Raw genomic sequence first — 288,358 nt, 5'->3', positions numbered from 1 at the left:
CCATGAGGGACCTTGTCAAAGGCTTTACTGAAGTCTATATAGACAACATCTATGTGCGCGGACCAGCGGCCAGAGGTGCAGGGACCCGTATTGGCAGCAGGAGCTGTAGGGCGCATGCCAAGTCCCTGCTAGCCCCCTTAATACCGGAGAATCATTCCGGACTTTTTTTTTTAAAGTCTGGAGAAATTCTGGCCTGTTTTCCAACAGACCTGGGGACATAGCCCCATTTTCGGAGAATCCCGGCTGCTATTCCTCCAGTGGAACATGGCATGTTGTCAGTGGAAGTAGACGTGATCAAACCACAACAGCGGTGGGGATCGCCATGACATCGAAACCAGCATCCAGCTGAAAGGAAAGCCTTGGAAGAAAACACTGTAAGAGTGTCCCTTATACAGAGGCGCAGTCTTTTGTGATTTACATTCCTCCCTCTCATGTCTCTATCCAATGCACTTTGCTTAATCGAAAGGCTGAAAGCAATGGGCTCTCAGGCTACTGTCAGTACCAATACTATCTGATATTGTTGTTTTCTCAATGATAAATTGTTAATGCGGTACATTAAACATTTAGTACCAGTTTACATCCTATGCTGCTGCTCATACGCACAAAATAAAAATAACTTGTGTTTTCTTCTTGGAACTATTTTGCAGCTTGGAAATTCAATGTTCTTTTTTTTTTAAATAATTTTTATTGAATTTTTCAAAATACAAACATTTTAACCCCCCCTACATTCACATTTAAATTATAACAAAACAAAGTCAAACCCCCCTACTTAACAAGAAAAAGAAAAAAAGTCTCCCCCCCCCACCCGCGCGTCCCCCCCCCCCCCCCCCCCGCTGGCGAACCAACAGTCAGACCAACTTATCATTTCTAGCAGCGTCCTCGGGAAGGCCTTGCCCGTGCCACCACCGCTACCGTACTTCCTTTGTCTTTGTCCCCCCTCCCCCCCCCCCCCCTCCTCCCCCCTCCCTCCCGCCCTCCCCTCCCCTCCCGGGTTGCTGCTGTCACGGCCTCAGTCTCTATCTCTGATCCAAGAGGTCTAGGAAGGGTTGCCATCGCCTGGAAAACCCCTGCACCGACCCTCTCAGGGCGAATTTGATCCTTTCCAATTGGATGAAGTTTGCCATGTCGTTTAACCAGGTGTTAACACTCGGAGGCCTTTCGTCCCTCCACTGAATCAGGATCCTCCTCCGAGCCACCAAGGACGCAAAGGCTAATATTCCAGCCTCCCTCGCCTCCTGTACCCCCGGTTCCACCCCAACCCCGAAGATCGCAAGTCCCCATCCTGGCTTGACCCTGGACCCCACCACTCTCGACACCGTCCCTGCCACCCCCTTCCAGAACTCCTCCAGTGCCGGACATGCCCAAAACATATGTGCATGATTCGCAGGGCTTCCCGAACATCTAATACACCTGTCTTCACCCCCGAAAAAACCGACTCATCCTTGTCCCCGTCATGTGGGCTCTATGCAGTACCTTAAATTGAATGAGACTTAGTCTCGCACATGACGACGACGAGTTGACCCTCTCCAGGGCGTCTGCCCATGTCCCGTCCTCTATCTGTTCCCCCAGCTCTAACTCCCACTTATCTTTCAGCTCCTCTACTGGTACCTCCTCCACCTCCTGCATAATCTTATAGATGTCCGAGATCTTCCCCTCCCCGACCCAGACCCCTGATAGCACCCTATCACTCACCCCCCTGTCGGGGAGCGCGGGGAACCCCGCTACCTGTCGTCTGGCAAATGCCTTCACTTGGAGGTACCTGAACGTGTTCCCCGGGGGGAGCCCAAATTTCTCCTCCAGCTCTCCCAGGCTCGCAAACCTCCCCTCTATAAACAAGTCCCTCAGTTGTCTAATACCCACCCTCTGCCAGCTCTGGAATCCCCCTCCTGTGTTCCCCGGCGCAAATCTGTGGTTCCCTCTTAGTGGTGCCCCTATCAGACCTCCCACTTCCCCCCTGTGTCGCCTCCACTGCCCCCAGATCTTGAGGGTGGCCGCCACCACCGGGCTCGTGGTATACCTCGTGGGAGGGAGCGGCCATGGTGCCGTTACCAGTGCCCCTAAGCTTATGTTGCCGCAGGACGCCCTCTCCATGCGCTTCCAGGCTGCCCCCTCCCCTTCCATCATCCACTTTCGTACCATCGATGTATTTGCCGCCCAGTAATATCCTGAAAGGTTGGGTAACGCCAGCCCTCCACTATCCCTACTCCGCTCCAAAAAGACCCTTCTAACTCTCGGGGTGCCATGTGCCCACACATACCCCATGATACTACTCGTTACCTTCTTGAAAAAGGCCCTGGGGAGGAAGATGGGCAGACACTGGAACAAAAACAAGAACCTCGGGAGGACCGTCATTTTAACTGACTGCACCCTCCCTGCCAGTGACAGCGGCACCATGTCCCACCTCTTAAACTCCTCCTCCATCTGTTCCACCAGTCTGGAAAAGTTCAACTTGTGGAGGGTCCCCCAGTTCTTTGCCACCTGCACCCCCAAATACCTAAAACTTTTAACTGCTCTTTTGAAGGGGAGCCTCCCAATTCCCTCCCCTTGGTCTCCCGGGTGTATTACAAAGACCTCACTTTTCCCCAGATTTAATTTATATCCCGAAAAGTCCCCGAACTCCGCTAGTATCCCCATTACCTCCGGCATTCCCCCCTCCGGGTCTGCCACATACAACAACAAATCATCCGCATAGAGCGAGACCCGATGTTCCTCCCCTCCCCTTGTCAGTCCTCTCCACCCCCCTGAACCCCTCAGTGCCATCGCCAACGGCTCAATCGCTAATGCAAAGAGTAAGGGAGATAGGGGACATCCCTGCCTAGTACCCTCGATGGAGCCCAAAATATTCTGACCTCCTCCCGTTTGTTACCACACTTGCCGTCGGAGCTGAATAGAGCAGTTTTACCCACTTGATAAATCCCTCCCCAAACCCAAACCTTTCCAACGTCTCCCACAAGTATTCCCACTCCACCCTGTCAAATGCCTTCTCCGCGTCCAGCGCTACCACTATCTCCGCCTCCCCTTCCACTGCTGGCATCATAATCACATTTAACAATCTCCGGACATTTGTGTTAAGTTGGCGTCCCTTCACGAACCCCGTCTGGTCTTCATGGACTACCCCTGGCACACAGTCCTCTATCCTGGTTGCCAGGACCTTTGCTAACAGCTTGGCGTCAACATTCAGGAGGGAGATGGGCCTGTAGGACCCGCACTGGACCGGGTCCTTGTCCCGCTTCAAAATCAAGGAGATCAGGGCCTGCGACATTGTTGGGGGCAGTACCCCCCCCCTCGCGCGCCTCATTGAAGGCTCGCACCAGCACTGGACCCACCAAGTCCACAAATTTCCTGTAAAACTCCACCGGGAACCCATCCGGCCCCGGCGCCTTCCCCGCCTGCATCTGGCCTATCCCTTTAATTAGCTCCTGCAGCTCTATCGGCGCCCCCAACCCTTCCACCAGCTCCTCCTGTACCTTTGGGAACCCCAATTTGTTGAGAAAGTTCTTCATTCCCCCTCTCCTCTTCGGCGGTTCAGACCTATACAATTCCCTATAGAAGTCCCTAAAGACCCTATTCACCTCTTGCCCCTTCTGCACTACGTCCCCACCCCTCTCTCTCACTCCCCCAATCTCTCTGGCTGCATCTCGCTTACGAAGCTGGTGTGCCAGCATCCTGCTCGCCTTTTCCCCGTACTCATACGCCACACCCTGCGCCCTTCTCCACTGCATTTCCGCCTTCCTAGTGGTCAGTAGGTCGAACCTGGCCTGCAAGCTACGCCGCTCCCTTAATAGCCCCTCCTCTGGCGCCGCCGCATATTTCCTATCTACTTCTAGGAGCTCCCCCACCAGCCTCTCCCTTTCCTGCCTCTCCTTCCTCTCTCTGTGTGCCCTTATGGAGATCAGCTCTCCTCTAATCACTGCTTTCAAGGCCTCCCAGACCGTCCCCACCTGCACCTCACCTGTGTCATTCGTACCCAGATAGTTCTCAATGCCCGTTCTCACCCTTCTGCACACCTCTTCATCCGCCAACAGCCCTACATCCAGGCGCCACAACGGGCGTTGGTCCCGCGCCTCCCCCATGTCCACGTCCACCCAATGTGGTGCATGGTCCGATATCGCAATGGCCGAGTACTCCGTGTCCTGCACTCTCGGTATCAGCCCCCTGCTCAATACGAAAAAATCGATCCTAGAGTACACTCTGTGGACGTGGGAGAAAAAAGAATACTTTTCTAGGCCTACCAAATCTCCATGGGTCTACCCCTCCCATCTGCTCCATGAACCCCCTTAACACCTCTGCCGCTGCCGGCCTCCTATTCGTCCTGGAACTCGATCTATCCAGCCCAGGGTCTAACACCGTATTAAAGTCCCCTCCCATGATCAGGCCCCCTGCCTCCAGTCCCGGGATGAGGCCCAGCAGGCGCCTCATAAAACCCGCGTCGTCCCAGTTCGGGGCATACACATTTACCAGTACCACATTCTCTCCCTGCAGCCTACCCCTCACCATCACGTACCTGCCCTCCTTGTCTGCCACCACCTCTGCCGCCACAAACGACACCCTCTTTCCCACCAAAATCGCCACCCCCCCGGTTCTTGATATCCAAGCCTGAGTGGAACACCTGTCCCACCCACCCCCTTCTCAGGCGGACCTGATCTGCTACCCTCAAATGAGTCTCCTGCAGCATTGCTACATCAGCCTTCAGTCCCTTCAGGTGTGAGAAGACCCTTGATCTTTTGACCGGCCCATTCAGCCCCCTTACGTTCCACGTGATCAATCGGGTCGCAGAGCGACCCGTCCCTACTCCCTGTCGATTAGCCATGTCTTGTCCCTTGCTCGCCCCGGGTCATCCCTTCTTTTCTGACCCGCTTCCCATAGCGATGGCCCCCCCCCCCCACCCCCCCCGGCTCTCCCCTTCTCGTCCCTGGTCTTTCCAGCAGCAACCCGGTGTCCCCCCCCCAGCCCCTCCCCCCCCTTTCCCCCCCCCTAGGACCCCTCCTAGCCGCGATGTACCCCACATCGTACTCCCGAGAGTCAGCTGGTCTCCGCTGACCCGGCTGCTCCTGCCACCTTCCGACTCCTCCCGGTTCACCCCATCTGCGCCCGTGAAAGATCCCCTTAAAACCCCCGAGAAAGACCCGCATAATCAACCCGCCCCCCCCCCCCGTCCCGTCTCCCCAACTTAACGATATAAATACAAATACCCAATGGCAACTAAATACATAAATACTTAACTACATACTTAAATAACAAAATAATTAACTAACTATCAACTAACAGTGTGCCCACCCATCACCCTCCATCAAACAGTATAAATAACCGCAGATAACCATAACCCGAAAAGAAAAAAAGAACAAAAAACCCCCCCAAGCACCCAAAGAAAAAGGGTAAGAGGGGTAAATAACTAAGGGAAATTGGAAACGGGAAAAAACACCCCATAAGAAGCCAACGACCCACAATAGAGATTTCAACAGTACAAATATACAGAAACACCCAACAACTCGAAACCTTCAAAATATTCAGAAAAGTCAACCGTTCGAGAAAAAACACCCCAAACACTCCACGAAACTGTTACCCAGTTCCGACCTGGCCTGAAAAAGAAAAGGGCCACTTGCTCAACCAAGAGTCCCCCGGCGGCTACGACCGCCGGTGCTCCCAGGTTTTAGTTCGTGTCCAACTTTTCCTCTTGTACAAAGGTCCAGGCCTCCTCTGGGGACTCGAAATAATGATGTTGGTCCTTGTAGGTGACCCACAAGCGCGCCGGTTGCAGCATTCCAAATTTGATCTTTTTCGCGTGTAGCACCGCCTTTGTCCGGTTGTACCGGGCCCGCCGCTTTGCCACCTCCGCACTCCAGTCCTGGTACACCCTTACCGTCGAGTTCTGCCACTTGCTGCTTTTCTCCCTTTTAGCCCACCTCAGGACTTTCTCTCGATCACTTAGCCGCTGGAACCGCACCAGCACCGCCCTCGGGGGCTCGTTTGCCCTAGGCCTCCTGGCCATGACCCGGTATGCCTCTTCCAATTCCAGGGGCGCCGGACCGGCCCCTTCCCCCATCAGGGAGCTCAACATCTCCGCCACATATCCCGGGAGATCCGACCCCTCCAGGCCTTCTTCCAGGCCCAGGATCCTCAAATTTTTCCTCCTCATCCGAGTGTCCAGCTCCTCGAAGCGGCTCTGCCACTTCATGTGGAGTGCCTCGTGCACCTCCACCTTTGCCCCGATGACTGTGGCCTCCTCCTCCCTCGCGGTCATCTCCTGCTGCAGATCTTTAATCGACGCCTCTTGGATCGCCTGGGCTCCCACCAACCTGGTGGCCGTCGCGTTCATGGACTCTAAGAGTTCCACTTTCATCTCCGTGAAAAAACAGAGGAGAACGGCCTGCTGCTCCTCCGCCCATTTCTTCCACTCCTCCGATACACCGCCGGCCGCCATTTTGATTTTCTTCCCCTGCTTTTTTTGGGGAGCTGTTGCCGTTTTTCTTGCCGCTCCACTCCGGGTACCGACCATAAAATCGGTCTAGTTCTCCTCAGGGGACCTTCCCCCACCGGGATTCGTTTTTTCAGCGCCGTTGGGGCCCTCCAATTGGCCCAAAAACACCTTTGTTGCAGGAGCTTCCAAATGTGCGGCTTAGCTAGTCATAGCCGCAACCGGAAGTCGAAATTCAATGTTCTTACATCTCTGGTGTTCCTGTTTGTCTTCCATCCTTTCTGGAAACGTAATTAATTGTGTTCTTCAAGACAATTTCTTACTTACCTATGTGCTCTCGAGGATGTTTACACTAGAGGTCTGTATAACGGGTAAGGCAGATGAACTTAGAGCTTGGATTAGTACTTGGAACTATGATGTTGTTGCCATTACAGAGACCTGGTTGAGGGAAGGACAGGATTGGCAGCTAAACGTTCCAGAATTTAGATGTTTCAGGCGGGATAGAGAGGAATGTAAAAGGGGTGGCGGAGTTGCGCTACTGGTTAGGGAGAATATCACAGCTGTACTGCGGGAGGATGCCTCAGAGGGCAGCGAGGCTATATGGGTAGAGATTAGGGCCGGGATTATCCCCTACCCGGTGTGGCGGGGTTCCTGGCGTAGCGGAGTGGCACCAACCACTCCGGCGTCGGGCCTCCCCAAAGGTGCGGAATTCTCCGCACCTTTAGGGGCTAGGCCCGCGCCGCAGTGGTTGGCGCCATGTCGACTGCCGCCAAAACCGGCACCAATGGCCTTTGACGCCTGCCGTCTGGCGTCGGGGCTGGCCGAAAGGCCTTCGCCGGTTCGCGCATGCACCGGTGCATCAGCGGGGTCTCTTCCGCCTCCGCCATGGTGGAGGCTGTGGCGGCGGCGGAAGAAAAAGAGTGCCCCCACGGCACTGGCCCGCCTGCCGATTGGTGGGCTCCGTGGGAGCACCCCCCGGGGTCCGATCGCCCCGCGCCCCCCCCCCCCAGGGCCCCGGGGCCCGCTCCCGCCGCCAGCTCCCGCCGGCACCAGAGGTACTCCAGTTCCCGCCGGCGGGAGAGGCCTGTCAGCGGCAGGTCTTCGGCCCATCATGGACTGGAGAATCACCGCGGGGGGCACGCCGATCAGCAGGGCGTGATTCCCGCTCGCGCCGATTCCCGGGTGGCGGAGAATGCCGGCCACGGCGGGGGCGGGATTTACGCCGGCCCCGGGCGATTCCCCGACTCTGCGGGGGGTCGGAGAATTCCGCCCCAGGAATAAGAAGGGTGCAGTCACAATGTTGGGGTTTACTACAGGCCACCCAACAGCCAGCGGGAGATAGAGGAGCAGTTAGGTAGACCGATTTTGGAAAGGAGTAAAAGCAACAGGGTTGTTGTGATGGGAGACTTTAACTTCCGCAATATTGACTGGGACTCACTTAGTGCTTGGGGCTTGGACGGGGTAGAGCTTGTAAGGAGCATCCAGGAGGGCTTCTTAAAACAATATGTAGATAGTCCAACTAGGGAACAGCCTATTGGAGAATGAGCCTGGCCAGGTGATAGAAGTTTCACTAGGGGAGCATTTCGGGAACAGTGACCACAATTCAGTAAGTTTTAAAGTGCTGGTGGACAAGGATAAGAGTGGGCCTAGGGTGAATGTGCTAAATTGGGGGAAGGCTAATTATAACAATATTATGAAAATGTAAATCGCTTATTGTTACAAGTAGGCTTCAAATGAAGTTACTGTGAAAAGCCCCTAGTCGCCACATTCCGGCGCCTATTAGGCAGGATCTGAAGAACTTAGATTGAGAGCCGATGTTTGAGGGTAAATCAACATCTGACATGTGGGAGGCTTTCAAATGTCAGTTGAAAGGAATTCAGGACCAGCATGTTCCTGTGCGGAAGAAGGATAAATACAGCAATTCTAATGAACCTTGGATAATGAGAGATATTGTAGCCTCTACAAAAAGAAAAAGGATGTATTTGTCAGGGCTAGAAGGCTGGGAACAGACAAAGCCCGTGTGGAATATAAGTAAAGTAGGAAGGAATTTAAGCAAGGAGTCAGGAGGACTAAAAGGGATCACGAAAAGTCATTGGGAAATAGGGTTAAGGAAAATCCCAAGGCTTTTTACATGTACATAAAAAGCAAGAGGGTAGCCAGGGAAAGGATTGGCCCACTGAAGGACAGGCGAGGGAATCTATGTGTGGAGCCAGAGTAAATGGGTGAGGTACTAAATAAATACTTTGCATCAGCATTCATCAAAAAGAAGGAATTAGTGGATGTTGAGTCTGGAGAAGGGTGTGTAGATAGCCTGGGTCACATTGAGATCCAAAAAGAAGAGGTGCTGGGCGTCTTGAAAAATATTAAGGTAGGTAAGTCCCCGGGGTCTGATGGGATCCACCCCAGAATACTGAAAGAGGCTAGAGAGGAAATTGCTGAGGCCTTGACAGAAATCGTTGGATCCTCACTGTCTTCAGGTGATGTCCCAGAGGACTGGAGAATAGCCAATGTTGTTCCTTTGTTTAAGAAGGGTAGCAAGGATAATCTAGGGAACTCCAGGCCGATGAGCCTTACGTCAGTGGTAGGGAAATTACTGGAGATAATTCTTCGAGACGGATCTACTCCCATTTGGAAGCAAATGGACGTATTAGCGAGAGGCAGCATGGTTTTGTGAAGGGGAGGTTGTGTCTCAGTAACTTGATAGAGTATTTTGAGGTGGTCACAAAGGTGATTGATGTAGATGGGCAGTGCCCAACCCCCCCCCCCCCACCCCCCCCCCGAGTCAGATTCCCCCACTTCCCCCACCAGGACGGTCACCGCAGCCACGATGCCAAGCTCCCAGCAGGTGAAACCATACGGGAACCACACCGATGGAACTCTGTAGGAACACGGCCTATCGACCACGGAGAATTGCCGCGGGGGCCTCTTTTAACAGCCCTCGACCAGCGCCGCGTCTACCGCGCGCGCACAGCTGGCAGCGATTCTCCGGTCACCAGAGAATCACGTTCCCGGGGTCGGACCCGATCGTGATTGCGGCGCGGGGGCTCAGAGAATCCCGGCCCGGGTACCAGAAATTCACATTCACATTGCCCCCGAAGAGGTGGATAAAGATTTGAGGCCCAATTAACGACCATCCCAGAATTTGTTTTGCAGTTTAGGATGCGGCGTACCCCAGGGTCTGGCTGAATATTCTGTGCCTCTTTGCTACTGTAAGGGTCAGAGTACACTGGAACAACCACAGTTTGTTGGGGGAAGCCTGCTCCTTCTCCTTGCAGATGTAGATTGACAGATGTATAGTTCCTTAAGACATAGGAGCAGAATCGAGTCTGCTCCGCCATTCAATCATGGCTGATATTTTTCTCATCCCTATTCTCCTGCCTTCTCCCCATAACCCTGATCCCCTTATTAATCAAGAACCTATCTACTTCTGCCTTGAAGACACTCAGTGATTTGGCCTCCACAACCTTCTGTGGCAAAGAGTTCCACAGATTCACCATCCTCTGGCTGAAGAAATTCCTCCTCATCTCTGTTTTAAAGGATCGTCCCTTTAGTCCGAGATGGTGTCCTCAGGTTCTAGTTTTTCCGACAAGTAGAACCATCCTCTCCACGTCCACTCTATCCAGGCCTCGCAGTATCCTGTAAGTTTCAAAAAGATCCTCCCTCACCCTTCTGAATTCTAACGAGCACAGACCCAGAGTCCTCAACCTTTCCTCATATGACAAGCTCCTCATTCCAGGGATCATTCTTGTGAAGCTCCTCTGGATCCTTTCCAAGGCCGGCACCTCCAACAGTTTTCTCTTTGCAATTCCAGTTTCCAGCATTTGCAGGTTTTCTTCGATGTCATTGTCTGTGCACTCCTGATCGGCAGCCTTAGCTCAGTGATTGGTTAACAGAAACCGATTTGTCTCCACTAGTCACACAGTTTAAAACTTTCAAAGATCAGACGGCAAGCATTAATTATCTCAATTGCCAATTGTCTCGAATGTGCCATCAGCTCCACCACCCCAGAAGATGACAGAACTACTAGGTCCATATGTTAGAATTTTATATTCAATAGAAATTGAATTTAGTATGAGGTCAGTGTGATAATATTCATCACTGTAACTGTAACCTGAATGGTACAGTAGCACAGTGGTTAGCACTGTTGCTTCACAGCTCAAGGCTCCCAGGTTTGATTCCCGGCTTGGGTCACTGTCTGTGTGGAGTCTGCGCGTTCTCCCTGTGACTGTGTGGGTTTCCTCCGGGTGCTCCGGTTTCTTCCCACTAGTCGTGCAAGACATGCTGTCAGGTCATTTGGACATTCTGAATTTTCCCTCTGTGTACCCAAACAGGCGTCGGAATGTGGTGACTAGGGGCTTTTCACAGTAACGCCATTGCAGTGTTAATGTATGCCTACTTGTGACAATAAAGATTATTATTATTACTATTATTATGTAACAACATCAGAGTGTTTGGAAACATATCATTCTGAAATATGGTATCATCTGACACATGACATGCTATTTGGCATCTGCTGACCAGTATTCAGTCAACTGGGCGGTTTGATGGCTCAGTAGTTAGCACTGCTGCCTCACAGTGCCAGGAACCTGGGTTCAATTCCAGCTTTGGGTGACTGTGTGGAGTTTGCACATTCCCTCCGTGTCTGCGTGGGTTTCCTCCAGGTGCTCCGGTTTCCTCCCAGTCTAAAGATGTGCAGGTTAGTTGGATAGGCCATGCTAAATTTTCCCGTTAGCGTCCAAAGGTTAGGCAGGGTTACGGGAATAGGAAAGGGGAGTGGAACTCGGCAGGGTGCTCTTTCAGAAGTCGGTACAGACTCAATGGGCTGAATGGTCTTCCTCTGCACTGTAGGCATTCTATTCTATTAGGCTGCTTGAAGGTACAACCAATGTACCGGATTATTCGGTAAAGAATATTACTGTGCACAGTAATACACAGCACTTACACATTTTTTATTTTGACAGCGCAACCAAAAAATATAAAAGCAGTGGGAAGATCAGTCTGTTCTATTTATACATGCAATGCATCAATTCGAATAAGCAGCGATCCCCATTCTGCCAACACCTCCAACACACCAAAGTTTAATACCTGGATTGAAAGGAAGGTAGATAAATAGGCAGGTAAACTGAAAAAGAAACGTATCTCACTGGAACCGATGTCCTCGGGGTGGGGGGGGGGGGGGGGGGGGGGGGTGTTTGCTAGAGCTGTTGGGGAGGGTTTAAACTAATGTGGCAGGAGGATGGGAACCAATGCAGGAAGTCGGAAGGTAGTAAAACAGGGACAGAAACTAAAGACAGTAAGGGGGAAAGTGTAAGGCAGAGAAGACACAGTCAAAAATCAAAAAGGGCGACAGTACAAGGTACAGTGACTGAGGGGAGCTCAGTGAATAGGCCCAGTAATACTAAAAGGAATAAAACGGAATGTGAAAACATAAATTGTAAGTGACGAGGCAGGTTGTTACAAGAAGATATGGGTTCAACAACAAGGAAAATTAGAAGAAAAGTTAAGAGGAAATATAACTTAGGAAAGATTACTGATCGAGGTGTTAGATTCAAAACAGAGGTATAAAAGCGAACATAAGTGTACTTTACCTGAATGCTCGTAGTATTCGGAATAAGGTAAATGAGTTAATGATGCAAATCATCGTGAATGACTATGATTTAGTGGCCATTACTGAAACATGGTTAAAGGATGGTCACGACTGAGAGTTAAATATCCGAGGGTATCAAACTATTTGTAAGGACAGAGTGGATGGGAAGGGAGGTGGTGCAGCTCTGTTATTCAAGGATGACATCCGGGCAATAGTAAGGGATGACATCGGTGCTATGGAGGATGAGGTTGAATCCATTTGGGTGGAAATCAGGAATAGTAAGGCAAAAAAGTCACTGATAGTAGTCTATAGGCCACCAAATAGTAACATTATGATGGGGCAGGCAATAAACAAAGAAATAACTGATGCATGTAGAAATGGTACAGCAGTTATTATGGGGGATTTTAATCTACATGTCGATTGGTTTAACCACGTCGGTTAAGGCAGCCTTCAAGTGGAGTTTATAGAATGTATCCGCGATAGTTTCCGAGAATAGTATGTAATGTAACCTACGAGGGAACAAACGGTCCTAGATCTGGTCCTGTGGAATGAGATAGGATTGATTAATAATCTCATAGTTAGGGAAGGAGCGATCACAATATGGTGGAATTTAAAATACAGATGGAGGGTGAGAAGGTAAAATAAAACACTAGTGTTTTATGCTCACACAAAGGAGATTACAATGGGATGAGAGAAAAACTAGGTAGACTGGGAGCAACGACTTTATGGTGAAATAGTTGAGGAATAGTGGAGAACCTTCCAAGCGATTTTTCACAGTGCTCAGCAAAGGTTTATACCAACAAAAAGGAAGGACGGTAGAAGGAGGGAAAATCGACCGTGGATATCTAAGGAAATAAGGGAGAGTATCAAATTGAAGGAAAAAGCATACAAAGTGGCAAAGATAAGTGGGAGACTAGAGGACTGGGAAATCTTTAGGGGGCAACAGAAAGCTACTAAAAAAACTATAAAGAAGAGTAAGATAGATTATGAGAGTAAACTTGCTCAGAATATAAAAAGTTAGTAAAAGTTTCTACAAATATATAAAACAAAAAAGAGTGGCTAAGGTAAATATTGGTCCTTTAGAGGATGAGAAGGGAGTTTTAATTATGGGAGATGAGGAAATGGCTGAGGAACTGAACAAGTTTTTTTGGGTCGGTCTTCACAGTGGAAGACACAAATAGCATGCCAGTGACTGATGAAAATGAGGCTATGACAGGTGAGGACCTTGAGATGCTTGTTATCACGAAGGAGGTAGTGATGGGCAAGCTAATGGGGCTAAAGGTAGACAAGTCTCCTGACCCTGATGGAATGCATCCCAGAGTGCTGAAAGAGATGGTTAGGGAAATTGCAAATGCACTAGTAATAATTTACCAAAATTCACTAGACTCTGGGGTGGTCCCGGTGGATTCAAAATTAGCAAACGTGACACCACTGTTTAAAAAAGGAGGCAGGCAGAAAGCAGGTAATTATAGGCCAGTGAGCTTAACTTCGGTAGTAAAGAAAATGCTAGAATCTATCATCAAGGAAGAAATAGCGAGTCTTCTGGATGGAAATTGTCCCATTGGGCAGACTCAGCATGGGTTCATAACGGGCAGGTCATGTCTAACTAATTTAGTGGAATTTTTTGAGGACATTACCAGTGTGATAGATAACGGGGAGCTAATGGATGTGGTATATCTGGATTTCCAGAAAGCCTTTGACAAGGTGCCACACAAAAGGTTGCTGCATAAGATAAAGTTGCATGGCATTAAGGGTAAAGTAGTAGCATGGATAGAGGATTGGTTAATTAATAGAAAGCAAAGAGTGGGGATTAATGGGTGTTTCTCTGGTTGGCAATCAGTAGCTAGTGGTGTCCCTCAGGGATAAGTGTTGGGCCCATAATTGTTCACAATTTACATAGATGATTTGGAGTTGGGGACCAAGGACAATGTGCCCAAGTTTGCAGATGACACTAAGGTGAGTGGTAAAGCAAAAAGTGCAGAGGATACTGGAAGTCTGCAGAGGGATTTGGATAGGTTAAGTGAATGGGCTAGGGTCTGGCAGATGGAATACAATGTTGACAAATGTGAGGTTATCCATTTTGGTAGGAATAACAGCAAAAGGGATTATTATTTAAATGGCAAAATATTAAAACATGCTGATGTGCAGAGAGACCTGGGTGTGCTAGTCCATGAGTCACAAAAAGTTGGTTTACAGGTGCAACAGGTGATTAAGAAGGCAAATGGTATGCACCTAGGGAGGGGCCTAGCTGGGGGGGAGGGGGTAATGGGGGGGGAGTGGGGGGGGGGGGGGTACCGGGTTGCTGCTGGAAGGGCCGAAGGGGAACAGATGGTGAGGGGGGGTCATGATGGGGATCTGCCACCGTGGGGAATGAGCCGTGTGGGTTTTGCGGGCACCTGGTGGGCCGAGGGAGAGCTATGGTTGACCGGCGCAGAGGGAGGGGGAATAGCCCCCCGATTCGGCTGGTCACATGGAATGTAAGGGGGCTGAATGGACCGGTGAAGCGGGCCCGGGTGATGGCGCATTTGAAGGGGCTAGGGGCGGATGTGGCTATGCTCCAGGAAACACACCTTTGGGTGGCGGATCAGATTAGGCTGGGAAGAGGGTGGGTTGGACAAGTGTTCCATTCGGGGTTAGATGCGAGGAACCGGGGGGGTGGTGATTTTGGTGGGAAAGAGCTTGTCGTTTGTGGCGTCGAGTATGGTGGCGGATAGCTGTGGGAAATACGTAATGGTGAGCGGTAGACCTCAAGGGAGCGGGTGGTACTGGTCAATGTGTACGCCTCTAATTGGGATGATGCAGGCTTCATGCGGCGCATGTTGAGCCGGATTCCAGACCTGAAGACGGGGGGCTTGATATTGGGAGGAGATTTTAATACAGTGCTGGACCCGGCCCTGGATCGTTCGAGGCCCAGGACTGGTAAGAGGCCGGCGGCGGCCACAGTGTTGAGGGAGTTCATGGACCAAATGGAAGGGGTGGACCCTTGGAGGTTTCTGAGGCCGGGAGGTAGGTTTTTCTCCCACGTCCACTAGGCTTACTCCTGGATCGACTTTTTTGTCCTCACCAGGGCGCTGATCCCGAGAGTGGTAGGGGCGGAGTACTCGGCGATAGCCATATCGGACCACGCTCCGCATTGGGTGGACCTGGAGCTGGGGGAGGGGAAGATCAACGCCCGCTGTGGAGGTTAGACGTGGGGCTCCTTTCGGAGGAGGAAGTATGTGAGCGAGTCCATAGGTGCGTAGAGGGGTACTTGGAAGCTAATGACAATGGGGAGGTGCAGGTGGGGGTGGTCTAGGAGGCGTTGAAGGTGGTGGTCAGAGGGGAGCTGATTTCTATTAGGGCAGGGAGAGGGAGGAGAAAAATGAGAGGGAGAGGTTGGTGGAAGAAATGGTAAGGGTCGACAGGAGGTACGCGGAGGTCCCGGAAGAGGGGCTTTTGAGGAAGCGTCGTAGACTCCAAGCGGAGATCAACATATTGACCACCCGGAAGGCGGAGGCGCAGTGGAGGAGGGCGGAGGGGGCGGTGTATGTGTACGGGGAGAAGGCAAGTCGGATGCTGGCCCACCAGCTCCGGATGCGGGAGGCGGCGAGAGAGATAGGAGGAGTTAGAGATGTAGGAGGGAACCTGGTGCGGAGTGCAAGGGGCATTAACGGGGTGTTGAGGTCCTTTTGTGAGATGCTGTACCGGTCGGTGGCCCCTAGGGAGGAGGGTGAGATGGACCGCTTCTTGGACAAGCTGGAGTTCCCGAGAGTAGGGGAGGAGAGGGTGGAGGGTCTGGGGGCCCCCATCGAGTTGGAGGAGCTGAGCGGGGCGTTGGGGAGTATGCAGTCAGGGAAGGCACCGGGGCCTGACGGGTTCCCGGTGGAATTTTACAAGAAGTTCTCAGACCTGCTCGGCCTGCTGCTAGTGCGGACCCTGAATGAGGCAAGGGAGGAGGGGGCTTTGCCCCCAACGATGTACAGAGCATTAATTTCTTTGATCTTGAAGCGGGATAAGGACCCCCTCCAGTGTGGATCTTACAGGCCGATCTCGCTCCTCAATGTGGACGCGAAGCTGCTGGCCAACATACTGGCCAGGAGGGTGGAGGATGTGGTCCCGCAGGTCATTCACGAGGACCAAACGGGTTTTGTGAAGGGGAGGCAGCTGAATGTCAATGTGCGGCGGCTTCTTAACGTCATAATGATGTCGGCGGTGGACGGGGAGGCGGAAATAGTGGCATTGATGGATGCGGAGAAAGCTTTTGACAGAGTGGAGTGGAGCTACCTGTGGGAGGTGTTGAGGAGATTTGGGTTTGGTGAGGGAATCATTAGGTGGGTGAGGCTGTTGTATAGTGCTCCGGTGGCGAGCATGGTGACAAATGGGAGGAGGGCGGAGGACTTTCGGCTGTCCCGGGGGACGAGGCAGGGGTGCCCCTTGTCTCCCCTTGCTCTTCGAGTTGGCGATTGAAACCCTGGCCATGGCACTGAGGGAATCGAGGAACTGGAGGGGGATCGTGAGGGGGGGGGGGGGGGGGGGGGTAGCGGCTGTCGCTGTACGCGGACGATTTACTGCTGTACATTGCGGATCCGGCGGGGGGGGGATGCCAGAGTCGATGAGGATACTGGGGGAGTTCGGAGACTTCTCTGGCTATAAGCTCAATGTGGGGAAGAGTGAGCTGTTTGTGGTGCATATGGGGGACCAGGAGAAAGAGATAGGGGAGCTCCCGCTGAAAAGGGCAGAGAGGAGCTTCAGGTACCTGGGAGTCCAGATAGCCAGGAGCTGGGGGGCCCTGCATAGGTTAAACTTCACGAGGCTGGTGGAGCAGATGGAGGAGGAGTTCAAGAGGTGGCATGTGTTGCCACTTTCCCTGGCGGGCAGGGTCCAGTCGGTTAAGATGACGGTGCTCCTGAGGTTTTTGTTTCTCTTCCAGTGTTTACCCATTATGATTCCGAAGGCTTTCTTTAGGAGGGTTAACAGTAGCATTACGGGGTTCGTGTGGGCGCAGAAGACCACGAGGGTGAGGAGGGTATTCTTGGAGCGAGGCAGAGAGGTGGGTGGACTGGCGCTGCCCAACCTGTGTGGGTATTACTGGGCTGCGAAGATGGCAATGATTCGTAGGTGGGTGTTGGAGGGGGAGGGAGCCGCATGGAAGAGGATGGAGGCGGCGTCCTGTATGGGCACGAGTTTAGAGGCGCTGGTGACGGCCCCGCTGCCTCTACCCCCGGCAAGGGACTCTTCGAGTCCAGTAGTTGTAGCTACCCTCAAAATCTGGGGGCAGTGGAGGAGGCATAGGGGGGAGGTGAAGGCCTCGGTTTGGTCCCCGATACGGGGAAACCACCGGTTTGTACCAGAGACGATACTTGGAGGGTTTTTGAGTTGGCACAGGGCAGGTATCAGCCGGATGGGGGACTTCTTCCTAGACGAGAAGTTTGCGACCTTAGAGGGATTGGGAGGGAAGTGGGGTCTACCCCCAGGGAATTCTTTTAGGTACATGCTGATTAGGGCGTTTGTTAGGCGGCAGGTAGCGGAGTTTCGTTATTGCCGCCAAAGGGGGTTCAGGACAGGGTGCTCTCGGGGACGTGGGTCGGCGAGGGTAGGATCTCTGCAATTTATCAGGTGATGCAGAGGGGAGGTGGCCTCGGTGGAGGAGCTGAAAGTGAAGTGGGAGGAGGAGTTGGGGGAGGAGATGGAAGAGGGGACATGGGCAGATGCCCTGAGGAGGGTGAATTCCTCTTCTTCTTGCGCACAGCTTAGTCTAATTCAGCTAAAGGTGTTGCATAGGACGCATATGACTGGGACTAGGCTGAGCCGGTTCTTTGGGGGTGAGGACAGGTATGGCAGGTGTTCGGGGAGAAGAGCGAATCACACCCACATGTTCTGGGCGTGTCTGGCGTTGGAGGGTTTCTGGAAGGGGGTGGCGGGGACCTTGTCCAGGGTGGTTGGTTCCAGGGTGGAACGGGGCTGGGGGCTCGCTATTTTTGGGGTAGCATCGGAGCCGGGAGTACAGGAGGCGAGAGAGGCCGGTATTCTGGCCTTTGCATCCCTAGTAGCCCGGCGAAGGATTATTTTGCAGTGGAGGGACGCGAAGCCCCCGAGCCCAGAACCCTGGGTCAGCGACATGGCTGGGTTCATTAAACTGGAGAGGGTCAGATTTGTCCTGAGGGGGTCGGTGCAGGGGTTCTTCCGGCGGTGGCAACCTTTTCTAGATTTCCTGGCGGAGCATTAGAGGGTGGTCAACTTCAGCAGCAACCGGGGGGGGGAGAGAACTGGACGGGGGGGGGGGGGTCGGGGGGGGGGGGGGGGTTCGGTATGGGGGTTTGTTCTTATGGTTCTATGTTTATTACTCTTTCTTGTTGTTAATTTATTGTCTTGTATTGGGGGGAAGGGGTTTTGTTTTTCTCTTTTTATTGTTGGGATAACATTTGTTGTTGGAAAATTTGAATAAAAATTTTTTTTTTAAAGGCAAATGGAATTTTGTCCTTCATTGCTAGAGGCCACACCTGGAGTATTGTGTTCAGTTTTGGTCTCCTTACCTGAGAAAGGAAGTACTGGCACTGGAAGTGTGCAGAGGAGATTCACGAGGTTAATCCCAGAGCTGAAGCTGGATTATGAGGAGAGGTTGAGTAGACTGGGACTGTACTCGTTGGACTTTAGAAGGATGAGGGGGGAGCTTATAGAAACATATAAAATTATGAAGGGAATAGATAGGATAGATGCGGGCAGGTTGTTTCCACTGGTGGGTGAAAGCAGAACTGGGGGGCATAGCCTCAAAATAAGGGGAAGTAGATTTAGGACTGAGTTTAGGAGGAACTTTTTCACCCAAAGGGCTGTGAATCTATGGAATTCCTTGCCTTGTGAAGCTGTTGAGGCTCCTTCATTAAATGTTTTTAAGATAAAGATAGATAGTTTTTTGAAGAGTAAAGGGATTAAGGGTTGTGGTGTTCAGGCCGGAAAGTGGAGCTGAGTCCACAAAAGATCAGCCATGATCTCATTGAATGGCGGAGCAGGCTCGAGGGGCCAGATGGCCGACTCCTGCTCCTAATTCTTATGTTCTCACTTATTTCTGGTCAGTAGAGGCCACTTGTTCGAATGTCCATTGTTTAAATGGACGGTTGCCCCCTTCCTCATGTTCTCCCTCTTCAAATATCCATCTAGCTGGATGAAAAAGGGATCAGGTCCTTTGTCCCCAACCAGCCCACAACCCCCTCCAACCATTCCCCACCGTCACTCCCACAAATCTGACACTTTATAACAAAGGTTTAGTATGGGACTGTAAGTTCACAAACAGAGGTTAGGATTTTAGTCATCATCAAGTTTATTGAATGTATGAAGACTTTCAATGAGCACAGGTCTGGCAAGGCTGTACTCCATTCTCATTGCATCCTGGGCATCGTATGGCTCGGAATGACTCCTTGAATCGGTTGGCAAACATTGAGAGTTTGCTTCCATGGCACAAACAGCAGGGGACACATCCTGCCCCATCGCACTGTAGGCATGCGGGCTCCGATTCACCTACCTGAAATAGAGTTAAACCAGGAATCAGACTGACAGGAATTTATTACACGTGGATATCTGTTTATAATGTGTTCACGTTTTCCATTTCTTCTTTTTTTACGTCTCTCCATGCCATTGCCTTGTACCATGGGCTGGCCAGAAGGTGATAAAAATGTTGCTCAAAAACGAGCTACACAGAGTTACTCTAGAATATCCTTAAAATGCGTTTCCTTCCTATCGTTGCTCCTTCCATGTGGAGAAGCATTTGTTCTTTAGCCGCTGCGTATCCATATGGGGGTTTCATTCCCTGAAAACATGATTCCCTCAACTTGACAGACGCGATGAAAGGTCATTGACCTGAAACTGTTCTCTCTCAACAGGCACTGCCTGCTTTGCTGAGCATTTCCAACACTTTCTGTTTTAATATTATCATAAGGCAGAGAGCACCGTGAATCTGGGAGCCCCAGCAAGGTTTCTCTATCTCACCTACCACAACATCAGTGGAAGAACAATGGAGACCATGGAGAAAACAACTTGAGAAAAGGAACCTTCTGTTCGAATCATAGAATTTGCAGAAGGAGGCCATTTGGCCCATCAAGTCTGCACCGGCCCTTGGAACGAGCACCCTACTTAAGGGCAGCACGGTAGCATAGTGGTTATCACAATTACTTCACTGCTCCAGGGTCCCAGGTTCGATTCCCGGCTTGGGTCACTGTCTGTGCAGAGTCTGTACGTTCTCCCCATGTGTCCGTGGGTTTCGTCCCACAGTCCAAAGATGTGCAGGTTCGGTGGATTGACCATGCTAAATTGCCTTTAGTGTCCAAAATTGTCCTTAGTGTTGGGTGGGTTTACTGGGTTATGGGGATAGGGTGGAGGTGTGGGCTTGGGTAGAGTGCTCTTTCAAAGAGCTGGTGCAGACTCGATGGGTCGAATGGCCTTCTTCTGCACTGTAAATTCTATGATTCTATGATTAAGCCCATTTCTCCACTCTATCCACATAACCCCACCTAACATTCTGTTTTGGGACACTAAGGGCAATTTAGCGTGGCCAATCCACATAACTGGCACATCTTTGGACTGTGGTTGAAACCAGAGCACCCGGTGGAAACCCACGCAGACACGGGGAGAACATTTAGACTCTTCGCAGACAGTGACCCAAGCCGGGACTCTCTGTTCCCGACAGCAGGGCTTCCTCGATTCCTGGCTTGGGTCATTGTCTGTGCAGAGTCTGCACGTTCTCCCCATGTGTGCGTGGGTTTCCTCCCACAGTCCAAAGATGTGCAGGTTAGGTGGATTGGTCAAGTTAAATTTCCCCTTAGTGTCCAAACATGTGAAAGTTAGGTGGGGTTAAGGATTTCTGGCAGCTTGGGGCAGATTCAATGGGAAACTTCATTAACAAGCGGTGGAATAGAGAATTCCGCCAGCAGCGAACGGCATGCTGTCGGGAAACACACAGCTGGGGTCCCGGAGAATCCATCCCATAATAACACCACCAGCTGACATCATGATTTGTCCAGTTTTAGTGTTATAACTCACTGCCATCGTTCTAAAAGATGTTATCCAATTATACCACTTTCATCTTCTGTTCATCTTCTCTGAAGTACATTGGAAGAAGAATTCTGTGGAATTTGAAGTACTGGTTAAAATTAGATCACTAACAACTGATCCTTAAAGGTTGGAGTTATGTGTGTTTTTCCATGTTATAATGAAATGAAATGAAAATCGCTTATTGTCACGAGTAGACTTCAATGAAGTTATTGTGAAAAGCCCCTAGTTGCCACATTCTGGCGCAAGTCCGGGGAGGCTGGTATGGGAATCGAACCATGCTGCTGGCCTGCTTGGTCTGCTTTAAAAGTCAGCGATTTAGCTGAGTGAGCTAAACCAGCCAAGGGCATTAGAGCCAAAATGTCCAATGAAGATTGACCACGATGACGCCTGGCTTGGGAAGCTGCAGTTGTAAAGACAGGCCTGTGATACTGGGACTAGGGGCAGCACAGTAGCACAGTGGTTAGTACAGTTGTGTCACAGTTCCAGGGTCCCAGGTTCGATTCCCGGCTTAAGTCAATGTCTGTTCGGAGTCTGCACGTTCTCTCCACGTCTGCGTGGTTTCCTCCGGGTGCTCCAGTTTCCTCCCGCAGTCCAAAGATGTGCAGCTTAGGTGGATTGGTTATGTTAAATTTCCCCTTAGTGTCCAAACATGTGAAAGTTAGGTGGGGTTAAGGATTTACGGCATAGGGCAGAGGAGTGGGCCGATGTCGGGTGCTCTTTCACAGACAATGCAGACACAATGGGCTGAATGGACTCCTTCTGCACTGTTGGAATTCTATGGATCTCGGGTTAAAAAGACAAAAAGGGCAAAGAAATATTTGAGCCAATGTTGCACTTTGTAAGTTCCAAGAAAGGATTTTACAGCAATCAATGACCGTGAGTTTAAAATCCTATTCAATATCATGACAAAAATTGATTTGTCTCTTAGGTATGAAACTTTCTTGTGGATAATGTTGTGGTTGAAACAGAGAATTGAGAGGATTGCTTTGAGGATTCAAACAAGTTGACAGTTGACAAGGAATAAAAAGCTAAAAATCATACAGTGATCAATTTTTTATGAGAAGTTGGTATTCAACTCAAGTAGAATCTTAATTTGGGCAGGTCATTTAATTACTTACTTCAGACGGAGGGATCAAATCCATACCAATTAAATTATCACCAAATGCAGTTTCAAGTTACAAGACCTGTTATTCTAATACCCACAGTGGAGGAGCATGTGAAGAATCAATTAGTCCCTGTGAGTAAATATTTTGAACAAGTAGTGAGTGTTTTAAATATGTATAATAGAGGAATATAAAACTAACATCAAAGTTGATACGATCCAAAGATCTTTAAGCCTTTGAACACAGAAATCTTTCAAAGGGGTTGATTGTATTTTGATCATTAACTGTGAGCAATTTAAATTCAGAGCTTTTTTCCTAATTTAAATAATTAAAAATGTATAAAGTACCTCAGCTGTCCCCAATTGCTTGTCACTGTTTTCTTCAGCCTCTCCCATGCGATCTAGGTTTGCCGTATTTTCAGACATCAACTGGGTTTGGAGAAGCTTACTTAAGATCTGTTTCTGAGTCAGTGGTGCCTTTATGATCCTTAGATTGCTGGTGTAGATGATAATTTTCCCGAAATTAAGTACCGTTGATGGCTAGGAATACAGAGATGCACTGCGTGATTCATACAGATATTACACCAGCACTGACAATATTTAATAAATGTAAGATTGCTGAACATCAATAATACTCAAGTTCTGTACGACCAAATGACTGAATGCAAGAGTGTAAATTAAATTCTCATTTGTGACACTTTCAACTGGAAAGCACTGTATATTGATAAAGGTACATGAGTAATAGTTACGCATCAACTAGATAGCTGAAACCAATTTGACTGAACCATGCTGAAAAATTATGCACGCGCATACAAATGTTACTAATACAAATGAAAACTTATAATTACTGTGTGGTGTTTAATGCTTGGTGCATTGGTTTCAAATTCCTTTCCCCACTTCGTAATGGAGAAGTGAATCCTTTCAAAACCAATACTGTAATTTATAGCCTCTCTCTAAATAACAGCGAGAACTTGAGATAAATATGCAAAAGCATTCATATAAGATTGTTCACTGCAATTTTCAAACTAAGCTCAGAACTTTTTACATAACTATTTATATCAGGCGATATGACTTCAGTCAACAGCAACAGCTTTTATTTCCTCAGCACTCATTGCATACAAAAAGACTTTTCAGAATATTTTACAGGGCAATGAAACTCAAATGGACACTGATTGTTCATAGGTTCATGTACAGACACCATTAAAATATCATGGACAAGTACACGCGGGCAGCACAATAGCATAGTGGTTAGCACTGTGGCTTCACAGCGCCAAGGTCCCAGGTTCGATTCCCAGCTTGGGTCACTGTCTGTGCAAAGTCTGCACGTTCTCCCCGTGTCTGCTTGGTTTCCTCCGGGTGCTCCGGTTTTCTACCACAGGCCAAAGGCATGCAGGCTAGGTGGATTGGCCATCATAAAATTGCCCCTTAGTGTCCAAAAAGGTTAGGATGTGTCATTGGGTTAGGGGTTAGGGGATAGGGTGGAAGTGAGGGCTTAAGTAGGTAGGTGCAGACTCAATGGGCCAAATGGCCTCCTTCTGCACTGTATGTTCAATGGAATGCTGTCCTGTATATCTAGAGAACTCAAACACTTGACTTATTCGTTCATGAGAGGTTAGATCAGCGTTTATTGTCCATCCCTAATTGCCCTTGTTCAGAGGGCATTTAAGAGTCAACCACATTGCTGTGGGTCTGAAGTCACATGTAGGCCAGACCAGGTAAGGACAGTAGATTTCCTTCCCTAAAGGACATGAGTAAACCAGATGCAAGGGGATAAAACTCTTGCTTGAGCTTGAGATAAAGCGATGGTTAGGCCACAGCTGAAATACTGCCTGCTGCTCTGAGCATCACACCTCAGGTCGGATATATTGCTCCTGGATTGAATCAGTTTCAATTTACTGGAATGATACCTAGACTTCAAGCGTAAAATTACAAGATGAGAATACACAAATTAGGGCTGTATTCTGTGGATCTTAAATGATTAAAGGTGATTGAATTGAAGTTTGCAAGATATTCTGTGGGATTGATTGGGTAGATAGTGATAAAGTATCACTGCGCAGTAAAATAGGGAACATAACCTAATATTTACAAAGGATGGGATTCTCCGTCCAGCGAAGGCGGAATCGCAAAACGCGACTGGGCGGAGAATCGCACGTGAGTTGAAAATCGTGGCTGCGCCGGGCACCCGACGGGATGCCATGCTCCAGTGCCTCGACAGCAGTGTCAATGCATTCTACTCCGCACGTAGAGTAAACGGCATTGGCATATCATTAACGAGCCCGATCCGGTATTCTCCGGGGCTTCCGTGATGCTCCGCCTCCGTCAGAAGGAATTACCGACAGTGAGTTATACCTGTGGTTTTAGAAATTGGGAAAACAGAGAGAGGTAGGACATGTTCTCAGAGGTGCGACCGTGGGCAGCAGGTCCTGCTGCTGGCACTTCCAGCTGGGAGAGGAGCATCCAGGAGAAGGGCCGTGGTGCCGGGTTGACCCCAAGCACCAGGGTGGTGTTCCGGCACGGGTCGCCATTGCAGCGGCTTTCAAGGCAGCCATTTTGCTGCTCACCCCTCTGGCTGCCCACCATGGCCCGCTTATGTGCAGAGTGACACCAGCCGCATGGACGGACCCACCCCACCCCCCACACCAGCCCTTCGCTCCACTCCACCAACACCCCCCTCCACCCCCCCCCCCCCCTCGCACCCAACACCTCGCTCCAACTCATCTCCACCTCACAAACACTCACCCCCTACCCACAATCGGACACCACCCACCAGCAGGGCATCACATGACACACCCAAGGGCAACACTTATGGTAGCCCCTACAGAATGGCGCTGGACGGGGGCTGCAGAGCAAACCGTTGGCACGGGTAGTGCCAGCCACCAGCACCCCTGCTGGCAGGGATCGGTGCTCAGGCCAGGATCCAGCATGGTGCCGGGCACCGATGGGACCAGGGTTGAGGTGCAAAGGGCAGAATGCCAGGGGGAAGGGCAGGTGATGGGGATGGGAGAGGAGGGACATGCAGGAGCAGGGACTGCAATGCAGTCCAGGTCACCGTGTAGCCTATTGTACCTTGGTTGGGCATAGGGATACGCACCAAGCTAACATGTCTGCCTTTTACTCCCTGCAGACAATGGATTTCAGAATTCAACCAGGAATGGTGGCCTTCAGCCTACCGGCTGCGGGCCTGGGGGATGCAATGAGGCTGTACGAGCAGGACCAGTGGGCAGGGGGTTGGGATTGGGGGGGGGGGGGGACACTGGAAGGGCCTGCCTTGTTGCCGCTACTGTCTCGGAGTTGTGGCTGGGATTGGGCGACTTCAGAATGGCCCGCCAAATCCCCAGGGCATCCTGCACGGTTGGATCATGGGTTGCGGTGGTGTGGGGGTGGGGGGTGGAGTGGGGGGTAATGGGTTGTGTGGGGGTAGGGGGTGGTGTAGGGATAGTGGAGTGGTGTGGAGGTAGGATGTGGTTTGGAGGCAGGGGATGGTGTGGGGTAGTGGGGTGGTGTGGGGTAGTGGGGCAGGGTGGGGAGAGTGGGGTGGTGTGGGGTAGGATGTGGTGTGAGGGTAGGGTGTGGTGTGGAGGGATGGGATTGTGTGGGGTAGTGGGGTGGGGTGGTATGGGGATGGTGGGGTGGTGAGGGGTAGTGGGGACGGTGGGATGGTGTGGGGTTGGTGGGGATGGTGGGGTGGTGAGGGGCAGTGGGGTGGTGAGGGGCAGTGGGGTGGTGTGAAGGTAGGGTGTGGTGTGGGGCAGGGCGTGGTGTGGGGGTGGTGTGGGGGTAGGGGGTGGTGTGGGGGTAGGGGGTGGTGTGGGGATGGTGGGGTGGCGTGGAGATGGTGAGGTGGTGATGGTGGGTTGGGGGTGTGCGGGTGGTGTTGGGCTCACGGCGCTCACGACCTCTGCCCCCTATGGTGTATGGCGGCGGAAGGCAGCTGCCTTCCCACCCAGGGAAGTTGGGTAGCCCGTCTCTCCTCCACGGTGTCCAATAGGATCGCCAGTTTTGCATCCGCGAACCGGGGTGCCACTCTTCGTCCTGCCATCATGTTGGTTGGGATGATTGTGTGTGGGCTGTGGAGTGCTGATGTGCAGCTGCAGCTCGTCAGCCTCTCGGGTGGCAATCCCGGCTCTGGTGAATCAGACACCGTTTGTCATTGGAATCACTCGAGTTCCACGTGACGCCGGTACTAGCCCATTAACGGATCATGAATTGCTTCGGGACAGGCACCTCTTTAATGGTCATGGAAGTCCACTGAATCAGTCCCGGTGTCAACACTTAGGCCGGGATTGTGTGTGAGCCAATGCTGTAATCGGGAAAGGTGATTGGGCGGAGAATCGGTTCCAACACCAAAATCGTGGCAGGTGCCGATTTGTCACCATATTGCAATGCTCCAACACCTCGACAGTGACATCAATGCATTCTGGAACGCATGTACAGTAGGCACCGATTGCATATCATTAACGGCCCGGCCCGGTAGTCTCCGGGGCCTCTGCAATTCTCTGCCTCTGTTCAACATCGCCACAGTTTGCAGACAGTTGGCCAAGGAGCTTCTGCCAGAACCGGGGGTAGTAATGTGGGGTGGCCAGGAGGTGGGCTGTGGGGTCAGGCTGGACGGGCATGGAACACCATTGCTGCAGCTGGCAAAGCATCCATACAGCTCTGCACACTGTTAACAGCCCACTTTGGACTTGGTGCCACGGGTTGTTTAGGTGTCCACCCAGGGGGGAGCCCTCTCGCCCCAGTCGACCATCAGCTATATGGGTGCACTCCAGCACAAACAGTGCCATCTTTTTAGCTGGGATGGTGTGTGGGGGTTTGTAATGTGTATGTGCAACTGCAGCTTGTCAGCCTCCCGAGTGTCAATCACAGACCTGGCGAATCCCGCACCATTTTTCTTTGGAATCGATTATATTCCACGCGGCACCGGTGCCAGTCTCTTAATGGTAGCAGAATCGGGCCAGGTGTGGTGCCAATTTTTCTGTAGGGAAATTCCACAAATTCTGCATTGGCATCAACACTTGGGGCGGGATTCTCCGTTCCCCGACAGCGATTTTGTAATCGGCAATCGGGCGGAGAATCCCTTTCGATGCCGAAATCAGGGGTGCTGCCTGTTTGACACAGGTTTTGGATGCTCCGCCGCTTTCGAAATGGCATCATCATGTCGCGCACTGTATGCCGAGGACACGCCCTCCCTCAATGTTCCGCCCCCGATGGGCCAAGTCCCCAACCGTGCGGTTGACGTGTGGCCTGAGCGGTCAGGAACCCGGTGTGTGGCTGCGGACTGTGTCCAGCGCTGTCACAGTCGGACGGGAGCTGTGCTGCTGGCCAGTGGGGACTTCCGCAAGGGCTGGGGGGACTTGTTGGGGGTGGCCAGGGGGGATGGCCAGGTGGGCACCATCTGGCATGCTGGGTCCGCACAAGGCTGGCGCCATGATTTACGGTGCAACCGCTGCAGGTCATCGGCGTGTGCATGCGTGGCTATGGACCCGAACATTCTCTGCCCATTTATATCGTGGGAGCCGGGAGTTTTACGCCACGCGGCTGCTAGCCCCTCACCAGTCGCACGATCGGTGAGGGGGCGCCGCCAATTTTATTTCACGTAAAACGCCACAGATCCTCCGCTCTTAGGCTCAAATTCGGAGAATCCCGCCCCAGTCTCAAAAACAGAGAAACCCGCCCATTGTCTTTGCGGAATGCAGTTAAGAAACCTTCAACATCCTAAAGTTGGTAGAAGTGCTGGGTCAACCTTAAATTTTAAAGTTGAGATTGAGAACATTTTGTTAACTAAAGATACGAGTGCAGCACGTTGGCGCAGTGATTAGCACTGCCGCCTTACGGTGCCGAGGACCCGGGTTCGATCTCGGCCCCAGTTCATTGTCCGTGTGGAGTTTGCACATTCTCCCTGTGTTTGCATGAGTTTTGCTCCCACAGCCCAAAGATGTGGAGGATAATTGGAAAAAATGCATTGGGTACTCTAAATTTATTTTTAAAAAACTAAAGGTATGATGGATATGGGACGCTGGTTTAGCACACTGGGCTAAATCGCTGGCTTTTAAAGCAGACCAAGGCAGGCCAGCAGCACGGTTCAATTCCCGTACCAGCCTCCCTGAACAGGTGCCAGAATGTGGCGACTAGGGGCTTTTCACAGTAACTTCATTGAAGCCTACTTGTGACAATAAGCGATTTTCATTTCAGTTTTCATTTCAAAGGAGTTTTATGGAGTTAGGTTACCCGCATTGGACGATGGAAGAGCTTGGAGCGCTAAATGCTCTCTTCCAGTTCCTATGTTTACCTCTTCCGATAACTGGCACAAAAGGACAGCCACAGATGGCAAAACAAAAGGAGCATAGAATAAGATGCTTCAGGCCCTGTGCATGTCTTGAAACAAAGAGACCAACATTGCCCACGTACAGGTCGCCAGCTTATTAGACTGAAAAAAACCAAAGATATTAAATGTAGCTGTATGGGGACCCTTAACACAAGCAAGTGGGTAGCTGTGTATGCCACAAAGCAAAAACCTACAGGATGGTGAACTGTTAATCTGAAACAAGAAAAGTGCTCATTGAGGGAAGTTTAGAAGGGTACATGAAGAGACTCTGTGATAATGGTCCATGGAGGGGTGAATAACATAGGAAATAATGATAAATGGCTCAAAAGAAAAGGTGACTACAGATATTTATCCAGAAGTCTTAAAAGAGACAAAAGGGGAGATTGGTGTGGCACTAGCGGTCAGAAAGAGGGACTGCTACCTCACGGTGCCAAGGTCCCAGGTTCAATTCCGGCTCTGGGTCACTATCCATGTGGAGTTTGCACATTCTCCCCGTGTCTGTATGGGTTTCACCCCCACAACCCAAAGATGTGCAGGGTAGGTGGATTGGCCACGCTAAATTGCCCCTTAATTGGGAAAAATGAATCGGGTACTTTAAATTTATTTTAATAAAGAGGGAATTGATGATAACTGGGGATGTCCTAATGGAGTAGAAACCAGCTGACAGGAAGACAACAGGCCCATTAGTTAAAATGGAATTAATTACTAAGAGTAAATTAGAGAATTAACTGGATGGTAATCTAATGGACAATGGCCACCATAGATTCAGAAAGAAAAGTCCCTGCCGAAACAAACTCCTTGGGCGGGATTATCTGTCCCACCCTGTTTTCCAGCACGACGCACCCTCGCCGGCAGCGGGATTCTCGTTTCCGCCGCTGGCCAATGGAGTTTCCCCTTGTGGCCATCCCAATACCGTCGGGAAACCCTCAGGCGTGGGTGCTCTGCAGGCAAAGTGGAAGATTCCGCCGACATAGAATCCCGCACCTTAACTTGTTTGTGGAAAGCCTGTGGTAATGCACAATTAGACTTCTGAAAAGTGCATTATCCCCAGCAACCGACAGACAGCAATACGATTCCTGGCCTCTTAGTTTTAAAACACTGTTTGAAATGCAGCACCAAAATCCAATTCAGAAACTGATGGAGTCTATAGTGTAATGAATAACTTACCTTGGAATGGCTTGCTGTTAGGTTGCCGAATAAGTTCTGCCCGCCTGTCATGTTATACCTGTCTCCATCTCTGAACACATTTATTCTTTGTGCTAATAAGCGTGTTGAAGGAGAGTAAGATGATGCTTTAGCTCGGCCGATTTCACACCCTTCATCCCTCAATTGTGTTTTCAGTGACCCACGTGGACCCTCATCCTCAGGTTCCTCTGATTCCGATCCATCCTCGTAAACCTGCTTCAGAACACGACCGCTGTAAGAGGAGGAGATCCGGAATCTCACTTTCCTGGGCTTGGCTTCAAGCTTCTTACTTATTTTACTACGGAATTCCTCCATTCACAACCTTGGCTAATTGACTGCAGCAATACCTGAAGAATCCCCCCCGCAAAAAAAACTAAAAGGCTTTAATCTGCCTGCGATTAGAGAACTAATACACGTAGAGTTCTGTCACTAAGCCTCCTCTGCTCTCTCGCTTCTTTGCAATGTATAATTCAGTGATGAGATCATTTTCATGAGGCTGATACCAACTAATTAAACAATTACATGAGTGTGTAAGGTTCTACAATACTGCAGGGCAATTTATCTTAGGCAGCAATTAAAATAAGTCTTTGTTGGAGTTGTACTGTTACATTCATTTTGTTAATTATATATCTGAACAATAGTCCTTTGCTGAAGCACATTAACTATGTGCGCTTGCTGCATCAGCACCATTATTCTTACATAGATTTGAGTTTTGTATGACTCCACTAGCCTTTGTTCACTATTAAAATTTAAAGCTTAAACTGGAGTAAAAAGATTTGTCTTCTACTTCGATAACTCTACCGTTTTCTTTTCTAAATCAGCGTACTGTTTAATTATTTTCACTCCCCCTCCCCAGTGAACATCCAGCTTCATGGATGCCATTATTGTCACTCATCAGCTCATCAGCTGGGCAGAGAAATACAGGTTAGCGTGAGTCTAAATCTCACTTTCCATGTTTCTCTTAATTGAGCAGACAGCCAATTATGTGGCCGTACAAAGGTAAACTATCTGCCCTCGATTCCTCGGCCTTTCAGCAGCCTTTGACATGGTTGATCATTCCATCAACCTCCAAACCATTTCCTTCATCATCCAGCTGGCTGAGACTGCTCTCACCTGGGGCAGAATGCCGCTCTTCCCTGGTGGCAGGATAGCAGGTGGGCAAGGGCATAAAATCGGGTGTGGGCTCATATCCCGGTGTCTACCCACCCACCCACCTCCAATTCCACCATAATCTATGCATGCTCCAAACAAGTCTCTGCTTACATTCCATCCAACATACCAACCCTCCCACCCACATCTGGCTCCATTGAATCTCCATTGAGGGCTTGATGCATTCCAAGCAGAGACCATTACCCCTGGTGGCACTGCTGGGACCAGAGAGCTATGGGACATTTGATTGGCCAGCAGTTCTTGGTGGTGAGACGCCCTCCCCAGAAGCCTCCCATTGAACCAATAAACTCCCCTCTGAACATTAAATAGCTGTGGAGCAACCCACAGGAGCAGGGGCAGGATCACTACACAACTTTTGCCACAGGGAACGGGGACATGGGTGAAACATAAAATCCATCCTTTGTGTGATGGTTGTCCCTTTTTGTGACATCTTCAGTCGTTGACTGCAGGTTCTCACCCTAACTAATAAACAGCGCCATTTTGTATGCTCTGCATTCCTTGTGTGCCTTTTTCAGCATCTTCCGTGGCCAGCGTTATCTCAATTGCTCGTTTAAAATTTATGTCGAGCACTGCAAACAATCTGTGTTAAATAGCACCATTGTTTACACCACAGACTAAACTGTCCCATAGCATGTTATTTAGGGTCGCTTCAAAATCATTATACTCTTATAATTGCTTCAGCTCAACAATGTAAGTCATGATCAATTTGCCTGGGGTACTCACCCTTGAATTTAATTTGAACCTCTGGAATATGGCTGATGGTTGAGGTTGTAATTGAACCGTCACTAATTCCATGAGCTCACTAAATGATTTGGAGTCAGGAGTGCTTGGGATTGTAAGGCTGAGGTTATAGGCGTGACTTCCTCAAATACTTCGAAGAATTGCTTTGTATTTCGCCTCCTCCCCTATTTTGGTTGCTTGGAAATAATAATTGAGGCACTTGATGTATTGTGTCCAGTATCCATGGTGGAGTCAAATGGTACTATTCACCCACAGAGTGGAATTCTGGTGAGTTTCTATTTTCCTTTTTCTGTCAGACCAGGGGCAGTGTCAAGGAAATGTATCCTCATCGCCAGATTTAATGATTCACCTTCAGAGATTTCATTAGCAAACAAAAAGAGATTAATTTACTGATCATTAAGAGCAGCAGCATGTTTTCAGCTAGTTCTGGAATACCTCTGCATCATATGCAGAATATCATTTGCAAAGGTTTCTCTTCCTGCTCTTACATTTTTCTCTCAAATGTATCCCAAGGGTCTAGAGGGCAGATTTAGCTCAGTGGGCTATTAGGTGGCTTGTAATGCAGAACAAGGACAGCAGCGTGGGTTCAATTCCTGTACCTGTTGAGAATTCTGAATTCTCTCTCTGTGTACCTGAACAGGCGCCAGAATGTGGCGACTAGGGACTTTTCACAGTAGCGTCATTGCAGTGTTAATGTAAGCCTCCTTGTGATAATAAAAAGATTATCATTATTATTATCCTTGGCCCTTCCTGTTTCTCATCTGCAGGCTGACTCAGGGTAGCATTTTCCAAAGACACAGCATTAATTTTCACACCTATTCTTTTTTAAAATAAATTTAGAGCACCCAATTCATTTTTTCCAATTAAAGGGCAATTTAGCAGGGCCAATCCACCTACTCTGCACATCTTTGGGTTGTGGGGGCGAAACCCACGCAGTCACGGGGAGAATGTGCAAACTCCACATGGATAGTGACCCAGAGCCGGGATCGAACCTGGGACCTCGGTGCCATAAGGCTGCAGGGCTATCCCACTGCGCCACCATGCTGCCCTATTTTCACACCTATTCTGATGACACCCAGCACCATCTCACCATTAATTCTCTCACTCCTCGACTGCTGCTAAGTTTTCAGACCGCTTACCCGACATCCAGTACAGATGAGCAAAAACATTCTCCAATTACACACAAGGAAGGCTGAAGCCGTTGTCTTTGCCCCTGCTCTAGACTCTATTCCCTCACTGTAGACTCCAGGCCCCGCCCTGATAATTGAGACTAAACCAGACTGAAATTCTGCCTCAGCTCACTTGCTACCAAAGTCTCATTCATGCATTTTGTTATCTCTAGACCTGCTTATAGGGTATCAGTTGGCTCAGTTGACTAGTTAGTTAATGTGTTGTTGTAGAATTTTACAAATAACATGGGGTCAATTCCTGTGGTAACTGAGTTAGTCCCTGGGCCACATCTCTCTATGTTGCCCAAGAGAGACATCAAGGTATAAACTATGATGACATCCCCTGAAACAACAAAGACACCACATGAAAAGAGAAAAGCTTGGTCATTCTGACGCACTCCTGACTGGCCTCCCATATTCTACGCTTTGCAAACTTGAGGTAATCTCCACCGTACCTCTATCATCCCTGCGTTAGCTGTCCTACATTGGATCCTGATTAAGCAACACCTCAAATTCCCATCCTTTTCAAATCTTTCCATTGCCTGCTCCCAACCCTGCCCCTCCCCAACCCAATGTCTTTAATCTGCTCCAGTCCCAGATCTATGAAATGTCTACGTGTATTTGTAGCTTCTGGAGCATCCCTGAATTTAATCACTGTACCATTGGTGGTTGTGCTTTGAGCCTCAGTTTGGCAGATGGTGGAATTAAAATCTGAAATTAAGAGTCTAATAATGACCATTGTCATTGTCAATCATTGTCGACTGTTGTAAAAACCTAACCGGTTCACTAATTTCCTTTAATTTGCCATCCTTACCTGGTCTGGCCTACGTGTGACTCCAGATCCTCACTAATGATTTTTAATGGGCAGTAAATGCTGGCCCAACCTGTGATGCCCACATCCCATGAATGAATGAAAAAAAAAGCAGGACATTAATGTTGCATGCCTTCAAATGCTGATTGAGCAGCTAGCGAGTGAAATGGAATCTGTTGCTAAGTAATTGGACTGGATGGCCTCAGTCTTGCCAGGAAGCTGAAGCTAATCGCCCAGACAGTCAGGCAATATGTATTTAGAATTTAGAACAGTACAGCACAGAACAGGCCCTTCAGCCCTCGATGTTGTGCCGAGCAATGATCACCCTACTTAAACCCACATACCCGTAACCCAACAATCCCCCCATTAACCTTACACTACGGGCAATTTAGCATGGCCAATCCACCTAACCCGCACATCTTTGGACTATGGGAGGAAACCGGAGCACCCGGAGGAAACCCACGCACACACGGGGAGGACGTGCAGACTCCACACAGACAGTGACCCAGCCGGGAATCGAACCTGGGACCCTGGAGCTGTGAAGCATTGATGCTAACCACCATGCTACCGTGATTGAATTCCTCTTTCTCACTCCTTGAGGTTGGCTACAATTTTTTGACAATTGTGATTTGTTCATTTCAGCAGGTACTTTGCCGATATGTAAAGCTCTTTGAAGAAATAAGCTTCCGGTGTCTTGAATTTAATAACACGTAAGGAGTTAGTTTTATTGTTCAAAACTCACTCGGATAAAGATTTATTCAAATGTTAAAACAGCATCCCCTCTGAGGTCCCAGGTTCGATCCCGGCTCTGGGTCACTGGCCATGTGGAGTTTGCACATTCTCCCCTTGTCTGTGTGGGTCTCACCCCCCACAACCCAAAGATGTGCAGGCGAGGTGGATCGGCCACGCTAAATTGCCCCTTAATTGGAAAAGAGAAATTGGGTACTTTAAATTTATATTAAAAAATACAGCATCCCACATCCGCAACTTACACATAAATATACTTGCCGCAAAACAGAGGAGGAGATGGAATTAATCAGAGCTAAAGTCCGTAAGGAAGAAAAAAATATATGTTCTGATGTTTCTTTGAGCGGTCTTGAAGTTCCAGGTGTAGCGACCGATGTAAAAGTTCTTTTTGTTTCTGGAGACAGTCTCTCTTAAACTGTAATCCAACTTTTTCCAAAGTGGGCATTATGGTGCTTGAAGGTCCTTTCAATTAAAATTCTCAATCTCTGTGATATATTCTAAAATGTAAGAGATAGGGCCCCAAACTTAGAAATAGCCGGGTGATAGATGATGTTACTGGTCCATTCTGCAGACTCCTCCTCTGATTTTTGCAGCTTGTGTTTCCTTTTCCGACAGTCGGCAGTAAAGATGGCTGCTGTCAGGTTATTGGTTTTCAAGCTGCACTATCATTGTCCCCTCTGGCAGTCAGGTTTTCTCTGACCTGTGGTTAGAAACTCGATAGATCAATAGTGCTCTTCAGCAGGTCAGACAATTTATTCCTTGTCTCCTGTGGATGTGATAGCCAAAGATGATAGAATATTCATGTTGTATAAGTGTTGGGTTCCCAAGCACTGACAATAAGGAGCAGCTACTGTGCCCCTGCTCCAGAGGAGAACTCCCCACGCTCCTGACACGTGGCCCTTTCTGTAGCCCCGTCATCACGTGAACACTCGGTCTACATCTTCCATGTTTAAGTTGGGACAACCGGTGATGTTGAGATGTACTAATGTGCATGAACAAAGACTGTGCACAAACCACTTTATAACATACAGATTGAACAGGCTATCAATGCGTAACTGTTTACATATGATGAAATACAAATTAAGCTGATGCAGCTGCGCATAGCCCATCACATCCCCTTTCCCCCTGCCTTTCGTTGTGTAAAGGTGAGATTTGATGGCCAGTTGCAGACGAGGTGGTAACATAGTCCTGGAACCTTGTGTTCGGTTTGGTCAGACGCCCTGAGTTTGTGATTACCCCGCCCGGTTGGTTGTGTTGTAGTTGTTCTCAGGTTGGGCCATTCTATCAGTATACTCAGTGGGTGCAGGACCTGCTGTGTAGGCCTCTAGAGGAGTCTGCATGTCCACTGGTTTAGGGAGCTGGTGTTGTAGACTGGATGACTGGAGTGCTGTGATATCTAATGGTGCTGGTTCAGATACCTGTCGGAGGTGACGGTGGTCGTGTACATAGTGGGCACCACCTGAGGCCATCATGTAACTTTTTGATTGCAGGGCATGGCTGTGTACTACCGTGAACTTGTCATGACCAGGTGCAGACTGAATCTTGACCATTTGACCAGGAGTTAAAGGGCCGAATCTATGGGCATTTCAATTATAGTGCGTTTTGTTTCTAAATCGGTGTACATGAGGTGATCATTCACATTGGCTTCAAGTTTGGGCTGCAGCAGAGGCTGAGGAATTGTGATCCTGGTGCACCTGGAAAAGAGTCATTGTACAAGCACTGTCATGGCAGATTTCACAGGTTGAGGAGTGCAGTAAAGTAACATGTGCAATCCCATGCACATTTCTCTATAAGATGCTTGGTTGAGAGAACTGCCCGTTCCACCAGACCCTTTGACTGTGGGTGTAGAGGGCTGCTTGTGATATGCTCAAAGTCCCATGTGGGGAGAAGTTTCAAAATTCCGTGCTGACGAATTGGTGAGCATTCCCTGCTATGAGTCTTTGAGGGATCCCATGTGTGACAAAGTCTCTCTTGAGCTTAATGATGATTGCATCACTCACCATGTTTGGCAGGTGGTCAAGTTCAAACCACCTGGAATAGAATCAGCCAAGACTAAATGTTGTTTACCATTCCATTCAAAGGTGTTAGTTGCTGTGAATGACCATGGGAATCTGGGACCTCATGCAAGTACAGTGATTCTTGTGATTGATGGATTTGAGCGCATTCCATGGTGCACATTTGGAAACATCTCTCTCCATGTCAGCGAACATGGAGTGCCAGTGCAGTGAATCATTGGCTCTGCATCTGGTTGCTTCCAACCTGGGGTGTCTTTGGTGACGTTGTTGGGTGTAGTACATCTGAAGAGAAGTTGGGATGATAAATCGCTGGCCACGCAGAACCAGTCCATCCTGTGCAGTTAATTCAGCTCTGATGGTGAAGAATGTGCAGAGCTCATGGGGAAACTTCCTTGAGGACTCTGGCCAGCTCCTCTTGATGTCTTTTGTATGTGATGTCCACCTGTAAGGCATCTTTGAGTTCCTGGATTCTCGATTGTCATGAGGTCTGTGTCTTCCTCATGATCTTCCTGGTCTGCAGTGGGTAAGAAAGCTCTGGAGAGGGCTTCAACCAAATACAGCTCCTTACGATGTGTGTGGATGATGCTGAGATGATGGCATTGCAGGTTTAGCATTGCAGCCACACAGACGCTGTGTGGAGAGGCTTTTTTAGATCGTTTGAGTGGCTGATGAAAATTTGCAGAATGACCATATATGAAGTCATTAAATTCCTGACAGATGAAGATTATAGCAAGAAGTTCCTTTTCAATCTGAGCATAACGGGTCTCAGTGTCAGTGAAGATCCTTGAAGATAAGGCTATGGGTCCTGGATGCAGGCTGCACCAAGCCGTGCTGGGAGCTGTCTGATGATATAAGTGCAGGTGCTCGAGCATCAAAGTAGTGTAGCACCGATGGGGCTGAAAGTGCCTACTTGAGTCTATTGAAGACCGTTGTATGGTGTTCTTGCCAGCACGATTCGAGATCCTGGTGCAGAAGTGACCTCACTGTAACACGGAATAAACATAGAAAGTTAATTTGTCATACCACGAGACTGCAGTAGCGTATACTTTCTCACAGGAATGGCTATCTGTCATATAACCATTGTCTTGTCTGGATCTGGCTTTACACCATCAGCTGTGAGTACATGACCCACCTAAGGAAGCTGGTTGACCCTGAAGGGTTAATCTTCAGCTTTGTGGTCCTGATTTTGTCAAAGATGGGCATCGTGGTATTGCACAGTATGACCCCAAACCAGGACGTCACCAACAATGATCTTGCAGGATTGGCCTGTGGATAGCTGATTCATGCACCGCTGGAAGACGTATGGAAGACCATAGGATCCCATAGAAAATTACATCTGATTACCAGAGACATGGGAGTGATAAATTTTGAAGATTCTTCATCTAAAGAGATCTGCCAAAACCAGCGTTTGACATTCAGGATGCAGAAAACCTTAGCATTTGGCATGTCTGCTATCACCTGTTCCAACTGTCTTCTGAGGGTGATGAGGTCAAAGCAGAGCCTTGTTCAAGTGAACTGACCATGCCATCTCTCTTTACCGCGGTCAACATTTCGGAAACCCATTCTGTGGTCTTGTCTAGAGGAGCTATGACACATAGGGGTGACTTTGCACTCAGTGGGAGTCTGGTACATATAGCCCCTGGGGAGAGGGCAACATACCCACTGCCCCCTGGCACTGCCCCAGCACAGGTTGGCAGGTTGATGCTGATGGTGGTGGAGTGTGAGAGCCCCGATGCTGATGGGGGGGGGGGGGAGTGTGGGAGCCCCGATGCTGATGGGGGGGGGGGAGTGTGAGACCCCCGATGCTGATGGGGGTGGAGTGTGAGACCCCCGATGCTGAGGGGGGGGGGGGGGTGTGAGAGCCCCGATGCTGATGGGGGGGGGGGGGGAGTGTGAGAGCCCCGATGCTGATGGGGGGGGGGGGTGGTGGAGTGTGAGACCCCCGATGCTGATGGGGGGGGAGTGTGAGAGCCCCGATGCTGATGGGGGGGGGGGGGGGGGTGGTGGAGTGTGAGACCCCCGATGCTGATGGGGGGGGGAGTGTGAGAGCCCCGATGCTGATGGGGTTGGAGTGTGAGAGCCCCGATGCTGATGGGGGTGGTGAGAGCCCCGATGGTGATGGGGGGGGGGGAGTGTGGGAGCCCCGATGCTGATGGGGGGGGGGGGAGTGTGAGACCCCCGATGCTGATGGGGGTGGAGTGTGAGACCCCCGATGCTGATGGGGGGGGGAGTGTGAGAGCCCCGATGCTGATGGGGGGGGGGGGAGTGTGAGAGCCCCGATGCTGATGGGGGGGGGAGTGTGAGAGCCCCTGGGGGGGGAGTGTGGGAGCCCCGATGCTGATGGGGGGGGGGGGGGGAGTGTGAGAGCCCCGATGCTGATGGGGTTGGAGTGTGAGAGCCCCGATGCTGATGGGGGTGGTGGGGGAGTGTGAGAGCCCCGATGCTGATGGGGGGGGGGGGGGGGGAGTGTGAGAGCCCCGATGCTGATGGGGGTGGTGAGAGCCCCGATGGTGATGGGGGGGGGGAGTGTGGGAGCCCCGATGCTGATGGGGGGGGGGGGGAGTGTGAGACCCCCGATGCTGATGGGGGTGGAGTGTGAGACCCCCGATGCTGATGGGGGGGGGGGAGTGTGAGAGCCCCGATGCTGATGGGGGGGGGGGGGGGGGGGAGTGTGAGAGCCCCGATGCTGATGGGGGGGGGGGGGAGTGTGAGAGCCCCGATGCTGATGGGGGTGGTGAGAGCCCCGATGGTGATGGGGGGGGGAGTGTGGGAGCCCCGATGCTGATGTGGGGGGGGGGGGGGGGGAGCGTGAGACCCCCGATGCTGATGGGGGTGGAGTGTGAGAGCCCCGATGCTGATGGGGGGGGGGGAGTGTGAGAGCCCCGATGCTGATGGGGGGGGGGGAGTGTGAGAGCCCCGATGCTGATGGGGGGGGGAGTGTGAGAGCCCCTGGGGGGGGAGTGTGGGAGCCCCGATGCTGATGGGGGGGGGGGGGAGTGTGGGAGCCCCGATGCTGATGGGGGGGGGGGGGGGGGGGGAGTGTGAGAGCCCCGATGCTGATGGGGTTGGAGTGTGAGAGCCCCGATGCTGATGGGGGGGGGGGGGGTGTGGGAGCCCCGATGCTGATGGGGGTGGTGGGGGAGTGTGAGACCCCCGATGCTGATGGGGGGGGGGGGGGGAGTGTGAGAGCCCCGATGCTGATGGGGGTGGGGGGGGGGAGTGTGAGAGCACCGATGCTGATGGGGGGGGGGGGGGGGAGTGTGAGAGCCCCGATGCTGATGGGGGTGGGGGGGGGGGGGAGTGTGAGAGCCCCGATGCTGATGGGGGCGGGGGGGGGGGGGGGTGTGGGAGCCCCGATGCTGATGGGGGGGGTGGGGGGAGTGTGAGAGCCCCGATGCTGATGGGGGTGGAGTGTGAGAGCCCCGATGCTGATGGGGGGGGGGGGGGGGGTGTGAGAGCCCCGATGCTGATGGGGGTGGGGGAGGGGGTGGAGTGTGAGAGCCCCGATGCTGATGGGGGGGGGGGGGGGGGGTGGTGTGGGAGCCCCGATGCTGATGGGGGGGAGTGTGAGACCCCCGATGCTGATGGGGGTGCGGGGGGGGAGTGTGACAGCCCCGATGCTGATGGGGTGGGGGAGGGGGTGGAGTGTGGGAGCCCCGATGCTGATGGGGGGGGGGGGAAGTGTGAGATCCCCGATGCTGATGGGGGGGGGGGGGGTGTGAGACCCCCGATGCTGATGGGGGGGGGGGGGGTGTGAGACCCCCGATGCTGATGGGGGGGGGAGTGTGAGAGCCCTGATGCTGATGGGGGGGGGGGGGGGAGTGTGAGAGCCCCGATGCTGATGGGGGGGGGGGGGGAGGGTGGGAGCCCCGATGCTGATGGGGGGGGGGGGAGTGTGAGACCCCCGATGCTGATGGGGGTGGGGGAGGGGGTGGAGTGTGGGAGCCCCGATGCTGATGGGGGGGGGGGGGAGTGTGAGATCCCCGATGCTGATGGGGGGGGGGGGTGTGAGACCCCCAATGCTGATGGGTGATGGGGGGGGGGGGGTGTGAGACCCCCGATGCTGATGGGGGGGGGGGTGTGAGAGCCCCGATGCTGATGGGGGGGGGGGGGGGGTGTGTGAGAGCCCCGATGCTGATGGGGGGGGGGAGTGTGAGAGCCCCGATGCAGATGGGGGGGGGGGTGTGAGACCCCCGATCCTGATGGGGGGGGGGGGGAGTGTGGGAGCCCCGATGCTGATGGGGGTGGGGGAGTGTGGGAGCCCCAATCCTGATGGTGGTGGGAGGTGGAGTGTGAGAGCCCCGATGCTGATGGGGGTGGGGGGGGGGGGGGGGGGGGAGTGTGAGAGCCCCAATCCTGATGGTGGAGTGTGAGACCCCCGATGGTGATGGGGGGGGGGGGGGGGGGGGAGTGTGAGAGCCCCAATCCTGATGGTGGAGTGTGAGACCCCCGATGGTGATGGGGGGGGGGGGGGGGAGTGTGAGACCCCCCGATGCTGATGGGGGTGGAGTGTGAGACCCCCAATGCTGATGGGGGTGGGGGGGAGTGTGAGACCCCCGATGCTGATGGGGGTGGAGTGTGGGAGCCCCGATGCTGATGGGGGGGGGGGGGGGGTGAGACCCCCGATGCTGATGGGGGGGAGTGTTGGAGCCCCAATGCTGATGGGGGGGGTGGAGTGTTGGAGCCCCGATGCTGATGGGGGGGGAGTGTGGGAGCCCCAATGCTGATGGGGGGGGGGGGTGGGAGCCCCGATGCTGATGGGGGTGGAGTGTTGGAGCCCCGATGCTGATGGGGGGGGGGAGTGTGGGAGCCCCAATGCTGATGGGGGGGGGGGGGGGTGTGGGAGCCCCGATGCTGATGGGGGGGGGGGGGTGTGGGAGCCCCGATGGTGATGGGGGGGGAGTGTGGGAGCCCCAATGCTGATGGGGGGGGGGGGGGGAGCCCCGATGCTGATGGGGGTGCGGGGGGGGGGGGGGGGGAGTGTGACAGCCCCGATGCTGATGGGGGTGGGGGAGGGAGTGGAGTGTGGGAGCACCGACGCTGATGGGGGAGTGTGAGACCCCCGATGCTGATGGGGGTGGAGTGTGAGACCCCCGATGCTGATGGGGGTGGAGTGTGAGACCCCCGATGCTGATGGGGGGGGGGGGAGTGTGGGAGCCCCGATGCTGATGGGAGTGGGGGGGGGGGGGGGAGTGTGAGAGCCCCGATGCTGATTGGGGGGGGGGGAGTGTGGGAGCCCCGATGCTGATGGGGGTGGGGGGGAGTGTGAGACCCCCCGATGCTGATGGGGGTGGGGGAGTGTGGGAGCCCCGATGCTGATGGGGGAGGAGTGTGAGACCCCCGATGCTGATGGGGGTGGGGGAGTGTGGGAGCCCCGATGCTGATGGGGGGGGGGGGGGAGTGTGAGAGCCCCGATGCTGATGGGGGAGGAGTGTGAGACCCCCGATGCTGATGGGGGTGGGGGAGTGTGGGAGCCCCGATGCTGATGGGGGAGGAGTGTGAGACCCCCGATGCTGATGGGGGTGGGGGAGTGTGGGAGCCCCGATGCTGATGGGGGAGGAGTGTGAGACCCCCGATGCTGATGGGGGTGGTGGGGGAGTGTGAGAGCCCCGATGCTGATGGGGGTGGGGGAGTGTGGGAGCCCCGATGCTGATGGGGGAGGAGTGTGAGACCCCCGATGCTGATGGGGGTGGTGGGGGAGTGTGAGAGCCCCGATGCTGATGGGGGTGGTGGGGGAGTGTGAGAGCCCCGATGCTGATGGAGGGGGGGAGTGTGAGAGCCCCGATGCTGATGGGGGGGGGGGAGTGAGTGAGAATGTTTAGCCTCATGAAACTGCACAGGAATGTGAGAGAAATGTGTTTCTAACCAATCCCCAGAAAGTGTTCTAATTTTAACTGCAACTGAGTCTGGCACAATCAGAGGAATTTAATTTTGGTCCAGGTTTTGACAGATATGACTACCATTTGTATGGAGCCAAAAGTCTCCTCCTTCCTGTCCCTCGGCCCCAGATTCGTTGTTGTTAACAACAGCAGGATTTCTATATCTTATTCATATCAGGTTGTGGTACTTCCCACCTCTAAAGTGAGACCTCTACCACGTACCCACCAACCCCAGAGCTCATGTTCCAGTTGCTGTCTTTTCTCGTGAGTTTGTTTCTGGTCAATGTTTAGCAAGTAGACAGCTGTCCACACACACCTGCCCCATTCGCTGTCAGCACGGTCCTTTTTATAGTAAGTTTTGGCATTGCACCGGCTGGTCTGCCTCGTCCCTTGGAGCTGCCATATAATTGGGCAATGTTTCCACATTGACAACGACAGGATTACTGATTTGCTGCAGAGGAACTCTTCAGAAGTAAATCGCGCGCGGGTTTGTGCATAAAGCTTTTATATTCATGAAGGAAAAGGCATCACAGATGATTCCAGCAGAGGGAACCCTTCGACCACCTCAGAACAAATCATTTCACACTGTAGCAGTGATATTATTAGTGGTCCTGGCTGGGCGTGGTGGCAGATGAATAATGATGGAAAAGCTATCCTGTGTTACAAATATCGTTGCCTCTCCTGCTGTCAGACCTGATGTTTGACTCTTTCAGGCTTATGTTGAGTGGGGCAGTCTGCAGAGCGTCTCCAGAAGGAGTGAAGTGGTTAATATTTGTCTTGTAATTCGATCAGTGGTGCAGTTTCTATTCTGGATCTGGGTGGCGTGATCTCACGATTGGATGTCTAATTGAACTGGGGATGTTTGGCAAGAAGACCCCCCTCTCCCCCCACACACGATTATCAAGAGGAGGGAACATCTTTCCTCATATATTAATTCGTTTGAACATTAATGTCATCTCCTGAACCGCACTGACAAGGAAATTGCACATTTGAAACGCTGCTGTTCTGTGCTAACTGGAAAAAGAAACCGAGGTGCAAATGCAGTTGAAGGAATCAGCGTTGCACTGATTTGTGAAGCTTGTGCACAGGTGTCTGGGTACTTTCCGCAGCTCGTAGTTGGCCCTGAATTTGGAGCAAGGATCTGTTAACGCGACTCCACTCCACCATATCCTTCGGAATGAAGAAAGATCTCCCATTACTTCTTTCAGCCTCCCCGTCTTCCATCTACTTCAAGTGACAGGTCGGTACAGATTCAAAATGTCTCAGAGTTGACACTTCAGGCTCCTGTCTGTGCTGCATAACCCAACGTGCAGCAGCCAGGGTTGCATCTATAATGCGGAAATTCTGAAATAATTGGTTGAATGAATCGATCGAAAGCAAATAAGTAACAAGTGGAGTGCTGCTGCATTTTGCACACAAGACAGGCTGGAAATTGCATTACTGTTTCTCCCGATGTGCATCTTTAATGAAGAATGGGGGAAACATTGGGAAATTGACAAGAACGAGAATTTGCTATTTCTTTATTTCATGCTGTACAAATGGAGAATAATATCTATTTCCACCTTGGTAGGGTGGTGTGATAATATACTCAATCATTCTTATCTTAACCAGGCTGTTAACATAATGAAGTGGAAACCCGATTTCCCATATGTGGGGGGGAGGAAAATTTAAACATGCCTAAAGATGCTGCCTTTGTGCAGGTTCATGGCATCTGGATCGAGGTTGTTGTTTTCAGCTGATAAAACACACAGAACATTCTCAATAACATAATTACATTGACAAAGTTAGCTAAATAATAATGATGAAATGTTGCTCTGTCAAGTATTTTCTTTCAGTTTTTGTGGTAAAGTGTTTAGCACTCAGTAATGGAAGAGATGCTGAGGCTGGGACAGTGAGCATTTTGTTTTCACTTTCTTTGCACATCAAGGGCCCCAAAGGTTAGATGCAGCCATTTAAACCAGAGCCTGCATGCTTAAGACAACTTCACTTGCATGGTCAGGTTATATAGGCTGCATGCTCTAAATGCCGTAGCTGTCTGTAAGGATGTGAGCACCAATCTCTAACAAACCACATATACACAGAACTGAACATCACCACGCCATGTGTCATTTACGAGCAGTGTTGTTTCCCGTTTCAAAGGGAATTGAAGTTCAGTTGGTCCGAGTTGGTATAGATCACCATGGCAAGAATGCTGTATCATCAGGGCCATCCCAAGGCAGAATAAGCTGCTATATTAACTCAAATGGGTTAAAGTATAATGTCAAGAAACGCAATGAGTTTTGGGAAACTATGCTCCCCTTTTGTGTTCGCTTAGATTTGATAGAACCTTAATCGATTATAATTTATGCAGACACCATCACCCTCTGGGTAAAAAGGTCTTCCCTCAAATCTCCCCTAAATCTCCTGCCCCTGACCTTGAACTTGTGTCCCTCTCGTAACTGACCCTTCAACTAAGCGGAACAGCTGCTTCCTATCCGCCCTGTCCATGTCCCTCGTAATCTTGTACACGTCGATCAGGTCTCCCCTCAGTCTTCCCTGCTCCAGGGAAAATAACCCAAGCCTACCCAACCCTCTCTTAAATGTTCCAACCCGGGCAACATCCTAGTGAATCACCTCTGCAGCCCTCCAGTGCAATCGCATCCTTCCTATAATGTGGTGACCAGAATTGCACACAGTATTCCAGCTGTGGCCTCACCAAAGTTCTATACAGCTCCAACATGACCTCCCTGCTTTTGTAATCTATGCCTCGATTGATAAAGGCAAGTGTCCCATGTGCCTTTTTCACCACCCTATTTAGCTGCCTTTCTGCCTTCAGAGATCTATGGACAAACATACCAAGGTCCCTTTGTTCCTCGGAACTTCCCAGTGTCAGGCCATTCATTGAATACTTCCTCGTAGAATTACTCCTTCCAAAGTGCATCGCCTCACAATTTTCAGGGTAAAATTCCATCAGCTACTTTTCTGCCCATTTGACCATCCCGTCTATATCTTCCTGTAACCCAAAACAGTTAATCTCAATGTTAACCACCCGGCCAATCTTTGTGTCATCCTCAAACTTACTGACCCAACCCCCCACATAGTCATTAATGTCATTTATATAAATGACAAACAATAGGGGACCCAGCACAGCAAAGCCTTTGACAAGGTCCCACATGGGTACACCACTGGACACTGGCTTCAAGACACTAATGCAGCTGTCTGTCATCACCCTCTGTCTCCTACAGCTAAGCCAATTATGAATTATCAAGTTACCCTGTATCCCATGTGCATTTGCCTTCTTTATAAGTCTCCCATGTGTGACCTTGTCAAAGGCTTTGCTGAAAATCCATGTAAACTACATCAACTGCACTACCCTCATCTTCACATCTATTCACATTCTCAAAAAATTCAATCAAATTTATTAGGCATGACCTCCTTCTGACAAAGCCATGCTGGCTATTCCTGATCAAATCTTTGCCTCTCCAAGATGGATTCTCGCCTTCAAAATTTTCTCCAATAATTTCCCTCCCACTGACATAAGACTCGCTGGTCTGTAATTCCTTGGCTTATCTCTACAACCTTTCTGAAATAGTGGGACCACATTAGCTGTTCTCCAGTCCTCTGGCACCTCCCCAATGGCCAGAGAGGAATTAGAAATTTGGGTCAGAGACCAGGAAATCTCCTCCCTCACCTCCCACAGCATCCTGGGACACAATTCATCCAGACCTGGAGATTTGTCCACTTTTAAGTCTGCCAACACCTCCAATACCTTGTCAATCCCTATGACAATTTGTTCAATAACCTCACAGTCTCTCTCCCTGAGTTCCATGTCGACATCCTCATTCTCCTGGATGAAGACAGATGTGAAGTATTTGTTAACACCCTACCAATGTCCTCTGGCTCCACCCATAGATTTCACCCTTGGCCCCTGATGGGCCCTACTCTTTCCCTGGTTATCCTCTTCCCATTGATATTCTCATAAAATATCTTGGGATTTTCCCTACTTTTAACAGACAGAGCTTTCTCTGGCTCCCTTTGTTCTCCTGATTTCTTTCCAAAGTTCCATCCCACACTTTCTATATTCCATTAATGCTTCCATTGATTTACTCCCCTTGTACTTGCTAAAAGTCGCTCTTTTCCTTTTCATCGCATCCTTAATGTCTCTAGTCATCCATGATTCTCTGGGCGTGTTACTCCTTCCTAACACTAAGATGAGTGGTAAAGCGAAAAGTGCAGAGGATACTGGAAGTCTGCAGAGGGATTTGGATAGGTTAAGTGAATTGGCTCGGGTCTGGCAGATGGAATACAATGTTGACAAATGTGAGGTTATCCATTTTGGTAGGAATAACAGCAAACGGGATTATTATTTAAACAATAAAATATTAAAGCATGCCGCTGTTCAGAGAGACTTGGGTGTGCTAGTGCATGAGTCACAGAAGGTTGGTTTATAAGTGCAACAGGTGATTAAGAAGGCAAATGGAATTTTGTCCTTCATTGCTAGAGGGATGGAGTTTAAGACTAGGGAGGTTATGTTGCAATTGTATAAGGTGTTAGTGCGGCCACACCTGGAGTATTGTGTTCAGTTTTGGTCTCCTTACTTGAGAAAGGACGTACTGGCGCTGGAGGGTGTGCAGAGGAGATTCACTAGGTTAATCCCAGAGTTGAAGGGATTGGATTATGAGGAGAGGTTGAGTAGACTGGGACTGTACTCGTTGGAATTTAGAAGGATGAGGGGGGATCTTATAGAAACATTTAAAATTATGAAGGGAATAGATAGGATAGATGCGGGAAGGTTGTTTCCACTGGCGGGTGACAGCAGAACTAGGGGACATAGCCTCAAAATAAGGGGAAGTAGATTTAGGACTGAGTTTAGGAGGAACTTCTTCACCCAAAGGGTTGTGAATCTATGGAATTCCTTGCCCAGTGAAGCAGTTGAGGCTCCTTCATTACATGTTTTTAAGGTAAAGATAGATAGTTTTTTGAAGAATAAAGGGATTAAGGGTTATGGTGTTCGGGCCGGAAAGTGGAGCTGAGTCCACAAAAGATCAGCCATGATCTCATTGAATGGCGGAGCAGGCTTGAGGGGCCAGATGGCCTACTCCTGCTCCTAGTTCTTATGTTCTTATGTTCCTTTAACCTAGAGGGAACATGTTGGGCCTGTACCCTCCCCATTTCCTTTTTGAACACCGCCCACTGCTCTTCTGTAGATTTCTCCACAAGTAACTCTTTCCAGCCTATCTTGGCCAGATCCTGCCTTATTTTGTTACAATCAGATCCAAAACCTTTCTTGCAAACTATCTGTTTCTTTATCCATAAAAAAACTTAATTTGTACCATGTTGTGATTGCTATCACCAAAATGCTCCCCCACCAACACATCAATCGCCTGTGTGGCTTCATTCCTGAGAATTAGGTCCAGCACTGCACAGTCTCCTGTTGGACACTCTGCATTTTGAACTAAAGAGTTCTCCTGTATACATTTTAAGAACTCCACTGCATCTGAAGTCTTACCCAATTAATGTTGGGAAAGTTGAAACATCTAATATAATTACCCTATTATTATTTTTACACACCTCTGCGAATTGCACACATATTTGTTTCTCAATTTACTGTTGACTATCTGGGGGTCTATAGTAAACACCTAGCAATGTGGCTGTCCCTTTTTTAAATCCTAAACTCTACCCACAAAGCTTCATTTGATGCCCCCTCCGATATATCATCTCTCCTTGCTGCAGTAACTGACTCCTCAACTAATAATGCAATGTTTCCTCCTCTTGTACCCCCTCCTCTGTCTCGTCTGAAGATTCTGTATCCCAGGATGTTGATCTGCCAATCCTGCACCTCCCTCAACCACGTCTCTGTGATGGCTACTATATCACAATTCCACATGTCAATCCTCGCCCTTAACTCATCCGCTTTACCTGTAATATTCTTGGCATTAAAGTAGAGGCCATACAGCCTTGTCTTACGCCCTTGAAACTTACTACCGATGTATTCCCTCTGACTTGGTTGCTTTTCTGTGTTATGCTGTGTCCCGATTCTGCTAAAAGTCTGCATTCCCTCTCCTTGCCGAATTACTTTAACTCCTCCCAACAGCACTAGCAAACCTGGCAGCAAGAATGTTAGTCCCTCTCTGGTTCTGATGAAGACCATCCCGCTTATAGAGGTCCCAACTTCCCCAGAAACTGTCCCAGTGGCCAAGGAATCTAAACTCCTCCCTCCTTCAGCAACCCTTAAGCCACAAATTCATCACATTCATCTGTGCTATTCTCCTATTTCTGTACTCACTAGCACGTGGCACTGGGATTAATCCAGAGATTACAACTCGAGAGGTTGTGCTTTTTAGTTTGCGGCCTAACTCCTTGAATTCTTTGATGCAAGATCTCATCCCCTTTTCTACTTATGTCATTGCTACCAACATGTACCATGATCTCTGCCATATCACCCTCCCCCTTCAAGATGCCCTGCAGCTGTTTAGTGACATTTCAGACTCTGGCACCAAGGAGGCAAGACACCATCCCGGAGCCACGGTGAGGGCCACAGTAACATCTATTTGTTCCCTGACTATAGATTTTTTAAAAATCATCCATCCACGGGACATGGGCGTCGCAGGCTGTGCCTATTGCTCTTCCTCTCTTTCCCCCTCCTGTGGAAACAGGCTGCTTGTGGTGCCAGAAGCTTGGCTTTGTCCGCACTCCCCGGAGGAACCATCCTTATCAGCCTCCGAAACGCAATACCAATTTGCGAGTGGGATCCCAGGGGACTCCTGAACTACTTTTGTGTTTCTCTTGGACTGCCTGGTGGCCACCCATTCCCTTCCTTCCTCAAATCTCTTGAGTTAGGGCGTGATCAACTCTCTAAACATGCTATCCACAATGCTCCCAAATGCACGGATTCTCCACAGTGTCTCCACCCACCATTCTAGCTCTGAAACCCTAGTTTCCAAGAGCTGCAGCTCGACACGCTTCCTGCACACATGCTGGTCCCAGGTACTGGAAATGTTCCCAGATTCCCACATGGAGCAAGAGGAACAAACCACAGCTTTGAACTCTCCTGCTCCGAATAAACCCTTTAAATTTAAAACTAAGGCTATTATATTTAAAAAAATAAATCAACCAAGTCCCTACCCTTGCTAAAACAATGACTTAAATTCACTCTAGTTTGAAAGATACTCACCAGGACTTACTCACCAGTCAGCTGCACTCTAGGTAAACTCACTAATCCCGTCACACACTTTGAGGAAAGGTAGGAAATGAAAGGAGCACCTCGCTCCCTCCTCACCGAACTCCTTCAGTCACAAAACCCCAACTTTAGCACTCTAATGCAGCCCAAAGACAGTACTGTAAGATTGCCCATTTTTACACTGTCTGACTCTAGCCACTAAAAACTAGTTTAGGTCAGTTATGTAATTAACAGGTTTCAGCTGCAAGCAAGCCTGCATGAACCCTGCTTTAAAGCTGGTCCAAAACGCACCTCCTTCCAACCCAAACAGCAACTTTTAGGTTAATTCAGAAATAAAAGAAAGACTGGATTTCAGGTAGAAATTAACCCTTAAATTCCCTCAGTCACAAAACTCCCACTTTAGCACTCTAATGCAGCAAGAAGTCAGCACTCCAGTGCAAACTTTGGCCTTGGGAGTTTCTCTTCACCGAGGCCGCACTTCGTGTCATTTCCTGCTGGTGAGTCCGGCAGGAAAGACTCCTCGCAGATCAGGGCACCATTTTTTCTGGCTGCCCTGATCTTTCCCCCTTCCGCCCCCCCCCCCCCTTTCAACTGCCAACACCCCCCTTCCCCCCAACATTGGGCAGGCCCCCAGGAACAACCCCTCATGTTCACTCCACTGGGTAAGGCCCCTCATGGACCCGATCCCCAGAAGTGCCAACCTGACACCCTGGCAGCTCCACACTGGCAGTGCCACTGCCAGCCTGGCAGTGCCACCAGGTCAACCTGGCAGTGTCAGTGTGGCAGTGCCAAGATGCACAGGTGGCACTGCCAGGGTGCTAGGATGGCAGTGCTACGGTGCCCAGGTTCCAGAGCGTACTATCCTGCCCTGACCCCAAACACCCACGGTTGCCTGGGAGACCATCCCCACGTTTCATTGTGACTGGGCCACATTTGTGAAAACCGTTATTAAATGGCATCCTGGCATGGTCTCCTAGGCTCAGACATTAGGTCCCTGCGCCAGGAGAATTCCACAATGCCTCATTTAAACATCCTGATCTGGATCACGCCTGTTACGTTTCGCAAGGCATTTCAACCATCGCAAATCTAGAGAGAGAGAGAGAGAGAAAGACACAGAGAGAGAGAGAGAGCCCTCTCGCGAGATTCAGCAACCTTTTCTCAAAGCCAGGTCGGGCACGACAAGGCCATTAAATCGTGTCCTCAGACTGCACCTGAAGGTCTAAACGTTCTCCGAGCCATGATTACATACACATGGGCCACCAGTAAAGCTTACAAAGCTCACACCTTTTTCTCCAAACGAAGGTCAGAATAAGCTATCTGTAAAATTTTCCACTTCCGTCATGAGATTTGCTCAATGTCTCTCCAAATGTGATTGCTCATTTAGTTGCAATGAGTATTGGATTTAGGGCGGTTTTGTGCATTGGATTCATCCCACTTGAGGCTGATTTGCAAATGCTCAAAACATATTTAATGTAAGACTCTCACATCTATCACTCAGAGAGCAGAGGAGTTTTCCATTTGTCAATTTGGTCTGCATTTAAATCCAGGCCACAAAGGCACCGAGGCAATCTTCGAAATTTTGAGCTGCCCAATCCTCTTTATAACCAATGACAACAAAAATGATTTATCTTTTCGATGGAAATCCTCACAAGATACCAAGCATTAGAATGTACTACAGCTGTCAGAATTGTACTATCATTAGATAAGAGGAATGATTATTGTAATCTATTCAAGAGATTAAGATTGATTATAAGTGGAAGAGTGGACGTTTGCGAGTGAGCTACATGCAGCAACCTGAACCAAGGGAGTTCATTAGAAATTGTAAGTACAATTTTCCCCCACTGGCCCAATAACCAAAGGCTGTCATCAATATAGAAACGAGTCACATAAACCACAAGGTCAATTTTTCAATTCTCAGCTTAGATTGCATTAGGAACGCCGCTGATGTTCAGTGTGAGGACCCGCCCGAATCCCAGAAGGGAAACTTGGAACACTGGTTCTCAACTACTTATCTTTGCAATTTGGAAAAAAGATGTGCAAAAAGAGATGCAACCCGGAGAGGTCCTGTTGTAAATTATTCAAATAACAAAACTTTTGTTAAACTTTGAAACACATGGGTAGCACGGTTGCCTCACGGCACCGAGGGCCCAGGTTTTATCCCGGCTCTTGGTCACTGTCTGTGTGGAGTTTGCATGTTCTCCGTGTGTTTGCGTGGGTTTTACCCCCACAATCCAAAAGATGTGCAGGGTAGGTGGATTGGTCATGCTAAATTGCCCCTTAATTGGAAAAAATGAATTGGATACTCTAAAAAAAAAATTTTTAAACTTTGAAACACAAAAGAAAGGCATCAGTAAAGAACAATGTTTACAATTAACTACAATAATTGTTACCCAGGCAGTATAATTAAATTACCCTCAATCCAAATCTATCTACTTTCCTAAACTCTGAGAATACGCTATTCCCAAAACAACATCCCATAGGCTTTAACACTGAGCCAAATCCTACAAATAATTACCACAGAAGACCTGGGCCTGGATTCTCCTCTACCCGGTGGGGCGGGGGGTCCCGGCGTACCAGAGTGGCGAGAACCACTCCGGCGTCGGGCCTCCCCAAAGGTGCGGAATTCTCCGCACCTTTAGGGGCTAGGCCCGCGCCGGAGTGGCTCCCGCTCCTCCGACCGGCGCAAATGGCCTTTGGCGCCCCTGCCGACCGGCGCCACGGCTGGCCGAAAGGCCTTCGCCGGCGTGAGTCCGCGCATGCGCCGGAGCATCAGCGGCCGCTGACGTCACCCCGGCGCATGCACGGTATGGGGGTCTCTTCCGCCTCCGCCATGGTGGAGGCCCTGGCAGCGGTGGAAGAAAAAGAGTGCCCCCATGGCACAGGCCTGCCTGCCGATAGGTGGGCCCCGATCGCGGGCCAGGCCACCGTGGGGGCACCCCCCGGGGTCAGATCGCCCCGCGCCCCCCCCCCCCCCCCCCCCCCCCAGGACCCCGGGCCTGCTCCCGCCGCCTGCTCCCGCCGGCACCAGAGGTGGTTTAAACCATGTTGGCAGGAGAGGCCTGACAGTGGCGGGACTTCAGCCCATCGCGGGCCGGAGAATCGCCGCGGGGGGCCCGCCGACCGGCACGGCGTGATTCCCGCCCCCACCGATTCCCGGGTGGCGGAGAATTCCGGCCACTGCGGGGGCGGGATTTACGCCGGCCCCGGGCGATTCTCCGACCCTGCGGGGAGTCGGAGAATTCCGCCCCTGGAACTTTCTTTTGGGAACCTTTTGTTCTAGTTTAGAGTAGAACCTATGGGATCTGGCACAGACAGACGTCTGCTGCTTTCATTTCTGCACAACAGCTTAATTCTGTGAATGAGCTCTGCTTTGTAACTGGGCATGGCTGTAACCGAGGTCCCTAGGCTGCTATTTTCCACTTTGCTTAACAAAGTATCTGTTTCACCCTGCTACACAGCTAATCTGCATCACATAAGTCCTTGGTGCAGCTAAACCCCTAGCAGTTTCCATTTGAGCTATTTCTTTACTTTTCATTTCATTCCAACTTCCTAACAATTGTTAGTTGATGTCACCTGAAGCATCACTGGAGGCACCTAGCCTTAGCACCGTTGCATATTTGAAGACAAATACCTAGCCAGAATTCCCATTCTGGTTTATATCCAATGAATCCTAATTGAAAATGGAATTGCTTTTTGGGTTGAGTGGCAGATGGTCCCTTACACACGTGCAACTGAATGGAAGATTTTCCATGATTCATTTATTAATCAAAACATCATTTGACCTCCTGAGTCTGCTTTGCCATTCAATGAGATTATGGCTGGCCTGATTGTCGGCTTAACTCCACTTTCCTGTCTGCCCCTGTAGCCTTTGACTCCATTGACAAATCAACAATCTCAGTCTTGAATATGTTCAATGAGCCAGCCTTCTGGGGAAGAGTAGGGTGGCATGGTAGCACAGTGGTTAGCACTGTTGTTTCAGAGTGCCAAAGTCTCTGGTCCGATTCCCAGCTTGGGTCACTGTCTGTGTGGAGTCTACACGTTCTCCCCGGGTCTGCATGGGTTTCCTCCGTGTGCTCCGGTTTCCTCCCACAAGTCCCGAAAGATGTGCTGTTAGATAATTTGGACATTCTGAATTCTCCCTGTGTACCCGGAGTGTGGCAACTAGGGGCTTTTCACAGTAACTTCATTGCCGTGTTAATGTAAGCCTACTTGTGACAATAAAGACTATTATTATTCCAAAGGTTAAAAACCTGTTGTGAGAACAGATTCTAGATTCCCACTTGTGGGGAAGCATCCACATGGATCATTTGCATCCACCCTGACAAGCCCCCCTCAGAATCGTGTTTCAATAAGATCAGCATTCATTCTTTTAAACTTCAGTGAGTGTATACTCAATCAGCTCTACCTTTCCTCTTAAGACAACCCCTTCATCCCAAGAATCAACCTTTCCGGAGCCACTCCCAATGAAAGTATATCCATCCTCATGTAAGGAGACAAAAGACATTTGCTGTACTCTAGGTTTGGCCTCTCCAATGCTCTGCACATTTGCAGCAAGGCTTCCCTACTTTTGTACTCCAGCCCTATTGCAGTAGAGGCCAACCTTCCAATTGCCTACTTAATTCTTTGCTGTACCTGCATACTGACGTTTTGTGATTCATGTACGAGGACATCCAGATTCCACTGTACCACAGTATTCTGCACACCTTCTGCACACTCCATCTAAATGGTACTCTGCAGTTATATTCTTCCTGCTACATTGTACAATCTCACATTTTCCCACCTTTAACTCCATGGGCTAAACAGCTGACTTGGAATGCAGAACAAGGCCAACAGCGTGGGTTCAATTCCCGTACCGGCCTCCCTGAACAGGCGCCGGAATGTGGTGACTAGGGGCTTTTCACAGTAACTTCATTGAAGCCGACTTGTGACTATAAGCAATTATTATTATTATCATCATTTGCCAAAGTTCTGCACACTCACTTAACCTATCCTTATCACTTTGCAGATTAATTTTATGTCCTCAGAACTTGCCTTCTCATCTTGAAAAATGAAATGAAATGAAAATCGTTTATTGTCACAAGTAGGCTTCAAATGAAGTTACTGTGAAAAGTCCCTAGTCACCACATTTCAATGCCTGTTCGGGGAGGCTGGTACGGGAATTGAACCCGCGCTGCTGGCCTGCCTTGGTCTGCTTTAAATGCCAGCTACTTAGCCCTGTGCTAAACCAGCCTCTAACATCATCGACATAAACACTGGCATAAAGCTTTGGATTGAATGGGCTGTTGTTGTGCTTTAAGTTTTATGGCATGTTGTATCTCGTGATGGGGCAATGGGTTCATTGAGAAAATGTATGTCATTCAAACAGTAAGTCTTGACTAATTATTAACCTGTTCAAGCTTCTGTGCAGCGTTACTTGTAGCTCTTTGTGCACATATGGTAGCATGGTGGTTATGTTTCTGGACTAATAATCTAGCAGTCAGGGCTACAGATCTGGATAAATGAGTTCCAGCCTCACCACAGTATCTGGGGAATTTGAGTCCAGTTAATTAAGCAAATGCGAAGTGTGAAAAGAAAAAGTCTCAATCAGTAATGATGATCATTGAATTACTACATTGTTGCTGAAAAATAGACATCCTGTGGAAGTTTTCACCTTGCACTCATCAGGACAGACACAAGAAGGCTAAATCTCAAAGGGAACAATAATTAATACTGCATGACATGCTGATCGGCTGTCAAGTGGACTGTGATGCTGATTGGTTGGCAAATGGACCTGGTTGATACGTAGGCTAACCTATGTGTACTAGAAGCTACATATATTGACCACGGGAACCTGTCCTTTGAAAACAAAAATAACACAAGCACACATTGAGCCTTTTTCAATTAAATAAAAGCTTCAGGGTGAGCCATTCCCTGGTTCATTCCTCATGGCAATCAGAGTCGATTTGCCTGGTTTGAATTTAAATAAATGTTTGGCAGATATTTGTTCTTTGATGTATTCTCCAATCTGCCTCTACCAATCAAAGTCCAATTGGGAAACATTTTTTTCTTGCGTATAATTTATTGTTCCCTTTGAGATTTGGTAAGCTTGTGAATCTAGATGAGTGCAAGATGAAAAACTTTGACAGTATGTCTATTTTTTCAGCAATACTCAAGTTCTGTACTACCAGGCAACTATAAGGTAAAAGCCTTCCTGGTTCTTCAGTACACTTTAGGGAAGGGAATCGACTGTCCTTTTCCAGTCACATCAGCATGTGAGTCCAGAGCCATATAAATATGGTTGACCTTCAGCTGCACTCTGAAATGACCTAGCAAGTCGTTAAAGAAGGGTGCTGACCACCACCTTCTCAACGACCATTAGGGAAAAGCAACGCATCTTGTGAACAAACGTAGGCTAAGGCATAGAAAAGAATTATGAGCTTCATAAACTGTAAATGCTAAATGTATGATAATTGAGTGTTTAAACTGATTGATTGCAAATGATCAATGTCAATTCTGATTTAATGAGTGAGACATTCTGTGAACCTGTGCCCTGTTTGATTTTCAGAGTGATCGTCTTTTGATGAAATGGCATGGTGGCAGTAGAATGGATGATCTGGCCTTGCTGGACCTGCTGGAATGCCCTGTGTGCTTTGAAAGGCTAGATGCCACTGCCAAGGTGTTGCCATGCCAGCACACGTTTTGTAAACCCTGTCTCCAGAGGATATTCAATGCCAGGAAGGAGCTCCGATGTCCAGAATGCAGGACTCCGGTGGCATGTAGCATTGAAGAGTTGCCAGTCAACCTGCTGCTGGTCCGCCTCCTGGATGGCATCAAGTATGGGCAAAGCAATGGCAGGCTCATTCCTGCCCGAATGCCGCAGGCGCCGACATGTCAGGACCATGGGCAAAGAGGCACAGACACTTTGCAAGCTAGTCTGCTGAACACAAACAGGAGCCCTGTAGAGAAGGTAATAATTGAGCCATTTTTATCCTTACCATACAGAAAATAGTTTGTTGTACATTTGTTTTCAGGGAAGGCCATCAGTGACACGGCTGCATTTATTGTCCATTCTTGCCTATGAGGAGAATCTGATGATGGAGTGTGTTTTTGGGTGATTAAATTTGCAACCATGTGGCTTGCCAAGTCAATAATCTTTGGAATTTCCTCAGGAGCTCTCCTGATCATTTGCCATTATTCTGGTGGAATATCAGGAGCAAACAGGGATAAACTGTCAATAGAATGTCTGATAACCTCCCTTTGAAGTTCGGTTGGCTGATTGGAGAATTTACAGAGGCCCGCCGTCGCTCCTCGGGGCGGTGTTAGAGAATGTTCTGACAAAATTTCCCTAATTATTTGCGGATGGAGCTCAGAGGTGGGAGGTGGGGAGGAAGATAGTTGACGAAGGGGTGATTTAACGGCCTCGTCGCGCCCGATTCGGTGAGGCCGTTAAATCGCATGCCAGGCCACTTGTGAGAATTGCGACGCTCGGAACGCCTCGTGAGATCTAACAAAATCTGGTGGAACGTCGCAATCTGGATCTTGCCCTCGTTGGGTGAGATCCTGATGAACATATTTACATGAACCAAGCTCAGGGTTTTAGCACTGGTGTGCACAAACGTGGACCAGGCTTAATGGCAGCTGGGAGGGTCTCCCAGGCCTTCAGAGGCCCCCGGGTGGTTGGGCAAGGTGGTAACCGAGCACTTCTGCTGGCGCCCGGGCACCATGGCACTGCCACTTGGGCACACTGGCAGTGCTATCCCGGGACATAGAGTGCACAGGTGTAATTTCTAGGCTGGCAGGAGCATTGCCAGGGTGCCAGGCTAAGGTGCCCAGATTGACCGGGGGTGTCCTGTCCTGAAGAGGTGGGATGAGGGGAGGTTCGATAACCCCCCAAGAGGTAAGAGAGAGCACTGGAGGCTCTGGAGGCCGCGGTGGGGACTCCAAAGTGATCAAAAGTTTGGGACGGCATTTAAAAATAGCACCCCGATCTCTTCCTGCACTGATGGGCTCAGCTCGTTGGTTCAGGAAGTGAGATTAATGCGGCTTTGGTGGGGTGATCCTCACCGAGGCTAAAGGAAGGCAAAGTGCCTTTAGATAACACTAGATGACCCCATTTAGCCTTCTTAACTCCTCCCTTAAGTTCTTTCCTAGTTGCTTTATATTCGTCAAGGGCTTTCCCTTCCCTAATCGCCCGCCGGAGAATCCTGCTCGGCTAACGATCAGCTGCAGACTGGCGAACTGACCTCTCGGAATTTCTCCACCTGGAGAAGATCAAATTCGCCATCTGAAGGTCGGAGGAAGGATTCCTTACTGCATGGGGGCAATTTGACAGCCTGTTCCAAAACCTGTTCGAGACCAGCAACAGCCAGTAGAAAGGGATACGGGAAGGATTAAAAAGGGAAAAGAAAGAAGGACAAGGAGGAACTTCGGGGGTGCACAAACCAGGAGTGGGCGGGGGGTGGGGGGGAGGAGGCAGAGAGCCTGAGAGGGACAAAGTGAGACAACACTAGAGGAGGGGGCTGGAGGGGGGCAACCCAAACCCTATCCAGTAAAAGAACGGCAACGGAGGGCGGAAAGAAAAGGGGAGGAACAAGGAGAAAGGGGAGCACCCCCCCTCCCCCCCCCCCCCAGATTGATCAGGGAGGACACCACGGGGGTGAGGGAGGAAGAGTCAATCTCTGAATCCAGAGGTTTAGGACTAGTGGAAGCCTTGTAGCCCTTCTATTTCTCACTCACACTACTGTCAGAAGAATGGTAGACTTTTGCATTGCAGGAAAACTTTGGAGGCTGTCCTATCACTTGGGTATCTTCCTCAATGTCTGTCCACTGTACTCTAGGGACAAGTGGTCTAGGGATGTGGAGGCGACTCCTACTGTTTCTCGTGATGCTACGCCCTGGGGTGCCAGTCTGGTAGCACCGAGGTTGGTCGTCATCCTTGCTGTTGATGCTCTCTCTCTTTCTCTCTCGACGTCTTTAATTCAGACCTTTTGTAGTTGCAGCAAGTGCCTGGTGCAGTGCCTTTTGTTGTGGGAAGAAGTCTGCTTCTGCTTGTAGGACTGCTCTCTTTCTTGGCTCTCCGGCTAATCTTTGATGACCAACCTTGGTCTTAGTTTTTTCAGTAGGATTGGAAGTTGTGTGCTGGGTTTCCTGCTCACCAGGAGTTCGGATGGGGCCAAGCTGCATTGTAATGGGGCAAATCTTCATGTGAGCAGTGGTATGGGAAAGTTCTCATTCTTTTTGAGGAGGGATTCGCACTCTTCTTTTGACCCCCACCATTTTGAGTGTGAATATCTCAGGGAGTTGGTCGGCTGGAGGAAACCAGGTGTGGTGGCGAAGTGCGCAAAGTACTCGTGAAGATTTTGGGCCGGTGACAGACATGATCTCAAGCAGGATGCCATGGCTCATAAACATCTCTTTCAGTGCCTTAATTACTGCCTCTGTGATAGTCGTATATGGTTGTTTCACCTCAACCCATCTGGAAAAGTAATCCACCACTATAAGGAACGACTTGCTGTTGAAGACAAATAGTTGATATCCAGTCTCTGCGATGGCCTGTTCGGTAACTGTTTGGGGATGAGGGACTTTATTTGCCCATACAAATGCAGCATATAAACGTGACAGTTTGCCACGATGTCCTGAAAACAAAGAGTTTGTTTCAAGGCAAAAAGTTTTTCTGCGCTTGCCTGTTTGACAGGCTCCCATTCCAATGGTGTTTGCGCACAGCCTTTAAGAATCCTGCTTGGACTGACTAGCAGCAGCATTCTCCGTTTCAGCGCCTAGGGTCACGAAAGTATAAAATCCTGGCCTTTGCTGATTTGAAAGTTAATTCTACAGCAAGGACTCTCTAAAGTTAATTCATTCCATTTTCTCTTCTGAGGGAGCTCTGACACCACCTGCTCAAGTGCTGACTTGGAAAACTAGTTTTTCTGAAGGAGTTTTAACATCAATTTCTGACTGCTAAATTTTTAAAAGTTTCTCAGGAAATTAAATGTTTCAGCTTGGTCCTGTGAGGTCTGCTGACTCTCCATTCAGAGAATTAATGCTGGTCTTCCAAGAGATTCCTATAGTCTTCTGCTGCAGTGAAGAATTTTGCATTTCTGCATTCAGCTTCCAAGCCTTTCTTTGGAGTTTTCCATGCCATGGCAACTTTCCTTGACACGCCTGCTTCTCAAGCTTCTGTTCAGGTCAGAATGCTCCTTCAAATTTTTCTTTAGTCTTGCAGGATTTTAGTTTCTCTCTGCGTTTTTTTTTTGAGGTTTTGGTATTTTCAATTCGCTGCCACTATGTTGTAGGGCATTGGATCCTGTTTGTAAGGTCTTAATGAAATAAAAGAAGATTAACTGTCTACTCATTAACTACAAAAATTATGTACGTACATATAATAAAAGATTCAGGCTAGGAGCTGTCTCTTAGCTCGCTTGCACACACAGCTCTGTCTAACACTAGACTGGCCCCTAGGTACACATGTGTTTACTTACATCACTGTGTGGGGGTTACTACGCTAACTCTCTCCCTTACACTACAAGATGAATGCAAAATGTGTTATCATCCTAAACGTGAAACTCTGGGTACTTTAACTCCTGGGTTTCCGCTGGTTAGCTGCCGGGCTGAAATGGACAAAAGGCAGAAACTGGTTGAGAAATGGAAACAAATGTTTGGATCAGAGATGGAGAGCGGGTTTGGGGAGAGTCTCAAGAGTGAAAAAGGGGACTCCTGGGCTTGTGCCGTTTTCATCGTACTCCTAGCTGCTTCTCAGGCTTCTTTGTTCAATAATCCCCTGACAGGATTGGCTCAGATTAATAATTAAATTAAATTAATAATTAAATGAATAGAGTTCCTGCACAACTCCGGCAGGCTTCTCACCCCTGAACTGCAGTGAGCAGTCAGAATGCCGGCCAGCGCAATTCCAGTGGGATCTAGGCCGAAAGCTGTATTTTAAAATGTGCCCAGTGCCTACCCATACACCTGGGCGGATTAGACTCTCAGTCCAATCTGTGCTGACTGATACAAAAGGGTCACTTGAAAGCTGTTGTTATTTTGCAATCACCTATATGCATTCAAATCATTTTGACCTCCAGTTGATTGAAGTGTTCAAGTATTACCTCTGTTATTTGTTCATTATGTTGCCAAGGAAACCTATGCGAGACCATGTGGCTTGTGCAGTAGACTGTTCAAGTACGAACAGTATCCACTTGGGTCTTCCCAGTCTAACTTATTAAGGCTGCATCAAAGCAGCCCCTTTACAATATATGATCAAATGAAGTTCACATCATTGCTGGAGCGAGCCAACAAAGCACGCACCTTCCCAAATAAATGTGCACTGAGAAACTGAGTGCAACCGGGTTTGCAGATGCCGTCTGAATACGTTTACTATCAGTGTTTAAGCTACTCGGCAACAAGAAGAATTGGACTGGAAGATCTAGCATGAGGGCAGTGGGATATCACTGCGTGTTGGAATCACTTTATGTCTGTACATATGTGTGGGCAATGTTAGCACATGAGGTACTGCAGGAGGTGGCGTTTACAACGGGGCAAAAGGGAAAACCAATTTATTGCTATTGAGACAACAGCAAGAGGTTATTTGTAAAAACAATGAAACCTTTCCACTCACTGCTGTAATTACTGGAGTGTGTCAGTCCTAATTGAAGGCTGTAAGCAGAATCTTAAGTAAAAATCCAGCAGTCAGCCCCACTCTTGCTGTGTCATTGCCCTCAAGGCTGTGCCAGCTGTCATTTGTGCTTGTCATTCCTGCTTCTCTTGCCAACTGGCACCAGTGTGCCAGCTAGCCTCACTGTGCCAACTACTCTCATTTGGCAGCAGTACACATTGTGGTAGCTATCTCTTCTGGTCCAACCAGTACCAGGTGTCTTTGCATTACCCACGATCTTCACAGCATCAACTCAATGAATTGTATGAAATATCCATATGCATTAATCACCCTCACTGTGCTAATTAATCATACAGATTACTCTCACAGCAATAATTACCTCAGCGTGCCAGTTATTTTCACCGAGTTACCATGTTCTTAATAGGTGTTCACTTGGCTGGGAACAGTCCCTCTTCTTTCAGAAGGCACCTGGTTCAAGCTGCAATTCTTAAATACTTGGGCAGAATTTCCACCCTGCCATTGGCCGGCGGTGGGATCTTCCAGCCCCGCTGCTGTCAACGGATTTTCCCGCTGTTTGCACCCTCGGCCAGCAGGGAATCCCCGTCAGCGGCAATGACCTGAAAATTGCAGCCATAATCTAGGTGAGCTTTTCTGCACGAGACTCAGACAGTACAAATGAAATGGCGTCTTACAGATGAGAAGTTAATCCAAGGTTATGTCAGTCTAATCTAGTGGTGTGTAATGTCACAGAAAATCAGCCAGTCGACAGGCTAAAAACCTGATACGGTTTATTAACAGGCGTAGAATCATGGTGCATTATCACCCTGTGCCTGGTCAGGGTGATAACGATGGCGCCTAAAGATGGTGCTTTCTGCTCATCTGAGTGATTAGTGTACGCTGCCTGGCACTGAACACTCTGCTTGTCTGGCTGCATGCTGAGCAAGAGGTCCAGGAACAGCCTGGCCAACATATTTCTTAAAGGCAGCCTGCCTTTATGAGTAGCAGCAGGTACATAGGAATTAGGAGAAGAATAGGCAATTCAGCCCTTTGGGCCTACTCCGCCATTCAATCTGATCATGGCTGATTGCTTCCTGGTCTCAAATCCACCTCCCTCCCTGTTTCCCAAATCACTTTAAACTGTTTTCTACCAGAAAAAATCTACTCCTTCTTGAAATCATTTAATGATTCAGATTCCACCGCACTATGGGGCAACGAGTTCCACAAATTCGCCACCCTCTGCGAGAAGTAGTTCCTCCTCATCTCTATATGTCTACCGCCTCTCAACCTATATTTGTGACTTCTTGTTCTAGATTGCCCTACAAAGAGGAACATTTGGGGAAGGATTCTCCATTCCGCCACACCAGTTTCTGATCTTGCTAATCGGCCAATGGGGTTTCCCATTGTGGGCAGCCCCAGGCCATCGGGAAATCGGCGGGCGTGGGTGCGCTGCGGGAAAAACGGAGAATCCCGACAGAAGCGAATCCAGCCCTTGGTCTATGTTTATCAATCCCTTTTAGTATTTTATACATCTCAATCAGATCCCCTCTCATCCTTCTAAACTGCAGCGTGTAAATATGCCAAACTGGTTTATCTCTTCTCCGGGCCGAATGGGCCAACCGGCCATCAACAAAAAGCCAAGTCCCGCCGGGGTCGTTCTAACATCCTCTGAGCCGGCAGGACCTCTCGGCATTGATGGGTCCGGGTGCGGCCTGTGGGGGGGGGGGGGGGGGAGGAGCGTCCGGCCTCAAGGGGGGGTCCTCCGTAGTGGCCTGGCCCGCAATCGGGGCCCACCGATCGGCAGGCCGGCCACTCTGCCCCCCGGCCTCCTTTCCTCCATGCTGGTTCCTGCAGCCCTGCGCCATTTGGCGTCGGGGCCGCCGCAGGGAAGAAGCCACTGCGCATGCACTAGTTGGCACCGGCCCAACTATGCATGCGCTAGTTGGCGCCGGCTCAACTGCGGAGGCGCGGACCCCGCGGCGCCAGGTTCAGGCTGGGATCGGCAGCTGGGGCGGCGGAGACAACTCCAGCGGCATCCTAGCCCCATGTGGGCCACAGAATGGGGTCGCGGAATGGGCTCCGACGCTGGAGTAAAACACTCCCTTTTTACTCCGCCGTTGGCACTTAGCCGCCCGTTGGGGGAATCCCGCCCCTGAATTTTCCCTCTTTGTACCTGAACAGGCGTCAGAATGTGGTGACTAGGGGCTTTTCACAGTAACTTCATTGCAGTGTTAATGTAAGCCTACTTGTGACAATAAAGATGATGCAGATGTTGTCTCACCAACACCCTATACAATTGCAACAGCACTTCTATACACCAGTCCTTTTGCAATAACACTAACATTCCATTTGCCTTTTTAATTGCATGCTGTACCTGCATACCGACCCTCTGCGATTCATGAATAAAGACATCCAGATCCCTCTGCCTAGAAGCATTTTAAACTGTTTCCAAGAGTGTCTCAGAGAAGGGCCATGGCGACCATCACAAGACCACTGACAGCACTGATCCTGCTCTGGTCTGTTCATGATGGAACTAGCACAGTTCAGGAACCACCTGTGTGGTGAATCGCAGCTGCCTCAGGGCACCTGGCTGAAGTGGAGACAAGAATATCTGTGAGACCCCTCCTCCTCAGTCTGTGAATAGCTTCTCCCCACTGCCGACCCCTTTCCACCTCCCCATCATGCTGAAGCCTAAGAGGATCTGCAACCGATCCCCCATGAGTGACCACAGGCTTTCCGCTCTGTTACGTCACCCTGGGCTAGTTCGCGGTCAATTCTAGCCCCACTTGATCTGGAGTTCCAACACAGTTGAATTTAACTTTTAATTTTAAAATAATTTCTGAAGTCTTTGGCTGCCCAATAACTACAGTCACAAAGTTTGTAAACTTAAACACAATTAATTTTTATTATTAATAGTAATAGACAACTGGTTAACTACCATCTAATTATTATTACCTGTTTTTCTGGCGACCATAAATATTTCTGAGAGTAACAAGATAGGATGTCAATTCTTATATTTACAAAAGGAAGTAAAACATCAGATAGAAAACAGTCAGAGAATCGTTGAATGGAACAGCTCATTGAGACTTCAAAGAGCAATCCAGTTAGTTTCACTCGCTCTATCTTTCCACTATCACATCGGGTCATGCATTCCAAATCGGAACTGCTCTTTGTTAAGTGATGGGCAGTGAAAAGCGCAAAACACAGTCAGTCGTATGATTTAAATGATCCGCAAATCTGTCCAATGTGAGAGTTAAAAGGACATAATCTGTCAGCTGCAATATTCATCAATCGATGTGGAATATCAGTGCGTGGCAATTCACACAGCGATTCTGCAATATCAGTGTGTCTCAGCTCCTGGACTTTATCACAAAACTGATTTGAGTTGATCTACCTGCTCCTGTGAAAGCAGACTGTTGCATGCAGTAAAGTATGGAATATCTTCTTTTAAAGCTGACAATTATATCACACTATCAGATTGTTGATTGGTTTCACCTTTCACTCACAGTGCACTTATTGGTCGTGCATGCTCTTCTGTAAAGAACAGCTTGCATTATTAATGTTTGTTGTCGACCTCACTCCATTGTACATTAGAGAATCAGCGGTTTTGAAGGGCTCAGGATGAATATTGTTAGTTTTATTCCATCATTTTCACTGCTTCCTGTCATTAAAGTCATCCCTGAATTTGTCAATGGACTTGTTTGTAATGGAATTCATTGTTGTCTCATGGCGACGAGAAACCGGGTTTGATACCTGCCCCGGGTCACTGTCCGTGTGGAGTTTTCTCATTTTACCTGTGTCTGCGTGGGTCTCACGCCCACAAGCCAAAAATATGTGCAGGGTAGGTAATTGGCCATGCTAAATTGCCCATTGCCCCTTAATTGGAAAAAAATTATTGGGTACTCTGAACTTATTAAAAAAATAAAGAAAATAGTAGGACTCGTGAATCTGTCGTACCTCCTGAATAAAAGAAAGAGAACACAAACAATGTGATCTAGTGGCACTATTAGCCATGGACGTCAATCCCATAATGGCCGCTAAATCCCGCATGCACGTAGGTGACCGTAACCATTGGGGATTGATGGACATTGTCCCCTGGCACTCTGGCAGTGCCCCTGACATCCTGACAATGCCCGCTGGCAGTGCCCTCTGGGAGTAATACCAGAGGAAAATGCTGAGGCACTGGCAGTGGGCAATGACAAGGGGGTTACTCTCTTCCATTGAGGGTGGTTCCTCTTCTGCATGTGGAAGAGGGTTTCCCCTTCTCCATAGGGGAAGCCTGTAGGTGGGAGGATTCCCCTTCTGCTATGGGAGTATTTCCTTTATCAGCCAGAGGTGTCCCAGTGTCCTTGTGGGGGATCCCAATGCCCATTGTGCAGGGGGGCCTTAAATCTATCTTTGAGATCAAGGGGGCCTGAATTCGGATTCCCAGCGTGGCAGTTGTGTTAAGATCCCGCCCCTCCAGCTGGCTGTGTAATCCTCGAGCGTAGTTAGAAATTACACAGAGTGCCATTAAATCAAGCAAGAGAAGGCAGTTGTGAAGCTGGTGAGTTTCACACAGCTTTCTTCATCTGAACCAATCCTCCACGTTATTTTGGGAAGATTGCACTGAAGACGTTTATTTTGAGCCACAAGCTGTTTGAGGGTAGATCATAGGGATCCATCTACTAATTCTTCTTCCCATTGTGATACTAGTGAACAACCTACAGATGTGCCATCTCACCATCTTACACCCATTCAGGACACCTTGTCATGAGGTTATGGCTCTCTTTTAAAACAATATTACTCTTAAACTTTCAACTGACTGGAAACTTGCAGATTGAACTGAGACAGAGAAAACTGCTTTAATAAATCCACCTTCAGAAGTGTGAAGAGAGAGGTGGTTCCGATAATCTAGACACCCATCAAAACTCATAACTGTCTAAGGATGAAGCATTAAAAATGCAACAATCTGGATGTTGAAACAATGGCTGCCACAGGCAGACACATCCAAAACCTCGAGGAAATACACAATGGGTGAAGTATTTCAGGGATGCCACTTGGGAGAGATTGTAAGTGACACAGGTGATGTTAAGTAGATCTTCAGCAGAGGAAACACGCTGAAGGTTGCTTTCTCTCCCTCTCTCTTTTTTGGAATAAAAGTGTTGCCCATTTCAAGGAGCCAACTTTACTTGAAAGTTACCTTTAAACCGAGATCTCATAATAATTGCAATACCTTCTTCATCTGACCTCATCCAAAAAAACCAGCAAATCCAAGTTAGGCACAATGTTTAAAATCTATGCCTCAAGAGCAATCAAAGAACTCTGAACAGTATAACATTTTGTCTGTATGTGGGTGTGTGTGTATGAGGGACGAATGTTTGACATTGCATTTTTATTGTTTTTCTTGGGATTAGTGACAAATAAGTTTGCTCCTTCATCAATTCAAGAAATTAAAGTTTGATTGACTCCATATTGCTCCTAGCTTAAATAAGTGAAAACATTTTGATTTGGAAAGGGCATTTGCTCTGTTATGGGCCAGGGTTTAGAGAACCCGAAAGTGTATCATGGATTTCACTTGACCCACAACTTTTACTAGATTGTAGTATGGGGAGCAGATGGCCCACTCTCCAGGTGTGGTACAGCAGGAATCGAAAAGTATTTTTTAAAGCAAAACAATGTTTATTCTATGAACTCAAGTTAACCTTTTTAAAAGATACAGTGAACATGTTCGCAACCATCAATTCAAATACAACCCCCAACAAATACAACACTAAGTAATCCTTATTTTCCTTTTAACATCCTTTAAAATCTTTTTAAAAACATTTTAACAGAAGCACATCAGGTTAAAATTCACTACTGGGAACAGTTATCACTCTGAATTCACCAAATTATCAAGATATAGTCGTTTCATGGCAGAGAGAACAACATTACACCTTCTGTGGCTGACTGCAGCTCCAACACTGAAACAAAACCAAAAAATCACAGACACACCCAAGCTTTTCTCAAAGTGAAACTAAAAAGCAGAGCCAGAGCTCAGCTCCACCCTCACTCTGACATCACTGCAGTAACATGAGCAGACAAACATTTCTTAAAGTGACATTCTCGTGATAGCTCATGAAACAAAAAATAACCCTTTGTTGTGACCAGCTGAGAAATGAAATGAAAATCACTTATTGTCACAAGCAGGCTTCAAATGAAGTTACTGTGAAAAGCCCCTAGTCACCTCATTCCGGCACCTGTTCAGGGAGGCTGGTACAGGAATTGAACCCACGTTGCTGGCCTTGGTCTGCTTTACAAGCCAGCTATTTAGCCCACTGTGCTAAATCAGCAGGTTGAATAAAAGGGAGCCAGTTCACCGCTTCTCACCTGGTCATAACATTTTCCAGTACAGTAGTTGTATTGGTGTTGTTTACATTAAATCAGGTCATTTTCATACTTGTTTTAAAGAAGCTACTTTCTCAGTATTTTGGGTAAGAAGTGGATTCCTTGTCCAGTATTTACTGCAGAAACATAGAAACAGGGTTGAACGTTCAGCCCAGTAAGCTGAGTGCGCTGGAGGTTTCCTCTACAGAGTATTTAAGCATGGCATTCCTATTGCAATCTGTACAGTAGGAAGCCTATGTTAAAGTTGTAAGGGACTGCCTATACAATATTTATAGTAATGGGCTTTTTATCAATAGTTCTAGTGGCACCTTGTTTACATTATTTACAGCAAAGGGGCTCTTGTTCAGGTAGTAATCAGCTTCCTTTTTCAGTATTTGCAATTAAACCCCCTTTTCCGATACTTATAGAAAATAGACTTTTTTTAACAGTATCTCCTTTTGATATTTTGAATTTGCAGTATGACCAATCAAAGGGGAGAGATTACCAGACTAACGGCATTTTGTGTTGCAAACTCACAGCGTGGAGGCTTTTGTGCAAATGCCTTTGATATTTTGGCAGCACAGGCACGCGATACTATCAGATCTCAAGTCTGTACACATTATGGGCCACTAAGGCATTCTTGTACTTTCAGGGTAGGTTTGTTTAGGACCCACTCTGTGGCATTTAATGAACTCCTTTCGCTACTTAATTGCTGGTTCTGTCAGGGATTATATAAACAGGTGTTAAAATCACAGGCCAACAAATCATTGTTGATAAATTTCCTTCCTACATTATTGTCACTTGGATGGCAGTCAATGCAGCAACTGCACACATATTGAGCTCACCACAGAGATAATAAACAGCCTGTGCAATGTTAACAGGCAGATTGTAAAACACTTTTGTGCTAATCCTGTTTCTGTGACATCAGGTTTGAGGTATCAGTTTTATCTGTCTTCTCAACATTCTGAATGTGAGTACGTAACATTACTGCGCAATTGTTAATGTGGCAAATTACAGAATTTCATATACAGCAATGCGGACTGTCATTCAGCAACAATATGGAGGCACACGAGCATTATCACACATGTCACAGAGTCAAAGTGTCATTTATGTCACAGAAGGAGACCATTCAGCCCATTGAGACCATGTCAGCTATTGCATCATGGTGTATCGCCTGTGTGACACTCGTGCGGAATGCGGTGCGTGCAACAACTGTGGGCAATATTACATGTGTGTGCAGAATAGCAGGTGTGTGCCAGAAATATGGAATGTTCATGTAGACTGTGTGTGTGTTTTGGCCAATGGATGTGAGTGAAACCCAAAGAGAAAAAGATAGCATCCATGCCAATGATTCACAACATCAAAAGTTGTGATCTCAGGTGAGAAACAGATAAGCAGAAAGAGACGAGAAAGACAGAGACACTCACATCGACATTAAAACAAAAACAGAAAAACGGTAACAGGGGACTTGCAAAATCATGGTGTAGCTATCAAAGTCAAGTCACCAGGGCTGACAACACTCTTGACCACTGCTACTCAAAAATCAAGGGTGCCTACCGTTCCTTCCCCCAACCGCATTTTGGGAAATCAGACCATACAACTGTGCTCCTTCTCCCGGCTTACAAGCAGAAACTCAAGCGGGAGAATCCAGCTAAGAAGGGGCAGCAGGGTAGCATGGTGGTTAGCATAAATGCTTCACAGCTCCAGGGTCCCAGGTTCGATTCCCGGCTGGGTCACTGTCTGTGTGGAGTCTGCACGTCCTCCCCCTGTGTGCGTGGGTTTCCTCCGGGTGCTCCGGTTTCCTCCCACAGTCCAAAGATGTGCGGGTTAGGTGGATTGGCCATGCTAAATTGCCCGTAGTGTCCTAATAAATGTAAGGTTAAGGGGGGGGGGGGGGGGGTTGGGTTACGGGTATAGGGTGGATATGTGGGTTTGAGTAGGGTGATCATGGCTCGGCACAACATTGAGGGCCGAAGGGCCTGTTCTGTGCTGTACTGTTCTATGTTCTATGTAAAGATTGTGCAGTGCTGGTCCGAGGAGACAGAAGCGCTCTTACGTGACTGCTTAGAGACAGTGGACTGGTCCATATTTAAGAACTCAGCGACTAACTTAGATGAGTATGCCACCACCGTCACAGACTTCATCAGCAAATGTGTGGACGACTGCGTGCCAAAGAAAGCAGTATGTACATTCCCCAACTGGAAACCATGGCTCAACCGCGAGATTGACTCGCTACTGAAGGACAGATCTGAGGCGTTCAAGGCAGACAACCCTGTCCTATACAAGAAATCCAGGTACGACCTCCGCAAAGCCATCCAAGATGCCAAGAGAGAATATCAAACTAAGCTATGAAATGAAAATCGCTTATTGTCATGAGTAGGCTTCAATGAAGTTACTGTGAAAAGCCCCTAGTCGCCACTTTACGGCACCTGTCCGGGGAGGCTGGTACGGGAATCGAACCGTGCTGCTGGCCTGCTTGGTCTGCTTTAAAAGCCAGTGATTTAGCCCAGTGAGCTAAACCGGCCTCTAGAGTCACAGTCAGACACTCTGCGGTTGTGGCAAGGACTAAACAACATAATGGGCTACAAAGCGAAGCCGAGCAGTATATCTGGCAGCAGCGCACCCCTCCCCGATGAACATAATGCATTCTATGCTTGGTTCGAGCAGGTAACCAACAATCCGCTGTCGAGTGCCCCAGCAGCCCATAATTCACCCATACCCACCATCACAGTTTCCGAAGTCAGATCGGCCTTACTGAAAGTGAACCCACGCAAGGCGCTGGGCCCAGACAGGATCCGTGGTCGTGCACTCAGAGCCTGCGCAGACCAGCTGGCAGAGGTATTCACAGACATCTTTAACCTGTCCCTACTCCACTCCGAGGTCCCCATCTGCTTCAAGAAGACCACCATCATACCGGTACCAAAGAAGAACCAGGCAACGTGCCTCAATGACTACCGCCCGGTGGCCCTGACGTCAGTTGTAATGAAGTGCTTCGAGAGGCTGATCATGAAGCGCATCACCTCCATACTCCCGGAATGCCTTGACCCACTTCAGTTCGCATACCGTCGCAACCGGTCCACATCAGGCGCCATTTCCCTGGCCCTACACTCATCCCTAGAGCATCTCGAAAACAAGGACTCCTACATCAGACTCCTAATTATTGACTACAGCTCCGCCTTCAACACCATAATCCCAGCCAAGCTCATATCAAAGCTCCAAAACCTAGGACTTGGCTCTCCACTCTGCAACTGGATCCTCGATTTTCTGACCAACAGACCACAATCAGTAAGAATGAACACCAACACCTCCTCCACAATAGTCCTCAATACCGGTGCCCCGCAAGGCTGCGTACTTAGCCCCCTACTCTACGTCCTGTACACACACGACTGCGTGGCAAAACTTGGTTCCAACTCCATCTACCAGTTTGCTGACGATACAACCATAGTGGGCCGGATCTTGAATAACGACGAGTCAGAATACAGGAGGGAGATAGAGAACCTGGTGGAGTGGTGTAACAACAACAATCCCTCCCTCAATGCCAGCAAAACTAAAGAGCTGGTCATTGACTTCAGGAAGCAAAGTACTGTACACACCCCTGTCAGCATCAACGGGGCCTAGGTGGAGATGGTTAGCAGTTTCAAATTCCTAGGCGTGCACATCACCAAAAATCTGTCCTGGTCCACTCACATCGACAGTATCACTAAGAAAGCACAACAGAGCCTATACCACCTCAGGAAACTAAGGAAATTCGGCATGTCCACATTAACCCTTACCAACTTTTACAGATACACCATAGAAAGCATCCTATCTGGCTGCATCACAGCTGGTATGGCAACAGCTCAGCCCAGGACCGCAAGGAACTTCAGAGAGTCGTGAACACAGCCCAGTCCATCACACGAACCTGCCTCCCATCCATGGACTCCATCTACACCTCCCGCTGCCTGGGGAAAGCGGGCAGCATAATCAAGGATCCCTCCCACACACTTTTCCAACTCCTGAGATACAGAAGTCTGAGAACACGCATGAACAGACTCAAAAACATTTTCTTCCCCACTGTCACCAGACTCCTAAATGACCCTCTTATTGACTGACCTCATTAACACTACACCCTGTATGCTTCATCCGATGCCAATGCTTATGTCGTTACATTGTATATCTTGTGTTGCCCCATTATGTATTTTCTTTTATTTTCTTGAATTATGTTTAATTCCCTTTTCTTCCCATGTACTGAATGATCTGTTGAGCTGCTTGCAGAAAAATACTTTTCACTGTACCTCAGTACACGTGACAATAAACAAATCCAATCCAAGATGGTTTTATGATTAGAAACTGGATTAATCGAATAGATGTGGTAATGAGTGATATTGAAGTGATGTATCACTGACATCATGAGTAGACTCGAGAGAGAGAGAGAGAGAGAGAGAGAGGATAGCACACACTGCACCAGGAGACACATTTCCACTCTGTAACCTGTTTATAAATTGTGTTAATAAACTAGTTTAACGCAAGTACCAGAGTAAGACTACAGTAACCAAGAACCATGCCTAAAGTCCACAGAAATTATGCTTGGCAAATGTATTCAAATTTGTTTAAGACTATAACTATCGGGGTAAATAACGTGGAAACCTGAACTGATAAAATGAAAAATTTCCCAGTTTGTCTTATATTCAGAGGGAATCAAAGCTGGATCGCTCAAGCTCAAAGAATTGCTCCCGCTGCGGCATTTCCAAGTCTCTTCCCACCTCTATGACTCAAATGGGTTGTGTGGATCTTTGGCATTTCCTCCTGCCAGTCACAAGGAGCTTTTCCTACTTCTTTCATGTCCACCGTGCTTACTCACGCATCGACTATTTCTTTGGACAGAGCTCTTCTCCCCACAGTTAAGACTGCCGGGCATTTTGCCAGAGTTATATCAGACCACGCGCCCCACTCCCTTGACCTGGCTCTTGCGTTCAAAGCTAATGGTTGGCCTCCATGGAGGTTGGACACAATCCTAATATCTGACAGGATTTTTATAAATCTATATCCACCAGTATTGATATTCTTAATAAAACAAACAAATCTGATTCCACCACCCCATCAGTATTATGGGATGCCCTCAAGTCTGTTCTCCGGGAAAACGTAATTTCTTACAAAGCATATATTATCAAACAAAGAAAATTTAAACAACAAGAATTGGTGGTTTCAATTTTAGAAATGGACTCTCAATATTCCATTACCCCTACTCCTGAGTTATGTGCAGACAGGCTAAAGGCCCAGATTTAATTTGACTTTCCACAAATGAAGCTGGGCACATGTTACAACGCTCAAGGGGGACATTTTATGAATATGGGGAGGAGCTGGCCACCTACGAGCCCACCAGCTCAGGTGCCAGTCTGCTTCTCAGTTTATCTCCCAGATCTATGGCTCCTCCCATAATTTACTACTGACCCCTCTGGTAGACTTGCAGCGCTGGGATAGTTTCCCTCTTTCCCGAGCTGGCAGAATTACATCCATAAAAATGAACATCTGCCTAGATTATTGTTTCTTTTCCAATGTATCCCTATTTTTCTACCAAAATCATTTTTTTGTTATGGCTAACAAGCTGATATCAAAATTTATCCATGCAAGCAGAACTCCGCGAGTCCGTAGAACGATACTCCAAAGAGGGAGACAGGTTGGTGGGCCAGCTATTCCGCACCTGCTCTATTACGATTGGGTGGCCAATATTCGAAAGATTTTAACATGATCCATGATAACATGATAACTGGTGTCTTATGGGAGCGCACTCCTCACTTCCTGCCGTAATCTGTGACCTGCTACCCTTATCCCGCTCTAAATACACGTCAAAACCTATTGTGACTTTTACTTTAAAAATATGGAAACTATTTTGTCAGTATTTTAATCTTTCCACTCCTTCGCCATTGGGTCCTATTTGTAATAAAAGCTCATCCTTGCCATTCATGCTTGACTTGGCATTTGCCTTGTGGAGGAAGAAGGGACTCAAACGTTTCACTGGCCTGTTTGTGGATGGGAACTTTGGCAGCTTTAGCGAGTTTGCAGCCAAATTTAATTTACCTGAATCTAGTCTTAACCGCTATTGTCAAGCCAGTGGTTTTGTTCATTTGCATTGTCCATCCTTTCCTCAACTACCTCCAAGTACATTGTCGGAAGGGATTTGTCATTGCCTCAAACCAGCAGTGGTTCTAATTCAAGGTTGTACAACCTCATGATGTCCTGTGGTCGCTTCCCTCGCCAAAAGGTAAGAAATGATTGGGAAGCGGAGTTTGGGCTCGACCTTACAGATGACTGGCGGGAGGAAGCCCTTTTTAGGGTCAACTCCACATTCTCCTGTGCACGGCTAGGCTTAATTCAGTTTAAGGTTCTGCACAGAATTCATTTTACCAAGGCCAGAATTAGTAAGTAACAAATGCGACCGGTGCTCACTCCCCTCTGCAGGCCATACCCGTATGTTCTGGTCATGCCCGAAGCTGGTCGGATTTTGGTTATCCTTCTTTGACACTCTTTCCAAAGTTCTAGAAATTGACCTACAGCCTTGTCCTTTGATAGCCATATTTGGAGTCTCATCTTCGCTGGCCTGCTTCACTAGATTCAGGCAGAGGTCATTCATTTGCCTCAGTAACAGCCAGCAGGTGGATTTTATTAACCTGGAAGTCCCCCAAGCCACCCAATGCTTCATCTTGGTTGGAAGACTGATTTATTTTCTATGTTTGGAGAAGCTTATGTATGCCATAAGAAGATCCACTGAGAAGCAGTCATCTGCTAATGCTCGCATTTTAAGCATTGTCTTGCATCTTTGACTTTGTCTATATATATGTTTCTGGAACATACCTCTTCATTCACCTGAGGAAGGAGCAGTGCTCCGAAAGCTAGTGTTTGAAAGCTAGTGTCCAACGCTGGCATCTCCACATCAAGATCCACTGAGAAATTTCTTTGTAGATGGCAACCATTTGTCGCTTTCTTTGAAGAGTTAATTACTGTCGACTGGTAATTTTACTATTTTGTTTGTGAAGTTTTTGTTTGCCTGTTTATTGGGGGTGGGGGGGAGTTGCATTATGGTACTGTACTGTGCTTTCTTTACGTGCTCCTTTCCTCTTTTAGAAATAAATAGAAATGATATACAAAAAAATGAAATAGGAGCAGTTAGGCCATGGAGAGATGTTCAATCAAGGTATTCAAAAGGGAACTGGATTTCTACCTGAAAAGAAATAACGTGCAAGGTTAAGGGGACAGGGCAAGGGAGTGGGATTAGGTAGAATGCTCATTCAGCAAACCGAAGCAGATTCAATGGGCCGAATGCACTGTAAATATTATGTGTCTCTGTGATAAGGCCCCTCAAGTTTTCTCTTTCATTGAATAAGATCACAGCTGAACTTCTGCATTGATACCACATTCCTTCTCTAACCCTCAATTATTTTACTGCAGAATGCATTTTAGTGTTGGTAGTATTCAACAACTGAGTATTCACAACCCTCTGAGTGAAGAAAGATCTCCTCCCCACAGACCTAAATGGCTGATCGTTTATCCTGAAACTTTGATCCCTCATCTCAGTCTCTCCAACCAGAATAAACAGCATCTCAGGGTCTACCCTGTCAAACCCTTCAAGAAGTGTATATCGTTTAATTACACCACCTCGAATTCTTCTAAACTCCGGAAATAATGGGCCCATTCTTAAATCCTACACAATCTCTCCTCATAGGTCAGCCTTCTCATCCTCGAAGTCAAGCAAATGAACCTCTCTTGCACCCCTACTGAGGCAAGTGTGATTCCTTAGGCGAAAAGGCCAAATATGTCCATAGTACTACACGAGTCAACTCGGCCCAATATGATTGCAGCACACTCTTGTATTCCACCCCTGAACCATGGTCTTCTTTCGTCTGGAAATTCCTATATTTCTATGTTACAAGCCATGGGACAGGTATCTTTAGATTCATTAGGTCAGGGAAGATGCACAGATGTGGAATGATCTTGGAAGAAGGGTAAGAAATAAGAAAATGATTTATAAAGAAATTAAGCACAAGTACATTTTATAAAAGGATAGCGGGCAGTGTCTGGCTGGAGATGAGTTTCTCAAAACTGTCAACATTGCGAAGTTCCAGAATGGGCTATTACTGGAAGCTACACTGTTCAAAATTAGTGACATAGCCTCATTCAGCTCATATAGACTGCAGACAATTAACAAAGCGACAGAGTATGACTGCACAATAAAATGTAGCAAGCAGCTATACAGTTAACCCGTGTAACCTTTCACATTACTAGCAATCTGAGAACTTGTTTGGACATTAAGTGGCTTCGTGACTGCAGGGATAAAGATTTCATTGTCAACAGCATTCGCAGCACAGAATTCAATTAGTCTATCTTGTGGTTATGAGAACAGTACCTGCCTTTCTTTGCAGAAAAGAAAGACACTGTTTAATGAATGATGGTTGCAAATAATGCAGTGAATAATCCAAAACCTACAGCCTTCCTACAAAACTTAGAATAGATAAGTTCAAAATTGATTTCTACGGCAAACACTACTCGGGGTCTCACAATCTGAATCTGCGTTAATCAAAATATTATTCAACTAATTGAAATTTGAATCGTAGAATGAAACAGCACAAAAAGAGGCCAGTCTTCCCATTGTTCTGTCAGAGTAAAAGCACTCACCTAATTATTTTAATGTTTTGTCTTATTTTGTACATGGGTAATAATAGGACAGTTGTTGGGCGGGATTATTCGGCCTCCCGGCTGCGTGTTTACCGGTGGCGTGTCGTTCGCTGGCAATGGGATTCTCTGTTCCCATCGCTGCCAATGGGAATTCCCATTGAAGCCACTCCCCATCGCCGGGAAACCCATCGCCGGGGATGCACTGCCGGCGAGACCAGAGAATCCTGCCGCCAGTGATCTCCGGCTAATGTTACTTCAGTCCCACATCACCATGGCTGACTCTGAACCGATCCTCTGAAGTGACCATGTAAACCACTCAGATGTATCAAAAAGCTGCACCACCATCCTTTCAGAGCATCTAGCTATGGGAGCAGACGCTTGCCTTCCCAGTGATGTCCACAACCTGAGAATCAATTTACAAACGTCGATTGAATGATTTACATAGTCAATATTTGACAGTTAGCTCTGTCTTGAACACAGTCAGCTCTGTTACATCCACAGTCAGCGGCTTAATAGTCAGCACTGTTAAAGACATAATCAGCATCAAGGTCGTAGGTCCTATCTTAAATTCACAGTCAATATTCCAACGGTCAATTATGATGCTTAGTCTTGATTTGTACACAGTTACGGTGTTTCCATGTTACATCCGATACCAGGACCGTCGGCTATTTTATTTGCACAGTGAGCATCAAGCCATTCAGTCCTGTTATGTATGCATTCAGTATTAAGAAAGATTTTATATAGAGTCAGTATGGGACAATCAGATCTATTACAAAACACAGGCATAGTGATGACAGTCAGTCCTATTAAGTACATTTAATATGGAGCAGTCAGATTTGTTTATCCACATTAAATATTGGAGTGATGAACCTTGCTATCAGAATACAGGGACAGTAGCATAATGTTTATTGAATTTGTAATCTAAAGGTCTGAATTAATATCCTAGAGGCACAAGTTTAAATCGCACCTTGACAGTTTTTCAAATTGAATGCGCTTCATTGAATAAATTTAAAATAAAAAGATGGTACCAGGAATGGTAAGCACACAGCTGAAGATTGTCATAGAAATAACTAAAGTTCTTCGGCAGCAAATCTATCTTTGCCCTGTCTGGACCGGACCCAGAACAGAGTGCCTCTTAATTGCCGCTCAAATAACTGAGAGAAAACCATTCAGTTGTGTCAAACCACTACAAGAAATGCAACAAGAATAAAATCAAGAAGGACCACATGACTTGGGTCCAGAAATTGGGTCCGGCCCAGTCAGAAGTCCTTCTCAGTAAAATCTGGGAGCTTGTGCCAAAATTAGGAGAGTGCTTCACTAACTAGTTAAGCCTATCTCAAAGATTCATTTCTATCAGTCAATGTTCCAGAACCTTCCGTCAGAGGTGGCAGTTGAGTGGGATATATTTGGGAGAGAGTGGCCCCTTTGATTCCACAACATTGACTACAGATTTCATGGAACCATGGAAGCGCTTAATCATTACCACATATCATCCTCCCTCTGTAGATGAGGGAGTTATTACTCACTGTTACGAGGGAGTTATTACTCACTGTTACTCCTCCATGTTAAGATCCAAAAAGAAAACATAGATTGTATCAGGTGCATAGGACGTACTCTGAAATGAAAAATCGCTTATTGTCACGAGTAGGCTTCAATGAAGTTACTGTGAAAAGCCCCTAGTCGCCACATTCCGGCGTCTGTCCGGGGAGGCTGGGTGGGGGCTTCAATAGCCACCATCAAGGCTGCTTTGGTAAACTACTACAGGCCGAGTCCTGAATAACTGGACTAACCAAACTGGTGGTAAGACTGGTGAAGAGGGTAAAAGCAGTTTAAATTTGTCCTCACTAATCCATCTGTCAGAGATGTGCCTGCCCATGACAGTATTGTTAGGAATGACCGCCACACAATCCTTTTGGAGACGAGTGGACACTTCCCCTTGTTGGTCATTCTAGAACGAAAGAACGAAAGGCCATAGTTTCAGACTAAGTGGTGGCAGATTTAAAACAGACAAGAGCAGGAATTACTTCACTTAAAGGGCTGTGAATCTGTAGAATTCTCTACCCCAGAGTTCAATGGATGTCGGGACAATAAACAAATTTAAGGAGGAGATAGATAGATTTTTAATTAGTACAAGGATGAAGGGTTATGGGGAGCAGTATCTTAACTCTTGTGCAAATGAATGGATTCTGAACGAGTTAAAATCTCACCCAATGTCTGAACCCCATTTTTACTTCAGTACAATCAGCGTTAATTGTTTTTGACAGCAGCTTCTTCCACAATGCTACATTAAGCCAAGCATATCTTCTGATCTCCAGTGCTCATCAATTATACGAGCTCGAATCCGAACAGCACTGTGTGAAATAGTGCTGTTGTTATGATTGGACTGTTAGCACACCTGCCGCACTCCATAGGAAGTCTTTAAAGTTTAATGTTTTCATGGTAACTCATTGTCTGATGAAAGAGCTGCTATCAGCAGAGGCCTAGCAGGTGTTGCTGGAATAACTTGCATCGTCTGCTGGCTTTGAAAATGTCATTTCAAAATATTTTCAAAGAATCATCACAGGATCTGGAACAGGTATTGTTTGACCACATAAAGAGAAGCATGCAAAATACCTCAGAGATTAAAAATTGTTGACAAGGCTTCTGACAACCTTAGCATGTTTGGCCTTTTAAAGAAACATCAAAACATGTGCACTGTTCACAATGACAAATGTCTATATGGTTGAGATGTATCTATGGACAGTATCGCTAACTAATTGCCTGTGGCATTGTTGGCAGTAATCTGTGTCCCGATAGGGGTGTGTTTTCTCCCAAAAGATTTCTAAGTTAATTTGTGACGGGTTTTTCAGGGAGTTTCCCACCGGCTCTACCGGCGAGTTCCTCACCGCTTTTCAATAACACTTAGTCACTTTTTTGGGACCTGGGGAGTTTCTCACCGGTTTGGCGCACAGTATTTATTAGCACTGGGGAGCTAAACTCAGAGATCGGGCCGCCATTTTGAAAGGGTGCCCTGATCTCTAAGTGAGCTTATGGAACACCCACATCTCCTACCCCACACACATGGTCACTACCCCACACCACCCAAGTGAGGACACCCCATAAAGGGATCCCTGGGGGTCCCCCCTCCTCAGGTACCCAAAGCCCCTAAGAGCACCACCTTTCTTCTACCACCCACCAATTACCAAGCCAACCTCCCAGCGGCCCCTACTTACCTGCCCTGCGCTCACCCTTCAAACCTCCCTCCACCCTCATTTCATGGGCATGGCCCCCTGAGCATTGGTAGTGCCACCCTAACACTCAGGCACCCTTGCACTGCCACCCTGGCACCCAGGCAGTGCTCCTGCTGGCTTGACAGTGATATCTGGCCACCTTGGCTGTACCAGGATGGCAGTGCCAAGGTGCCAGCTGGGCAGTGCCAAGTTGCCCACGTTCCAGTGGAAGGACCAGGGAGCCACCCTTCACTTGCCTGACCACCCTGAGGTCTCTAATGGCCCAGGAGAACCTCCGGGTGATGTTCTGCCTCAGCCATGTTTGTGTGGACCAGCACTGATCGGCGCCCGGCTACAGCCTCAAGAATCGAAGAGGCCGGTGGATCCTGTGCAGGTAGGTTGTAAGTAAATTTACGACCTACTTCCATGAACATCATTTATTCCCACCTATTTAGGGTGGGGTTCTGACTCCGACGTCCCACGGGACTTTGGAGAATCCCGGGAGGTGGGGAAACTGTCGGGAGGCTCGCTGGAGAGCTTTCCCCGCATTCTCCGACCGTGTCTTTAGCAGGGGTAGGGCAGCAATGGGGGTGGGAACAGAAATGACCTATGACCTATACGAATAAGCAGAGACAAAAATAATCAATTATCTGAGGGAACACGGGCTATTTTACTGTTTGGAATAAGGACCTTACTGAACTTACTGAATGGTATTTCACATGCTGCAACATTATCTGAAAACACTGCATCAATTTCCACACAGGAACATACGAATTAGGAGCAGGAGCAAGCCATTCAGCCCCTTGAGTCTATTCCTCCATTCAATAAGATCATGGCTGATCTGATTATGGCCTTAACTCCACATTCCTGTTTACTCCCAATATCCTTTGACTCTCCTTTTCAGTCAATATTGTAACTACATCTGCCTTAAAAATATTCAGTGACATTACCTCTACTATTCCCTGGGGAAGAGTGTCAAAGAATCCATGGAATCTTTACAATGCAAGGTGATAAAATGGTTAGCACTGCTGCCTCACGGCATTGAGGACCCAGAGTCAATCCCGGCCCCGGTTCACTGTCCTTGTGCAGTTTGCACATTCGCCCACTTGCCTGCATGGGTCTTACCCCCACAACCCAAAAAGATGTGCCGGTGAATTGGTCACGCTGAATAACAGGGGAAAAAAAGAATCGGGTGCTCTAAATTTATATCAAAGAAAAGAATCCTTACAGTGCAGAAGTTGTCCATTTGGCCCATCGCCTCTACACTGACCCCCCAACAGAGCCCACTTCCCTGCCATGTTTCCATAACCCCGCACATTGATCATGGCCAATACATCTAATTCCCACATCTTTGGACTGTGGGAGGAAGCCTGAACACCTATAGGAAACCCATGCAGGTATGGGGAGGTCTAAACTCCACACAGACAACCACACAAGGCCAGAATCGAACTCAGATCCCTGGCGCTCTGAGGCAGCAGTGCTAATCATCTAAAGAGTAATGGGGAATCTGTGTGGTGGGGCGGGGTCTGAATGTGGAGCTGTCTGTGGAGGGCATTCCTTTCGGCAGGGGGTCCCTGGGGGGTTCCTCCTAGCACAGGGGTCCCTCGGGGGGGGGGGGGGGGGGGGGGGGGGGGGGTCTCATTATTAGAAGGGTCCCTATGGTGGGGTTCCCTTATTACAGAGGTTCCTGGGGGGTCCCTCTATTATAGGAGTCTGTATGAGGGAAGCATGGGGGTGGCATCTGTTATAGGAGGCATGGGCAGGCAGTGCACTGTTGCCAGCGGGAGGAGCGAGGGGGGAGGTTCTGGCTCTTGTGTGGGCTCTAATTGTCTCCACCAGCGTGGCCCTGGTGTGTGTGGACCTCGCATTGGTTAAGGGGTGAAACCGTTGCCCTCTTGGCCATGGAATCATAGAGTTTACAGTGCAGATGAGGCCATTCACCCCCTTCGAGTCTGCACCGGCTCTTGGAAAGAGCACCCTACTTAACCCCACATCTCCACCCGATCCCCGTAACCTTGCAACCCCATATAACCTAAGGGCAATTTAGCATGACCAATCCACCTAACCTGCACATCTTTGGACTGTGGGAGGAAATCCGAGCACCCGGAGGAAACCCACGCACACAAGGGGAGAGCATGCAGACTCCATACAGACAGTGACCCAAGTGGGAATCGAACCTGGGATCCTGATGCTGTGAAGCCACAGCGCTAACCACAATGCTACCGTGCTGTCCATGGTCCACCATGTGGTCCACCACATTCGGTTCACGATTGCTGAGACCACAAGTAATTCTCGGCCGCTGGGATCGGAGAATCACGGGATACAAATTGGACATTAAGATCCATTTGCATTTACTTATATCCCCTGCCGGCACACACTGTGGACCTCATTCACGCCACCAGTGTGGGGATGGAGCATGCGTTCGGACTGGTGCCCAGCACCAATCCCGATTTTTCCGGTCGCCTGATTCTCTATTCCATCGGGAAATACATTCCGGGCGTCCCAGGATGGGGAATCCCACCCAATATCTTGCCTTTAACCAGCAATGCAACTCCATTGCCTTTTCCTTTATGTCTGTCCTTCCTAAATTCAGAATATTCTTGAATTTTCAGTTCCCATCCCTGGGACAGGATTTATTCACATTTGGAAGCAAATGGACTTGTTTGTGATAGGCAACATGATTTTGTGCGAGGAAGGTCATGTCTTACCAACTTGATGGAGGTTTTTGAGGAGGTGACAAAATTAATTGATGATGGAAAGGCTGTGGATGTCGTCGACATGGACTTTAGTAAGGCATTTGACAAAGTCCCTCATGGCAGACTGGTACAAATGCATGGGATTCGGGGTGAGCTAGTTAGATGGATAAAGAACTGGCTTGGCAACAGAAGACAGAGAGTAGCTATGGAAGGGAGATTTTTTCAGAATGAAGATCTGCAACTGGTGATGTTTCACAGGGATCAGTGCTGGGACCATTGTTGTTTTAATATATATAGGGACCCGGGTTCGATTCCCGGCTTGGGCCACTGTCTGTGCAGAGACTGCACGTTCTCCTCGTGTCTCCGTGAGGTTCCTCCGGGTGCTTCAGTTTCCTCCATAAGTCCCGAAAGACTTGCTGTTAGGTCATTTGGACATTCTGAATTCTCCCACCGTGTACCCGAACAGGCGCTGGAGTGTGGGAACGAGGGGATTTTCACAGTAACTTCATTGCAGTGTTATTGTAAGCCTACCTGTGACAATAATAAAGATTATTATTATTATTAATATAAATGATCTGGAGCAAAATGTAGACGTTCTGGTTTGCAAGTTTGCAGATGACAGTAAGACAGGTGGAGTTGCAGATAGTAAAGGGGACTGTCAAAGAATACAGCAGAATACAGATCGATTGGAGAGTTGGGCAGAGAAATTGCAGGTGGAGTTCAATCCGGACAAATGCAACGTGGTGCATTCTGGAAGATTAAATTCAGGTGTGAATTACACAGTAAATGGCAGAACCCTGAGGAGCATTAACATACAGAGGGATCTGGGTGTTCAGGTCCATAGTTCCATGAAAGTGGCAATGAAGGTGGTCAAGAAGGCAAACGGCATGCTTGCCTTCATTGGATGGGGCATTGAGTACAAGAGTTGGCAGGTCATTTACAGTTGTATAAAACTTTAGTTAGGCCACATTTGGAATGTTGTGTGCAGTTCTGGCTGCCACACTACCAGAAGGACGTGGACCTTTGGAAAGAGTACAATGAAGGTTTACCAGGATGTTGCCTGGTCTTGAGTGTGTTAGCTATGAGGAGTGGTTGAGTAAACTCGGATTATTTCATTGGAAAGACGGAGGCTGAGGGGAGACCTGATTGAGGTCTACAAAATCATGAGAGGTACAGAGAGGGTGAATAGTCAGAACTTCTCCCCAGAGTGGAATCCTCAATACAAGTGGGCATGGGTTCAAGCTGAAAGGGGGAAGGTTTAGGGGAGATGTGCGGGGAAGGTTTTTCACGCAGAGGGAGGTTGGTGCCTGGAACACAGTACCAGTGGAGGTGGTGGAGACAGGCACGATAGCAACATTTAAGATGTATCTTGATAGACACATGAATGGATGGGGAATACAGATTTGTGGAGGGAGGAAGGGGTACAGATCGTTTGGGCAATAGATAGTAGGGCTAAATAAGGAATCTGGATTGGCACAGGCTTGGTGGGCCGAAGGGCCTGTTCATGTGCTGTAATGTTTTTTGTTCTTTGTAATCCTATAGCCATGTCACCTTAATCCCAAATATATCACACCTGTTTGGATCTATTTGCGCAATTAATTCATCAACGTCATTGCGAATGCTCCGCGCATTAAGCTCAAGGTGACAAAGGCTTGCTTTTTTATCATTCCGTGTTCCATTCCCATTATTTTTACCAGTGGCTGCGGACGGCACAGTGTGTAGTGGTTAGCACTGTTGCCTCATGGCGCTGAGAACCCGGGTTCGATCTCGGTCCCATGTCACTGTCCGTGTGGAGTTTGCACATTCTTCCCATGTCTGCGTGGGTTTCACCCCCACAACCCAACGATGTGCAGGGTAGGTGGATCGGCCACCCTAAAGTGTCCCATAATTGGAAAAAAATGAATTGGGTACTCAAATTTTCTCTTCAAAATCATTTCACTGTGGCCCTGTTTAATCCTGACCCTTGATGTGTCAGCCTATGACTTTTCTTATTCCTATTTCTGTCTTTTGTTCTTTGGTCCTTGATTCCCCCTCCTCTGACTCCTTACATAGGTTCCCATCCCTCTGCCATTTTAGTTTAAACCCTTCCTAAACTCTCTTGCAAATAGTCCCCCGAGGACATCAGTTCCGGTTTGCCCGTTGCAACCTGTCCAGCTTGAACTGGACCCAATGTCCCAGGAATCTGAAACCCTCCCTCTCACAGTCACTTATACATCTGATTTAACCTTCTGCTCTGACCAGCAGGTGGCACTGGTAGTAATCCAAAGACCACCTTTGCGGTCCTACTTTTTAGCTTACTTCCTAATTCCCCATATTCTACTTTTAGGACCTCATCTTTTTTTAATCTATGTTGTTTGTACCAACATGTACCATGACCACTGGCTTTTCACCTTCCCCCTCCAGAATGCCCTGTAGCTGCTGAAACATCCTTGATCCTAGCACCAGGGAAGCAACACATCATCCTGGGGTCTCGTTTACTGCCGCAGCAACGCCTGTCTATTCCCCTTACCTTTGAATCCCCTATAACTGTTGCATTCCCTCACATTTTCCTCCTCTCTCATGCAGCAGAATCAGCCACGGTGCAACAAATTTGGCTGTGGCTGCTTTCCTCTGAGAGGCCACTCCCTCCGACAGTATCCAAAGTGGTATATCTGTTTTGCAGGGCTACAGCAGATTCCTGCAATGCCTATCTAGTCCTCCTGCTCTATCATGGGTCACCCATTCATTTCCTGCCAGTGGAGTCTTAACCTGCACCTCTCGATACGTTCTATCCACAACCTTCTCCACCTCGTGGATGCTCCACGGTATCCCCAGCTGCCACTTCAGCTCTGGAATCTGGGCTTCTCGGATCTACAGCGGGAGACACTTGCTGCACAGATGTTGGCCCCGGGGCACTGGAAATGTCTCTGGCTTCCCACATAGGGCAGGCAAAGCACACCACTGCTGTGAGCTCTTCTGCCATTACTTAACATTTTATACGAAACCCTTTGGAAAATATTTAAAATCAAATAATATCAGTAACCAAGGCTTTTGTGACCTGGCCTAATAGCTCCTCACATGGCTGGATTTCTCCGGCCTTTTGCTGGCGACAGGATTCACTGGTCCCGCCTGCAGCGCACCCCCCCCCCCCCCCCCCCCCCCACCGCCCGCACGTTTCCCGGCAGCGTGTGATGGCTTCATTTAGAATTCCCGTTGACAGCGGTGGGAGCAGAAAATCCCGGCAACAGAAAATCCCGGCCTCCCACTGCCGAGAAACACGCGGCTGGGAGGCCGGAGAATCTCAATGACTCAGTGTCAAATCTTGCTTTATGATACTCCTGTGGAGCGCCATGGAAACTTTGTTTTATTATGTTAAAGGCATCATATAAATAAAGTAGTTATTGTTGACACTTTCGAAGGGAGGGAACTGAATAAGATTTAAGCAATGTTTCTCAGAGTAGTTGCAATGGGGAACAGTGCCCTCCAGGATTCTGTTTGAAAACTGCTTTTGTTCATTGGCCACAATCTGATCCAGATATGGTAGAGTAGCAACAGTGCACTAAGAGGGGCCCCATTTTCAATAGCAGCGTGCTGATTAGGGCAGTGATTTTGGTTTGAAGCCAGGCTGTGTGATGAAAGATTAATTTGGCTCTCAGTGTTGTGAGTTTGAGTGCTGACGTTTTTCGGTATTGTGAGAGGTTCAGTAAAGTGTGTAACATTTACTCCGTCTGTCTGCAAACTTTGCCATTCCCAAATGGTCAATAATTAGCCAAACATTAGGCTGTAAAATAGATTTTTTTTTCTTATGCTGTTATCCGTCAAGGTAATGAGCGCTGAAGCAATTGTGACTGGTGATTGTCAGAGAGGCAGAGACAGCTGACCCCGAGAGTGCATGCCATGACAGCTGGAGGAACGTATGTCACAGTGACTAGTCTGAACATGCGTTGCATCAGAACTATGCACAGGCTTAATTTTCATAACATGACCTGATCTTCAATCGTATTGCCTTCAGCTTACCCACTAACAACTCTTCGGTGTATGTGCAAAGTAACTCCGATGCGCAGGAATGCTTCTGTTTCACATGTGTGACACAGAACAGCATCTGGGTGCAGACATATTTATCTCACTGACATTGTGGTTAGCTTTTTTTGTCCAGGGCCTTTGATCACACATTGGGCTGAATTATCCCGGGTGAGTTGCAAATCCAAATGTCAGCATTAATTCCGGGTCGAGAGTCTGGAAGTAACTTGTGATGGCACATTAACACAGCCTTCCTGGGGGGAAGCCTATTAAGAAGTCACTTCTGGTGCTCTGTCCAATTAGTGACGGCAGCGCGGAAATCCATTCAGGTTCACGAGTAGCGGCAGCCTTTACAGTATGGGTGTTCCTGAAGGGCAACCATCAGAAGTGTCAGGTGCTAAGCAGCTGCCATTGCAGCAAGAGCTCTATGAGCAGCAGCTAATGCAGCGATGACAATGGAACGCTTTCTGCTCGCGGAGACCTGGGCACTGTGATTTAATGCTGGCAAGCTAATAAAAGGACTCGCATGGTCTGTGACTCAGGTCACCCATCATGGAGTTGCCTTTTGTTAATTTGCAGGCTTTTCACACACAGTTGTAGGGCGGGGTGGGGGGGGGGGCAAATGCACCATTGGAAAAATAGCAATCCACTTCAACTGTCGGATTATTTGCTCCGTAAGCATCGCCATTGGCTACGAGCCAGGTGGGTAGCCATCGTTGCTGTGGTCACACCTTCAGGAAAAGTGCACTAAGTTGGAGGCGTGGTTCAGAGAGCGCCAACTGTGGTGAATGTATTATGCCAATAATCCACCATTGTATTTGTATCTGTGCCCTTGTGGGCTTCTCCTATGGGTCATTGTATAGCATTATCCATAGGGGAACATGTTGGGGCATGTATGGGCTCCGTCCATGGCTCCCCCCCTTGAAGGGAGGTATAAAGAGCAGTCGACCTGTAGGTGGTTCTCAGTATTGGATTAGTTGCAGGCAGGAACTGTTCTAAGTTGATTAAAGCCACGGTTTACTTCTACTCTTATCTCGAGTGAATTGATGGTAGCATCACCAACACCAGTCAAAGACATTTTCCTCACCTCCCCCCCCCCACCGCTTCCAAATACGTGGCTGGGAACTTCAGCTCATTATCTTTTTTTTCTGACTTCAGCATCAATTTCTTACCTTTGAGCAGTTAATGCAGCAAAAGTATTGAGCAGACATTGCAAACTGAACCTGTAGGGGAGTGGGAGTCTAAAACCCTTGACTGGAACTTGTGTTTATTCAGCAGGAACAGCGATACATACTGTGCTCTTGTATATTTTGTACCAATAAAAGCCATTTGTGGAAACATTGAGTGTAGTTCCTCTGTGTTCAGCAGCATCTGGGTGACTTACTGTACAACTGTAGAGAGCTTCTGTATATTCAAGTGAGTTAATGGATACTTTAATTAATTGAGGTTGCTGTTCAGGATATTCATTACAGAATTGTTACGGGCTTATTTGGCAGAGGAGGTTACTCTGTGCAGTTCTCTATATAACAATATTCTTGTTTAGCAAGAGTTAGTTATGGTCTAATTTTACACATTGTCTGGCACTGTAGGGTTCCTGCGCTATATGTTCCTGTTTAATCATCGGAACAAGACTTACATGTTGTTTGGTTGTAAAAACTGTGCTGACAGGCAGTTAAAATTGCCCAGGAGACTCATCGCTTCCTGTTCTCTTCTCATGTCTTCCATTTTAACCTGCTCTAGTGGGAAGGCAGGAAGGACACCTACTGCCAGGGTCCTTTAAATATGCAGAGTTCCAGCAGATGCATGGGAACACCACCACCTGCAAGCTCCCCTCCAAACCACTCACCATCCTGACTTGGAACTATATCACAGTTCCTTCTTCAGTGTCGCTGGGTCAAAATCCTGGAACTCTCTCTGGAGCAGCAAGGCGTACCTACACCACAAACACTGCACTGGTTCAAGAAGGCAGCTCACCATCTGCTCCTCAAGGGCAATAAGAGACAGGCAATAAATGCTGATATTGTTAGCAATTCCCACATTTCATGAACAATGAAAGAAAAATAAGATTGGCTTTGATGATATAGAACATAGAACAGTACAGCACAGAACAGGCCCTCCGGCCCTCGATGTTGTGCCGAGCAATGATCACCCTACTCAAACCCACGTATCCACCCTATACCCGTAACCCAACAACCCCCCCACCTTAACCTTACTTTTTTTTAGGACACTACGGGCAATTTAGCATGGCCAATCCACCTAACCCGCACATCTTTGGACTGTGGGAGGAAACCGGAGCACCCGGAGGAAACCCACGCACACACGGGGAGGACATGCAGACTCCGCACAGACAGTGACCCAGCCGGGAACCGAACCTGGGACCCTGGAGCTGTGAAGCATTTATGCTAACCACCATGCTACCGTGCTGCCCAAGGTGTTAGGTCAGCCCCGTACTGGAAAGAAGCGGGGAGTGACCCTGAAAATCCTTGGGGGGGGGGGGGGGGGGGTACTGAAATGCATCGTGGGGGAGGGGTGTGGTCGTCACCACTGATGTATATATTGTATATAGAGGATGTCGGTGTAGTTGTTTTGTGGTAAGGCCCTGTACATATAATTGGGCTTGATTGCCTTTTAAGCAGTGGCCTGAGTCAGGATGTCACTGTGACATGTGGGCAGGCAGAGCTCACATTGACAGGTGAATGCATGTTTGATCACATAAAGATGTAATAGTCTGAAGTAAAGTTGGACACAAACAACCATTTGGACAAAATGGCACCAGCTTTGAGAAGTTTTCTTTACTCAAGATTACAGTCAAACTTATTTACATATTACAGAAAGTAAAATCTGCAATGAACCAACACTACTCGATAGAAAAAAAAACAGAGTCCCGTTTTGGGTGGTTTAGCGGGATTGTTCCTGGTGCTTGTAATCATATGGGGGGTTGTGCCAAAGTTGGGAGAGCTGTCAAAGACTATTCAAGCAACAGACGAACATAGTCATACTCACAGAATCATACATTACAGACAATGTCCCAGAAACATTCCTGGTGAGGTGGCGGCACAATGGTATAGAGTTGAGCGGGAGTTGCCTCTGGACCCAATGAGGTCTCATGGCTTCAGGTTAAACAGGGGCAAGGAAATATCCCTGCAGGTTACCACGTACCATCCACGATCAGCTGATGAATCGGTACACCTCCATGTTGAACACCACTTGGAGGGACCATGGAGGGTGGCCAGGGCACTGAATATACTCTGGGTGAGGAACTTCAGTGTCCATCACCAAGAGTGTCTCTGTAGTATCACCACAGACTGAGCTGACTGGATCTTAAAGGACATAGCTGCCCAACTGGGACTGCAGCAGGTGGTGAGGGAACAAACAAGAGGGAAGAAAATACTAGACCTCATCCTCACCAACCTGCCTGCTGCAGATGCATCTGTCCACAGCACAGTCCTTGTGGAGACAAAGATCTGTCTTCACATTGATGATACCTTCCATCATGTTGTTTGGCACTACCACCGTGCTAAATGGGATAGACTTCGAACAGGTCTTGCAACTCAAGACTGGGCATCCATGAGGCGCTGTCAGATGTCAGTTATCAGCCAATATGATTCACTTCACATGATATCAAGAAACAGCTGAAAGCACTGGATTCTCCAAAGGCTATGGACCCTGACAATATTCCGGCAATAATGCTGAAGACTTGTGCTCCAGAACTTGTCACACCCCTAGCCAAGCTGTTCCAATACAGTTACAAAACTGGCATCTACCCTAAAATTGCCCAGGTGTGTCCTGTACACAAGAAACTGGACAAATTCAATCCAGCCAATTACCGGCCAATCAGTCTACCCTCCATCATCAGCAAAGTAACAGAAGAATCATCAACAGTCTATCAATTGGCACTTATTCAGCAATAATCTTCTCATGGGTACTCAGTTTAGAATCCGCCAGAATCATTCAGCACCTGACTTCAGTACAGCCTTGGTTCAATCACTGGATTCCAGAGGTGATGTGAAAGTGACTCCCCTTGACATCAAGGCAGCATTTTACCGAGTATGGTGTAGGAGCGGGCTTTTCCTCAAGCAACTCCTGGTGTAGGAGTGGGCTTTTCTCCTGTGATCAAATCAGTACAAAGAACAGCAGACCCATCAACAATCTGAAGATGGTTTCATTTTCTACAAGCTTACATTCATGTACATGGAAATAAAATCTGCCAAGCTGCCAAGATCCTTCTACAGAACAAAGACACAAACTCAGCACATATACAACTTTCAAAAATCAATAGCCCTTCCCAGTTGGACGTGATCCAATCCCTGAAGCTGCTATGTTTAAACTTATCCAATAGAATCGCAAGCAATGTTTAAACGTCACCCAATAGAATTGCAAGCAATGTTTAAACTTCAACCAACAGAATCGCAAGCAACCCATGATTAATCCTCACTCTGGCAGCTGTGTACAATCCCAGCAGCCTGTGCTGATCGTTTGTGAGAAGCAGAACAACAGAACCAGCACCCTCGATTGTTTCACAAAGACAGGGGGCGGGATTCTCCCGTACCCGGCGGGGCGGGGGGTCCCGGCGGGACGGAATGGCGTGAACCATTCCGGCGTCGGCCTGCCCCAGTGGTTTGCGCTCCGCCGGCCGCCGTGGAAGGCCATTGGTGCCGCGCCAGCCGGGGCCAAAGGGATTCCGCTGGTCGGCGCGGGTCCATGCATGTGCGGGAGCATCAGCGACTGCTGGCGTTATCCCCACGCATGCACAGGGGAGGGGTCACCTTCACGCTGGCCATCGTGGATGACCACATGGCCGGCACGTAAGAAAAGAGTGCCCCCATGGCACAGACCCGCCCGCGGATCGGTGGGCCCTGATCGTGGGCCAGGCCACCGTGGGGGCACCCCCCGGGGCAAGATCGCCTCGCGCCCCCCAGGACCCCGAAGCCCGCCCGCGCTACCAGTTCCCGCCGGTAAGGGACCTAGTCTAATTTACTCCGGCGGGACCTGCATAGAACGGGCGGGACTTCGGCCTATCGCGGGTCAAAAAGTCGCCGCGGGGGCCACTGCGAGCAGCCGCAGACCGGCACGGCGCGATTCCTGCCCCCGCCAAATCTCCGATGCCAGAGAATTCGCCGGCCGGCGGGGGCGGGATTCATGCCGCCCCTCGGTGATTCTCCGACCCGGCAGGGGAAGTCAGAGAATCCCGTCCACGATGTCAGAAGTAATGTCCTTTTGGTCAAGTTAACTATCCTAAATCCCATTTGATTACTTATTACTGCTATGTCCTAAAAATACATGTTTAATGGTTAATAATGATTACTCAGTACTCTTCCTATAATTCATCTCAATCCTTAATAAAGTAACTTCTGTAAAACTACTCTAGTGGCATGCTAACTGTTCAGTTTTAAGAGGTATCATTGCTGAACCCCCGCTTCATACGGCATCAAGGAGCCCTAGCAAAACTGGAGTCAGTGGGAATCAGAAGGGAAACTCTATGCTGGTTGGAGTTCTGTCTGTCACAAACGAAGATCATTGTGGTGGTTGGAGTTCAATCATCTCAGCTTCAGGACATCACTGCAGGAGCCTCTCAGGGTAGTGTCTTAGGCCCAACCATGTTCAGTTGCTTCATCAATGATCTCCCATCCATCATAAGGTCAGAAGTGGGGATGTTCACAGATTACTTTCCTCCATTCCTAGACTTTTGTAATGACGGGCGTGGTCTAACAAACAAAACTAGGATCCATTCTAGCTGGGATTAGCTTTGTAGTGCCGAAAACGACCCCGCTATCTAACAGCACTCTGTTGCTTTTGTGGGCGCCGGTGAGGAAGGCTCCCCCCCCCCCCCCCCCCCCCCCCCCCCCCCGAAGCTGCACTTAGCGTCATTTCCTGCACTGAGGAGCTCCGGCGAGCAGAGCCCCTCAGTGCAGGAAGTGATAGGGACGCCATTTTGAATGGCCCCCTGAACTCTCAACCCCCCCCCAACGTGACCCCTGGACTCTTCCAACACCCCACATCACCTATAAGGGGTCCTCAGGGCCCGCTATACCCTACTTCACATGGGCAGGGCACCCAGGGCCTGAACCCTGGCACAGGAAAAATGTCAGCCTGGCACACTGGCAATGCCAGCATTACACCCTGGCGGTGCCAATTCCAATCTGGCAGTGCCATCTTGGCACCTTGGTAGTATAAGTCTGGCAGCCAGGTGGCACTATCAGGGTGCCAAGCCGATAGATGCCGGGTGGCCTTTTGATCCGGCATCAGCACGGCTAATGTGGGGTCTCAAAATCACTGAACTGCGGGGAATCTAGATCATCTTGTGAGATCTGTTTAGATCTCGCGAGGCGCAATGGCAGTCAGGAATCCCGGGGGAGGCTTCCCCCAGAATCTAGCGGCCACGTCCCGCTGTGATTCCACTAAATCATGCCCGAAATGTACCTTTGAATATTCAGGTCCCAATCACCTATAGCCTCTCAGGTCACAAATTTTTAATTCGACTTGAGCTGACAATTTATCCTTTTTTTGTATGCTCTGCCCCTTCTTGCCACCCTCTGACTTCCATTACCTTTATTGTCATCTTGCTCTCTTGCCTTGTCCTTTCCCTTTAATTTACCATATCCCTCCTTCCCCAGGTGATCCCCCACCCCCACTATTTAGTTTGAAGCCCTCAATGCCGGCTTAGTTATATAACTCAACAAAACACTGGCCCCAGCTTGGTTTCGATGACGAACATTCCAACGGTACATCTCTCACTTTTCCCAGTTCCAGTGTCAGTGCCTCATGAACAAAATCCCAGTTCTTCCACACCAAAGTTTGAGCCAGACATCTCATTCCCTCATCTTCTTTACCCGAAGCCAATTTGCTCATGGCTAAGGTAATATTCCAGATATTGTTGGCTTTGAGGTTCACGGGTATCACGGTAGCATGGTGGTTAGCATAAATGCTTCACAGCTCCAGGGTCCCAGGTTCGATTCCCGGCTGGGTCACTGTCTGTGTGGAGTCTGCACGTCCTCCCCGTGTGTGCGTGGGTTTCCTCCTGGTGCTCCGGTTTCCTCCCACAGTCCAAAGATGTGCGGGTTAGGTGGATTGGCCATGCTAAATTGCCCGTAGTGTCCTAAAAAGTAAGGTTAATGGGGGGGTTGTTGGGTTACGGGTATAGGGTGGATACGTGGGTTTGAGTAGGGTGATCATTGCTCGGCACAACATTGAGGGCCGAAGGGCCTGTTCTGTGCTGTACTGTTCTATGTTCTGCCTTTTAATTCAGTGCCTACCTGTTTATACTCTCTATGCAGAACCTCTTTCCTAGTCCTATTCATGTCATTGGTACCTACATAGACCATGACAACTAGATCCTCCCCTCCCACTGCTGTTCCTCTCCAGCCCGATCAGATGTCCCGAACTCCAGCACGAGGTAGCCAACACTGCCTGCTGGTCTCTCGCTCTCATGTACAGTGAATTATATCTATCCCCCTAAAAACAATGCTGTCTTCTTCTACCACTGCGTTCCTATTTACTATTTACTATCTCGATCCCCATAACTGCCTCACTCTCCCGCCCCTGTCCATGGGCCAAATTAGAAGACCCTGGCCGAAGGGCGTGACTGGCTTCTGGAAAAAAGTGTCCGAGTAACATCCCCCCTCCATCATTTATCTCAGTGTCCATACCACAATCTCCAGCTCATTGACTCTGAGCTGAAACTTCTCGAGCCGCAGGCATTTGCTGCATTTGTGGTTGTTGTGAATCACACTGACTTCCATCTGAGCCAATTACTACAGCTGCAACATGTCAACTGCCCAGCAACCTTTATTGTGCTTTAATTAACTATTATTTAATTAATTTCTCATGTTTTAATTAGTTCCTTCCGTCTTGCTAGTAGTTAACTTCTTATTATTTCAATTGATGTTCCATTTACCTCAATTGAAATTACCAAGTTTAAAGAAGTGGGAAATACTGACCAGTCAATCACCTAGCAGCTTTTCTGGGATGGTACACCTCAATTTTAATTCTGAATGTAGGTTCTGAAGCCAGAAACGTGAGACAGCTTTTTATGTCCCTTCTCTGCTCTGAAGGCTCGCTTTCCGCTCTTGTAAATTTTGTTATAATTTCATATATTTTGTTAAAAATGTATCACTTGGGGTGAAATCATCTACAGCTCCTTTTGGTTAGAAATATTACAAGATTTGTTCCCACGTTGTGAATTTTATATTTACTGACTCATTTTATTTCACTATAGATTTATTTCAGATTTATTTCATTCTATTATTTTAGTCATTTTTCAACGACAATTCCCACACCTAGTGGTGCACTAAGGCAGGATTTTGTCCATTTCCATGGCAAGTTTCCCGGCTTCCCGGCTGGGTCACTGTCTGTGCGGAGTCTGCACGTCCTCCCCGTGTGTGCGTGGGTTTCCTCCGGGTGCTCCGGTTTCCTCCCACAGTCCAAAAAGATGTGCGGGTTAGGTGGATTGGCCATGCTAAATTGCCCTTAGTGTCCTAAAAAGTAAGGTTAAGGGGGGGGTTGTTGGGTTACGGGTATAGGGTGGATACGTGGGTTTGAGTAGGGTGATCATTGCTCGGCACAACATCGAGGGCCGAAGGGCCTGTTCTGTGCTGTACTGTTCTATGTTCTATGTTCTAAGTTATTACTGGAACAGGTCACTGGACTGTTGCCAGGGGCTTATAGCTTGAGGGGAGCCACTCCATATCAAGTGCGGCTGACCAGGAGTCTCTCCCCGCCATTGGCACGTTTGGAAGGATTTGCAGGTTGACATACTCAACTGTTTTGACTGCATTCCTTGGCCAGCAAGTCCTTGGGTGGGAATCAGAGATGGAGCTTCTTGCCCAGAGCTAGGGATGCTACCCATTGTGCCACAAGAGCACACATTTTAGTCAATACACCTGTTTAATTTGCATTGTAGATCTGTAAAGTAGATCTATAATACACATTTCACAATACTTACAAGCACTTGCAGTCAGGGTCATGCTTAGTCACACAGTTTAATGCCATGAAGTGAGGAGCATTTTGTGATGAAGCTGAGCCTACCTGTGGCCAGAGAGATTAAGGGCTTGGGGATAAAGACTGTGTTTACCAGTAATGCAATGTTGCTTTTGGCATTGGCAACGCTGAAATCCCATTCACTGAAATTGTTGATTATTGCAGGTGCCATGTGCGAGAGCATTGTACACTTATGGAGGCCAGAAGCCAGGAGACCTGAGCTTTAAAAAGGGTGATGACATCATTCTCCGTCGCCAAGTGGATGAGAATTGGTATTATGGGGAAATCAATGGAGTTTGTGGAATTTTCCCTCTCAATTTTGTTCAGGTTATCCATCATTTACCTCAACCCCCACCCCTCTGCAAAGCTCTTTATGACTTCAATCTGAAAGAGAAAGACAAGGAAGCCAACAAGGATCTCCTGCCCTTCCTCAAGGTAAGAAGTGGGAAGATTAATCCTGCATATGTTTGAGAGGTTGCATGATTATGGGAACAGCTTAAAGCTCAACAACATCCATGAACTGAAATGCCAATGGGAACTTTATAATAAGGCATGGGCATTTTAAATGGCTTTAAAGGGTCAGGCCTCGTACAATTGCTTCAATTGGAAGAACATTTGATCTTTGGCAAATATCACAAAACAGATGGTAGTGAAGCAACAACAGATAATACACCCTGTCCAATTTTAATTCCCATTGACTCTGCTACTCTTCATCCTATTAAATAATTTCAGAAGAATGGTTTAATTACGAGACTGTGAAAATAATGTTATTTCCGGACCAAGGTTTCAAGTCTATGATCTTGCATGTCCCATGTACTCTCAGTCGAAGTAAATACAATATGTATTTTGGGATTCAGCTCTCACAGGGCATGTTGTTTCACACTGTACCATTATATCCGTGCATTCAGTATTGGATGAATGAAGTATCAAATACATTTGAACTCCAGGGCAAGGACCTACTGCATGATGCACCCTCACCAGGAGTGCCTTGAAGTCACTGTTCAACTTTTAAGGCTGTGGCAAATTTAAAATAGTTTCAAACTTGCCTTTCAGAACGATATTCTAAAAATGATCCGGAGAGTGGATGAAAACTGGGCAGAGGGCAAATTAAGAGATAAAGTCGGAATATTCCCCATTTCATTTGTTGAGGTAGGTATTCTACTGGAATTCTACTGATCATTGGTTACTGTTGTTTTTCCTTTCTTTAAGGTCAGTGATCATGGTCAGGAATGCATATTTCTTTTTAAAAGTGGACCCACCTTGGGGTTTATAAAGACAAATAGATGAACAATGGCATCAATCATATTGACGTCTGCTATCAGATTACATGTGAATGAAAGTGTCGCAATGAAAATAATCATACTCATAGTTCATTTAGTTTCCAAAAGAAAATGTATACTTTTCAATTTACAATATACAATTAGTGCAATCCCTTATTCTAGAATGATCTAAACATAGTGGTCACCTCAGGAAAAAATGAAGGACACCATTTAACTTTTAGCTGTCCAGAGCAAAGCAGCTGGAGGGAAAAGACTGTTTGGAATGTGCTCAGCTTATTGTTTTTCATACTTATCCATCATTTAGATTTACAAAAGAAATTAATCTAGAATTGGGTGTGAAACAGTCATCTATTTCTCAATTTGTTTGTCTCCTGTACCTTTCGAAGCTGTGATCAGTTCTGCACACTCCACAGCTTTTAGCCAATGATTTCCAGCTGCAGCGTGAAGTGCTATTGATACATGCACATTTCATGGTCAAAGGGAAATTATTCAAATTTCAGTATTTTGTATTTTACAGAGCAACCCATTTTCCACGTTCACCATTTGCTCGACTGCCCCAGTGGGGAAAAATTGCCTTGCTGAGTTTCCTCTAGCTCCTTCAGTGTCAGGTTACACAAAACAGTCCATCTTTAGCAATGAGTTGTGATTGGAATTAATCGCACTCCAGTAAGAAACTGCTTTGGATTTATAGTGGGGAAACTCACAGGAGCGGCAAGACAATATGCAACAAAGGGGAGTGACATTCCTTCATGCATCAGCCAGACAGCTAGAAATATTTGCTGAATACTTTTATTTAATGAACATTTTATTGAGGTATTTTTTGGTATTATAACAGCAACAAAATAAACAATGTACATGAAACTATAAACATAGTGCAAAAGCTGTCTTCCTCCCTTACAGGTCCCACCTTTATTAACCTCCTACTCTAAGCTACACTAACCCCCCCTTCTGCTGACGATTAATTTCCCGCAAAGAAGTCGACGAACAGTTGCCACCTCCGGGCGAACCCTAACAGTGACCCTCTTAAGGCGAACTTGATTTTCTCCAAACAGAGAAAGCTAGCCATGTCCGATAGCCAGGTCTCTGACTTTGGGGACTTTGAGTCCCTCCAAGCTAATAGTATCCGTCTCCGGGCTACCAGGGAAGCAAAGGCCAGAACGTCTGCCTCTTTCCCCTCCTGGATTCCTGGGTCTTCCGACACCCCGAAAACCGTCACCTCTGAACTCGGTGCCACCCTTGTTTTTAACACTGTGGACATGACATCTGCAAACCCCTGCCAAAATCCCCTAAGCTTCGGACAAGCTCAGAACATGTGGACATGGTTCACTGGTCCTCCCGCACATTTTGCACACCTGTCTTGTACCCCAAAGAATCTGCTCATCCGGGCCACTGTCATGTGGGCCCGGTGAACAACCTTAAATTGTATCAGGCTGAGCCTGGCACATGTTGCGGACGCATTGACTATACTCAATGCGTCTGCCCATAGACCATCCTCTATCTCTCCTCCCAGCTCCTCCTCCCACTTGCGCTTCAGCTCCTCGGTCTGCGCCTCCTCTGACCCCATAAGTTCCTTGTAAATGTCCGAGACACTCCCTATTTGCTGAATACTTGATGTGCACATCAACATCCTGTCTCCTTCACTGATACAGAAGTATCAGCAAATTTTAAAATAGTAATAGCAGAAAGAAAGGTAATGTATTTGCACGTAATTTGTTCGGTAATCTTCATCGTAAGGCAGCAACAATCAAAAGCTAGATGTCACGCTGAAGCGAGTGGGGGGGTGGGAGGAGGAGTGGCAAAAAGAGTCACCCCAAAATTCTTGTGAAGACTCTGTGAGTCTGCTTCGTTTCATTGACAAAAGTTCGGGAGAAAGTGACCTTTCTGCCAGAATTTGACAAAATCCAAAAAGCAAGAAGGTGAAAATATGCTTCATATTAGAATTTTAAAAAATGTATTCATAAAAATATTTCCCTCGTGATGCTTTGATTTCATTGATTGCACTGTAAATATGCAAGTGAAACATTCACTCAGCTCTTTTTCTGTCCCTTGTAGATGAACTCAACAGCAAAGCAATTATTAGCAACAAAAAGGCCAGATGTGAAAGATGGTAAATGTCAATGCAGTTCTGCAGCAACCAATGCGAATACAGTCACCAAAGGCACAGAGGCAGGGAGGGCAGGTGCTAAAGAGACCCGTTGTCACACAAGCGCTATGAACATGCTCAACAGAATCTCCCACCCGTCTCCAGCCCACCAGCCATTACAGATCAGTTCGCCAGTGCTGATTAGCTCAAGTAATCCAGCAGTCGTAGCCCAGATTGCAGAGAGAAGGTGTCCATCCAGCCCCACCAGCAAGGTATCGCTTCTTTTTTATCTCAAGGTTCTTGGTGCCTTTATCAAGATGGCCTCTGTGCTGAGATCCCATGTCCATTGAAAGCAAGGCTGAGTCTACTTAAACTATCTTAGGGCATTTGTTACAGTTTGGAGATCACCTTCATTTTATTTCAGCTCATTAGGAGAGCATCATCTCGCGTTTTAAATTTGCAAAAACAGTATCACTATTTGGAAGCGAATGTAATTTAAACCTGGTGAGTTTTATTATTGGTTTATTATTCAGAGAGATAGACCAGGAGTTATCCTGTGCTGTACGGTTATCAGTGTATGCATAATGACCCAACAAACAATTAATTGTTGACATAATGTAGTACATCTTACCTTCAGATAATTCATACTGCAGTTTTTAACAGGAAGCACAAAACAAGTCATGGAATTTTGTATCCCCCATTGGCGTTGGTCAGTCACCTGTCCCGGTATCATGACTGGGGGCCAAAGTTTTGTGGAAGAGGCTGAAAGGTCGAGTCGGGGAACTTCTGGATACGGCAGACCTGACTCATTTAAAAAGGTCCCGCGCCCACTGTATTGTCTTGTTGAGGATGCAGGGTGGGATGGAGTTGAGGCCACTACCTCCAGAGGCAGAAATAGAGGTGGGTGGGTGGTGAAGCCAGAAGGCTGGAATACCTGCTCTGTTTACTGGGACATCAGCTCAGTTTTAATAATGAATGTCAGGTCTTTAAACCCTCACCCCTCAATCCACACCCACCCCACATATCCCCTCCATGCCCCCTCATTTCCACGTGCCCCTTCTTACCTTCTTACTCCTGATGGCCCTTCCATGCCTCTCATCCTCTATAACCACTCATCCAGTATTCACTACGGACAGATATCATGAGCTATTTCTTTGAAATGGACATGAAAATGATTTACACTGAAGCACACTTGCTGCTGAAAGGAACTCATTCATAAAGCCGATTTAAAAAAATGTAAATTCCCTCAAGTGGTCAATCTGTTGTAAAAGCAAGTTGATATCTATTTGACTAACCACATCATGGACAGAACATACTTTAATAACCTCTTAAACTGTCAATCAAAATATGAGCACAGTTCCTGGCGGAGCGAAGTGGTTTTGGAGCTTTGCTGTAAGAAATATAAATAAAGTCACTGTAGTCCCAGGTGACCATAGGCTGCAATCCCCTTTGAAGGGGGAGAGCTGACTGATGGTGATTTTACTTGAGGGTCAGGCGAGGGGCAAGGTTGAGAAGGTGGGCCTTCATGAATAACTACAGCCGGAATAGGAATTGAATCCATGATTTTGCCCTCACTCCGCATCACGAACCAGCTGCCCAGCTAACTGAGCTAAACTGGCCCCCAGTAATAACAATGTAATAACAATGTGAACATTGAAGTCCATTAGAAGTGACAAACCAGATGATCTCTTTTTTCCTAAGATACACTAGATGGTCTGTCAATCAAAGCAGTCCGGAAGCAAGTGGGGGCTTTTTACGTCAGTGAAAGATGCTGAAAATGTATTTTATTGTTAAATGAAAAGGGATTGTAAATCATTTCAGTTCATTACATTAGAGATCCCAAGTAGTATTTTCTTCAGTTTTGAATGCATTAGAGTGTTCTTTGCAACAGGAAATGCATTTCCATGCTGACACAGTGCTCATCAACTTACCTTTGTAGGACAAAGCTCAATAATCAATTGCTGCACTAAAAACATTCAGACTTACCATGAATATGTCTAATTATTGAAAATAAAAGAACAAATGTTTTTGTCGATGGAAGAATTCCAGGTGTAGATAACTTTTTCTCCTTGCTTCCCAATTTGAGACAAGGGATCCCCCATGGGACACAACTTCTCTGAGGTGTTGGGAGCCACATCTCCTACCAAATGGCCCTGACTCCTTGAAAATAATTTCGGGGGGTGGGTGGGGGGGCTTCAAAGCTTCAAAGGCCACCTTCAAAGCCTAATCCTGCAACTCCGATTGTTGTTCAAGACCAGTATGAGGACCATGGACTCCTTCAACATTATCACAGGAGAACAGCAAGGCTGCATACTCTCCCCATTCCTTTTCATCTTTGTTACTGATTTCATCATGAGAAAGGCGATGGTGGATGCAGGCGTTCGCATCCATGGCAACAACACCGGTTGACAGATCTGGATTTCGTAGATGTCACTGCTTTGCACTACAAGACATGACCACCAGCATTGACATTAGCGGCGCCAAGATTGATCTACGCTGCGAGAAGACAAGGCAGTAACAGCTGGATGGCAGCAAGGTCCTCCCATCACCATCAGGCCACAAAATATTGAGGATGTTGAACACTTGCCCTACCTAGGAAGCATCATCACCAGGGAGGGCAATATAGAGATTGATGTCTGTGCAAGAACTAGCAATGCAACATTGATCTTCCAGATCCTCAACACCATCAGTACGGTCAGGAACCTGCAACTCCACATGTCCATACTAGTACCAACTACAATCTAAGCCAGGGAGACTTGGAAGGGAAGACCCGTTGGCCATTTTTCACCAGCATTGCATATGTAAGACCCTGTACATCACATGGAGAGACAGCATAACCATTAAAGAGGTATAACAGGGGGCTGTTCAGAGGAGACTGTGAGGAATTGTAATGGAGAGACGACTGAGGCTGGAAGGACATCTATTTTGCCTCTCAGTGGCAGTAGACTGGACACCATGAGATGAAAGAAAAAGATGGGGCTGGCCAAAAAAAACCTGGTGAAGTGCATTTAAGGAGGACCTTCACGAGTTGGACATTCTGGGACATCTGAGCTGGAGTGAAAGAGATTGCGATGGACAGGGCCAGTGGCAGATTCTTGCTGACCATTATCCCTGGACCACTCAAGTCTCCTCCATCTATTATCGTCTGCATCTACCACCATAACTCTTTATTCCTTTTTCCCTCAATTACCTATCTAACATCCCCTTAAATGCCTCTACATTATTTTCTTCAACCTCACTTTTGTATTGCGTTTCACTTTCTTACAATGTTTTTTGATGGAGAAATTTCACTTGAATTCTCTGTTGAAATCATTGGTACCTACTGATGCCCTGCGGCAATACCCAAAAAGGTAGATTCGAGAAACTTCCTATAAAGTCATCAACCTAATTTTACACCGACTCAAGGGACATCCCTCGATAAAGTCTGTTAGCACCCTCAACTGAACTGTAACTGTTTGAGAGTGACAATTGTATCAACATCACCACAGCAATTCTTAAACTGCAATTCATTACAAAAGCTGAGGAGATTTATTAAGCATAATGTTATTAGCAGAAACAGGAATATTCACAGTCTTTCTACAATAAAGGTTTTGAATACAGCGCACGTTAGGCACATACAGATAGGTTAACACCTGTTTGAGGCCCCCCGCTACAGGATTGATTTGTCCTGAGGCAGCTGGAACGAGCACCAGCTGCACAGAAGAAAACCACACCCACAAAGTCCTTAAGGGACCACAGCCAGCAATGGAAGTATTTAAAATATGCATGTCTGAATGTAGGGCTTGGAGGATCAGCAATACTGTTTCACTCAACCTGATATTGACTACTGTCCACTACTGCAATGGTCAATATAACTGATTGCCACCACTTCCCTGCCAACCATTCCCCGAATTACCATCACTTCCTTCCCATTAATGCCACTCCCTTCGAGCATCCCTCATTGCCACTCCCGGATCACCCCCCCCCCCCCCCCCCCCCCAACTCCCCACGGCCACCAATCGTCACTCCTCCATAATTCATTGCTTGACAACACTCCCGTGCTCCCCACTTCCCGATTACTCTCTCCCTTCCAGGTTGCCCCTTTCCTCACTTGCCTGAGGGCCACCAGGAATGACCCAACCTTCAATCGTGCTTCCTCTCCAAGCTGCCCATAGCTGTCAGCAATGTGGATCAAGATCCAATATCAAGGGCAACTCAGGCCTCACCATTTAGGCTCAAACTTTGAAGCTAAAGTCTTTTCAGCTGCAAAGGTGATTGAAAATCTCAAACAAATGCTTTCTGTTTTAAGACCTTTGTAGCAATTTTACAGTTTGAAGGCGGCGTTGTTTCATTGTTTTCTTTGTTCTTTGGTAGAGGGGTCAATTACTAGGGGGCATAGGTTTAAGGTGCGAGGTTTAGAGGAGATTTACGAGGCATGTTTTTTTACTCAGAGGGTAGTGGGTGCCTGGAACTCGCTGCCGGAGGAGGTGGTGGAAGCAGGGACGATAGTGACATTTAAGGGGCATCTTGACAAATACATGAATAGGATGGGAATAAAGGGATACGGACCCAGGAAGTGTAGAAGATTTTACTTTAGACGGGCAGCATGGTCGGCACAGGCTTGGAGGGCCGAAGGGCCTGTTCCTGTGCTGTACGTTTCTTTGTTCTTTGTTCTTTATTGCTGACGTCATCAAGTTCTTATTGCATTTTGGGTTTTTAATTGGGCTCTGGATGCCTTTGAGATTGTACAGTAAGAAGTCTTACAACACCAGGTTAAAGTCCAACAGGTTTGTTTCAAATCACTAGCTTTCGGAGCACTGCTCCTTCCTCAGGTGAATGAAGAGGTAGGTTCCAGAAACATATGTATAGACAAAGTCAAAGATGCAAGACGATACTTTGAATGCGAGCGTTTGCAGGTAATTAAGTCTTTACAGATCCAGAGAGATGGGTAACTCCACTGTTTATTAAGCAGAAAGCCATAGTGCTGGCATCTTCCCAATCATGTTATGGCAGCCCAAGTTTCTGAACATGGTGGTGGAGGGGCCACTTGCAGCCACTTTTGGGCCATTCTTTGCCGATTGCCATGCTTGGGGGTGGCGGCATGCAGAGTGAGTAGATTGTGCCTAACACTGATGTGGCACCCAATCTGCCATTTCGTACCTCGCAGGTTCTGCTAACACCCGATCTTAAATGCTCACAACTGAATTCCAAGGATCCTTCAATAATTGTGCTATTTAAAAGGATCACACAGAATTGTTATGGCACAGGAGGAGGCCATTTGACTCACTATTTGTTTGCACCATCTCTCCAAATGAGCATCATGGATCAGTGCCATTCCCCTATCTTTTCTCAGTACTTTTTCACATTGTTTCTATTCAAGTAATCATCTCATGTCCTCTTGAATGCCTCAATTGAACCTGCCTCCTCCACAATTCCAGGGAGCATACTCCAGACTCAAACCACATGTGTGAAAAAGTTTTTTCTCACCTCACATTTGCTTCTTTTGCAAATCACCTTAAATCTGTCCCCTCTTATTCTTGATCCGTTTATGAACAGGAACAGTTCCGTCCAGCTCCCTTATGCTTTTGAGATTCTCTATCAAATTTCCTCTCAACCCTCTTCTCTCCAATCTAAACTCATAACTGAACATTCTTCTCCCTGGAACCATTCTGGTAAACTTCATCTGCACTCTCTCCAATGCGTTCACATCCTTCTGCTCTTCAGATCTCTGCCTTGTTTTCTTGGCCATCACTCCATGGCCTCTCTTCCAGAAAAGCTGAGAAAGATGTTCCCTCTCTAATCTGAACCAACTGCTTCTCACAGAGCGGTGAGAGCTACCTTCCCTCTCACTACTTGAATCCAACTGCTATCAAATTAGCTAAACTAAAACTGAAAGGCTTCTCTACCTTACAAGGTTGCTAAGCAACCACTGTTGGTTTATTTATTCTTCACACCATAGCCCTCTTTAAGCAGAATAAAATTACAGTTGGAATTGAAGCCAACCCCCACACATGCAAACGCCACTGTCCAGCATGAATCTAACTATAGATTTTACTCTTCCAGGCACAGAAACATTAAATTAAACCCATTTAAACTATACTTTATTTCTAATGTTGATCAATACAAATATAAATCCCTTAAAACTACCTTTATTTTCCGAACAGTGTGCAACCATGCACCAAACATCACGTTGGCGAATGCCCAATGTCCCAGCAGCAGGCACAATGCCTTATCCTAGGCCCATCAATTGTACAGGCCCCGTGTCGTATTCAAACCACCACAACAACCAGAGAGTGACTGTTTCGCAACAAGGGCCATCCATCTTACTCAAGACTTTCTTCTGCCATTTGTCCACACGCGGGCAGTGCTCACGCAATGGGAGTGATGCCGAAATCAGGATTGTTGTGAAGTAAAGCATCAATGTTCTAAAAGAACAGTTCATCACCTCGTAATCACACATCACAATCTCCTTTCTGGCAAGCCGACCATATCAATGTTTTGGCCCATTTCCTTATTTTCAACGGAATGTAGGTGATAGACCAGTAAGATCTAAAAAGGTGTAGATAGCAGATTCTTCAACTTCATGTATAAACATGTTTGACAAAATTCTAAATCATTGAGATGTTTTAGCTGTGATTTGTAGCAGGCATCACTCATCATTGAGACTGTGTTACTGTTAAAGGATTAAACTGAATGGACAGCATCTGATTCCCCCCCCCCCCCCCCCCCCCCCCCCCCCCCACCCCTGCATCTGAATTGTTTTGAAGGAAAAACGTGCTCCATTAGCTATTTGAAATCTTTATACCTGAACAATATCAAAGACATGTTCTTACTAATAAAGGGACCTGTATTCACATAATGTCTTTTCATGTCTGTCAAAAACATCTCAAAACACTTCACACAATGAGAAATTTTGAAGTGCAGTGACTTGTTGTTTGGCAAACAGAGAAAAACACTTTGTGCACAGCAAGTTTGCACAGGCAGCGTTGAGGTGAACGATCATTAAATCTTTATTTGATAGTTTGGTACTGGGAGAACCTTTGGCCCAGAGACAAGGAAAACTTGCAGCTCTTCTTCAACTAATGCCATGGAATCTTCACCCTAGCCTGAGCAGAATCTATTTTTACAGTTCGGCCAAAGGCAGTGCAGCATTCCTTCAGTAATATGTTGGCGAGTCAACTTAAATTATGTGTTCATGTTGGGAGGCGAATGCTGCTCTCTCTGGTAGCGAGCTTAGAGGCAGGATGGGAATTTAATTAGGTGACATATCTGGAACCCACCATCTTCCAACTCTTCCAGAATTAAGTTGTAGAAGGGAACGATTAACCTTCCAGCCCTGCCCTCAATTGAGGCCCTTAAGTAGCCATTTAAGGGACTCCTCCCGCCTCCGTTGGCTTGTCGCTGTCCAACTTTTGCGACAGCTACAACCATGCAGCCCATCTATTAACTCAGTGCCTGATTGACATTGGAAACGGTAAGTCTACTGAGAGCCACCCCTGCCCAACTCCCTGCACCCCTCTCCCCGTGACCCCCAACCCATGAATGTCTCTCCCCCCCCCCCCCCCCCCCCCCTCAAGCATTACTTACCTCTGACACAGGTCGCTCTGTGATCCAGGGACTACAGAGTCTGCTCTTCCAGCAGCAGCCATGGCCTCTCCAGTGGTGCTGCTGAGCACAAGAACCGCAACGGCAAACGCGATAGCGAGACGTCTGCGCCGGGGGCCTTGCTTCTAGGGGGCCCCACCACTGCCTTGCGGTTTGGTGGGCCTCCCCAGAAAGAGGCAGCATTGTTCCTTCACTGGCTCTCCAACCAGTAGGCGAGACTCCTGCAGTCACATCAACAAGTTTCCAACCCTGGAGTGGGATCCTTAGCCATCCCCCGCATAAGAAATAGTGCCACGTTAAGCTGATACTTTATTCCATTTATGAATTATACAGCTGACAGCCATGTTATTAGGTTTGATGATGACCATCACTATGCTCTAGGTCACTCCATGTAGCTGGTTTACACGGCAGAATGTACCTGCAACAACTACCACTATTTGTACTTATATGAAGCACCTTTCACATAAAGATAAATGTCTCAAGGTGCTTCACAAATGGAGCTTGGTAAAGGATGTGAACAAGGAACCAGGAAGGGAGATATTATGCGGGCTGACTGAATATTTGATTGAAAAGATGCTTCAAAGATGCAGGGAGAGGAGGTGAGTCAGTGAAGTTTAAGGAGAGTTATTCCAATTCAATCTGATTGATTTTTTTTCCCGAGTGCAGGGTATTACCCCAGGGCTGGTTCACTGCTTTTCTTGGTTCATGTTAATGTCCTTGACTTCGGTGTGCAGGGTACAATACCAAAATGTAATGTTGACACAAAGCTCTGAAGTATTGTGAACTGTGGGGAGGACAGTGATAAACCCAAGAGGATGCAGGCGGGCTGGTGAAATGGCCTCTGGTAGATGACATTTAATGCAGAGAACTGTGAAGTGATTCGTCTCAGTGGAAAGAACAAGGAGCGACAATATAAAGTAAAAGGTCAATTCTGAAGGGGGTGCATCAGCAGAAGGTGCTGGGGGTTATGTGCGCAAATTGTTGAAGGTTTCAGGGAAGATTGACAAAGCATGTGGGATCCTGGGCTTTATAAATGGGGGCATAAAGGTGGATGGCACAGTGGCGCAGTGTTTAGCACGGCTGCCTCACAGCACTGAGGACCCAGTTTTGATCCCGGCCCTGGGTCACTGTCTGTGTGGAGTTTGCACATTCTACCCGTGTCTGCGTGGGTTTCACCCACACAACCCAACGATGTGCAGGGTAGTTGGATTGGCCGCGCTAATATGTCCCTGAATTGGAAAAAAATTTGGGTACTCTAAATTTAAAAAATATAAATGAATAAATAAACAGGGACATAAAGTACAAAAGCCAGGAAGTTATAGCAAACTTTCAGTTTCAGAAGACCATAAGAAGTAGGAGCAGAGGTAGACCATTCGGCCCATCATGTCCACCCCACCACTCAATGTAATCATGAAATCTGAAATAATAATCCTTAACTCCACTTTCCCGCCTTATCCCCATAACCCTTTCTTCCCTTACTGATTAAAAATCTGTCCATCTCAACCTTGAACGTACCTAATGACCCAGCCTCTAGAGCCCTCTGCAGTAAAGAATTCCACATATTCACTACCCTCTGAGAGAAGAATTTCCTACTCATTTCTGTCATAAATGGGTGACCCCTTACTCTGAGATTGTGCCCTCTGATCCTCGACTCTCTCACAAGGGGAAAGAAACAACCTCTCAGTATCTACCATGTCAATTTAGGAAGGATGTGAAGGCTTAGAGAGGGTGCAAAAAAAAGACACAGAGAGCACCATGAACGGTTTTGGTCACCTGACATAAGGGACGGACTTGCGTTCGAAGCCGTTCAGAGAAGGCTAATTCCCGGGATGAGGGGTTTGACTGATGAGAAAATGTTACCCAGGTTAGGCTTCTGCCCATTTCAGTTGAGGGGACTATTTAAGATTCTGAGAGGGATTGACAGGCAGATGCTGAGAGGATGTTTCCCTTCCTGGGGGAATCCAGAACTAGACAGAGTTTCAAAATAAAGGGCCTCCAATTTAAGACCGAGATGGGGAGAAATTTCTTCTCTTAAAGGGTTGTTAACCTTCAGAATTCTTGTCCACAGCAAGCAGTGGAGGCTGGGTCATTGAATATATTCAAGGTAGATTTAAGAAGTCAATGACTAGCAGGGGCAGGCAGGAAAATGGGCTTAAGGCCACAAATCAGATTAGCCATGATCGTAATAAATGGGAGAGCAAGCTTGTGGGGCTGAATGGCCTATGCATACTCCCAGTTCTGATGTTTTGATGTGCTTGTGATTCCTGAGAATGGTTTCCAAGGATGAGGGGCTGAGGTAGATGGATAGATTGGAGAAGCTGCGACTGTTTTCCCTGTAGAGAAGAAAAACTTGAGGCGATTTGATAGAGGTGTTCAGAATCATGAGAGGTCTGGCCTGAGTGGGCAGGGACTAAAGTGTTCCCATTAACAGAGGGGTCAAGAACTAGAGGACCCTGGTTTCAGATGCTTGGCAAATGTAACAATGTTGACTTGAGGAAAAATCTTTTTTACACAGTGAGTCATTAGGATCTGGAATGTTCTGCCTGAGCGTGTGTTGGAGAAAAGACTTGCAGTGCTGCGCGAAACAGTTAAGGGAGTGGGACTAGGTGAATTGCTCTAGCAGAGAGCTGGCACAGACAGAGTGGACCAAATTACCTCCTTCTGTGTTGTGAACACTCTCCAATTCTATGATTTAAGCATGGCTTAGTAAACATCACAATAGTAGCTGATGCTAGGTTTTTCTTTCAATTTTCTTTTGCACAGACGCAGCATGCTCCTTCTGAAGTTGGTCCAGGTACTATCGATACCAATTCACAGGCTCACGCTGAAATTCTACACTCAAAGCCACAAGTACCCGTGTAAGTACCAGCAATATAGTTGTGCGTCACAACTCTCAGTCATGTCAAGGATGCTGAATTTCTGATATGTCCATTGCAGTAATAGCAGAAACATAACCACACTCATTGGGCCTGTAAAATCCACAAGACTTGAATTAACAGTAAACGTAACAGCTTCACTACCGACTTTGCTATTGATGCACTATCAATTACGACGAGACGAGAGTAGAATGTAATCGAGGCTTTATTAAACAGAGATGTGTGGCCTTCTACATTAGCTGGCGAAATGGCTGCTGTTCGGAGAGCAAACACATTTATACTCCGCCTACTGGGCGGAGCCAGCAGGCAGGGATCTACCCCCGTACCTGTAGTATAGGGGCCTTACCTTAATACCAATATATACAATATAATACAACAGTGGTGACTACCATAGCTATACCTTCTAACTTTAGATGTTCTTTCATCTCCTGCTTCACCCCCAAGAACTTATAGCACTGGAAACCCTAGGCTGGCCAAGTTTGCACATAAAGCTTGGAGCAAGAGAAACGTCCATACCGCATAGAAGGTCTGAAGTGTTGCATGGAGGCAGGACTGCATTCGTCACTAGGTTTCCCACACCTCTCAGCGTTATTTTTTCCCAGAAACCTGGACATTGACAATAAGCCAGTGGACCATTTTATAAGTTGAAATGCCACCCAGATGAGGAGTGAAAATCAGGGTCATGACCTGGATGACTCAAGACCTGGGGCGGAATTCTCCGACCCCCCGGGAGGTTGGAGAATCGCCCGGGGCCGGCGTCAATCCCACTCCCGCCATGTCCCGAATTCTCCGCACCCCCGAGATTCGGTGGAAGTCCCGCCGCTGACAGGCCTTTCCCGTCGGCGTGGTTTAAACCACCTCTGGTACCGGCGGGATTGGCGGCGCGGGCGGGCTCCAGGGTCCTGGGGGGGGGTGGCGTGGAGCGATCTGACCCCAGGAGGTGCCCCCACGGTGGCCTGGCCCTTGATCGGGGCCCACCAATCGGCGGGCGGGCCTGCGCCATGGGGGCACTTTTTTTCTTCCGCCCCGCCATGGCCTTCACCATGGCTGGGGTGGAAGAGACACCCACTCCCCTGCGCATGCGCCAGTATGACGTCAGCGGCGGACTTCCGCCGGCCGACGAAGGCCTTTCAGACCCGGCTGGCGGGGCGCCAAAGGCCGTTCGCGCCGGCCGGCGGAACAGGAACCACTCCGGTGTGGGCCTAGCCCCTAAAGGTGTGGAGAATTCCGCACGTTTGGGGAGGCCCGCACCGGAGTGGTTCACGACACTCCATCCCGCCGGGAACCCCTGCCCCGCCGGGTTGGGGAGAATCATGCCCCTGATTTCAGATTGGGGGCTGATCAGTCAGAGTGATCACTGTTTTGGTGTTTGCCCATCAATGGGAACCCCAAGAGGTCATCCAGTAACCCATCTTCCTCTACTTCCACATCAACAATGGGGACCTGAGATGTTTCTCTACTTGTGCAGCCACCTGCAGATATCCCTGCCCTGACCATCGCAACAGGGCCAGGAGCAAGTCAGTAGAAATGTCAAATTCTCACTCAGGAGGAGCAGTGGTGTGGAGGGTGTATACCTTCTTGTCTGTTCCAGTCATCAAATGAAAGCACAGTCCAGGAGAGAAAGTGGGCATTCAGCCCATCATGTCCGCACATCTCTTTTGCAAAGCCTTGTTACTCCCCCGCTCTTTCCCGTGAAACTGCAGTTTTTCCTCTTTCAAGTGTTTCCAATTCCCTGTGAAAGACTACCATTAAATCTGTATTCACCACCCTTTCAGCTAGTGCATTCCTAACCCCAACCACTCATTGCGTTAAGAAGCTTTTCGTCATGTCGCCTCTGATTCTTTTACCAATCACCTCAAATGTGTGCCGATTCCAAGAGAACTGTCTAATTGTCACTCACTGCTGATCTCCTGCATGGAATGTTAATTTATTCTCATCTCCAATCAGAAGAGCAGAGGAGCTGGAAGCACGGACGGGGGAAATGTTTCGCATTTATGGGATGTCTCCAGATGGGTGGATCAGAGGGATGTCTATGCAAATAAGCAAAGTTGAGAGCGTCACCAGCGGTCACACTGAGCCTGGTAGGAGGTAATTAATAAATCTTCTGACCAATTGCATCCATCAAACGATGTACATGCAGCCTGAAAGCTATTGCGCTGGACTTGTTCCAGATTAAATACTGTGCATGAGTCGCTGGGGAAAAAATTCAGTACATTGAAAAAACTGGCCGCACACAGCAAGAAAATTTACAGGGAACATTGCTGTTGTCTATGGGATTTGGATTTGGATTTCAGTTTATTGCCATGTGTTCCGAGGTACAGTGAAAAGTGTTGTTCTGTGTACGGTCCAGACGTATCGTTCCATACATGAAAAACACAGGAGGTACGATAGGGGCTTTTCACAGTCACTTCATTGCAGTGTTAATGTAAGTCTATTTGTGACAATAAAGATTATTATCATTATTATGTAAATATACAAACATAGACATCAGGTGAAGCATATGGAGTGTAGAGAAGATGTGTGGAGAGATCAGTCCAGTCCATAAGAGAGTCATTTAGAAGTCTGGTAACAGCGGGGAAGAAGCTGTTTTTGAACCTGTTCGTGCATGTTCTCAGACTTTTGTATCTCCTGCTCGATTGAAGAGGTTGGAAGAGAGAATAACCTGGGTGGCCACTTTCCCAAGGCAGCGGGAAGTATAGACAGAGTCAATGGATGGGAGATGGATTTGCATGATGGACAGGGCTAGGCGGTGTTCACAACTCTTTGTAGTTTCTTACGATCTTGGACCGAGCAGTTGCCATACCAAGCTGTGATGCAGTCAGACAGGATGATTTCTATGGTGCACCTGTAAAAATTGCCAGTGTCAATGAGAATCTCTTCTAAATGTGAACAGTGGGTGCTTGTGATAAGACCATTTTTAATATTTACTTTCTGTCACAATGTTGAGGCGTAAGATAAACCCTGAACCAGTGGCCAGGACAAATATATTTATATTTTTTAAATGGAGATTGCTCTTTTTATGGTACCCAACTGTTTCAAATGGAAGCATTGGCAACACCAAAACAATTGTGCTTTTCTGAAGTTTGTACATCTATTATTATTCAAAAATAATTAGACCTTATCCATTAGCTGAGAAAGGTCCAAGTAACTCAATATAGTAATCCAGGAGGCACGAAGATAAAGGTTAAACCAAATTTATTTTAGCCGCAACCCGGACATACAACACTTGTGTCCCAGCCCGGGATTCATATGAACTCCTGGTCTGGGCAGTATTTAAAAGACTCGATAATGATTCCCAGCTGGAAGGGCCTCAGCCCGTTACCATGGGAGCTCGTATCAACAAGCCCCACAGGGAGATCAGTGAGTGATCCCTCATGATCCTCGTGAGGACTATTACACATAGCAATTGATGTTCTGCAATTTAATTTCCTCATCCCATTCTTCCCAATCTGGAAAAACACTGAAAGAGAATTGGGCAATGAACTTTGATGAAATTTTGTTCCACCAACTTTATGTCGGACTACAATGTCTTACTCTATACAGGCAGAATCATGTCATGTGGTATTTACGGGTGTAATATTTAGGAAGTGCGGGATGGTGAACCAAAATGCCAAAGAAACCAGCAAAGCCATTGATACAGTGACCCTGCCAAATTGAACCAATTATCACTTTTTGGATCTGTTTCCAGCCTAGTAACTAGCCAAATTGACACTTGCCCACAGCTGGAGGGAAAGCCAGTAGGAGGAGGCCACAGCTGGGGTATCATTAAGGTGGTCCCCTGCAATTGGGAGATGGGACAAGGTCAGCACTGATAGGACAGAGAGAGTGAAAGGAGCTGCGTTCAGCATACAGGAGATTCAAGCTTCCTTGAGAAACTGGTGGCTCATGATTCTGCTCTTCCTGGCCCACTGAAGTTGCTGGGAAATGAGCTTAGCTTGTAGAACCCATACTTCCCATCTCCTTATCGGATTTCCAACCTTTTGGAAACATGCACAGATGCAGTGGATTTTCAATCAGGCTCCCAATTGCACTGTGGAAACCTAATTAAAATATGTAAATTAAGTAGCCCACTTCTCTGTGGTATTCACCACCATAAAATAGGGATTGTACATATATATATGTGGCACATTAAGGACATGTTCCTCATAATTAATCCCAACCCTTTTCCACAGAATGTGATGGTTTAATTTGTCATGTGAAAGTACCTTTAAGAGATGGGTATTTATCAAATAGCTGTAGTGGATGTACCTTTATGAAATGGGTGTTTATCAAATAGCTGCAGTGGTGACCGAGTGTGGGTGGAGCTGGGCTGTCTGTCTGTTTTACTTCCACTTTGAGCTAGCAGCTACAGGGTGTGTTTAGTTTCGTTTTGCAGATTGGGAGCTGCATCCAGCAAAACCAGGTGTAATTCTGATTTAATTCTGCACGAAAGGAATGTCTTCAAATCACTTGCTCATTTAAAAGTGCTAACTGCTCTTATTAGAGAATTTAAATCTGATCTCTGTGTTAAAGAGGGTATTTGTCTTATGGATGTTGCAAGGAAAAGTTAAGGGTTACTTATAGAGTACTGTATTTTTTGGGAGGTAGTAGTTGAGTTGATAGTTGCTAAGATGTTTACTGTGTGTTTATAAAAATGTTAACTGGATTTCATAGAATAAACATTGTGTTTGTTTAAAAATACTCTTAGATCTCTGTTGCATCACACCTGTAAAGTGGGCCCTTGTGCTCCCCAAAACCAAAATCTATTTAAAGTTGTGGGTCAGGTGAACTCCATGATACACTTTGGGGTTCTCTAAATCCTGGCCCATAAAAATTATTGAGGCCAATGGGTTTTCAATGCGATTGACTGGACAGTATTATTGTGTTGCAGGAATGCTTGTGGAGTCACAGAGCGGCGAGGTTCTGGTGGTATTTCAGCATCGCCAAATACTCAAGAAAGAGGAACCACAAGTGAGGCCAATTTGAACTTGCCGACAAGCCCTAGTGGTAGACGTGTTGCTGTGACAGCACCTCCGGTTCCTTCAGGGGGTACAATATCAAGACACATCTCTGGGACCAGTTACAGGGGTGAGCTTATTGGTGTACAGCATAATAATAGTCAATAACTCAAGGGATCAAACAGTACAGCTCAACTCTGCACCTCCTCTAATTGAAATTTGATCTAGGCTGCAGTCTACCCAGATAATAGCCAGACAGTTCCTGTAGATTCCATATTTTTCTCCCATGCTTTCTTCATTATTTTCCCCTTTGCAGCAATAAAAGAAAAGGGAAATAAGAGAACCCCCCCCCCCCCTTTTATGGTCTGTTATTTTAATAAGAGGGCAGCATGGTAGCATAGTGGTTAGCACAATTGCTTCACAGCTCCGGGGTCCCAGGTTCGATTCCCGGCTTGGGTCACTGTCTGTGCGGAGTCTGCATGTTCTCCCCATGTGTGCGTGGGTTTCCTCCAGGTGCCCCGGTTTCCTCCCACAGTCCATAGATGTGCAGGTCAGGTGGATTGGCCATGCAAAATTGCCCTGAGTGTCCAAAATTGCCCTTAGTGTGGGTGGGGTTACTGGGTTATGGGGATAGGGTGGAGGTGTGTGCTTGGGTAGGGTGCTCTTTCCAAGAGCCGGTGCAGACTCGATGGGCTGAATGGCCTCTTTCTGCACTGTAAATTACTTGATTCTGTGATTCTATGAAAACACAGCAGGGTAAAATTATGTAAACAGTGAAATTGTTGAGATGGTTTTGTTAAGTGCAGACTTTGAAATGGGCCCCATGCAATGAAAACTGCTATCTTGGAGTTCACTTCCTCAGGTGAATGAATCTTCCATTCACCTGAGGAAGGAGCAGTGGTCCGAAAGCTAGTGTTTGAAACAAACCTGTTGGACTTTAACCTGGTGTTGTAAGACTTCTTACTGTGCTCACCCCAGTCCAACGCCGGCATCTCCACATCTAGAGAATATAGGCCCAGTCTCCTCAAAACTCTCTCCACGGGATAGTCCTGCCATCACAGCAATCAGTCTGATGATCTTTCGCTACACTCACTCTGTGGCAAGTATATCCTTCCTTAGGTAAGAGGAACAAATCTGTACACAATACTCCAGGTGTGGCCTGACCAAAGTTCTATACAATTGAAGCAAAACATCTTTACTCTTCTACTCAAATCCACTTGAGATAAAGGCCAACATATTTGCTTTCCGAATTGCTTGCTGCGCCTGCCTATTAACCTTCAGTGACTTATGAACTAGGACACCCAGGTCCCTCTGGACATCAGCACTTCCTAATCTCTCACCATTTAAAAAATACTCTGCACCTCCACTCTTCCTACCAAAGTGGATAATCTTACACTTATATTATTCCCAATTATATTCCATCTGCCATATTCTTGCCCACGTAAGCCTGCCAAATCCCCTTGAAGCCTTTGTGTATCAGTTCCACAACTCACATTCACACCTTATTTAGTGTCATCCACAGTCTTGGAAATATTACATTTTGTGTCCACGTTCAAATGATTGATATGGATTGTGAGCAGCTGATGCCCAAGTACTGATCCTTGCAGTACTGCACAAGGCACAATCTGCCAACCTGTGAATACTCCGTGTATTCCCATTATTTTTTCAGTCTGTTAACCATTCCTCAATCCATTCCAGTATATTATCCCCAATCCCACGTGCTTTGATTTTGTTTACTAACCTCCTGTGTGGAACTCATCAAAAACCTTCTGAAAATTTAAATGCACCACATCCACTGGTTCCCCCTTATCTGTTCTGCTTGTAACAACCTCAAAACAAATTCCTGCAGGTTTTCCTTTCCCTTTCATAAATCCATGTTGGCTCTGCCCAATCAGATCATTATTATCATTAGATTCTAGCATTTCCCCAATGACTGATGCCATGCTAACAGGTCAGTAGTTCTGCATTTTCTTTCTCCTTCCCTTTAATAGCAGCGTTCAGGGCTCTGCGGTGCTGGGCCTGGATGGTTCAGTCTTCAGACCACTGCCTGAATGGTTCAGTCTTCAAGCCACTGCCTGGATGGTTAAGTCTTCAGGCCACCACAGTACTGTGCCTGGATGAGCTGGAGAGTCCTCCAAGGCAGGCCCACCTTCCCAGTGCGGACAGAAGTCATGTCTGCTGCCAATCATTGAATCCCAACAGGGCAGGAGCAGGCCATCCAGCTCATCGAGTCTGCACATATCCTCCAAAAGAGCACCCTACTCAGGTCAGTTTCCCTGCCCTATCCCTGTAACTCCACCTAACCTACACATCTTTGGAAACTAAGGGACAATTTATCATGGCGAATCCACCTAACTGCACACCTTGGGACGGTGGGAGGAAATCGGAGCACCAGGAGGAAACCCACGCAGACACGGGGAGAAAGTGCAACCTTCCCACAGTCACCCAAGGCCAGAATTGAACCCTGTGAGGCAGCAGTGCTGACCACTGTGCCACCGTGCCGCTAATTTGAGCATCAAAAGGCAGCGGGCCTATTGGAGTCAGTGGGGATGCCTTCCCACACCATCTGAAAGATTCAGGCTGATGTTTCTTGCGAGTTTACATTCCTATTCTATTCTCCTTTTCTTTGTCAGTGCCGTGGCTCTCCTTTGCTGAATTCCAGAATGCTCCCAATCCTCAGACTTACTCATTTTTGTTTGGCACAATAACTCATTCTGGAGCCATTAATGAAACACCCATTAATCCTAGCAAATACATATCCCTCTACCAACATCACAAAGACAGTCTACCTGGTCATTATCATGTTGCTATTTGTGCGACGTGACTTTGCAAATTGGCTGCCACATTTCCTACATTACAACAATTTCTTCACTTCAAACGTACTTCATGGGGCCGAGAACCCTGATTCGATCCCGGCCCTGGATTACCGTCCACGTGCACATTCCACCGTGTCTGCGTGGGTCTCACCCCCACAACCCAAAGATGTGCATTGTAGTGGATGGGCCACGCAAAATTGCCCTTTAATTGGGAAAAAAAATGAATTGGGTACTTTAAATTTATTTTTAAAAAGTACTTAATTGGATAAGTTACTTTGAGGCACCCTTAGCTGATAAAATGTGTCACTGGTATAAATGTAAGTCTTTATTTTTTACCCGAGGTACTCTCTCTGGCTCTTTCTCCCAGGTGATCAGTTTCTGTACATTGCTCCCTGTATTAGTATGTAATGCTTTGATTGCTGAATTTTGAAATCTACCCATTAGCTTTGAAAACTTGTACTATGCTTGTCCTAGTTCTATACCCTGCCAATTTTGTACAGCTTGTTATACTGCTTTGACACGTTAACTGGGCATTGTAAATAACAAGTCTACTATGATATTTAAATTATTGGCAAAGCAACAATTCATCCAAATTTGACATGGAGGGTAGTCTGTGCAGAAAATCTAGACTGGAATTTCAGTCCGGAGTTGAGGAGTGTGTCACTGTCAGAGATGTCAGCCGTTACGTTAAACCATGGCCCTATCTGCCCTCTGCTGAAAGTTAAATACACCGGGGCACTATTTAAAAGACGTTTTTCTTGGTGTGCTGGTCAGTGTTGAGCCAACAAACAACCAGAACTACTAAAACAGATTATCTGGTCATAATTATGCTTTATGGGATCCTGTTCTGCACACATATTTACTACATTATGTCAGTGATACTTCTTAATAATAATATTCTTAAGTTCTTAAGACGTGAGACAGTTCTTAAGACTTGTTTCATTGGCTACAAAACACTTTGGCATGTCCTGGTTTTGTGAAAGGCACCATATAAATGTAATCTTTCTTCCTTTCTCTATGTTTGTTGCAGACAGATGAGATCCCATCCTATGTTATAATATATTAATTTGTTTAACAGTTTCAACAGGTGGTACTAATTAGTTTCTGAATGACCCTAATATCACTCAATTGACACGGTTAAATATCAGTTCATTGATATTTAAATCATGTGGTAATGTTCATGTTCATTTGTGTAATCTCTGGCAAAGAGTTCATATTATTCAGAAAGGTTCATCCCAGCAGGTAAGTGCCTTTCAAGCACTGCTTATGGGCCAAGAAGATCATGGCTTTCCCATTGTGGCCACCCCACACTGTCAGGAAAGCCGCGGGCGTGGGTGCACTGCCGGCGGAGCAGAGGATCCTGCCGATGGGGGATTCCTTTCTTCCCCCAGCAATTCACAGTCCACCAGAAGCCGTGATCTGTTCAACTCCTTCCGCAATCTCTAATGTAAAAGACAACATAAGTGACAAAAACTTTTAGATATGTTTCAATCAGCTTTTCGCTCTACTCCTTGCCACTCTGACAGTCTCCGTCTGATTACTACATATATTCCACTTTATGTGGAACTCCCAACAGTTTTGGAGCCCCTGGGCGCGATCTAATGAAAAAAAACAAGAGTTTGTTCTGGGCAGGATTAGCGGGGTCATTCCCAACGATTACAGCACCGGAAATGACCCCACTAATGACGACACTCTGTTTTTTTGTCCCAGGCTTTAGCGGGAAATGCCTCACCGAAACATTGAGGATCTCCGCTCGCCAGTGCAGGAAGAGATCAGGACGCCATTTAAAAAGTGCGTCCCGATCTCTCAAACTCCTGTTGTGACCCCTGGTTCCCTGCATCCCACTTCATATGCACAGGGCATGCCTGCATCCGATCCCCAGACTGGCAAAAATGATTCATCTCAATGATCCTTCCCAAAATCCAATGGCTGTTGTAGGATAATAGGGTGATTAGGCCATTCCTAACATCTTGACCTAATCTCCTTTACATCCCCCCCCCCCCCCCCCCCCCCCCCCACTAGAGCCATCGCTCTCCTCCCTCCTCTGCAAGTTGACGGTGACTGATGATGGGCATGGGTCCCATCCTATTTCCCTCGGCCTGCCTGTTACTGCCGCTTCTGGGATCATCTCGTTGAACATATGCCTGTCGTACTGACGATTATGCCGTGAAGAAATGGGAGAGGTGGACTCTTTCTCAAAAGTAGCCACATTTGTTGGCTCCAAATTATTTTATTGTCGCCCATTGTCACCCCTTCTGGTGCTGCACAGTTACCCCCATTACAGATGGTTCTCAAACTCCACTTGAGAATCTCAGCACATCGACCACGATAGAGGTTCAGTACAGTACTGGGAGTTGGATAAGACTAAGACCTGTTCTGATTTCTCAGGTGTATGCCATTGTTTGAATGAGAGCACAGAGTTCTCTTGGAGTCCTAGACAATATTTATTCTTGAACCAATATCACCTAAAAATTTGCTATCTAGTCATTTATCTCATTGTTGCTTGTGAGAGTAGCTATGTGCAAATTGATTGCCATGTTGCCCTAAATTACAGTAGTCATTAAACTTCAATACGGTGTTACATAAATGTAATTTATTTCTTGCTATCTATTTAAGGTTTAAGTAGGGTGCTCTTTCCAAGGACCAATGCAGACTCGATGAGCCGAATGGCCTCCTTCTGCACTGTAAATTCTATGGTTCTATTCTCTCTGTTGCACATATACTTGCTTGGAATATTATAATTTACTTTCTGCAGTGATTTAGGCAGAAAATTTACAGCTTACTCAATCACTGTTTCTTTGCTCTTTTAGTAAATATCCATCGACCAATACTTGCAGTTCCTCCAGTACAGATTCAGAGCACAAGTAGCAGGTATGTTCCAACAGTTGTCATTCAAGCCCAGCCTTTTGCATCTCATCAGATTTTGCACCCAGTCACTGTGCACACCGTCCATTCCAACGGAGTCATTGGGGCAAACAGATCCAACCAGCCCAACAGGCCCGCTGCCAACACTGCCCCTACAATGCCCCACAGCAGTAAAACATCAGCAACGCAAGACCAAGAAGCTTCCAGTTGTACAACCTTGGGCCAGGGACGTGTGCCAATGTCGAACTTCACACCACCGAATTGCAAAGGCGATGACAGAAGCAGTCAGCACAAGGTGGGTTTCATTCGTCTTGTCAAAATATGGATGTGTGAACTTGATTCCATCTGACTCCGCCGTGTTTCTGGCAGTCCTTGGGGAGGGAGAAGATATACAGACAAAAGTGTAAACTTAAAATGGTCATGTTTTTGAAGAGAGTGTAAAAGGGTCTCGCTCACGTTTTGAAAGATGTGATGAAATGGATGTGAGAGGGGTTGTAGGAGAAGTGGAATGGATGTCAGCTTGGGTTTGTCAGGTCCAAATGGAATGAGAGGGAAAGGAGAATGGAGATTTAAGTTTGAATTGGCCATGTTTTCAGTTAAAGGGAAAGGAGGTTGTGAGGTTACACACGCCATGGCTCCAAAAGGGGAAGAGGGAATGTATGACTACCTTAGACAGCACCTTCCAAACCCACGACCACCACCATCTAGAAGGTCAAGAGCAGCAGATACCTGGGAACCCCATCACCTGGAGGTTCCCCTCCAAGTCACTCACCAACCTGATTTGGAAATATATTGCCGTTCCTTCACTGTCGCTAGGGCAACATCCTGGAACTCCCTCCTTAACAGCACAGTGACTGCAGCAGTTCAAGAAGGCAACTCACCACCACGTTCTGAAGGGCAAATAGGGATGGACAATAAATGCTGGCCTAACCAGCGACGCCCACATCCCACAAATTAATTTAAACATTTTTTTTTCCAACTGTTGATATCTCCAAGGGCAGGGAGAATGGGAAACAAAGGACAGCCGAAGAAGAAATGTACATGGGAGAAGATGCAAACATGGTTTAAGCATGTCAGAAAAATACTGTGAAAATTCCGCAATGCTTTGTTTGTGATTCTCTCTGGTTCTTTCTCTCTATTTACTTCCTTCTGCAGCAGACATTACTTGCTCGTTGAGAAATTGGACAGGCATCTCACACCATTGTCTCTTCTGAAGCCGGTCTTAGAACATAGAGTGCAGAAGGAGGCCATTCGGCCCATTGAGTCTGCACTGACCCACTTAAGCCCTTACTTCCACCCTATGCCCCAAACCCCAATAACTCCTCCTAACATTTTTTGGACACTAAGGATAATTTTAGCAGGGCCAATCCACCTAACCTGCACGTCTTTGGTCTGTGGGAGGAAACTGGAGCACCCGGAGGAAACCCAAGCAGAAACGGGGAGAACGTGCAGACTCCGCACAGACAGTGACCCAGCAGGGAATTGAACCTGGGACCCTGGCGCTGTGAAGCCACAGTGCTAACTACCATGCTACCGCGCTGCCCATGCAGTCTTGATCCAATTGTTATAATTTGTACAATGAGCTTACTTGATTTCTTCAAGAATTTAAGTATCTGTCAAAAAATTAGCGGGGTTCCCGTACCAGCCTCCCCGGACAGGCGCCGGAATGTGGCAACTAGGGGCTTTTCACAGTAACTTCATTGAAGCCTACTCGTGACAATAAGCGATTTTCATTTTTTCATTATGGAGTAAAAACGCAAAATATTAATCAGAAAGTGTTTGACAAATTTGATATGTGCAATGTGTGTTAGCCTTGTTGGCTCAGAAGGAGGTCATCATAACAAGGATGATTCACGTCTGTTCTAACATCGCTTCCACTGTGACAATCTTTGAACAGTAAGAAGTCTTACAACACCAGGTTAAAGTCCAACAGGTTTGTTTCAAACACGAGCTTTCGGAGCACGGCTCCTTCTTCACCTGAAGAAGGAGCCGTGCTCCGAAAGCTCGTGTTTGAAACAAACCTGTTGGACTTTAACCTGGTGTTGTAAGACTTCTTACTGTGCTCACCCCAGTCCAACGCCGGCATCTCCACATCATGACAATCTTTGAAAGCTAACGAGAATGAGGCCATTTCACGATAAAGCTATATTATTGTTTCTTTTTCAGGCTCAGACCAGCCTTGCAGCTTTTCCACTCCAGTGTGCTGCATCGTCCGCAAGGCCTAAATTCCAGCTCACCTCAATGTGCAGCCCAACTACAATCTTAGTAAAACAGGCCGCCGCACAACCACTTTCACAGGAAACCAGAGGTCCCCTTGTCCCTGTCATCTCCCACAATAGAGCTGGTTCATGTCCAATAGGCAGTGAAGAGGAAGTTCAGACAACGCACAGAAAGACAGGCTCCTGGGATTCTTGTTATCGCTGCAGCCCGCCATCTCCACTGCACAGCTCTGCTGCTGAAGAGTGTCCGAAGACGTCACAAAACCGTTCAATGTGCTTCAATAGGTAACAACACTTCTGAGAAAGGCTATTATTTTTTTTTAATGGTGTAACATGAATGATTTTCCTCACACCCAAGTGTAGTTGAAGCCATTGTGTGGCGCCGTGATCGTATAGTGGTTAGTACACTGCGTTGTAGTCGTAGCAACCTCGGATTGGACCCGAGTCACGGCAAGACTTATTTTACGGTGGCACTGTAGCACAGTGGTTAGCACTGTTGCTTCACTGCGCCAGGGTCGGAGGTTCGATTCCCACTTGGGTCACTGTCTGTGCGGAGTCTGCATGTTCTCCTCGTATCAGGAGTGATATGCTATCAATTGCACATAAAGACTCAAATCGGTACAAGAGAGGTTTTATTACTATGAGATATTTATCCTCCGACTGCAGCTGGTAGAATGGCAGCTCAGGAGAACTCATGAATATTTATACTGCTCCCTGTGGGCGGAGCTAGCCGGCAGGGGCTACCGACAAACCTGTAATACAGGTACTGCTGTACATCCCCTAATACAGGCACACATATATTTACACAGTGATGGATTACCACATTCACCCCCTGTTAAAAATGAGTCCGGCGGGGGTGACGTGGAACTATATACATGATCCGTGAATTATTTACAGAGGGGAGGGGAAAAATTTAATTGTCCATCTTGCAACCCGGTGCCCACCAGAGGTTGAGTCTGACCGGTGGTCTGACGGTTCGTTGAGAAGCAGTGGTGGCGACGTCTGCACAAGCGGTGTCGGTGTCGACGGCATCGGTGCTGGCGGTGTTGGTGCTGGCCAGTGGCTGGACGACTCCGGGAGCGTGCCGAAATCTTCCATGTCCTCTAGTGTGGGCAGGGGAACGAGAGATGGACCTGGTGGGGCTGATGCTGGGAGCGCCAGGGGAGGGGAGGGTGGAGCGTGGGTGGGGAAGTGTGTGGGAGTGGGATCGGCACCCGAGGGAGCCAGATCCCTGAGCGAGACTGTCCTGGCGGCCGTCGGGGAACTCCACATAGGCATACTGGGGGTTTGCGTGGAGCAGGCGTACCCTGTCCCCCAGAGGGTCCGCCTTGTGGAGTCTGACATGCCTACGCAGTAGGACCGGCCCTGGAGCTGCGAGCCAAGTCGGGAGCGACACCCCGGATGTAGACTTCCTAGAGAAGGTAAAAACACGTTCATGGGGTGTGTTGTTAGCAGCGGTGCACAGCAGTGACCAAATGGAGTGACGTGCATCCGGAAGGACCTGCTGCCAGCGATCGGCTGGGAGGTTCCTGGACCGTAGGGCCAGCTGGACGGCCCTCCAAACGGTCCCGTTCTCCCTCCCTACCTGCCCGTTTCCCCGGGGGTTGTAGCTGGTCGTCCTGCTGGAGGCGATATCCCTGCTGAGCAGGAACTGACGCAGCTCATCGCTCATGAATGAGGATCCCCTGTCGCTGTGGATGTAGTCGGGGAAACCGAACAGAGCGAACATGGAATTGAGGGCCTTGATGACGGTGGCAGACGTCATATCCGGGCATGGGATAGCGAAGGGGAACCTAGAGAATTCATCGACCACACTAAGGATATAGGTGTTGCGGTTGGTGGAGGGGAGGGGCCCTTTGAAATCCACGCTGAGGCTTTCAAAGGGGTGGGACGTTTTCACCAGGCACGTGCGGTCTGGCCGGTAGAAGTGCGCCTGCACTCCGCACAGACCTGGCAGTCTCTGGTTACTGTCCGTACTTCCTCGACGGAGTAGGGCAGATTGTGGGCTTTGACTAGGTGGTACAACTGAGTGACCCCCGGATGGCAAAGGCTATCGTGCAGGGCACAGAGCTGGTTCACTTGTGCGCTGGCACATGTACCTCGAGAGAGGGCGTCTGGGGGATCGTTGAGTTTGCCGGGGCGATACAAGATCTCGTAATTATAGGTGGAGAGCTCGATTCTCCACCGCAAGATTTTATCGTTCTTGATCTTGCCCCGCTGCGTGTTGTTAAACATGAAGGCTACCGACCGTTGGTCAGTGAGGAGAGTGAACGTCCTGCCGTCCAGGTAATGCCTCCAGTGCCGCACCGTCTCAACGATTGCCTGGGCCTCCTTTTCAACAGACGAATGTCGAATTTCGGAGGCATGGAAGGTGGGGGAAAAGAATGCCACGGGTCTGCCTGCCTGGTTTAGAGTGGCTGCAAGGGCGACATCTGAAACGTCGCTCTCTACTTGGAAGGGCAGTGTCTCGTCTATTGCATGCATCCCGGCCTTGGCTATGTCTGAGCTAATACGGGCGAAGGCCTATTGTGCCTCGGCCGTGAGGGGAAATTGCGTGGATTGGATCAGTGGGCGGGCCTTGTCCGCGTATTGTGGGACCCACTGGGCGTAATAAGAAAAGAATCCCAGGCATCGTTTGAGAGCCATGGGACAGTGGGGGAGGGGGAGCTCCATGAGGGGGCGCATGCGGTCGGGATCGAGCCCCAGGAGTCCGTTTTGGACTACGTAGCCGAGGATGGTTAAGCGGTCTGTGCTGAATACGTAAGTGAGGTTGAGGAGAGATGCGGTGTGGAGAAATTTAGCAAGGTTGGCATCATGGTCCTGCTGGTCGTGGCCGCAGATGGTGACATTGTCTAAGTACGGAAACGTGGCCCGCAGTCCGTACCGGTCAACCATTCGGTCCATTTCTCATTGAAATACTGAGACCCCGTTAGTGACGCCGAAGGGAACCCTAAGAAATTGATAGAGTCGACTGTCCACCTCGAAGGCAGCGTAGGGACGGTCCGATTTACGGATGTGGAGCTGGTGTAGGCGGATTTCAGGTCAATCGTTGAGAAGACCAGTACTGTGCAATCTGATTGACCATATCAGATATGCAAAGGAGGGGGTACACGTCGAGCTGCGTGTACCGATTGATGGTCTGGCTGTAGTCCATGACCATCCTGTGTTTCTCCCCAGTTTTAACCACCACCACTTGGGTTCTCCAGGGGCTGTTGCTGGCCTCGATAATACCCTACCAAAGCAGCCGCTGGACTTCGGACCTAATGAAGGTCTTGTCCTGGGTGCTGTACCGTCTGCTCCTGGTGGCGACGGGCTTGCAATCACAGTTAGATTGGCAAAGAGGGAGGAAGGGTCAACCTTGAGGGTCGTGAGGCCGCAAACGGTGAGGGGGGGGGGGGGTAGGGGTCCGCTGAATTTGAGGGTGAGGCTCTGGAGGTTACATTGGAAATCCAGGCCCAGTAAGAGTGTCGCACAGAGGTTGGGGAGAACGTACAGGCGGAAACCGCTGAATTCAACGCCTTGTACAGTGAGGTTGACCAAATAGAAACCCCGGATCGGGACAGAGTGGGATCCGGAGGCCAGGGAGATCCGCTGGTTGGCGGGATGGACCGCCAGGGAGCAGCGCCTCACCGTGTCCGGATGGATGAAGCTATCGAAGCTATCGGTGCTCCCGGAGTCAAGTAGGCAGTAGGTCGCGTGGCCGTTGATGAGCACCGTCGTTGAAGCGGTAGCCAGGTTGTGAGGACAGGATTGGTCGAGCGTCATGGAGGCGAGTAGCGGGCGATCGTCCGAGGTGTCCGACGAGAAGCGGCAGCGACCCGGGTCCCGTGGCCCAGTCCGGAGGGGAGGACAAAATGGCGGCCGCGGCGTCCGAAGTACCTGTGGGGAAGAAGATGGCGGCGCCCATGCAGCACACGTTGCGGGGGCAGGGCAAGGTGGAGGCGACCATGGAGCGCACGTTGTGGGGGCGGGGCAAGATGGCGGCGCCTACTGCCCGTACGTGGACCTGGGGGGAGAAGATGGCGGCGCCCACGGGTCGTACGTGGACCTGGGGGGAGAAGATGGCGGCGCCCACTGGTCACACGTGGCCCAGGGAGCAGAAGAAGGCAGCGCCCATTGCGCGATTGGCTGATGAAAGGGGGAGAGGTCGGGCACGATAGCGGCAATTGCGCGGGCCTGACACACTGCTGCAAAGTGGCCTTTCTTGCCACAGGATTTACAGGTCGCGGCGCGGGCCGGGCAGCGCTGGCAGGGGTGCTTCTGCTGGCCGCAGAAGTAGCAGCGGGGACCCCCAGAGTGCGCGGTGTGGCGAGCAGCGTAGGCATATTGCGCGGAAGCGGCCCCAGGTGGGGGGGATCGGTTGCGGGGTCCACAAGGGGTAGGATGGGTGGGCCGTGAGGCGGGCGGGGTAGGACTGCACGTTACGGGTGGCGACCATCATGGAGAGCGCTAAAGTCTTTGTCGCCGCTAGATCGAGCACGGCCCCTTCCAGCAGTCGTTGCCGGATGGGGTCCGATGCAATCCCCATTACAAATGCATCCCGCATGAGGAGATTGGAATGTTCCGTGGCCATGACGGACTGGTACTCGCAGTCCCGTATTAGAGGGATAAGGGCTCGCCAGATGTCCTCAATCGACTCACCCGGCAGTTGGACACGAGTGGCGAGGACATGCCTCACAAACAGAGTGTTCGTCAACTGGACGTAATTTTCTTTGAGAAGTTGCATGGCGCGTGCATAGTTCGGTGCATCCTGTATCAGCGGGAACAGGCTGGAGCTCAACCTTGAGTAGAGGAGTTGAATTTTCTGAGCCTCCGACGGTGCGGGGTCTGCTGAGGTGATGTAGGCCTCGAAGCAAGCCAGCCAGTGATTAAAGTCTTTTCTGGCTTTTGCCGATTGTGGATCCAGCTGCAAGCGATTGGGTTTTATTCTGATGATGCGGAAAATCTCACGGTAATAAATTGATACGCTATCAATTGCACATAAAGACTCGAATCGGAACAAGAGAGGCTTTATTACCGTAAGATGTTTATCCTCCGACTGCAGCTGGTAGAATGGCAGCTCAGGAGAACTCATGAATATTTATACTGCTCCCTGTGGGCGGAGCTAGCCAGCAGGGGCTACCGGCAAACTTGTAATACAGGTACTGCTGTACATCCCCTAATACAGGCACACATATATTTAAACAGTGGTGGAGTATGCGCAGTGGCCTCCTTCAGCACGCCGGCCCCAACGCAACATGGCGCAGTAGTACAGGGGCCAGTGCGTAGGAACAAAGGCTGGGAGACAGAGAGGCCGGCCCGCCGATCGGTGGCCCCGATCGCGGGCTAGGCCGCATCGGAGGCCCACCCCACGGCATCGGAGTCCCCCCTCCATCCCACAGACCACCACCCGACCCTTGCACGCAGAGTTCCCGCCGGCTGGGAGCAGGTGTGGACGGCGCCGGCGGGACTCAGCATTTTAACTGCGGCCGCTCGGCCATCCCGGGCCGAGAATCGGCGGACCGGCCACGTAGAGCGGCCCGCGACCGACGTCGTGCCAAACACGCCGGCGCCAATGGCACCGATTCGCCGCTGTGCTGATGTTGGGGCGGCATCGGGGTGGTGTGGCCTGGTCGCGGGGATTCTCTCTGCCCTGGTCCGGACAGAGAATCCCGCCCAGGGAATTCTCTCACCAAATAATGCTGTGGCATAATTGGAACTTTCACTACTGAGGTAGATAGATGGTTTTGTTACATCCTCGTCCAGGGACCATACCCTAAGAAGCTATTGGGACCACGAGTTTACACTGGATTAGCCCATGATTATGCTTGGTAAAGTACTGCAATTGTTCACCGTTGCCTTCTGCAGTATTCCTGACCAGGAAACTTTTCCACGCTTGCGATCAGGCATATTGGAAGGACTTGCAGACTGATGGCCAACCTGTTCAGCCACATTATAAACACCCCTTTCATGGCCGTTAAGCCCCAGAGTGGGACTGGAACCCAGAAGTAGGGATACCACCATTGCAGCACAGGACCTTTTTTTATTAGGGAAGGGTGTTGAAAGAAATGGAACCAAATTAAGAAAATGGAGTTGAACTTCAGATCCATCTAATCTAATTTAATAGTGGGGCAGGCTTGAGTGGCTGAATGTCGGTACAGGCAGGAAATTGGTGTTGAGGTAAAAGGTCAGCCATGATCTTACTGATTGATGGAGTAGGCTCAAGGATCTGTAAGGCCTACTCCTCCTCCTGGTTTTTCTGCTCGTGATGGCTGAATGATTAACTCTTCTTCCTCGGTTCCTTCCTGTGTTCCTATAAAGAGTTCATAAGTGACTGAAAAAAGCTGCACCTGACCTCAAGGTCACGAGTTGTGTCCTTTCACAGCATATATTTTTTTTTTTTTTTTTTAATAAACAATTTTATTGAGGTAGTTTTTGGCTTTATAAACAGTTACAGACATCATCAGAAAGGAAGCAAAAAAGGCAAAAATGTGCAAACATCCACGTACTTTCAATACTTCCATCATACCGTATTGCACAAGCCCGCTCCCCTCCCACCCGTACTACCCGCCATATTTTCCCTCCTACTCTACTCTACCCCCCCCCCCCCCCCCCTCCCCCCACCCCCCTGCTGACGCTCACTCTCCCGCAAAGAAGTCAATAAATGGTTGCCACCTCCGGGTGAACCCCTGCACAGATCCCCTCAAGGCGAACTTAATTTTTTCCATCCCCAGGAAACTTGACATGTCCGCAAGCCACCACTCAGTCTTCGGGGGCTTTGAGTCCCTCCACGCCAATAATATTCGTCGCCGGGCTATCAGGGAAGCAAAGGCCAGCACATCGGCCGCTTTCTCCCCCTGGACGCCCGGGTCTTCCGAAACCCCAAAAATTGCCACCCCTGGACTCATCACCACCCTTGTTTTTAGCACCTGGGCCATGACCCCCGCAAATCCCTCCCAGTACCCCCTCAGCTCAGGGCATGCCCAAAACATGTGCACATGGTTCGCTGGTCCTCCCGCGCACCTAGCGCATTTGTCCTCTATCCCGAAAAATTTGCTCATCCGAGCCACCGTCATATGGGCCCGGTGAACGACCTTAAATTGGATCAGCCCGAGCCTTGCACATGTCGCGGTCGAGTTTACCCTACTCAGGGCCTCTGCCCACAGCCCATCCTCCATTTCCCCGCCTAGCTCCTCCTCCCATTTAAGTTTCAGTTCCTCTGTCTGGGACCCTTCCTCCCTCATGAGCACCTTATAAATACCTGAGACTCTACCCTCCCCTTCGTCCCTCCCAGAGACTATTCTGTCTAGGATCCCCATTGGCGGGAGGCGCGGGAAAGATGGGACCTGTCTACGAACAAAGTCCCGCAGCTGTAGGTATCTAAAATCATTTCCCCCTACCAACCCAAATTTCTCCTCCAAGCTCCTCAAACTCGCGAAGCTCCCTTCCAGGAACATATCACCCACCCTTCCCGCCCCTGCTCGCCGCCATACTCGGAACCCCCCATCCATACTGCCGGGGGCAAACCGATGGTTGTCGCAGATTGGCGCCCAGACAGACGCCCCCATCTCCCCCACATGCCTCCTCCACTGGCCCCATATCCGCAGGGTCGCCACCACTACCGGGCTGGTGGTGTACTTGGCCGGCGGCAGCGGTAGAGGAGCCGTGACCAGGGCTTCCAAACTGGAGCCCCTGCACGAAGCCGCCTCCACTCGCTCCCAAATAGACCCCGTACCCACCATCCACTTCCTTATCATAGCGATGTTGGCTGCCCAGTAATAATTGACCAGACTCGGCAACGCCAGCCCTCCCTCGCTGCGGTTCCTCTCCAACATCGCCTTCTTCACCCGCGGAGACTTTCCCGCCCAGACAAAGCTCATGATCAGCCCGTTAACTCTTTTGAAGAAGGACTGTGGGATAAAGATCGGGAGGCACTGAAAAATAAACAAAAATCGAGGGAGGATTGTCATCTTTACAGTCTGCACCCTCCCTGCCAGCGACAGCGGGAGTGCATCCCATCTCCGAAACTCTCCCTTCATTTGCTCCACCACCCTGGCCAAATTTAACTTGTGCAGCCTGCCCCAGTCTCGCGCCACCTGGATTCCCAAATACCGGAAATTTTCCTCAACTAACCTAAACGGTAGCCCTCTCAATCTGTTCTCCTGGCCCCTTGCCTGTACCACAAACATTTCACTCTTGACCGTATTTAATTTGTATCCTGAGAACTGGCCGAACTCCCTCAGCATTCCCAGTATAGTTCCCATCCCGGCCACTGGGTCCGACACGTACAGGAGCAGGTCGTCTGCATAAAGAGAAACCCTATGTTCAACCCCGCCCCTCACCATCCCCTTCCAACCCTCTGCGGCTCTCAGCGCAATCGCCAGCGGCTCTATGGCCAGCGCAAACAGCAGCGGGGAGAGCGGGCAGCCCTGCCTGGTCCCTCGGTACAACCTAAAGTACTCCGACACTTCTCTGTTGGTCCTGACGCTGGCCCTCGGGGCCTGATATAATAATTTGATCCAATCCACCAATCCCTCCCCGAACCCAAACCGTCCGAGCACCTCCCATAGATATTCCCACTCCACCCGGTCAAAGGCCTTCTCGGCGTCCATAGCCACCACTACCTCCACCTCTCTACCCGCCGGGGGCATCATTATCACATTGAGCAATCTCCTCAGATTGGCCGCCAGCTGCCTACCTTTCACGAACCCCGTTTGATCCTCCCCAATCACCTCCGGTACACAGTCCTCCATTCTACCCGCCAGTACCTTTGCCAGGAGCTTGGCATCTACATTAATCAGGGAGATTGGCCTGTAGGACCCGCACACCTCCGGGTCTTTACCCCGCTTTAATATCAGAGATATGGTGGCTTGTGACATCGTCGGCGGCAGGGTCCCTCTGTCCCTTGCCTCATTGAAGACCCTCGCCAAGACCGGGCCCACCAGCTCAGAGAACTTCCTATAAAACTCTACTGGGTATCCATCCGGCCCCGGGGACTTCCCCAACTGCATGGCCTTTAGGCCCCCCAATACCTCCTCTACTCTAATCGGGGCCCCCAGCTCTTCCACTCGCCCCCCCCCCAACTGTTGGGAATGTTAACCCATCCAGAAACCTTTTCATCCCCTCCGGTTCTTCTGGCGGCTCCGAAGTATACAGCTTACGATAGAAGTCCCGGAATACCCTATTCAATTCTGCCGGATCCTCCACTTTGTGCCCCCCCTCGTCCCTCACTCTACCTATTTCCCTGGCCGCCTCCCTCCTCCTAAGTTGCTGCGCTAACAGTCTGCTAGCCTTTTCCCCATACTCGTACACCACTCCCCTCGCCTTCCTAAGCTGTTCCACGGCCCTGCTCGTGGATAGTGCCCCCAGTTCCGCCTGTAGCCTCTGCCTTTCCCTGAGTAAAACCTCCCCCGGGGACTCCGCGTGCTCTTCATCTATCCGGCCCATTTCCCTGACCAATCTATCCATCTCTGCCCGGTCTGCCTTGGCTCTATGGGCCCCAATTGAAATCAGCTCCCCCCGCACTACTGCCTTTAGCGCCTCCCACACGGTCGCCGCTGAGACCTCCCCAGTGTCATTCACCTGCAGGTAATTTTTTATACATTTCCGAAGCCTCTCGCAGATCCCCTCCTCCGACAGCAGTCCCACATCTAGCCTCCATTGCGGGCGTTGATACCTCGCTCCCCCGAACTGCAGGTCCACCCAATGCGGGGCATGGTCTGAAATGGTAATTGCTGAGTATTCCGTGTTTTTTACCTCCCCCTACAGTCCCTGCTTAGCACAAAGAAATCTATCCTGGAATATACTTTGTGGACGTGCGAGTAGAACGAGTAGCCCCTTCCTGTTGGCTGTCCCTCCCTCCAGGGGTCCACTGCCCCCATTTGCTCCATAAACCCTTTCAGCTCCCTTGCCATTGCTGAGAGCCTACCCGTTCTGGGACACGACCGATCCAAAGTCGGGTCAAGGACCATGTTAAAGTCCCCTCCCATTATTAGCCTGCGAGAATCCAAGTCCGGGATCTTCCCCAGCACTCTTTTAATGAAGTCCACGTCATCCCAGTTCGGGGCATATATATTCACCAGCACCACTCTTCTCCCCTCCAGCCTGCCCCGTACCATCAGGTATCTGCCCCCCCTGTCTGCGGATATGCCCTCTGCCTCAAATTGCACACGCTTGTTGATCATGATTGCCACCCCTCTGGACTTCGAGTCCAAGTCCGAGTGGAAGACCTGGCTAATCCAGCCCTTCCTTAGCCTGGTCTGGTCTGACACTTTCAGATGTGTCTCCTGCAACATAATTACGTCCGCCCTCAGGGCCCGCAAGTGCGCGAACACCCGCGCCCTCTTAACCGGCCCATTCAGTCCCTTGACGTTCCAGGTGATCAGCCTGGTCGGGGGGCACATCCCACCCCCCCCACCCCGCCGGTCAGCCATAGCCTTTCTCGGGCCGGCCCCTGACCCGTGCGTCGCGCCCTTCCTGGCCCGCCCTATAGCTGCCTCCACCCTCGACCTCCTTTCCAGTGCCTATTTCAAGTCCCTCTCCCGTCAGCAGAACAACCCCCCCCTCCCCTAACCCCATCCCCCGATACCCCCACCCCTGCCATCTACTGGCTATAGCTTTCCCCCCCATCTGACTTCCTTGACTAGCCAATCTGCTAGCCCGGTGACTCAACACTCCGGCGCCTTCCTGTCCCATTCCCCTTGTTTCCCCGCCCTCCTCCCCACCCACTGGGGCAAGCCGGCTCCAGTGTCTTCCGCGAGCTGCACAAAAAGCCCAAACAGGGAAAAAAAAAAAGGGAAAAAACATAGAAAAAAGAGAAAAAGCACATAAATGTCCATGAACAAAGGAAAGAGTCTCAAATGTTCCGTTTGGCCCCATTGGCCCAGCAAACCGTTGAGCAGCAGTCCAGGCACATTCGGCGTTCCTCCCCACAGAAATCCTCGGGCCCTAACTCGTGTCCTTAGGGCCTCCTTTCGGGACCATCCCCAGGTCCCTCACAAAATCCATCGCTTCTTCGGGCTCGGAAAAGTAGTGGTGTTGACCCTGGTGCGTGACCCATAGCCGAGCTGGGAACAGCAGACCAAACTTCACGTGCTTCTTGAACAGCACCTCCTTGACATTCTTAAAGGCTGCTCGCCGCCGAGCCACCTCCTGGCTTAGGTCCTGATAGATGCGGAGCACACTGTTATTCCACGTGCTGCTCCTGGCGCTCTTTGCCCACTGCAGCACCCGCTCCTTGTCCACGAACCTGTGGAACCTAATCACCATCGGGCGGGGGGGTCCGCCCAGCCGCCCCTGCCTTGCCTGCACCCTGTGTGCCCCCTCCAGCTCCAGCGGTCGCGGAAAGGCTTCAGCCCCCATCAGCTGCTTCAGCAGGTCTGCTACAAACGCTGCAGCATCAGCTCCCTCCGCCCCCTCCGGGAGGCCGACCATCCTCAGATTGTTCCTGCGGACTCTATTCTCCAGCTCCTCTACTCTGTCCAGCAGTCTTCTCTGCCGCTCTTTCAGGCCGTCCACTTCTAGCGCTGCAACCGTTTGCGCATCCGCCTGCTCCTCCACCGCTTCTCCCAGCTCCTTAACTTTAACATCCTGGGCGTCCATCCTCTGGTTCAGCTGATCCACCGCTTTCTGGATTGGGTCCAAGCTGTCCCGCTTCAGCGCTTCAAAACTGGACTTCATTACCTGGAGCATGTTATCCAGCGCCAGCTGGATTGCTGAGTCCGGGTTCCGTGTGTCCGCCATCTTAGGTCCCAGGTAATTTTCTTCCGGTCCTTGTCTCTGTCCCTTTTTCTCCTTCTTCTTCTGCTTTCTGGAATCCCGCTGTTCCATATGCCGCAGCCCGCTCCTCAGCGCCTCCGCTGCCGCTTTCCTTCGCCCAGCTCCTTCAATTTGACCTCTTGGGCATCTGAAGTGGGTCCAAGCTGTCCCTCCTCAGCAACTCCAAACTTTTTCTTTTTCCCTTTGTCCTGGAGGAAGGAAGGTCCGTGGGTCCGCCATCTTAACCTGCAGGTCAGCTTCCTCCTTCTCTCTCTCTCTCCTTCTTCCTCACCTGCTGGCCTCCACACTTACATCCTCTGCAGCCCGCTCTCCTCCTCTGTTCCAGGCAGCCTTTCTGCCGCCTCCGTAGTCCCGCTATCGCGGGGAAACAGCTGTTCCAGCCGGCCGGAGTGAGAGCCCACCGAATGTGCGGCTCACTCGGACATCGCCGCCACCGGAAGTCTCACAGCATATATTTTATCAGGCCGTGTGCATCCTCCTGATGTCTTATCATCCGCATTGTTTACTCAATTAGTCATTATCACATTGTTGCTTGTGATAGGCTGGGCGCAAAAATGGCTGACATGTGACTACAGTGACAAATGACATCATTGGCTGTAGCACACTTTGAGACATCCTGAGATCATGAAAACTGCAATATAAATCCAAGTTATTTCTTTTTATCTGTAAGAACATACGAGCAGAAAAAACAGAAGGAGGAGTAGGCCTTACAGATCCTTGAGCCTACTCCATCAATCAGTAAGATCATGGCTGACCTTTAACACTACTTTCCTGCCTGTACCCCACATCTCTTAATGGCCATAGTGCTCAACCATGCATATGTTTATTGACTGAGCATCTGCAGTCCTCTGAGGTGGAAAATTCAAAAGATTTACATCACTTTGATTGAAGGAATTTCTCCTCAACTCTGACATGAATGGACGATCCCAAATCCTGAGATTATGATCCCAAATTCTAGACCCTCCAACCAGGAAAAACTGCCTCTCGGTATTTACACTGCCAAGCTCTCAGTTTTTCAATGAGATCACAACGTCTAAACGCCAGAGAATAAAAGCCCAGTCTACTTCATTTCTCCTCATAGGGCCCCCCTCTTATGCCTTGAAGCAACTTTCCCTTCTCCTCCTCAAAATCTTTTCTTGGGTAAGGAGATCAAAACGTTACACTAAAACTGATTATGATTGCTTCAAGGCTTGCTTACTTTTATAATCAAAACCCCTTGAAAAGAAGAGTAGTATATAATTTGCCTTCCCAATTGCTTGCATTATATATTTAATTTAAAAAAAAATACTTTCATGAATGTGATCGTTGCCCATCCGTAATTCCTCTTCTGTGATTCATGTATCATACTGAAGACCAACATTTCCTTGTCTTTTGTCTTTAAAAAAATATTCTGCTTTCTTACTCTTCTCACCAAAGTGGTGAATTTACCTTTCCCAACATAACGTTTCATCTCTCACATTCTTTTCCATTCACTTTAGCGGTCTCTTTTCGTCCTTCTCACACCATACTTTTCCACCTAGCTTTGTGTGGTCTGAAAGCTTGGGTATATTGCACTCGGTACCCTCATTTAAGTCATTGATATAGATTATAAATAGCTGAGGCTCAAGCACTGGTCTGGTGTTTATTTAGCTTTCTAAACATGCCTCCATTGAAATAACTGCACACTATTTATTCTGCTGTTCCTTACAACTAAACACAAACCGTTCATAGGAAGGAAAGCGAGGAATCCAAAAGGAAAAGTATTTGGCTCAAACTGCTGGTAAAACAGACATTCACTTCGACACTCATTGTCAATTCTTAACGGACAGACTCAGGCACAAGCTTCCTCATTGAGAATGGAAGGGCTTCTTTTTGTCGACTGAGAGATCGGTTCAGGGAAGAAGACTGAGGGGCGACTTAACTGAATCATTTAAAATTGTGAAAGATGTTGATAGAGTGGATACAGGGAGAATGTTCCTTCTTGTGGGGAAGAGCATGATTAGAGACCAACAATATAAGGTAGTCAACCAAGAAACCCAATGAGGAATTAAGAAGAAACTTCTTCACCCAAAGAGTGGTAAGAATATGGAACTCACTACCACGGAGAGTGGTTGAAGTGATTTGATGGATACAGTTAATGGGAGGCCAAGCAAGCAGATGAGGAAGAAAGGGAGAAGAGAGGAAAGGTGAGAAGAGGCTTGGGTGGAGCATAAACATTGGCATGTACTATGGTGCCAAACAGCTTGATTCTGTGTTGTGTATGCTATGTGGTATATATATTTTTTCTGTTGCCTTCTCATTACCCAAGAGATAATAAGAACGCTTCTTGTTCCCACAGATGCAGAGCAGTACTGTCTTACCCAGCACAAGGAGAAGCGGAGCTTGGTCTGGAACAAGGTGACATTGTACTGGTGCACAGGAAACGTCAGGATGGCTGGTTCCAAGGGACGCACACAGAGAGTGGGAAGACAGGCCTCTTTCCAGGAAGCTTTGTCGAAAGTTTACAGTGAGGCTAAAATCTGAAATCAGATTGAAGTTGAAAGGTGACAATATCGTCCCAATCAGACAATTTTGCCCTATGACACTGTGTATGAGACAATAGTCAATGTGTAATAAATAATGTTGTCAGTACGAACTTTCTCCCATACAGCACATAAGAACGGACAATGATCTGAAGCATGTCTATTTTTAAGGGCAGCTTTGGAGAGAAGCAACATGAACTATTCTCCAACTATGCATGTGACATAAATCGTAGCAAAAGTACCAGGAAACTCATCCCACCAACATAGACCGCAGCGCCCTTTCAATCACAACATACCAACTCTCTTGTTCATGTACCAGCAGCACAGCTGTGTTGAGCTAAATATATCAAAGAGCACATTTTAATTCAGTCAGATGGTCAATCTGTATATAGCAGGTCAAAACCAGACAGAAGAATAATCCTCTTTATAAAGGTTGACTTTGGAAGGCATTCATAAAATGTGAGACAGCTAAAAGCATGTTATAACGATGTTTGCAGATAAACTAAGCCTCTAGCGTTGTGTTGGTTTGTTACCAGAAAGGGTGTGTTATTGCAGTGTTTACAGGGTGGAATGGAGTCTGTTACAGTGTTTAGATGTGGTCTATTACAGTTTAATTTTACAATGTTTAATTTTAAGCATTTTTCAGTTGCACTTATGTTGGTGTTGTTCTGTCAAAGAAAGTAAAAATCACACTAAAACATTACTCATTTAATTGAACTGACTGTTTCAATCCAAATGCATATGAATTAGCAGCAGATAATACTCCCATGGGATTATTTTCTCTATTTGCTTCAACAGAGCTCGGAAACATAATTAAAGGTCATTAAAGTGAAATCAGAATTGGATTTTAGGCATATTGAATGCTAAAATAAATGCTAATTTTGGATTTTATTAACCAGATCGGTTAGCAGGGAACAATTACACAATTAGGCTGAAAAACAGAAATTATAATTATATTTAATTTTAGTTTGGTTGATAGCGGGCTGGATTCTCTGATTTGAAGACTAAGTGCTGACGCTGGTGTGGGAACAGTGGTGTTTTATGCCAGAAGAAATGTTGCAAAAGCTGCACCGATCCTCTGTCTGGTGGAGGGCTAGCAGCTGTGCAACGTAAAGCCCCCGTCTTTACCTGTGGATACGGCTGGAGAATTGCCGGGTCCATGACTGCGCATGCGCACACCGCGCCGTCCAACAAGGCGCCGGATGTGTGCGGACCCAGCCTGCCACATACTGTCCCCCAGTAACCCCCCTCGCCACTCCCAACGAGTGCCCCCAGCCCAAGCCAAAGCCAGCCCTGCCCGCAGAACGGCTCCCCCTCAGACTGTGGCGGTGCTGGACGCAGTCCGCAGCCACCACGCCAGGTTCACAAAAAAGAGGATAAGTGTTCCACGGCGTCGGGAACTCAGCCCATCGGGGGCGGAGCATTGGGGGAGGGCCTCAGGTGATGTCCTGAGGGCAGCCCGATGGCATGCGGCGTACTCTTCGAGTATGCCATTTTTTAGGGGATGGAGCATCACAAAAGCAGCGCCGTCCCCGATTTCGACGCAAATGGGGATTCTCCGGCTGATCGTCGAACGAGATTTCGGCGTTGGCGACCAGAGAATCCTGCCCAACATGTCTGGGATTTGTCGTTATTCTCCTCTGGCCCCTTTTACAGCATCTCATTCCCTGCTGAAAGTGATTGTATAATGGTTTAACATTTTAATGGTCGTCAAATGACACAAAGTTGTGTCGTCCAGTGTATTTTGCAACATTCAGGACGTGCTGAATGTCAGGGATACCTGAATGATCCTGGGAGCCAGTCTACTATGGGGGTGAGCGGAGGATACTTAACTCTTTAAAACTTGTAGTATTGATCACTGAATGAACAAGTGCATGGGCAGCAATTTTGAAATTTGAATATAAAGATTTTTAACAGTAACAACTAAACTGGCAGACAAGCTGCACTGGTACAAACCTTTGAGGCATGCAATTCACATTCTCTACCTTCTCTCCTCCCTCTTTCAGACAGACACCAGGGAATCTGCCAAAATTATTTAAATTACCATGAGGATAAAAGAAGTCATCAGACTTTGTAGAGTACAGACAACTGTAGCATTTATTGTCCATCCCTAGTCCTGGTAATGGTGGTGCTCCACAGGGGTGTTAGGTCGGGAATTCCTCGATATTGGACCAGTGATGATGAAGGAACAGCAATATATGTTCAAGTCAGAATAGTGTGGCTTGAAGGTGATGGTGTTCTCTCAACAGTGAAGGCTGCATGGGAGCAAGATGCTTTTAGCCGAACCTTGGCGAGAACAGGGGTGGCACGGTGGTTAGTGCTACTGCCTCACAGTGCCAGACCCGGGTTCAATTCCAATCTTGGGCAACTGTGTGGAGTTTGCACGTTCTCCTCATGTCCGCGTGGGTTTCCTTTGGGTGCTCCGGTTTCCCCCCACAGTCCAAAGATGTGCAGGTTAGGTGGATTGGCCATGCTAAATTTCCCCTTAGAAGATCAGGGATGTACGGGTTAGGTGGGGTTATGGGGATAGGGCAGGGGAGTGGGCCCAAGTAGAGTGCTCTTTCAGAGGGGTGGTGCAGACCCAATGGACCGAATGGCCTCCTTCTACACTTTCGGAATTCTATACTTCTGTGAGTTGGTGCCCTTGTTGCTGTAGATCGTATATATTGTAGCCAGAATGAGAGGGGTGGACATTGCATCCAGTGACTTGGACAGCAATTAAGGGAGCCGTTCAGTCTGATTGGCATGGGAGCATCTGGAATGGTGTCAAGGCTGAACCATCCAGCTGAATGTTGGGGTTATGAACGTATAAAAATGTCAGACAGGAAGCGACAGCAGGTCCGTTTAGCCTGCCCCATACAGTCGTGATATATTTTCTGTATCATATTATAAACACTCCTTCGTCTGTTGGTTTCAGCTCCTTAGATGGCAGAGATGGTTTAGGTGGAGCTGAGCCATGTGGTACAGAGAACCATCTTCCCTATTCTTCTGACTAGAGTTTTGAAACACAAGGATATACCAAGCAAGCCTCAAGTGTGATTTGATATTACAAGGAGGTTTTGTGCATTAGAAAACCAGGCAAAGCTGTTCATGTCTCCAAGAATAACTTTCAGGGAGTAGTTGTGTGGTGGCTCGAGATACACTGGAGACTTCCAGTAGATAACAAAAGGGTTTATTAGTGAAAGTCAAAGGCAGTTAAGCAACAGGCACAGAACACCATACAAACAATACAACAGGTCTTTACACTTCCCGGGGCTCTGCTACCAGGGCCCAACGCAGACTCCAGCCAATAGGAAGTCTACGAAGTTTAAAGCCAGAATGATCTCCTGGGCTGCAGGTGGTGGCGGAATGCTCTTAGGCAGGGGCAGGAATGATCTCCTGGGGTACAGGTGGTGGTGGAATTCTCTTGGGTAGGGGCAGGTGGCTTAATGTATCTCCATCAGTGAATTGCGTCCCAGAGTGGTGATAGAATGCATTGTTGTAAGCCACCAACAGCAGGGCCCAACGCTGCACCCTCAGCAACGCTATGGCAGAATGGGTTTATCATCCACTAAGAGGCCCAGTAATGGCTTGTGATCAGTCACTGTGGAGAACCGTCTACCGTACACATTCTGGTGGAATTTCTTCATGCTGAATATAACCGCTAGGCCCTCCTTCTCAATTTATGCATCGTTTTGTTCTGCTTCTAAGGCAAAGACAATAGAGCACTCCAAACTATTCATCATTTTGTGGGATAAAACTGTCCCTATACCATAAGGGGGCACATCATATGTCAGCATGATTGGCTTTCCTCAGTCCAAGAAGTTTGAAGACTGCAATGTTTGCTTCATGACTTGGAAGTCTTCCTCTTGAGGTGCCTTCCATTGCCACCACTGATTCTTTCTTATTAGCTGGTGTAATGGTGCCAAAGTTGTGGCTAAATTCAAAATGAACCTTCTATAATAATTGACCATACCGAGGAAGGACTTAAGCTCACTGACATTTTTGGGTGCAGGGACACTTAATATGGCCTTGACCTATTCTTCCAGAGTGTGCAACCTTGTTGCATTGATGCAAAAACCTAAGTCGTCACTTCTAAGGCATGAAAAGTATATTTTTCGTGATTCAGGCAAACCCCTACATCGCGCAACCTCTTCAATACGTCTCTAGGCTGGTCATGTGTTCTTCTGGTGTACTGCCAGTGACTAGCACGTCATCAAGGTAAACCATCACCTTGGGAATTCCCTGGAGTAGATTCTCCATTGTGTGCTGAAGGATGGCGCAGGCGGAAGCAATGCCAAACAGCAGTCTGGTATACTGGAAGAGGCCTTTGTGGATATTGATTGTAGCAAACATCTGAGACTCCTCATCCAACTCTAGTTGCAGGTCGGCATGACTGAGGGCCCATTTTGAATAGGTGAGGCCCCCGGCCATCTTGGTGTAGAGGTCATCAATTCGGGGAATCGGATACCGATTGACCTGGGAAGACTGATAGTTGGTCAGTTTATAGTCCCTGCAAATCCTTATCGACTGGTCAGGTTTAAGGACAGAGACCATCTGTGCAACCCACTCTGAAAACTCAACTGGCTTAATTATACCTGGCTCTCCCAATCTCTTTAGCTCTGCTTCATCTTTCTGATGTAATGTGTATGGCACTGGTCTGGTTCTGAAGAGCTTGGACATCGAATCTGGATTGACATATATCTTGACTTTTACACCTCTAATCTGCCCAGTTCCTTGTGAAAGACATTTACATACCTCCTGATGACATCTTGGAGGACACTGCTGGATATTTTGAAGATTTCCAGTCAGTTGAGCCGAACCTCCTGTAACCAGTCCCTGGGTCTATGTCCTTACATGACAACCAAAGGCAGATTGGCCTCCTTTCCTCTGTAGGCCACTGAGATATTGGCTGCTATGAGGATCTTCACAATTTCCCCTGGTATGTTGAAAGTTTGGCTGTAGTACTCTTCAAACTTAAAGACTGCATTCCTCCACGAAGGTATTGGAAGGTTGGCTCACGCACGAAGGTTACCGAAGCCCCGGTGCCAACTTATATTTTAAGGGGTTTACCATTCATCCTTAAGACAATTTCAATTGGAGCTGTCTTATTCAATTAAACTCATTAAACCGATACATTGCATGCTCTTCATCAGGGCTCTTCTCCACTATGTTCAGCCGTGCTATGGACTGCTGCTGTTGTTATTTTTCTTGCAATGGCGCGCTTTGCCTCACATGCCAACTTGCTTGGCTGTGTCCCCTTCAGTTGCATCAGAAGCACACGAGCTCCCAAGGTCTCCTGAGGATGGTTCCCCCACACAACGGTTGACGCCTCAACTCCATCCTGCTCTTTGGATTCCAGTCCAGTCTGGCCTTGAGGACTATGTCTGGTTCTGCATTGTACCTGTTGATCCCACTGCAGCCATACCACCACATTCTTGGTTAGCCACACTTGGGAGTTGAGCGGCACCTTTTTGTGGCGCATTCCATTGCCTGAGCTTTCTCGATACTTTTTCCAATGTAATCGTGGTCTCCACCAGATGTTTCTTCTGGATATTAAGGTTATGGATGCCACAAGCTACTCGATCGCACAGCAAGTCACTAAGCACGCGGTCCTGAACTCACAGTGCTCAGCGAACTGGCGAAACCTGGCTCTGAAGGCTGAGGCAGCCACTTTACGGCCCCTCACTGCAGAGATAAACGCATAACATTGGAGGATAATCAAAGGCCTCGGGTCTAAATGTTCTTGAAGTAATTTAATGATCTTTGGGTCAGGTACCTTGGGGATGTGAGGTTCCTAATCAAATTACACATTTGTGGCCCACAAACTGTCAGAAGTATCATCTTCTGTTTTTCAACACCTGTGATCTCGCTCACAGTGATTTCTGGAGCTTCCCTACTTTCTCAACAGTTCCTTCCTTCCCCCCCCTCAATTTGCAACGACTGTCGGCTGTCATTGTAAACTTTTACCTCGTCATCATTGTGATGGCTCGAGACATATACTGGAGGTTTCCAGTAGCTTACAATGGGTTTATTGATAAAAGGCAAAGGCAGTTAAGTAACAGACACCGAACACTATACAACAGGCCTTTACACTTCAGCTTCCTGGTCCGCTCTGCCTGGGGCCCTGGTCCCAAGGCACCAAGCAAACCCCGATTGGCCAGGGCCACGCACTCCCACATGATTGGCCACAAGCCAGTTATGTTGTCAGTGGAGCTTGTCCCCTTAAACGGGCCGCGCTACCACAAGGGGAGGTGGTGGCACAGTGGTATTTCACTGGATCAGTAAACCAGAGACCGAGAGAAATGTTCTGGGGACCCAGGTTGAAATTCCGCCACTGCGGATGGTGAAATTTGAATTCAATAAAAATCTGGAATTAAAAAGTCTAATGATGACCATGAAACCGTGGTCGGTTGTCGCATAAACCCATCTGGTTCACTAATGTCCTTTAGGGACAGAAATCCTTACCAGGACTGGCCAACATGACTCCAGATTGAAAGTTGACTTTTAACTACCCCCTCGAAGGCAATTAGGAATGGGCAATAAATGCCCATTTATTGGGCATTCAGAACTCCAGTGACCCGGGTTCGATTCCCGGCTTGGGTGACTGTCTGTGTGGAGTCCGCACATTCTCCCCGTGTCTGTGTGGGTTTCCTCGGGGTGCTCCGGTTTCTTCCCACAGTCCAAAGATGTGTAGGTTAGGTGGATTGGCTATGCTGGATTTCCCTTAGTGTCCAAAACTAGGTTAGGTTGGGTTATAGGGATAGGGTGGAGGTGTGGGCTTGGGTAGGGTGCTCTTTTCAAGGACCATGGCAGCCTCGATGGACCGAATGGCCTCCTTCTGCACTGTAAATTTTATGATATCTATGAAATGCTGGCCCAGCCTGCGATGTCCATGTCCCATTAATGACGATCTGGTTATAAGTGGGGTTGATGTTGTGAAGATGGGTAAAGTTAAAGATATGTGAATGTCCTATGGATCATGCTGCTTCCTGTATTGCTAGGATCATGATAAAGAGGATTTGGTCAAGGATGAAATCGGAGGTAAGGATTTTTTGCTTTACTTGTGTTGGTGGAAGAAGGAAAGTTACTTTAGGAGATTAAAAGGGTTGGGTACAGCTGGAATGGATTGAACATAGCGAGGGTGATTGAAACTTTTATCACCGGCTTTACAAACGTTTATATAATGGAAAAGATGGGTGTATTGTAAGGCTTGTTTATCTACTGTCGATAAAAGTAAAGATTGTTGCCAGTGTGTGGGAGGAACAGGTTTGATTAAATGGACCTCCCCCAGCATTACAGAATTGTATTGTGAGTATTTGAGACCTAGGTTAAGAAAGTGTCACAAGGAGCGGGCAATGTATTAATTGGTAGATTATGTTTTCCCATCTGACTATGTTGTCTGTTAATATATGTAAAATGGTGCATTCTGATCACGGCTTTGCCAGTAATTGAAGGCTGGGACTTTTCAAGTGGATGAATAACTACTGTTTTTATTTAACAACTCAACTTAGTCACTCAAAGAAAGCGGTTGTTTTGTTCCTGTACATCCTGACCAAGGGGCTTCCAAGACAACAACCTAATGATGATCTTTATTTTCTCCATGAAATAAATACACTGTGCTCGAACAAAAGGAACTTTGTAACAATTTAAAGTCGAGTTTGGGTCCGCATAACGAAGTGAGCTGTATGTAGAATATAAAAACTGGACTGTTTGACAGAGAAACCATGAGGAATGTATACAAAAAGTGTGCACAAAACAAAAATGAATGCTTCAGAAACAGTCAATAATCACTTGTCCCATTGTTGAATTTTCTGAAGCTGGGAGGCCTGAAATGGCCACCAGTATGGAGACCTGAAGCCTGCCCAAAATTAGACCTCGAGACTTGGTGATATTATTTGGATGCTTGTCACATCATCACAGACGGCTTGCCCATTTTAATAGAACCCTGAAGGCAAATTCTGAGAGCATTCTGGAGGCAGAGTAGTGTTCCTGGCTCCACGGCATTGATTTTTGAATTAGTTTTGTTTAAGAAAAGCAGCCACTGAAGTACTCCGAGAGAAGCAGTCCCAGCACCTGTTCCACGCATCATTGTCCAATTTTCACAAAGGGGGCCCAAATAAGAATTAGACCTCTCATTTTCATATGTAAAGGGCCCAATGATGTTTTTGGTGGCCTACTGAAAAATGGCCCCACCCAATATTCATCTCCAGTACTGGCCCACATTCTGACCATTTTACCCGAGAGATAGAGATATGTAGGAATTTCTGCTCAGAGGTCGCAAGCCTTTTTAATTCTCTCCCCCAGTGAGCAGTGGGGGATGGGTCATTGAATATATATAAGGTTGAGTTAGACAGATTTTTGATCTACAAGGGAGTCAAGGGTAAAGGCAGGAGGTTGGGGGGGGGAGGGGGGGGGGGGGAGGTTGGCGGCAGGAAAGTGAAGTTAAGGCCATAGTCAGGTCAGCCACCGTCTTACTGAATGGTAGCCATGATGTGAAGATGCTGCCGTTGGACTGGGGTGAGCACAGTGAGAAGTCTTACAGCACCAAGTTAAAGTTCAACAGGTTTGTTTTGAATCACTAGCTTTCGAAGCACTGCTCCTTCCTCAGGTGTTACTCAGGCTCCTTCCTTCACCTGAGGAAGGAGCTGTGCTCCGAAAGCTAGTGATTCGAAACAAACCTGTTGGACTTTAACCTGGTGTTGTAAGACTTCTTACTATCTTACTGAATGGCAGAGAGGCGTGATGGGCCGAATGGCCTACTCCTGCTCCTATTTCTTACAATCCTATCATCTTATGATCTTAAACAGGAACTTACAGGCCCAATATCTATCCCAGAGTATACAGTATAAGTTGAAGACTGATTAAAAAGCCTTTATTTATGTCGTCAGTTGTCCCTTCTCAAACCCGAGATTGCTGAAGCCAATTATAACGCTGATCCAACTGAAACCAGGCATAAACTTGGCACCAAAACCTTAGATTTTGGGTCAGTAGTGTCGTGGTGTCAAATTATTTTGGCATGATCGAGGCCACGTTCGTAGATTTGTTCGGCAAAAATTACTTTTGACTGTGACTTAGAAAATTTGACTAGAAACTGAAAATAAGTAATGAATCATATGCACCAAGTACATTTCTTTTTATGATAGCTTTCAGTCCCAGCTGTGAATATACATTTAATTGAAAAATTGAAGAAAACATCAATGTTCGTTGTGTCAATGATCAGATCGGGGTGCATCGAATACTTGAAGAAAGCACTTGATATTCAAGAGAAAGATCTGAAAGCCTAATCTAACAACATATAACCTGGATCAGGTGCTACGACACACACCGTAAAATTGATCCACGCTACTATCGTTACAAGTACAAACTTGCCTCCTGTTTGAGTGAAATTCCACTGTGATAATGCAAAAAGCTCAAACTCCTACTAAGAAACTTATGTTCTATGTGTCCCAGAGTTTGTAATAAAGGGGTTCAACTAATACGGTGACTGATAAAGTGACTGTGGCTAAGTTGCAGTGCTTGTATTAGTCACTCATCGTTTACCTTTAATTTTGTTTTTTAAATAAAATTTTCACAAAATTCCAGTTCTCCAATATTATTGCCACACAAGCAGATACTGTTACCAGGCTACAACTGGGGCTGAACAGTCAGTTCAACACAACCATTGTTAATAGCATTTAATCTCCAAAAGATTGCTGAAGACACGGCAAGCCAATCACACTGCAACCTCTCCAGTCTGGAAATCTATTGCTCAGAAACACACAATTATCTGGAGAACTTTTCAGCAGACACATGGACTTGCACATCTCAACTGCTCGGGCGTTGCAACAAATCAAGAAGGCATGGGTTCAGTAAAGATAATTGGTACAGATTAGACGTCCAAATTCCGTACCCATGGGGCTAAGACCATGCCAGATTTTGGATTCAACCGGATTTTGGACCTCAAACCTGTACAGTGCCTGAAACTGATACAGACCCTTAAACGAAAACAGACCCTGACCATAACACAGACCATAAATATAACAAAAGAACAAAGAACAAAGAAAAGTACAGCACAGGAACAGGCCCTTCGGCCCTCCAAGCCCGTGCCGACCATGCTGCCCATCTAAACTAAAATCTTCTACACTTCCTGGGTCCGTATCCCTCTAGTCCCATCCTATTCATGTATTTGTCAAGATGCCCCTTAAATGTCACTATTGTCCCTGCTTCCACCGCCTTCTCCGGCAGCGAGTTCAAGGCACCCACTACCCTCTGTGTAAAAAACTTGTCTCGTACATCTCCTCTAAACTTTGCCCCTCGCACCTTAAACCTATGCCCCCTAGTAATTGACCCCTCTACCCTGGGGAAAAGCCTCTGACTATCCACTCTGTCTATGCCCCTCATAATTTTGTAGACCTCCATCAGATCGCCCCTCAACCTCCGTCGTTCTAGTGAGAACAAACCAAGTTTATTCAACCGCTCCTCATAGCTAATGCCCTCCATACCAGGCAACATCCTGGTAAATCTCTTCTGCATCCTCTCCAAAGCCTCCACATCCTTCTGGTAGTATAGCGACCAGAATTGAACACTATACTCCAAGTGTGGCCTAACTAAGGTTCTATACAGCTGCAACATGACTTGCCAATTCTTATACTCAATGCCCCGGCCAATGAAGGCAAACATGCCGCATGCCTTCTTGACTACCTTCTCCACCCGTATTGCCCCTTTCAGTGACCTGTGGACCTGTACACCTAGATCTCTCTGACTTTCAATACTCCTGAGGGTTCTACCATTCACTGTATATTCCCTACCTGCATCAGATCTTCCAAAATGCCTTACCTCACATTTGTCCGGATTAAACTCCATCTGCGATCTCTCCACCCAAGTCTCCAAACGATCTAAATCCTACTGTGTCCTCTGACAGTTCTCATCGCTATCCGCAATTCCACCTACCTTTGTGTCATCTGCAAACTTACTAATCAGACCAGTTACATTTTCCTCCAAATCATCTATATATACTGCGAACGCAAAGATCCCAGCACTGATCCCTGAGGAACACAGACCTTGAAACTAAATTAGACCCTGAATATAACTCAGACCCCAAAACTAAACTAGACCCTGAATATAACACAGACCCTGAAACTAAAACAGACCCTGAATATAACTCAGACCCAAACCATAACACAGACCCTGAATATAACTCAGACCCCAAAACTAAACTAGACCCTGAATATAACTCAGACCCTGAAACTAAACCAGAACCTAAAGCTAACACAGAGCCTGAAATTAGACCAGTGCGCGCCCTTTGAGAAAATGTCCGGTTTCAGACAGATAGACTTGGGTGTGTATTTAGATAAGAAAACAATTATTATTACTGCCGCATAATGTTTTACTATCATTTTATGTTTTAGGGTAAATATTTATATTGACGGCCATTTCCAGTTCACACATTTGTGGTTAGGCATTCTAACATCATTGTACGATCCAGAATCCAGATGACTTGGTTCTGAGCATTCCGGATAGAAGAGGTTCCAATGTATAAGCTTTGCCTGAGCGATCTGCTAATGAGTTAGAAATTCAATGGGGTGAGATGCAAGATTAAAATAACAATGAAGTGTTAAGTCTACTGAGTTTCAGAGGCGAGTATCCTGTTTGCCTGATGCAATAATAGCACACGTGTAGCCAGTAATTTGTGGATATGAATTCCACACCAGTGGACTTAAGTTCATTACCTAAGGTGAACACTGAGGGAATCCACGGAATCTCGACAGTGCAGAAGGAGGCCATTCGGCCTAGCGAGTCTGCACTGACCCTCCGCAAGAGCACTTTACCTAAGCCCACTACCACGCAGTATCCCTGTAACCCCATAACCCCACCAAACCTGCTGCATCAAAGCAAGTTAGTCAGTGGTTGTCATTGAACATTTCATTGCGTTATTGGAGGTAGAGTAGCAAGATCCCCTCATCTGATAAAATATAAATGAGTTGGCACAAGTCTTATTGCTGTTGGAGGATCAGAATGATTGGTGCATTTATTTGCAGAACAGTTGGACAGTCCAAAAGTGGTGCTTTGTGCAAAGTACTCGGAGGCTTTTCCAGTCAGGTGGTAAAGTGCAAGAATTCCTTTCTTTCCCACTGAGGTAAAGTGCAAGAATTCCTTTCTTTCACGCTGAGGTAAAGTGCAAGAATTCCTTTTTTCCCTCTGATCTGAACCACGTTGAGCAAGGGAGGTGCCATTTAACACATTGTCCTGTGCAATAGATGGAAAACCCAGAGAGCATACCTTGGTGATCTCTGGTGTCCTCAAAATCATTACACGGGGCACTAAGTCACCTCTCAGAACCCACCCTCTTGGCTGCAGTCACTTGATGAAGCAGATGACAAAGAGATCAAAATATAAAGGGGAGGGGGCAGAGAAATCACCCAAATGCCCCTGTAAAAATTTACACAGCTGGCGTGGCGCCATTAAACAGCAATCAGTCAAAAAAAATAATGGGGCAGCAAAACATGTTATGTGTTCCCAATCTAATTTGCATTATTGTGAATGCGTTAGCACAGCACATCAATCTCACTGTACTTGTGGTGTCACGGCGTGTTATACGTGATTTTTCCCATGCTATAGACATTTGTTATGTAACAGTGCAGTGTTTAAAATGTAAGACAATTTTTACATGTTGCTTGCTTCACTTTGAGTGTAGAAGCAGGTAAGGGGGCAAGTGCACAATGAAAACATTGCACAGTAATGAACCTGTGAAGACTGTGACTGTTGTACAAGAATGTGGTATTTTCCAGTAATACATGTTGTGTTTTTTTTTGTATTGTGTTAATAAAATCCAGGGTGAAGGAGACATTAATAAAACAGGGTTGAATTGTATACAATAAAACAAACATTTTGAAAGCTGTCTAGAGCAAATGGAAGAGTTCAGTATCAAAGACTTCTTATATCACAGATAGCAGTTCCAGACCAGTACAAACGGAGAATCCTAGAGGGAGAATGACAGAGGCAAATCCAATTTATGCTATCAGTTGCTTATGTTACTCTTAAAGACAGGAGTTCTCTGCATGTATAGAGATCAACTCAATACAAATTTTTGGGATAGCTAACAAGCCGATGTCCTGGATTCTCCACAATCCATCGCCGGTAGCGGCGTTCCCAATGCGGTGGGGAATTGGACAGCCAGGGTAAAAACAGTGAGCGGGATTCTCCGTTGGCTGACGTCGAAATCACGAAACGCGATTGGGCGGAGAATGGTTTCCGACACTAAAATCACGGTGGGCGCCCCCAAATCGCAATTCTCCGTTACCTCAATGGCGTCAATGCAGTCTGGAATGCACGTGCAGCTTGCATATCATTAGTGAGCCTGACCCAGTATTCTTCGGGGCCTCCGCGACGCTCTGCTTCCGATGGGCCGAGTTGTCCAAGACGCGGTTCACTTGTGCTTTTAAAAATCGTGAAATCGGCATCGTGGCTTCTGAGGGAGAGAGGGGGGTATGGAAAGTGTCCAACATCGCCCTAGTTTTCTGATAGTTGTGCCGCTGGCCGGGCGGGAGGGGGGGGGGGGTTTCTAGGGCAGGGGACTGTAGAGGGGGGGTGGCCAGGAGGTGGGCTGTGGGGTCGGGGTAGACGGACACGGAACTATCGCCGCAGCCAGAAAGGCAGCTATGCAGCTGCACACACTGCTGACTGCCCACTGTAAACATAGGGCCAAGGGCCATATAGGTGTCCCCCCAAGCCACCCCCCCGGGTTCTCTCTGACTGTTGCAACCCATCAGCTGTATAGCCGCGCTCCAGCACAGCCAGTGCCATCTTGTTGGCTGGGATGAGTGTGTGTGGGGATTGTAATGTGTACACGTGGATGCAGCTTGCCAGCCTCTCAAGCATCAATCATAGACCCGGCGAACCCCGCACGGTTTCTCATTGGAATAGATTATGTATCTTGTGGGGCCGGTGCCAGCCCCCCCACAGTTGCTGAATCAATCTTTGCTGGGGGGGGGGAAATCCTGACAGGGGACTCATTTATAAGGGGTCTGTGGGGGTCCCCCTATTTAGGTGGGCTCTGGGGGTTTCCCCTATTGAGGGGTCTTGGGGGGCAGGTGGACCAGGTCACCTCTGTACTTGGGGGAAGGTGGGGGGGGGCGTGTCGCGTCTTTTCGTCCGACGTCACTTCGTCCAACGACACTTCGTCCACGTCTTTTGGTCCAACGTCTTTTTGTCCGCCCGTCTTTTGGTCCAACGTCACTTCGTCCAATTATCCAATTACAAATTAACTCCGTATAAAACCATTTAATTGATAAAATGCACGTACAATACAGCAAGTGAATTTAATTGCTAAAATGCAAGTAATTGATAAAATGCAAGTAAAATGCAAGTTGAAAAATGCAGTTAAAAAGTTAAAAAATCTAAAAATGCAGTTATAAAATCTAAAAGTTTACTAATTACTTAAAATTCCCGAAATTACTTAAAATTGATGTAAATTGTAAATTCCCGAAATTCCCTAAAAGTTAGATTTCCAGAACTGTACCCGAGAGAGAATAATGGGGAGAGGACAAGATGATTTGATATTCTACAATTCCGACAGACACAGATATAAGTGGGAGTCTAATTGGATTTAGACAATGAGTGCAGTTCTGAAAGAAGCAGGTTTAAACTCGATTTTCGTCGAGTGATTAAAACCTCTGGTTGACAGTGGGTTCTGACATTACAGGTCTGAAATGATCAAATATTCCATCAGATACAATGGCTCTCATCACGCTGGAGCATACATGGGTGAATATCCTGCAGCTTATCTTAATAATGTCTGGAGATCAAGCAGCACAAATGCAGAACTCAACTTCAAGAGGCGAAAAAGGTGGAGAGGATCCTTGAGCAGTAACATTGAAAAACTAAATTAAACTATTTGTAATTGGATAATTGGACGAAGTGACGTTGGACCAAAAGACGGGCGGACAAAAAGACGTTGGACCAAAAGACGTGGACGAAGTGTCGTTGGACGAAATGACGTTGGACAAAAAGACATAGCACCGGGGGGGGGGGGCAGGGAATTCGGGGGCTGGAGCTGATTTGCGATGCAGTGGGGGGTAGCCAGCCATGGGACCTCGCTATCGGGCCACCATGTCAAAATGGCAGCCTGATAGCAGTATTGCCTCAGGAATCCCTTGTAATCCTCACCATGCATAATTCACCTCCGGGTGGGAGAACGATGGGCTGGATTCTCCAATTTGAAGACTAAGTTCTGAGGTCAGCTTGGGAACAGTACCGTTTTATGCCAAAAAAAAAAATGGTAGAAAAGGCGCTCCAATCGTCCGTCTGGTGGGGGGCTAGCAGCCATGCAGCGCTAAGCCCCCGACTTTACCTGCGGATACTGCCGGAGAATTGCCGGGTCCATAGCCGCGCATGCGCACGGCGGTGGCCTGCAGCGGCAGTGCCGTGCAACATGGTGCCGGCCGCGCACTGACCCGGCCTGCCACATACTGTCCCCCGTAACCTGCTCGTCACCCCGGCCTACTCCCCACCAAACCTCCCCTGCCCGCGGAACGGCTCCCTCCCGACTGTGGTAGCACTGGGCTCAGTCCGCAGCCACCACACCAGGTTCACAAACAAAAAAGGATAAGTGTTCCACGCCGTTGGGAACTCGGCCCATCGAGGGTGGAGCATCGGGGGAGGTCCATACGGTGTGCAGCATACTCCCAGAGTTCTCCGTTTTTGAGGGGGCAATTTCGGTGCAAACGGGGATTCACCGGCCGATCGCCGAACGCGGCTTCGGCGACTGGAGAATCCTGCCCATAATCTCCCAAATGGAGAATCCCGGCCAATGTTAGGAAACAGAATTGGATGGATTCACCAATTCTGCGGCTATATCCGCCGGATCCGAATGGTCTTATGACCAAAAAGCCGGCGCAAAACCCGCACTGATGTTGGTGTGTGGCTAGCAGCCGCACCACGTATTTACGTGTCGGCTTTACGTGTCGATACGGACGCAGAGTGGCCGGGTCCGTGGCCACGCATGCGCATGGCACCGGCCATGTTATACTAGCCCCAGCCGAAGCCTCCCCTGCCAGCTCCCCCCCTCCTGCCCGACTGTGACGGCGCTGGACACAGTCCACAGCCGCTACGCCAGGTTTACGAAATGTGAGAGGACACCTGTCCCACGCCGTCGGGAAATCGGCCCATCGGGGGCAGAGCATCGGGTCAGGGCCTCAGGTGACGTTCTGAGGTCTTCCCGACAGCGTGTGGGGTACTCTTCGGGTACGCCGTTGTTGAGAGGGCGAAGCATCAGGAAAATGGCGCCGCTCCCGATTTTGGCATAAAAGTGGATTCTCCGGCCAATCAGCGAACGCAATTTCGGCATCGGCGATCGGAGAATCCTGTCCTTGATGTTTGATGTACTCAGCAAGTCTGCAAACATCTAGGAAGGGTTCATCTTTCAGGTCGATAACAATGGCCAGGATTCTGTTGGGAGGCTGTTTGTTCCCATGTGGGCCAAAATAGTGTGCGAATCATATTTCCGTTGGGGGCTCTATTTGCTAAGTGAGTCAGGCCAGCAGTCTGCTGGTGCGAATTGAGAACAATTCCCGGCCCAGCTGCCATTGTAACTGCTGGGACAGTGTTAGCGGCAAAGAGCCCGACAGCTGGAGCTCTTTTTAAACGTTCCACTTACCACACACTGCTCACTGCAATCATGGAAATGGCTCAGAGAAGACCTGCCCCCTGAGTTCAGGAGCCCAAGGTGGACCCACAGCTCCATGTCAGTGACGAGAGGAGGGACACCGCCCTTCCCCAGGGTAACCGCAGACTCAAGCCCACCCTTCTGAACAGAGTCGGGAGGTGGTGGCAGAGACAGTCAGTGCTACCAGCCTCACCAGGAGGTGATCCAGAGGGGTGGATAGGCTCTCAGATGAACAGAGACTGTCTGAACATTCACAGGACACAGGCAGCACTCAGCAGTGTGAGCAGCCAGGAGCCTGTGAGTAGCACAAAATGGGTGTGTTTAAAACACGTACTGCAGCAATGGGCGTCTGAGAAATGCCTCTCCGATCCCGAGGGGGACAGCTGAGTCCACAGACGTGGCACCATGTCTTTCCTGGCTACTGCCCCCGGCCCAGGCAGCCCCCAGCAAGCCCGACAATTGGTAAAGTTTTGTCAGAGTTGCCATGGCCTCCCATTCCCCCTCAGCAGCCTTGGCACCCAGGCCCCGCCTGTAAATACTGGCACTAATTTGCACCCGCGAGACCTCCACCTGAGAGGGGCGGAGAATCTCAAGGGGGGGATGGAGCAAGAAGTGTCCAAGCTACAAACGGCATTAAAATCCAGGTAAATGACGGCTTTGCATGGACAGGGGCGCAAACCTCGATAACACCGCCAACAATGGACTGGAACGATGGAATCGGCACTCGGTGCAAAACGGACTTTTCCATTTTGTGTGATTCTCCACCCGATTGTAATTCTCGCTTCCGCCGTCACGATGCGGAGAATCCAGCCCAAATTGTAAGACAATTTTTTTAAAATTAATTCATGGGATGTGTGCGCCGCTGGCTAGGCCTGCATTTATCAAAATCACTACAGTGCAGAAGGAGACAATTTAGCCCATCAAGTCTGCACCAACCCTCTGAAAGGGCGCCATACCTTGGCGCAGGCCTACACCCTATCCCCGTAAGCCAGTAACCCCATCTATCCTTTTTTGGACAGTAAGGGACAATTTTTTAGCATGGCCATTCCATTTACCTGCACGTCTGTGGACTGTGGGAGGAAACCAGAGCACCCGGAGGAAACCCACGCAGACATGGGGAAAAAGTACAAACTCCAGCCTCCCTGAACAGGCGCCGGAATGTGGCGACCAGGGGCATTTCACAGTAACTTCATTTGATGCCTACTCGTGACAATAAGCGATTTTCATTTCATTTCATTTCATTTCAGTCACCCAATGCTAGAATTGAACGCGGGTCCATGGCGCTGTGAGGGAGCAGTGCTAACTGCTGTGCTAACGTGCTGCCCTGGCTGAAAAGCTCACGTTTCTCTAGCCTTTCCTCGTCATTCAGATCCCTTCCACTGGAAATCAGTGCTTTTCCAATTACAATATATGTGGTTGAGGAAGCAACAAAAACATATAGTTTTGTAAAAACTGCTTTGGTCACAATTATCTCACATTTTAATTTTAGCTCAACAGTAGACAGACCCTGATTAAATGTAGACAGTGACCAGCTAACCCAACCTTTTTCTGCACCATTTAACAGACATTGCAAGCTCCCTGTCTATGGTATTCAGTAGCTTCCCACTGCCAATCCTCTCAGCATTGTAATCACCTGCTGTTTAAAGCACAGTCACCATGGTGATGAGATACTATGAAAGTGGATGGGGAGAGGGGGGGGGGGGGAGATGAAGTGAGAACAGCCTCACATATAAATTTTTTGAAAAGCACAAATGCAGTGGACTGAGTCTGCACGCCGGAGATCTGTAAACGAGGACCTTCATGTTTCAAAATTATGTGCATTCCAGACGATGTTCGATTTGCATTTCAAAGATGCAGTGCTCCCAGATGTTCAGATAGTGGCACTGCGGAGAATAGTGATTCGAAGTAGCTCAACAGCACTCCCTGCTGTCAGTATTTATTACTGCAGCACCTGTCCAATGCCTGTGTCCTCTACATGAAATTCATCTGCAAATAAGCAGGGCTGAAAAAGTCCCGAATACCATATTTTCCCATATGTTGTATAGGTTCCACTCCTCAATGCAATAAAATCCATAATCAGTGACATACCATTTTCATAGAATCCCTACAGTGGAGGCCATTCGGCCCATCAAGTCTGCACTAGTCCTCTACCTAAGCCCAATCCCCCACTCATATCCCCGTGACCCCACCTGGCTTTTTGGGCAATATTATATGCATGGCCAATCCACCTAACCTGCACATCTTTGGACTGTGGGAGGAAACCGGAGCACCCGGAGGAAACCCATGCAGACACGGGGAGAAAGTGCAAACTCTAAACAGACAGTCACCCGAGGCTGGAATCGAACCCGAGTCCCTGGCGCGGTAAGGCAGCAGTGCTAACCACTGTGCCGCGCCACCCATTTTATTAAATATATCAAATAGCATGAAACAATCACTGCACCACAAAAGTAACTTATTGTATGAAAGCACTACTACAGTGATAAGGCAATTTACAAATGGCTGCTTTTCCCCAATGAAGCTGAGCTATATCAATGTATATTTTTAAGAGCAGGTGGGCACACGAGTAGGCTACTTCTGCTCCTTGAGCACGTTCCATCATTCAGTGACATTATTGCTAATCCACGACCTAACTCCACATACCTGACCATTGCCCCATAACCTTTAATGCCTTTAACAAAAATTTACCAACTTCAACATAAAGAAGTGATTTCGCATCAATTGTCAATTGTGGGAGAGTTCCAAACTTAGAATCATGGAATCCCTACAGTACAGAAAGAGACCATTCGGCCCATCAAGTCTGCACCATCCCTTTGAAAGACCACCCTACCTAGGCCCCATATCCTCACCCTAAGGGGCAATTTGGCATGTCCAATCCACCTAACCTGCACATCTTTTGTCTGCGGGAGGAAACCAGAGCACCCGGAGGAAACCCACACGGACACTGGGAGAGAGTGCAGACTCCACACAGTCACTCAAGGTGGGAATCGAACCGGGTGCCTGGCGCTGTGAGACAGCAGTGTTAACCATTGCACCACCCCGAATTGTACGACTTCCTGCAAATGCTAGTGTTTAACTTCACTCCTATCTGGCTCTGATTTTTAGATTATGTCCCCATCTTAGACTCCTCAACTAGTAGAAATAAATTTCATCCTCCCAATCTGTCCCCTTTAACACCTTGATGAAGACTATGATCAAACCCCCATTAAAGTTCAGGTATTATTTTGGAATATTGTTTTTTTTTTTAAAAATGGCATTTGTAGTTTTCATCCCATCCCAATTTGTAATCTAAAATATCCAAATATATCTCAATAAAAATCTTTACCTGTACATACATCCAGTCTGCATGACTTGACCTTTCCCTATTCTATATCCCAACATCGACATTTATAAGGGGGATTGTCAATGAAAACTGTTGTGTATTGTGGAGAACTGACACTAGGAAGCATGGGAGGATCAAACATTAACAGAGCTTTACTTACAAGGTGTGTTCACTTCAGGCTGCTCCTTCACTCTGGCAGTCTCCCGCACTAGCAACCTGTGATGTCACTTCTGGTGACGACATGCAAATATTAATATGGTGCTTACTGCAGCTATGCAGACTCAATAGGAACACCTAACATTTCATCCCCCTTTAAATCAAATGTCCCCAACAATTTCAAACAAGTGTAACATGAACAATAATCAAATAATAGTCAATAAGTCAGATGGTTTGTAGGTCGCCGCTCTTAGAACGGTTGACGGCGAACCTCTGGCGACTGCTCCTTTGCACTTGCTGGAACCCCTGGCATTTTCATCTTTGTACTAATGTCATCAGTGGTTGTTCAAACTGGTGCTGTGGTAACAAGAGGTTCACTCTGTTCTTGGTATTAAGGTGAGGTGTTGACTTCCTCTGGAGTTTGTCGGTGTCAGGGTTGAAGGAAGATTCACGTCAGGACTTGCTGCAGTTGAATCAGAATTTTCAGGAGGTTCCATTTCCAGTGGACCGCTTCTCCCTGCCAACAGCTGATCCGCATGCCTCCTCAGGATGATTTTTGGAGAATCCAGCCCAAATGTTTTGTTTTACTTCCCCGTCGTTCTACCTGTCATTGTTTCATTTTCAGAGGTTTCAACAAGTCGAATATCAAACGTAGTTTCTTTCATCATTAATCATGCAGGAGGGATTTTAGTCATTGAATGATCAGTATCCCTATACATAGGTGGGAATGAATTAAGGTGTTTGATCAGTGAACCTTGTTCCCTGGTTGCTCTCAATGTGTTTCACGGTTTGAATGAAACATTCTGCTCGTCCATTTGTAGCAGGATGGCCTATGTTGAAAACCATTCGCTTTAAAGAAACTTTCAAATTCTTGAGACAAATATAGAAGTCCGTTATCACTTACCAATTGGTCAGGAAATCCAAAGCTACCAAAGACTTCTCCTAGTCTCTCAATTATCTTTTCGGATGAAGTTGACTTCATTATGGTGACTTCTGGCCACTTTGAATGAACAAAAACCGTTAGTAAGAAAATATGTCCTTCAAAAGTTTCCTTTGAAGTCGATATGCATCCATTGCCAAGACTTTTCTGGCCATTTCCAAAGATGCAACGATGCTAACCGTGGCAGGAGGTTTTGTACCTTCACACATGAAGAACATGTTCCAGATTTCTCTTCAATCTCCACATCCAATCCAGGCCACCAGACATAACTGCTATTTCTTTTATGCGCACAATTCTGCAATGGCCCTCGTGCAATTTGTTTAACACTCATCCTCTCAATGGTGGCAGAATGATTGCTCTTAGCCCCCAAAGAACACATCCTGACTGTACAGACAGCTCCAAACCTTTAGTGGAGTGCGGTTTCAAATCAGGTTTTAGTTCGGAGGTCTTACTTCATAGTACCATATCCATTAATTGGAGTGTATCGGATCGCTCCACGTGTACGCTCTACCTGTTCAAAGTGGAAGATACTTCCGCTCGAATAGTTTGACGAACAGCTTGTTGACTAACTGCTTGGTAGTGATAATTGTGAAAGTCCATCTGCATTACAAAGGGGACTTGATTGTCAGTACTTTTTTTAAAAGAGTATCCAATAATGTTTTTCTCCCAATTAAAGGGCAATATAACATGGCCAATCCACCTACACTGCACATCTTTGGGTTGTGGGGGTGAGACCCACGGAGACACGGGGAGAATGTGCAAACTCCACACGAACAGTGACTCAGAGACGTGATCGAACCTGCATCCTCAGCATCGTGAGGCAGCAGTGCTAACCACTGCACCACCGTGCTGCCCACATTTGATTTGTTTGGTATAACTATATCCAAACAAAAGCAATGCCCATTTCTGCACTCTACTTGCTGCAAATGACAGAATTCCTGTGTGTGGTCTTAAAACTGTCATTAATGGACGATGGTCTGTCAACAGTGTGAACCTTCTTCCGTAAAGCAATTGGCAGAATCTCTTTACTCCAAAGGTAATCCCAAAGGTTTCCCTTTCGGGCAGTGTGTAGTTACTTTCAGCTTTTCTCAATGTTTGAGGCACAAAGGCCTTTTTTCAACCGATACTATGTTGTGGGATCGCACCGCTCCAACACCATAAGGAGATGCGTTACATGGCAACTGTTGGAGTGGGGTAAGATTTAAATGCGCAAGGACTTCAAATTTGAACAATGCTTCTTAGGCTTGCTTAAGTGCATTACGACATTGATCAGACCAATTCCACTTCTTGTTTTGGCATAAGAGGTCATGCATTATTTTTAAAATAGCTGCCAAATTTGGAACACATCTTCAATAGTAGTTCAACAATCCTAGGAAGGATCGCAACCAGTTTACGTTCTGAGGTGCAGGCGCCTCTGTGATAGCCTTGGATCTTCAAGGGAGATTTGTGAAGGCCCGTGGCATCGATCAGATGTCCCAAATACTCAATGGAAGACGGGAAGAACTCACACTTGTCCTCGCAGACTCCCAGTCCTGTCTTCTAATCTTTGAAGAGTCATCAGGTTGACTTCAGCCCAGTTCAGTCAAATCTTTTCTAACCATGTTCGATGCATTAATGCTGGATAATTTCCCTTTACTATACATAAAAACAAATCTGCTGTTTGCCTGTTAAGTTGCACAGCTATGTCAATGCAGCCTTTCAATGGAACCACTGCATGCATTCAACCTAATTCTTGAAGGTTTCAATGACGTGCATCTGAGCTTTTCCATATCAAGTCTCTGGCACTAGCGAGACTGCTGTTTCAGTCTGGAATTCCTAATGGCTGTCCATCCAGCAGTGAAGTAACCCAGTATCTATTTGGAGCACCACCAATGGTTAGTACATTCAGTGACAATTTGTCTTCAGACTGCAAGTAGTCTTGTTTCACTCGTCCATCTTACATAGCATGAACACTTATTTTATTTCTTTTACATGCTGTTTTGGTTTGCTCTTGCTTATTAATTTTGCACGTAAGCTTGCTTTTTCTTCAGGCAGGCACTCCCAAGACATTTTTTCCACGGCCTCTGCATTTTAAGCCCTTATAGCAGCATTCCAAGCTGAATGGCCTGGCTTTGCACATCGGTGACACATACGGGTTTGATTCTGCCGACATTTTATGTATCCGAGTATGCAAACTCAGTTGCTGAGCTTCCTTTGCAGCCAGCTCCATCGTAACACCAATTTCCATGACCTTGAGTAAGGTTACTCTTAATTAGCAAACGTTTCGGTCTTGCCTCACTTCGCAGGCCAATCTGTCCCAAATTGTATCATTCAGCATACCATCAAACTCAGAGTCTGTCAGGCTTTTTAATTCAGCCACTTACTGCGCAATTAATTCTTACCGCCCCCTCCCCCACCCATTTCAGGGTGCCTTTTGTGGAATCTGAAGCACTCGGCAATCACTAAAGGCTTCAGTGAATAGCGTGCTCGCAGGATCTCTACAATTTGTTCATGTTTTGGCGCCTGGCTTCTCTGGTTAAACTTCTGAGATTTAACGTATTTCAACCTCCTGCCCCCCTCCATCACACTCAGGAATGTGGGAACCCAAACATCTTCTGCAATTTTGTTCGCCTATGCAAAAGCCAAAATGCTCAGTATATGAGCCCCACTGCTCCAAATTTTCATCAAAGCGTGCCACAGCACCGAACACTCCCACCATTTTTCTTGCTGATGTTGGTTCCCCGTATGCACTTTGCAATGTGTTTCCGCAGCTATCTTGCTTTTCCCGTTAAAGCAAGGCAACAACCCGAGCTTCAGCCTCTTTTTCAAACACCCCAGCTCTTTAATTGCTCTGTAGAGGATTATTACTCACATCCATTATGTCTGGAGCACATGCAAGAGCCTTTCTTCTAAGTCCTCTCTCCCAATTTTTGTTAATTATGCCCCCCCCCCCGCCCCCGAACTAAACTTGGATTATATGAGCTATGTTTACACTGAACTCAATTTTTCTGCATCAGTACTGTTCAGTCCACGAAAGAGATCGATTTGCATTTATATAATGCCGTTCACAACCTTAGATACTAATGCATTCAAAAGGTGATTAAGTACATTTTGAAGCAAAGTCACTGTTGCAATATAGAACAAGTATTGGTAAATTTGCATGTAGAAAGCTCCCAGAAACATGACAAAAGATCATTTGTTTTATGGTGCTGCTTTCAATATCATACACAAACAGCAATGGAGAATTCATTCTGGTATAAATTATAGGGTCTAAAAGCTTAACAATGCCATACTTAATCCACATACAACAACCAATTTCAGTGCCTTTACGACAAACTTTTCCATCGATTTCAAATCATCTGAAACTCTGTTGCTCACGTCTGAACTTGCATCAAGTCCAATATCCTATTGGCCCTGTTCTCGTTGATTTACGTTGGTTCCCAGTCAAGCAACACTGTAGATTTTTAAATTCTTACCTCATTTTCAAATGCTTCCATGATCTCTCCCTCCTTATCTCTAGTCTCCTCCAGCCCCCAAAACATATAAATTAACTGTGCTCCTCTACATTCTGTTCTTATTTTGAATGCTCCGTCTTTAATGGATGCGCCTTTGGTTGCCCAGGCCACAAAACCTGTCTCATCTCTCTTCTCTGCAATTCACTTTCATCCTTTTAAGATGCTCTTTAAAACCTACCACTTTAACCAGCTTTTGATGATCATCACACCTAATACTTCCTCGTGTGGCTCAGTGTCATGCCTTTTCCTATAATGCTCCTGTGATGCATTTAACATTAAAAGTGCTAGATTATTATAAGTTGCTGCTAAAGGCAGTTTCTTAAGTGGCAGGAAAAGGTTGATTTCTGCTGCCATTACTGATAGTTCCGAGAGATGCACACATGCAGTTTTTTGAACCTGTTCTTTCCCCCACTTATCGACTCAAGTTGTGACCATCAGCTTCCAGATAGAATACTTTGCTGGTGAACCACAGAAAAGAAAAGTCAGTAAAACATTGTTGCAGTCATCTATTTCACTTTATTCCAGCATTTTCATTCATCTACAAATTAAAATATATAATGTTTGTAATGAAATATGAAGGTGACATCAAAAGGATCAACATAAGTACAGAAATATTTACGTCGACAACTGAGGTGAAAACAAAGGGTTTATTCTGTTGTGCATCAATGCACCAGGTAGATCAATGTATCACCCACATCAAGTTTCAAGCCATTGTCAGTCAGGTGGACCTTTTTTGAAGTCAAGTCTAGGTGAAATGATGCCTTCTCAGAAATGGCCACTTTATCCACTGATTCCTTCCCAAGGACTGGAACCCGTCGTGGACCCAGTACAGGGTCTTCATACCTCATGAGCTTCACTTGTGTAAGATCTTCAAACAAAGATAAATGTATCACTGTACATCTAAAATTTCACATTTTATTGAACAAACTTGGAACATGAACCTACTTTGTATAGATTTAGAAGCAACATTCAAGCTGCCCTCGTTTTTCTGGTTTTCAAATATCTCCAACACATGCTTGAGAAATGTTAGTTTATTCAACTGAATAACAAATTAATACTGATTAGTACTTAGTTAGTAAATAATAATAAAAACACACAGGGAGCAATGAATTGCACTAAAACTATTTTGTGTAATAAGAACATAAGAACTAGGAGCAGGAGTAGACAATTCAGCCCCTCGAGTCTGCTCCGCCATTACTTTCCTGCTCTCCATAATCCTTTAACCCATTACTAATTAAAAATCTGTTGATCTCCTCCTTAAATTTACTCAAAGTTTCAGCATCCACAGCACGTCCGCCGTGTCCGATCTATTTAATACATTTCTGCTCAAGTCCCTTCTCCCTCCACCCAGAATAATGAGAGTTCATTTTATCCTTAGCACCACATTAGCAGCTTCCATGTTAAATGGATCACCCCCAGCCAATTTTGTCACCTCCGACATAATGAAATCACCAAGCACTTGCAGTCTCCTTTCAGTAGTTCAAAGGACCCATTCCTTCTGTGACATTCTGGCTCACTCTTCAGGCATCCAACACCCCCACCCTTTCCTGCAGCATGAACTGGGTGACCACATTGCGGAACACTTTTGTTCAGTCCACAAGCACGAGTCAGAGTTTCCTGGTGCTTGTGATTTGAAGTCTCTACCTTGCTGTCCATGGTCTGCTAGTGTTCCAATGAAGCTCAACCTAAGCTCGGGGAATGACATCTCATCATTGGACTTGACACTCTACAGCCTTTGTTTCCACAGTTCTGATGAATGGTCATCAACCAGAAATATTAAAATAAAAGTAGAATATTGCCGATGCTGGAAATCTGATATAAAAATAGAAAAACCCAAAATCTGGCCGCAGCTGTGGAGAGAGAAACAGAGTCAATGTTCTGAGTCCAATGTAACTCTTCTTTGGAACTGGAGAGAGGCAGAAATGTGATGGGTTTAATGTTGTTGGAAAAGGAGGAGGTGGAGCAAAATAGAAAATCTAGGATAGGTTGGGGGGGGGGGGGGGGGCAGGAGAGATTACATAACAAAGATGTCATGGAACACAAGACAAAGGGATTGGTAATGATAGTATAAAGACAAACGGGTAAACGGTAATAGCAGAAACAGGTCAGCGCTGTCTGAAAGCAAAAACATGATAACAGGATACAGGCTGGCAAATTCTGGGGGTGGAGGGGGGGAAGGAGAGGAGGAGGAGAAAATCAAAATGAAAGACAGACTTTATGATCTGAAGTTGCTGAAGTTGTTGAATCCAGAAGGATGTGAGGTACCTAATTGGAAGGTGAACTGCTGTTTCTCCAGTTTGCGTTGAGCTTCACTGGAATCTTGTAGCAGGCTGGGGATAGAAGTGTGAGCACAAGAGCAAGATGGTGAATTGAAATAGCAAGCAACAGGAATCTTGCAGACTGGGTATAGGTGTTCCGCAAAGCTGTCACCTAGTCTGCGTTTGGTCTCGCCAATGTAGAGGAAATCACACTGGACAGCGAATACAGCACACCAAATTGAAAGAAATCCAAAGATGTGCAGGTTAGGTGGATTGGCAATGCTAAATTGACCCTTGGTGTCCAAAAGGTTAGGTGGAGTTACTGGTTTATAGGGTGGGGACAGGGGCATAGAAAGAGTGTTCTTTCAGAGGGTTGGTACAGATTTGGTGGGCCAAATGGCCTCCTTCTGCACTGTAGGTATTCCAAGTGCAAACAAATTGCTGCTTCACCTGGAAGGAGTGTTTGGGGCCTTGGACCGAGATGTTGATCCGAGGTAAAAGGGCAGGTACTAAACCATCTCTGACTGCAGGCTTTGGGAAGAGATTGAGGTATTGGGGGTGATAGAGATGTGGGCCAGGATGTCACGGAAGGGAAGATGCATTTGGTGGTGCTGTCATGCTGTGATTGGCAGAAATGGCAGAGGATGATCCTTTGAACAGATAGGCTATTGATGGAAAATGAGGACAGGGAAAATCATGGTTCTGGAGGGAGCGGAAACGGTGAGGTAAGAAGGGTGGGAAATGGGTTGCGAGTACTGTCAGCTGCAGTGGAGCGGACTCCTCGGCTGAGGAAAAAGGAATAAATGTTGGAAGCACTATTGTAGAAAGTAGCATCATTGGAACAGATGCAATGGAGACGGAGAAACTGGGAGAATAGAATGGAGTCCATACAGGAGGTCGGATGTGAGGGAGTGTAATTGAGGTAGCTGTGGAAGTCGATAGACTTGTAACAAATATTGGTAGACAGTCTATTACTGGAAATGCGGTCAGAGAAATCAAGGCGAGCATGAAAAAGAATTGTGGAAGGAGGCCTGGAACAAGGAATGTGCCACATACATACAAAGACAGGCATAATTAGGAGCAATGCAGATGCCCACAATCACCTCTTTTATTTCGAGGAAGTGAGACAAGTTGAATGAGAATATGTTCAAAAAGAGAACGTGTACAGCCAGGTGGAGGAGGGCAATTGAAGATGAAATTGATTGGACCTCTGATCATTGGAGATGTGGAGAGACCTTAGACCATACTATTGGGATGTGTAGAGGAACTGGACCACCAAAACGTGAAAAATAGGTAGTTACGGAGGGGAAACTGGGAATTGCTGAAATGAAGTAAGGTGCAAGAAGAATCACAAATGTAGGTGGGAAGAGACTGGACAAAGGGAGAGAAAAGAGACAAGGTAGGGAGAAGCAAGTGCAGTGGGGTGGGAACAGGTTAAAATGATGGGTCTACAACGGAATACTGTTTTTGGGTTTTGGCAAGTCGGTAGAAGCTGGATGTGCGGGGTTCGGGGACTCTGAGGTTGAAGGCTGTGAAGGGAAAATCTCCAGAGGAAATTAGGCCAGTGACGGTCCTGGAAACAATGACTTGATGTTCAGTGGTGGGATCATAGTCTAGATTAGGTAGGAGGAAGTGTCTGAGAGTTGGGGTTCAGTGTCTGCGAGGTAGAGGTTGGTACGCCAGACAACAACAGCACCACCCTTGCCAGCAGGTCAATAAAAAATCAGGGTTGGATGTGAGAGAACAGAGAGCAGCAAGTTCAGAGGGAGGCAGGTTAGAATGAGTGAAAGGAGCAGAGAATTTGCAATGGCCAATGTCATACCCCGAGTTTTCACTGAAAACAAATCAAAGGTAGGTCGGAGGTCAGAGGGTGGGGTCCAGGTAGAGGGAGAACACTGGGAGATTTTAAAAGTGTCTGTTGAAGCATTAACATTAACCTAAAACATTAACTCTGTTTATCTCCACAGCTGTCTCCTGACCTGCTGAGTATTTCTAGCATTTTATTTCAGATTTCCACCACCTGCAGTATTTTGATTTTGTATATGCCAAAGGATGTAGCATGTTCAATCCATCATCTCCCTACACCCAATGAGCAAGGGAAAAAAGGTTAATTAATGATTTGGTTGAGAAATGACATCATGATTAAACTCAGTCATACCTTTAATACCACGGTCAATCTTCATGAGTCTTCGAATTACAGTGTCCTTTTTATCACCCTGTCTGATGTCGATCCTTGTAGAGAAATGTCCATTTGCTGGCTGGGGGTTCACCAAGAACAGGGGCACACTGGGCTGTGGACAAGAACAAGAATTGGATTCCAAAAACAAAGCTGTACACGTCCAAATCCATTTGTAGGGTCTCTCCAAGAAGAATCACCAGAAACCCAAATGCAATAGCAGTGGACAGAAGACACTGAGGCTTCATTGGTCTGCCAATCCACTGTATCAAATGGCTGCATAACAATTTCATGGCCAACTCACTTCCTTTTTCAGGGATTTCTTTTTTAAATTTAGAGTACGCAATTCATTTTTTCCAATTAAGGGGCAATTTAGCGTGGCCAATTCGCCTATCCTGTACATCTTTGGATTATGGGGGCGAAACCCACGCAGACACGGGGAGGATGTGCAAACTCCACACAGACAGTGAACCTGGAACCTCGGCGCCGTGAGGCAGCAGTGCTAACCACTGTGTCGCCCCTCCTTTTTCAGGGATGTCTCATTCTCAAATCATAGCAAAGGGTGCCAAGAACACGCAATTCTCCCAAAGTAAAGTTAAATCTGAGAGTTCATTTAAAGAATACAGTAACTTACCTTCCTATATTGTCAACTAAAAAAATGTATTGCAGGGAGATGGAGGGGGGTCGGGGGAAGGGTCTTGTGTTTTGAAATGGAGATTCCGGAGAGGAGAATTTAGCTTGCATCTATCAAGCTAGTTTGGAAAACTTTCAAAGGACAGTGAAAAGACTACAATATTGAGCATGAGAAACGGTTGCACAGGATCATATTTAACCTCAGCTCTTGGTATCGCTAATAATAATCTTTATTCGTGCCACAAATAGGCTTACATTAACACTGCAATGAAGTTTCTGTGAAAATGCCCAGTCGCCACACTCCAGCGCCTGTTCGGGTACACAGAAGGAGAATTCAGAATGTCCAATTCAACTAACAAGCACATCTTTCAGGACTTGTGGGAGGAAGCCGGAATACCTGGAGGAAACCCATGCAGACACGGGGAGAACGTGCAGACTCCTGTCCCGGACGCCACCCCTAGATTTGTTACGATTCGGCTAGGAGAGAGTTACTTTTTTTTTTAAACGGTAGACAAAATTTGAAATCCCATTTACTTACAAAGAGAATAAAGCCACAAGATTCCATGTTTTTAAATAAACAGAAGAACTTTTGTGATACAAGAATCAACAAAGCAAACAGTCAATACTATCTAATTTATACTCTACTTCTCATTAATTCTGCATGTTAAACATGAATTAACAGGCAAACTGTGGTCAAACACAACACAAACAACTCATTCATCAAGACAGATCCCACAAATCTTCTCAATAACCCACCCAGGCATCAGTGATCATTGTGAGTCACAAAGATCCTTCAAATTCGGTCTGCCTCAAGAGGGGTCTCAGCTTCTCACTTTCAGAAACCTACCCACTGATTTCCCTTTGACAGCATCTTCACCCTTAGTGAAGGCCTTCTTCTTCGGCATACGGTGACTTGTTAAGAATAGGAACATAGGGATTAGGAGCAGAGGTAGGCAATTCAGCCCTTTGAGCCTGCTCCGTTATTCAGTCATATCATGGCTGATCTCTTCCTGGTATCAAATCCACCACCCCAACTGTTGCCCCTATCCCTTTAACCTGTTTTTATCAGAAATATATCTAAGTCCTTCTTGAAACCCAAAATAGAATAATAATCTTTATTACCGTGACATGTAGCTTACATTAACACTGCAATGAAGTTACTGTGAAAATCCCCTCGTCGCCACACTCCGGCGTCTGTTCAGGTACACAGAGAGATAATTCAGAATATCCAATTCACCTAACAGCACGTCTTTCGGGACTTGTGGGAGGAAACCAGAACAGCCGGAAGAAACCCACGCAGACTCAGTACAGACAATAACCCAAGCGGGAATCGGACCTGGGACCCTGCCGCTGTGAAGCAACAGTGCTGACCACTGTGCTAATCTATCTCCTTCTTGAAACCACTTTCTTGCAACAGGACTCCAACTGCTCACCTCCCAGCTGTTAAATCTCTTCTCTCAAGACTGTGTCTTATTGGGATGACCAGGCTGTACCTCAGCATCTAATAACCTGCATGTTTCTAGCTACCTAGCTGTACTGAGCAGAAAAACACTTCAGCTTCTCTGAGTCAACACTGCACCCCAGCTGCACTGGGAAACCACTGCCCAAGAACTGACATTCACTCTGTTTCTTGAATATGTCAGTGACCTGTTAAGACCTCCAATTAGGGTTCCATTTCTGCCCTGATACAAGATCCAATGATGCATTCCATACCTTAAAATGTTACAATATCCAGTTGTGGCCTGCCCCCTAAAAAGACAAAAATCCAAAAATATAGATTGCTCTCTTACCTCTGTTCTAAATGCACAGAAAGGCTTTCCTGGACAGCACTCTTCTCGGATTTTATCATCTGCCTCTGTTGCAAACAAGACATCAATGTGGTCCAGCTATGGCAGGAAGATAGAGGGAAGATTTCATAAACTACAGTTTCCATTTTTCTCCAGACTCAATTTAGATGACAAAGAGAAAGGATCTTTGTAGCTTCATAGCATTATATTCCAGCAATTCCAGCGTATGTCAACTAGAGCAGCAGAAGCAATATGTATCAAACTTTCCTGGGCATGTTACATTACTGCAGTTAAAGGAAAACTCCAGTCTATTTAGCGGGACCCAAACATTCATTGTGACTCTTGTGAGCGAACACAAAATCCAGAACTCAATCTTTTCAGGGAATCCACAAGTTCAGGGTAGCAGTTTAAATTGAGAAATGCCAGTGTGGACACACAATGTTTGGAATAGAAAGTCACGACATATGCCAGGGATACACTTCCCCTTTCAGCAAATTAACTTCCACCTTAATCCCATCTCCAGACCCATAACTCTTCCTTCCCAAACTCTCAGTTGGGAATTCTCACCCCCTCCACATCTTCTCAAAATCGTACATCGAATCAATCGTGATGGCTCTTTGGTAGAACTAGCCAATTCATTCCACAACCCTGCTCTTTCTCCATAGCCCTGCAATTTATTTTCCCTTCAAGTGTTCATCGTATTTTTGAATGTGACTGCTGAATTGCTTCCCCGATACTTTCAGGCAGTGCATTCAAGTCTGCAACAAACCTGATATTTCTCATGTCACCTTTGCTTCTTTTGCCAATCACATTAAATCTGTATCCTCTGGGAATTGACCCTCTTACTACTGGAAACAGTTACAACCCCTCTTGGTCAGAATTTCTTCCCCATAGCCCTTAGCCATCTACTGATAATATTTAATTTCAGTCTGCTCACGATAATTTAGCATAGTTACCGTTAGTATTTCATTACTAATTATATAGCCTATTAAATGAAAACTTGCAGTGAAAAAAGCCTTTGTGTTACTGCTTGTTATTTCCATATATGAATTTCACCTGCTGGCATAAATTGCAGTAAATAGCTGCTCTCAAATCAAGATGAGAAGCATTTCCTTTCAAATTAGTAATTTCTCTGTAAAACTGGGAATGCAATATCAGCAGCCGGCAAATATATTTCCATTTAACAAAGGTACAATGTCACCATGCCAAACTGCCAGAAGGTATCTGCACTATACAAAGCATGCACCTACCTTCCCTCATTGTACTTGTATTGCACGAGGGCACACCTCAGTAGCAGTTGCACTGCAAGTTATTTTGGGCACCAATCACAAGAGCTATTATTTATTTGTTTCTTTTGAAGCAAACAGAACATGGACACTTATTGATTTTTGTGATCCACATCAATTCTTTCACTGGTACTTGCCTCTAATGTGTTTGTTAAATAGACAATGTTTTCCATCAAGACATTACGTTCATCAAACTCCAGCTCCAGATCAAGAACTCGAGGCCCATTTTTCTCCAGGTTTTCCTATTTCAAAAAAACCAAACATTGCATCATCACGAGTCGCAATATTGAGGCGGTAACTGCTGCTCCTGGCCTAGACAAAGGAGTTGGTGGCTCAAACGTGGTTTGAAGTATCTATAGTACTCCATGGCTAGCCAATATTAAAGTGAGACTGTGCCCTTTCCCCCGAAAGAAAATTGGAAACCCAATCCCACACTGTAATAAAAGAAATATCAGTGCCAAACTTCTGGTTCAAATTACGCCAAAGACTATAACTAAATTACCCTGTGCAAAGTCCCTTCACTACCACCCAAATTATTAGCGTTTCCGTCAAGGATCCCACTCAAAATGTTAGCCTATTTTCTCTTTCAGATGCCGATTGATCCGACATACATTTCCAACATTTTCTGTTTTATTTTAGATTAGCAGCATTCAGTGTTTTCTTCTATAAGGGATTCTATGAAGATGTTGTAATCAAACAATATCACAAGGGAAAATTGAAATCCAAGAATTTAAGGATGGTAGATTTTAAAAAAAAATTAAGCTGGACAATTATCAGGTACTTGCACATAACAATGCATTTATATAGCCTATTAGCAAAATGGTACATGGATCTTCACAGAAGCATAATCAGAAAAAACAATGACACCAAGATAAAAGGAAGGTAATTAGGAGGGCTGACCGAAAGTTTAGTTAAAGAGATGGGCTCTATTAGTGGTCCTATGTAAGGTGAGGGAAATGGAGAGGCAGTGGTTTGGACATGGAAATCCAGAGGTTTGAGCCGAGGTGAGTGAAGGCAAACTTGTTAATGGTGAAGCATGGGGTTTTCTAGATGAAGAAGAGGCCAATTTAGGAGGAATATAAGAGTTCTCAATGCTTGCAGGGAAAGAGAAGGTTAGAGACAGAAGAATCAATTTAAAACGTGCATTCACCTAGGATTATTGAGGCATTTACCTTGATCATAGCAACAAATGGCATGACTTTCTTCATATACTTCTTCAGCTCGGGCAGGTCTTTCAGTTCACTAGCGATGATTTTATTGTCTGGCAGCTGATCACCATTTTTCTAAAATGTAACCATTTACAGTAGAGTCAAAGCTTTTGCAAACACTTTCAAAGCAGAGAATATCTGAAATACTCAGAAGTACAGCTCATTATTTGTGGAGCCTCTGTTCTGAAACCTATTGAATTCATAAAAAAAGACAAACATTTAATTATTAAATCAGTGAGATGCTACTGTGAAAATATCAGTGCTCACATCAATGCTACCACATCAAATGATGTGAATCTCACTTTGCAATGAGGCATGCTGTTACGACTACAGTTGATGTTAATGCTGAACTAGCCAGAACTCAGATTGAAATCAGTTTCGTTTGATCATAGGCTTTTTTTGCATTGTAAAGAGGAGGGAAAGCTACTGAACACAAAAGCACGTTGTTATATTACTCTTTTGGTAATATATCTCGTTACTCTTTGCTTCTTACCAGAATGGTCTGATGGTGTGATTCTGAAGAAACCACAAGTCTTCAACTTAAAGCAAACTATTTATGAGTAACAATTGATTAATATTGAGTTTGGACACTCCACAGAACTATAACTAGTAATCAAGTAATTTATATTAAATTATTAAATAATTCAAACTACACGTGCTAAACTATGCTCTGATCTATCTGTCATACACTCTACTGTCTAGTCACTCCTGGTTGGAAAAGAGAGAGACCAAGATCCTCTGGGTGTTCTTATTTATAGTGGGATCCAGTGGTGCCCTCTAGTGGTTGTGTTACACTGAGATGTAATAATTAACCCTTTAGTTATCTACATATATACAAAGCATTACACATAACTTGTGAATATGAAGAATTAAATGTTCGCTAAACGATAAAACTTAAACACATAATGGGTACACTATTAGAAAAATTTTACATTGTTTCTCAACTTTTTGGCTAAGGTCGAGCCCAAAATGAGGTGAAATGCCTTTTCTTGTCAGCTTGGATCTTGTATGTCTCTCTTGTGAATTTGAATTGGTTTTTGGAGCAAGCAATGAGATGGAGTAAGGGTTTGCCCTGTCCACTCTCCACACTGGCTTCGTAACTTTAAGAATGGGATAAAAAGAACATTTTAAAGAAAAATTTTACGAAACCCCCAAAATGCTTCATCAAAACGTACACAATAAATAATATTTTCTGGCAACAGCCCTTGCAGATTCTTAACCACAAAATCTAGTAAATAGTACCCAAACTGAGAAATTATTTTAGTTTTGTAGCCATCTCATATGGCTGCCTGCAAAGGACCATGGAAATTATGGCCAACCCAGGACTCAGACACACTCAGAGCTTGTGTGTGTATTTGCAACCCAGATAGCTAGAAGTGATTGAAACCCCCGCTCGTTTGCATTCTAATGGTCCATTTGCCCAGAACAAAAGGACTGTACTCAGGTAACCGATACAGATGCAGACTAACCGGCGCCACACCCTTTGCTAACAAAACCCAAACAGCCACGGTCAATGACCGCTCAGGACACGTCTAGCCATCAAGGCACCCGCCCCTTTATTAGCCAAAATCGAAGGCAGTGAATGAAGCCTGTCGAATTATTGGGTCCAAAGCTAAGGGCTGCCTCAAAGAGCGCAAAATCCCAGAGGGATAAAAAGAGACACAGCCATGTGTTCGGTCTCTCTAGGATCCGGCCTATGCCAACCCAAGTGCGGCATAACGACCAGACAGACAAGTTCAAGACCAACGATCGCTACTAGACAGATGAGCCCAGCAGAAACAGAGCCACTTCTTCCACCCAGCCACGCAAGATCCAGACAAAGGCCTTGTTCATCCGCATAGAGCCGGTTGCTCTGGTTAAGTATAGGTTATTGTAGTTGTTAGGTGTAGTTTAACTTGTAGTGTTTTATATAGCATGTCAAAGTAATCCTTGTGTGCTAGGCCAGCATTTATTGCCCATCCCCAGTGGCCTCTGAAAAGGCGATGGTGAGCCACCTTCTTGAACTGCTGTAGTCCATGTGGTATAGGCACACCTACAGTTGTGTTCGGGAGTTCCAGGAGTTGCACTCACTCAGCAACAGTGGAGGAGCAGAGGGAAGTTCCAAGTCAGGATTGTGTGTGTCCTTAAGGGGCACTTAGGGGTGGTAGAATTCTCATGCAACTGCTGCCCTTATTCTTTTAGGTGGTAGAGGTCGGAGGTTTGAATGGTGTCAATGGAGCATTGGCGAATTGCTACAGTGCATCTTGTATGTGGCGCACAATGCTGCCACTGTGCATTGGTAGTGCAGGGAGTGAATATTTAAGGATGATGGGTGGATGAGTTGCCAATCAAGCAGTGTGTATTGTCCTGAATGCTGCTGAGCTTCTCGAGTGTTGTTGGAGTGGGGAGTATTGCATCACACTCCTGACATGTGCCTTGTAGGTGTTAGTTTTGGAGAGTCAGCAGATGTGTTACACCCTGAATAATTCCCTGTCTCTGACCTGCTGTTGGTGCCACAGTATTTATATGGCTGGTCCTGTTCAGTTTCTGGGCAATGGTAACCCCCAGGATGTTGATAGCAGGGCAGTAATGGTAATGTGGTTGAATGTCAAGGGGACGTGGTTAGATTTTCTCTTGTTAGAGATGATTATTGCCTGGCACTTGTGTGCCCCGAATGTTAATTGCTACTCATCAGCCAAAACCTGAACCTGCGGCATGCAGATATGGACAGCTTCAGGATCTGGAGAGTCTTGAATGAACATCGCAATCAGCAGCAAATATCCCAAATTCTGACTTTATGATGGAAGCTCATTGATGAAGCATCTTAAAATGGTTGGTCATAGGTCACTACATTGAGGAACTCCTTCAGTGATGTACCAGAACTGAGAGGATTGACTGCCAAAATGTACCATCATCTTCCTTTGTGCTTGGTGCGACTCCAATCAGCGGATATTTTCCCTTGATTATTACTGACTTCAAACTCGGTCAAATGCTGCATTAATGGCGAGGGTGGTCATTCTCGCCTCACCCTATAAAATGCCGCACTTTGCCTACATTTGGACCCAGACTGCAATGAGGTCATAGACAGAGAGCCCTCGAATAACACAAACTGAGCATCAGCGAGCAAGTTATTGTTGAATGCTGCACATATACCCTTACAGAAAGGCTCATGAGCCGATTGTACAGGAACACAGTTAAGAGACAACATTGGTTTATGGCATTATAATACAATTGTTATCTGAACCATTTTCTTGATAAACCCACATTTTTAAAGGTTGAATGTAATGTGCATGTTAAAGTTATTTATACTTCTCACACTAACCCTAACTGTAATTAAAAAGGCTAGGGTATTCATTGAAACACTGAAATTGCCTCTTTGGGTCATGTTTTGCTGCTCTGTTTTTCAGGTCAATCAGAAGTAAAAAAAATGTTATAATAACTACTGCCTCCAGCCAAAGGTATCTGCTAGTGTGAGAGTTAAAGAAATGTTTTTATTTTATTAGCAATCTTTGCCTGCATGCCAATATGCATTTTTGTTCATAATTAAGTAATTTTCTTCCAAATATAAACCATAGAATTTACAGAGCAGGAAGCCATTCGGCCAATCGAGTCTGCACCAGCCCTTGGAAACAGCAACCTACTTAAGCCCACATCCCTACTCTACCCCCATAACCCCACCCATCCCAACCATTTTTGGACACTAAGGGCAATTTATCATGGCCAATCCACCTAACCTGCACATCTTTGGACTGTGGGAGGAAACCGGAGCACCTGGAGGAAACCCATGCAGACACGGGGAGAACATGCAAACTCCACACAGACAATGACCCAAGCTGGGAATCGAACCTGGGACCCTAGAGCTGTGAAGCAACGGTGCTAACCACTGTGCTACCATGCCCCCAATCAATAAAATGAATTAAGATCTTTGCAGAATTCAACAAGCAAAATTAATTATGTACTATTAACCATGCAGCTCCTGATCTACCAGTATGTTCACTACAGCATACTCTAATTACTTCCCCAGAAAACTGTAGTGTTAATTCACCACTGGAGGATCAGAGAACACAATCGTCTAACTTTAGGCGCTGGCTGTCAATAACATTCTAGCCATATATTACATTCAACGTTTACTGATCAGCATCCAACCAGCTGTACAGCTCTCTGCAAAAAGGGGATAAACACAAATTTCACAAACTTCGGGCAGAAGAAGAGGGGAAAATGAGACATTTAGACATTACCAGTAGGTTATTTAAAACATAATTTAGATATTTCAAACAATACTAACGGGGGGGGCATTAATTATGAAAGCAAGAGTACACAAAACTAAAGGAATGGTTTGTGTGCTGTGTGAGGATTCTGAAAAGATCAACATTAAATGCTATTAAAACTTGTATCAGGAAATGTCAAAACTTGCCTCATAGTGCTCACGAAGCAACAGAAGTGTAGTGTGTTGCCATGGTGGATAGTTCTTTGCCACATAGATATTGCAGTGAGAAGGCTTCTGTGTTGGCTTTGCATCTCCTTTCTGCAATGGATTATTTCACAGATCTTAGGTACAAAATGTGCAGAATCAGGCACATCCCATAGCACATTCACCCAAATACATTCTTACCATCAGCAGGTTCAAAAATCACCAATACCCCTTCAACACCATCAGGAATCAAAGATACAGGTTGAGCATCCCTTATCCGAAATCGGAACTTTTTTGAGTGCCGCCGTGACGCCACGAGTCCCGGGCAATGCGCAGTTCCCAGTGCATGCTGCACATGCTCATTATATACCGAAGTCCGAAAACCAATACATACACGGCCCCAAGCATTTCGGATAAGGGATCCTCAACCTGTATAATGCACATGGTCAGATGTGTTCAATATAGCTCAAAATAGAATGTATCAATTCAGGAACTTCATTAAAAAAAAGTGCAAGAGATCAGTGGAATTCAACTTTGTCATCTAATTTTGTGAAGGAGAGGCTGATGAATTTCTTACATTTTGCTTGTGGTTTTGGATGGTATTAGAACTATTAAACTACAGCTGCAGATATGCAGGTGCTGAAGTTTGCTCTGTTATTACTTGTGCAAATCTTTCACCACAAATTATGCTAGGAAGGAAACAAAGTCAAGTTTCCACGTGAAATAGAATGTAAAATGCTACAGTAGGTTGACCTAATTACTTAAAATGACTTTCCTCAAATAACAGAATATGAAAGCACAGTGGTTAGCCCTGCTGCCTCACAGCACCAGGCACCCAGATGCAATTCTGACCTTGGGAGACTGTGTGAAGTTTGTACGTTTTTCTTCCCCTGCCCACATGGGTTTCCTCCGGATGCTCCGGTTTCCTCCCACAGTCCAAAGGTGTGCTGATTAGGTGGATTGGCCATGCTAAATGTGGTGTTACGGGGATGGGGCGGGGAGTGGGTCGAGTAGGGTGCTCGTTCAGAGGATTGCTGCAGACTCCTTCTGCACTATAGGGATTCTATGATTCTACGAATCCTGCTTCCAGTGTGTCATATTTCCCTACCACCTCAACTGACTGAAACGGGCACACGCAGCAAATTGCTTCACCGATTTTTCATCAGTCTCTTGTAGGAATCACCTTGGCTCCACTCAGCAATTCCTTTAGTCACAGGTGAGAGTGGGAACAATGACATCTCCTACCAATCCGACTACATTGATGCACCAACACAGGTAATCATGTGGCTACGCCACTAGATCTGCTATGCAACTACAGGGCCCATATCGGAATAATGCATTGAAGATTTTCCAATCAGGCTTCTCATCAGCCATTAGTTGGATAGTATTAGATTAGTTCTCATGCAGCTGCTAATGTCTGACCAACCACAACCCTTGGTGCTATAGTGACCTCGAGTTCAGAGCTTGGTATTGGGGTGATGGAGAAGATCCCACTGCCTATGATCCTGTGGCTGGAACGAGATTCACGAGTGGATCAAATTAAAGGAAGTAGCAACACTAAAGCAGGGTGCAAATGGGAGTGTAAATGTCAGTGGTTTTTACAAGGGCTTCTAATATATTTTAGGCGCTAACAGGTCTCCTGCGGGATTGCACAAGGTAAATTGCAGGATATAATGGTTTATAATGGGTTGTTTAAACCACACAAGGGAAATAACACCAATTTTATCTGCTTTTTAGGAACTAAGTAGTCAGAATCTGTTTCTATTGATGTTTCAGAATTTTACCAGAGTTTTTGGGATAAAATTCTACAACTCTGAAAACCATAAATCAGTGCCTTGTAAATTAATAGGAACACAAAATAAGAGATCTGTCCAAAGCCATCTCTGTTCATATTCCTGATCAGTTACATCCATTTGCCCAGCATAACTGACTAGAAAACAGCTTCACTGACAAACATCAAGCAGCTTTTCTCATTAACTATTTCACCAGATATTCTTAAAAGATGATCAGATGATAGGATAAGCCCGAACAAGCCTCAATGAATGACATTTGGGAGAAAGTTCAAGAGTGAACAAAGAAGGAAAAGTACAGCATGGCCCTCCAAGCCTGTGCTGAAAAGGCCAGGTGTTGTCAAAGCAGCACAGTACGTAATTCTATCATACATACTTATGAATCGGTTGGACAGATCTACGCCTGCCGTTCTTAACACAAGATTAATAACTCCAACACTGTGAAAGCAGATAGCAGCAAATTGTACACAGCAAGGGAGGAAAGAAATTATCACCCAAGCCATTCTTCTTCAATGAGCAGCAAGTTCAGTAAACAGTATTGGTAGCAATTTGGTAGCCAGGTTTATCTGCTCATTCTGTGTTTCAGAATTGTTGCTTTGGAAGAGATCAAGCAAAAAAAAGTTGTGTGTTTTGTATGTGAATCCAGAGTTTTACTTTAAAAGAAACGATAATTATTGATATAAATTATTCCTACTTTTCCTTTTCCTGGAATCATGTAATTCTTGCCACGGAGTCGAACGTCATGAGCAGTCTCCATTAGATACTGAGATGAACGAATCAGGATTTCATCCACAGGTCCAGCTACTGGCCATCTTGCTTTCATCAGTGAGTCAGTCTGAAAAAAGTTAAATATGGGATTCAAATTAAATCCTGAACACAAGCCATATGAGCAGACGTTAGGCACGTATTAATTCTCTGAAGCAATGTAATCGAGGACATGACTTTCCAAACCAAATTTCAGTGAAATAAAACATCTGTAAATTTTTATTACATTTTCCATTTAAAAATAAAGCCCCCTTACTTGTAGATATATCTGCACATAAGCTGGGGTGCCCAAGCAAGCCACTTGCCTACATTGTAGCATCCGCACCTTTGGGTCAGAAGGTTGTAGGTTCAAGTCTTACTCCACACCTTTTGAATGAGAAGTTAAAACCAAGGCCTTGTCTGCTCTTTCAAGTGGACATAAAATGTGTCATCACACTATATCCACTGGTGTCCTGGCCAACATTCATCCCTTAATGTAACACCACCACCAATAATTTAAATCTCAGTCCTGTTTGAGGGACCTTGCTATGCATTCGATTTACAATTACTATGAAATAAGTTAATGATGTCCTATTACATTTTCGTTCAGATCCTTAAAAACAAAGTTATAAAGATACTATTTTCAAAACTTAAATTTGCTGATACAAATTAAGATGAACCGAGCCCCTCACTCTTCTTTTCATCTGATCATAACTTTCAAAGGATCCAGAAAAATTCCCTTGTCTATGAAGAAACCAGTGAATGGGCGAGTTTCACGATTTATTTTTGAGATCCAGTTCGGCATACAGTGATCTAGGGATTCATTTAGTCAAAAGAGAACGGTTCTGATATTTACAGCGATGTGGAGGAGGAGTGGAGAGGCATGTCTACACAGGTGGTGGAAGTCCAGAAAAGCCACGGTCTTGCTGGATCGGACCAGCAAATGGAAGACATGGATCCTGAGACAGACTGGTGGGCAGAAGGCTTGGGCCTGCAGAACTGGGGGACGAAGTTAAGTCAAGTGTGGCAACAATCAGCAAAAGGTTTTTTGAGGGGCTTACTGATCCTCCTGGCTAATGAAGAGTGCTGTCAAAAGCACCTGTTGGATCCGCTATCGGAACTGACTGACTGTGAATTAGCGGGATTGGTCAAAAGAAACAGTTGGGCACATCAGGAATAACTTTACTGTTTAAGAAATGATCAGTTTATTTTAAAGCTCAATTACATCAAACATTACCATCTTCCTCATAGGATTCAGTTTTATCTGGATGTTCAGTGTTACACCAAGTATGATGCAGCAAGATTGAAGCAATGTACTGTCTAGTTGTACAAGTGTTTCGATCTCAAGTATATTATGTTAATTATTTAAGAACATTATTTGAGTGACAGCACCTTTCCTAGCAGTGTCCAGATGTGCTCGCAAAGGTGGGGGCATATTGGAGCCAGCAGCAGAGTCTGATTCTCGATGAACTGGAAGACCAGGTCCTGCTGCATTCCTTCCACAGCAACTTCACGGTACTTGTCCTTCGCTGCCTGGAACACAAATTGCAAAATCATCACTCAAAGCTCTGGCTTAAATTAAAATGGAACAAAAAGCCCAGACAGGATGAATTATTTATTTTCAGTGCTTGAACATACCTGAAATTCAAAGAAACCTGTCTTCAAAGCTTCCTTGAACATCATTCTCTCATAATGCTGTTCTGTCTTCAGAATTCCAGCATTCATCTCACTGGAACGATAAATTGAAACAGCTAGCTTAGCACAGATGCCTGGAAGGACACTCTCGGGATTCCACAAATTATCAAAAAGTAAGCAATTGCAGACTGAGCACACTCTTCAATAATAGTTGTGGAGAGTCATTACGGTTAAAGTATGGAGGTGGAAAAATTGTCAAAAAGTCTTCTCCCATCACCGTTTAACCTATTTTACGTTATCCACCTAGCCACTCTTGAACCCCTCCTAGTTCAAGATCTAATTATTTCCTGAATGGTTTCAAGGTTTTCACCTCCACTACACTGCCTTGAATTGTATTTCATATTCTTAGTACTCTTTTTGATTTGAAATGGTAGCTCAAAAGATGACCGGAATGGCGAACTTGCGCAGGATGAAATCATTGTGACTAATAATAGGATAGCGAGAATTCATCACCATACCAGTCAGTATAGTTGTACATCATGCACATTCAAGGAGTGGATATCCTACGCAGTTGTAGTCCGCTGAGATGTGGTGTCCTCAGAGCCACATTTGTGCAGCTGATGGCTCCCTGCACTGTTGGGAAGCCGGCTACCGTGGCAAAGTCTTTGGACAACTCACTCCTCTTCTCTCTACATAAAGATCTTCCTTGTCTCCCAGATACAGCTAAGCAGCAAATTGAAATGTTAGCAGCTCTAGTCAGAAAGGATCCTGGCACAGAAACGGAGGGCTACAATGTCTTTGATAGACAGCTACAGCATCAACATTGCCGTGCCCTATCTACAGCTGCCGGTCTAATTTGTGGAGGTGACAGTCCTCTAAGCTCGTCCTTGGTAAAACACAGCCATTGCAAACACTACTCCTGGTTCAGGTGGAGGTAGAAATGCTCTCTGCAGACCTTATGTGGGTAGAACCTTCTCATGAGAGGCCTTTGGGAACAGCTTCTCCACCCTGCTGCCTCTGCTCTATCTCCATCACATACTATTCCCAAAGGGAGCTCCAATTATAGCCTCCATTACTGGGGGAAAACTTTCAGCTCAGAGGTTTCTCAAACCAACACCAATCCTTCCAAAGATCAGAAACAATTCACTGTCTGAAAGAACCTCTTCAACTTCACCAACAACAAAGTCCACAGTACTTCCACGGACTCTGCAGCAGCAAAACAAAGTCAAAAACACATCACCAATGGAATTCCATTTAAAATAGCATGAGTGAAAGATTTCTATTGCCGATCTTTACAATGTCCAGCTGTAAATGTTGAAGAGAGGGTGTTCATATGACATGTGAGATCCGAAACAGCAAGGGGTGTACCAAATCAGCATTAGATGCTGACAGATGTCACAATCTACCCACTTTGCAGGCTTCCTGTGCATGGGATTCCTGCACTCTCTTTCATACATGGTGATCAACACTCTCCACACCAGGAGTAGTTATTTGCCCATTTTTTTTATTTGCCAGCTCAGGTAGGGTGAAACTAGCAGTGCTGCTCTGCAGAATTTTGCAGCCCAGGTTTCTCCAGTAGTTTTGCATAATCCAAACTTCGACCACCAGGAATCAGCTTTCATCTCTTCTCTGCAGTGACTCCAGAGCTTGACTATGTCTCCTGTACCTTGGAGACTAGGACAGACCAAACCATTGTATAATTTGATCACAACTTCTTTTCATTTAAGTTTTTATTGTGGCCAATCAAAACTACAAGCAAAAACATAATTATTTATCACATTCAACGTTCAGGGATGTCCAAAAGCTACTGTCATGTATGTTTGTATACTACATACCACACTGCATCAGATATCGCAGAATCATAGAATTCACAGTGTAGGAGGCCATTCAGCCCACAGAGTCTACACGGGCCCCTGAAAGAGCGCCCAACCCAGGCCCCTATCCCCATAACCCAGCAACCCCACCAAACCTTTGGACACTATAGGACAATTTACTGTGACCAATCCAGCTAACTCGCTCATCTTTGGACTGTCGGAGGAAACGGGAGCACCCGGAGGAAACCCATGCAGACACGGGAAAAAGTGCAAACTCCAGACAGTCACGCAAGGTGGGAATCGAAGCCGGATCCCTGTGTTTGTGAAGCAACGGTGCAACTTCTGTGCTATCGTGCTCTCTTTCATGAATTAATACACCAAGTATGATGCAGCAAGATTGAAGAATTGTACCCCGTCTTGAAACAATGTTAATTTTAGCAAATGCTTTTGCAGAATAATTCACCATTACCAATATATTTCAAGGAATGTGGCAAGTAGTTAATAGGGACATCATCAAACACAAAGGCCATTCCGTACCTGGCAAAGACTCTATCATTGAAGGTGTTGGCAGGTCCACTCCGAAGGCTCTCACGATTTGCAATCATTTCCTTCACCCATTCCACCCAAGTGTAGAGCCTCAGGATACCTGCGTCAGCCATGGTTTCTACAAAGTTAGCATCCTCCACTGTGTCACCAGCATCAGCAAGAGTAAGGCGCATTCCTGGGAACAAAATTATGCCAAAGGAGTAAAGGAGATGGTTGAGCTTATGAACAATTATCCAAACTGACTGGGAGTCACAAATAATCATCTGTCACTGCCTAACAGAACTAAAACATAGACATATACAATTTTCATATAATTTATAACAAATCAAACATATCTGGTCTCCTTTATTTAAATTAAGATTATACCTCTCGGCACCAGAGTGATAAGACACACATCCTTGCTCACAATTACCCACACAGCAGACCCCCAGTCTCTAAACTCAATGCCAAATGGAGGGATGAGACAATGAGAGGGGGTGAAAAGTCACATTAAATAATATACACTTGCACATCTGCTAGCACTTGGATCAAGGTGAACATCAGGAAGAGAACAAGAGTCAATTCAACCAGCCACACAACTTGCAAATGGTGTTTAAATCAAGTAACTCAAGATGCATGGTCCTTGCTCTTTTTGAATATGAATAACTTAACTTATGCAAATGTATGTTTTAAGGTTGAAATTATTCAGTAAATTGTACCAGCAATAGCAGAACCTGTGAATAGACCAGTAGCACTATTTATTTATTTGGCACAACAAAATATTAATAATTGTGGCATTTTGTTGCTGTTCTATTGGGAAGAAAAAAACTCTTTCATTCCTCTAGTGACATGCCTCTGGTTACTGATCTGTCAAAACAATCTTTTGCGACTTCTCCTCAAAACATTTCCAAATCTTAAAAACGTATCAGATTCCCACCTCCCCCCATTGCAATGACAGAAACCACCAATTTCTTTGTACCTGTGAGCCCTAATTCTCATTGTAATTCTATCCAGGATTTAATAGAGTAAAGAGGGAGAGTTGGTAATCAAAGAAAAGATTAATTGCAAGAAAAACAATTATGCAGCAAATTCTGATGATTTCAAGTATACTACCTGAAAAGGTGGTGGGTAAAAATTCAACAGTAACTTTCAAAAGGGATAGGGTATACTTGAAAAGGAGAAATCTGCAGAACTACCAGGAAAGAATGAGGACTAATTATAATTGCTCTTGTTATTTTTAAAAATAAATTTAGAGTACCCAATTATTTATTTTCCAATTAAGGGACAATTTAGCGTGGCCAATCCACCTAACCTGCACATCTTTGGGTCTTGGGGGTGAAACCCGCGCAGACACGGGATGAATGTGCAAACTCCACATGGACAGTGACCCAGGGCCGGGATTCAAAACCGGGTCCTCAACGCCGTAATCCCAGTGCTAACCACTGCACCACCATAATTGCTCTTTAAACAGCCAACACTGAAATGCATAGCTGAGCTGTATGATTCATTGAATCACCATCCATGCTCTTTTTTGTAGTTCTAATAATCTTCCCTTTATGGGATTCCCCAAACTGCATATCATTTTCCAAAAAATGGCCTAACGAATGCTTTGTGCTTATTCAAAAATTTTGTTTTTGATGTTCCTTCATATAAAATCCCAAACTGCAGTTTGAAAGAAAAACTTGCATTTGTATAGTACCTTTCACAACCTCAGGAGATCTTAAAATGCAATTCAGCGTATTTACTGCTGTAATATGCAAGAACCATTGTCCGCAGTGAGGTCACACAATCATGAGAAAATGACCAGGTTAACTGCTTTATTGGGGTTGGCTGAGGGATAAATACATTCCAGGAGATGGTGCAGAAAACATCTTCTTCAAAAAAAGTCGATGAATTTTTTTAACATTCTGTTCGGGTAAGTAAAGCTTGGCGTCAGTCTCATATGAAAGATTCCCAACAACACTGAAGCATTCCCTTGTAACAGCTCAGAAGGATCTTTATTATAGATTTTTCTATTTACATTCCCACGATTAAAGATCTGTGCCCCTGCAATGCTGCAAACCTGTTAAAAATCTGTTGCAGTTACGATTTAGAGTGTACATCCATTCACTGTTCTGCACCCCCCTCAAAATTATTACCATGCATTGATTTGCAACAATCACTTATCTTGTCATTCTACGAACCTCCTTATATGCTCTTGCAATATTCAGACTGTATTAACAGGGAATTAATTTTAGGAATTAATCAATTAATAACGCTACAATAATGCATCATTTTACAAAAATACTCTCACACTAATAGTGGCACTTGACTGGTCCACAAATAAGTAACAATGGTAACTGCACTCATGACGCACTATGCAACCCGATGTAAGTCAGTATTCTGTAATGCCAATACTGCTCAAATGTCTGTGCCTTCTCTAGAGAACCTGCTAATTTTAATGAACTAAACTCACAGGAAATGGGGGCTGGGTATGGAGAGACAGGACAGGCTGGTGGGGGTGGGCAGGAGGGAGGGAGATTCTTACCATCTGCAGAGAATTTTTCCACAGCTTCAGACAGAGTGAGGAAATTCCCTGTGGATTTAGACATCTAATGGAAAGAGAAAAAATAGCAGAAGTTATTCGAGAAATATTCTAAAGTGAAATATATTAATATTCAAATATATTAATTCGCTGGTAGTCATGCAATTCTTAAATTGTGCTTTAATGTAGCATAAATTATATTGTACCTTTTCCGAATTCAGTAGCAAGTGTCCATTTGCTCTTACAGCTTGAGGCCATTTTAAACTACAATTTAAAAAAAAAAGTTAGTTGTACATAAAATCATATTAGAATAGTCTTCCCTCAACTACACGTAGTTTCTGCAAATTTGTTCCTCCTTTCTGCACACACAGTTTCTTTAGTCAGGAAGCTGACAGCATTTCCACGAATTAACCTCTACACCAGGAAATTGTGGTTCAGGAAAAAAAATATTGAAAGACACATAGAAAACGTGCAGCCTTCTCTGCAAGCAAAGTTAAGCATGGTCTGCCAATATCGCTTATTTTATCAGGAAATCTTTTTACTGAATTGTGTGATCTTACCTGTCATTAGGCCACATGGCTATATGGTTATATAAGTAGTAGGAGAGGTGGTTTGGAACCAAGTCTTTTCCAGAGACTCGCAAATCCACTGGATACCAGTACTGAAATTCCTTTTTCAATTGTTCTAGATTTGGTTTAGGAATCTGAGTCACTGGAAATGGAGCGCCCTTCAAAAACACATAATCCCAGACTTCTTTGGTCATCTGTTCCGGTCTGAGGGAATAATAAAAGCAAACATAGACCAATGCTAGCAGAAATCTAGTATTGTTGAAGGAGCTTGTAATGATGACATTTTATAAAATAGGAACATAGGAAATAGGAGCAGGAGTTAGGGTTAGGCTCCACATTCATTTTGATCATTGCTGATTTTCTACCTCAACACCACACATATTCTTTCGATGTCTTGAAATCTATTGATCACAGTCTTAAACATACTCAATGACTGAGTCTCCACAGCCCTCCGGGATAGACAATTCCAAAGAGTTACGAACCTCCAAGTGAAGAAATTCCTCTTCACCTCAGTCTTAAATGACCTTCTTATTTTGACACTGTCCCTGTCCCCCCCCCCCCCCCCACTCCAGGTCAGGAAAACATCTTGCCTGCATCTATCTACCTTGTTGAGCCCTGTGAGAATATTGTATGTCTCAACGATAACGCTTCTCATTCTCCTAAACTCTAGAGAATACAGGACCAGTCTCTTTAATCTCTCCCATCAGGACAAGCCTGCCAGTCTGGTGAACCTTCGTTGCACTCCCTGTACAAACGCATATCCTTCCTTAAGTAAGGAGCCCAAAACTGGAATGTTTTTCAACCCTTGTTGCCCAAGGATGAAAATCCAATAGCCACTGCATTTAATCCCCAACAGACTGATCTTCAGAGAACAAACCTGATTTATTAGCTACAGTTTCTTGTACTCTGGGGCACTAAGTGGCTCAAGTACGTGATTGAAAACATTTTGCTTTAGCTATTAAACTGCAAAAATTTAATTGGCAATAAGAGTGGGTGGGCCCAGAAATATAGGAATAGAGTCTCTCTTTAAAAAATTACTGCAGTGTGAGTTTAGTTTGGTAAATATGAAAGGGTAGCCTTGTGTTATTGACAATGATCTGTCACAGACATTTATAAAGTCAGAGTCGCGACCCATGGGTGGGTCGTGGGCGGAGGATTGCGTGGCTATCCGTTGCGGGTTCCTGGTCATAGGAATTAATGCGCAACGGCGCAGCAGCCAGCTTAGAAACGCCAGCTGCAAGCAGCTTAAAAAATGACGGCCGCAACCAGTTTAAAAAATTCGAGCCCACTGCGCATACGTGCCCGCTCATCAGTGCACATGCCCAGAGCCCAGCGAGAAGCACCGCCTCCTCCTGACGTCAGCGCCAGACTCAGAAGATTAAAAAAAAAAATTCAATATGTCTTCCTGCCTGAAAACATCGAACACGGACTTCACATGCTCTGGGTGCGATTGCGAGTCCTCCATTTTGTCAGCAGCAAATAAGCAACAGGACTGTAAAATTTTAAATGGATTGTTTTGTACTCAGAAAGAGAGGGCCAGAGACACAAACAGGCTATGATCTCGGAACTAAACCTGCTGGAGTGAGTGGTTCAAGAGACTCCACAACAGGATAAAGTAGTGGTGGTGTGAGCTGTTCAGGAAAATCCACAACAGGACAAAGCAGCGTTGGTGTGAGCTCCAGGAGCTTGGATGAATAACCACGCTGAAACGTAACATTGAATGACAAAACACGTGAGATCATGAGGACCAAGCAGGCTCACCTGTTGGATTAAAATGGTGGGTCACAAAGTTTGGGCAGCGTGGGTTGCGTAAGTGGACCAGCATGAGTCACGAATATCGGCCGGCATGGGTCCCGATGGCCGGCTGGCTGGTAAAAATGGGTCCCCGGAAAAATAGTTTGAAAAACACAGATTCATATTTTTTCCCCATCCATTTTCAGGATTGAGTGTTGCCAACAAGGCTAGTATTTAAAGTCTAAAGGTGCTGGTAATAGGCCACCTTACTGAATACAACCGAATGGCTGACTTGATCATTTCAAAAGGCCCTTAGAGTCAACCATGTCACTATTGGTCTGGAGCCACACATAGGCCACAGCAGGCAATGACAGCAGGTTTCATTCCCGACAGAACATACTGAACCAGATTATTTTTTATGGCAATCGCATTGTTTCATAGTCATGAATTGCAAGGCATAGCCCAGACAGACCTCTGTATTACTAGTCCAGTAAAGTAACAACTAAAAATGAGACACATTTCGGCAAGAATACAAATCCAAGGAAGGCAACAAATGTATGCTGTATGAGAAAAGAGTGCAGGTTGGTTTTCAATTGGACTGTGATTGGTAGAGGCATTGCCATTGAGAATGTACCAATTTGTGGTGACTGACAATGAACTGCCAAGTATTGTTTGAAATTTAAACTTGACCAACTGATTGGTCAAGGCATTGCCCTGAGGAATGGACCAGCAAATGTCTGCCATTTGTTTTGTTTAGCTGAAACAGGTGCATTGTGTGTACATGTTCTTTCTGTGTGCATACAAATAGGACCCGGTGTACTAATATATGTAGCTTTCAGTATGTTCAAATGCACAACACTGTGAGCTCGACTGACAATCTTAAATTGGTTGTCGAAAGTTTGCATATGCTCCCCATGTTTGCATGGGTCTCACCTCCACAACCCAAAGATGTGCAGACTAGGTGGATTGGCCACGCTAAATTGCTCCTTAATTTGGAAAAAAAAAGAATTGGGTACTCTAAATTTATTTTAAAAAAGACAAAAAAAATTGGTTGTCATCGTAATTCTTATGCAGACTGAGAATTATTTAGCAAACGTTGTTGAATCGTGAAAATTTAATTCTGGACATTGCGTTTGGGTTTAGCAAGCACAGGATGGTTGGGGAGGGCCATGTATCTTGCCTGTTGCATACAATGGAAGGGACATTCTGTTTGATGATTGGTAGTCTTTTGATGTATGGATTATGATCCTCAGTCTTTTCAACGTATGGCTTATCTAACTAGCTTCACATTGGCACTGAAATTCATACAAATGCATCACTCAGTTGTGTGACTGGCACAGCGTTTTTTTGGCTTGATAACAGAAACCTGTTAATAGCAAATGCCACTCGTGTTGCTCATGCACAGTAGCAGTGTGAAACAGCCAGCTTCACCTGTTGCTCAAACCTTTGAGGTATCATCCACTTCCAGGGTAATCAGAGGTAGACTGGCCATTTTTCAGGGCCAAAAGTGATACTGATCTTAGGCCTGTTCGTGTGTTTGTGAGATATACAGCGTGAAATCTGATCAGGGTAGCTATTATCTCGCAGTATGCGTGTGATCTGGTCGATCTGACTAAGACCATAACTCCAACCCCATATTCCTGCCTACCCCCTATAACCTTTCACTCCCTTGTTAGCTAGGAGGAGAGATTGAATAAACTGGGATTGCTCTCCCTAGAAAGACGGAGGCTGAGGGGCACCTAATAGAACGTTATAAAATTATGAGGGGGTAGATAGGGTGAACAGTTGGACGTTTTTTCCCAGGTTGGAAATGACAATTACAAGGGGTACAAGTTCAAGGTGAGGGGGGATAGGTTCAGTGGAGATGTGCGGGAAAGTTTTTTTGTTTTTTCACAGAGGATGGTGGTGGCCTGGAATGCACTGCCAAGTGAAGTGGTTGAGGCAGATATGTTAGTGACCTTTAAGGTTTATCAGGATAGGCACATGAACAGAAGGGGTATAGAAGGATACAGAAGGTTGGTCTAGATAAGACACCTGACCGGCACAGGCTTGAGGGCTGAATGGCCTGTTCCTGTGCTATACTGTTCTTTGTTCTGGTTTGTTCTAATCAACAATCTATCGAGCTCAGCCTTAAAAATATCCAAGACCTAAATATTCATGTGTCCACTGCCCTGAGGAAGAGGATTTCAGAGACTCATGACCCTAGGAGAATAAAATTATCCGGCCCCTTATTTTTAAACAGTTATCCCCTAGTTCGAGATTGTCTGACAAGAGGAAATACCCTCTCCACATCCACCCTGTCAATACCCCTCAGGATCTTAAAGGTTTTGATCAATTCACCATCTGTTTTTCTAAAATCTAATGGATACAAACCTAACCTCTCCAACCTTTCCTCATAAGATAACCTGCCCATTCCAGGTATTAGCCTAGTAAATCTTCTCTGAACTGCTCCTAATGCATTTACATCTTTCCTTAAATAAGGAGAAAATACTCCAGATGCGGTCTCAATGCCCTGGACAACTGAAGCTTAACCTTCCTACTTTTGAAATCAATTTCCATCACAATAACATAACATTCTATTAGCTTTCCTAATTACTTTCTCTGCACCAGACTTTTGTGACTCTTGCACTACGGCACCAGGATCCCTCAGCACCTCCAAACTTTGCAATCTCTCATTATTTAGGTAACAGATAATACCATTTGCAGAGTCAAGCTGCCTGGTTAAAATTTCAAACGATGTTTGGCAGTTAACTGCCAGTTGCCACAAACTGGTACATTCCCCATGCAACGTTTCTGCCAATCAGAGTCCACTTGCTAACTAATCAGCACAGTCTACTCATACAGTATAAATTTGTTGTCTCTCTTGGATTTGTACTCATGCAAATTGTCATGATGAGTGCAAGACAAAAAATTTCAACAAAAAATGCATCTTTTTATCAGTATTACAATAACGGAGACTTCAATTCAATCATAAAAGGTGAATATTACCTGTTTAGCCTTAAAAGTCATTATTTTGGGAGCATAACATGTTTCCTTGTAATTTGTTCATAGATGATCATTACATTCACTACTCACAATCAATAATAACTGCTAATTAATAATTGATGGCTACAAATTGTAATGCTAATTATGGTTCACAAAGTAAGATTGTTTTGATAATTCCTATTCCCACCTGATGCCAAGTGGACCAGATGTTTGACCATTTAGAGATCCCCCGTGTAACAGGTGAGCAACAGTGTAATAAGCCATGTAAATTGTGGAATCAGAGAGAGACTCTATGAGCCAATAGTCATCCCATGGCAGTCGAGTACCTGAAAATGTAAAAGAACAAATTAATAAGAAGCTGCCAAACAATTTCCAGTGTGAATGTATTCCTTAGTACAGCAGATGGTGAGTACATAATATTAATAATATTTATTAGTGTCACAAGTAGAGTTACATAAACACTGCGATGAAGTTACTGTGAGAGTCCCCTAGTCACCACACTCCGGCGCCTGTTCGGGTACACCGAGGGAGAATTCAGAATGCCCAATTCACCTAACAAGCACGTCTTTCGGGACTTGTGGGAGGAAACCGGAGCACCCTTGGAAAACCCACACAGACGCAGGGAGAACGTGCAGACTCTGCACAGACAATGACCCAAGCCGGGAATTGAACCCGGGTCTCTGGCGCTGTCAAGCATTAGTGTTAACCACTGTGCTACCATGCCACACATGGAGATGGAAATATGGTGGAAGCCCTGTGGGATGGGAAAAAAATGAAAATGAGGAGGTGGGGCTGAAGGCTGAACATTTGAAAGCAGGGGATGAAACAACTACAAACCAAAAAAAAAAAAAGAGTTCTAAGGAGGGACTTTCAGAAGACACATTTTGTACAAAAATGGCAAGCTCTTAAGAATCTTGCAAGGAAACGGAGCACCTTAGGTACTCAGAAAACATAATCAACTTATATAAAGTACAACTTTAAAGACAAGACTCTTCTTATTCGATATTACAATCTGTGTCCCTGATCCAATGTTTTTTTTAAAACATAGAGCAGTGGTAGGCAACCTGCAGCCTGGGGGCCACATGCGGCCCATCTGGGTTCTGAGTGCGACCCACGTGACATTTTGTCGACTGCTGCCCACATGCAGGGTGGCCACATTGTGCTGATTTCTGTCTATCTAGTTATTTTCCTCCCGGTATGAGTGAAGCGATACAGACATAAAGCAAGGGCAAGTTAAGTGAGGTGCATCCTGATTGCACACAACATCGACTGAGAGAGCCATGCATTCCCTCTGCATTCAAAGTGTAAATATTTACTTTGTTTTTCCCATTTAAAGTTGATGATCGTTCTATTAATATATAAATGATCAAGTATTTTCTATAATTCGTGATGAAACATTTGGTGTGCATTAAACGTATTTAATCTTACTCATGAGGTCATGGTTAGTGAACTAGCTTGATTTCAATCTTGCCACCCATTGAAATTATGGAGGGCCACTCATGCAACCCACTCATTAGCCTACATTGCCCATCACTGATATAGAGTGTTTAAGTGTTACACTAACCTAGGCCATATGTTCTTGAGCAGGCATGGTCCTGCAGCCACTCAAGGCTAGCTTCAAAATTCCTCCTGGTCTCCTCACAGAATCTGAAAAATAAAAAATAGATTTTTGTGCAGATACTGGTTTGAATTTAATAACAGGATATTTTACTACAAGTGCCACACAAGTAGAAGTCATTTTTGTTATTGTAGTTAACGGTTATGTGAACATCGATAGTCTGCAGTGACCCTCAGAAAGTACACCTCACCTAGGTCCAATCCCCAGCTCTATCCCCGTAACCCCCATAATCTTTTGACACTGAGGGGCAATTTAGCATGACCAATCCACCTAACCTGCACATCTTTGGACTGTGGGAGGAAACCAGAGGATCTGAAGGAAACCCACGTAAACACGGGGAGAATGTTGTCTCAACAGTAACACCAGCAGATTTATGGCTAGGGATACAATGGAGTACTTGAAACTTGATTAAAGGAGGTATAAAAAATATTTTCTAATTTCCGAGATGAGCCATTGACTCAACCTTGCAATGTAATTAAACATTGGATGCGACTTGAGCTGAAAACATGAGCAGCAGATTAGTTGAAAACCTGGATTCCAGGCGACCTTCATTACGAAGAGTTACATAATGTCAATTCCATCATAAGGAAAGTGAATCAATCAACCAGACTGTGGGGGAGCAAACTGGAAGTCATTCCACAGGCGATTCTCAACACAATTTGTCGTAGTGAGTAACAAACTTCCATTGGAACTAGGTCCACTAAGTGCTATGAGTTGCAAAATACCATGCATGGTCCTAATAGGGGTGAAATGGAATAGTGAATAGGATAGCACGTACGTTTCTAGCGTTGACAGGCAACCGACTGCTTGTTTCTTCCAAGTTTCCTCACCATAATCTAGGTACCTGTATCGAAAATGAATACGATAAATAGCATAAAACAAATCCAATTCTTTATGCTTATCCAAATTCATTAATATCCGGAATAATCTTCTGGGTTAAGTAGTAGAGACAAACGCATCTCGGAAGCAATCCGATCCTCAGACAGGAGAAAGAAATGGTAACTGTGTAAGAAAGCATGAGATGGACTAAATGGACTTCCTCATCTGTTCCTATCCTTATGGATCCAAATGAGCAATACTAATCTTTTCATTTGCGAGTTGCACAACGTTCAGAAGAGAACATAAACGTCAATTTGTCATCTGGAAGCAGAGTTGAGAAACTGATTCACCGTTTCCATTCCTAATCATTGCTCGACTGGAAAGTGAACAAATAAATGATGGGTGACAGAGAGAAATATATTCGGCTGGGATGATCCCCATGATTGAAATTTCCATAGACACTCCTTCATTCGTGGTGAGGTTTTAAAGGGTTTCAGCCATCTCTGGATTCATCTAATGTTGTCAGCTGGTGGTGGAGGAGTTAAAAAAATTGAAAATAAAAAACTCACCACTGGTCACACAGTGCAACAACACACTCATCAGCCGACCGAGATATAACTTGCTTCTCAGGTTCCATATAGATCACAGCCTCTCCCTAGAACAGCATTAGAAATTTGTTTTTAATTGAGATATTTTGGTGTACCATGGTCTGGATTCATTTGAACCCAACTTTTGTCCCTTGAATCGAAGATTTTGGAAAATGGGTGACCTTCCAACAATACCACTATTCAATCAGTCAGTGGGGAATATAAATACTCACCAAGGTACAGGCCATATTCTATTCCATGCAGAACTAATCAATGAGGAAGCTCAAACATGAAAGCCAAATACAGCTAAATACTTAACCCTAGCATCTGTGACACAGCACAATAATTCCATGCAACATTATGTCTCCACAACAGTCATTAACCTCAATGTTTCAATCAGAATTTCTAATCAATGCTGTCTTTTGTTTTAAGATGTCACGAAATAAATCAATAGCAACACTCACCGCATCAACCATTTTTCGTTGAATTGGTTTCTTGACATCTTGAACCTTCTGCCCTTTGTACCCATCCACAAGCATTATCTATAGGAGAAAACAGACAAGTGAATATTCTGCTGAACCTAGTTGCAAATAGGTCTGCCGTGAAGTCAGAGAGTTCTAGCCTCACTTGAAGGCTTGATACCTAATCTGGGCAGCCACTTCATCACACTGTATACTTACAGTATGACAGGTTTATACAATAAGCAAGGAAATGGGAATTTAGAATACAAATATAAAAACTTCTGTCCTCAATTTTGTAATTTTAAAGTAAGGGTTGGATTACAGCAGCAGGTTACAATACAATTATCCCTGCCCTGAAACTCTCGTTTTCTAATTATTTTTGATCACAACTCCCCACGTACAATGTCTAGGAGATTAACTGGTACACTTATAAAATGAAACAATTCACATTCTTCTTTTTGATTATATTTTTTTCTGTGCGAGAGCTTAAGTACATTACCAACCCCCTCGTAAAAGCCTTTCAGATAAACTCGCTCTTTGGCCTCCACAAGCTTTTCCCGGTCATTCTGGCTTTGAATCTTCAGTTCATCGCATACAGTTGGTGCAGAGAGGTTCCCATATCCAGGGATTTCAATGATGGGAATCTACCACACAAACAGCACAAAAAGGACAGCATTAAAAGTCACCAATAAAAACATTAACATTCTGAGCCTATGCATCATACAATAATGAAGCCATGGATCTGCTTTGTCAAAGCTCATGAGGACCTCTAGTGATCAACTTATTCCTTTCAACATGACAACAATAGGTAAAATGCCCATATCGCCAATGAAACTATTGTGTTTTTAATTAATATTGAGATAAATGTCCAGCAAGGAAAATCATTATCTGTATGCCCAATTTATGGTATAATCTTTTGCTTTGGAGGAGTTACATCTAGGAAGGGAGCAGGATTCAAGCATATTTTGAAACTTTTCTAAGAATATTTAATTTTGACGGTTAAAGAAAACATATTACACCTGCAGATTGGGAACTTGATCAGGTAATCAGAATTCTACTGAAGTTCTATTGGAATGGCTAAAACATTAACATTTTGAATAAGGATCGGCATAAGGAAAGGCAGGTTTGATTCATGTTGAAAAAAAATTATACTTTCACTTTGATTCAAGCATACTCACTGGTTCAAATGGGAGGACCATTCCATCAGTGATTCCATACTTCTCTCTCAATGCCTAAAGAAAGAAAAGTGCTTTTATTCTTTCAAAAATCAGGATACACTGGTGTCATCATTTTGTATGTCAGAGGTGTAAACCAAGTCAGATTGGTGAAGGCATCCACACAGCACAACAGCTAACCCTGCAGACAACATAAAGCACGGCAAGTACCTGACCAAAAATCTGACTGCTGGAGTAGTTCACAGGCTACATGGGTAATATCAGACCTCCTTCCTTAAAAGACGTAAGCAAACCACTTGGATTTTTACAGCAGCTGACAGTTTCCCGCTCGCTCAATTTTGCTTTTTTTTCTCTCAGCTCTTTTTAAAATTAGAAATGAACATAAATTCTTTAACCATTACAATGGAATTCAAATTCACGACCGCTAGATAATTACTTCAGCCTCAGGATTATAGCTACACTGCGACTTAACTGTTGGGGAAGGGAAAATAAATGTGGTGGTATGATTTGCATAGCTGTCTGCCATTGGTGCAGAACACTGGCTTACCATTGACCCTGGTCGGTCATGTGCCTCTCGACCGATTGGTTGAGACCAGTATGTGACGGCTCTCCGATTGGTCGAGAGGCTGAGTTAACCACGCCTCCACACCGAGGTATAAATAGTCAGAACGCCCGGCGTTCGTCCATTTTATTGTAGTCGACCGCAGGGCTAAGTTCTAGCTTATTAAAGCCTAACTTTTGTATAGCAACTCGTCTCTCGTGCAATTGATGGCTCATCAATAACCCAACAGGATTCCTTGTATCGATTGATATTTAGCAACTAACACCTGCCAGAAGTTTGAGGACCAATGAGCGTGACATCAATTTCAGCTCTGAAGTCTTATCTCTTCCTATTCTCCCAAAGATTGCAGTGCAATAAAGCACCAGCAACCAACATTTGAAGCCAACCGTGTGAACACAACTGGTAGAAATTAAAGACATAGACAATTTTCTGAAAATGCAGATTCCATCTTGTGACTCACTTCCAGAATCTCAAGTAGAGCACTCAAATTTAATTGTGGACTGTAGTTAGTTTTACCTCTAGTTAAATAACTTTCAAGCACCCTTCCCTGCACAACACAAACTCTCAGCATCTAAATACAGTTAGAAACAGTTTTTAGTTGCAGAATTATTCAAAGGACATCCACAGAATGTTCACTGGAATTTCTATGGACTTTGTGAAAGTTCTTAACATAAATAATTGCCACTGTCTGAAGAAACAGAGATTATACAGCTCCTTTGGAATGTGGTGCAGAAAGGAGTCAGCAGAGGAGAGCAGGTAAATAGCAATAAACAAGATTAAAAATAGAATCTGTACCTTCTTTTTCTTCAGGTCCCGCAGAGCTGCAATATCATCTGGAGCATCAGATGGAACACTGGTGACTATGCCAGTGCCTATTGAAAGGATTTTAATAGAAATAGTTTCAACAAAAAAAATCAATTCTTGCTTAAACCTAAAATTTCGGTTGTATTTTTGTTTACAGAAACTTACAGAACCAAATTTTTTTCTAAACCAACTATAGGCACAAAGTATGAAATACCTTTGTCTTCTTTAATGGTCAACATCGGTAGAGCATAAATAATATTGTAGGATGTTAAGGGAGCACTCAGTGATACACCAAGGATGTCCTAGTGAGAAAATTAAAAATGATTTTAAAAATCTCAGGAACCAGAAGATGAAATTAATGGACCCCCTTCTTTTGCTATTTCTTTGCCCCAATCACATCGTGCTCAGACTTTAATGAGAACTTCTAGAAGGTGACACATAATTCAGACACCCATACAATCATTGATATTTAAGAAGAATTTACCTCTCCAATAAGCTTCATCACCAGAGGCACATCTCCATTTTCTCTAGTAAAGCCCTGGAAGGACATGTTCCTTGCTGCTCGCTGAGTACAGATGAAAATGTCCCTGTTCACTGTTTCAAATGCGATATAATTCATGTCAGGGCGAACCCAGCAGTTAGTTTGTCCAAACATGGTCTCTGGTCTCAGTGTAGCTGCCACCAAAAATACATTCCGGCCCTTTAGGCCACTGGATGAAAGAAAACAAGACTGACTATGATGGGCCATAACTCTTTTGGCAGGTATAAAGCTAGTCTTATTTATTTTAACCACTTGAGATTTCAGGTGAACTTCGTACAATGATCGGCAACTACCATCTTTGGAAATATACACAGATACACAACTACTTTCTCTGGGGTTCACAAAAGCACGAGTAGATATTTATCCCAGACTGCGATAACATCATGTCTTGAACAGCAACACTCAGTCCAAAAGAGAATCACAGGAATAATCCTGTGTTTTTCTTCAAGTGTCCAGAGAATGTAAATGGATAGTGGTGCAATGCCATGGAAGTTCAAATGTCAGACTCCATTGAAACTGTTTGGGAACTTTATAAATGGGGAATTGCAAGCCAGTATGAACCACAATTTATTTCACTTCATCATGAAGATTGTGATGATAAATTAATCACTCCCACCTACTGACAGATACCACATAAACTTGTGTTACTTTTGGCACCTTTCATGAACATTCAATATCTCAAAAGTCGTTGACAGCCAATGAATTACGTTTGAGGTGTAGACACTATTGTAATAGTGTTGAATTTGGGTACATTTGAGTGCTGTAGTGAGAGTTTGGTGACTGAGGGAGTTAGGTGAGGAGGAAGCAAGGTCTTCCTTTCATTTCATTTCCTCAAAGAGCGAGAAGGGAGCTGGGAGTTTACAGAGAGTGCAGCTGACTGGGAGCAGAGTCGGAGGGCGGAGTTCTAGTTGGTCCACAGGGCAGCTACATTCTGTAAGGTAAAAGTTGTTTGTTTTTGGGTTTTCTAATTTGGGTTTTTTGATTTTTTTTTTAAAATTAGCTTTTTGTGTTTGTTTTGCTTTTTGTTTTGAGGGGCCAGCAAGCTATCATTCTTTCATTTTGCAGAATCACCAATTTTCGAGGGATCAGTTGGGAGTAGCAACAGTATAAGGGCCTAATGTGTGTTTACTCTTTTTTCCCCCCTTTAAATCTCTTTGTGAATTCAGATCAGAGGGGATGGAGGCTGGGGCAGTTGCATGCTCCTCCTGTAGGATGTGGGTAGTGAGGGATACCACTGGTGCCCCCGCTGGCTATACCTGCGGGAAGTGCACCCAACTCCAGCTCCTGAGACTGCGGTAGGGAACTGGAGCTGGATGAACTTCGGATCATCCGGGAGGCAGAGGGGGTTATAGACAAGAGTTACAGGGAGGTAACCACACCCAAGGTACAGGACACGAGTAGCTGGGTTACAGTCAGGGGAAGGAAAACGAACGGGCAGACAGTGTAGGGATCCCTCGGGCGCGTTCCCCTTCAAAACAAGTATAGCGTTTTGGATGCTGTTGGGGGGGGGGGGGGGGGAGAGAGAGATGACCTACCAGGGGAAGGCCCTAGCAGCCAGGTCTCTGGCACTGAGTCTGGCTATGTGGCTCAGAAGGGAAGGGGGTAGAATAGAAAAGCAATAGTGAGAGGAGACTTAACGGTTAGGGGAATGGATAGGAGATTCTGTGGTCGCAAGCGAGACTCCCGGAAATAATGTTGCCTCCCGGGATCCAGGGCCAGATATGTCTCGGATCGAGTCTACAGGAATCTTAAGGGGGAGAGTGAGCAACCAGATGTCGTAGTGCACATAGGCACCAACGACATAGCTAAGAAAAGGGATGAGGATCTAAAAAGTGATTTTAGGGAGGTAGGTTGGAAGCTAAAGAGCAAGACAAGCAGAGTAGTGATCTCAGGATTGCTACCGGTGCCACGTGCAAGTGAGGCAAGGAGTGCAGCTGAACACGTGGCTACAGGGCTGGTGCAGGAGGGAAGGCATCAGACATGTGGATCATTGGAATATCTTCTGGGGAAGGTGGGGCCTGCACACGAAGGACGGATTGCACCTAAACTGGAGGGGCACCAATATCCTGGGTGGGAGGCTTGCTGGAGCTCTTCGGGACGGTTTAAACTAGTTTGGCAAGGGGATGGGAACCAGAGCTATGGATAAGAGGATAGGGTAGCTGTTGAACAGGCAGAAATAAAATGCAGGAAGTCTGTGAGGAAGGATAGACAGTTGATAGGGCAAAGTTGCACTCAGTGGAATGGATTAAAGTGTGTCTGTTTCAATGCAAGGAATTCAAGTGTCAGGAATAAGGGAGATGAACTTATAGCTTGGATCAGTACTTGGAACTACGATGTTGTGGCCATTACGGAGACATGGATTTCACAGGGGCAGGAATGGTTGTTAGATGTTCTGGGGTTCAGATGTTTTCAGAAGAATAGGGAGGGAGGTAAAAGTGGAGGGGGAGTGGCACTGTTAATGAGGAAGTGCACCACAGCTGCAGAAAATGAGGTAGTTGAGGAGAGTTTGTCTACTGAGTCAGTATGGGTGGAAGTTAGAAACAAGAAAGGAGCAGTCACTTTATTGGGAATTTTCTATCGACCCCCTCAATAGCAGCAGAGAGGTAGAGGAACCGATTTGGCAGCAGATCTTGGAAAGGTGCTGAAGTAACAAGGTTGTTGTCATGGGTGACTTCAACTTCCCTAATATTGACTGGAACCTCCTTAGTGCAAATGGTTTGGATGGAGATTTTGTCAGGTGTGTACAGGAAGGATTCCTGACTCAATATGTAGATAGGTCGACTAGGGTAGAGGCCATATTGGATTTGGTGTTTGGCAACGAACCACGCCTGGTGTCAGATGTCTCGGTGGGAGAGCATTTTGGTGACAGTGACCACAACTCCTTGACCTTTACCATAGTCATGGAGAGGGGTAGGAACAGACAGTATGGGAAGGTATTTAATTGGGGGACGGGAAATTATACTGCTATTAGACAGGAGCTGAGGAGCATAAAGTGGGAACAATCGTTCTTGGGGAAATGCACAACAGTAAGGGTTGTTTAAGGAGCACTTACTGCGAGTGCTGAATTGTTTTGTCCCACTGAGACGAGAAAGGAACGGCAAAGTGAAGGAGCCTTGGATGACAAGAGAAGTGGAGCTTCTAGTCAAGAGGAAGAAGGAAGCTTACGTAAGGTTGAGGAAGCAAGGATCTGACTCGGCTCTGTGGGTTACAAAGTAGCCAGGAAGGAACTCAAAAGTGGACTGAGGAGAGCTGGAAGGGAACATGAAAAAGCCCTGGCGGGAAGGATTAGGGAAAAGCCCAAGGCGTTCTACACTTATGTGAGAAATAAGAGGATGATCAGAGTGAGAGTAGGGTCGATCAGGGATAGTGGAGGGAACTTGTGCCTAGAGTCTGAGGAGATGGGGGGAGGCCCGAAATGAATATTTTGCTTCAGTATTCACTAGAGAGAGGGACCTTGTTGCTCATGAGAACAGTGTGAACCAGGTTAATAAACTCAACCAGGTTGATATTAGGAGGATGTGCTGGAAATTTTGAAAAGCATCAGGATAGATAAGTCCCCTGGGCCTGACAGGATATACCCAAGGTTACTATGGGAAGCGAGGGAGGAGATTGCTGTGCCGTTGGCGATGATCTTTGCGTCCTCACTCTCCACTGGAGTAGTACCGGATGATTGGAGGGAGGTGAATGTTGTTCCCCTGTTGAAGGGAATAGGGAAATCCCTGGGAATTACAGACTCATCCGTCTTACGTCTGTGGTGAGCAAAATATTGGAAAGGGTTCTGAGATAATAATCATTGATGGTTATTTAGAAAAACATAGTTTGATTAAAGATAGTCAGCATGGCTTTGTGAGGGGCAGGTCATGCCTCACAAACCTCATTGAATTCTTTGAGGGTGTGATGAGACACATTGATGAAGGTCGGACAGTGGATGTGATGTATATGGATTTCACTAAGGCATTTGATAAGGTTCCCCATGGTAGGCTCATTCAGAAAGTTAGGGGGCATGGGATACAGGGAAATTTGGCTGTTCGGATACAGAATTGGTTGGCCGAAAGAATTCAGCGAGTGGTAGTGAATGGAAAGTATTCCGCCTGGAGGTTGGTGACCAGTGGTGTCCCGCAAGGATCTGTTCTGGGACCACTGCTCTTTGTATTTTTTATAAATGACTTGGATGAAGAAGTGGAAGGATGGGTTAGGTTTGCCAATGACACGAAGATTGGGGGAGTTGTCGATAGTGTTGAGGGTTGTTGCAGGTTGCAGCAGGACATTGACAGGATGCAGAGCTGGGCAGAGAAGGGGCAGATGAAGTTCAGCCTTGCTAAATGTGAAGTGATTAATTTTGGAAGGTTGAATTTGAATGCTGAATACAGGGTTAAAGGCAGGATTCTTGGAAGTGTGGAGGAACAGAGGGATCTTGGGTCCATGTACATAGATCCCTTGAATAGGTTGATAGGGTTGTTAAGAAGGCGTATGGTGTTTTGACTTTCATTAACGGGGGATTGAGTTTAGGAGCCACGAGGTTTTGCTACAGCTTTATAAAACTCTAGTTAGACCACACTTGGAATACTGTGTCCAGTTCTAGTTGCCTCGTTATAGGAAGGATGTGGATGCTTTGAAGAGGGTAGAGAGGAGATTTACCAGGATGCTGCCTGGACTGGAGGGCATGTCTTATGAAGAAGGTTGAGGGAGCTAGGGCTTTTCTCACTGGAGCGAAGAAGTGATGTGGAGATGCCAGCATTGGGCTGGGGTGAGCACAGTAAGAAGTCTTACAACACCAGGTTAAAGTCCAACATGTTTGTTTCAAACACTAGCTTTCAGAGCACTGCTCCTTCTTCAGGTGAATGGAGCGAAGAAGGCAGAGAGGTGACTTGATAGAAGTGTACAAGGTGATGAGAGACATGGATAGAGTGGATAGCCAGGTACTTTGCCCCAGGATGGAAATGGCTGTCACGAGGGGGGATCATTTTAAGGTGGTTGGAGGAAGGTATCGGGGCAGGTGTCAGAGGTAGATTTGTTGCACAGAGTGGTGGGTGTGTGGAATGCACTGCCAGCAGAGCTGATGGAGTCAGAGTCATTAGGGACATTTAAGCGACTCTTAGACAGACACATGGACAGCAGTAAATTGAAGGGATGTAGGTTAGATTGATCTTAGATTAGGATAAATGGTCGGCACAACATCATGGGCTGAAGGGCCTGTACTGTGCTGTACTGTTCTATGTTCTATTGCAGGAAATACAAAGTGAACTTCCACAATCAGCAATAAGATGTCAACTAAAGGTTTAATATTGGCCAGGACACCAGGAATAACTCCCTTGATCATCTCTGAAATATTGCTATGGGACCTTTTACTTCCATCAGCGTCAGAAGATGGGGCTTGGTTTAACATTTCATCGAAACGCACTGTATTGGAATGTCAACCTTGATTTGTGCGTTCAATTCCAGGCCTCCGACTTGAACCCAAAACTCTGTGACTCAAAGGCAAGAGTGCTACCAACTGAATCACAGCTGCAAAGCAATGTCTAGTGTTCTCCTAAACCTATGTGACAGGTCCTTTACTTAAAGAACAGGGATCAACATGTAGAAAGCTCATCAACAGCATAAAACAAAAATACAATTTCACCATCAGGTATTTCCTATGACCGTTGTTGGTTGAAAAGAAAATGAGCTATGGATATGATTATCTTCAAATATGGGTGACTTCCTGAGGTGATTGATTCCAATTTTAACTTCCTTGCTAGCTTTCTTCAAACAAATTTGAGGTATTCTGTGAATGGTGCATTATTTTTCATTACAATTTCAATTAAGTCCAGGAGCAGCAGTTTGATTCCCGAGATGAGAATTTGAATTCTCTGAAAGACTGAGGAAAATTGTTACTGGCGGATTAACAAGACTCTACCTTAGGTTAGCTGGATAAGGCTCAAGGATCTTCATTTTGATTAATGTATATTCTTGAGGGCCCACACCCTATAACAAAACCACACAAAATATGAGGTACATATCACAATTGAAAGGATGTAGTTTGTTGGGTTTAATCAAACAGGGAACAAGTCATACTATGGAAATCAAATCTGGGAAGGAAGAGGCACACCAGTTTGACAAATACATAATCTAATGGTATCGATAATCCAAATTTAGCAAGTTTCTCAAGGAGATTGCAAGATGACTCATAATAGAACATATCTGAAACATTTAATGAAGAACGAAGAGTTTCAGTCAGATTTCTGATAAGTAGGTCAGTATATTTTAACAAAATAAAAGCTCTGAAAGAGTCACACAGGCTCAAAATGTTAACTCTACAAGAGCTTTTCTCTACAGATACTGCTGGACCGGAGTTTCCCCAGCATATTCTGTTTTACTCTAACATCGTGACTACCAGCTTTCTATAATACAAGTAATTTCTAGCTACAGAGAACACATTTGATTGCAAATGCTAATTTTAGAAGACTTATTTCCAAAAGCCATTTCTTTTTTTTTTTAATTTAGAGCGCCCAATTATTTTATTTTTCCCAATTAAGGGGCAATTTAGCATGGCCAACCACCTGCCTGCACATCTTTGGGTTGTGGGAGTGAAACCCACACAGACACGGGGAGAATGTGAAAACTCCACATGGACAGTGACTCAGGGCCGGGATTCGAACCTGGGTCCTCAGTGCCGCAGTCCCAGTGCTAACCACTGCGCCACGTGCCGCCAACACCAAAAGGCATTTCTTGACAATTCACTGGGTGGAAGAGTCACAGGCTGGGTGATGCATTTGAATCATACTGTGAGCAACATCTGTATGCAAGTTGACCACAAAGACAGATTGGAATTTAGGTCTGCAATAAAGGGTCAAGGGGCAACGGGTAGTGAGCGATTCACTGCAGTTGGACAAATTTGTAGCCAACAATTGGATGACGTGTGAGGCCTTTGCCCAACTTAAGAGTCATTCTGAAACTATCATGGTTTGTGACAGTCCAGAAATTCTGTAGTGAGTAAGCAGCCAAGTGTAGGACCTTGCATCAAGCTTCAATTTTTTTAATAGTCTGAGCGCAGACTTTGTTGTTTTCAATATTCCAAAGAACTAAAGTATACAATTACTACTGGTCATTGATCTGTTACTGTTCAACAAGTCTGTTGAACAGATTATAGCCTAAGGCACAGTGTGATTAAAATCTTCTTCCTTTCCAAAGCCAAGGAAAGGACACAGTGGCACATGAAATTAAACTGAAATAGTGGCAAGGGCTACTGCAATCCTTTGTTCAATAAAGTTATTTAGATATTGTGCAAATAAAAGCACAGCCTGTAGGCCTCCTTCACAGGAGCAATCTATGACACTGAACCAAACAAAAATATCTCAAATAAAAATGCCAAAAATTTGATGTTTCTTTGCAGACTCTTCTGCACTGATGCAATATTCCGAACATACAAACAAGGAGCAGGAGTTGGCCATTCAGCCCCTCGAGCCTGCTCCGCCCTTTAATAAGATCATGTCTGCTGTGATACTAACTTCAAACCTGCATCCCGCCTATTTCCCATAGCCTATAACTCTCCGGTTACCAAGAATCTATCCACCTATACCTTGAAACTAGTCAAAGACTCTGTTCCCAACACCTTTTCAGGAAAAGAGTTCCAAAGGCTCACTTGCATCCCTAATAATTTTCAACCAACTTGTTCCAAGGTAAAATGGGGAATTCTAGCTGTCTGGGCTGGGAGCTGCTCCCAAATGTTCCTGAATTTGATTTTATTCTCCTATTGATATTAATATTTCCAAGTACAGCTATTAACATTCTTACCTCGCCACTCTGTCGATCATGGTCCATGCAGGGTTGTCCATCTTTTGGAGAATAAATAGTGTACCTGAAAAAGGAAGAGCCGAGATGTAAAAATCACTCTTTCCATTCACACCGTCACTAATTTGAAGGGGAGAATTATACAATTATCTGCTTTCGGAATGTTTCTCACCAACAAATATAATACACCATTTACAAAGGAATGAAAATAAGAACACAATTGGATATACTAAAATCTCTTAAGAATTATATGGCAATTCTAATGAACATTGATAATTTCCAAGATACTTGAGAGATGTAGGAGTATTCAATACATCCAGATTTTACTCGAGGCCTGCTTCTTCTTTACCCGAAACCCCCGACAGACCTGTTGCTTCATGTCTTTCTGCTTTGTTAATAAAATTATAATCATCTCTTTCTGGTCTTGCGAGAACCTGTGCCTCTGGTTTAAACTCCTTCAGCCTTCAAGCTGCTACCTCAGGCAGTCAGGCGACGCAAAACATTTTTCTGATGTGCAGTCCACAAGTCAGCTTCCTCCCCTATTTTCTCCATTACCAAGAGTGTTATTGTCTGTATCTTTAGCACTATCCATCTCTAACCCACCTGAATCTTAGTCCTGGCCTTTGACCACTTGAGAGGCTCTTGGATAACCTCCTTGCCTAAATCTTCCAAAAGCTTCAACTCATTCAAAATAATGCAGCTCACATCTCCAAGACACCAGAAGTCCCAGAATATTATATCTCCTGTCCTCTCAAAGTTCCTCCGGCTCCTCAAATCAAAGCAAATTGACTTAAATTCTTAATCTCACTTTTAACTCCCTTCAAGGTCTTGATCTCACTTTCAACTCCCTTTGTGGTCTTGGCCCATCTTATCATAGCAATTCACAAACCCCCACAAACATTGTTCTTGAATATCAGGCTTTTCCTTGTGACCCCTCACTCTCCCCCCCCCCCGGGCTGCTGCTTAGTAAGCATGCACCCACCTCCAGAATTCTGCCAAGGTCCTTTTTCCATGCCAAATCAAACCTTCCTGAAGTTTGAGGAAAACTTTAATTCACCACACTGAACACCCACCCGTCCATCAATCCCTCCAAGTTTTTATGCCCTGTTTAATATCCCCACCATCTAATTTTCCATAGGGTAAAGCACATTGAGGTATTCTCCTCCACGAGGAGCTCTACAGAAATGCAAGTTCTTAGTGCCTTGTTATATAGTAGAAGAAATCACTCAAATTAGTTCAAAAGGGCACATTCTATTTGGATTAGCAGCAACCTCAAAAATCCATACCGTTTTCCAAACTTGACTTTCTTCCTTTCTTTTAAAATTAGATATTGCCATTTCACAAACGAATCATAAAACGGGTTTACATCTGTGGTGATGAAGGAGCGTCGCCAGTCAATCTGTAACAATTTACATAATCTAAGATTAAATTCCATGATGAATTTAAGCAACCCAAGACTATCAAATGTTTGTGAGACCATCATATTTTCTGTTATTATTCTATCTCAACTCCAGCTGGAAACTCCTCCTCTGACCCCCCCATCCCTGCCTAAGGATCTTAATTAAAGCTTTAAATGGCATGCTTATTGACTCATCATCCTTCCAGAATTAAGATTTTGCCCTCACTACCATCAGTATGCCCCACTCTGATCAGGATCAAGTTAAAGCAGAGGAAAGCTGCTTCTACACTTTCCAACTATGTTATTCAACTTCTTTTTAAAAAATAAATTTAGAGTACCCAATTCATTTTTTCCAATTACGGGGCAATTTAGTGTGGCCAATCTATCTACTCTGCACATCTTTGGGTTGTGGGGGCGAAGCCCATGCAAACACGGGGAGAATGTGCAAACTCCACACGGACAGTGACCCAGAGCCGGGATTGAACCTGGGGCCTCGGCGCCGTCAGGCAGCAATGCTAACCACTGTGCTGCTCCAATGTTGGTCAACTTCGACCAGAGAACAAGATTCCTTATTGTATTCGCAAAACTTTATCCACTTTCCTGATTAGCCATTCTCAAGAGTGAGAATGCCAATTTAATGCTGAACTATGAGAATCTCCATGTCGGGAAGCTATACTCACTAGAAAGTGGGCTTATATTATCTAAACTGATTTGACGAACATTCTTTACAACTGGCAGTAACATTCCACTCTATTATGAGCTACTTTGGAATTCAGATTAAAATCTGACAATACATGAACCATTCAAACCCCAATCTAACATCTGGGCTTTATTGGCTTAAAGGGGTTGATGTTTAAAAATGACATGGGAGAGAAATAAAAATTCACAAGTTTTGTCCCTTGACTTTGAGACTTGAAACAGACCTTTAACCCCATTCTCTTCAGATCCTGGACAGCCATCACTGGAAAATAATCAAGCCAGTGTTCAGCTTCTGCAAACTTCACAATCTCTTCATCAGAAAGACCCAAAGATCTCATGATGTTCCACTGGAACTTGGCCCCGCCAGTCTTGGCAGCAGCTTTACTCTGCAGATTAGGTGCAAGCAAAACAAAATAAGCAACGAAAATCAACCAAAAGGAGGCTGTTCAGAAGTAAATCTTGAAACATAATTAGGAATGTAAACTCTGACAAGTATTTCTCCTCTGTGTCCAGTGGAGGTCGTAACATTCCTGGCCCATCAAATTCAATGATATAACAATTCTTCATTCTTCCATAAATTGGCACAAGAAGAATGGGGTGAAAATAACTTTGGCGGGGGCAGATGGGAAATGACAGATCAGTTGCCTGTTATACACCTCACCCAAGTTTCCTTCCCAGTGTAAAATGGGTGGTCTATTCACTACTGTCTGTTTACACTCCGATTCCACAGGTACGGTGAAAACATCCAGCTTTACCTCTCTACCACCTCAGAATGCCTTCAACGCTGTGTTACCAAATTGTTTGTTGACATCCAGCCCTACAGAGGCAAAGTTTCCTCCAATTAAATGTTGCAAAGTTTGAAGCAGTTGCTTTGGTCCCTGTCACAAATTGTATTCCTTAGCCACCCATCCCACCCTTCTTCAACAGGCTGAACCAGACAGTTTGCAACCTCAACATCCTATTGATCCAGAGCTAAAATTACAATCTCAAATTCTGTCACCAACAGGGTCTACTTTCACTTCTGTAATGTCAGCCATCTCTGCCAATAATTCAACTCATCTACCATTGAAACCCTCATCCACATATGTGTTATCTCCACACTCAAGCGTGCCAAAGCTGCATGGGCTGGCATTTAATTTTTCACCCTCCATAACTTAACCTTCTCCAAAGTCTGCTGCTTATATTCTAACTCACACCACCATTCATCCGGTATCCCTGTGCTTGCTGAGCTACATTACTTCCACATCAGCAATACCTCTAAATTAACATTCTTGGGCTTAAATTCCTTCATGGTCTCATCCCATGAGGCTGTTTAGCACACTGGGCTAAATCTCTGGCTTTGAAAGTAGACCAAGCCGGCCAGCAGCACGGTTTGATTCCCGTAACAGCCTCCCCGAACAGGTGCCGGAATGTGGTGACTAGGGGCTTTTCACAGTAACTTCATTGAAGTCTACTCGTGACAATAAGCGATTTTCATTTTTTTTTCATCCCTCCTGATCTCTGTAATCTTCTTCAGCTCTATGTTCATCATCTTTGGCCTCTTGGGTATCCGCCTCCTCATTTGACCCATTATTGCTATCCGTGCCTTCATCTGTCCAAGACTGAAGCTCTGAAATTCCCTCCTTAAACCCCTCTGCCTGTGGGTGTGCACCTCCTGTAAGACTGGAGATTGCAAATGATATATGCAAGATCACACTATTCAGTATTCTCAGAAAGGGGTCTTATTGTTAAAGTTCTTGTACCAGGCTATAATTTAACTAAAATACTGGGCAATTAAGGTACTCTCCAAATTGTAGGAGACACCAACTCCACTTACGGAGTACCTTTTGACAATAAAACCTGCAAGATTGTTTCGTGCAGACCAGAAATTTAACACTGCAGGGTTGATCCCATGCCTCTTATACACCACTTTAAAATCGTTAACAAGCTTCTAAATAACGACTTTGTGTCCTCCTAACCATCCATATCCTTAGCTGAATTCCAGAAGCAAATGTCAAACCTCTCTCAATGTTCTCAAATTAAAGGTACAGTCCCAGATGACCATGGGCTGCTTTCCCCATTGAGGGAGAGAGTTGACTGGTGGTGATCTAACCTGAGAATCACCACACCTCAGGGGAGGGGCAAGGTTGAGAGCGCCTTCATGAATAACCTCAGCTTGTACGGGAATTAAACCCGCACTGCCGGCCCTGGTCAGCATCACAAACCAGCTGTTAGCCAAGTGATCTAAACCAACTAAAAATAAATTCCAACTCAGTTTTGTGCAGGCGGTCCATGCCTTTGAGAAAAACTCAGAATTATAGCCGAGATCAGGAATTCATTATGCTAATGCACACTATAAAACTAGCTATTTAAATAAAGAATAAAAGGAGATTTTCATATCTGAACATATTGGACATTTTTATGAACACAAATAAAATGTCAACATTAAACATTCGTAGTAAAGGTCAATTACTGATAAACACTGCATACTTTTTTGCCCTTTGCCTTGTCCTTAATAATAGTTTCCTCTTCCTGAACTTTTGCTGGTTTCTCTTCCTCTTCCTCCTCCTCCGGGAATTGAGGTGGGTTGCCGTACAACTCCAGCTCCCGCTTCAATTTGTCGGCACAAGCCTGTCACAGTGAAAGAAAGCTGCTCATGAAAAGACAATTCAAGTGATAACACCCAAAACTTTTAATGTTAGCAAAGTTAAACACAACCAGAAAGTGTTGGAAATGTACAGATAAATCAGTTTCTGATAAAGGACAGTAGATGAAATACCATCATGCTACTTATTTCAGCATTTTATTTTCTTCATCTTGGGTATCCAAGGTAATGCTTGCCATTCATGTCTGCTTCGGTTTTAAAAGTTGCAATATTCTTTCTGAAGTAATCGATCGTTCCTGCCTTATTGGTGTAGCACCAAAACATTCCAAATGCAGGTTATCATAGCAACAGCTATGTAATTACTCGCATTTTGCACATAGTTAGCTCCTAAATCAAATATTCCATCTGGTTTGAGGATGAACCGAGCAGGGTCCATCTTTTACCAGCCAACTCAGTTACGATCACTGTGAAATTCTGGTCTGTACGATTCAGCACCCCAACAAACAACTTGTTTGCCAACTGCACCATTTACAGAGCTCCAAACAAGGACTGGTTTCCAGCTTTAAAATATGGTTGGGATCCCCTTCCCTACGGCGAGATTTTCCGCTGAGAATGTGGCAAGCCATTGGCCGCTGGCAGGATCTTCTGGCCCCGCCAAAGCCTATAGGCTTTTATATGGCTTGCCCACCCCACCGTCGGGGAACCCGCCCCAAAAGGTTGACTTTGGCTGGACCAGAAGTCCAGAAATTGGCGGGAAGAGATGTAAAATCCTGCCTTATGTGTTTTGGGATACGAAGCTTTACAATTTAATGAGCCCCAGGTTCAACACATGGTCAATGTTCAAGTAGCTTAGTCAATCCAAGCTAAGGAAATTGTGTCAGCACTTCAATCTAGTGACTGAGGGAAATAAAAACAAACAAGGATTACCATTTCTGATAGTAATCCAGTGCCATCGGCAGGAAGTCACATGCGTTTGTGAATAATAAGTGATGAATACAGAGTAGGACCCAGCTATGGTACCATTCATGGTTAAATAGCTCAATGTTGAGCGTCTGCACGAAGTGTGAATTGGATTGGATAGCTGCTGTCATCTATGGATGTCTACCTGAGGCTGCATAAGTATTTGTTTTATATAATGGAGTGTGTGAAGAAAAATGTATGTTCAAAAATAAATTGAAACTCAAACTCCACCATTTTGTTCTCTTGGCTGAATAGAAAACGGAGTGTAATGTGACCCGGCTGACCTTCATTCATCTTTAGTCTGCAACTTCTGCGTATGGTGTTCATCATTGCAAACTCTCCAATAAAGTTTAATGTTTTTGGTAGAACAAGAAAAATTGAAAGTCAAGCTATAAAAGCTATTGTCAACACTAAACAATCTAATCAAAAATAGATTGATGAACATATAGCTAAATATAAATAAATAACCTTGATCGGCATGCCAGTGCAATGCAACCCAAAAGGAAACAGGCATCTTCTTCCCTTTAAACGTTGAAATCCTACAGAGAACTGGAAAAAGAGCAAAAGACAAAGCAAATTACAATGGGTACCCTGATATGGAACTGAGACGGTTCATTGTTGTTTAATAGTTAGTGTGATACGTGGAATGTTACATAATTGATTTAAAAATCTTTGTTACTGTTGATTGTTCAATAAACAAAATATATAGGGCAGCACGGTGGAGCAGTAGATACCACTGCTGTCTCACGGCACCGATGTCCCAGGTTCGATCTGGGTCACCGTCCGTGTGGAGTTTGCACATTCCCCCCGTGTTTGTGTGGGTTTCGCCCCCACAACACAAAGATGTGCAGGGTAGGTGGATTGGCCCTGCTAAATTACCCCTTAATTGGAAAATAATGAATTGGGTACTCTAAAGTTTAAAAAATAAATAAATAAGCAAAATATTCTCTGGCAGAGAACTTGCTTCGAAATGGTTTAGGTGTCCCCCTCACTGAACTGCTTGTACATTGCCATTAGAATAATAGTAACCCTATAGTGCAGAAGGGGGTCATTGGGTCGGTCGAGTCTGCACCGACCCTCTGGAAGAGCACCCTACTTGGCCCACTCTCCAGTCCTATTCCCGTAATCCCATCTAAACTTTGGACATTAAGAGGCTATTTTAGCATGGCCAATCCACCGAACTTCCATATCTTTGAACTGTGGGAGGAAACCGGAGCACCCAGAGGAAACACACGTAGATACGGGGAGAATGCACAAACTTCACACACTCGTGCAAGGTCGGAATCAAACCCGGGTCCCTGGCATTGTAAGGCAGCAGTACTCTGAATTCCCCCCCCCGACTGTTCCTTCACTAAGTAACTTTGGACTCGAACCCAAACACCCCTATTTGACATGCAAATTCATTATTTCAACCTCCTAAAAGAAATAAAGCATATCCTATGAAGGTGTCCAGGTGAAGATTTATTCAATTACAAATGTAAATACTGGGAGTCAAGCAGCTCCATGGGAATGCCTTAGTTCCCCCCAGCAGTCCCTGGTGCTTCAGCAAATGCTGCCAACATGCATAGAATCCCTACAGTGCAGAAGGAGCCCATTCGACCCATTGAATCTGCACCGATCCTCCAAAAGTGCACCATACTGAAGCCCACTACCCCGCCTTAGTCCCATAACCCCACCTAATCTACACATTTTTGGATTGTGGGAGGAAACCAGAGCACCTGGAGGAAATCACAAAGATACAGGGAGAACATGCAGACTCCACACAGTCACCTGAAGTGGGAATTGAACCCAGGTCCTTGGTGCTGAGAGTCAGCAGTTTTAACTACTGTGCCACCGTACTGTACAAATTTCCCCAATTCAATTTTAATGTGTCCATATATATATATATATATATATATACAAAAGTGTGCCTGCCCTAACAATCTTTTCCATTTTTTTACAGGGGAATTGTCATTGTGAAGTATTTGTTAACACTCTCCTTGCTTAGGGAGGAACAGAGCTAATGCATTATTCCTGTATCACTAGCTTCCACGCATGACTCAGTGGTATGCTTTCCATTTACATCAATGCAACATTGGTTTGAAACAAAAACAAAGGTTTGTTAAACATCTCAACATCTGTTTAAATAGATATTCTATCAGGATACCAATTGAAAATGTAACATGAACCCATAATCGTATGCAATCTCTCCAAGTAACAGATAGAGAGAAAGGTAATTCATACCTCACATTTAGACAAGGAGAAAGTGTGTCCAAGGTGAAGTCGCCCATTCATGTATGGATAGGGAAAGGTTACAAAGTACTTTGGCTGACTGTAAAATATAAATTTAAAGAGCAACGAATTAGGAAAATCAATCTACAATGTTGTCGCACTGGGAAGATAATGGTCCACAGAGGGTGTAATATCTGGAAAACAACATGCCTTAAATCTTACAATTTCAGACATTACATGACAGCAATGCTTCAAACGGTCCCAAAACCTTTTTCTGATTAATTCTGTGCAAGATAGTCCTCCATCAATATTGTCACCTTAGAATTCAAACCAAAACTCCTGATATCGAGCTTGAATCCACAAATGGTACCAATTGAGCCTACCCAAGAGACCTGTAGTCACATTAGGAAACTATTCTTTGTGGCAGCAAGTAGAAGATTCAACAATAATCTGCTAACTAACGTTTAGTTTGGGCCCCACCTAGCTCTAGACCTCATCACAATCTTGGTCCAAACATGAACAAAAGAGCAGAATATCAGAGGTGAGGTGAGGTGACAGTGACTGGGCTCAACAGCAAGTCAGTATTTTATAAAGTGTGGCATCAAGGAGCCCTAGTAAAATTGAAGTGATGGCAATTAGAGGAAAACTTGGCAGTAGTGGGAGTCAAACCGAGCAGAAAAAATTATCATTGTGCTTGTTGGAGACCAATAACCTCAGACCAAGGATGGTATCAAGCAATGAACATCTTTAATTACAGTCTAACCACCTCCCCTTGACCAGCAGTGGTATTACCATTACTGAATTCCTCCACCAGCAGCAGTGTGGGATAAAAGCAAAATACTATGGATGCTGGAAATCTGAAATAAAAACTGAAAATACAGTAAAATCTCAGCAGTTTTAGCAGCGTCTGTGGAGAGGGAAACCAAGTTAACTCTGCTTCCTTTTCCACAGATGCTGCCAGATCTGTTGAGTTTTCCCAACATTTTCATATTTAGTTTTTAATATTTAGGGCAGCAGGGTAGCATGGTGGTTAGCATAAATGCTTCACAGCTCCAGGGTCCCAGGTTCGATTCCCGGCTGGGTCACTGTCTGTGTGGAGTCTGCACGTCCTCCCCCTGTGTGTGTGGGTTTCCTCCGGGTGCTCCGGTTTCCTCCCACAGTCCAAAGATGTGCGGGTTAGGTGGATTGGCCATGCTAAATTGCCCGTAGTGTCCTAATAAATGTAAGGTTAAGGGGGGGGGGGGGGGGGGGGGTTGGGTTACGGGTGTAGGGTGGATATGTGGGTTTAAGTAGGGTGATCATGGCTCGGCACAACATTGAGGGCTGAAGGGCCTGTTCTGTGCTGTATTGTTCTATATGAACATTCTGGGATTCCCATTGACCAGAAACATAACTGGACTACTTACATAAATACTGTGGCTACAAATGCACATCAGAGCTAGTAATTTTGCAGTGAGTAACTCATCTTGACTCCCCAAAGCCTTTCCTTTGTCTACACGTCATAAGTCAAACAACGAAAACTTGTTATTAATATAGCAACTGTAATGTAATAAAACATCCATTTTTTAAACATAAATTTAGAATACCCAATTAATTTTTCCAATTAAGGGGAAATTTAGCGTGGCCAATCCACCTATCCGGCACATCTTTGAGTTGCGGGGGCAAAACCCATGCAAACATGGGGAGAATGTGCAAACACCACACAGACAGTGACCAAGGGCCGGGATCGAATCTGGGACCTCGGCGCCGTGAGGCTAACCACTGCATCACCTTGCTGCCGTAATAAAACATCCTGAATGTCACAAGCTACACAAGGCAATATTAGAGCATGGTTGCATTGTGAACCATCTACTGGATGCAATGCAGCACCTTCCCAACTCACAACCTCTAGTAACTGGAGGAAAACGAGCAGCAGGCACATGGCAACACAAACATCAGGAAATTCTTTTTGAAGACACGCATAGAGATAGAGAACCTGGTGGAGTGGTGTAACAACAACAATCTCTCCCTCAATGCCAGCAAAACTAAAGAGCTGGTCATTGACTTCAGGAAGCAAAGTACTGTGCACACCCCTGTCAGCATCAACGGGGCCGAGGTGGAGATGGTTAGCAGCTTCAAATTCCTAGGGGTGCATATCACCAAAAATCTGTCCTGGCCCACTCACATCGACGCTATCACTAAGAAAGCACAACAGCGCCTATACTTCCTCAGGAAACTAAGGAAATTCGGCATGTCCACATTAACCCTTACCAACTTTTACAGATGCACCATAGAAAGCATTCTATCGGGCTGCATCACAGCTTGGTATGGCAACTGCTCGGCCCAGGACCGCAAGGAACTTCAGAGAGTTGTGAATACCGCCCAGTCCATCACACGAACCTGCCTCCCATCCATGGACTCCATCTACACCTCCCGCTGCCTGGTGAAAGCGGGCAGCATAATCAAGGATCCCTCCCACCCGGCTTACTCACTTTTCCAACTTCTTCCATCGGGCAGGAGATACAGAAGTCTGAGAACACACACAAACAGACTCAAAAACAGCTTCTTCCCCACTGTCACCAGACTCCTAAATGACCCTCTTATTGACTGACCTCATTAACACTACACCCTGTATGCTTCATCCGATGCCAATGCTTATGTAGTTACATTGTATATCTTGTGATGCCCTATTATGTATTTTCTTGAATTTTGTTTAATTCCCTTTTTTTCCCATGTACTAAATGATCTGTTGAGCTGCTTGCAGAAAAATACTTTTCACTGTACCTCGGTACACGTGACAATAAACAAATCCAATCCAATCCAATATCCTGGCTTGGAAATAGGTTACTGTTCTTTCAACATCACTGGGTCAAAATCCTGGAACTCCTGATTTACCAACATTGTGGGTGCACCTACACCCCGTGGACTGCAGCGGTTCAGTCCCACCTTTTCAAAGACAAGAAAATACCTGTGATAATTTCATCCCATAAATTATTTTTAAAAACTATACTGACACATATCAAAGTGAACTACTGTATAAGTAGTGTACTTCCCTTCATTGGCACAACAGATAAATTCATGATTAGTGAAACTCTCAAAGTAATCCTTAATGTATCACAGTACATTCCTCTTCAACTTATTTTAATTGTTTGAGCAGGTTCATGTCTGTCTAAATACAAGACAGAGGATAGTAGGACCACATGTTAAGCTTGAACCGGGGCTGTACTGAACAGAAAAATACGCTTGGGTGCCTTCAGTACTTTTAAGAGATCTATAAATTCACTGTGTAAACCAGTAGCTTCTAGTGACTTAAAATGTTCTACTCATATATTTGTATATAAATTTAAAGATTCCTTAGGGTAAAGCAGACAAACTCTTAAAAAGAGACAATGGATGTCAACAATTTGTTTCAATATTGTTCATTCCTGATCTCTTGAGGGTGCTGACTTGTTAGGCGAACAGTTCCACAGATACCAGTCATCTACAACACGCTGTCCACCACACTTTTCTCAGTGCAAACTTAAACAATGACTAAGGACACCAAGTTGAGCTTAATTCTGTCTTCATTTGCTTCCTGCACAAATGCACTTTCAGTTGGGAAGACAGGACAGTGATCAGGACCAGGAAACCCACCTGATGTTTCTTCCTTGGTTCAGTGGCATAAGGACCGATTAAAGAAACGCTACCATCGTTTCAACTGCAATCCATTAACTCAGCACAACTGAACTTGTGACCTTCAGGTCAGTATGATTTTGTCATGTAACACATTTACAAATTCAATGGTATATTGGTTTTGCTATTTGCCTAGAGTGGAACACCGGAGTCAACAGGCAGCACGTTCCCAGACTGTGCCAATGCCAACCTTATACTGTCCTTGAGAAAGGATTGGTCTGCAACTCAGGTTTACTTGCTTACTCATTCTTGTTTTGTTAGTTATTCCTGGGAAAATACCTTTTATCGATCTGGCATCATTTGACTACGTAAGGTCATTTAGATTTAAATGCCTGTAGCTTTTTCAAACAAAGTTTAAGTTTTCCAAAATTCTATTGTACTGGAGAAATTGAAATTATGTCTTTACACTATGTTTGGGGTATGTTATCATTTCCAATTCACTACAGCATGGGAAGAATGTACTTGGTGGGGCAGCGCTGCTAATAACCTTTCCAGAGTTTAGCTTGTGACACAAAATAAAACATGCTGGCTACAGTGCTTCTGCATTGTACAAAATGAAGCGCTAGTATCCTCCTTGGGCTGTACTGCAGTGTCACACAATCTGGATGATTCCACAGAGCAGCGAATGTCAGTTATAAGTAGTTTTAGGGCCAGAATGTGACATACCTCTAATAGGTACTGCTGTGATTTTGTTTTTTAATTAAGTCAGTTTTGCACAACCCAACTCAGCCAGCCTAATTTTCCTTTTCATTAGGGAGAGTCTCAAGAATGAGTAAACTTTGTACATCTTTAACACATGCACAATGCTGGAACAAGGGTAGTGGAAGTTGCAACAGGTTGAGCCTGTTCACATTTTAAACTCCAACTTTAAAAATCATGTTCTCCGAGTGCCGAAACATGACAATCAATGACATTACCATCATAGAATCCCACACTATCAATATTCTGGGATCACCAATACCTAGAAGCTCAATTGGACCAGTCACGTAAATGCTATTAGACATGGTCAGATTTTGGATATTCCGGCTCACCCGCTAATTCTTGAAAGCCTCTCCACCGACCACAAAGCACAATTTACATTGATGATTTGGAGCTGGGGACCAATTGTAATGTGTCAATGTTTGCAAATGTGTCAATAAGTCACAAGTGTGATGCAATATTCTCGACTTGCCTGGATGGGGGGGGGTGTTACAACACTCAAGAAGTTCATCTTCACCCAAGAAAATAAATGTGTTTGTTCATCACTTCATGCACTAGCCTAAACCACCATGTGTTGTTTGTACTATCGATAGGGTGCACATGCCAAGGTTTATTTGTCATCATCTCCAAAACCCACAACTGCCCCACTGAGGACAAGGGTAGCAGGTGCAGGCGTTTGCCATCTATCTGCTTGCCTTCAAATCTCACATCATCCTAAATTGGGCATATATTGTCTTCATTTTCATTTGGTCAAAGTCCTGGAACTCCCAACCCAAAAACATTGCTAGAGCACCTATACTACACTGGTTTCAAGGGGTCATGGTCCATCACTGTTGTCATCAACAATGCAATCTTGCAGCACTTTGTTAAACATAACCTGCACAGTTTGGGTTCCGCCAGGGCCACTAAGTTCCTGACTTCATTGCAGCCTTGGTTCAAACATGGGCAAACAAAAAAAATTGTTGCATTCATGACATGAGACGAGTGTGACTCCCCTTGACACCAAGGCCACATTTGACGGAGTATGGCATCAAGGAGCCCTAGAAAAACTGGAGTCAATGGAAAACAGAGCGGAAACTCAACTAGTTCAAATCATACCTACTACAAAGTAAGATGGTTGTGGTTGTTAAGGGTCAGTCATCTCAACTCCAGGACATTGCTGCATGAGTTCCTCAGGATAATGTCCTTGGCCCAACCATTTTCACCTGCTTCATCAATGAACTTCCTTCTATCATAAGGACAGAAATGGAGATGTTCGCTGATGACTGCACAATGTTCAGCATCATTCACGACTTCTCAGATACTGAAGCAGTCCATGTCCAATTACAACAAGACCTGGACAATATCCAGGCTTGGGTTGTCAAGTGGCAAGTAATATTCACGCTGCACAAATACCAAGCAATGACCATCACCAACAGAGAGAATGTGAGCATCACTCCTTGACATTCAATGGCATTACCATCACTGAATCCTACTATCAACATCCTACCATTGACCATAAAACTGAACTGGACTAGCCATATAAATATAGTGGCTGCAAGACCAGAGGCTATGAATCTTGCGGCGAATAACCCACCTCTTGATTCCCCAAAATCTGTCCATCATCTACATGGCACAAGTCAGGAGTGTGATGAAATATTCTCCACTTGCCTGGATGAGTGCAGCTCAAAGAACTCTCAAGCTTGACACCGTCCAGAACAAAGCAGCCCACTAGACTAGCACCCTTCCACAAACAATCACTCCCTGCACCACTGACACAAAGTAGCAGCAGTGTGCACAAGATGCACAGCAGGAACTCACCAAGGCTCCTTAGATAGCACCTACCCAAACCCATGACCACGACCATCTATGAGGACAAGGGCAACAAATACATGGTAACACCACCACCTGGAAGTTCCCCTCCAAGTCATTCAACATTCTGACTTGGAAATGTATTGTAATTCCTTCACTGTCGCTGGGTCAAAACCCTTGAATTCCCTTCCTAACAACGATGTGGGTGACTGCAGCAGCTCACCACCAACCTCTCAAGGGCAGTTTGGGATGGACAATAATTGCTGACCTAGCAAACAAAGTCCACATCCCTGAAATGAGCATCTAGGGATGGGCCATAAATGTCAGTCTTACCAGTGAAGCTCATACCACAAAAATTAGTTCAAAGGAAAACAGATCTGACTGAATCAATCCTTTACAAATGAAAATCAAGAATGAGATTAGCATTACTTATGCCCACCAGTACCTTTTAAAAAAAAACATGCCTGAATCCAAAATGAAAAAGACATGAAATTTAGGTAAGTGACTTATGCAAACAACCTACTTACATCAGTGTTAACTTACCTACTCTCGGCACTCCCTGGCTCAACAGCATCTATCTCAAATAACTTATTTTCTTCCCATTTTTTGCAGATGTCCTTCTCAATCCTCTTCAGATAATCAACCTTAGCTGTTCCCTTGCGTTCCTGTAGAGATGAAAATGTAAAAGATATTAAATATTATTAGGTTTCCAAATTATCAATACAACAGATTTCTCAACAAGGCTCTATCCTGTAAGGTGAATATAAAGGATCCTATGGCACTACTCGAGGAGCAGTCAGAAGATTCTCCTTGTGCTTTGGTCACATTTATCCATAAACTAATGTAACAAGAGGCTACTTGAGTATTGCTGGAAAAAAGGGACATGCCGAAGCTTTTCGTTTTGCACTCATCCAAGAATACCAATATAAGGGAAAACAACAGTGAATACCGTTATGAGAATAAAGTGCTAATTGAGGCTACTTGGTAACTTATCTCATTGCTGTGTCTGTAGGGCCTTGCTGTATGCAAACAGACTGATCCGTTAAGCTACAACAGCAATCACATCAAAAGTACTTTAGTTGTTAATGAAGAACTTTGGGATTTCCCGAGATTGTGAAAAGCACTGTATTAATATAAACTAATTTCATTTAAATTTCTGCACAGGATAACATTTCACAATATAAAAATATCTTGGAACCAATTCCCTTGGGTGATTTAACACCATATGACCAGACTTTGTTTTGAGTCTCTCCACATTACAATCACCACGTTCTGTTTATCCTCTCTTACCAACTCATTCTGAAGGCCTGCAACAGAATTACATCAAAATAAGGTGCTAGACATTCAATCGTGGCACCTCAGCACTTGTGTTATTGTTTGCCTGCATATTAGTTGTTCCATTTCAAGGTAATTCTATGTGTTCCAGAATGAGGCAGATGAGACATGATACAGTAGTTCGGAAATGGTTCACTGGACTTATTCCTGGGATGAAGGGGTTGTCATATGATGAAAGGTTGAACTGTTTATGCCATTCCCATTGGAGTTTAGAAGAATGAGAGTTGATCTTATTGAAACCTAGAAGATCCTGAGGGGACTTGACAGGGTGGATACCCAGAGGATATTTCCTCTTGGGAAAGTGGGAGAGGGGGAAAGATTAAAACTAGAGGGACATTGCCTTAAAAGGAAGAACTTTAATTTTTAAATTGTAATGAGAAGAACTTTTTTTCCCCCAAAGGGTTGCTATTTTGTGGAATTATCTTCCCAAGAAAATTGTGGAGACTACGGTTTTGAATTCAAAGTGAGTTCGACAGATTTTTGTTAGGCAAGTGGTTTAGGGTTATGTGGCAGACAGGAAAGTGGAGTTGAGACTAAGTTCAGATCATAGAATCTTGGATTCTATCAAAGGTCAACCATGATCTTTTTCAAGGTGCAGCAGGTTCAAAGGGCCAAATGGCCTGTCCTTGCTCTACATTCCAAGGTGCTTCATATGCCAGTTTAGTTGAAAGTGCAGTCAGGTTAGTTGAAAGTGCAGTCAGATAGGCAAACACTGCAGCCACTGTGACAAAAATAGTTCCTATGAATGATAATTAGCTAAATGACCCATTAACTTTCATTGGGTGATGGCCAGGACACAAAAAGCACCCCTGCAGTTCTGCAAATAGTGCCATCGGATCTTTACTGTTCAACTCCAAAACATGTTATTGAAGTAACAGCACCTCTAACAAATGCAATGCCCCATTATTACTACACTGAAGTATAAACCTAGAATACATGCTCGACTCCCGAGAGTGAACCTGCAGTTGTGCACTAAGTTGATGGTGTCGATATCAACTGAGTCAAGATAACAAATGCATATGAAAATATTATATTTTCTTTCTTTTATCTCGAAAAGGGAATAATGGCCTCTCTACCAAGCACTCTGGAGTATTTTGCTAGGAGATAGATAGCAATGCCAGGGTAATTTAAAGTGAGATCTTTCAGAAATCTTGTTTAAAGAGGAATTTAACTTATATTGTGCCTTTCAAAACCCTAGGACAGGGGTGGGCAAACTTTTCCGTGCAAGGGCCGCATTCAGAAATTCACAATTTTAAAGGGCCGCATAGTATATTAATTAATAGTCCCGCTTGTAACCAATTAGCGTGCGGCATATACCTCAGCGCTTCCCCCGCCGGCATCCTGCCTTTAGCCCTCTTTTTCTCTACTTTTCAAAAATGGCGCTTCACCCGGTTATGATTCTGGGCGCCTCATATAGAACATAGAACAGTACAGCACAGAACAGGCCCTTCGGCCCTCGATGTTGTGCCGAGCAATGATCACCCTACTCAAGTCAACGTATCCACCCTATACCAGTAACCCAACTGCCCCCCCCCCCCCCCCCCCCCATTAACCTTATAAAAAAAAAAATTTTTTTTTGATGACTTGATCTTGGTGGGCCGCATAAAGACCTTTGGCGGGCCGTAGTTTGCCCACCCCTGCCCTAGGACACCCCACAGCAGTCTACAGACAAGGACGTACTTTTTAAACACAATCCGTGTTGCAATGTAAGAATCATGACATTGACCTTGTGCACAGCAAGCTCCCACAAAAAGCTATGTGATCTGCTTTCATGACATTGATTGAGGGGTTAACAAGATCTGAGAAGAGGTTAGATAGCTCTTCCATTCCTTTTCAGAATATTGAAATTATTTCCATGTGCCCAGAAGATCAGACAGGCACAGGTTAACATTTCATCTGACAGAGCAGCATCTCCAACAATGCAGCGTTCCCTCAGTAGCGCACTGGATAGTCTCTGGTGTGAGATTTCACAGAAATTGTTGCAATGCGTTTGGCCCATTATGTCTGCGCCAGCTCTCAACTGAACATTATTACTTAGTGCCAGTTCCATACTTTTCCCCATATCCCATAAAATGTTTCTATTCAAATAATCACCTAATGCCTTCTTGAATACCTCAATTGAACCTGCCTCCACCATACTTCCAGGCGGTGAATTCCAGACCTAAACCACTCGTGTGAAAACGTTTTTTCTCACATAACATTTGCAAATGACTTTAAATCTTGATCCTTTTACAAGCAGTAACAGTTTCTCCGTCTAACCCCTCAGGATTTTGAGCATCGCTATCAAATCTCTCTTAGCCTTGTTCTCTCAAAGGGGGACAGTCCCAATCTATCCTCATAACTCAATTTTCGCATCCCTGGGAACCGTTCTTGCAAAACCTCCCTATTCTTGTATTCTCTGCCCCTTTTAATAAAGCCCAGAATGCTATATGCTTTATTAACTGCTCTCTCCACCTATCCTGCCACCTTCAATGGTCTATGCACAAGTGCACCCAGATCCCCTTGAAGAATTTTATCCGTTATGTTAGTCTCTCCATGTTCTTCCTACCAAAATGCATCACCTCACACTTCTCTGTATTGAACCTCATCTGCCACCTATCTGCCCACTCCACCAAATTGCCGACATCCTTTTGAACTTCTACACGTCTTCCTCACAGTTCACAACATTTCCAGGTTTTGTGTCATCTGCAAACATCTGCCCCCCCCCGGGCAGCCGCACACCATTAACACTCGGTCATTAACATTTATCTGGAAAAGAAAGGGTCCCAATACACAACCCCTGGAAAACTCTGCTCCAAACCTTCCTCCAGCCCCCCCAAAATATCCCAAGTTGCTGCTGTCCCTCTGATTCCAATGGAGCGGTTATTTGGGGGGGGGGGGGGGGGACAAATAAGCCACTGACACGTGTCGCCCCTCCGCCTCCATATCATCCCATCGCAGGGATTCCCCGCACCCGTCATAACAATGGACAAGGGCTGTCACCACAACAACAGCAGAAGCAGAGGGAGTGCGGACTGGCACTCCAGACGGTAAACACTCACCGCCATGTCCACGCTCCCGGCTTCGCTCTCGCTGTGCGTACACCGGGGCGCCGCCGAAAGCGCCTGCGCGGCGCCGCCAAGCGGCATGCCGGGAGATGTATTTCCTTCCTCCGAGCTCGATCCGGCCATCACGCGGCCCAGATCACACTGCGCGACTACACATCCCAGAATGCCTCGCGAACAGTCCGGCTCCTCTACTCACCCCCCCACCCCCAAGTTCGCCGGTAAGAAGTCCTCATCCTGGCAAATGCAGTTCAGTAATGTCAGTAGTTACTGTTTACTGATTGATTAGCGTTCATCGCAGTAACCTGGGGGCGGGGGTGGCTCTGTTTTATGACAGTGTCGTGAAGGCATTCTCACTTCCGGCCAGAGAGGCAATGCCTGGATTAACCCTGAGAGTCTGGCACATGGACAGAAGAATTTGTGAATTGATTTATTAACCGGAGAAGAACTTGGAGATAGTATTTTTATCGCCTATTCAATAATGATAATTAATTAATGTTACAGGAGGTAAGTACTGCTTGAATTCAAGGCCAGGATTGTCTCCCTGGACTACTTTCAATTTTCTAGATCTACCAGAGAGGAATTTTGCTGATTCCACCCTCCTGCAGCCCCAGATTCATAGAATTTACAGTGCAGAAGAAGGCCATTCGGCCCATCGAGTGCACCGGTCCTTTGAAAGAACACCCTACCTAAGATTGGCCTGTGTTGTTATCTTTATTTGCCTCTCACTCGGATTTTGAGTGGGGTGGTGAAATGTTGTGACAAAGAAGGGTCTGGAGTGTTAGGTCCCAATGTGGCCGGAGACATGGCAGGTGTGAAAATTAGCACCTGGAGCTGATGTGTTCGTTTTTCATGTCGCCATTCCTGCCGCCAGCAATTTCCTTCTTGACAGGAGAAGGTGGGATATAGCAACCAATCAGGTTTGGGAATGAGGCCAATTAATTTTAGCAAGCTCATTGTCAGCAAGTTCTGGAATTTGGCAAAGGTACATGAATTGCATGCTGGATCAGAGACTGACCAGGTGCTTGTCGGTGACAACACAGCAGAAAAGTTGGGACCTCGGTGCCGTGAGGCAGCAGTGCTAACCACTGCACTACTGTGCTGTCCTAATATTGTATGTTTTCAAGAAGGAGTTAGAGATAGCTCTTGGGCTGAAAGGGATCAAAGGATATGGGGAGAAGGTGGGAACAGGCTCTTGAGTTGGATGTTTAGCCATGATCATAATGAATGGAGAAGCAGGCTCGAATGGCCGACGCCTGCTCCACTTTTCTATGTTTCTAAATTGATCCTGCATGTAGCGTTAATTTCCATCCTGTATCCAATTGACCACCCTCCAGCCAACTAGTAGCCCACCTCTACCAAAATATCAGGTATTTGACTACTTCCTGCCCATTGCCCCCTCCCCCAATGTCCCTGGGGTGTAGGTAAAAGACTTGAAACTGGTCCCAACGTTGGTTTTCCAATCCCGGAGCGAAAATCCTGTACAAGGTTTGGGGCAGGCTGGATGGACCACACACCATTGTTTTCTATAAATGTCATGGTTTAACTTCAATTTTGAAGCTAATAAATACGGAATGACTGTACAGTATAACAAAATAATGTTCAACATGGTTTTAATTTCTGTAGCTAGAAATTGGTAAAGGAATAATCCAAATGTTATGAGTGTATGTAATAAGGACAGCACGGTAGCACAGTGGTTAGCACTGTGACTTCACAGGCGCCAGGGTCCCAGGTTCGATTCCCTGCTGGGTCACAGTCTGTGTGGTGTCTGCACATTCTCCCCGTGTCTGCGTGGGTTTCCTCTGGGTGCTCCGGTTTCATAGAACATACAGTGCAGAAGGAGGCCATTTGGCCCATCGAGTCTGCACCAACCCACTTAAGCCCTCACTTCCACCCTACTCCCGTAACCCAATAACCCCTCCAAAAGTTTTCGGTCACTACAGGCAATTTATATTGGCCAATCCACCTAAGCCGCACGTCTTTGGACTGTGGGAGGAAGCTTTCCTCCCACAAGTCCCAAAAGATGTGCTGTTTGGTAATTTGGACATTCTGAATTCTCCCTCTTGTGTACCTGAACAGGCGCCGGAATGTGGCAACTAGGGGCTTTTCACAGTAACTTCATTGCAATCTAAGCCAACTTGTGACAATAAAGATTATTATCAGATATCAAAACAGAGTTGGTCTAAATTTTGGACATAGTTATTAGCTGCCATTGGTTAGTTTCTGCATAATTTTCAGATGATATTACCAAGATTATTAGCACCTGTTCCATATAATTATCTCCTAGTTTGCAACATTTTAACTCTCTCTTTACTTTTCAAGTCATGTCAGTTCATTTTGATGAAAGAAGTGGGACCGTACGCTGTAAGACCCCATGGGGTGAATGGTATCAAACCATGGAAGAAGTTTTCATTGAAGTCCAGGTTCAACTTGGAACATCTGCAAAAGAAATCAAATGTAGCTTGGGGAGTAAGGATATAGCATTGTCTGTCAAGGGGGAGGATATACTGAAGGTAAACAGATTCCTTATCCTTCCTGTCGCTCACACTTCAAATGAGACTCATACATTTTGGTTTGAAAATCTAACCCGGTTGGTGCATTTCATTTTTAAATGAACACATTTGAGTCAGTTCATAGAACATAGAACATAGAACAGTACAGCACAGAACAGGCCCTTCGGCCCTCGATGTTGTGCCGAGCAATGATCACCCTACTCAAACCCACGTATCCACCCTATACCCGTAACCCAACAACCCCCCCCTTAACCTTACTTTTTTTAGGACACTACGGGCAATTTAGCATGGCCAATCCACCTAACCTGCACATCTTTGGACTATGGGAGGAAACCGGAGCACCCGGAGGAAACCCACGCACACACGGGGAGGACGTGCAGACTCCGCACAGACAGTGACCCAGCCGGGAACCGAACCTGGGACCCTGGAGCTGTGAAGCATTTATGCTAACCACCATGCTACAGTGCTGCCCCAAATAGTTCAAATAGGTTTGCTATCTCACTTTTCCAATAATAGATCTGGCATATTAGCTCCCTGTTCTTTTTTTGAGATAAGGCATGGTGCTATATGAAGCTTTAAATTGACAACCTGATATTTAAACAAAACAAGACTATTAAAGAAAAAAACGTTCTCTGCAGATCCTGGCATACATGTTTTGTATTTCCAAATCTTCTGTTCTTATTTTAAAGTACTGTATTTGTTTCACCTCTCATCTCATCTTGAGAAGCATATTCGTTCACAATCATTTTAATTGTAACTCCAGCCTTGATCCTGAGCTCTGATCTGTGTTAGACTTGGCAAAAGATGGCAAGCACACAGACTAAATATTGAGTATGATTCCTTGTATGGTTAGGCATTTACAGAGGAATCTAGTAATCCTTTACAGAAACTGTTTGAATAAGTGCACAACATGGACTACTACAGTCCTTGTGTGTAAACTTTATAGAGTGCTATTTAACTTGCATATAACAGGAAAAAAGTTGCATTCACATAGTGTTTCATGTTCTCTTGAACATCCCAAAATGTTTCATATGCCGGTTGTAAAGTGTTATCACTGAAAGATGGCACCAATCTCCGAACAATGCATTGAAATGGTGGATTATGCGTTCAAGTCCCAAATTAGGCCTCAAACTCAAAACTAATCATTGAGCTAAAATTACACAACATGTAAAATTAAAAGTACAGAAATTGTTATTTTTAGTAAATAAATACTGATTGAGTGCATCACGCTGTATTGTCATGCATGAATCTCCCTTGATTTTCAGGGGAAACTCTACGATTCTACCGTCTCTGATGAAGGAACCTGGACACTAGGTAGGGAACCATCTTAAAATCTTAACAAACTTTTCATTATGCCTTGTTTCTGTTTTTACTATTTCAGTACAAGAGTGTACACAACGCCTCCACTCTGTCTTCAGACAAAATATATTTTGAAGGACAAGATAAATATGGGAATTTAAAAATATAATTTTCAACTGTACTTTTTTTACATCTCCAAAAAATAATGTGTTTTCTGGCAGAGGATAAGAAACAGGTGTGTATTGTTCTGAGAAAAAGTAACCGAGAAGCCGGGAATTGCTGGCCTTCATTGCTGAAAGGGCAGTATAATGCTGACCCCTTGCTGAAAGATGAAATGCAAAAGAAACTCACACTGGAAAGGTTCCAAAGGGAGGTAAGTAGTGGTACATGTTGTATATTTGTATCTTGAATATATGCAGAGGTTGCACTCGTTTCTATTCGGGGATTTATAAGGGGATGAGGGATCATGGGGAGAAGGCAGGAGAATGGGGATGAGAGACATATTAGCCATGATTGAATGGTGGAGCTTACTTGATGGGCTGAATTGCCTGATTCTGCTCACATATCTTATGATCTTCTGATTGTAACATGTTTTATTCACAGTGCTTAAAAATATCTACCTCATACCTCTAGTTTCCATGCTCTTTTATAACTTTGTTTATTTTACTCTGAATCCACTTAACCAATCGAGCACAGTCAACATCAGTAGTCAATAGACTCACATAATCAAACACAAAATAATTGAACTCTTCAGTACCCTTTAAAAGAAATATCTCTAGTTGGGTATTATTAGCAGATTACAACTGGATCTCTTCTATTGTCTAGGATCTTAAACCTGATGAGACAAAGTCATAAAGCAGGCAAGTTAGCGAGAGAAGTAACTAGTTAGAAATGACAGCAGCTTAACAATCGGTCAAACTGTTTTTGCAATTTTAAAAATTTCACTAATCACAACTATTTATTCTGTTGCTGTGCCCTCGTAATCCATGCAGCATGATTTGACTTCTGCAATTCTCCTGGAAGTGCACTGAAGAGTGAAAATTATTCTTTATTTTTTGGGAATAAGGCACAATACTAAGCGTTTAAAGTATTAAAGTACTTAAACTGCTGAAGTGGCTGCCTTGTTCGCTGTGGCCAATAGCCTACGAACAATGACAACACTTTGAAAGTGAAGATCCGCCACGTGACTGCAATACCAGAGGTGGTCTGTGGTATTCCCACTTTACCCACTTTATTCTCTTCTGTGGATTATCTTATGTTATGTACTATTCTCTAAGAAAAATGACAGTGCCATGGAGAGGGGAAAAATTCGGCAATGTAGAACAGGGGAGCAGGATTACTCTGAAGTAATCAGAAGGTTTCAAAATTGATCTCTTAATTGTCCTTTCCAGCCAGGCAGAGCGTGGAGAAGGTGGGAAAAGTGAGAAGTTACTGTTATATTCCTCGTCTTGTTCTCCAAGTTAGCCAGACATGTAGTAATCACTTAATTGTCCTTTTCAGCCAGGCAGAGCATAGAGAAGGTGGGAAAAGGGAGAATTTACTGTCATATTCCTTGTCTTGTTCTCCAAGATAGCCAGATATGTAGTGTTGACAAAGAATATAAACTAAGATGTATAAATCAAAACTAATTTATTTTACATCACTGATAGCATGTTATATTTCCACGACTTAACTTGATGTGTAACTTTACTGTGCAACAGATAATAAAATAATGGTACTGAATCTGTATTACAGTAATCAATATTCTCTCTAACTATTAAACTACACTATAACTTGACCTTGTGCTATATCTCTACAATGAAATCTCACTCTACTCTCATCAGCTTCTCATCATCTTCTCCCAGAATTCCTGGAGATGTTGACGTATATACAATGAATTAGTAACGCCATCTAATGTTTGATTTACACATAGTTTCAGATGTTAACCTTTTACTACACTGGCGCTGTACATATCATTACAATTACCTTACCAAAATGGGGACATTTTGAGATGGGCAATGTGAGAGACAGAGGATAAACTGACAATGAGTGGGAGGGTATGAGGCAGACAAGTGGAAGTGGCTGCAGATGTGGTATTTCAGAAACATGAAGGGGATAACTTTGAGACACAAATAAATGTCTTGTGGAACTGGAATCTTTGATATTGAGGATGAAATGTAGCAACAATATAGCAAGGCAAATGATGAAAGAGATCACAAAGCTTGAATTTTGCTTTACTTTCCAACTCTTGACATCCCATGCCCAACCGTACCCTCATGATCCCACCAAAGCTGAGAAACCCATTATTCCTGCTATGAATTGATATTTTACAGCAGGCTAAGCTTTTTCCTTGTGACATAAAATGTAAGATGTCTCTGGATGTCACATTGGAAATTACGAAGGCTACTCTTGTTAGAAAATCATAAACATTTAGAAACATAATCGTTATAATGGGCTTTCACTTTCCTCCAAATAGCATCCTGGCTTTGACTTTAGTGGGGCTGACATTTCTGGAAACTATGCTGGTGGAGGTCCAGATTTCTCAAATTTGGGAAAGTAACGAAGATTCGACAACCTGCAAAGTGGTGACCAAGTTGCTCCTAGAGAGTATCACTGGACTTTGAGAAGAACAGTGCAGAAGACAAGCTGTTGAAGTGTGTGAAGAACTTAATGACCCAAAATTTGCTGGCAAAGTAAGGACAGGTTCATGAAGCACACCATTATTGGTGTGTAAATAATCCAGGAATTTGTGTTGTGAAAGAAATTTGCCATGAGTTTTGAACTGTTACACATTGCTGGACAATTTAAAATGCACCACTGTTGGCCTTGCAAAAACAAGATCTTGTTGTCGCCCTCCCCTTGAATTTCAAGGGGTTGCTGAATCGGTACTGTAAATACAATGAATATTGTAAAAACATAATCAGACATGCCACTTGGGGTTAGCACAACTATTTCACATTGTAAGAACCCTGTTAAATGGGTGATTAATAGTCCTGGCATGCCACTCAACTGGGGAAATTCAGAAAGATAACCATTAAGACTGGAGTCTTACTCCTGAGCATTAATTTGTCCTGAGAGGCTTATCAAATTATTTTTTAAAGTCTCTTAATGTTCATTTGTCTCTTCCTCTTCCAATCCAATCTTTATTTCCCTTTTTCTTTTTCTGTATCTAATTTGTCTCAAATCTCTTCATTAGAACAATAAGATAAACCAAGTCGAGCAATGGCACTCCCTTTTCTAAATAGGTACATTAAAAAAATTGATTTTAAAAAAAGGAAATATTAAATTCAGAACACATTTTTGACAGTGAGGGGACAGCACGGTGGCGCGATGGTTAGCACTGCTGCCTCATAGCACTGATGACTCTGGTTCGATCTCGGCCCCGGGTCATTATCCATATGGACTTTGCACATTCTCCCTGTGTCTGCGTGGGTCTCACCCCAACAACCCAAAGATGTGCAGGGTAGGTGGATTGGACATGCTGAGTTACCCCTTAATTGGAAATTTAAAAAAAAAGTTTTGACAATGCAGTCCTTGCAGTGCCTACTGGTTGGGGAAGGCCTGAAGCGTACTGTTGGAAACTGGGTGCTCCATCTCCAGGGCTACCCAGATGCAGAAGAGAGGCAGAGTCAAAATGATCACCCCCCCACTGTTTATGTTTACTTTTTTAGCTTGCTTTTCTTGCTGTCTCTGTAAGGAGATGAGCTGATGGTCATATAGTTTACCACATAGCTTTTGGCATGTCTATTGATTCCAGTAATTTGCGACGCCAAAATATTTGGAGCCGAAGGTTGTGAAAAATGGAACTCGCGCTGCTCGCCACAAGATGCCTGTGTCCAGCCACAGCTACGTGAACTTTAAAATGAATTTTACTGCTTCCAAAAATAAAAATTCTGCATAATAATTCATATTATTGAAGTTGGTTTCTTGGTTATGGTACTTGCAGTTTAGAAGCAGACGGCAGAATTAAAAATAAGACCTTTTGTGAAATCCTGCAACAATATTTCAATTTGTTCTGGTTTGGGTTGATCTGAACAGCTGCCTGAAAATTTTGAAATACAACCAGAAAAATCCTGGGAATGCTCAGCAGGTCAGGCAGCAGCTTTCAAGAGAAAACCCGAGATAACATTTTAGCACAAAGGTTAACCCTGTTTCTCTGAGCATTTCCAGAGCTTTCATGTTTTACTTCAGAGTTCCACATGTGCAGTACTTTTGCACCTGAAAACTCTAATCTTCACTGACTACATAGAATTTACAGCCCAGAAGGAAGCCATTTGGCCCATCAAGTCTGCACCAGCCCTTGGAAAGAGTACCCTCCCTCAGGCCACACCTCCACCAAATCCTGCAACCCAGTAACCACACCTAACCTTTTTGGACACTAAGGCAATTTATCATGGCCAATCCACCTAACCTGCACATCTTTGGACTGAGAGGAAACCGGAGCACCCGGAGGAAACCCACGCAGACACGGGGATAACGTGCAGACGCCGCACAGCCTGTGACCCAAGCTGGGAAACAAACCTGGGACCCTGAAGCTGTGAAGCAACTGTGCTAACCACTGTACTACCGTGCCGCCCATTGTGCTATCGTGCTGCCCATAAGAGGAATTCACCAAATATATTGTTTACCTTAATAAATCATCAGCTGAAGGAGTTTGGGAGGAAAAAAGACCAATGTTACATAGAACGATACAGCGCAGTACAGGCCCTTCGGCCCTCGATGTTGCACCGACATGGAAAAAAACTAATGGCCATCTAACCTACACTATGCCCTTATCATCCATATGCTTATCCAATAAACTTTTAAATGCCCTCAATGTTGGCGAGCTCACTACTGTTGCAGGTAGGGCATTCCACGGCCTCACCACTCTGCGTAAAAAACCCACCTCTGACCTCTGTCCTATATCTATTACCCCTCAATTTAAGGCTATGTCCCCCCGTGCTAGCCACCTCCATCCGCGGGAGAAGGCTCTCACTGTCCACCCTATCTAACCCTCTGATCATTTTGTATGCCTCTATTAAGTCACCTCTTAACCTTCTTCTCTCTAACGAAAACAACCTCAAGTCCATCAGCGTTTCCTCATAAGATTTTCCCTCCATACCAGGCAACATCCTGGTAAATCTCTGCACCCGTTCCAAAGCTTCCACGTCCTTCCTATAATGAGGCGACCAGAACTGTACGCAATACTCCAAATGCGGCCGTACTAGAGTTTTGTACAACTGCAACATGACCTCATGGCTCCGGAACTCAATCCCTCTACCAATAAAGGCCAACACACCATAGGCCTTCTTCACAAGCCTATCAACCTGGGTGGCAACAAATGTGTGATGTTATTTTGTCACGTTTATTTTTTAAAAGAACATTGTATTAAATAGTTCAGTTGTGTGCGCAGTACCGTATTGTGCTGCTGTGAGGTATAGAATTTCAGTTGGTATTACAATATTGCTGCTTTCCACCCACTCGATTCCTGTTTCTTCTCTTCACTATTCCTGCGGAAATAATAATCTTTATTAGTGTCACAAGTTGGTTTACATTAACTCGTCAATGAAGTTACTGTGAAAATTCCCTAGTTGCCACAGTCCGGCGCCTTTTTGGGTATGCTGAGTGGGAATTCAGAATGTCCAATTCACCGAACAAGCACGGCTTTCGGGACTTGTAGGAGGAAACCAGAGCACCCGGAGGAAACCCACGCAGACACGTGGAGAAAGTGCAGACTCCGCACAGACAGTGACCCAAGCCGGGTATCGAACCTGGGACCCTGGTGCAGTGATGCAACAGTGCTAACCACTGTGCAACCGTTCTGCCCTGGTTGTCCATTTCAATCTTTTACAAAGTAGAAATTTCAAGTGCCCTGATGGAGCCTCATGACCACATTTATACCCAGTATACCGCAATCATCCTGTACTTGCTGTACACGTCTATAAAGGATTAATATCATTCCGTACAACAGAACAATTGGAACTTATATTAAAATTTTGTTTCTTGGACTGCTACAGTTCTAAACTGAAAGTACTTTTTCTTACTTTGTTCTTTCACAGGATATGTATGGGTGTTGCTGGCTAATCCAGCATTTATTGCCCATCCCTAAGTGCCCTTGCAAAGGTGCTGTGAGCCACTTTCTCGAACCGATACAGGCCACATAATGTATGTACACTCACGGTGAAAGGAATTTAATAATTATTGAACAGAGCTGTATTGTTACTCTTGGCTGCAATGCCTTGTATCATCTTAGATAAACCAGAGAAGTTTAAAAAAAAAAAATTTAGAGTACCCAATTCATTTTTTTTCTATTAAGGGGCAATTTAGTATGGCTAATTCACCTACCCTGCACATCTTTTGGGTTGTGGGGGCGAAACCCACGCAAACACTGGGAGAATGTGCAAACTCCACACGGACAGTGACCCAGAGCCGGGATCGAACCTGGGGCCTCGGCGCCGTGAGGCAGCAGGGCTAACCCACTGCACCACCGTGCTGCCCTTCAACCAGAGAAGTTTGAGTCATTGGAAAATGTAATTTTATAGATGTAAAATATACAATAGTATTTTTCTAAGTTTTATTCTTTCACGGAACATGGGCATTGCTGGCAAGACCAGCATTTCTTTCCCATCCCTATTGCTGTTGAAATCAGTGGTTCGCTGGGCCATAATGCTGTGGGTTGGTTGTCATTTGTAGGTCAGACCAAGAAAGGATGGCAGATTTCCTTCCTTAAACGACATTAGTAAACCAGATGGGTTTTTTTGGTAATTAATGATAGTTTTATGATCACCATTACTGAGATTAGCTTTATACCCTTTTGCTATGAAACAGTAAAGTGGATTAATTAATCAAATTAACAAGTTAAATTAATGATAGCCCCTGAAAGCAGAAAGGCTGGAATGTTCCGGGAGTAAGTGTTCCTAGTTGAATTCATCTTGGAATGTGCCAGCAATCATTTAAGGTTTGTATCTAATCATAGCAAGCAACATACTTGGTTTGTGGCGAAAAGTCTTGCTGGCCAGTATGGTGGTTGAACCTGCAACCGTAACATTATTGGCACCACACTCTAACCATCTGTGTTAACTGGTTCCCTTGAATTTCAAATTCCATCAGCCACTGGTATGATTCAAACCCATGTCCCCAGGGCATTACCTTGGGTCTCTGGATTACTAATTTAGGAACATTACCACTACACCGCCATCTTCCAAATAATGTTAGGGGCAGCAGGGTAGCATGGTGGTTAGCATAAATGCTTCACAGCTCCAGGGTCCCAGGTTCGATTCCCGGCTGGGTCACTGTCTGTGTGGAGTCTGCACGTCCTCCCCCTGTGTGCGTGGGTTTCCTCCGGATGCTCCGGTTTCCTCCCACAGTCCAAAGATGTGCGGGTTAGGTGGATTGGCCATGCTAAATTGCCCGTAGTGTCCTAATAAAAGTAAGGTTAAGGGGGTTGTGTTGTTGGGTTATGGGTATAGGGTGGATATGTGGGTTTGAGTAGGGTGATCATGGCTCGGCACAACATTGAGGGCCGAAGGGCCTGTTCTGTGCTGTACTGTTCTATGTTCTAATCAGTTGTGCTTTTGTAATTATCATTGGAGTGCATGTTATGGAAAACAGTGATGTAGAAGTTTATAAATTGGCTTTCCAGTTCAGGCATCTGAATTAAAGTCCGACCTGGATTAATGGGATGAAAGCTTTTTGTCTGCAGGCTGTAAATTCTCTGTGTAAAATAAGTCTGGAAAGCTACAATCCCATATGCATATAATAGCAAGCCTTGTAATTCAGTAGTATTGGCATTTTAAAAAAATAACTCCTGGGATGTGGGTTTTCATGGTAAGGCCAGTGTTTATTGTGCTCGAGAATCTCATCAAGCTGGTGTGGAAAATGTGAAAAAGCACACTTGTGCATTAAGGTTGAAATTAAGGCAGCATTTGACCTAAAATGTGGGGCAAAATCTTCAAACGGCAGGTCGGTAAACTGCCATCGGCCACCATGGTACTGCCTCCCAGCCACGTGGAAAATCTCCGTTTTGGTGGTGGGGTTGGGAACAGCTACATGTCCGTAAGCAGCAAGTAGCCAGTTAAACTTCAAGGCCACTCTGATGATGCCATCTGGCAGTCTCTTCTCTCTACATCTACATCAGTGGATTCCACCTTTGAAGGTGGAGCCTCTGACCTCTCAGGGCTGAAGGCCAATAGGTGATCCTCCAGTGTCAGAAGCCCACCCCTGTCCTTAATTAGATGGCAAGTATTTCCCAGTATCTGAAGAGGATTCATTACCATGGCAGAGGAATGTTTGGTATCATGGACAGAGTATACTGTCACTACTTTGTCAAGTTGGTGGAAGGTAGACCCCCAGTGGAGAAGCCCACCACTGGTTTTGATCAGGCCAAGTATGTGCAACAATTGCGCAACAGATACATCATTCACACCTGTAATGGTGCCATGTGAGGCCTGATGTGGCACTCTTACCTGTGCGTTGCCACTGTACACCATTGACACGATATCTGTAACAGGCTTGTAGGGTGATTGTAATTAAAAAACTCATGATTCAGGAAAAAAAATTGCATTAGGCAATGCAGGGTTGGGACTCTGACATCAAGGCCCCATTTCCAAAACTAAAATCCCGTTTGTTAACTCGATTTCTCTCTCTACAGATGCTGCCTGACTTTCTATGCATTCTATGTTTTCAGAGCGTTGCAACAGTCCAGGGGTAACAAAGATAAATTAAATAAGGGTTCCAGCAGTAGGTGAGCTGAGGGGAGGGGGTCCAGCATAGGAACCACATTAAAGTTCTCGGAAGGATATACAAGGCAAGTCAATTAAAATTTATATTCAGATACAGTTAGCAAGACTGGAGAACCAGTGATTCCATGTCATGTAAACTGTAGATCTGCGCATTGCAGCGAGAGGCTGAGTTGCCGTACGGCACTGATCAAATGAACGGCGCATGCGTGGTGTGTGTACGGCGCCGATACTGCAGGACCGATGACGTACAGCTCTGTTTATCGCCGGAAGTGACGCAATGGCGCCGGAAATCCCCGCAGCCGGCTCGGAGGAGGGACGAGGGAGAAATGTCGGATCTGTTCGTCAAACCAGGTGAAGTGAGGGGGAGAGAAGCAAATGGTCTCGCATGAGACAGGACGGGCAGGGTTTAAAAGAAGCTGAGGTGTGTGAGGGGAGGGTGGAGCGGAGCTGCCCGAGGCGCAGGCCTCAGTCTGTTACCCTGGTTACGTGGCACTAAGTTGGAGTCAGCTGTGGGCGGTGATGTGAAGCTGCCCTGGGGCTGATCACGTTTGTAAATGAGAAGCTGCAGAGGGGAATGGAAACTATGCATCAGGATATATATATATATATATATATTAAATATGTATATATGTAGGATAAACAGGCAGTGGTATTTCCATTGGATTAGTAATCCAGAGACCCAGGGTAAAGCTCTGGAGACCAAAAGCAAATTACTGTGAATGCTGGAAACTGAAACAAAAACAGAAAATGCTGGACACGCTTAACAGGTCTGACAGCATCTGTGGAGAGAGAAAAGGGAGCCAGCATTTCTAGCTTGGATGACTTTTTGTTAAAGCTGGAGATGGGTTCGATGATGGAATTTAGATTCAACAGAAATCTGAAATTAAAAGTCTAATGACCATGGAACCATTGTCAATTGACGTCCTTCCGGGAAGGAAATCTGTCATCTTTGCCTGGTCTGGCCTACATGTGACTCCAGACAACAGCACTGCGGTTGACTAATGCTCTTGGGGTTGGGCAATAAATGCTAGCCCAGCCAGGAATGCCCACATCCCATGAAGGACTAAATTTTAAAAATATGAGTGTGTGTGTGTGTGTGTACCTAAGCTGGACAGTATTTTCAGAAAGTACACGTATATATCGTGGACGACAAAGGAAGGAGAGGGGCGGAGAGCTGCAGTATTAATGGTCATGGGGAAGGAAAATGTCACCAGCAATTGAAGAAAATCTCAGCTGCCTGCACCAAATCATCCTTCTGAAGGAACCTTCATTGCCAATCTCGCAGAGAGGCTCCGAGTAAGATTCCTCTCCAACCCCATCCATGGTTCTGATCCGCCCAAGTTAAGCAATGCCCTTCAGGGGACAAAGGTTGCTTCTGAGATTCCTGACTACATCTAGGAATGCAGTTAAAAGTCCACAGCGGGTAAAGTAAGTGTTGAGTAGAGTGTTGACTGAACAAAGGTACATGTGGCACCTTTTAATGTAATAAAAAGAACACTTTACAAACAATACAACGGGCAGCAGGGTAGCATGGTGGTTAGCATAAATGCTTCACAGCTCCAGGGTCCAGGTTCGATTCCCGGCTGGGTCACTGTCTGTGTGGAGTCTGCACGTCCTCCCCCTGTCTGCGTGGGTTTCCTCCGGGTGCTCCGGTTTCCTCCCACAGTCCAAAGATGTGCGGGTTAGGTGGATTGGCCATGCTAAATTGCCCGTAGTGTCCTAATAAAAGTTGGGGGGGGGGGGGTTGTTGGGTTACGGGTATAGGGTGGATACGTGGGTTTGAGTAGGGTGATCATGGCTCGGCACAACATTGAGGGCCGAAGGGCCTGTTCTGTGCTGTACTGTTCTATGTTCTATGTTCTAATATGACACTGAATCACATGAAGAGACATGTGTTTCTTGAGAAGAATGAGGTGGAGAGGTTTAGGGAGGGAATTCCGCAACCTAGGGCCAAGGCAACTGAAGGCGCATCAATCATGGATTGATTAACATGGCAGATTCTCAAAAGATCAAAATTAGAGGAGTGCAGGTATTGTCTGTTGCTGGTAGGATCAACCAGATAGCTGAACCAGAAATCAACATCCAGACTGGGAGTGACAACACCAGTGGCAGACCAAACAAAGTACTAACCAGCCCATCATGCCAGTGTGACCCACTAAAACATACGTAGGCACATTAATAGAATCATGTATAGTTCAGAAGGCCATTCGGCCCATCATTCTGCACTGACCCTCTGAAAGGGGTCAGTGCCCTATCCCAATAATCCGTTAACCTAACTTTGGACACAAGGGACAATTAAACGTGGCCAATCCACCTAACCGGCACATCTTTGGACTGTGCAAGGAAACCGGAGCACCCGGAGGAAACTCACGCAGACATGGGGAGACAGTGAAAACTTCACAAGTTACCCAAGGCTGGAATTGAACCCAGATCCCTGGCACTGAGGCAACAGTGCTAACCGCTGTGCCAACATGCTGCCTTACCACTGTGCTATCTTGTTGCAACTGTCATTTTGCACACAAGATCTATGTATATGCCACTTGTTTGTGCATTTATAATTTGGTTTTCTTGCATCTTGTAGTTATTTCCCTTTTATGGATGTAGGAATATGTCATGGTGATTTTGATATATGAATCTCCTTTGCTTTGGCAAAGTTGAATTTCATTCCAAAGTTCACATCTGCTGTTACAGTCATGTCTACTAGTTCTTGTAATCGCTATTCTGTGCATATTGCAGATATTTTTTTATCTGCAAATATAACTGATATAATTTACTCCAATCATGACACCCAATTCTCTGTTTACAAATTTTCCTTTGATCATTATTTCTGCTTAGACATTGAAGAGGCCTTGTGATAAGCAGCGCCCTTTTTGAACTCCTCTTCAGTTTTAAATTCTGATGATTATTTGGTGTGCTCTAGTCTGAGTATTATATTTAATACGTGCAATAATATTTAAGCGCTGCATTATTGAGACCAGGGAACTGACATGATGCAAGACACCAAGGTCATGAACAAGCTGAGGACTCCAATGACCCTTTTAATGACTCTGGAAATACAGTTCACCTCAGCTCACTGCATTAGAGCTCAGAGAATAACGATTGCTATCCACTGAATAATGTAATTGTCACCAGCAACACATTTATGAGCAGTTTATATTTCAACAAAACTTTAAATTCCTAAATTTTATGTTTTATCCCTGGTCACAGCTAGAAAACATTGGAATGGAGAATAATACATTTAAAGAAGGGAAAAGTTAATCATTGGAATTTATCTCCTCTCCAGAAACCATGTTTATAATGTTGAATCCTGGAGAGGAAATAGTCTTGTTATTCAGTGAGAAACCTTGTCACTTTGCCTGTCCTGGCCAGGAAATAAATGACTGACTTTTGTAGCAAGCTCACTTCACATGGTTGTCAGTTACTGTTTGACATGATCAATATTTATTTATAGCACAGAATTGCTACTTGTCTGATACAGGTCGACACAACAGTTGGCAAACTCTCTCAAAAGGCTACATTCAAGGGAAAACCTTGAAGCAAAAGAGAGAAAGGTATGCTGATACGGTTAGATAAGGAGGGCTGAGATGAGACTGGTGTGGAGCATTAACACTGACGTAAGACCAGTTGAGCTGTTTCTGTGTTGAAGTTCTCTGAAGGTTTAGAATGGAAAGGTTTACACTAATACATTAGTGAGTGCCCTTTTGACTTTTGGGTAGAAGAGGAACTTTGCTTGACATGTTGACCAAGGGAAAAATATATTTCATTGCTGATCACTAATATCTATACCTTGACTGCAGCAGGGTTTATTTTTATGCCACTTATCACCATTTGCTGCTTTTGAAATAAATATACCACCATATATCAGAGGTTATCTGTTCGTTCAGGTGAGACTCACGCTCTTTCTTGTTTGCGTACCTGACATAGAACATTACAGCGCAGTACAGGCCCTTCGGCCCACGATGTTGCACCGTCCTGTGAAACCCTTCTAAAGCCCCTCTACGCTATTATAGACATTCAGACCTTTGTCACAAGGTGAAAGATGTGCTTACAGTGGATTAATTTCACACCTTTACATTACACCAGAGAACTTCAGTGTTGCTATGATAGTGGAGTTCTTTATCTTAGAAGCAGTAGAGTAATTGCAAGTTGACCAGTTATTCTGTTTGCTCACTGGTGAGAGCTCTTGATATCTGCCTGTGTGTATCATCTCATCCACGGTTGATATTTGCTTCAGGAAAAACAAATTTTTGGTTCAAGGAAAAAAAAAGGAAAATGCTTTTTTTCCTCTGTGTTAATGAACTGCTAATAAAACCAGCTTAACAGGTAGCTTTGAAAAATGTGGTCTTGGATTTCCATTAATACTTATGGGAGAAAATAGGTTCTTCTGAAAAATAGTTTCATGTTTCAAGGAAATTGGTGAGAAAAGAAAAGATTTGATGTTACCACTCAACAGTCTGTTAATTTGGGAAAATATTGAAAACATTCTTAATGTTCTGTACATTTCAGTTTTAAAGGGCCATGAAATGTTTTACCTGTGGATATATAAATACAAGTTGTCGTTTTGAATAGTTTCCTGTAACTAATTTACATTTTTTATACTGTTTTGCTTAATTGTGAACCTTTTTTAAAAAAAAATTCAGGAAACCAGGAGCGAGGCTGGAATGATCCTCCTCAGTTTTCGTATGGTTTGCAGACACAAGCACAGATTGGTCCCAGGAAACATTTTCTCACTAAGAGGGTGCCGGCACCTCAGCTGGATAAACCAAAAGGTGAGCATCAGTTACTACATTAGACGTGCAACCAAAGGCAGAATATCTGCTGGGAATCGGTGGGCGTAAAGATTTTAATTACAGTTGCATCAAAATTGTGGCCATCACTTTTTTCATGTGATCAAACTTCTTCTTTTGAGCCGGTATCTGCACCAGCTGTCCACAAAATATGTGGAGCAAGTGTAGGTTTGTGTTTACTCAAATCAGCATTTTCTCTGCTGCTGTTGTTTTACTCGCAGCCTTGGCGTAAACATAGATTTAATTTATACCAGTTTATTTTTAATCCCCTCTTCCTACATGCAGTTTCCTAAAGTTGTGTTATTTCTTCCAAGGTAGTGGGCAAGCAACGTGTACATGGGGCTGTCTGTCATTAGGAGGTGCTCAGTCGTAAGCTGGATCACTTTGTCAACTTCCTTTTCTCCCTCTCCTGAGGGCTGACACCTGTTTTCTGCTCTAAGCTTCCTCCTAACCACAATTTGGAATTCACCACATTGGAAAATGAGCCTGGGAAACTACTTCCAATCATCCTACGCAGGCTGGAGGTCACTGGCAACATGTTAATTTAACAGTATTACTAAATTCAGCGATTACTCAAGTCCCTCTGTGAATTCTAAAATAAAAAACTTTTCTGAAACGGCATGAATTGCATTTACTCCCAGTAGCACAGAGATGGCGTTACGGTAGCATAGTGCGGTTAGCACTGTTGTTTCACAGTACCAGGCTCCCGGGTTTAATTCCCTCTTGGATCACTGTGTGGAGTCTGCAAGTTCTCCCTGTGTCTGCATGGGTTTCCTCCGGGTGCTCCAGTTTCCTCTCACAAGTCCCATAAGACATGCTCTGATGTTAGGTGAATTGGACATTCTGAACTCTCCCTTTGTGTACCTGAACAGTCTCCAGAGTGTGGTGACTAAGGGATTTTCACAGTAGCTTCATTGCAGTGTTAATGTTAGCCGACTTGTGACAATAATAAAGATTATCATTATAGAAAGATTTTTCCCCCAGTGGCAAGATTCTAATGACGTTGTGCATTTATCCTGTAGTTTGTGGACCGGCTGGAATTCCTCCTGCAATGATACCATCAGGCCCTTCCTTGTCCAATGAGAAAATGCCACCACTGCCGCCTCCAAAGCATTGTGGTCTGTCCAGCAGTTGTAAACCAGAGCAAAGTGTTGCGGTTATATCTGCCTGTGAAGTAAATGCGGAAGATGTTTTAGCTCCATTGAATAAGTCACTCGAGGCTTGTAGGAAAACTGTTAAGGTAAGGCGAGTGAATGATATTTCCACAAGAGGGCTTAAAAAAATCTCATTCCAGTAGGTTCCACGAACAATGGTAATGCTACAGATATAATATTAGCTGATAAGGAATTGCTCAATAGTAGACTATTGATTTCCTCCTGTTCAAATCAATTATTGTATACCATCTTGAACTCTTAACATATTTAACCAGCAATGCACTTTAAGAGATAGGATCTGCTTAATTACACACTGAATTTTTAGCCTTAGAAATGCTGAATACAGCCAAGCATTGCTCCACAAAATAGGAGGGAGGGAAAATCAACCCAGAATTCCCGCATGCTTCAAAGCACCTGACTGTAGAGTTAGCTTAGCAGATGTGTACTAGCTAGTTGGTTGGAAATGGTGAACGATAGAAGACTAAAAGGAGAGAATGAATAATGCTACGTACCTATTCTTAAAATGTCAAATAAGCCACCTTGATATTTGCATGTCACCAATGTTGATATAAGACGAGGCAAATTATGTTGAAAATATTTGTAGTAGGTATCAGAATTAACTCAATTATGTGGAACAGAATAAATCCAGATTTTCTATTTTTGTAGAAAAGGCTTGTATTTTATAGGAACATCCCAAAATTCTACCCAGACAGCAAATTATTTAAAACCACCATTGCTCTATTTGCAAACATGAGGCAGCCCTTGTGTGCACAGCAAGGTCCTGTAAATGGCAATGCGATAAATGACAAGTTCCTTTATTTTTTCTTCATGTTGGCTGAGGGAAGAATATTGACCAGAATCCCCAGGAGAACCTGCTGCCCATTGAATAATGATGTAGACTTTCCAATTCAACTGAACCATTGGAACAGTAAAGTGGGGCATTGGTTTAACACCATACCTGAAGGAAGGCACTTTGAGCACAAAAGCATATCCTCAATACCACACCGAAATATCAGCCTTGATTGTGTGTTCAAGTCCTGGTTTAAAGTTTGAATCAACAACCTTCTGACTCGGGTAACAAAGCTGATATCTAGGAAAGCTGCAACACACACCTATCTTTCAAGGAGTAGTGATATTCTTCCTTTGGGTTTCCATTAAAAGTGAGTGTCAATTGTGCATTGTTACTTAGTATAGGTGAAACAACCTGGTAAAAAATTGATTGTACCAGTATGATATGTAATAGTGGGAAATTGGATCACAGCCGTGATTGCCCACATTCACAGTTTCCAATTTCAGGCTAGAAATTGAGGAGGAGACAGAGTGCACACCAAGCATTTCCCCAGAAAGAAAAAAATCATTTGATTGAATCAATTATCACCCCTCTTCATATCTTCCATGTGTGAATTTGTTCTAAAGCAAAATTTACTGTCAGTAATTTGACCACCCAAGTATAGGAATTGTGGGTGGTGCAGATGGATCTTAGCAAATAAATTAATGATATATCAATGGAAGCAATTGTCTAATAATTAATTTTTAAATTTTATTTTAAATGAAGCGATAGTTTAATGGTAGCTGGTAAGTGTCATGAAGAGTATTGTGTTATTTTGAACGCTTGCTAAAGTGTAAATATTAAGTGTTGTCACAGCTAATAATTGAAGTTAATAATTTGAATTGTTTTCAAATTTCCTGTCTAGAAACAAGTTTGTAATGATATTGGAAGAAGGCTAATAATGCTCCAGGATATGTGGCAATCAGGAAAGTTATCTGCATCAGTGCAAAAAAGGATGCACCTGCTCACACTAGGTAATCAATTTGTTGTGACTTGCATCTTGCCAAATCCTTGTATATGAGACTGTTTGTGATGTGCTGAGAGATGTGATAAAATGCTATATAAATGCAAGCAGTGTTTTTATAAGTATAAAAGGCATGTAACACTCCAGTGTCAAAATGAGTGAGCAGAGTTGTACTTTTTTCAGCAAAGGCCCTTTTTTGTAAAAAGAACATGTGACATTGGAACAGGACTAGACCATTTGGCCTGTCAAGCCTGCTGCATAATTCAATATGACCATTGTTGAGCTTCAACTGCCATCCTTACCTGGTCTGGCCTACTGTGACCCCAGATACACAGCAACGCGGTTGACTTTTAAATTCCTTCTGAAATGGCCGTGCAAGCCACTCCGTTCAAGGGCAATTAGGCAAACAAGAGAAGTTTAAGATTGTATTTGATCAAAGGAAAAGGTAAAGTTGTCAAGAAAAGTAGTAAGCCTGAGGATTGGGAGTATTTTAGAATTTAGCGAAGGAGGATCAAGAAACTAATGAAGGGAAAAATAGAATGTAAAAATAAGCTAGTGAGAAATGTAAAAATAGAATGTAAAAGCTTTGATAGGTATGTGAAAAGAAAAAGATTAGCAAAGACAAATCTGGACCCACTACAGATAGTGTTACAGATGTCTGGTCATCTCTCAATAGTGGCTAAGAAACTGGACCAGATGCCATAACATTTTCAAATTTTAATGCAGTGCGGAAAGATTGATTTGTTCCAGGAGTGATAATATAAGAAATAGGGTTTGGTTATTTTATAAACAAACTTTATTAAAACAAATGAAAAAACAATATTTAAACTTTTACTTCAGCTCTAGCACTAACAGATTACATTCAGTTTCTTAACCATAACATATTAATTCCCATTAAACAACACATCCAATAAACATACCACTGTCATTCCACTTACATAGACAGGCAAAGATGATACTTATATTTATGAAGCAATTCTCTGTTGTAAGTCAAGTTCCTTTAAAACCTATTTCAAAAATCTGTATCTGGAGCAGCTTTTTCTTGACCTCTCTGGGGTGACCTCCACAGCCTTCTGCTATAACTGTTCAAAAAAGCATTTCTTCTTCTCTCTCTCTAAGCTCTGCCCACCCCCTCAAACAAACGTTCTCCCCTGAGATGACCAGATTTGAATCCCTTATTGTTTCTCAGCTGATTGCCCACTCCCATTTAGACAAAAGAACAGAGCTATGCCATTCATATGCAACTAACCTTCCCTTGATGGACAAACAGTTAATCAGACACTGTGATAGGATAATGGCTGATCAACCAAGGTTGTCCCGAATGACAGTGGAAGTTGAGTGGATTTTCCTGGCTTAACCAGGGTATCCTGTGTATTCCCACTCAAGGTTCAGTCTGAATGGGACAAGGTAACTCATGCTGTGGCCCTATCCCTCTGACTCTGTTGCTAGCAATCTAAGTTTCCCGCGACATCTTGAACCCTTTTTCTGGACCCAAGTTCTTAATATTGCCCTATCATGTCAATAGAGGCAGGAGAATTGAAGATTGGGAATAAGGAAATGGCAGTAAAAATAACATGAAGGAAGATACAAAAGACCTCCCTGGAATATTAGGGAACCAAGGGACTAGTGAGAATGAGAAATTGAAAGAAATTAGTATTGGCAAAAACGTAGTACTGTGGAAATTAATGGGACCGAAAGTTGATAAATCCCCATGACTTGATGATCTAGATTTGGATTTGTTGATTGTCACGTGTACCGAGGTACAATGAAAAGTATTTTTCTGCGAGCAGATCATTAAGTACATGGGAAGAAAAGGAATAAAAGAAAATACATAATGGGGCAACATAAGATATACAATGTAACTACATAAGCACCGGCATCGGGTGAAACATACAGGGTGTAGTGTTAATGAGGTCAGTCCATAAGAGGGTCATTTAGGAGTCTGGTGATAGTGGGGAAGAAGCTGTTTTTGAGTCTGTTCGTGCGTGTTCTCAGACTTCTGTATCTCCTGCCCGATGGAAGAAGTAGGAAGAGTGAGTAAGCTGGGTGGGAGAGATCTTTGATTATGCTGCCCGCTTTCCCCAGGCAGCGGGAGGTGTAGATGGAGTCAATGGATGGGAGGCAGGTACATGTGATGGACTGGGCTGTGTTCACGACTCTCTGAAGTTTCTTGCGGTCCTGGGCCGAGCAGTTGCCATACCAGGCTGTGATGCAACCAGATAGGACGCTTTCTATGGTGCATCTGTAAAAGTTGGTAAGAGTTAATGTGGACATGCCGAATTTCTTTAGTTTCCTGAGGAAGTATAGGCGTTGTTGTGCTTTCTTGGTGGTAGCGTCGACGTGGGTGGACCAGGACAGATGTTTGGAGATGTGCACCCCTAGGAATTTGAAACTGCTAACCATCTCCACCTCGGCCCTGTTGATGCTGACAGGGGTGTGTACCGTACTTTGCTTCCTGAAGTCAATGACCAGCTCTTTAGTTTTGCTGGCATTGAGGGAGAGATTGTTGTCGCTACACCACTCTATCTCTATCTCTCTCTATCTCCCTCCTCTATTCTGACTCGTTATTCGAGATCCGGTCCACTATGGTCATATCGTCAGCAAACTTGTAGATGGAGTTGGAACCAAATTTTGCCACGCAGTTGTGTGTGTACAGGGAGTAGAGTCGGGGGCTAAGTACGCAGCCTTGCGGGGTCCCGGTATTGAGGACTATTGTGGAGGAGGTGTTGTTGTTCATTCTTACTGATTGTGGTCTGTTGGTCAGAAAATCGAGGATCCAGTTGCAGAGTGGAGAGCCAAGTCCTAGGTTTTGGAGCTTTTATATGAGCTTGGCTGGGATTATGGGGTTGAAGACGGAGCTGTAGTCAATAAATAGGAGTCTGATGTAGGAGTCCTTGTTTTCGAAATGCTCTAGGGATGAGTGTAGGGCCAGGGAAATGGTGTCCGATGTGGACTGGTTGCAACGGTATGCGAATTGCAGTGGATCAAGGCGTTCTGGGAGTATGAAGGTATGAAGGAAGTATGCGCTTCATGATCAACCTCTTGAAGCACTTCATTACGACTGAAGTCAGGGCCACCGGACGGTAGTCATTGAGGCACGTTGCCTGGTTCTTCTTGGGCTGGTACCGGTATGATGGTGGTCTTCTTGAAGCAGACGGGGATCTTGAGGTGGAGTAGGGACAGGTTAAAGATGTCTGCGAACACCTCTGCCAGCTGGTCCGCGCAGGCTCTGAGTGCACGACCAGGGATCCCGTCCGGGCCCGTCGCCTTCCGAGGATTCACTTTCAGGAAGGCCGATCTGACTTCGGAAGCTGTGATGGTGGGTACGGGTGAATTATGGGCTGCTGGGGCACTCGACAGCGGATTGTTAGTTACCTTCTCGAACCGAGCCTTGAATGCATTGAGTTCATCGGGAACATTATAGAATGTTGAAAGAGGTGGCTGTAGAGAAAGTGGTTGCATTGATGGTCATCTTCCAAAATTCTATAGATTCTGGAATGATTCATGCAGATTAGCTCACCAGATTAGCTCACCAGCTCACTGGTTTAGCTCACCAGGCTAAATCGCTGGCTTTTAAAGCAGACCAAGCAGGCCCAGCAGCACGGTTCGATTCCCATACCAGCCTCCCCGGACAGGCGGCGGAATGTGGCAACTAGGGGCTTTTCACAGTAACTTCATTGAAGCCTATTCGTGACAATAAGCTATTTTCATTTCATTTTTCATTTCATTCAGAAGGTAGCAAATGTAACCACAAGAAAGTAGAGAGGAGGGCAGCACGGTGGCCTACTGGTTAGCACAACCGCCTCACGGCGCTGAGGTCCCAGGTTCGATCCCGGCTCTGGGTCACTGTCTGTGTGGAGTTTGCACATTCTCCCCGTGTCTGCGTGGGTTTCGCCCCCACAACCCAAAAATGTGCAGAGTAGGTGGATTGGCCACGCTAAATTGCCCCTTAATTAGAAAAAATAATTGGCTAATCTAAATTTATAAAAAAAAAAGTAGAGAGGGAGAAAATGGAGAACTACAGACCTGCTAGACTGACATCGGTAGTAGGGAAACTCTAGAATCTATTATAAAGGCTGTGATAACTGGACACCTAAAAAAAAATGCTGCGATTGAGAAGAGTAGGCAAGAGGATTTGTGAAAGGGCAATCATGTTTGACAAACCTGTTCGAGCATTTTGAGGATGTAACTAGCAAAATAGATGAGGAGGAACCAGTGAATAATATTGGATTTTTGTAAGGTCCTACACAGGAGGTACAACACAGGAGCAAAATTAGGGCACATGGATGAGGGGGTATATACTGACATGAATTGACAATTGGTTAACAGACATAAAATAGAGAGTAGGAACAAACGGGTTGTTCTCAGTTTGGCAGGCTGTCTATCGGGGCACCTCAAGGATCAGTGCTGGGGCTCCAACTATTCACAAACTGTATCAATGATTTAGATGTGGGGGACAAATGTAAATTTCTAAGTTTGTTGATGATACAAAACTAGGAATGTGAGTTGTGAGAAAGGATCTGTGCTTGGACCCCAACTGTTCACAATATATATCAATGATTTGGACAAAGGAACTAAATGTATTATCTTCAAATTTGTACATGATACAAAGTTGGGTGGGAGGATGAACCGAAAGTGGGTGCAGAGATGCTTCAGCATGATTTGGAAAGGCTGAGTGAGTAGGCATATGCAATATAATGTGGATAAATGTGAGGTAGCAAATAGAGGAAGGCAGATTATTATTTGAATGGGTGTGAATTGAGAGAGGTGGATACTCAGCGAGAACTTGGTGTTCTTGTACATCAGCCGCTGAAAGTTAGTGCACAGGTGCAACAGGCAATAAAGAAAGCAAATGGTATTGTTGGCCTTCATAGCAAGAGGATTTGAGTATAGGAATAGGGATGTTTTACTGCAATTGTATAGGGGGCTGGTGAGCCCACACCTGGAGTATTGTGTGCAGTTTTGGTGTCCTTATCTGAGGGAGGATGCTCTTACCATAGAGGGAGTGCAGCAAAAGTTTACCAGGTTGATTCCTGGGAATAGCGGGACTGTCATATGAGTAGAGACTAAGCTGGTTCGGATTATATTCATTAGAGTTTAGAAGAGAGAGGATCTCATAGAAATTTATATAATTCTAAAAGGATTAGACAGGGTAGATTCAGAAAGAATATTCCCGAGGATGGGGAGTCCAGAATTAAGGGTCATTGTTTAAGGATAAGGGGTAAACCTTTTAGGACTGAGGTGTGGAGAAATTTCTTCACTCCGAGAGTAGTGAATCTGTGGAATTCACTACCACAGAAAGTAGTTGAGCCCAAAATGTTTTGTGATTTCAAGAAGGAATTGGATATAGTTATTTGGGCTAAAGGGATCAAGGGATATGGTAGGAACGCGGGATCAGGGTATTGAATTTGATGATCAGCCATGATCATACTGAATGGCGGAGCAGGCTCGAAGGGCAGAATGTCGATGTATGGATGAAAGAAAACTTCAAGGCTTTGTGAGTGGACAAGAATATGGTAGATGGAATATAATGTGACAAAAGGTGAAGTTATCCACTTTGGTAGGAAAAACAGAAATGTAAAGTATTTCATAAATGGTGAGAGGTTGGGAAATATTTGTGTCCAAAGGGACCCGTATGTCTTTGTTCATAAGTCATAAAGTTTGAATGTAGGCGCAGCAAGCAATTAGGAAGGCAAATGGTATGTTGGTCTTCATTCAGGGGCTGGTTTAGCTCACTGAGCTAAATCACTGGCTTTTAAAGCAGACCAAGCAGGCCAGCAGCACGGTTCAATTCCCGTACCAGCCTCCCCGGACAGGCGCCGGAATGTGGCGACTAGGGGCTTTTCACAGTAACTTCATTGAAGCTTACTTGTGACAATAAGCGATTTTCATTTCATTTTATTGCAAGAGGATTTGAGCACCGGAATAAAGATGTCTTGCTGCAGAGCCTTGGTGAAACTGCACCTTGAATATTGTGTACAGTTTTGGACTCCTTAACCAAAGGAAGGATATACTTTCCATGGAGGGATTGTAGTGGAGATTCACCAGATTGATTCCTGGGGTGGCGGATTTGCCCTATAAGGAGAGATTGAGGAGGCCTATATTCTCTAGAGTTTCGAAGAATGAGAGGGGATCTCATTTAAACGTACAATATTCTTATCCTGTCTAGCCGTATATATGCAGGAAACATGTTCCCCCTGTCTGGGTGGAGAGGGGTGTAGAACCAGCGGCACAGTCTCAGAATAAGAGGTAGATTATTTTGGACAGATGAGGAGGAATGTCTGTACTCGGAGGGTGGTGAATCTGGAACTCTCGATCCCAGAGGGTTGTGGAGGTTCAGTCATTGAATATGTTCAAGACAGATATCGATAGATTTCTAAATATTAAAGATATCAAGGGATATGGAGTTGGTTTGGGAAAATGGCATTGAGGTAGAAACAGCCATGATGTAGTTGGTGGCAGAGCAGACTTGAGGGGGACGAATGACCGACCCCTATTTGCTATATTCCTCGGTCAAATGGGGAAGCTGAAACAGGTTTGTTTATTCAGACATAAAAATCTATTTGTCATACAAAGCCATTGTAAAATGGGAGCTCTCTAATGATCGAAATTTTAATGTAATAGAGGAGTGTCATACTTGCAGCCTTTAGGGCAATTATGGCCCTTGACCATGTCCGTGCAGTTTGGACCATCGAATGCAAGAAACTCAGTATCTATTTTATATCCTATTTTATTATTGCTGGCTTGTCCTGTTTGAAATCGCTTGTTCTTCACACTGTTACCTGATTGATGGCTAAGTTGTAAATCAGAATAGCAAGATTTGTTAGCACCAATAGATAACAAAATGCAAATTAACAGGAACATTGGTTTTAAATTTATATCCATCCTGTGAGGCTCTTTGGCATGCATTACAAAGATAAAATACTTAGTTATTCCTGATGCATGTGATATAACTCAGAATGATTTAATCAGAACACTATTTTATCCTTTTACTTCCCATTCCATGTTTACTAGGTTGATACCTGGAATGAGCAGTTTGTCTTATAAAGATAGGTTGGACAGGATGGGCTTGTTTCCACGAGAGTTTAGAAGACTGAAAGGTGACTTGATTGTAGTATGTAAGATCGTGAATGGTCTTGACAAGGTGTATGTGTAAAGGATGGTTCCTTTTGTGGGTGAGTCCAGAGCTAAGGGGGCAGTGTTTTAAAATTAGGGGAAGCCCTTTATAAGACAGAGATAGGGAGAAACCTTTTCCCTGAGGGCTGTGCAGCTTTGGAACTCTGCATAAGAAGGGGAGTCATTGAATATTTTTACGGCAGAGGTAGATAGATTCCCTCGGGGGTAGATGGAAATGTGGAACTCAATACAAACAGGTCAACCATGATCTTAGTGAATTGCGGAGCAGGCAATACTGCTCGTGTTTTGTATGTTCGCGCCTCTATCCCTGCCCTTTACCTGCACGTCTGTGTATTGTTGTAATTGTTTGTTTATAATGATATTTTATGTCCTAAGGATATGTTGTATATGTTTGTCTCCTGACAGAAATGGAACACTGCAATTGGGATTCTGCTGATGAAATCCACAGATCTCTGATGGTTGACCATGTGAATGAAGTAGGACAGTGGATGGTCGGAGTGAAACGCCTCATTGCTGAAACCAAAAATCTACCATCTGACCTTAGTGACTGTACTAACAAAGATTGTGAATCAGAAAACTGAGGTAGTAGGTTGAAATCGTTCATGATGATCCAACTGATAACACCGCTCTTCAGTGAGAATGAAGTCGAGAACCAAATGACAAAACCTTGGCAACAGGATAAGGACAAAACAATTCCTGAATTAGGCAGGAAATAAAGCATGTATTCAGGCTGTATTCTTATCTTAAGAACTTTCAGGAGTTTACAAAAGCACTTTAGTCTTAAAGAAATGGACTGAGTTTTTCAATGACTTGGCCACTCTTAGGCCACGAGGAAGCTGCTGCAATTATCAAATCGTTTCTGTGTATTCCTTTGGAAGGTGAATGTCAGATGTTGACTATATCAGTTTCCTCTGCCACAGAGTACATTCAAACCTTATTGCTTGGGGCTCTTCCAGGAAGGACTTTGTTTTTACATGGCTTGTCTTACTGACATCTGTAGAAATTAGCTTTCCATTTAACTCTACCGCAAGTAATTCAGAAACTGTGGCCTTCCTGCTGCATTTTATTTTTAAAACCATTATTAAAGATTCAAGGTGCAGAGTCACCTTGAAATAACTTTGGGATACTGTGTGTGTGTAAAATCCTTCATTTTATAGGAAAACATTTTTTTTTCATTTATACATACCTACATATAGAAGTCCTTATTTGAAATCTGCAAGATGTTTGGATATGATGTGGATAACTGAATGTTTGGCCTGCTCAGAGCTGTGCCCATATGAAGGTTGGTTCCCTCCCAGACCCTGACAAAACTGAGACGGGAAAATGCTCTGTAGAAAATAAAAACTTTTGATTGGTGCAAATATAACCTTTTTAAGTTCCTTTTCTAACTTACAGAAAGTGTGCCCAGAGACTTAATTGTAAAACTGCATACTTTTTCTCTACTTTTTTTTATTCAGGTTTTCCAAGTTATTTAATTTAGAAAATGTTCTGTTTTTTTGCAGGATACTAATACATTTTTACACATTATAGAAGCCAATTTTCATTCTTCCTGGCCATGGATGTAATTGAGAATCTGTTTCCATTTTCATCCCTGGACAAAAATGATGTCCATGCCTTTCAAGTATCCTGAATTGTCTTTTATATTAGTTTTAAAAAGTGCAGGTTCATATTAAAATTAAGATATTTTAATCTTTTTTTATGTTTCTGGGGGAGGGGGGGGGGGGCATTGCCGGCGGCAATCACAACCCTCATAACAAATAAAATGCTCTTTACAACTATAGGTTGTATCGTTGTAATTATGTTACTACTTTTGTCAGAGAGCGAAAGAACAAAATGGGGGTGGGGGTGAAAGTATTAGTGAAATGTGATGTATCTTGGTGTACTGGTGCATGGTATGGAAAGAGAGAGCTGGGGGAAAAAGTAAATACAGTTTTATACTGAAATAGCGAATGTAATCTTTGCTGTCATAGGAGCTAGTTTAGCACAGGGCTAAATCGCTGACTTTGAAAGCAGTCCAAGGCAGGCCAGCAGCACGGTTCAATTCCTGTACCAGCCTCCCTGAACAGGCGTCGGAATGTGGCGACCAGGGGCTTTCCACAGTAACTTCATTTGAAGTCTACTTGTGACAATAAGTGATTTTCATTTCATTTTTGCAAATCAAGGGCGTGGGGGGGGGGGGTAATCTTGTGTCACTCCCTGCTTGCATAATGTTGAGGAAGATGCAGGTAGATACCTGCTAATATTTGTGGCACGCATGTGGCCTGTAATTCCACCAGCAATCTGATGAGTATTTTGAAAAGAAGGTGAAGTCATAGCTGAGCCTGATCTTGTCACAGCGATTACCCACCTATATGTACATGTAGCTGAGATTACTGAATAGTGATTAGTTCTAAAAAGTGAGATGGATGCTATCTTTTGGTTTATCTAAAGCAACAATGACAAATCAGTGTAAATGCTGTATCTCAGTAATTGAGACACTTTCCCTTGAGCTCAAGTGAGCATGAAATTAGCTCAAATTGACCTATTTCAGGGCTGGTGGCATAACCCTGTTAATTATGAAGTTGCAACTTTGCCTGCTTCATTTTCTATGACAGTTGGGTTTGAATTTGCACTGCAGATCTTCTGCCTCAATCAAACCTTGCAAACTTCAATTCAATCTAGCAGACACTTTTTGATGGGTCAAATGTCAGATATTGTTTTCATTCATTAATTCTGCTTGTTGTATAGTCTGGAACATTTTAAAATCTCATAAATTAGTCGGAATGCATCTCAGTCACAACTGAGTGTGTCTCTGAATTGATTATTATTCTGCAGCAATAATAGTGTGACCCTAACTTGCCGAGCCTGGCTCATGGCTAGTGTCATTCATTTTTGTTTATACTTGTAACCTGTTTGGGGAGGGGGGAGTAACAGCGACGGATTTTCAATGTTTTTGCAGGTTGCCACTTTTGCTGATCACATCTCACTTTGCTGGACGTGGACAGAGTTTCGAGAATGCACCCCACATCAGGAATGAATGCCATTGCTGGTATGCCAGTCAGGATAAGCCTTTCATTATAACGAGTTTAACCGTCAAAAGTCATTGGCGTATTTTATTTGGAGATCTGAACCTTGAGGGGAGGGTGGCACAGAAGCACAGTGGTTAGAACTTGTTTCACAGCGCCAGGATCCGGGTTTGATTCCTGGTTTGGGCCACTCTGTGCGGAGTCTGCGCACTGTCCCCGTGTCTGCGTGGGTCTCCTCTGAGTGCTCCGGTTTCCTCCCACAAGTCCCGAAAGACGTGATTGTTAGGTGAATTGGACATTCTGAATCTCCCTCTGTGTGCCCGAACAGGCGCCGGATTGTGGCAACTAGGGGATTTCACAGTAACTTCATTGCCGTATTAATGTAAAGCCTACTTGTGGCACGAATAAAGATTATTATTACGTCATTATAAGATGCGGATGTGGGGTTGGGAGGTCTTGAGCTGGTGCAGTGTGGTTGAAGGGGGACATGTTTGCGGGGGAGGGGGGTGGCAGTGGCGCGGGAACCTTTATTCTGAGCCGCAGTGGTGGCGCCGGAGTGTTTTGGGCGCTGGGGCTGTTCGCAGAGCTGCACCTGGAGCGGGTGCGGGGAGTGGGGGGGGGGAAAAGATGAACAGCCTGATCGCGCGGTTTAACTCGCTGTTCGCCTTCACATTGATGGTGATGGCGGCGTTGACTTTCCTGGTGTTCCTGAGCACAGTGTTCCAGCAGCCGCGGGTACCGGTTAGCATCCATGTGAGCGGCATCTCTCTGTGAGTGTGGGGCCACAGGGGGGGGGGCGCCCGACAGTGGGAACTGGGCCTTGGCTCTCGGCTATCACCTGACGAATGGGGGGGGGGGGGGGGGGGGGGGGTGACCCAAAACAGGCGGGTCTTCAAAATGATGGGAAGGCGGTTCAGTTTGTGAGGAGACCGAAAATATAACTTCAGCAAAGACCTCGGGAGCAGCAGCCGAGAGTGGTTAGATTGTGGGACATGCAACCGCATGAAGTCGTTGCGGTGCAAGGCTTTTAAGGTGAAGCAATGATGGAGAAAGGAATAGACGACAAGCTAGCAGAGTAAGGTGAAGCAGGATTGAATGTGCCAGCATAGAGCAGCTAGACCAAAAGGCCTGTTTCTGGGCAATTGTCAGGAGTGTTCCTGACTGCTCAGCTGGATTTATTTTATGGTATATTTAGTTTGTGATTTATCTTGTTTGATAACTCTAAATATACAGTCCTCTCTTAGAATGGGGGTTGGAGACCGGGTCATGGCTTCTGAATATTTATTCTCGTCTTTCATTAACATGTCCCCATTATTATAACTTCAACAATGTTATTGGTTCGTTACTTTCGATATCCCGATCGTTAATTATATGCTGGCTTTCCTGTATGTCGCAATATAAAATGCTATTCTGTGAACAAGTAGTAGAAACTGCTGCACAGCTCCTTATTTATTTATTAGTTGTATTTTATTTGCTGAAACCAAGAGCAATAAGTTACATTTATTTAGTATCGTTTTATGGGACCAACAATACCAGAGTGTTTATGTTGAGCAGAAGGAATCTGAAGCACAAAACGGTACATTTTGAGGAAAAAGCAAATTTGTGTAAGGCAATGAGAGTTCAAGACATGATGGGCAGAGCCAGGGGTATGGTTGCTGAAGGCTTTGACACCTATGGTGGAGCGACAAAAAAAAAGGGGGGGGGGGGGGGAGGGGGAGCACCAGCAAGCAAATAGAAGAGCAGATGATGTGTAATAGAACATGAGTGAAGCTGAGGCAGAATTGACCAACAAAGAACAATACAGCATAGGAATAGGCCCTTTGGCCCTCCATGCCTGCGCCGATCACGTATCCTATCTATGAGTCCCAACTTTGCTCACTAGACTGCTGTGCAGCATTGAATGGTTCTACATTCCCTGCATCTGTAAGGCATTTAACTGACATTCTTGTCTAGTTGCATGTGGGCAAGCTAAAATTGCCCATAGTTTGGTGTATGTTGGGAATTCTCAAGAGAGATTACAAGGATGGATGGTTGATAAATGAAAAACGAAGTATACTGTTGCGGTAAAGGATGCATTTCTGTTATAGCAGAGTAGAGAAAAACTTTATTCTGCATCTTACTTATTAACTCTTTTCCCAAAGAATGTGAAGATTTTGAAATTGATGTGCTGATGCACAGGGCGCCAGTAGAGATGAAACATGTGGATAAAAGCACATTACTGCAGATGCTTGATTCTGAAACAAAAACAGAATATTGGATAATCTCAACCAGTCTGACATAATCTATGGAGAGAGAAGGGAGCTGGCAAACCTGTAGGTGTCCAGTATGTTCTGTTTTTGAAACACTTGGATGTCGGTTGTATCAGAAAAGATGGAACCTACAGAACTCTTGATGAGTTCGACTTTTGTCGGTTGAAAAAAAATCAAACCTCATGGTAGCAAAGGCACAAATGAGAGTTTTAACTACATTGGAATTCTGGCCAAGTGATGTTTGGTTGGGTGGCTTTTGTGTTGGAGCAACAGAGGGTTTGAAGCTGAACTGGTGCTGAGGAAGACAGTGACCTATTCATTCAGACTGTGTGGACTTCTTATTTAATCATACTAGCCTACTGGCATCATTTTTACTTAATGTCGTCTTAGCTTTTCATTATAAGGATTCATATTATGGCAGCTTGCTGTTCTACCATTACTGTTTATCTCTTCATCCAGTATTCATTTTATTGTCCCATTCCTTAATTTGTCATTTTTTGAATGTGTAAGTATAGGTGAATAGTTTTGACTGTGCAATTTTGGAAAGCCAAGCCATTTTGGTTTTTAAATCCTTACCTATTTTGATGTGCTGGGTGCTCCTGCCCTCGTGCCTCTTAATCAGCATCTGCTGGAGAGTTTGCAGCAGATTGGTGTAGAGCTTGGGATTAATATTTGATTTATTGATGCAGGAGAATAGTACAAAGTAAGAAGTTTAAAAATGAGTATGCTTGTAGGTGTCTCTCCTGATCCTACCTCCTTCAATGTATTTCAGTCTTGGTGTTACATTTTATTCACCAGCGTTCTTTTTTTCCATTCATATTTACTTTCTGTGCTCCTCATTGTCACCTGATCCTTTAATCCTCTTATTTTACAGCATATTCTATTCAATTTGTCCACATTATGAAAAAAGATTGCTTCAAAGCTTATCACCATCAGACAGTTTGCGTGTCATGTTTGGATGATCATGACTTTCTTCTACTAATAAGAAGAATGGGAATAGAAAATAAAAGTTATGATAGTTTAGGTGCACTAAATGGGTTACTCATGTTTGCCTCCCCAGTTTGCTTTTACAATAAAGTGCAGACATAATGGTAACATTCCTATTAATTTGCTTTAAATATACACCCATTACTTTTACATACTGTGTGGCATAAAATTCCCTGATAATCCCTGCAGTAATAATGTCAGAATTATTACTCTTTCAGTGTGAACGTCATCATGCATGAAGGATGCCACCCCATGGATTTGATTGTTAGGCACGGATTACAGCAGCAGGTGTCAGTTTAAGCCAGGTATTATGTGGGCTTCGCAATTTATAATATAACTTGATTAATTGAATTACTACCTAATGGCTCCACCCCGGCCAACTGCTATCTTGCATTCATATTGTCCATATCGGCAATATTTCACAGCAGTGAAAATAACCCTGTTATTATTGTGTGAAAGTGTCTGTGACAGCCACCAGTAAGTGGTGCACACTTCTCAAAGCTGTTTATATTTCTCTTCACTGCAAGACCAAAGATGGAAAATTTTGCAAAATGACTGAATAATTTATCATTTAAAAAAAAAATCCTGTTGCCTTTTCTGTATTTAAATTGTAATGGGTGTATTCTAGAACATTGCCTAGGTAAATAAAACACATAAAATAAAACTTTGTGAATTTTCACAGTATTAAAAAAAAGCTCCAATTATGTGAAATGACAAGGTAAGATCTTTTCTGCTCTAAATGTGGGGAATATAAGAGCATAGTACTGCGGGGGAGGAGAGGAAGCGCGTTGCCTATGTTTTCGAGTACATTTTTTGTTTCTATTTCAGAAGACAATATGAAGATTTCGCTGGAAAATATGATTTAGGATCTATCAATTTTAGCATTTATGTTGATATCCTTTTTACTTCATTCACTGTTCTGCTCATCAAGTTGAGGATTGGGATACTTGGTTCATTATAAGAATGTAGGAATTACTAAAGAAAAAAGATCACTGTCCGTCTAATTTGTCTCCTACCATCCCGGTGGTTGCATGGTACAAAGATAATGATGGTATTGTCTAATCATGACAATTATTTTACAAAATTCACCGACAGCACGTGAAGCATTAATACCCACCTGCCCGACATTGGTTATGTAATCTGAAACCAGAGAAATACTCCAGGCTAACCAGGCTAAAAAAGAACATGGGACTGTTTCCATTGGCAGGTGAGTCAGTAACCAGAACATATAAAATAATGGCAAAGAAATTCAGAGGAGCAATGAAGAGACAATTTGTTCTGCACTGAGTTGTCAGGATCAAGAACGCACTATCGGGAAAAAAACTGGTGAAAGGGAATCCTTCAGCATCTTTAACAAAGGAATTAGATATAAGCATGAAAAATAGAAAATTGCAGAACTAATGCAAAAGAACAGGGGAGAGGGGTTAATTGAATAGTTCTTTCAAATTCAACACAGGCACAACGAGCCAAATGGCCTATTCTGTGTTCTTTGATTCTAGGAGGTGAAACAACCCCAAACTGGTTAGGGAATATTGGATCCAAAGTCACCTGTTCTCCCCAAGCATGTTACCTTTAGTATATGTCATATATTGCTCGTATCACAATGCATACAAATAGGAGCAGGAGTAGGTCACTTGGCCCCTCGAGCCTGCTCCCTTATTCAGTGAAACTGATCTGACCGTACAAACCCCACAGTCCTGCCTACTCTCAATAACCTTTCACCTTGTTAACCTTTCACCTTGTTAATCAAGAACCTATCTAGCTCTGCCTTAAAATATTCAAAGGCTCTGCTCCCACTGCCTTTTGAGGAAGAGAGAGCCAGAGCCAGAGACCTGCGAACCTCTGAGTGAAAAACATTTTTCCTCATCTCTGCCTTAAATGGGTGACCCCTTATTTTTAAAGTGACCCCTAGTTCTAAATTATCTGACAAGAGGAAACATTCTCTCCACATCCTCCCTGTTAATGGTTCAATCAAGCTGCCTCTTGCTCTTCTAAACTCTACTGCAGTGTTTTTCAAACCTTCCTTCTGTTATGGGCCAGGGTTTAGAAAATTCCAAAGTATACCATGGAGGTCACCTGACCCACGACTTTTAATAGATTTTGGTTATGGGGAGCACAAGGGTCCACTCTCCAGGTGTTATGTAACAGAGACCATAAGTATTTTTTTAAAAATAAAAAGTTTATTCTATGAACCCAGTTAACATTTTATAAACACACAGTAAACGTCTTATCAACTAGCAACACACGTAACACCACAGATACAATACTCTATAGATAACCTTAATAACTTTCCGAGAAACATCCATAAGTTAAACCCTTTTTACAAAGACAGCTGGTTTAAATTCTCTACTGAAACAGGTATTACTTTGAAATCATGTCAGCTGAAGACATTCTTTAGCTTGTAGAGTGAGAGATCATTACACATCTGATTGCTTTGAATACAGCTCTCCAACTCTGAAAACAAAACCAAGAACAGAACCACAAAGCAGCCTTACATCTCAAAACAAAAGTAAAAGACAGCCCAGCTCCACCCACACACCGACATCACTGCAGCTATTTGATAAACACCCATTTAGTAAAGGTACATCCACCTGACACTTCGTGAAACCCACTTTTGCCAACCGGTCGACCATTGCGACCCACTCCAGCCGACCTTTGCGGCTCACGCTACATTCGCTTACCTTTGAGGCAGAAAGGGAGCCTGCTTTTCCTCGTGATCTCACTTCAATCAGGTTCACAGGAGGAGAGGGCAGAGTTCAACTTGTGTCGTCTTCACCGTTGTGAGAACGTAAAATCTAACCTCGGACATGTAGGCTATCGTGAAGGGCAATAGAAACAAAATGCTTGTTTTACTCAGCACTGGATACTCCTGGGTGATGCTCCTCCAGAATGCTGACAGCCTCATGGGCTTTAGGCATGTTTTTAATGTGCTATCGCAGGTCAGGAATTGCAGCTTAGTCTTTTCATTTGTAGTCAGCTGTAAGATAATAACTGATTGTGGGTCTCAACCTCAAAAGGAATTTTCATCCACCACTTCTCTTTCAAAATCTGAAACTTCTCTCATTTGCCAATACTTTCCTGCTGTTGGTCGTTCTGGGTGAGTGTGCTTATCACTCACTTGGCTCTGTTTCTCATTCTAAGCTCTGGAGTCGCCAGGTGCCGTTAAGACACCGCCACAAGTTTCAAGGTGAAGTTCAAAGCAATAAAAACCGTACACCAATTAGTAAGTCCAAATAACTAGAGTTTATTATAACACAATTATAATAACTACCCATGCACACGCTAAAGAATTAAACTTACTCCTACCGCTAAACAACTAATACTTATCTCGAAGGAACTGCGAGGTCAGGGAACAAGGCCTCTTGCTCTGCTACTGCTCTGCAGACTTTGGATTGCTTATCAGTTGCTAAGGGTGTCAGGAGTGCCTAGGCCTGGTAGCGGTCGTTGTCTTTAGGCACTTACTTGTTGGTGGCTGCTGCTCGACGGCTGTAGAAGACAGGAGCCCGGAGACAGGAGAATTAACCATGTGTGGGACCTTTCTTTTATAGGTCCCAGGGGGTCGGCGCCCCTTTGGGCGGACTCCCTTACTGCTTGGAATCGATTGGGTCTCTTCCCAATCGATATGTTTTGAACCCCCCAATCCTAGGGCAGTTCCTTGGTTGCTGGGCGGTTCTTGGGACCTTTTGTGTTGGGCTTCTCTGGCGCCACTGGGTCTGGCCTTCCATAGAATGTATCGATTTGTGTCCATTGTATCTGGGACTCGCCCAGTATTGCCTCATTAGTATGTTGATGTGTTTTCTTTCACAGTGCTGTCTGGTCTCTGCAGCAGTCAAAACCGGTTTCTGCAGTCGTCCCAATACACAATTGCCTTGCAAGCTGCTTGCTTTTCAACATGTCCATTTTCCCTGCATTCTTTGCAATCCTCCATTTTGTGGCCACCCCAGGTGGCTACACTGCATAGAACACACATTGACTTTGTATTGTTATTTGCATTGGCACGATTGACAAAACCATACCTCAAGAAATCATATTTACACTGCTTTGTTCCCGAGTTAAGTTTCTTCTTTATAGGCTATTGACCAAAGGTCCTTGGAGGTCTGTGCAGAGATAACACTAGCACTTCTGTGTCCTGCCCTGACTCTCCTGCTCAGCTCTCTCCAGCAGATTCAGTTGTGAGATCCTGGCCAGAAGATACATGCCTATTTGTGTCTCTGGCCGTCTGTCACTTGTAAGGAAACAATTCTTCACAGTCCTCTTGCCTTGCTTTGCAACAGCTAGAAAATGAAAGAAGCTCTTCTCCATGATTTGGCGCCATAACCACTTACAGGGTGCTTGATGTCAAGTGTACGTGCAGAACGCTGACCTTCTCACTGCTACCGCTTCCGGCCGTAAGACTGCACACAACCTTGTTTCCTTCTTATTTAAAAGGCGGCATGGGCAGCCATTCTCAATAAAAATGCCGGTAGCAGCTGTTGTGCATGCCTCTCTCATGATTGGGCCCACCATGGGAATGTTGCAACCAATCACTCCACAACCCTCCCAATACCTGCCTACGACCCACTTTGAAAATCCCTGTTCTAGTGGATACAAACCTAACCTCTCCAACCTTTCCTCCTAAGACAACCTGCCTATTACTCATATTGGTCTACTAAACCTTTCAGAACTGTTTATAAAGCATTTGCATATTTCCTTAAATAAGGAGACCGATACTGTACACACTGCTCTAGATGTGGTCTCACCAATGCCCTGTTCAACTGAAGCATAACCATCCAGTTTTATAATCAATTACCCTCACAATCAATGAGAACATTCTTTTTGTTTTCTAATTATTTGCTTTACCTGTATACTAGATCCCCGAAAGAAGTGTACCTCATTTGAAATTTGATAGTATTGATTAATTCAGTGCACTAATTTGCCACCATATCCCTACGGAGCCTGTCCCATAGATTTACTGCTTGCTCGTGGAAATAATCTTTCTAAATTATAACGTGGATGCAGAGTGAAGCTGCCTATACTCTCCATATAGCATGCCCAGCCCAATCTGAAAGGTATCCCTCACTGCACCAGTATTATCTTTTTCCCTTGCTCTCTCCAGCCATTTTGTTTGGATTGGTAATGCAAATTTAGTGGTATTAAATGCTGAATAATGGTTAACTTGGAAAATGACAAAATTGGCTTCATGCCTTAAAGCCAGCAGAGGAGATTCATCTCCTCACCCTGGCTAGATTTGAACCAAAGTAGTAAATTCTATTAGACTTTTCAAATTCTCTGATTTATTTTTTGTTACCCCATTTTTCTAATCTGTCTTCTTTGAGAGTAGATTGCAGAAAGAGTCTTCTTTGGCTGCTGTCATCGCTTCTCGGCCTTTTGCCAAAGATCAAGTGTCAGATCAAGCCCAACATGAGGTGCACTGCCTTTTCTTGTCAGTTTGGATCTTGTACGTCTCTCTTGTGAAGACCATGAGTTGGCTTCAGTTTTAAATTTGAATTGTTTTTTTAGAGCAAGCAATGAGATGGATTAAGCGTTTGACCTGACAACTCTGTATTGGCTTTGTAATTTTAAGGATGGGATTTAATTTTTTTCTCAAAAACTTTGGCTACTGACTGTGCACCCGAGTAGCTGTTTTGACAGAAGCATGGATGTGCCCAAGAAAAGGAAAGATAGAGTACAACCGAGAAAGGAAGAGGTGATTTTATATGATTCTCATTTGGCGAATAGCCATTTTATCAAACCACTTATTGTAGAGGACTTCTGTTGTTTGAATTTATCCAGAACCTATATTTTCTTTAACTATTTACCTACATCTGGGACCAGTATTCAATTGGAATGTTAAGCAGCTTTTCCTGTATCTCGCAGCAGAATATGCCACAGAGAAGAATGTAAGTTGAATTTGCATAGATGTGACACATTGATGTTATGCAGACTGCCTAAAATACATCTATTTAGAAGTGCTGTTTACGTATTTTTGTCTTTAATCAGTATTTGTTTGAGTGCGATGTTCCATTTTTTTCAGTAACCGGTTTCCTTTGTAGTAGTGCACAGTAGTACCTTACTGCTTTATTCTGTGCCTCATTGTAATATTTACTTTGACAGTTTAGTGCAGTTTTCTAATTCCTTCCTGCACCTATTTTTAAAAAAAATAATGTTTTGAAATTTGATCATTCCGATTCGGATTTTGTTGTGTTATCTTTCAATATAGATATTGAATCAAGTGGTTCTATGGGATAAAATCCTTCAGCGAGGAGAGAATCCTAGAATTAATCTTCATAATATGAGCCCCAAATATTTATTCTTGGATGACGGAAATGGTCTGAAGTAAGTTTAAAAAAAAATACACTGAAGAAAATGGGAAGAGGAAATGAAAAAGATTTTGGTGGACTGTATAATCTTTATCGTTCGTTCACTGCATTTTGCTGCTACAGGACTCGCTCTTTTGGAGGGTTGGCATTTTGCATCAATTTAGGTTCTTCAATAAAATATTTTTATATTCTGACTATAAGCTCTAATATTTGGGAATTCCAAAACTGTTCAGAAGCATCAGTTGTTCAATTATGGGTCAAAAAATTCATAATTCAAGGTCAAATAGTGAGCATTTATTAATGTTTGGAATAATCAAGGAGAACCAATGTACATTTGCTGAAGTCGAGTAAGGCCTGGCAACTTTGTTTTTTTGAAGTTAAGTGAATAAGATGTAAGATGTTTGAAAGCCACAAAATAAGGTACCTGGTGGGACGGTGATACTTTATGAAAAAAAAATCAGTTCTTCATATTCAAAACATGAGTTTATAGGAAAAAATATAGTAACCAAGACAGAATGTAGTTTAATAGAACATAGAACATTACAGCGCAGTACGGGCCCTTCGGCCCTCGATGTTGCGCCGACCTGTGAAACCATCTGAAGCCTATCTGACCTACACTATTCCATTTTCATCCATATGTCTATCCAGTGACCACTTAAATGCCCTTAAAGTTGGCGAGTCTACTACTGTTGCAGGCAGGGCGTTCCACACCCCTACTACTCTCTGAGTAAAGAAACTGCCTCTGACATCTGTCCTATATCTACTACCCCTCAATTTAAAGCTATGTCCCCTCGTGTTGGTCATCACCATCCGAGGAACGAGACTCTCACTGTCCACCCTATCTAACCCTCTGACTATCTTATATGTCTCTATTAAGTCACCTCTCAGCCTTCTCCTCTATAACGAAAACAACCTCAAGTCCCTGAGCCTTTCCTCGTAAGACTTCCCTCCATACCAGGCAACATCCTAGTAAATCTCCTCTGAACCCTTTCCAAAGCTTCCACATCCTTCCTATAATGTGGTGATCAGAACTGCACGCAGTACTCCAGGAGCGGCAGCACCAGAGTTATGTACAGCTGCAGCATGACCTTGTGGCTCCGAAACACAATCCCCCTACTGATAAAGGCTAGCACACCATATGCCTTCTTAACAGCCCTATTAACCTGGGTGGCAACTTTCAGGGATTTATGTACCTGGATGCCGAGATCTCTCTGTTCATCTACACTACCAAGAATCTTGCCATTAGCCCAGTACTCTGCATTCCTGTTACTCCTTCCAAAGTGAACCACCTCACACTTTTCCGCATTAAACTCCATCTGCCACCTCTCAGCCCAGCTCTGCAGCGTATCTATGTCCCTCTGTATCCTATAACATCCTTCAGCACTATCCACAACTCCACCGACCTTCGTGTCATCTGCAAATTTACTAACCCATCCTTCTACACCCTCTTCCAGGTTATTTATAAAAATGATAAACAGCAGTGGCCACAAAACAGATCCTTGCAGTACACCACTAGTAACTGAACTCCAGGATGAACATTTGCCATCAACCACCACCCTCTGTCTTCTTTCAGCTAGCCAATTACTGATCCAAACCACTAAATCACCTTCAATCCCATACTTCCTTATTTTCTGCAGTAGCCTACCGTGTGGAACCTTATCAAACGCCTTACTGAAATCCATATACACCACATCAACCGCTTTACCCTCATCCACCTGTTTGGTCACCTTCTCAAAAAACTCAATAAGGTTTGTGAGGCATGACCTACCCTTCATGAAACCGTGTTGACTATCACTAATCAACTTGTTCTTTTCAAGATGATTACAAACCCTATCTCTTATAACCTTTTCCAACATTTCACCCACAACCGAAGTAAGGCTCACAGGTCTATAATTACCAGGGTTGTCTCTACTCCCCTTCTTGAACAAGGGGACAACATTTACTATCCTCCAGTCTTCCGGCACTATTCCTGGCGACAAGACGACATAAAGATCAAGGACAAAGGCTCTGCAATCTCCTCCCTGGCTTCCCAGAGAATCCTAGGATAAATCCCATCTGGCCCAGGGGACTTATCTATTTTTACACTTTCCAAAATTGCTAACACCTCCTCCTTGTGAACCTCAATTCCATCTAGCCTGGTCGACTGAACCTGAGTATTCTCCTCGACAACATTTTCTCCAGTGTAAACACCGACAAAAAATATCCATTTAACGCTTCCCCTATCTCTTCTGATTCCACACACAACTTTCCACTACTATCCTTGATTGGCCCTAATCTTACTCTAGTCATTCTTTTGTTCCTGATATACCTATAGAAAGCCTTAGGGTTTTCCTTGATCCTATCCGCCAATGACTTTTCGTGTCCTCTCCTCGCTCTTCTTAACTCTCCCTTTAGATCCTTCCTGGCTAACTTGTAACTCTCAAGTGCCCTAACTGAGCCTTCATGTCTCATCCGAACATAAGCCGCCGCCTTCCTCTTGACAAGTGCTTCAACTTCCTTAGTAAACCACGGTTCCCTTGATCGACAACTTCTTCCCTGCCTGACAGGTACATACTTATCAAGGACACGCAGTAGCTGTTCCTTGAAAAAGCTCCACATTTTGATTGTACCCATCCCCTGCAGTTTCCTTCCCCATCCTACACATCCTAAATCTTGCTGAATAGCATCATAATTGCCTTTCCCCCAGCTATAATTCTTGCCTTGCGGTATATACCTACCTACCCCTCCCCATTGCTAAAGTAAACATAACCGAATTGTGATCACTATCACCAAAGTGCTCACCTACATCTAAATCTAACACCTGGCCGGGTTCATTACCCAGTACCAAATCCAATGTGGCCTCGCCCCTTGTTGGCCTGTCTACATACTGTGTCAAAAAACCCTCCTGCACACACTGCACAAAAACTGACCCATCTATAGTATTCGAACTATAGTATTTCCAGTCAATATTTGGAAAGTTAAAGTCCCCCATAACAACTACCCTGTTACTCTCGCTCCTGTCGAGAATCATCTTTGCAATCCTTTCCTCTACATCTCTGGAACTATTCGGAGGTCTATGGACAACTCCCAACAGGGTGACCTCTCCTCGCCTGTTCCTAACCTCGGCCCATACTACCTCAGTAGACGAGTCCTCAAACGTCATTTCTACCGCCGTAATACTTTCCTTGATTAACAATGCCACACCCCCCACCCCCCCTCTTTTACCATCTTCTCTGTTCTTACAGAAACATCTAAATCCTGGAACCTGCAACAACCATTCCTGTGCCTGCTCTATCCATGTCTCTGAAATCGCCACAACATCGAGATCCCAGGTACCAACCCATGCTGCAAGCTCACCCACCTTATTCCGGATGCTCCTGGCGTTGAAATAGACACACTTCAAACCAGCGTCTTGCTTGTCAGTGCCCTCTTTTGAACTTTTAACCCTATCCCTGACCTCACTACTCTCAACATCCTGTACACTGGGACTACAATTTAGGTTCCCATCCCCCTGCTGAATTAGTTTAAACCCCCCAGAAGAGCACTAGCAAATCTCCCCCCAGGATATTGGTACCCCTCTGGTTCAGGTGAAGACCATCCTGTTTGTAGAGGTCCCACCTACCCCAGAATGAGCCTCAATTATCCAGGAAACCAAAACCCTCCTTCCTGCACCATCCCTGTAGCCACGTGTTCAACTCCTCTCTCTCCTTATTTCTCACTTCGCTAGCACGTGGCACGGGTAACAACCCAGAGATAACAACTCTGTTCTAGCTCTCAGCTTCCACCCTAGCTCCCTGAATTTCTGTCTCAAATCCCCATCTCTCTTCCTACCTATGTCGTTGGTACCTATGTGGACCACGACTTGGACAGAAAACAAAGGGTTGGGGTTAAGCTGTGTTGCTTGGAAAACATGTAGAATGTATCCCAAGGATCAGTGCTGTTCCTGGGACTAGGATGTATGAAGGTTCACTGGTGACAAGTAGAAGAGCAGTAAAGCCCTTCAGGGCAATGCTTTTTTTATTTGTTCTTGGGATGTGGGTATCACAGTCTGTGCCAGCATTTATTTATTTTTTAAATAAACAATTTATTGAGGTATTTATTTGGCATTGTAACAGCAGCAATATAAACATAGTGCAAATACCGCCTCCATCCCCCACAGGTCCCATCATTAATTAACCTCCTAATCTACACTAACCTCACTTCCCCTTCTGCTGACGATTAATTTTCCGTGACGAAAACGGTGCCACGGTGCCACCTCCGGGCGAATCTTAACAGTGACCCTCTCAAGGCAAACTTGATTTTCTCCAAACCGAGAAAGCTAGCTATGTCCGATAGCCAGGTCTCTGACTTCGGGGGCTTTGAGTTCCTCCAAGCTAATAGTATCCGTCTCCGGGCTATAAGGCCAGAACGCCTGCCTCTTTCTTCTCCTGGATTCCCGGGTCTTCCGAGACCCCGAAAATCGCCACCTCTGGACTCAATGCCACCCTTGTTTTTAATACCTTGTACATGACATCAGCAAACCCCTGCCAAAATCCCCTAAGCTTTGGACATGCCCAGAACATGTGGACATGGTTCACTGGTCCTCCCACACATTTTGCACACCTGTCTTCCACCCCAAAGAATCTGCTCATCCGGGCCACTGTCATGTGGTCCCGGTGAACGACCTTGAATTGAACCAGTCTGAGCCTGGCACAAGTTGTGATCGCGTTGACTCTACTCAACGCGTCTGCCTAAAGGCCCTCCTCTATCTCTCCCCCCTGCTCCTCTTCCCACTTTCGTTTCAGCTCCTCGGTCTGCGTATCCTCTGATCTCATAAGTTCCTTGTAAATAGACCATAACCATAAATGTCCGAGATGCTCCCTTCTCCTACCTACCCTCTGAAAACTACCCTGTTGTGAATCCCTATTAGCGGTAGGAGCAGGAAGGGTGAGACCTGTCTACGCAGAAAGTCCCGCACCTGCAGATATCTAAATTTGTTTCCCTTCACCAATACAAACTTATCCTCCAGTGCCCTCATACTCGGAAAGATCCCCTCTATAAACAAGTTCCCCATCCTCTCAATCCCTGCTCTCCACCATGGTAGGGCAGCACGGTAGCATGGTGGTTAGCATAAATGCTTCACAGCTCCAGGGTCCCAGGTTCGGTTCCCGGCTGGGTCACTGTCTGAGCGGAGTCTGCACGTCCTCCCCGTGTGTGCGTGGGTTTCCTCCGGGTGCTCCGGTTTCCTCCCACAGTCCAAAGATGTGCGGGTTAGGTGGATTGGCCATGCTAAATTGCCCGTAGTGTCCTAAAAAGTAAGGTTAAGGGGGTTGTTGGGTTACGGGTATAGGGTGGATATGTGGGTTTGAGTAGGGTGATCATTGCTCGGCACAACATCGAGGGCCGAAGGGCCTGTTCTGTGCTGTACTGTTCTATGTTCTATATTCGGAACCCCTCATCCATACTCCCCGGGGCAAGCCGGTGATTAGCGCAGATTGGGGACCAGACCGATGCTCCCACATATCTCCTCCATTGCCCCCAGACTCTCAGGGCCGCCACCACCACAGGGCTGGTGGAGTACCGCGCCGGTGGGAACGGCAGAGGTCCAGTTACGAGCGCCCCCAGACTTGTGCCCTTGCATGAAGCTGCCTCCATACGCACCCATGCCAACCACGTCCTAATATTGGCTATGTTAGCCACCCAGTAATAATTGCTAACGTTCGGCAGCGCCAGGCCTCCCTCTCCCTGACTCTGCTCAAGCATTAACCTCCTCACTTGCGGGAACTTGCCCCCCCACACGAAGCCCGCATTATTGACCCGTTTAAAAAAAGGACCGTGGAATAAAGATCGGGAGACATTGAAATATAAACAGGAATCTTGGGAGGACCGTCATTTTCACCGTTTGGACTCTCCGAGCTAGAGACAGCGGGAGTGCATCCCATCTCCGGAAATCATTCTTCATCTGATCTACCAACCGGAGTGTCAGCATTTATTGTCCGTCCCTAATTCCCGGGCAATTCCACGTTGCTGTGTGTCTGGAGTCACATATAGGCCAGACCAGGTAAGGATGTCAGATTTCCTTCCCTAAGGGACATTAGTGAACCAGATGGGTTTTTACGACAATTGACAATGGTTTCATGGTACTCTGGGTCTCTGGATTATTCGTCCAGTGACAATACGGCTATGCCACCGCCTCCCCTATGTGAACAGGAGAAATGGGAAATCGGTGCCAGAAGCAACATAATACAGATAAATGTGAAGTAATAGCATCATGCTTTCTCTCCTATCATCCCACTCTGAGCTCACCTTGTCCATGTGACCGATTTCCTGCTCCCTTGACCCAATTTGCTGAACTGCTCATCACCTAATTTTCCTTGAGGCTTGTTGCTAGTTGACATTTGAAATGGTTTTCTCTCTTCGCAGGCCCTAGCTTTCAAAATTTCTGGTATTGACCTCTCCTCAAAATTACCACCAAATTTCAACCTTCCTTCCTTCTCAAGTCCTTGAATGTAACGTCGCCAACCAAGCCTTTCCCGAAACTCCATGTTTGAACCTCTATAGTTAGTTTTCTATCTCACACTGAATCAGCCCGAATCTATATTACAAATTGCATCCTCTGCTATTCTGACTGTGGTGTACTATCCTATAACCTTTCTGCAGCCTTGAACTCAGTTTACCAGACTGATTCCTGGCATGGCAGTACTGACGTACGAGGAGAGATTGAATCAGTTAGGATTGTATTCACTGGTGTTCAGAAGAATGAGCAGAGATCTCATAGAAACCTATAAAATTCGAACAGGACTGGACAGGGTTGATATAGGAAGGATGTTCCCAATGGTGGGTGTGTCCAGAACCAGGGGTCACTTCTGAGGTTACAGGATCGACCATTTAGGACAGCGCTGAGAGGAAATGTCTTCACCCAGAGAGTGGTGAGCCTGTGGAATACGTTACAACGGGAAGTAGTTAAATCCAAAACATTGTATGGTTTCAAGAAGCAGTTAGATATAACACTTCTGGTGAAGGGATCAAAGGATATGGGGAGAGCGGGATTAGGCTATTGAGTTGGATTGATCATCAGTCATGATCATAATGAATGGTGGAGAGGGCTTGAAGAGCCGAATGACCTCCTTCTGTTCCTATTTATTCGATGTTTCTATCTCCTCCAATGTCTCCCTGCCGTTACCTCAGTAAAACTGTTCTCATTTGGTTCAATCTTAGTCTGCATCTAAAGCTAGAGCATCTTAAGCAATGACTTTTCTTTCTGCGTCATTCTTCATCTACATAATGCCTCTTGTTGACATAATCCAAAAACCTGGACTTAACGTGTACGTGAACACCACCCAGCATTATCTCCGCACTACTTTTATCAACCACTTCACTGTTTGTATGTTGTCTGACCTTCAGTCCTGAATAAGCCACAATTTCCTCTACTTAAACATTGAGAGGACTAAAGTCTTTTAGCCCAAGCCAAAGATTTCATCTCCCTCCACACCCATTGTCTCAGTTTAAACCAGACTGTTAGTAACTGCGGCATCCTTTTAGACCCATAGTGAACTTCTGGTCCCACATCCTGTCCATCACAAAATCACCTACTTTTACCTTCAAAACTACTCGTTTCCAGCTCTAGGTCAGCTCATTTGCTGTTAAGTCCTGCATCTGTTCCTTTGTCACCTCCAGACATTACCAATGTATTGCCATTCCTTTACTGTCGCTGGGTCAAAGTCCTGGAACATCCTCCCTCATAGCACTGTGGGTGTACCTGCACTTCATGGGGCTGCAGTGGTTCAAGAAGGCAGCTCACCACCACCTTCCCAAGGACATTAGGGATGGGCAATAAATGCTTGCATAACCAGTGAAGCCCTTGAATGAAATAAAAAAGTCCAATGGTCCCTTGGCTATCTTCACATCCTTCATAGACTTCAGGTTATCAAAAACTCTGTTGCGTTTGTACCCCAGCCTGGACAAAGGGGACTTCACCCAACGCCCCATGCTCACTGATTTACATTAGTTCCCATTCTCCCAGTATTTCAAATTAAAAATGTTTGCCTTTCTGTTCAGATTCTAACATGGTAATATCCCTTCCTATCTCTAACCTTGTCAGACTTTACAGCCCTTTGAGAACTCTGCATTCCTTCGGCTTTAGCCTCTCGTGTTCCCTGATAACCCTTAATTGTTGGGAGTCATTCCATCACCCACCTGGGCCCGGAACTTTGGAATTTTCTCCCTAGACTCTTAAGACCTTACTTGAAATCAACCAACTTGGAGAATCATTGAATTTACAGTGCAGGAGGCCATTTGGCCCATCGAGTCTGTACCGGCCCTTGGAAAGAGCACCCTACTTAAACCCACACCTGCACCCTATCCCAGTAACCCCACCTAATCTTTTTGGACACGGAGGGCAATTTAGCATGGCCAATTCACCTAAGCTGCGCATCTTTGGACTGTGAGAGGAAACCGGAGCACCTGGAGGAAACCTACGCAGACACGGGGAGAACGTGTAAACTCTGCACAGACAATGACCCAAGCCGGGAATCGAACTTGGGACCCTGGAGCTGTGAAGCAACAGTGCTAACAACTGTGCTACCGTGCTGCCCCGGAGAAGATTTTAGCCCTTTTTCTCTTCCGCGCCTTCTTAAAGCTTAAAATTTAAGCCATGGAGCCAGGCCCTTTGGCCCAAACTGGTCCATGCCAACCAAAAAGCCCATCTAAGCTAACTCCATTTGCCTGCATTTGGCCCATATCTCTCGAAACCTTTCCTATCCATGTATCTGTCCAAATGCCTTTTAAATGTTGTCAATGTCCCTATTGTTTCTGGATCATTCTTATTACTTGGAATAAATTTGCAATTTTTGCTTGAATTATATTGTCCATCAGCGTGAAAGTTTTCTGCATATTGGAACACATTGAGGAATTGCATTGCAAAGTAATTCACTCGGGGAACTGTGGCATACTGGCCAATTAAGTTCATAAATGCGGGCCTGTGCAGTCTACTTTTTCTGTGTAAATGATGGAAAGTGCTGCGGGTGGTGGAAGGTTGCAACTTCCAGTCTCAGCCTCTTTTAAGATTGAGAAACTACTATATGGGAATTGTGAATCTTTGAACTAGAAATACATTGAGATCCTACAATAACAATTACTTGCATTTTACTGTGCCTTTAGCATAGTGAAACATACAAGTTGCTTCACAGGAAGGATATCAAAATAATTTGACACTAAACCATGTCAGGAGATTTTAGGACAGGTGGCCAAAAGCTTGGTCAAAATGTTTTGAGGGGTGTCTTCAAGAAGGGTAGAGGTGGAGTGTTTTTGGGAGAGAACTGCAGAGCTTGGGACCGAGAGGCAACATGTGGATAGCACTGGCTTCACAGCGCCAGAGTCCCAGGTTTGATTCCCCGCTGGGTCACTGTCTGTGTGGAGTCTGCATGTTCTCCCCGTGTCTGCGTGGGTTTCCTCCGGGTGCTCCTGTTTCCTCCCACAGTCCAAAGATGTGCAGGTTAAGTGGATTGGCCATGATAAATTGTCTTTAGTGATCAAAAAGGGTTAGGAGGGGTTATTGGGTTACCGGGATAAGGTGGAAATGAGGGCTTAAGTGGGTCAGTGCAGACCCGATGGGCCGAATGGCCTCCTTCTGCACTGTATGTTCTATGTTCTAGGCAGCTGAAATTATGACCACAAATAATGGAGCAATTAAAACTGGGACTGTGCAAGAGTGCAGAAATAGTACCAATATGTTTGTGACATTACACTGATATTCCTTGATACCTTCCATTCCATCAATATCATCTTATTTATTGAAAAGGTTTTTTAAAAAACTACTATGGACCAATAAGCATGATCCCATGATGAAAAAAGTGTATTTCTCATCTCCAAATAACATTTCAGAGCAAACAAAAGGGAGATTTTCAACATATCCTAATGTCAATCTAAACATTTAGTGTTGTCAAGACCTTGTTTTTGGAATTGTCAGATGATTGTGATTTGAACGATGTGCAGCTACCATTAATTTGTTTTTTTCACTTTCTTCCCTCCACCCCAGAGGAAATCAGAATGTCTCCTTGTCCCTTTCGTGGAATATTGTTCCAAATGCTGGAATCTTGTGTCTAATACCTGCATCTGGTCAGAAAGTAATATCATTACCCGAAAATTATGACAATCTCAGAAGGTGTTGATACAAAAGAGAAAGGGTTGAATACAGGTCTGAACCATGCAAATCTGTTTGGAATGCAACTTACACTGCCATGTCTAAACCTTTTGTAATTTAATTTAATAATGCCCAATGTTTTTAATAAAAGACTGCTGAAAAGAATGCACCACCCTTTTTACTTATTAGATTGTTTCTAGTCAAAAGTTGACTTCTGGTTTAGTTTTCTTCATCAAAAGTGGCTTTTATTCTGTTTTAAGTGTGGGATTAGCGTATAAACCTTGAGAATAGTCTTTTGGTGCAGTGGTCAGCGCCAAATTGATCTTGCAATTAGGAGCATCAAAGTTTAATCATTACTTTAGCCAAAAGCTGCTTTTAATTATAGAAGAAGTTGAAATATTTCGGCATCAATTTTATTTTTCAGGAGTCGAAACTTCCTGGGTGGTGTATTGGGTGAATGCGCTGGCTTGAGTTATACCAGGGGTGGGCAAACTTTTCCGTGCAAGGGCCACATTCAGAAATTCACAATTCACAAAGGGCCGCATAGTATATTAAGTAAAATAATTACTTCACCCGGTTATGATTCTGGGCGCCTCATATAGAACATAGAACAGTACAGCACAGAACAGGCCCTTCGGCCCTCGACATTGTGCCGAGCAATGATCACCCTACTCAAGTCAACGTATCCACCCTATACCAGTAAGTAACCCAACAGCCCCCCCCCCCCCCATTAACCTTAAAAAAAATTAAAAAAAAAAAAAAAAAAATTTTTTTTTTTTTTTTTTAATGACTTGGTGGGCCGCAGAAATACCTTTGGCGGGCCGCATGCGGCCCGCGGGCCGTAGTTTGCCCACCCCTGAGTTATACAGAGGCAAGTGCAGTAGAGATCCAGATTCAATTGGTGTGAAATTATTCTTTGGTTATAGCCAGGACAGGAATTGGACAGTTCACTTCGCTGACCATGGACTGGGAGAGGGGCACAGAAAATCAGGTTACGTTTTTGCAAAGTATATATTTTTGGACATGCGGTTGTTGAGGATAGGGTCAAACTGCACAGAAATTCCCCTCTTGGATGCAAAAAGCTACCAAAATTAGTTTGTTAGGAAGATTGTCGGTGTCTGGGGAAATGTGGCCTAGAAGGAATTTTTAAAACTTGATATTTTGGCAGGAATACAGATCTGTAGTTTTAGGAAATCCTATTTGGATATTTAATAACATTTAATAATCTTTTTATTGTCACAAGTAGGCTTATATTAACACTGCAATGGAGTTACTGTGAAAAGCCCCTAGTGGTTACACTCTGGCGCATGTTCGGATACACAGAGGGATAATTCAGAATGTCCAATTCACTTAACAGCATGTTTTTCTCCCCAAAATTGGCCTTTTGTGTCCAGGTTAGGTTATGGGGATAGATGATGAAAAGAGCCATGCCACTTGATCAGAGTCAACTGCTAAAGCATAGAAAAGATGTAACCAGCTGAAAGAAGTTGGCCAGCAAATACTGTCGACGCACACCATGCCACACAGTCGCCACATTCTGCCACCTTTTCGGGTACACAGAGGGAGAATTCACCTAACAACACATCTTTCGGGACTTATGGGAGGAAACCGGAGCAAACCCACGCAGACACAGGGTGAACGTGCAGACTCAGCAGTGATCCAAGTCGGGAATCGAATCTGGGACCCTGGAACTATGAAGTGAAAATGCTAACCACTGTGCTACCGTGCTGCCCAAATGAAAGTGGAGAATATGTTGATCTTAGTGTGTATATATGTTATATACATATGCATTGCTTAGGCCTACGCGAGGGGATGCCCAAGTGTGAATTGTTTGAGCCATATCATTCAGTCACAGACATCCTCGCTACTATCGATGGTTGTTTATTCACTCAATTTTGATTTTTTAAAATGTAACAATTTGTGGATATATGTTCTTATGAAGCAAGAAATAGAACATTCAGTCTCTGAGGTCTGCTTGACCATTCTATAAGATCAAGGCAGATCTACCTCAAATAAATTACACTATCCCCTATCCCTCGATCATCTCAATATCCAAAAATCTGTTCAGTATCCAAAAACTTGTTCTCTGACATTAATATATCCAATAATTGAAGAATGTTCTCCAATTTCTGTACAGACTGGCTAAAAAGACAAATCACTTTGAAAGACCACTAATATAAAGAATCCATAACCACAGAAGTTCAAGAAGCCAATACAATTGAAGCCTGGGAGACATGCAGCAGCTCTGTATTTAAAAAAAAAAAATACATTTTAGAGTATCCAATTCATTTTTTCCAATTAAGGAGCAATTTAACGTGGCCAATCCACCCACCCTGCACATCTTTGGATTTTGGGGGCAAAACCCACAAAAACACGGAGAATATGCAAACTGCACACGGACAGTGATCCAGAGCCAGGATTGAACCTGGGACCTCAGTGCCATGAGGTAATAATGCTAACCACTGCGCCACCGTGCTGCCCTTGCTATTTATTGTTTGATATCACCACTATTTTCTCTGATGAAGCTTTAACAGATAAGCCAATTCTGCACAGAGCTTATGAGGGGTGTGATTTGCTCTTCATTTTGTGCATTTTTATAAATGAGTAGAAATAAGACTTGCATTTATATTGAGCTTTGTTGTAATATATAGAACATACACTGCAGAAGGAGACCATTCGGCCCATCAAGTCTGCACCGACCCACTTAAGCCCTCACTTCTACCCCATCCCCGTAGCCCAATAACCCATCCTAATCTTTTTGGTGTGGAGATGCCGGAGTTGGACTGGGGTGAGCACAGTAAGAAGTCTTACAACACCAGGTTAAAATCCAACAGGTTTGTTTCAAACACTAGCATTTGGAGCACTGCTCCTTCCTCAGGTGAATGAAGAGTTATGTTCCAGAAACATATATATATATACACAAATTCAAAGATGCCAGAAAATGCTTAGAATGTGGCCAACGTTGTCTACCGCATACACTGCAGGAAAGGATGTCCCGAAGTGTGGTACATTGGCGAGACCGTGCAGACGCTGCGACAACGAATGAACGGGCATTGCACGACAATCACCAGGCAGGAATGTTCCCTTCCGGTCGGGGAACACCTCAGCAGTCAAGGGCATTCAGCCTCTGATCTCCGGGTAAGCGTTCTCCAAGGCGGCCTTCAAGACGCGCGACAGCACAGAATTGCTGAGCAGAAACTTATAGCCAAGTTCCGCACACGAGTGCGGCCTCAACCGGGACCTGGGATTCATGTCGCATTACATTCACCCCCACCATCTGGCCTGGGCTTGCAAAATCCTACCAACTCTCCTGGCTTGAGACAATTCACACCTCTTTAACCTGGGGTTACCCCTATCTCTGGATCTGTAAAGACTTGATCACTTGCTAATGCTCACATTCAAAGCATTTTCTGGCATCTTTGAATTTGTGTACATATATGTTTCTGGAACATTCCTCTTCATTCACCTGAGGAAGGAGCAGTGCTCTGAAAGCTAGTGTTCGAAACAAAGCTGTTGGGCTTTAACCTGGTGTTGTAACCTTTTTGGTCACTAAGGGCAATTTATCATGGCCAATCCACCTAACCTGCACGCCTTTGGGCTGTGGGAGGAAACCAGAGCACCCGGAGGAAACCCATGCAGATATGGAGAGAACGTGCAGACTCCGCACAGACAGTGAGTGATCCAGCAGGGAATCGAACCTGGGTCCCTGGCGCTGTGAAGCCACAGTGCTATCCACTTGTGCTACAGTGCTGCCCAGGGTCCCACGTTCATAATGTAGGAAACACCATACAATTTGCGCAAAGTAAATTCCCACAAACAGCAATGTGATAATGACCAGATAATCATTTTGTGATCCTGAATGAGGAATAAATAGTAACCACGCCACCAAGGATAACTCTCTTATTGTTCTTTGAAATAGTGTTATGAGATCATGTCGACCTGAGGCCCTTGATTTACACCTCAGCAGAAAGGTGACAACTTCATCAGCACAGCTGGAGTGTCAGCTTTGGACTTTTCTGCTCAAGTCCTGGAGCATGAGAAAGCCACAATTTTCTAACTCTGAAATGAGAGTCCTACCAATTGAGGCAGCGCGGTAGCAGACGTGGCTAGCACTGTGGCTTCACAGTGCCAGAGTCCCAGGTTCGATTCCCCGCTGGGTCACTTTCTGTGCAGAGTCTGCACATTCTCCCCGTGCCTGTGTGGGTTTCCTCCGGGTGCTCTGGTTTCCTCCCACAGTCCAAAGACGTGCAGGTTAGGTGGATTGGCTATGCTAAATCGCCGTTAGTGTCCAAAAATGTTAGGAGGTGGTTATTGGGATAGGGTGGCTGTAAGGGCTTAAGTGGGTCGGTGCAGACTCGATGGGCTGAATGGCCTCCTTCTGCACTGTATGTTCTATGTGTCTATGTAGCTATGGTTAATACAAGTGGAGCAAACAGCTGGAGCCAGGAGCAGTCCTTGATAAGGGTGAAGCTGTGAGGAGCATTCAGTGCTCCGAAAGCTAGTGATTTGAAACAAACCTGTTGGACTTTAACCTGGTGTAAGACTTCTTACTGTGCTCAAATAAATAAGGAAGTGGCAGGGCTGATAATCTTCTGTGACTGACTGCATCATGTGGGATTCTGGAATGCACAACAATCTTGTACACCACATAATAATAATCTTTATTATTAGAACAAAGACAATTACAGCACAGGAACCGGCCCTCCAAGCCTGCGCCGATCCAGATCCTTTATCTAAACCTGTCGCCTATTTTCCAAGGATCTAAAAGAACAAAGAAAATTACAGCACAGGAACAAGTAGGCTTACATTAACACTGCAATGAAGTTACTGTAAAAAGTCCCAAGTCGCCACATTCCGGCACCTGTTTTTCGGCTCAGTTGCTGTGCTGGAATTTGAATTATGGACATTGGGGGGAGGAGGAGCAGGAGAAGTGGTGCGGCATCAGTGAAGAGAGAATTACTTGTTCCAAGAGGTAGCACACCTCTTGGGTTCGACAGAACTCTGGATTTGCTCAGGGACAGGAGGATGTGACTACGACAGGTACAGGGAATCAACGTAGTGATGTAGCCTCAACCCTGACTTTGTCTGATGGGTACTAGTTTACTACCTGAATGAGGAGAAAGATTGCAAGGTGGATGGATAGACTGGCCATGATGAAGAATTTTATTCAAGTGGGGGGAGCAAGGATGAATATACTAGAGATAGGGGAATTGAGACTGTTCTCTGCAGCTGCAAATGGTAGCTTCAAAGGTTATCAGAGTTAAGGACATGTCCTTGCAGTTGGAGAGAAACTTGAAATTGGAGGGGGAGAGAATTCAATTGCTGTGGTCCACATGGGAACTAAAGGAATGATGTTGTGCTGAGAGAATGTGAAGAGTTAGGATCCAAAATAAACATAGAACATCATAAGTAATAATCTCTGAGCCACATGCCAATTGGCATAAAGTCAAGCAGATTAGAAAATTAAACTTGTGGCTTAAAGAGTACAGTTAGAAGAAAGGGTTTAGATTCATGGATCAGTGCTTGAGGAAGAGTGAACTATTCTGCTGGGATAGGCTCCACTTGGATGGGGTTGGGATAAATATCCTGGCCAATATGTAATTATGGCAATGGATAGGGCTTTAAACTTGGAGGGCAGCCGGTATTTAGGTGAAAGATTTAGAAATCCAAAGAAAAAGGTCAAGGCAACAGACCAGTTTGGCACTGTGGATAAAGACAAGCAGATGGACAACCAGAGTGGACAGGAAGGTACAGAGTTTTAAATGATTGGCAAATAAGGTCATTGGAGGGAACAGAAATAAATGAAATTAAAGGCTCTTTGTCTGAAAATGTGAAGCATCTGCATTTAGATGAACTAGTAGTACAAATAGAGGTAAATTATTTAGATCTAATTACCATTAGAGACATGGTTACAAGGTGACTAAAATTGGGAATTAGTCACACCAATTAACCCTCAGATTAAACTACAACCTCTTTTGGAGGGTTAGTACAGACTCAATGGCCTCCTGCACTGATAGGATTGTATGTATTCAGTCAGCTCTCTCAAAGGGGAGAGTTGCCCATGTTCCTCTGGGACTAACGACATATTATAGGTCAATCACCACCCCAATATCTATTTTTCAATTCCCCCCATCTTTATACTTCAATCCCCTCCAATCTTTATTTTGCAATCCCCCAATATTTATTTTTTATTCGTTCATGGGATGTTGGCATCGCTGGGGTTGCCCATCCTTAATGAAATTTACGAGTAAACCTGTGGATCTGGAGTCGCACGTCGGCCAGACCAGGGAAGGATGGCAGATGTCCTTCCCTTAAGGGCATTAGTGAACCAGATGGGCATTTACGACAATGGTTTATGGCCATGAGACTTTCAATTCCAAATATTTTATTTAATTCAAACTCCCAACTGCTCTGGTGGGATTCAAACCCAGGTCCCGAGAGCATTATGCAGGGTCTCTGGATTACTCGACCAGTGACAATACCACTATGCCACTGCCTCCTGTCAACACTCACCTCCCCATTCATCTCACTGCCCCCTGCATTTATTTGTGCTGCCTCACAGCGCCAGGGACCCGGGTATGATTCTGGCTTTGGGTGATTGCAAACACCACACAGATGTTCTCCCCGTGTCTGCGTAGGTTTCCTCCCATAATCCAAAGTTATGTGGGTGAGGTAGGTTTGTGGGCCTTTATAAGAGTGCTCTCTCGAAGACTTGATGGGCCGAAAGGCCTTTCCGTATTTCCTCTGGATAATTCGCCATCGCCCCGCCCCAGAATTGCCGCAACAGACGGTTGCGTTTCTTAACAACGCTTTCCAAAGCGCCTCTCAGTCGATGATCTTCTCACTGTCCTGTGGGCGAGCTGCCAACGTCTCTTTGCCTCTCGCCTCCGTCCTGCTGTCTGCACCAAGATGGCGCTTTCAGGCCGGCTCCGCTTTGCTAACTGCGCAGGCGCCCAAATCCTGGCCTCCGTGTCGTCGTCGCGTCGCCGTTGCACGTGCCTAATACGGTTGCTCTGATTGGCCACCCCCTGCCCAGGGTAAATTGACGACGTGATCGGATTGGAGAAATCCAAGGTAGCAACGGCGCCATTTTGTCTGTGGAGGCGAAAGGTGCGGAACTGGAATTCTAAAAATCGCCAACAGCAGCCAGGGTAAGAGTTAAAAGTATCATAGCGGTGCAGGCCCTACGCCTGTGGCGGTGCCCTTCTCAGGCTCTGATGCGCGATTTGGAGACTGCAGGGTCGGCTGGTTCCCTCCTCCCCGCAGTGTGGGCAGCGTTGGCGGAGACACAGGACAATAAGGCTGCAGCTCATTGGCCGTCAGGCTGTGTGTTTCTGAGGATGTGAGAAGGAAAGAAATTCTGAGGAGGAAGGGCAGAGGAGTGAGACAAGAGGAGGGAGAGGGGAAGAGGCGACGAGGGGGAGGAAATATTTGCAATCATCTTCAGGCAGAAGTGCAAAGTGGATGATCTATCTCTGCTTCCTTCGGAGATCCCCATCGTTACCTTTGCCAGTCTTCAGCTAATTCGATTCACTCCACATAATGTGTAGGAATAGTTGAAGGTGCAGCAAGGCAATCTAGGCCCTGCCATGTTGCCCCCTAGCCAAGTGACCCGGTATATTCTGCCCTCAAAAAGTAGGATAAATCCAATCCACCCAATAACCATCATCAGTTTACTCAATCATCACAAATATGCTGGAAGGTGTTTGCAACAGTACTATCAAGTGGCACTTGTTTGGCAATAAGCTGCTTCCCCAATTTTCAGTCTAGCTTTCACCAAGGCCACTCTACTGCCCCTGACCTCATTGGGTCCTTGGTCTAAACACAGACAAAAAAAAACAATTACTCTAGTGTAAGGTGAGAGTGACTTTCTTTGGCATCAAGGCAGCATTGGACTGAGTTTTACTGTGGGCATCCTGGAAAAATTGAATTCAGTGGCAATAGAGCGGAATACTTTGATAAGGTTGGAGTTGTATCAAACAGTTATAACGAGGCTGGTCATCTCAGGCTCAGGGCATCACTGCGAGACTTCCTGTGAATAGTGTCCTAAGTCCAACCATCTTCAATTGCTTCATCAATGACCATCCCTCTTGTCATAAGATAGAAGTGGGAATGTTCACTGATAAACGTGCAATGTTCAGCACTGTTTGCGATTGCTCTGATTCTGAGGCAGTTCGTCCCTGCATACAGCAAGATTGGGCAGCATTCAGACCTGGGTTAATTAATCACAAATAACATTCACAGCATGGAAATAACAGTATCCTCCCTTGAAGTTCAACAGTGTCACCAACTTTGCATTCCCCACATCAACATCTTGGAGGCTAGCATCGCGAACACTCCCACCCAGAATTACTCCAACTTTTCACAGCCCCAGAACATATGTGCGTGGTCCCCGCTCACACTTTTCACACCTCTGCCACCCCCTGAAGAACCCACTTGTTCTTGCATGTGTCATGCGTACCTTGTGTACAATCTTAGAACTGTATCACACTCATTCTTGTGCACGAGGAGGATGCATTTACCCTTCGTAGCACCTCACTCCTTACTCCCCAATTTATCTCCCCACCCAGCACCCCCTTTCACTTCTTAATTCACCTCCCAGCTAATTGTATATGTCTCTGATCCTGCTCCCCACTTCCATATCCGGAAGCAACAGTTGTTCCAGAAGAATAAAGGGATTAAGGGTTATGGTGTTCGGTCTGGAAAGTGGAGCTGAGTCCACAAAAGATCAGCCATGATCTCATTGAATGGCGGAGCAGGCTGGAGGGGCCAGATGGCCGACTCCTGCTCCTAATTCTTATGTTCTTGTGTTCCAGCAGGGTGTACCTCAGCAACCTGGGGAACTCTTTCCAAACCTTCCCCGTGAATTTCCTTACCTGCAGGTACCTAAACTCACTTCCTCTCGGGAGCTCTACCCTCTCCTTCAATTCATCTATACTGTAAAACCAGCCCCACTACTCTCCGCTTCTTATTATATGTGCCATCTACTCGCTCTCCCTCTCTCTCTCTCTCTCTCTCTCTCCTCTCTCCTCTCTCTCTCTCCTCTCTCTCTCTCTCCCCCTCTCTCTCTCGCTCTCCCTCCCCCCCCCCCCCCCCCCCCCCCCCCCCCCCCCCCCCCCGCTCAAAAACGTGGTTTTCACACAACGGTGTTAACACCGATTCTCTATTCTAAAGCACCTCCTCAGCTGGTTCCAGATCTTCACCGAGGACTGCACCACCGGGCTCCCTGAGTATCTGCTCGGTGCCATTGGCAACGCGACTGTCACCATAACCCTTAAGCTAGACCCCCTACAAGTTTTTTCCTCCATCCTAGCCCATTCTACCCCCTCTCCTTCCCACCATCACCTCTTAATCCATGGTACCTTCCCTACCCATACAAAGTCCGAAATAATTATGTCCAGTTTCCGAAAGAAGGCCTTCGGTATAAAGATCGGGAGTGTCTGGAATATGAACAGGAACCTCGCAGAATATTCATCTTCACCACTTGGGCCCTCCCTGCCAAGTGCAACATATCCCACCTCTTGAGATCCTCCCTAGCCTCCTCCACCTGTTTTGTTAAATTCCATTTGTGAAGCATCGCCAATTCCCTCGCTATCCGAATCCCCAGGTATCTAAACCTGTCTCCAGCCACCTTAAATGGCATCCCTCTAAATTGGTTGCCGACCCAACTCATTCACCGGGAATACTTCGCTTTTCCCTACATTTAACTTGTATCCCGAGAACAGGTGCACCCATGCCACAAACTTCGGTCCAGACCCAAACCTTCCCAGGACCTCAAGCAGGTACCGCCGCTCCACCCGATCGAATGCCTTCTCCGTGTCCATGGACACCACTACCTCCGGTACCTCAGCTCCTAACGGGGTCATAATCACGTTTAACAGCTTCTTTTGTTTTACTAGAAAGCTGCCTGCCCTTCACGAAGCCTGTTTGGTCTTCTGCAACCACCCCCGGGACACAACCTTCTATCCTTCCCGCCACCAAATTAGCCAGCACATTCACGTCTGTATTTAACAGTAATATGGGCCTATATGACCCATGGTCCAAAGGGTCCTTCCACTTTTTTGGTATTAATGCGCTCACATTTGACTTGGCTTCTCTCCGTATTCGTACTACACCTCTCTTGCCCTATGCAGCTGACCTACTGCCCTCCCCATTGTCAGCCTATCAAATTGGCCCTGTAATGTTTTCCTCTTCGCCAATCCCTCTGTGGTGGGCACCCTCGAGTACTCCCTATCTACCTCCACTATCTCATTCATTAGCCATTCATATTCCTTCCTCCTTTTCCTATCTGCATGAGCCTTGAATGATACCTATGTTGTTTGTACCAATGTGTACCACGACCATCAGCTGTTCATCCACCCACTCCAGAATGTACTGCAACCACTCTGAGTCATCCTTGACCCGAGCACCAGGGAGGCAACATACCATCCTGGAGGCTAGTTTCGGCCACAGAAATATCTATCTGTTCCCCTTACAATTGAATCTACTAAAACTATTGCATTCCCGCAGATTTTACTCCTCCCCTCTACAACCGAACCAACCATGATGCAGCAGAACCAACCATGATGCAGCAGAACCAACCATGACGCAACTAATTTGGCTGTTGCTGCTTTCCCCTGAGAGGTCATTCCCCTCAACAGTATCCAAAGCGGTATATCTATTTTGCAGGGGAATGACCACAGGAGATTCCTGCACTGCCTGCTCAGCTCTCTTGCTCTACCTGGTGGTCACCCATTCCCTTCCTGCCTGCGGAGTCTGAGCCTGTGATGTGACTACCTCTCTATACGTGGTATGCGTCGCCACGACCCTCTCAACCTTGCGGATGCTCCATTGTCTTCAGCTGCCACTCCAGCTCCGAAACTTGGGTTTCCAAGAGCTGTAGTTGGAGACATTTCCTGCACAAATACTGCTCCCGCACACTGGGAATGTTCCCAGCTTCCCACATGGAGCAAGAGGAGCTAACCAAGTCTTTGAGCTCTGCTGCCATGATGTACCCCTTTAAATTAAACCTTAGGAAGATGCTTGAAGTTAGATTAAATCCAATTCTCTGTGGTCCATCTTTCCTTGTCCTTGTTACTGCCAATTATAGCCCCAACAGTTTATAAACCACAACATATTTTCAAGTATAAGTGGTAAAAGTTGTAAAGACTTACTGACCTTGTCCACTATTTACCAATCAGCTCTCTCCCTTGTAGCCTCAGCTGCAGCAGGGCAAGGATGCTCTCTGAAGATTTAAAAGTTACAAAGCAAGGAGAAAAAGCAAAGAACTTCCCACTCTGTTTCAAATTCCCAAGTTTAAAACTCACTTTGGGTGTGCCTCACTCCTCATGTGGCCTCTCCCACTGCTCGTGCGCAAAGCTCACAGTTGCATTTTCTATGATAATGGTTAGCAAAGGGAATGTCAAATGGGTAAATTATATTTTAATTGTTCCACCAATGTGTTTAGTCAGATAAGTCACTGGGTTGGTGTGTGTTGGAGGCAGGGAGCAGAGTGGGTAAATGCCAGGAGATTGTTGTCTTCATTTCGTCAGCAGATGGGACTCGACACAATCCTTACCAAACTTGTCCAAAGCATCATTGTATGAAAAACATTGGGGCTTCAGTTGCTACCTTGCCATGATAGTACAGCACCTTTTACTGAGCCCAAGACTTAACAGTGTTACTTCTGCACTGTTGCAGCAGTATGCTGACTTTTGAAATCATTTTCAAATTAAGCTTTATTTTGAAAATGTGATGCGTCACACAACTGAGTTTTACTTCTGGAAACTTGATTTACGTGCTGATATACCATATTCAAACTATTTCACCCCTAGTTTTTCGAGTAACTAGAAAGATATCTGCCTCCACACTGCTTTTAGCCCTGAGGCGTTCGTAGAAAAATAGAAAATAGGAGCAGAAAGAGGCCATTTGGCCCTTCGAGCCTTCTCCGTCAATCATTAATGTCATGGCTGATCATCCAACTCAAAGGGCCTAATCCCGCCTTCTCTCCCCCCACCCCCCACCCCACCCCACCACCATATCCTGAGATCCCCTTTGCCTGAAGTGCTATATCTAACCTCTTCTTGAAAATATACAATATTCTGGCCTCAACTGCTTCCTGTGATAATGAATTTCACAGGCTGATGACTCTGGGTGAAGACATTTCTCCTCAGCTCTCCCTTAAATGGTCTACCCTGTATCCTCAGTCTGTGATCCCTGATTCTGGAAATCCCCACCATCGGGAACATCCTTCTGACATCTACCCTGCCCAGTCCTGTTAAAATCTTGTGGGTTTCTATGAGGTTCCCACCTTTTTTTTCTGATTCTTAATGTTGATACCCCGGTTCAAACCCTCCACCACTGACGAACAGTGGCAGCCATGTGTATCATCTACAAGATGCACTGGAATAACTCACCAAGCACCTTCCAAACCCTTGACCGCTACCATCTAGAAGGACAAGAGCAGCATATACTTGGGAACCCCACCACCTGGAGTTTCCCCTTGAAGTCACTCACCATCCTGACTTGGAAATATATCGCCGCTCCTTCACTGTCATTGGGGCAACATCCTGGAACCTTCCCTAGCAGTACAGCACATGTACCTACACTTCAAGGACTACAGCAGTTCAAGAAGGCAACTCACTACCACCTTCTGAAGGGCAACTAGGGATGGGCAATAAAGGTTGGCCTAACCAGTGACACCCACATTCTGTAAATGAATAATGAAAAGTGATAGGTGGCTTATCAAAAATATGCTATCTCTCCAGACCCTTAAAGTTCCTTATTGATTAGTCCTGGAGCTGATATCAGATTAGGGACATTAGAAGTTTGTAAACCAGAGCTGAATAAGTCACATTAAATTTGACTCCCATCAGGAATTCTTGAAGTTCTTTCCTTTTTGTTTTAAATAATGAGACGACTGAACTTGTAGCCTCTCATTTTTTTCTATTGAGTGATAAATATAACCTATGTTAATCTGAAAGTAACTTCTTTGGTTTAAAAACACATAAGTTCTGATCCTAATTGTTCAACGTTACATTTGTCGTTTGCCTCTTTTATTTCAACTTGATTGTGTCCAATTTTGAAAAGTGTGGTCCACTGATCTGTGTGCAGTTTTGGGCTTCACAATTACGAAATAATATACTCACATTGGAGATGGAACAGCAAAAGTTCATAAAATTGGTCCTTGGGATGAGGAGGTTTCCTATTATGAGAGGTTGAGAGACTTAGATTTGTATTCTCTGGAGTTGAGAAGAATAAGAGGCCATCTCCTCAATGTACGAAATTCTAAAGGGGCTTTTAGGGCAGAAGCTGAAAGATCGTTTCCTCTGGTTGGGGAATCTAAAACACAGGCAGTCTCAGGATAAAGGGCCATGTATTGAGAATCTTTGGAATTCTCGATCCAAGGGGGTTGTGGGTGCTCCATTGCTGAATACTTTTAAGGCTGAGACAGACAGATTTTTGGTGTCTTGGGGAAATAAAGGATACGGCGGAGCAGGCTCGATGAGCCTTGTGGTCTACTGCTGCTTCTATTTCCTGTATGTACTTAATACGTTATATTTTACTTTATGGCAGATAGTTTTTAATGCTTTGTATTCTCTCCCTTAAGGAATGGATGGCCCATATGATGGAGCAGAGATAACACTGGTGACAGAAGAAATCGAAGGCTGTTACAGCTGTACAAAAAACTTAACACCCATAAAGAAAAAAAAATGGAAAGAGCAAAGTGAGGATGGAAGCAAAAAAGGCAAAAGGCCCAGGTAAATAACAATCCTTTATGATGCAGAAGGTATGATTCATCTGAAAGATTCACATTTGATCCAGCGTTGGTGTCTTTGTCATCCCATTTGTGCAATTAATGGATTAAATCTGTTGACTGGAAGCAATCTCGGAGCAGATATTCAATGATGTGATCATCTGAGCGGTTCTAGTTCTTTGCAGTGATTAACTTTATCATGTGAAAGTTTATCTCCTCCATTTCATTATTACCAATAACAGTCCCTTACATCAACAATTTTCATTGCTTTAACACTGTCCACGGTGAAATTTCGATTGATGCAGAAATTATTTTAATACGATAAACCTAAACAAAATTACTGGTTGGGCCAGAACTAGGATATTATCTGGCTTTTGATGCCCTACGTTCAGGGGGATGTCAGTGCTATGGGAGAGGCTAATGAAAAGATATATGATGAATGTATTAGGGATGCAATGCTCAGGTTATTAGGAGAGAATTGGATGACATAGTCCTCTCTTCACTGGAACCAAGTAAGGTGGGAGATCTGATGAGTTCTTCAAAAGTATGAGGAATTTTGATGAGGTAAATCGGGTGACAGAGGGCATAAATTCAAGTATTGTGTCACAAAATTAGAGATTAGGAGAATTTTATTTTTATCCACATTGTTACAACATCAAATGCTTCAGAAACTAGTGGAAATGGCATCCATGATAACCTCAAAGTGTAGTTAATATATATTTTAAAATAGAAAAATAATAGGAAAGGCCAAATGCCAAATATATTTGAAAATCGGAAAATAATGGGAAAGGGCCAAACAATGGGAGTGATTGAATAGCTCTTTCAGAGAGCTAGCAAAGATGTGCTAAACTAAATGCCTAAAACAATGCTTCTCCAGAAGTCACAGATTCAGTCTTTAGTCATGATATTGTCGGACTGTTCAAAGGTACTTGCGTATCGTGTTCCCAAATTTGGTCTGACCTTACAAAGCACTGGAAAATATCTGTGCATTCCACTTGGATGATCACTGATGTGATCAGTGTTACAATTTGAGTTGATGTTATAACTGGTCAGGAAAATCTCAGAATGGAACCCTGACTCAAAAGACAGGAACTTTTATATTAATTTTTAATAAAACGTGGAGAAACAAAGTCACAGGACTGCGAATTAGTTTCAACAACAAGAATTTTTTTAATTAAACATGAAAAAATTGGATTATAATACAATACAGGTTTTGGGATAAACACGGATTACAAAGTACATCTAATCTACAATGGCCTCATTAACATAAAATCCTTTTTAAACACACAAGATGACTGTGGGTAAATGCATTCTCCACTCTGAACCCCAAGTGAATGTTTGTGGAACTCTCTTCAGAATCCCCCCCAGCTGATTGTCACATGTGAGTTTCCAAACTCCACTCCCAAATGTACCACTAAAATCGTCTCTCATAATCATACTTTCCCATAGCAGTTTGCATTCTAAAGTCTAGTCCAGGTTTTTTAAATTACTCAGTTAATTCAAGCTTCTGCTCCACTTTTATCAGCAAATCCAGTCCAGGATTTTACACCACCCCCTTTTAGGTTTCCTTTGTCTTAACTGCTTTAAGACAAACTAAGATCGAGCCACTGATTTCCATAGTTATTTCAACTTGTGTTTCACAGGCTGTAGTAAATAATCACTTCAGATATATTTCTAATGTCTCAGCCTTGTCCTCCGCTTTGCCTGTCTTTACTCAACATTGCTCTGTTCTAGTATCTTTAACCTCGGGCTTCTTGGAAACTTTTCTTCATTTCTCTAGTTTCCTTAACTAGCTGCTCTTCAGATCACTGCACTTGTTTTTTTAACCATCACTTGCCTTTCTTCCAGCAGAAAGATGTTCCTTCTCTACCCTTCTAAACCAACTGCTTCTAGCAGAACTGTGAGAGCTACATTCTTTCTCTCACTTCTGGGGCGAGGTCGGAGAATCGCCTGGGGTCGCCGAAAATCCGGCCCCCGCCGTGGCAGAGATTCTCCGCCACCCGGGAAGTGGCGGCGGCGGGAATCACGCCACTCCGATCGGCGAGGCCCCTGCGGCGATTCTCCGGCCCGCGGAAGTCCTGCCGCTGGGATGCCTCTCCCGCCGCTGAGGTTTGAACCACCTCTGGTGGCGGCGGGATTGGAGGCGCGAGCGGGCCCCCAGAGTCCTGGGGGGGGCGCGGGGCGATCGGACCCCACAGTAGCCAGGCCCGCGATCGGGGCCCCCCGCTCAGACTCCGGGCCAGTGCCCTGGGTGCACTCTTTCTCTTCCATGGCCGCCACGGCGGAGGCGAAAGAGAAACCCACATCGCGCATGCGCTGGTGGTGATGTCAGCGGCAACTGGCCGCTGATGTCACCGCCAGCGCATGCGCCGACCGCCGAAAGCCTTTTGGCCAGCCCCGCTGCCGGGTGCGCCGGTTTTTTGCGCCAGTCTTCTGGTGCCAACCGCTCCAGCGCGGGGCTAGCCCCCAAAGGTAGGGGAGAATCCCGCCCCGATCTCCAACTGCAATCAAATTAGCGAACTAAAACATAAGTTTCTCTATCTTATTTATGGTTGATGCCGTAGCCCTATCTAAGCACACTAGAAACAAAGTTGGAACTTAACCAACCCCCATACATACAAACACCTTTGTCTAGCATGAATGTAACTATGGATTTTCCCCTAACAGGCATGGAAACATTAAACACACCTTATTTCTAATCTTTACCAATACAAATCTTATTCCTTCAAAGCTATCTTTGTTTTCCTAACATCAGTCTGGTATATATTCTATAGTATTCAATTGGAACACTTCATACAGTTTAAAAACAGAAATTAAGTTCTTTTATCTTTTAATTAAAAAAACTTTCTGAATCTGATCACGTTAAACTGCTTAATTGTACAGTAGATTGATTATTCTTTGAAATTGTTATGCCTTACTTTATAGAAGTTATCATCTGTGCTGTTCCCAGCACATTGCAGAGAAATATGAAGTGATGTATTTTGGGAAGAAGAATAAGGAAAGGAAATAGAAGACAAAACTTTAAATTGATAGAGGACCCAGGAGATCTCGTGATTCAGATATGCAAATTTTTAGATTGGAACGACAACCTGATGGGCTGTAACCAGCACATGTGATCCTAGCAATATAAAATATAACAGTAGCGAGGCTGAACCTATACAAGACACTTAGGCTAATGTTTAAAAATCTCATTTTAGACTGGGTGGGAGGGGATGGTATATGTTGGGCGGGGGCAGAGCCACCCGCACTAGCTAACTAAAGTCGGCTAGTGAATTGAGGTGAGGTGAGAGGAGGGCTGCGGACATTGGAGCCTGGTTAGCAGGTTTCGATGGGCCTGCGAGGCAAGTTAGGGGGGAGGGACTGATGCTGGGAGATGTTTTTTCAAGAGGAATAGTAGGGGGTGTTTTTGGGAGGGGGGGAAGGAGTTCGATGTTAATAATGGATAGGGATGGGTCAGGCTAATGGGGCAGGGCCCGTTGGTGTGATGATGGTGGATAAGAATGGTGGGGGGTGATGAGAGACCCACAGTTAGGATAGTCATGTGGAACGTGAGGGGGGTTAGTAGGTCTGGTGAAGAGGTCAAGGTTGCTTGCGCATTG

At 45.6% G+C, this 288,358-nt stretch overlaps 6 protein-coding genes and 2 long non-coding RNA genes across 13 annotated transcripts; 6 read left to right on the top strand and 2 right to left on the bottom strand.

The window, feature by feature from the left end:
• Nucleotides 1-19,278: 19,278 nt before the first annotated feature.
• LOC119965379 (glutaredoxin domain-containing cysteine-rich protein 2) lies at nucleotides 19,279-30,080 on the bottom strand. Its single transcript, XM_038796087.1, has 3 exons — nucleotides 29,618-30,080; nucleotides 22,474-22,665; nucleotides 19,279-19,497 (listed from the first exon to the last, which is right to left on the bottom strand). Exons 1-3 carry the CDS (start codon nucleotides 29,948-29,950, stop codon nucleotides 19,318-19,320), a joined length of 705 nt encoding a protein of 234 aa, XP_038652015.1. The 5' UTR covers nucleotides 29,951-30,080; the 3' UTR covers nucleotides 19,279-19,317.
• A 12,601-nt stretch (nucleotides 30,081-42,681) lies between these two features.
• On the top strand, nucleotides 42,682-138,114 carry LOC119965378 (E3 ubiquitin-protein ligase SH3RF2-like). 2 transcript variants are annotated; one of them, XM_038796086.1, is made up of 11 exons: nucleotides 42,682-43,407; nucleotides 55,871-56,272; nucleotides 94,950-95,219; nucleotides 95,838-95,933; nucleotides 98,117-98,419; nucleotides 108,495-108,589; nucleotides 110,558-110,695; nucleotides 113,478-113,674; nucleotides 119,171-119,520; nucleotides 121,392-121,729; nucleotides 135,519-138,114. In XM_038796086.1, exons 2-11 carry the CDS (start codon nucleotides 55,886-55,888, stop codon nucleotides 135,688-135,690), a joined length of 2,346 nt encoding a protein of 781 aa, XP_038652014.1. In that variant the 5' UTR covers nucleotides 42,682-43,407; nucleotides 55,871-55,885; the 3' UTR covers nucleotides 135,691-138,114. The 2 variants fall into 2 exon arrangements, with proteins under 2 accessions (XP_038652014.1, XP_038652013.1); XM_038796085.1 differs by having other exon boundaries at nucleotides 42,683-43,407; nucleotides 110,555-110,695.
• An 8,483-nt stretch (nucleotides 138,115-146,597) lies between these two features.
• LOC119965380 lies at nucleotides 146,598-148,561 on the top strand. Its single transcript, XR_005460499.1, has 2 exons — nucleotides 146,598-147,765; nucleotides 147,800-148,561. It is a non-coding gene; the product is annotated as an uncharacterized LOC119965380 (long non-coding RNA).
• Nucleotides 148,562-160,731: 12,170 nt separating this feature from the next.
• On the bottom strand, nucleotides 160,732-221,103 carry lars1b (leucyl-tRNA synthetase 1b). Of its 3 annotated transcripts, XM_038796081.1 has the most exons (32): nucleotides 221,001-221,102; nucleotides 217,168-217,289; nucleotides 210,496-210,583; nucleotides 208,741-208,821; nucleotides 207,198-207,338; nucleotides 204,953-205,114; nucleotides 203,917-204,029; nucleotides 202,634-202,697; nucleotides 200,757-200,824; nucleotides 194,804-195,029; nucleotides 194,534-194,621; nucleotides 194,311-194,387; nucleotides 192,957-193,010; nucleotides 192,282-192,422; nucleotides 191,782-191,859; nucleotides 191,300-191,385; nucleotides 190,690-190,755; nucleotides 189,858-189,940; nucleotides 188,481-188,619; nucleotides 183,566-183,778; nucleotides 183,212-183,269; nucleotides 183,009-183,072; nucleotides 180,494-180,677; nucleotides 178,146-178,236; nucleotides 177,900-178,040; nucleotides 176,458-176,598; nucleotides 173,977-174,087; nucleotides 169,548-169,658; nucleotides 168,513-168,617; nucleotides 167,093-167,188; nucleotides 164,652-164,784; nucleotides 160,732-161,103 (listed from the first exon to the last, which is right to left on the bottom strand). In XM_038796081.1, the coding sequence occupies exons 1-32, from the start codon at nucleotides 221,085-221,087 to the stop codon at nucleotides 160,898-160,900; spliced, it is 3,618 nt and encodes a 1,205-aa protein (XP_038652009.1). In that variant the 5' UTR covers nucleotides 221,088-221,102; the 3' UTR covers nucleotides 160,732-160,897. The 3 variants fall into 3 exon arrangements, 2 of the variants coding, with proteins under 2 accessions (XP_038652009.1, XP_038652010.1); XR_005460498.1 differs by lacking the exons at nucleotides 160,732-161,103; nucleotides 164,652-164,784; nucleotides 167,093-167,188 and having other exon boundaries at nucleotides 168,546-168,617; nucleotides 173,977-174,110; nucleotides 221,001-221,103; XM_038796082.1 differs by lacking the exons at nucleotides 208,741-208,821; nucleotides 210,496-210,583; nucleotides 217,168-217,289; nucleotides 221,001-221,102 and having other exon boundaries at nucleotides 207,199-207,337.
• A 154-nt stretch (nucleotides 221,104-221,257) lies between these two features.
• Nucleotides 221,258-228,702, top strand: nudcd2 (NudC domain containing 2). The gene is made up of 5 exons (XM_038796083.1): nucleotides 221,258-221,510; nucleotides 223,326-223,516; nucleotides 224,782-224,830; nucleotides 225,037-225,188; nucleotides 227,271-228,702. The coding sequence occupies exons 2-5, from the start codon at nucleotides 223,328-223,330 to the stop codon at nucleotides 227,352-227,354; spliced, it is 474 nt and encodes a 157-aa protein (XP_038652011.1). The 5' UTR covers nucleotides 221,258-221,510; nucleotides 223,326-223,327; the 3' UTR covers nucleotides 227,355-228,702.
• A 5,058-nt stretch (nucleotides 228,703-233,760) lies between these two features.
• On the top strand, nucleotides 233,761-249,509 carry sra1 (steroid receptor RNA activator 1). Its single transcript, XM_038796080.1, has 5 exons — nucleotides 233,761-233,865; nucleotides 238,155-238,283; nucleotides 239,324-239,541; nucleotides 241,150-241,258; nucleotides 248,791-249,509. The coding sequence occupies exons 1-5, from the start codon at nucleotides 233,841-233,843 to the stop codon at nucleotides 248,964-248,966; spliced, it is 657 nt and encodes a 218-aa protein (XP_038652008.1). The 5' UTR covers nucleotides 233,761-233,840; the 3' UTR covers nucleotides 248,967-249,509.
• Nucleotides 249,510-251,959: 2,450 nt separating this feature from the next.
• Nucleotides 251,960-273,054, top strand: LOC119965374 (signal peptidase complex subunit 3-like). Of its 3 annotated transcripts, XR_005460497.1 has the most exons (7): nucleotides 251,960-252,160; nucleotides 255,455-255,519; nucleotides 260,429-260,505; nucleotides 260,826-260,941; nucleotides 270,920-271,078; nucleotides 271,449-271,507; nucleotides 272,419-273,054. XR_005460497.1 is itself a non-coding variant. In XM_038796078.1 (6 exons), exons 1-5 carry the CDS (start codon nucleotides 252,018-252,020, stop codon nucleotides 271,050-271,052), a joined length of 534 nt encoding a protein of 177 aa, XP_038652006.1. In that variant the 5' UTR covers nucleotides 251,960-252,017; the 3' UTR covers nucleotides 271,053-271,078; nucleotides 272,419-273,054. The 3 variants fall into 3 exon arrangements, 2 of the variants coding, with proteins under 2 accessions (XP_038652006.1, XP_038652005.1); XM_038796078.1 differs by lacking the exon at nucleotides 271,449-271,507; XM_038796077.1 differs by lacking the exons at nucleotides 271,449-271,507; nucleotides 272,419-273,054 and having other exon boundaries at nucleotides 270,920-271,189.
• Nucleotides 273,055-277,974: 4,920 nt separating this feature from the next.
• Nucleotides 277,975-284,749, top strand: LOC119965373. Its single transcript, XR_005460496.1, has 2 exons — nucleotides 277,975-278,175; nucleotides 284,613-284,749. It is a non-coding gene; the product is annotated as an uncharacterized LOC119965373 (long non-coding RNA).
• The last annotated feature ends 3,609 nt before the right edge of the window (nucleotides 284,750-288,358 follow it).

The sequence above is a fragment of the Scyliorhinus canicula genome, chromosome 4 (genome assembly GCF_902713615.1).
Source record: "Scyliorhinus canicula chromosome 4, sScyCan1.1, whole genome shotgun sequence".
Lineage (NCBI taxonomy): Eukaryota > Metazoa > Chordata > Chondrichthyes > Carcharhiniformes > Scyliorhinidae > Scyliorhinus > Scyliorhinus canicula.
The sequence above is the reverse complement of the archived record's forward strand: the minus strand, read 5'-3'. Positions and strand labels throughout refer to the sequence as shown.

What these genes read in the sequence shown, in the direction of transcription:
- LOC119965374 (XM_038796078.1), top strand. Translation starts at nt 252,018, where the DNA reads ATGAACAGCCTGATCGCGCGGTTTAACTCGCTGTTCGCCTTCACATTG. An exon ending in CATGTGAGCGGCATCTCTCT is followed by an intron (nt 252,161 to 255,454) that starts GTGAGTGTGGGG and finishes TTTCTATTTCAG; the next exon opens with AAGACAATATGAAGATTTCG. An exon ending in AATATGCCACAGAGAAGAAT is followed by an intron (nt 260,506 to 260,825) that starts GTAAGTTGAATT and finishes CTTTCAATATAG; the next exon opens with ATATTGAATCAAGTGGTTCT.
- LOC119965379 (XM_038796087.1), bottom strand. Translation starts at nt 29,950, where the DNA reads ATGGAGGAATTCCGTAGTAAAATAAGTAAGAAGCTTGAAGCCAAGCCC. An exon ending in TAACAGCAAGCCATTCCAAG is followed by an intron (nt 22,666 to 29,617) that starts GTAAGTTATTCA and finishes CTGTATTCCTAG; the next exon opens with CCATCAACGGTACTTAATTT. An exon ending in AGCAATTGGGGACAGCTGAG is followed by an intron (nt 19,498 to 22,473) that starts GTACTTTATACA and finishes ACTCTATTTCAG; the next exon opens with GTAGGTGAATCGGAGCCCGC.
- lars1b (XM_038796081.1), bottom strand. Translation starts at nt 221,087, where the DNA reads ATGCCGCTTGGCGGCGCCGCGCAGGCGCTTTCGGCGGCGCCCCGGTGT. An exon ending in TGATGAAGCTTATTGGAGAG is followed by an intron (nt 194,622 to 194,803) that starts GTAAATTCTTCT and finishes TTTTCTCACTAG; the next exon opens with GACATCCTTGGTGTATCACT. An exon ending in TGCCTGTCAACGCTAGAAAC is followed by an intron (nt 189,941 to 190,689) that starts GTACGTGCTATC and finishes TTTATTTTTCAG; the next exon opens with ATTCTGTGAGGAGACCAGGA.
- sra1 (XM_038796080.1), top strand. Translation starts at nt 233,841, where the DNA reads ATGTCGGATCTGTTCGTCAAACCAG. An exon ending in GGATCTGTTCGTCAAACCAG is followed by an intron (nt 233,866 to 238,154) that starts GTGAAGTGAGGG and finishes AAAAAAATTCAG; the next exon opens with GAAACCAGGAGCGAGGCTGG. An exon ending in CTTGTAGGAAAACTGTTAAG is followed by an intron (nt 239,542 to 241,149) that starts GTAAGGCGAGTG and finishes TTTCCTGTCTAG; the next exon opens with AAACAAGTTTGTAATGATAT.
- nudcd2 (XM_038796083.1), top strand. Translation starts at nt 223,328, where the DNA reads ATGTCAGTTCATTTTGATGAAAGAAGTGGGACCGTACGCTGTAAGACC. An exon ending in AGGGGGAGGATATACTGAAG is followed by an intron (nt 223,517 to 224,781) that starts GTAAACAGATTC and finishes CTTGATTTTCAG; the next exon opens with GGGAAACTCTACGATTCTAC. An exon ending in TGGAAAGGTTCCAAAGGGAG is followed by an intron (nt 225,189 to 227,270) that starts GTAAGTAGTGGT and finishes TCCTCCAAATAG; the next exon opens with CATCCTGGCTTTGACTTTAG.
- LOC119965378 (XM_038796085.1), top strand. Translation starts at nt 55,886, where the DNA reads ATGAAATGGCATGGTGGCAGTAGAATGGATGATCTGGCCTTGCTGGAC. An exon ending in ACAGGAGCCCTGTAGAGAAG is followed by an intron (nt 56,273 to 94,949) that starts GTAATAATTGAG and finishes TGATTATTGCAG; the next exon opens with GTGCCATGTGCGAGAGCATT. An exon ending in CTCTGGGACCAGTTACAGGG is followed by an intron (nt 113,675 to 119,170) that starts GTGAGCTTATTG and finishes TTGCTCTTTTAG; the next exon opens with TAAATATCCATCGACCAATA.